Source organism: Macrosteles quadrilineatus, unplaced genomic scaffold, assembly GCF_028750875.1.
Source record: "Macrosteles quadrilineatus isolate MER2022 unplaced genomic scaffold, UCM_ALF_1.0 Scaffold_9__3_contigs__length_116548681, whole genome shotgun sequence".
NCBI lineage: Eukaryota > Metazoa > Arthropoda > Insecta > Hemiptera > Cicadellidae > Macrosteles > Macrosteles quadrilineatus.
Window position 1 is genome coordinate 82,255,680 of NW_026542602.1, and position 246,502 is coordinate 82,502,181.

The 246,502-nt window shown below is 34.3% G+C and overlaps 5 protein-coding genes across 6 annotated transcripts; 3 read left to right on the top strand and 2 right to left on the bottom strand.

Annotated features, from left to right (window-relative positions):
- Window positions 1–7,282: 7,282 nt before the first annotated feature.
- On the bottom strand, window positions 7,283–20,362 carry LOC129002426 (calcium-binding protein SP84-like). The gene is made up of 19 exons (XM_054430219.1): window positions 20,159–20,362; window positions 18,197–18,339; window positions 17,642–17,698; window positions 17,034–17,142; window positions 16,267–16,391; window positions 16,057–16,104; window positions 14,722–14,845; window positions 13,972–14,105; window positions 13,589–13,639; window positions 12,826–12,958; window positions 12,359–12,516; window positions 11,678–11,725; window positions 11,418–11,535; window positions 10,715–10,842; window positions 9,994–10,041; window positions 9,340–9,466; window positions 8,790–8,923; window positions 8,015–8,095; window positions 7,283–7,442 (listed from the first exon to the last, which is right to left on the bottom strand). Exons 1-19 carry the CDS (start codon window positions 20,347–20,349, stop codon window positions 7,354–7,356), a joined length of 2,046 nt encoding a protein of 681 aa, XP_054286194.1. The 5' UTR covers window positions 20,350–20,362; the 3' UTR covers window positions 7,283–7,353.
- Window positions 20,363–47,623: 27,261 nt separating this feature from the next.
- On the bottom strand, window positions 47,624–206,675 carry LOC129002066 (cAMP-dependent protein kinase type I regulatory subunit). Of its 2 annotated transcripts, none has more exons than XM_054429577.1 (8): window positions 206,263–206,675; window positions 69,543–69,698; window positions 66,767–66,967; window positions 64,222–64,441; window positions 63,054–63,257; window positions 60,400–60,487; window positions 58,258–58,353; window positions 47,624–47,955 (listed from the first exon to the last, which is right to left on the bottom strand). In XM_054429577.1, the coding sequence occupies exons 1-7, from the start codon at window positions 206,425–206,427 to the stop codon at window positions 58,269–58,271; spliced, it is 1,119 nt and encodes a 372-aa protein (XP_054285552.1). In that variant the 5' UTR covers window positions 206,428–206,675; the 3' UTR covers window positions 47,624–47,955; window positions 58,258–58,268. The 2 variants fall into 2 exon arrangements, with proteins under 2 accessions (XP_054285552.1, XP_054285553.1); XM_054429578.1 differs by lacking the exon at window positions 206,263–206,675 and adding an exon at window positions 188,882–189,016.
- LOC129003600 (uncharacterized) lies at window positions 47,936–55,473 on the top strand. The gene is made up of 5 exons (XM_054431897.1): window positions 47,936–48,152; window positions 49,414–49,557; window positions 51,769–52,316; window positions 52,952–53,122; window positions 53,589–55,473. Exons 1-5 carry the CDS (start codon window positions 47,936–47,938, stop codon window positions 55,404–55,406), a joined length of 2,898 nt encoding a protein of 965 aa, XP_054287872.1. The 3' UTR covers window positions 55,407–55,473.
- LOC129002067 (uncharacterized) lies at window positions 194,909–199,363 on the top strand. The gene is made up of 3 exons (XM_054429579.1): window positions 194,909–195,203; window positions 197,432–197,707; window positions 198,304–199,363. Exons 1-3 carry the CDS (start codon window positions 195,047–195,049, stop codon window positions 198,705–198,707), a joined length of 837 nt encoding a protein of 278 aa, XP_054285554.1. The 5' UTR covers window positions 194,909–195,046; the 3' UTR covers window positions 198,708–199,363.
- A 4,402-nt stretch (window positions 206,676–211,077) lies between the features above and the next one.
- Window positions 211,078–230,791, top strand: LOC129003182 (meiotic recombination protein DMC1/LIM15 homolog). The gene is made up of 7 exons (XM_054431454.1): window positions 211,078–211,351; window positions 214,050–214,279; window positions 215,554–215,718; window positions 216,859–217,024; window positions 219,660–219,842; window positions 220,861–220,970; window positions 230,696–230,791. The coding sequence occupies exons 1-7, from the start codon at window positions 211,250–211,252 to the stop codon at window positions 230,763–230,765; spliced, it is 1,026 nt and encodes a 341-aa protein (XP_054287429.1). The 5' UTR covers window positions 211,078–211,249; the 3' UTR covers window positions 230,766–230,791.
- Window positions 230,792–246,502: the final 15,711 nt, after the last annotated feature.

Here is a 246,502-nt window from a genome sequence, read left to right on the forward strand (position 1 = left end):
GGGTCTGTCTGTTGCTCAAAGCAAAAAAGGTTAAAATAATATAGCCTAGCATGTATGGTATATTATAGTAAAGGGAGCATCCACATATAGCAGTAAACCCTAGAGGTAGTTTCCGTTTCTTTACGTTTCTCAAACAAACCAAAAATATGCATGTCAATTCTGATGAAAAGTAATTTCGTGATTGGTTTCAATAACTGGGTAATGGAACCCTAACCAGTCGCAAAAGAGTTAGGAATCAGCCGATGATTAGGCCTATTTTGATAGGATATGTAAAGCCAATCGCACCTTTAGGAGAAATACCACCACGCAATCTTACAGTAGTTTTTTATGTTGATCAGAAACAAATCTAGGGCTAAGTTTGGTCAATGGAATGCCTTTACTTTACACTAATTTTGTTAAACCTTAACAAAAGGAGTTTAAACTTAGAAATAATAACTGGGATAATTTAGCTGTTTTGACCAAGAATTAAGCTTATCTCAAAACACCTAAATTTGCCTTTTTTATATTTATGCGACGAAGACAATTTCTAAAATTCCAATCAGGGAAGCTTTTATTTGTCCTCATTAACCACAAGACCAAAGCTACCTTATTAAACCAGTATTTATTCACAAACAATGATATGTTTGCTGCCTTTTCATGTTAAACCTCTGGAGCGATTCAAACCATGTTATTGAAAATAACATCAACAAATAAAGCAAACAGAGACGGACTACAAACTGTTTTTTTTTTTACACAAAAGATAGGGTGTACATAGGGATACATATCCTATCAAATAGAATACAGTTACTAACATAGCCCCTTACCTCTGTTTCAGTATACATACGCTGTTTTCGGTAAGTTTTGCAATGTTACCTTTTAAAAACAAGTTTTTTTAAGAGGTTGGTGGCCTCTTTTAACCTATCATTTGCCCGTCCACTTAAGACTACGGGTCTGTGGTGGAACGTATCCACTATGCAGCAAAGTAAGGTGTGAGCCGGTACAGTACAAAGGTGAACCGTACTGATAAAATGTTTGTGGCAGTGACCAGGATCCGAACGCACGAAATCACTGCCTTGGCCCGATGACCGTGACGCTACCAACTGAGTCACCGACTCACCAAATTTTGTATCGTGTGTACAACCTACTTCTTGTAATCTATGGTACAACTCATTGATGAACGGGAATTCTAATTCCATATAGGTTCTCTAAATAAATGAGTTTGAAGAAGGTGTGACACTATGGTATTGGTGTGACACTATGGTATTGGTGTGACACTATGGTATTGGTGTGACACTATGGTATTGGTGTGACACTATGGTATTGGTGTGACACTATGGTATTGGTGTGACACTATGGTATTGGTGTGACACTATGGTATTGGTGTGACACTATGGTATTCTTCTACGGTGTTGAGACTTCACACGTTCACTCACTTTATCCAGGATATTTTTTTTTAATTTTAGGAAATAATTTGTAATGATTTTAATAAAAGTATCAGGTTTTCTTGATTTGTTTCCGTCTTACCTCTCGGTTAGTCCGGATTTTGGTTGTATCAACTACTGTTTGTATTGTGTTACAATCTTGTAGCAGACTTAGAAATAATTACACGAATAATACAAATAATATCTTCTATTCGTGAACGTTATACCATTAGTCCAATGCTTACTTAGCACACCACTGATACTCAATGTTCCAGATAAAAGACTAAAATAAAATAAAAACACTATTAGTAACTTAGACACAATTTCATTAATCTTGAATTGATATCTATTTAAAGCTATTAAGACCACTCAGCAAGGCTACAAGAGAGTTAGCACAACTAGGCTCAAAAGTAGATCCTGTCTTCTTAAGCGAAGCGGCTTGACTTGCCAGGCATTGCACTGACAAGGAAACATCTGATGGAACTGATAAAATTATAATGTTCACTGTTCAAATCATCGAACCCAAATCTCATGCCATAATTATCAAAAGTTGAAATAATATTTCGACAATTCGAAATAGTACCGACGATTCTGTCCTAAATGACTATTTCTCTGCTATGGAAAGTAACATGGTAAATAAGGAAATTTTATTTTTAGGCCCATCTGCTACTTCTCTAATCAAATTTGGTTCCTCAGAGACAGTATTGGAGAGTCTTAAATTAACCTCCTACCACACATGTAAATATGTATTTCTATGCGTCAGTAATAGCACTGACTGTGAAAACGATGACTCTGGCTCCCATTGGAGCTTGTTATTCTTAGACAAGACTAATAGTAAGGCTTATCATCTTGACTCTTTGAGCCCAGTAAATAATTACCCAGCTCAAAATGTGGCCAATAATCTAGGTATTAACAAAACTAGTTTCATGGAAATGCCTAGTTTACAACACAAACATTCATTTGAATGCGGAATACATGTATTAGCAAATGCTAAATATGTAGCATATCACTACTGTGCAGGCACCGGATCGAGCATTCCCTTTGAAGATTGGTATGCAGGAACACCGGCTATCAAGAAAAACAGTGAATTAGTTTCCAATAAACAGCTTAAGACGGCACCTTGTATCAACGGTAAACAGACCACCTCTTCCAGTAAGAAAAGTGTAAATAATCAAAAGAAAGTCAGACAAGTCAAAGGAAAAAAGGCCTATAAGCTCACTAATTTGCCAATAACAACTAAAAATAGATTTGAAGTCCTAGATCAAATAACTCAAAAGGAGAACAGCAAAGAACCTTCAAACTTTACCAGCACATCCTCCATAGCCTACAAGAGCTTTACTAAGCCTCTAAGTAAGAACTCCCATGGAAACAGCTCAGTAAATGCTCCAAGAAAGCAGCCACTCAACAAACATAATATCATGATTGCAAGTGACAGTCATGGGAAAGATATAGCTTACTTCCTAGATCAAGCAAGTGGCAGCTGTTATAATATTACAAACCATTGCCAACCCGGTGCTCCATTAGAATTCATAACTAAACCTATCAGACAATCAGCAAAGGTAAAAGAATTAACGACCAATGACTTTGTTATCTTGATTGGAGGGACAAATAACATCACAAAGCAGTCTGCAGCAATTCCAACACAATTCTTGAAATTGTTGGAAGAGAAACTTAATGAAATACAAATGTCATTCAAACATACCAACCTCATCCTGTCTACACTGCCATACCGATACGATCTGAGTGCATCTAGCATAGAAAATCAATTAATCAAAGAGGCTAATTTTATTATCAGACAAATCACCTACAGCAATCAGTCACACATTAAACTTCTAGATCTTTGGACACTTGAAAGGCGTTACCATACAAGACATGGGTTACATTTAAACCGGAAAGGAAAAAAGGCCATCTCCAAGGTAGTAGTCAAAATTATCAGAAGCCACCATGGTGATTATGTGGAACCTACTCCTCTACAGTTGACTCCTACGTTGCAGCCAGGTAATACTCAAGTTAACATCTATCACACATTACCGATACCCACATCTTCAACACTGAGTGAAAACCAAACAGAGACCCCAAAGACCCAAGGAACAACTCAACCTCTCCAAGAGTTGAACATTCCTTCAACTTTATCAAGCCAAACGATGCTCTGTGACACCCCATATGAAATTGACTCTCCATCAGTAAATGACACTACACCCTTTTCAGGATTTAGCACCCCTAAAATAAGTAAAATAAATTCTTTGCAGAAAGTCATATCCCATCTCGAAAATAAAAATGAAAGCGAGATTAAAGTAGCAGAAGGATCAAACATGAATAATGGATCTTCAGGGACTATCAAATCCTGTAATAGTAGTTATGAGCCCTCTGAAAAATCTAGATATTTTTTACGGAAGAAGCCAGTAGCTCAAACAAAAAAGTAGCTAATAAATGCCTGAGTACATCAACATGTAGTGTTAACAACAGTTTTCTGACTCAGTGCAATAGTGGGTTGAACCCAGTTGAAGTAAATGTCCTCAAATTATTGTACATTAATCTTCAGGGACTGAGGGGCAAAGAAAATATATTGAGCTTTCAAGCCCAAGAGCACAAATATGATATATTATGTGTTAGTGAACATTGGCTACATGAAGAAGAGGTCAGATACTTACAAGTTGAAGGTTACACACCTCTATCAATGTACTGCCGTAAACATCATATACGAGGTGGTGTTGGAATATTAGTTTCAAACAACAGGAATATTATACACAAAGTACTGGATATAGACTGGCTGTGCACTGAAATTAGCTTTGAATGTTCTGCCGTCATGATAGAAACCCCTAAAATAATAGTTGTAAGCATCTACCATTCTCCAGCAGGTGATGAAAACTTGTTCTTAAAGGACTTAGAACTATTGCTAATCCATCTTAGTCGCTTCAAGACCAACATTGTTATTGGGGGTGATGTTAACTCCAAGTTTGATGTAACAAAAGACAAATCCACTGTGAAAAGGCTGTTAAATACTCTGAGACAGTTTAACTGTAAATTTCTCAACAATATGCCCACACGTTTAAATTCTTGTTTGGATAATATATTTACAAACATCCCAGAAGAACTTTGCAAGACTCAAGTTGTTCCCCTTGATATTGCTGACCACAGCGGGTTGGAGTCCATCATACAGCTTCAATCATTCTTCAACTGTGATCATCCTAAAAGCTTTATTTTCCGAAATCTGTCTCTACGATGTTTGGACAACTTCTTTGAACTTTTGTACAATATTGACTGGGTTAACCTGTTGTGTCAAAACAATTTATCTGCTGAAGACCGGTTCGACCTATTCTTTTCTAAAATAATTGGGATTTTTAATCAAGCTTGCCCACTTAAAACTTCCAAAAAAAAGAAGAAACCATCGAGCTCCACAAAAACCAAGGAATGGTATTCTCCAGAGTTAACTCGGTTGAAGGAGGAAGTCATGGCTTACCGTACAATTTACATGAACATTAAAACTCAAGCTTCTTTTGAGGCTTACAAACGCATTAGGAGCCAATACAAAATTCATGTAAATCAAGCTAAGCGGAACGCTAATGCTGCATATATTGAAAACTCAAGCAACAAATGCCAAGCCGCCTGGACATTAATTCGGAGGGTATCAGCCCAGAAGAAACCGGAGTGTGATGCTTCAATCACTGCCGAAGATTTCAACAACTTCTTCATTCAATCTGTCAAGGAGGCGAGGAACAACATACAGGCATCGCCTGTGGCACCAGCAGTTTTTCTTCAACATGCGAGAAGGCCCAGCTCCGACTTCAAGTGGGAAATGGTGACCAGTGAAAGTGTGCTCAGAGTTGTTTCGGAAATGAAAGTTTCGAAAAGTAAAGATGTGTACGGGCTTTCAACAAGTGTTATAAAGCATGTAATACAAGCAATCTTGACCCCACTTGCTATTTCCATCAATTGTTGTCTTGCTGAGGGTAGCTTTCCAAATTCCCAAAAAATTTCTAGAGTTGTCCCAATTTTCAAGAAAGGTGATAAGTCTCAAATGAAAAATTACCGCCCAATATCTTTAGTCCCTGTCATAGGAAAAATTATGGAGGCGGTAGTGAAAACTCAGATATGTAAATTTTTAGATATCCATAGTTTATTGTCTGATTCCCAATTTGGTTTCCGTAAAGGGTTGTCTACTACTGATGCCCTAGAAGAAATGATCTCAGAGATCCTTTTGGCTTTTGAAGGCGGAAGTCTTGCCCAGATCACTGCCTGTGATCTGAGCAAGGCTTTCGATTGTGTTGATCACCAAATTCTTTTAAATAAGCTTAATCACTATGGCATCGGTGGTGTTCAACTCAAGTTCTTTGAATCATATCTGAGTGGGAGAAGTCAATATGTTGATGCAGTTGGTAATGTGTCAAATTGTTCTGAAGTGAACACCGGAGTGCCACAGGGTTCAGTGATTGGACCACTACTTTTTATTCTGGTAATTAATGATATAGCTAGCAATATAACCAACTCATCAACTATTATATTTGCTGATGATACTAGTTTTTTAAGTGTCCATTCAGATTATGACCATCTCAAATCAACAATTGAACAAACTCTAGATAAAGCTAAGATGTGGTTCAGCTCAAATAACCTCCTTTTAAACCTAGAAAAAACTCAAAATCTTCTTTGTACTCTAAGGGCCAACAACCAGGATCAGAAAACAAATATTAAAATTCTAGGAGTTGTAATTGATAGTACTTTATCTTGGGAAAAACATGTTGAGTTAGTATGTTGTAAACTATCTAGAGTCACTTTCTTGCTCAAATCACTGATGGATATTGTACCTGAGTCATATGTTAGAACAGCTTATTTCGCATTTTTCCAGTCAGTCATAAATTATGGCCTAATTCTTTGGGGAAATAGTGCCCATATAGATCAAGTTTTGTTAATCCAAAAAAAAGCACTTCGTATTTTGAATAAGGTTTCTCTTGAAAAAAATGGAAAGCTTAGGCATAAACCTTTGTTTAAAAAATGTAAAATTCAAACTGTGATAAATTTGTATATATTTGTTTGCTTGGTGAAGGTGAAAAAAGATTTTAATTTAGGTTTATTAGTTTTAAGATCAGATATCCATAGCCATAATACAAGAAACCAATCTATGCTAGACCTGCCATATACTAGGTTAAGCAAATGTCAAGATAGTTTTAATATAGTTAGTTTGAAATTATTTAATAAGTTAAGTGATAGCTGTAAATTTCTGGAGCTTAAAGTGTTTAAAAAAAGGTTGTATGACTGGCTGATCCAAAATCCTTTTTACAGCCTAGAAGAATTTTATAAAGAGCATTCTGTTAATTTTTAAATCAGTATTATAGTTATAAGCCTATCTGTTACAAATTGTATGTTATGTATTTTTTATTTATTTTGCATGTAAAATGACACTGTCTATTGCATGTATGTAATGCTGAAAGACAATAAATGATGATTCTGATTCTGATTCTGATTCTGACAATGAGTCAGTTATGTTAGATTGTAGACATTTTCCCCCTAGGACGCTAAGCACGAGCCTGGGATTATTCTCACATTCCTTCAGACTAGATCTAGGGGTTGCGGCATTATCACTTAGATAAAATCCATTGGTTATTTGGTGGGATTGTACCCGGGACCACAGGGACCGATGTTCCACGCTTTAACCACTAGACCAGCTCGCTCCCCAGTTTGTAGACATTAGCAATGGCCACATTATATAGTAATAATGTGCAATTATGGTAGTTTCCTATAATGTGATAATAACAATAGTACATGTATAGGACTTAAGTGCACACCTTTGCTAACCATAACCACTCAAATTCTAAAATTGATTTTACTCAACCAAGCTTTTTTCTCAATTGTATTATGTTAACACGAGGCAAACAAATTAAAATCAATTTTTAAGTCAGAGTAGATTTTATTTTGACTCTACTTATGATACAATTGTAAGTCGCAGGGACGATGATTTTTACACGGTTAAGACACCCTTTGGGTTGGTGAATTTGTTTACGTAGCAATCGATCTCGGCCTTCTGTGACTTTTCCTTCTTGGTGCACTCTGCAAACAGAACAATATGTTAGTTTTAACCTGTACAGTGGAGCATAATACACCTCTGTTGAGAATAGCCTGATTCTGTTGGGATCGAGTAATAATGACAATACAAATTTTCAACAATTTTAAATTCCTTTTTGTTATTTATTTCCTTCCTAATTACGATAAAAAGAATATACAAAACTGTACAAATATTTTTTTATTGTGTTATTTCCTGACGCAATTTGAAATGGTAAGGACGAAATGGTTTTACATAAATGATTTCAGTTGTCTATTTACTTGACTTAGTGGTATTAATTAATTGATGGGCATACATATAGACCAAGAGTTAAAATATCACTCACGAATTGAAAATTGGGATTAAAGTTCATCCTAAATGCATTCAACACTATTGACAGTTTGTTTTCCTTTTGGTGATTTGCTGTGCTGTATTTCTTGTATACATAAACTGTTCAACATAAAAAAGTGTTTAGACGTACAATGCATCATCTGTCGTGTTATAATCTAATGCAATGTTTCATACAACTTTGCAGTCGACTATGGATATTGAGCGGTTGACTGGAGGGTAGGCTACTTACCATCCTCGAATACATCCTTGATATACCAGTTGGTTTGCGTGCTAGGTCCGAAGTTGCGGGAGTTGATGTACATCCAGAATTCTGAAAGAAATTTTAAGTTCATATATCAACTTATATTTTTAGCATTGACTATTCAGTATCCAATAGCAATGGTTTTAGGCTTCATATTATTAATCACTGAATTTAAAGAGTTTGCATTACAGTTATCTTTTATGGGAAATCAAGCTGTGGCCGCCACTGGACAGTCGACACTAAACGCGATGGCTCTGTAGCTCCAGTGTAGAGCTGTGTGTAGATTATGATTATAGAAGCTACAATCAGCTATAAAATACTATATACGTTACTTATATACGCGAGTGACCCTAATCGACCCGAACTAAAGTTTTACAACCGAGGCGACGCCAAAGTAGGGAAATGAGCGAGGGATGAAAATATACTTTTTTCCATGCGATGAACCATAGTTTTCGTCATATTGTAACATTATCTAAACAAACTAATACTTTTCAAACCCACCACCCTACACCACTCACAACCTGTATTAGCTGTTTTTTAACTGTAACTACAAATATAAAAACCGGACGAAAATAAAAAGTTTGCTCATAAACGTGCTTGTTTTAGATTATAGGATTTGACCATTTCGTCCAAAAGATTTTAGACACTAGGGCATTCTGTGACTGGCTCACACAACTACATTCTTTTTTAATAACAGCAATTGTGACAGCTGGTCCATATAGATGGGATGGGATGTTGAATTGGTTTATGTGCGGGTGCGTACCTCTAAAGTTGACATTATGGTCCTCGTCTCCGTGTACGTCAAGTCCGTCGATGTATTTCAACAAGGCAGCGACATCTGCGTTGTTATTGAAGTCAGCATCTGTCAGTTCCTGGTCATTGTTCTTGTCCAGTACACTGTACATTTAAAGGTATAAGAGTAATACATGGTAATACTTACATATTGATTGCACTAAAATATTCTGTAGGTCATCGGTTTTCGATGGTATGTTCTCTTGCACTCTGGGTTAATATGCACGGCACAATGTTGCAATATTCTGATCTAAATGAGCACTTATTATCATTTAGTACTCGAGAAGGGATTCCAGTGTTTTACTATGGTTTTAACTAGGATACAGTTTATTTTACAGTCTCGATCAACAATTTTAATTTAAATTGTAAGAGTGCTAGTCTACAGTCTAGCATTGTATTATAAGTTGCCTTAATATCGACCATCAACTATCAAGCCAGAAACAAGAACAAACTAGTTTTTTAAAACATGTACATGTCTATTTTGATAATTTGTCTATCTAGGATCAGAATGAAACACTTACTCAAACAACTCTTCTACGTCGTACTCAGTCATGTCGTTGTTGAGGTATTCAAACAAGATGTTGTCGTAGGCACCCTCTTGGATGGTGGTGAACTCCAAACCAGTGTGCAAGTTGACCAGAGATTGCTCTAATGAAATGATCAAAGCCATGTCAGACAAAGGAATAAATATCGTAGGTTTATATACTTATAAAGTATTTGCAAATCGACTTAACAATTGAAATAGTTTTATCTGGTTAGCGAATACAGGAAATGCACTTTTTTAATTACGGGGGTTTTCACGTAGGGGTATCATAATAATTTTCTCATTTTCCATATTGGCCATGGAATATCCAAATGTTTAAAACGGTGGTATTGTCCCAATACCATAGCTACTTTATATAGGCTTATACTTTATATAGGTATATATAGGCATATACTTAAATATAGGCATACGAGTTACAACTGTATTCTATTTTGCTTAGGAACAACCGAGATTTGAAACGACAGTGTGTGTCAAAAGTATCTTAGGCCACCACCATTCTGTACTGGACATGTGTTGGTAATCAGTTTATACAGTTTTAACAGTTTGTGCTAACTAGATTTTCGTTGCATTCATTATTTACCTAGGTACTACAGTGTTTATGTTTATTTTGTATAGTTATGCCAGAACTTACTCTCGTATCTGTCAGCGAGCTCTTGCTGCTTGGCGTACCATGTGAATTCTGGAAATAACAATGAATCAAAATGAATAATGAAAATTGAACATTACAGTCTAGTGTTTATAAAGTCAGTAACCTAACTTTATATTTATAATTTATGTGGGCTCGGATGTTACCAATGGGCTTTGCTTATTATTGTCTTGTTCATGAATTAAGCTTTATAAGTCCTTCATTTATTTAGTTTCCAAGCTTCAAAGGGGATTTGCATTAATTACAATGACAAATACTTGCTTATATATTCTGAACAGTATTTTTTTTTTTTTTTTTTTTTTTTTTTTTTTTTTTTTTTTACTCTACATGAAAGATTGCATACCCAAGTTTAAAAAAGAAGATAGCTTTACGTTTATGGGTAATGTTATTTTCTCTTAAATACAGTATTTCGGAAGGTTTTAAAATTAGCAGCCATACTTACATCACTGTAATATGGTTTAGAGTTCTACTTGGTGTATTATAGCAACTTACTGTATGGTTGTTTATTTGTTCTCCAAAGATCTACTCTCTCACCAACTCACACATTCTTCCATTCGACACTTTATAACAACTTAACAGAACTAATAGTAGATCTACTTATAACGCAGCGAAAATGCGAGATATGTACTCAATTATTGTAGTAACGTGGACAGTTGCTTATCTGATAAAGGCCTTGGCCATGCAGTGTAAAACATATGGTACTAACCGAAAAGAGAGATAATTTTTCCTCCTTGTCCAGCCTCATCCAGGAACATCTGTTCAGTTTCTTGGTCCTTAAGTTTCTCCTCGTTTTTGTCCTCCACAGTGATCTTGTCATCGTCTCCAGCGTAGTGCCTACACACAGTTTAGCGTGTCACGAATAACTACATAATAAAAGATCACTCGTTTCCATCAACAAAATTACAAGTTAAGTTGAAATTACGTGATTCGCCAAACATTATTAGCGTATATTAGCTTATCGAGGGTGGTTATGCCAAGTGCAACCGGGTACACGAATAAAAAACCTAAAGATTCCAACGTGTCTGGTTATTTTGCAGGTTGTCTTTAACTTTGATACATCTACATAGCGTAACCCGAGATATTTTCACGGCTGAAGTTAACAGTTGTCCAATATAAACGTCAGTGGGCTCCTCGTTCACAAAAGTTCACAATCAAGTCATATATAACAACATTTTTATATGATTAATGCCACAGAGTAATTGGCATGTGCTGTTTTGTAGCATTGGAAAATAAAATGAAATAAATAAACATGTCAAATAATGCTTGATTTGCTACCTACTCAATTTTTACAAAAGTATATTTTTGTCTTGTTTTAACCACGTAATGGGATTCAAACATTTCCCACGCCTACAGTTGATGGCATTGTTGTTGATTATTACCATGGTCGTGTAGGGCTACTTTATACTCACTTAAACAAATCTTTCCAGGCGTCGCAGTCCACGTACTTGAAGTTGTCAATTACGTCAGTAACCTCTGTTGGGTAGCACTGTCCACGTCCCTCGAGAGTCCGTTTTTCGAGAAGACAGTCTGCAATAAAATGGTTATCCAATATTAGATTCATAGATTTAGAAACATAGACGCCAAATCATTACAACCCTAACTAAAATTTGTGTGACATTCTAATACTACATTCCTTTAAAGAATTAATCATAATTAACTAAAGACTTACCAGATACTCCGTATACCATGTGAGGAAGGTCTACGTATTCATTGAATTCTGAAACAAGAAAAAAAGCTTAGTAGAATATTTGATTTGACTATAGCTAGAATGAATCAACGTAAATCAAGCGATTGTTTGCTATAGACATAGACAATTTAGTCTATGCTATAGATTTGTGACGATAGTTGAGAAGAAAGACGATAATGTTGTGAATAACACATTGTTTTTTTATATACTCGTATTATTCACGATTTACTTAGTCTTTTATTTACTATCTCAGGACTTTATGAGGTATTGAACTTTCATATACTGTAACACAAGTAAACTTTCCACAAAACATGAATGTAAAGTTAACTGTAAGATAGGACCATGATGTCCTAAATTATCAATAAGGAGTTGCATTTCATTTCATTAAATGTCAGAAGTAGAATATTTTTTTTGCCAAACTAACACGACACTTTTAATTTCCCCTGTTCCCATACTCAACAGTTTTTTCAGTGGTCGAAAAAGAAAATAGATAAGAATATTTACAAATCGATTCCTCAAAATATATCACAAGTGTTGGTTATGTAAGGAAAGCTTAATATTCTCCGCGATAAATACATGAAAATTCATAAATCGATTCAAGCATGGAATTCATTCATAAGTCTCACTCTTGTGTGATATTCAATGTAAAAGCACTGACTCTACCTTCCAAGTCAACGTCGACGTCATCGTCCTCAGAGTCCATCTCGTGGATAAACCTGACGATGGCAGCCTCATGCATCTCGGGTGCTCCAACTTGGTCAATGTCTTCCAAGTCTTTCTTTGAGATTACGCTGTCCTTGTCTTCATTTGACTCAATGGCCCTATAAAATTGCATCAAACATTCAACCATTTGTAAAATGAAGCTAGAGCTGAATATACCACCAGCACCGCTTGTCAAAATTCCGTAATTTTAATGTATTAAAGGTGGTTTAGTAGTTTCTGGGCTGCATATAATTTTAGTTACCAAAATAAATTCTTTCGAGTACAGGACTACAAATCTTTGAGTCTCCTCTTTTTTCGTAATTGCTTAGAACAGAGACAATATTTTTCCGACAAAACAATGAAACAACTAGTCCTACTCTGTCGAAAGGTATACAAAATGAGTTCATTATTTACAACCGATGACTTACTCGTAGGCGATTAGCATCTCTAGGTCATTCATGACCAGATCGATGGGGTCGTGTGTGTCGATGATCATTTCCTTGAGCAAGCCCAAGACACAGGATATCTCTTCCTTCTGGCTGGTCAATGGCTCAATACATTCTGAAACCAGACGAAACCAAATGAGTCGCAGAGGACTGAACGAGTTCCTGGTGTAACAGATTCAGACAATCGTTCGTTTATCCCGTGTTAATCGGTCTTCAAGTGTTGAAACTAACTCCATATTTTCCCAATCCCAACACTTTAGGTCTGTTGATTTACACGGGACAAAGACACAGTTGTTCGTCTTATAGCCTAGATTACAGTATTCTCGGATGTCGAATTAACTAGTTTTAAATATATTCCCTAAATTTCCATTTTATGTGGCGCATTCAGAAAGGCTTAGTTTGTCCACCCGGACATTGTAACCGGTCAGGTAACCTTCCTCAACTAAACCTGACACAGGTTATGGTCCAGTCCTTAATATATTGTAACGTGTATGGCATTTATACATTAATTAATAATGTAAGCTCAATGAGTATATTAAAATCTTGCATGTGTTTTGTGATGGTGTCAGTTTTCGTTAGTGTTTTAAAACAGGAAAAGATTTTCTTTTTGCTTGGTAAAAATTTATATTATTTGTTCAAATAAGATACCAAGCTTCAACAGGCCAATTAAAAAAAGATAATTGAACAATTAACAATCAAGTTTAAAAAAAAACCAATTTTAAAAGTGATAAAAGCGATTGCTTACCATTTTCAGCCTGGTATTGGACGGTGGGTGACCTCATGTAGGTGCGGAACTCTAAACGAAAAAATATATATCAGGACATGAAATATATACCAAATACCAACCAATACAAATTATATACCAATCAGGTTATTCTGTCAAAATATACTTTCAAATCTATTGTATTAAAATGCATAATTGTATTACATTAGATTAAAGTAATAGTATAATAAATACAAAAACCACGAGTGCTATAAATTACTTATGCATTTTTTCAGAACCATCTCAGTGTATTTAATAATTATTATTATAGAACGTATATGAAATACATCACCACAACTATGTTCAACTACCAATAGAACTGTCAGATAAAATAATGTTAGTTTTATTGTTTGTTAGGAGCGTACCTGAGTAATCAATATCTCCCTTGTCCTTAGGATTGGTGTCCAACATGTCCATCATTTTTTCGGTTACTTCTACGCCGATGAACTGTTTCAGCTCAGCATTATCAATTTTCTTGTTGCCGTTGACGTCAATACCACTGAAAGTAATAGGAATATTAAAGGAAAGTCTTTAAATCGTATTAAATTTAAGGCGTCATAATCTCAAAACGATAGAGTAGTATATTTAAAAATAAATGTTAAAAGTTCAGTACAGTACATCGTCGTCGTCAATGAACTTTACTTTCTTTTGCGGGATTATCGACATATGTGTTGGAATTTATCATTTAAATGAAAACTTTTTGGTTTTTGGAGAATTTTCCATATGGGAATAAGCATTGCCGTAGGTTTCATGGTAAGACTTATCTCCGGGCCGATTTGCTTTCTAGTTTTGATTTCCCCAGAGGCAAAAAATACCATAAGCTTAAATAAATAATAAGAAAATAATTGAAAATAAAAATAAGAATATATTTTATATAATATATTTTCTCTTATATAAAACTACAATGAACTATAATTAGGGAGTAAAATGTGAAAACCGCTTAAAAAATGATATTATAAATGTGTAGATTTCATACTACTGTATTTAAATGTTTCATCTAATGCACATGTACTTGTGGCAAAGTGGGATTATTTTCCACTGGCATTTGAGTGTGTAGTAATTTGTAAAAGTTTTATGGAACGAATGTAAGTTTAATCCGATTTATTTCATGTTACCTGAACACAACTGCGATGTCCAACTCAGTAAGGTCCATCTCGACGTACTCTTTTATTTCCTTGATGAGACATTTGATGTCAAAGTCAAGATCTCCAGTTGCCTTATTGATTGATGTTCTACAAACTGAACAAGCAATTCTTTGTGTCATATATAGTACCAAAACAACATAGACATAGTTTATTCATGAATACAAATACATTAAGTCTCATTCGTCATTGAATTATAAAAATAAATCCCCCCCTTACAGCTACATTCGCAGATAAAATACAGAACGTAGGCCTACGTCTGAAGCTTATTATTCACTTTTGTTTTAGTCGCTGCTGTTTATAAAACGCAACAACGAGAATCGTTAAAAAAGATAGATCTGAACGAATTCAAACAATAAAACAGTTTTCCATATGGAAACATTCTTTACGATATTTAGGTTTCAAAAATCTATATATTAATACGCAAGCAGTTGTCTTTTCACAGTCATAACTCGATAACTGCTTGGTGGATTTTAACGTTTGAGGTGTCAAATTAAAGGTAATTTCACGTAGATGTGCAAATATGTCTATATTAAGAAAGAGCAACACATAATTACAGTTAAGGGCTAAAGTTTCGAAACGGTGGCGCAATCTTTTGGCATTCAATCAAACTTAATACCCTTTGATTACAACTAACATATGGACGTAGATTGAAATAGTTCTTAAGGTTAGCCACAGACAGCAGGACTTATAGCTTCGAGAGCAAAGCCGGAATTTATATTCTGATTTTAACATCATTCTGTTAACTAAGTTTGGTTCATAAATAAAGATGAGTTTGCAACACTTACTTGACAAAAAATGTTTGTAATAAGGAGTTAGATGTACATCGTAATACGAGTACAATAAACTTAGCTTTGGTTTTAGTTCAGGGTGATGAAGTGAATGTTTAAAAGTGATTAGTCGCACTGCAGTTACCCGTCGTTACATTGCCATATAATTAATTTATAATTAGAATTGTTGATAATTTACAATGTGTATCATAATTTCTTTGTAGTGTTGTTTTATGTTGTTTGGTTAAAACTTTACAGAGAGTGGTTGACATGTACGTGCGCATAGAGTGCACCCGCCTACAGTACATAAGAAGTAACCAAAGCTGTATGAGAGCAGATCTATTAAACATTGTAGATTACTTAAAAAAAATGTACAGCATAATATTTTTCATGCTTGTATAATCAGCCTTTTACTTACTTTAGAGTGACTCTTTGATTGAGGTCTTGCTGTTTTTGTTATTTTTTCTTTTATTACAAGTTGCAGTTTCGCTCGAATTCGAGCAACGGGTTATCTAGTATAAATAAATGTATTACTTACTCCTGAAGTCGTCCTGAATGGTCTCTTGCGTGACGTACTCTGACAGCTCTGAAACATATGGATGATATTATGCAAAGAAAATGTACACATGACGTTGTTAACATTTCATTCAACATATTTGAAATTAAAGAGGTGTCAAACTAACTGTATTGTAATCAATCGACATAGTATCCGTCGTTTGATCAGAGAGGTAACGAAATTTATGCGTACCTTTCTCTGTGACCTCATCCTTTGGGTCGCCATGGTAAGCACCAAGCTCTTCAGCAGCCATCTCGGTGTCGATACTTTTAATCACCTCCTCTGCTGTCAGTTTCTTGTCATCCCCTGCAAGTGCACTGAAAGAATAGATAAGACGTTTTAGATCTAAAACAGGTTATGCATTGGGATATTGAAAACACGAATTTAACTCAATTATTTAAAACGTCAAATTAAAATGTGGTAACGAACTGTTCCATGAATGTTTCGTATTATCGTGAATATTTTTTATATTTAACACACTGACCAAACATTATAGCAAATCACTATACTATGAATCCACGTTAAAATGCTATGATGAAATTTTAAAAAAATCCAAAAATCCCCCCTCCTAAAAACTCAATATTAAAATGAAAAATACAATAAAACGGGTTCCTTGGATTTAAGCTAATAACGTTAAGCAACAATTGCTCGTTAACGAAATAGGCTTAACAATTCATAATGATATTCATTGGGCTCTAAAGGGATCTTACTTTTCAAACTTGTTGTCCCCTCAAATGTTTTACTCTCTCATCCTATACCGTAATATATGGAGTAAGTATTGTTTTGAATGCCTTGAGCTATGAAGAAAATTGATCATAAATATGACATTCATAAAATACACTTTATACATGTATATGTATAAGGTACGATTTTATTGAAATATATTAGCCAAAAAGTGAAAACTTCAGTTTTTTTTATGACAATGAGTATATTTCTTTTTGACCTTGTACTACACTTACTTGAAGAGTTTATCGACATCGTCTTTGTTCAAGACAAGAGCGATGTAGGTAGCTAGCTGATCTGCCAAACAGGATTGCTTGAGTCCAGCGGAAACGTAGAATGTGCACTCTAGAGAAAATAACAAGAACAACAGTTAAGAGACGCTAAAATCTCACTTGTAAGACAATCGTACGTTATCCTTGGCCATCGGCTATTTAGCGAAAAGCTTGAAGAGAATGGGAATTTTAGGAAATAGGAAGTTTGACGATAAATGATAGCATAAATAACTGTTTACTTGTTTTAAATTTTAAAAAATGAGATACGTAGCCAGAATGTTAAGTTACGAAAAAGATGCGTTAATATAGTGCATTTAGCTAACGACTATATAGCCAGTGATACACACAGTACAATTCTATTTAATTCTTAGAAAATAGCAGTCACAATTTGAATACCTGTTGACTGCACTCACTACTACTATTTTCATTTAAAATTTAACGTCTTGTACAACCAATCATACCATCTAGGTGGCGTCCCATATCAATTGGTAATAATAAATAAATAATAATAATCTTAGGCCACTACTCGAACCAAACCAAGTTTTCAGGATTATAATTAATGCTTTACTTACCAATGAGTGCAACCTTGATGGACTTTCCGTTCACTCCGGCAATGGCTGCCTTGAGTTCTGAAATTGTAATATTATTATTAATCACCTGTAACTAACTAGCTACACACAATCACATGTAGATAGGGTAGTGGCATTCTTGTTTCACATCTTAAATTTGAATTCTTGTTTTGTTTGGACCCAATAACAGAAACATTAGTCTCGAGTACCAGTACGTTGTCATGTCTTTCAAAATACAAAAATATCCATTTTGTATTTATTAAAACATTTTGTAGCTTGTTAATTTTTGCTTAGGGTAATACAATAATCTGAGTATTATTTAATACTAAATACTACTTCTTCGTATTTTTTTATTATAATTGTAACTCAGAATACCAATTGTATTTCGGTGTCATTTTCAATAACTTACGAAATAGTCAAATTTCGGAAGTATTAAAATGACAATAATTATAATAATTTGTTATTTCATTCTGTGAATGGTGTAGGAAATGCTTACTGACCAGAATGGACAAACTTTACTATTTCGTATATCTTAGAAACAAATAGAATTCTACTAACCTTCAGCGGTCAACTTTTTGTTTTGGTCTGCGTCCAGGTATGTAAAGGCCTTAGTAATGGCATAATCGACGTCATGATGCCAGTAGAGCAGCTCCAAATCTTCTTTGTTGACGTCTGGATTTTTCCTATCTAGGTTCAGGCCCCTAAAGGACAAACATTGTTTTAGCGAATTTCCCTATAGGGAAGTAGCTATTACCATAGGTCTCATGGTAAGACTTAGGCCCGGGACCGATTTACTTTTTTCATTTTCCCCAGAGGCCAAAAACACCATTCGTTCAAATTTTTATATATATATATATATATATATATATATATATAGGGTGAGGCAATGAGAACACCACAATTTGTTTTAGCTGTCACATGTTAATTGTTGCAACAACGAATGATCAGCTGTGCTTATAACATCGATTTAACTATGCCATTTTAGTAAATTTTATGCCTGAGGCTTTTAACACTGAGATTTTGACGTGGAACTATTTTAAAAATAGTGATTCTTGTGCAAAAAACAGAGATTGTTTGGGCCATATTCCATCCTTGGTCAACATGGCGCTGTTCCAGATTGGAAAACAATGGTGAATTGGGTAAAATGATTTAGGATAAACGCTTAAACCTTAAAAATAATCTGTGGGTGCCGCAAAACTCTTTGTACACCAGCAAATGTTGAAAGAGTGCGAGTCGCAGAAGCTCAAAGTCCAAAGGGATTTGCCAGGAAGCTTTTGTTGTTGAAAGCTTTACGTTGGCTCCTTCTTTGGGAGAGGGGGGGGGGGGGTTCTAATAAGCTACTTGAAGTTCGAGGTTTTTTAAAGTCACCCCACAGATTTGCTTGAACTGAAGCTAAGAATCGTCCAAAAACTAAAGTGAACCTGAAGAAATGCTGGAAGAGTTTTTGATCGAGTTTTCAAGTGCCTTAAAAGAAATGTCAAGTAGGACAAGGACGTCACTTGCAGAATTTTGTTCTCAATAAAAGGAAAAATGACTTTGTTAAGTTAAAATGGCAAAAGATAAGCTGTGTTTTGATGTGCTATTTATATCTATAGGGTGAATATTATTGAGTTTGTACAACTTATAAATTGGGGTGCTTTCATTGCCCCACCCTGTATGTGTCCATGAACACGATAACTTGAGTAATTTTTATCAGATTTTGATGAAATTTTGTTTGAAGGTGTAAGGCGGGATAAACTTGAATGAATTCGCGATCCAGCATGATCGGACCATGGGAACAGGGTTTAATGGGGGGTTTTATGGGGTAAAAATGGGTTATTCTCACTTTTGACCCTCAAAAAACAAAATTTCCCAATTTTTCTCTAAACCTTCTTAAAGAGCTTTAAAAAAACAAACAATTCAGTATATCACAGTGTTTTTGTACGGTTATTGGTTACGGAGAAAACTAAAAAAAATTTAAATTTAAAATTCCCTTGTTATTCTTATAGAGAATATTGTAAAATGTTGTAATTTGCTTGTTTATGGATATCTTTTGATCAAACTTGGCAAATATATTCATTTTATACTAAGCAATAATTATTTTACTTAAAACACACACTTTATTAGTTTCCTTGTAGCAGCAAACCTAGGTACTCGTTAAACCTAATGCTATTTAAATAGATCGATTGAAAATCAATTCAGCCAAATGGAAATTCGCTTAGACATCAGGTTTGCTGCGGTGGGGGTATTTTATTATTAATGTCCTTCTTGTGGTCTCGTATAACCAACACCGGGCGTTCTATTAGACTTGACTAACGGGCAGGGTTATCACATTCATATCATTACGATGAAGCAGCCGCTGTTGGCAAGTAGGCCACATTCCAGTCTTTGGGCAGTTGAAAATACAGATCTTTCTGTGCATTCAAAGTTAGGGAAATACACTACTAACTTTCTTGGATTGGCAAACTATGTTAAAGTAGGGTAATTAATTGATAAAACTACTTCATATGTTAATAGTTAAAGGAAATCCAGTTTACTTACTTGAAAATATCTCCTTCGATGTTTTCAGGCAGTGAGATTTCTTCAGTCTTTTCAAAATACAGTTTATACTGTTCCCCCTTTGAGTCTATGGCTTGCACCACTTTGGCGTCCAAGTTTACTGTTTTTTTGCCAGATGTAGGAAACGCAGAAGCGACGGCTACCAAGCACAAGACAGCTGTCACGGAAATCATCTTTGTCTGAAACTGTCACAATAAGATAATAATTGATTATGCAATTATTTTTCTCCCGCCATCTTGAATTGACCGGTAGAAACCAAACCAACGATATAAAGAACTTAGTTATTTACATCGTTAGTAGAAACCCGGTCAGTTCAAGATGGCGGCTAAACATACGAATAATGTTTAACACATTAAATACTATAAAACTAATTTGTTTCCAATGATTGAGTGCTTGTTGTGCTCTTAACATATCAGAGCGTGCAGTGGGTGGAGCAAAAATAATTTTTAACTATTATTTAGAAGTTAAAATTTCATGTGAAAAAGACCAATTTACGTATTTTAAAAATGTTTTTATATTCATCATCATGGTACAAAACCTTCAAGTTTTTTTCATTTAACGATTCCACATATGGATATGGACGTACATCAAAGTTTGGGGCATATCATGAATAATCCTTCTTTTTTTAATTTATTGCACACAATGGATAGTTTTCCCTATGGAATGCCAATGTTGCGTTCTTGCTCATTGCAGCTTATTGTAAATCACTCATCAAAATTAAACATGATGAAACTAAGAAATTTATCCAAATAGTTCGAGTATTATTTAGATGGTAATGATAAAAATAAGAATGAAGCTAAGGTACGTTAGTGAAGTGTATTATGCTAATTCTTAAAAACGGGTTGTTTTACTAATGAACATAAGAAATACTGTATTTATTTACAATGTATTGAAAGAGTCTACATATTTCTTGCAGAGAAGTTATTTTCGAATTGAAAAGTATGTTACAGAGTGTACATTGAAGTAAGTAAATAGGTCTAAAACTAATATCACAGAACTATTACAACTTAAGAAAATCAACAATTTAAGGTTTAGACTATTAGGATCAAAAATTTAAAATTTGGAGAAAAAATCTATTTCAAAGTTAAAAAAACTGCATAGTTAGAAACTTCGTACTGCAATGCATTAGGTGACATGTCAGTTTGACAATGAAAATCTAAGTGCATATCTTTAACGAAAATTCTTTCATTAAATTATTAGACATTCGTCTAATACGTCTTTGAGATAATAAAAAATATTAACATCCAGCCATTGGAACATTTTCTGTTTAAAAGCATTAAATGAAAGAGACAACATAGATGTAGGGATCTTATTAATTTCATTAAATTCATTAAATCTCGTTAAATTCGTGCCACGTACTAGTATTTTAGAACATTACTTGGATTTCTCCACTATAACACAGGGAAGGTGAATTTAATTTCAAACATGGGATTTAAATTCTTTAAAATAATTATCAATAAATTAAAGATATAAACACTTTGATAGTGAGTATTATAAAATCTATGAAAACGGTTTATGGTGTTCGAAACTTCAGTTTTGGCCTTTACTCCTCGTTGAGACGTATGAACGTGGTCTTTTAAATTTCTACCCAAAATTATTATTCTATTTACTATTTATGTTTTTGTAAATCAATATTTATAACTTAAAAAATGTAAGAGAAAAACATGTACTAACTCTTCTGTGGTGAGTAACTTACCTGTGAACGCTGCGATGATAGTGCAGGGCATGGGTTTCCAGCGGCTTATATACCATGGAAACACGTCACACCAACTGGCTAACAGCCGTCATTATGTCATTAATAACGAAAATGTCGACCTAGATAATAACCTACAGCAATTACCTACAGAAAATTATTTTACCCGTCGTAAAAAATAGTTTTACAAAATTGTCAAGTATAGAAAATATATTGCAATACAGTGTTAAGATTTACTAGAGGACCCCTTGCTGCTCCGCAGCGTTAAAATAAATATAATATCCAAGAAATAATAAAATTTATGATTTTTGATTGAGTATCTTGAGCCTAACTGATTCAAACGATCCATAGCTCAAATTAAAGCCTATAATTTACTGATTATTTTCAGTCTAAAACATATGAAAAAAACATGAACAATACTGGAGCTATTGATTTTTAATCATAGAAAAACCTTATGAAAAATAATTTTTATGTTGGTTGTTCACCTTGCGTTTGCTTAAAACTCGTACGATTTGAATAACTAATAGCTTAAATGAAAGCCGGTATTTCACTGAAGGTTCTTAGACCAAAATATATAAGATTATATAATTATAACTTGTGAAATACATCTTAAATTTAAGTAAGAATTCAAAAATGAATCAAATTATGTTTTTGGTCAAGTAATACAGTAGGTAAATATATGCAGATGATTGATGTGAAATATTTGCGTGCATGCGTTCAATTTGAGACCCCAATCATGAAAATCGGTCGTGTAGAAGAGGCAAACGAACTCGGAAAAGAAAAACCAAATTTAACTCCCATTAGAAATACATGGGGAGTAAATTTTGTTTACGTATAAGCCGAGTGGGATTATACAGTAGATACTGTAAATATATGCCGATGCTTAATGGAAAATGTGTGCGTGCATACCTTCAATTTGATGTTTGATAAAAATCAAAATAACTTGTTATAGAAAATCTGTAATACCCCTGAAAGGAAACTACTGAAATTCAATATAACATGTCTAAAGTATAGCATGCAAAATATTTCCTGTATTCTATATTTATGTGGCAGGAGACAGGTTTTTGTTCTCATACCTATAAAGCCCATACTGACTGACTCACTCATCCGTCACTAATTCTAGTTCTCCTACTTCCCATTTAACTAGGATACTGCAATTTGCAATTTAGGTACACTGATTCTTTAGGCAATAAATAGGAAAACTAAGTAGTTTTTTATTAAGATCTGACTTTCCGGCTCCGCCTTAGTGGCTCTGGAGTTTCCCATGTTAACCTTATATTTAAAAGGAATTAAATCCATAATGAATCCCAAAGTACCCATGGACTTTTGAGAAAACTACAAGTCACACCCCGATAAACCATAATACTTAAAATGTTTGTCATGACAAGGATCCTTACGCTAAACTACCCATTGTTTCATAAATTGGTTCTATGTTATTCTCATGATTACACTTTATATTATAATTGCCAAATTTATGAAAGCCACGTGTTTGAACATGATTTTTGGTGCCTTTTTTCGCTTTATCAACATTGTGGACATTTATTTATGAATTAATAACCTTCCATACAGATCCAAAGAAAATCATTATTCTCTTTGGTGTTGTCGCGAAGCACGGGTATAGTGGTTAGGAATAACCTTAAAATTTAGTGATTAGGGTGGGCATATAATTATTCTAAGTAAAATGAGATACAACGGGAATAGTATTTTAGTGAAAAACATTAAGTAGGTTGTTCCGGAGGGAGTAATTTGAAGGTCTTGGTAAAAGGACAGTTAGAAAGTGGATTAATGCAAAAGGCAATTTTAGCCTTTAGCAGGTTCATAATAGTAATAAAAGACAAAATTGTATCGTGCGATGCCGATGGGCAACAGATAGTTAGTATATAATTATTATTTTATGTTTGTAACATTTCTCAGTGATTTATTTTAGGTACGTTCTTGGAAGTTCGAGAGCTCAGATCGTCGTTGAAATATTCATCATCGTAAGCATGCTCCGTTTCACAAATTAACAATGATTTGAACTACGTACACGGACAAATTTTAGGTAAACGAATTATACTCAAACGTTACATGAAAAATGTTAAATTAATCGTACGGATTAATTTCAATTCAACAATCAACATCAATATATAAATCCCAAGGTACCCATGAACTTTTGAGAAAACTAAACATCACACCCCCATAAACCACATACTTAAATACTTAAAATGATCGTAAAGACGAGAAACCTTGCGCATCCATTATTTCATAAATAAAGCCCTTTAAGGTCGTAGTTCCTTTCTAAAGGAATAATGTTCTACACTGTACCTAAACCATAGAAACAAGCAAAGTTCTCATTGTGTACCACATATTTTTGTTGCTAGTTGGTTAAAATTTGCTGTTGTCATAAATGCAAAAAATAATAATGCTGCACCCTGTTGGTAAACCTTATAACTTTTTAATGTTATTTAACATCATAGAGCCATAGACAAAAAGAATTAATTGAACCCACTTGTACAGTTAAAATAGCTGACAAAATTCTTTAATTCCTTTTAAATATGAATACTCATTAGGTTAACATGGGAAATTCCAGAGCCACTGGGGCGGAGCCCGAAAGGATTTTTGATATAAGAATGTCTATATGTTAATCAGGAACGTGAGCTAACCAAATCATCTAACCAAATTTCAACGCTATCGGTTAAGTATTTTTCGCGTTTACTTGACACAAGCATCCATATATACATCTAAACTTTCACACTTATAATACTGTATTAGTAGGAAGTAGGATTAAAATCAGGTGTAATTATTTGTTTGTACTGTATTCTGTTTTGTTTATTTCAGATTAGCTTAAAACCAATCAATAGGCTTTGATGGAATGGATTAATTAAGAATGGATTAATACTTATGAAGTCAAACGGGGTGAAGCCCGTGGGTAACAGCTAGATAATATTGATTTTAAAAGATTGAGTTTAGACATCATATTTTGAAAATCAACTACACAAATTGGCACATCAAATATTACAAATTTATCAGTGAAAATGGCAGTCATCTTTTTATCAGTTTATGGCTATTTCGAGAGTATTATTATGTAACAGATTTTTAAACATAACATCAACAAACGAGATTTACCAAAAATAATTCAACTTGATACATAATTTAATCAATCTTGCTTTAATGTTAAACTGATTCAGACGATTCTAGGGTAAAGCTGTACGCATTTATTTCTAATTTTAAAAGGATTTTGAATATAATTGAACTCTAAGGAATGATAAAACCACATAAATTCACTTTCGTCAAATTCTTTTTATGATTTTTGGAAATTTTAACTCATTTAAAAGGGAATTATTATGATTTATTATTTTATACGTTGATTTCTCTTAAAAAAAAACCTAAGCCTCAAAGAGTTAAAAGTAAATGTTCTTTGAAATTTTGTTATGAGAACTTTCTAGTTAAATTGCGCAAAACTAGGTTTTAATATCACTACTTGTCAGTGAATGTGAGCCAATGTCGAACAGCTGCGGGTGTTTAAAAGTGACGTAGGACTAGTTACCTCGTGAATATGAGCTTACATATAAAAAAATACATTTCAAAACTTCTTAAAAACAATACATTTGTAAATAATTTTACAATTATTAGCCACATTTATTTTCAATAACAACCATCTTAATTATTTATTAGCCCATTTCTACAGATGGGTCGTATTAGGTTCATACTGATACATAATCAAGTAGGTTTACGTATCAAGTATTCTTTTAAAGAGTTGCTGACCAAAAAATACACATAACCTTTATAAAACAATACCCCTGCAGACAACCTACATGGTGAATTTCCATTTGCCTAATCAGATTTTCACTCAAATATTTGTATAAACATGACAAATGTATTCCCTATTCAAAAAATACTACGTTTAATGGATACTTAGTTTTGCTGCTATAAGGTTATAAAGTTTGTTTTAGAAAACAACAATGGCATAAGCAAACCTCACCTATATAACGAAGTACTATTTTACGTGCCTTGTCCCGTTTGACTTCATAAGTAGGCCTACTAATAAAACTATTGATTGGTTGTTAAGCTGAATTAAACAAAACAGAATACAGTAATACAAACAAATAATCACACCTGATTTTAATAAGGTAATAAATTGAAATAATAACAAACAAAAATGTACAGCTGAGTTATTAACATAAGGTATATGGGAAGTTCCCTTTCAAAGGAATTATGACCTTAAAGGGCAATTTGTGAAATAATGGATAGTTTTGCGCAAGGTTTTTCGTCATGACGAACATTAAGTACATAGTTTATGGGGGTGTGACTTTCAGTTTTCTTAAAAGTTTATGGGTACTTTAGGATATATGGATTTAGAGTAATAGCACCTTTTGCTTTCTTAAATTCCCCCATATAAACATGGCATGTTACCTTACATAATCACCCTTAAAACTCCTTGACTCAGGCCGATTTACTTTTTTTTTGGCTTAAGGGGACGAAACAGTATTCGTTCACATCTGTATTTACAGTGTGTTCACACATATTATGTGTGTGTCTGTGAACCCAAAAACTCGAGCAAATCGTGGTATGACAATGGCTTTGATGAAATCAGCATGAATGTGTAAGCCTGTTTTGATGTTCATGAGTTCGCCAACCGTTAAGATCGGTGCTAAATAATTTAGTGCCATTTTGATAGTGTTGAATAAAGTACATAGAATATAATTTTATCTATCCTTTCAGCCTCTGGATTGCTTATATAATCAAATAAATAGTAAATTCTTACCTTAGCAATCCTTATTATGGGAAGGATTGCTGATTATGCCATAATATAATGAGTGCCTTATTATGCCATAATAAGGATTGCTAAGGTAAGAATTTACTATTAATTTGATAATTTTATCCTTACGTTAAGTGGAATGATTTAATTGTTTTATTTTGTTAAGAAAAAACATTTTGGACAATAAATAGTTAATAACATTTCACTAAAACCTTATTTACTTCCCTGTTTCAGCAAACATAAGTACCTGTTAGACCTAATATTATTTATATAGGTAATAAATTGTAAATCATAAATATAAATTATTTCCGCTGCAGGTTTGTAGCGGAGTGGGTCATTTTATTATTTCAGAATTTCACCAAAATGTTTTTTTGGTTTTTAAAAGTTACATAACTTGAAATTCAGTAGGTAAAACCTTTATCGGCTGACGTCAGTGTCAACAGCTGTGCCGCACCTGTCTAAAAGCAAATAACAGGGCAGCCATGTTGTGGGCGTGGCTATAGAAGTGGTAGACCAATGAAAACTCACATTCAGTAGGAAAACAACACGTTTCATGAGAAACCAAACGAAGTGTGCTTTATAATAATGGTGATATTATTTGACAGATATAATTTTTGTAGGTACCCAGGACTGCGCCAAAGGGTCCAGGTAACCTACCAGAACTGCGCCACAAATTAAATCTAGGTCTACAATATGATGTATTATATCTCAAAATACATCTTGGCGTGCACCTCAGTCCATCTCTCTCCCCTGAATTGCATTGATGTCATTTGTAGGAGAGCTAGTAGCCTAGTAGGCTGCTTGGATTGTTATCGCGTGCAGCAAGAAGTGGATTATCTATTCGTTCAATAATAACTCTCTACAAAACACTTCTATACGCCTCATTCTTGAATATGCCTTCATCACATTGTCAGAATGGAGAGGATCCAGAGAAGATCTGTAAGACTTGTGGGCTCGATGATGCGTATGTCCTTTTCTGAAGTTCCAGTAGAAGACCTAATAAAAAATCTCAAACTCTGTCCCTTTAAGGTTCTTCGTGAGATCTCTGACCAGCCTTTCCTATACAAACTGATAAATGGAGCTCTCGTCTGTTCGGACTTACCATTAACCTCCTCCATTAACCTCAGAATCCCTAGGACTGCCAGGTCAACTGATCTCTAAGTCCATATGCACTATAGAACAGACTACCTGAAGTTTTGGACCTTTGGCATGTCTTTGTCGACTTGGCAACTCTCTTTCTGCTGATGTGGACCTATTCTACAGTAGCCTGAATCTCTTGAATGGACGGAACTGAAGTAGCAGCTACTGTTCCACATTCTAAATTAAATATTTCCTGTTGTTTGCTTCTTTGTTATTTAGTTTCTAGTTCCTTTACTGTCCAGTTCTCATCAAATATCACCATCTCTCTGTCATTCTTGTAAGATATATGTTTGTAGTTTAATATTGTACCACTTTCTATTCTCATATCTTCACAATCGTCTGTCACTACATTATTATTGTTTTTCTTCTTGTTAATTTATTATTAGTTAAATTATTGTTATATACCAAGTTTTTGTTAACTCTTGATATTTCTAGCCTTATCGTTTTTTATTGTTACCAATTGTTATAAGGTAAATATTATACTGTGTTCAACGTAATTGTAACATTGCATGTTACTTTTTGCAATCTCATGTGTGTATTGACAATTTGCAATTGGGAATAATAAAAAAAGGTACCCGAAAACTGACGATGAAATTGAAAAAGATTAATACCATGCAATTAAGCAGAATAATGTTATCCTATAATCTAAAACAAGTGCAAATTTCACCGAGCCAGTTTCAACCAGCTCGTACATCTCACCAAAAGTCTCAAAACCTCGGTCTAGTTGCGCATCGAAGAATAAAAGAAGAGAAATAATTTAAGATCTTATGGCCGTGCAAAATAATGAACACAGACCGATCATCTTGAGCAGGAGTGTCGGCGAATGAATTCATGCCACGTCAAACAGTTCCAATCCTGAATATCCAAAATCCTCTGTCATGACGACTTTGGAGCTTTGAGGAATTTCAGTGCGCTGACGTTCTTCCTAACGTCGAGCAGCATTCATTCGTCGACACTCCTGCTCAAGATGATCGGTCTGTTGTTCAGTATTTTGTACGGTCATAAGATCTTAAATTACTTCTCTCCTTTTATTCTTCGTTGAGTGTCTTGACCGAGGTTTTGAGACATTTGGCGAGATGTATGAGATGGTTGGAACTGACTCGGTTCTACATGAAGAGGTGAAATTTGTTTCCTGGATAGCAGCTTCGTGTCGTAACACTTCGGCCCAAGTAACACTTCGGCCCAGTAACATTTCGGCCCGAAACCCTCAGATGTGGCCTACGGTCCAACTCTCTACCTGCCCACTAGTAACACTTCGTCCCAACAAAATATTTGACAGGTTAGGTTAGGTTAGGTAAGATTCCACCGATTCTCCGTCATGTGAGGTCAGAGGATGCAAGGGGTGACGGTTGGACGACATTCCACCAGAGGGTGGTTGCAAAGTATACAGGTCATGTACCTCTTACTACCTGAACTGCGTTCCTCAACCCTTGTCAATTTTTCGTCGGGCCGAAATGTTACTCCATTAGCTTATTTAATCATCTGTAAAAGCGAGTGGGACGAAGTGATACTGTTTTTCTAAGAAATTTGAGTTTGGCCGAAATGTTACTGGGCCGAAGTGTTACTACATCAGCAGCTTCTCTCCCTTTCGGATTATGTATATTCGCTTCAGAGGTCTTCCGCGGTTTATTATTAATCTTGTAAATTAACCTTGAAAACATTTAACAGTAATATGTATGATAACCAAACTGAATATAACTGTTCTTTAAAACGTCCAAACTAACCAACACAGTTATTTTTGTTTACACGTAAATCTAAATAATGACGGTAAAAATAATCTGTATCAGCTGTTTTGTTAACTTCGGCTACAAAAAGGTATTGACGATAACATAGACCCTTTCAAGGGCTGTCCCACAGAACCTGGATTTTTCCCAGCCTTGTGACCAACTCCAATCGATTTCTCGTGGCCAAATATCGGTACCCATATTTAAAAAAATCAAAATCCTCGGACAGAAAAAAGGTTTGCCCGTTTTAGATTATAGGATTTTTTGGCTGTGCCAGTTACAATAGGTTTTAATGACTGAAGATGACAATATTGAAAACCTATCGGAAATATTGCACAAGTAGCATTATTTCTTGAGTATGTCCAAATGTTACCCTTTATTCAGTTTATTTTTTTATATTCTAGCCCACAATCATTAGTAGAATCCAAGAACATATCAATGTCGGTTTTGGTAAATTTTACATCTAGTTTCATTTTGAACTAGTTTAGTTTAATAAATCAGCTTGAAATAAGTTTACTATGCAAAATTATTTTTAAGTTAAAGCTGAAACCAAGGTTTTGTCCCTTGTATATTTTGATTTTACTCAGATTGGTAAGTGAAAATAACCTTTATGAATAGTTGAATCTGGCCATTCTCTAGGTGTGTTAAATATAGGTAATAAATTAAATTCATTACTCCATACTAACCATATCAACCTTTTGACGTAACATCTTTAAAAAGGACCTCTCAAACTTTACACCTACACTTAATTTTACATTGGTTTTATTGAAACTTTGAATACAATAACAGAAATATTATGTCATACTAAAATAATTAAAATGAACTAAAAATCAATAAAGAGTTTTCCGTTCAGTGTCAAACGTCTCTATTTTGAGATATTTCAATAAATTGTATTTAATTTAATTCACAAATAATAACAATATCCAAGTTACACCAGAAAAACCGCTGACTTTATAAATTTCCAATATTTTGTTTAAGCATTTTTAAAGTACTTTGAGTGTTGAATTTTGTTGTCATAGCTGCTACAGCTATGTTCTCACCTGATATAATTGATTATGTTTGTTAGTCATTATCGATGACTGATGAAGGTCACATGCTGTGGTAGTGACAATACGTTTCTCGCCCAATTTAATTACGATGGTGATACAGTACTGCTATCGAATAAAACATATCAATAACATTAAACATTAACATACATTGTATATAGTAGGATTGCTTTCATATCAGTGAAAGCCAGTCGAGCGAAGCGCATGTTTCATGGCTTAGCAGATGTACTTTTTTAAGACTTGCCTGCTTTGAGAGAAGTGCCCAAATAGTTTTCACCATCCATATATAAATCCCAAAGTACCTATGAACTTTTGAGAAAACTACAAGTCACACCTCCATAAACCATAATACATGTTCGTCATGACGAGAAACTTTGCCCAAAACTATCCATTATTTCATTAATTGCCCTTTAAGGTCGTGATTCTTTTCTAAAGGGAATTTTTCATATACCTAATGTTAAAAAACCCTCAGATGTACTTAATTGTAGGGTTTTCTTTCAAATTACAGTATCACCTTATTAAAATCAGTTGTGATTATTTGTTTGTATTACTGTATTCTGTTTTGTTTATGAATCCATAATGCCCAAAGTACCCATGAACTTTTGAGAAAACTACAAGTCACACCTCCGTAAACCATATACTTAAAATGTTCAATTTATTCATGTTGAAGCCTTCCGGAATTGGTAATCAATTATAACAGGTTACGTACCTTGACGTCCACAATTCCTTAGTCGGTATTCGTTGACTATAGTTTCGACTACTGCGTAGTCATTATCAAAACGGAACGTTAAAATATTACATTCGTTGAATGTCGTCAAATCTTAATACATCGAACACATAAAACAAACATAACACGAACACGGTAGACATTTAACATAATTGGCCGGCCGGCACACGTCACTGAACTGGACTGAGTCGTCGTCGACCAGTTCAGTGACGTGTGCCGGCCGGCCAATTATGTTAAATGTCTACCGTGTTCGTGTTATGTTTGTTTTATGTGTTCGATGTATTAAGATTTGACGACATTCAACGAATGTAATATTTTAACGTTCCGTTTTGATAATGACTACGCAGTAGTCGAAACTATAGTCAACGAATACCGACTAAGGAATTGTGGACGTCAAGGTACGTAACCTGTTATAATTAAAATGTTCATCATGACGAGAAACCTTGCTCTAAATTATCCATGATTTCATAAATTGCCCTTTAAGGTCGTAATTCCTTTCTAAAGGGAACTTTCCATATACCTAATGTTAAAAATACCTCAGCTGGACTTATTTGTATGTTATTTTATTATTAAGTTATTAAAATCAGACGTGATTATTTGTTCAATTACTGTATTCTGTTTTATTTATTTTAACCATGCTGCTCCGCAGCGCTAAAATAATATAATATCCGAGAAATAATCAAATTTATGATTTTTGATTGAGTAACAGTGTCGTAATCGCTTAAATAAAAGCTGACATTTCACTGAAAGTTCTTAGACCAAAATATATAGGATTATATCATTATAACTGGTGAAATACATCTTAAAGAGAAACCAATTTTAACTTCCATAAGAAATACATGGAGAGCGATTTCGTTTACGTATACGCAGAGTGGGATTATAGATACAAATATGCCGATGCTTGATGGCAAATCTGTGCGTGCATACCTTCAATTCGAGACCTCAATCATGAAAATCGGTCAGGTAGAAGAGCCAAACGATCTCGGCAAAGAAAAACCAAATTTAACTCCCATAAGAAATACATGGGGAGCAAATTTCGTTTACGCATATGTCGAGTGAGACTATAGATAATTATATGCCGATGCTTGATGGCAAATCTGTGCGTGCATACCTTCAATTCGAGACCTCAATCATGAAAATGGGTCGAGTAGAAGAGCCAAACGAACTCGGAAAAGAAAAACCAAATTGTTTTAATATATATGATTAACTTAACCAATCAATAGTTTTTTTTAATACTTATGAAGTCAAACGGGGCGAAGCCCGTGGGTAGCAGCTAGTATCTTATGAGGTCTGTTTTCTTAAATTTTGTATATTTGACATATGAAAGGCATCGTTTTCAAGCAAGTGTCCTAGTGTCTACATTTAATTATCTCAAAACAATGCCAGAAGTAGTTGTTTGTGCGTTTCGGGCATTTAATTTTTGTCTTCATTTTCTACAAATAGCCTACAAGGCAGTTCTTGAGAATACCCTATGAAATTGTCCTTAATATGACACTCATATGCGAATTAGATATTTTATTGTAAAATGAAAACTAAAGGAACTACTTTAGGCTTACTTACTTGGGAAATTATACTGTATACAGGGTGTTCAAAAAAGGTGGGGACATAATTGACGTAGTGGTTCCTTTGGTCAAAATAAAGACAAAATAAAGAATTACATTTTTTCCTAAATCTTACAACAAACATTTTTGTTAACCAGATATCCGCCAATTTGTATTTCTTACATAAACATTTTTACATTCGAATTTTTAGTCCAATCTTAATGAAATTTGTTATGTATGTTAAGGTAGAAGAGACCCATTTAAACAAATTATTTTGATTTAACTTAAAGTTTCAAAAGGGTGGTCATTTTAATTGTTTAAACTTAAATTACTAAAACAATGGCTGATTTTATGAAAAAAATTTCAAGAATACATATATTTAACATTTTTAATTCCCTATCAAACGATACCAAGTTTAAAGAGATCTAATAAGAAATAGCTGAAATATTATGATTTTTAGTTGTAAAATAGGGCAAATCTGACTAGCTTAGCCTTATTCTACCACGTCTACCTTCTACGTTCTATCAATTTCACCGCATTAATTGCTAAATAAACTAGGTGGCGTTCGCAGAGGCATCCACAAAATTGAGCGGAGTCATTAAGGGTTCATATTATATTGCTTTTGTTATACTGCAGTAGAAACAGTCGTTTTTAATGCATGCGTTGCGGGTATCTAAGTAGCATTTTTAATAATAAGGGAGTAAAATCGTTTTTAGCCTCTATTGAGTAAAAATCAGCTGTTGTCAACTCATTTGTAAATTTCGATTGTAAACGATTGCATGTATCGAAAATATGTATCGATTCGTGCTTCGTAATCATTTTAACATATAGTCTACAGTCTCTTCCTGTAGCATTTTAGCATTGCAGATACATTAATCCATTCCTACACTCAACACTGCTCACCTTTACTACTTCCTTCACCACCCCCTACGTCGTGGACCTATTTCCCTCTCTTCCCATGGAATTTTAGGATTGCAGATACTTTAATGTAATTGCCAAAGACAGTTCCCACACTCTGCACTGCTAGCCTTACTACTTCCTTCACCATTTCATACGTCATAGACCCGTTTCCTTCCTTTCTCATGGCATTTAAGTATTACAGATACATTTATCTAACTGCCTAAACGGTTCCCCACTCTGCACTGCCAGCCTTACTTCCTTCACCACTTCCTACGTCGTGGGACCTGTTTCCTTCCCTTCTCAAAGGATTTTAGGATTGAAGATACATTAATCTAACTGCCACAGACGGATCTCACAATATGCTCATACTTAAATACTTCCTAAGCCACTTCCTACGTCGTGGACCTGTATTCATCACATTCCATAGCATTTTAGTATTTTAGATACCTTAATCTAATTTCTACAAACATTCCCACACTCCGTACGGCTAGCCTTTACTAATTCTTTCACCATTTCCTATGTAGTGGGCATGCTTCCATCCCTTCTCATAGAATTTCAGCATTGCAGATACATTAAAACTGCTACAAACGGTTTCCAGTTCCTTAACTCCTCACTGCTCACCTTACTACTCCGTTCACCTCTTCCTACGTCGTGGACCTGTTTCCCTCTGTTCCCATGGCATTTTAAGACTGTATATACCTTAATCTAATCGTCATAAACAGTTCCCACACTCCAGACAGCTCGCCTTGACTACTCCTCCACCACTTCCTACATCGCAGACCTGTTTTCCTCCCTTCCCATAGCATTTTCGGATTATAGATATCTTAATCTAATCGTCATAAACAGTTTCCACATTCTGGACAGCTCGCCTTGACTACTTCCTTCACCACTTCCTACGTCGTGGACCTGTTTCCCTCCCTTCCCATTGCATTTTAAGATTGCAGAAACCTTAATCTAACAGTCATAAACAGATCCCACACTCCGAATAACTCGCCTTTACTACTTCCTTTACCACTTCCTACATCGCGGACCTGTTCCCCTCCCTTTCCATAGGATTTTAGGATTGCAGACACCTTAATCTAATCGCCATAAACAGTCCCCACACTCCAGACAGCTCGCCTTGACTACTTCCTTCACCACTTCCTACATCGCGGACCTGTTTTCCTCCTACGCCCTCAATTCCTCCATAGCATTTTAGGATTGTAGATACCTTAATCTAATCGTCATAAACAGTTTACACACTCCGGACAGCTCGCATTGACTACTTCCTTCGCCACTTCCTACGTCGTGGACCTGATTTCCTCCCTTCCCATTGCATTTTAAGATTGCAGAAACTTTAATCTAACAGTCATAAACAGATCCCACACTCCGAATAACTCGCCTTTACTACTTCCTTTACCACTTCCTACATCGCGGACCTGTTCCTCTCCCTTTCCATAGGATTTTAGGATTGCAGATACCTTAATCTAATCGCCATAAACAGTCCCCACACTCCAGACAGCTCGCCTTGACTACTTCCTCCACCACTTCCTACATCGCAGGCCTGTTTTCCTCCCTTCCCATAGCATTTTAGGATTGTAGACATTTTAATCTAATCGTCATAAACAGTTTCAACACTCCGGACAGCTCGCCTTGACTACTTCCTTCACCACTTCCAACGTCGCGGACCTGTTTTCGTCCCATAGCATTTTAGGATTACAGATACCTTAATCTAAACGTCACAAACAGTTTCCACACTCCGGACAGCTTGCCTTTACTACTTCCTTCACCACTTCCTACGTCGCGGAACTGTTTCCCTCCCTTCCCATAGCATCATAGGTTTGCAAATACCTTAATCTAATGGTCAAAAACAGACCCCACACCCCGAACAGCTCGCCTTTACTACTTCCTTCACCACTTCCTACGTCGCGGACCTGTTTCCTTCTCTTCCAATAGCATAATATGATTGCAGATACCTCAATCTAATCGTCATAAACAGTTCCCACACTCCGGACAGTTCGCCTTGACTACTTCCTTCACCACTTCCTACGTCGCGGACCTGTTTCCCTCCCTTCCCATAGCATTTCAGGATTGCAGATACCTTAATCTAATCGTCACAAACAGTTCCCACAGTCCGGACTGCTTGCCTTTACTACTTCCTTCGCCACTTCCTACGTCACGGACCTGTTTCCCTCCCTTTTCATAGCATCATAGGTTTGCAAATACCTTAATCTAATGGTCAAAAACAGATCCCACACCCCGAACAGCTCGCCTTTACTACTTTCTTCACCACTTCCTACGTCGCGGACCTGTTTCCTTCTCTTCCAATAGCATAATATGATTGCAGATACCTTAATCTAATCGTCATAAACAGTTCCCACACTCCGGACAGTTCACCTTGACTACTTCCTTCACCACTTCCTACGTCGCGGACCTGTTTTCCTCCCTTCCCATAGAAATTTAGGAATGCAAATACAGTACCCTAATCTAATCGTCATAAACAGTTTCCACACTCCAGACTGCTCACCTTTACTACTTCCTTCACCACTTGATTCGTCACGGATCACCTCGACCTGAAGCTAGTGTCATCATTTGATTATATTTATGATCCATACAGTTTCTGTTCTAAATCTGTGGAATTGTGCTATCAGCTATTTCTTTATCTACTGCATTCAAAAGTCAACAGCTGATCATATGTCTTTGTTTATGTGTCAAATACTGCTTCCATAAGGATTACATTGAAACTTTGAGACCCAGTGGGGCGGATTCCTGAGAGACTTTTTTAACGCCATATAGATGTTGGCACTCACCGATATGGTCTTTATCACCATGCAAAATTTGAAAACGATTGATTCAGCCGTCTAGGAGGAGTTTGCGTATTACGAAATGCATAAGAGTCGACGTATAAGAGCTTCGCTCGCTTCGCTCGCTCCACTCAATAACTGTAAACAAAGAAAAGTAAAAACAATAACAGTTTGTTTTGACACAGCTGTTTGGTTCAAATAACATTAATTTGAAAAAAAGAACTGGTCACATGTGGCAGGAATATAAAAAGTAAACACGCTAGTAAAGCTAATCACGTAATTGTCAATGTTTATTATCCATACGTTTGGTGGCGCTGATATAGGCACCACCAAACGTAACCACAACTGAACACGATTTCATAAAAGGATGGTTTGTCTAATTGCAGTATCCTAGGTCAATGTTGACGTTGTGTTCAATCTATGTCATCCATCTGTTTATCTTTGTATAAAACTCGGCTGAGGTTGTGGTGGTAATTTTTTTTTTTTGTTAACTTTATTTTATTTTACAATCTGTTCAGTACAACTGTGAACAATTAGTAAAAGGCATAATATAAGTAAATGACTTGACCAAGAATCTCCCCAGTGAAAGATCTTGGGAAAATAAATAGTCATATCATGTAACTAAAACTATGCAAATCGGTATGGGAGTTCAAGAACTTTCAAAATTTTTAGTCTGTTGGGAAATTCACTATTGTCCAGCAAGTTAACGGGTAAATTGTTCTGGTGGGTTTCGAGTTTTTCTTGATATTTTTTGCTAATTCTCGTTATTTCTTCAATCACTGTAGGTATTTTTAAATCTTCATGGATTGTTTGATTCGAGACAAACCACGGAGCATCAACTATTCTTCGCAGCGCCTTTGACTGAAATCTTTGAATAATTGCTAAGTTGGATTTGCTTGCCGTTCCCCAAAGCTGTATCCCGTACGTCCAAATAGGTTTGATCATAACTTTGTAAAGTGTGAGTGTATTGGTCAACGAAAGCTTTGATTTTTTGCCTAGAAGCCAGTTGAGTTTACGAACCTTCAAGTCCATTTGTTGTCTTCTTCTTTTTATGACATCAATATTTCCGGGCCTAATCCAAACAAAGTTAAAGCAGACAAACATGAATTGTAAACAAAAAGCTACCATGAAGAATTAAAACATGTAAACCTTGTTATTTTTATAATCTTTCCTTGAAAAGTGTAGCAGTAAAATAATTTGCATTTATCCTTTTTTATGAAGACTCGTGTACAGAGCCTCGATTTGTACTGTGGTTTAATTAATTTTGCTTAAAACTGTGGTTTAAACTGTGGTATAATTATCCCTACTAATCTTACTTATTTCCTATAATCAATGACAAAATAAGAGTAAATAAAATAACCTCATAGTTCCATAGTTTATATTTAACCAGCTGTTAGTTAAAACAAATTATATTGCTCCAAAACAAATCGAAGATTACAAAGATTGCTTTAAAAAATGATTTGAACATCCTAGTATTTTACTATGTATATTTAATTAATCTGTCATCCTCTTACAGAAGAAATGAACGTATCAATGATTAACATTATACATAGTATAAATAAGTCAACCCTAAGTGTGTCTTTACATTTTTATCCAAATACAGAATTTGTTACACAAAAGCTGAATGTTTACAGCTGTTATGTTTAACAAATTATTTTATGCCAAAAGCTAGTTTAGAATCTTAGCGTCGGCTGCTAGACTTTTTCAAAATTAAAACTTAATTTCTAAAAAACTGGGGCCCTAAACTAAAATTATGGCTTCGACATTCCCTAGTTCTCAAAATTATCTTTCTTTCAACACAAAAATCATGAAAATCCGTCGAGTGGTTGATTCAGAATAGTTAAATAAAAAAACACTGTTTCGTTTTAATATTATAGAATAGATAAAATAACAAAATAAAATGTGACTGAGTGTTTAGCCTAAAACAAATATCCCAGATTTGTGTAGAATGTCCTAGATTTTTATAATACCGGGTAAGCCTACCTGTTGCTCAAATTACTTAGTACTACGATCAGACGTGATTTCAAAATAACCAACATCAAAAACAATTTAGATTAATTTATCGTACATTTACATACGTTATTGGGCATTTTGAAAATTGAGAAACTATGCCTACTGTGTGTCGGAATTATTTATACTCTGTGAAAAATATCTTAAAACAATATTACAAGCATTTTATCATCTTTCAGGAGCTGATCTCGATTTTTCTACAACTCTGTACCCCTCAAAGACTTTACACGAGATTGCATTTATGTACAACTAGCAGAGCACCCGACCTTCGTACGGGGTTGGCATATAAGTATAAAATGCTTATTGCAGTTATACTCAAGCTTTGCGTTTGCAATGGAGGGAGGACACAGTTTGATAAAATTTGGTTCATAAATTTACGGTATGATATAGTACACATCTACCATTGCCATAATGTTCTACCATTGCACCTAAACAATAAAAAAAAATAAATTATCAAAAATTCGCACAATATCACAAATTATTCATTAAATTAAAAACTCAAACCTAACTGTAAACAATCCTACTTTGACAGTTGTCATTGTGTAACACAGCTTTTTGTTGCTGCTTCGTTCAAATTTGCCGTTGTCATATATGCACAAACAAAATAATAATAGTGCTGCACCCTGTTGGGAAACCTTATAACTTTTTAATTCTATTCTATATTATAGAACCAACTTGTAAAGTTAAAACAGCTGACTAAATTCTTTAATTCCCTTTAAATATGAATACTCATAAGGTTAACATGGGGAACTACAGACCCGCTGGGGCGGAGCCCGAAAGGATTTTTGAGATAAGAATATGCCTAAATGTTAATAGAGAATGTGAGCTATCATCATGCCAAATTTCAGCCCAATCCGTCCAGTAGTTTATGCGTGATTGGGCAACACACAAACATACACACAAACTCACAAACTTTCAGATTTATAATATTAGTAAGATGCAATTCCCTGTATTAAATGGACATCACCGTTTTGGTTAGATAAGAGTATTTCACCGATTCGTTGTTCAGTTGCGGGTTGATGTCATACACAACATCTGTGCATACTTTGTAGCAGAGCCAATCAAGTACCTTACTCTGAGATAAAAATTGTTGTTTATCCGAACATATATCCTACCTAAAAGACTCACCAATGTTCGAATCGTAGATCACTATATCAAATGCAGAATTATATGATTGTACATTTTTTTAGTGGTTTGATTTTTTTCTTTGTGCCTTGAGTGAAGTCTTAGCTTCAATAAAAGCTTGAAAGAAGTATGATGAAACAATTCTTCAGAGTTACTTTCCCAAAATGAGCGTACATTATAATTCCTGTAGTTGTTTCTGAATGCTTCAATCTTAAAATACTGTGCTCAATGCACTATTTATCATTGATTTTAATTTCATAAACTTTCATTTGTGTAAACAGATCAACCCTAATAACTCCGTGTTATATACTTAATTCAATAAGGTTTTTCCTTGTTAAAACCCTTTTCCATCCGACCTACCTAACAGATTTTTACGGTTGAGGTGTCATTTTAGAGCTTATGATCCTGTGCACCTGCGAATGGTAATTAAAAAGGTTATTTCTTTAGGCCTTCGCCCTCATCATGTTTGATTTATTTCTAGAGTCAATTTTCAGAGATATAGTTATGCTGAACATCTTTTTTTAAGACGGATTAAAAGTGAACTGTAATTTAGCAGCAGAGTTACAGCTGTTCTATGTTTAACCACAGTCAGATTGCAAACAAAAGAGTCTATAAAGAGTTTAAAGAGTGGTAAAGAGGACTACCAAGTCAAAACTTCACCTCTTAAATAAAGCAATTTTTCATTAAATTTTTTCATTTCATTTCAAAAGACTTAGCAGTTGATGAAAATTTACCTTAATAACTTTTTTGCCAAGTGTGACCTGATTGAGGTTATAGTGTAGATCTAAAATCAACAAATTTGTTGTAAATTAGTAGTTCTATTCACTTTATAACTTGTTCCAAACAAACATAATCTTGAGAAGGTAAATGGATGTTGCACTGGATTAATTTTGCCTTGGAAAAGTTGTCACTTTAGACAACCACCTCACTTGGAAACCTCATGTCCATAATCTGTCTAAAAAACTATCCAGAATTGTGTACCTAATAAGAAGGCTTAAGCAATCAGTAAGCTCTGATACACTGCTAGTTGTCTACTATGGACTCTTTCATGCTACAGTACTTTCAGCTATGGTATTCGACTGTGGGGACATTCATACCATGCAAAAAAGGTTTTCCGATGGCAAAAGAAGGCGGTAAGACTCCTTGACAACTTAAGAGATCGTCAATCATGTAAAACTAGTTTTCAGAAGTTAAAAATCTTAACCATGCCATCTGTATATATTTTAAACACCTAAGTATAGTCAAACAAAATATCAAATCTATTGCTCCTCAAAATGCTCATCATGATCACCTCACTAGATTTAGACATAACCTTGTTACTCCATATGTAAGGCTTGCAAAAACCCGGCATTGTCATGTTTACCATCAACTCGCTCTTTATAATAAACTCCCAATAGCTATTAGAAATTTGCCACTCAATAGATTTATGAAAACTGTAACTCTATTTCTAAAGGACCAATCCTACTACTCTGTTGCAGACTACATGGCCGATCGCCTCACATCATGTCCTGTTTATCTGATGTAAACATTTTATCTAAATCTTTGTCGCTGCTCTTATCTTGTTTTTAAGCTATGTGTCTCAACTCAATGTATTTTACCAAATAAAATTCTTGACTTGTCCTATTGCATTATCTATGTATTGCTTAAAGGAATAAATATATATTGTCTATTGAAACTGTTTTGGACTCTTAAACTGCACAATTCGCTCATGCCACCCCCCCCCCCCCCCCCGAATAAAATAAGGGTTTGCTTTGTAACATCCCCTTTTCACCCGTCCTACTTAACCGAATTTTACGATTGAGGTGTCATTATGGTACCTCGTGGTGTTACGACTGGTAACTAAAAAGGTCTGGGGTACTTATCAGTTTTACAAGACTGAAGACGGCCAAAAAGGTAGTAATCTATAAAATGCAAAGCCCTGACTGACTGACTGACTCAATCATCACTAATTCTCCTACTTCCCATTTACCTAGAAGACTGAAATTGTGTACACTGATTCTTTAGGCATTAAATTGGAAAACTTTGTAGATTTATTCTGATCTGACTTTTGGGCTCCAACCCATTGGCTTAATCTTAACAGCTGTTTCAATTAAACTATAGGTCGGCCGCTTAGAAAACGACCTCCTCCAGCATTGGTTTAGCATTAGCGCGCAGGTCGTTTTCTAAGCGGCCGAACTATAGTTGGTTCTATGATGTACAATAGCATTATAAAGTTACAAGTTTTACCAACAGGGTGCATCACTATTAATTTGTTGTTGGAATCTATCAAAGCCAAAAGTACCCATGAACTTTTGAGAAAACTACAAGTCACACGGATAAACCATATAGTTAAAATGTTTGTCATGACGAGAAACCTTGCGCAAAACTATCCATTATTTCATAAATTATGGCCCTTTAAGTTAACCTGAAATTAACAGAATACAGTAAAACAAAAAAATAATCACACCTGATTTTAATAAGGTAATAAATTGAAAGAATAACAAACAAATAAGTACAGATGAGGTATTTTTAACATTAGGTATATAGAAAGTTCCCTCTAGAAAGGAATTACGACCGTAATTCCTTTCTAGAGGAAACTTTCTATATACCTATTTTAAAAATACCTCATCTGTACTTATTTGTTTGTTATTCTTTCAATTTATTACCTTATTAAAATCAGGTGTGATTATTTGTTTGTTTTACTGTATTCTGTTAATCTAACAAAAAACCACTAAGTGGTAAAACTTTCCCCGCCAAGTCAGCAATCCAAAAAAGATAATAAATCATTACTTTTCCGCCAAGAAAAACAATGTAATGTATGTAAGTTTGGTAACTTGGTGGCAGACTTTTGATGGGTTTTTTCATTAAAGTTACGTTCGTGGATGATTTCACAAATCAACTTCTCTAATTAATTAGTCCAACTAAGTGTAATAATTTCGAGGTAATCAGTAAATATAAAACCATCACTATTATGATTTTATGAAATGCGGCACAAATAGAGTCAAATTTTGTAAAATAAGCTCTCACCTAGCAATGTACTAATGGGAGAGATACTTGCTCAATGAAACTAGTTTTATGGTATTTTTTTAAGTGATCGAGCAAAAGTCTGCCGCCAAGCTCCCAAACTTACATACATTACATTGTTTTTCTTGGCGGAAAAGTAATGATTTATTATCTTTTTTGGATTGCTGACTTGGCGGGGAAAGTGTTACCACTTAGTGGTTTTTTGTTAGATTTTATTTATTTTTGTAGAAAATTAACAATAAAAATCCTCTTTTCTCTGATATATAGACCACGGCACAACTACATCTCATTTAATTTCAATAATATTGTTTGTGTAGAACTAAATTCTAAATTTTTGGTCTTATCTGCTTTAAAGCGATTAAAAACTTGTTGACACACGTACCAAAATTACTATTTAACAAACCCCCTGGGCTTAAACTCAGTTTCAAATTCCATTAATGGTCATCTTGAACAACATAAAATGCGTTGGTGTTACATAAGTGTTCTGATAATTAAACCCATATATCTAAAGACTAGTGTAAATTGAGCCCTTAGAAGTAAAAATGTAATCAAACAGATTAGGTTTGTTAATAGCATAAGGCAAAACAAATATTGAAAAACTCATTTATCCTAAATTTACATATCACTTTTTAATTGCTTGTTTAACATATGTAGAGTGATTTTCCCGATTGTTTTTTTTTTTTAGTGTATCAAACATAAAACAAACCTTAGTACTAGTACTAAGTTTCAAGTTCCTAGGTTTCATATGTTTTGATAAGTAGTATTAAACTGTTAAAAATGACGAGCTGCTGTACCAGTGTACCATCTGTACACTGCATTTTTCAATGGAAAGTATCGGGGAATATCACTGCTCTAAGTAATTTTATATAGTAAGTAGCTCAAATCATTCGGTATACCTGAAAAAATACTTTATAAAAGTTTTAAAATAATTTTTCAGCTGTTCCTATGGATTTCTCTAACATTTAAATTAATTGAGATTTAATCGCAGCTGGTCCTTCTTTTGTTTTGATTTTAATCCCATGTTATTTAAATGGGCCAAAAGCGTACTTTGAAGGCTTGCCAAGGGTTTATGGGTCAACGCACCGACTTGAGACCCTCAAAAGGCACATCTACACGTTAAGGGCTTTCAAACAACATAAAAAACTTTAAAATTGAGCCAGTGGTTTGGGCTGTAGGTCCGTCAACATTCAAGGAGAAGGAGAACACGGAAAATTTGCGAATTTTCAAACTAGTTTTTCTTGGCTCAAACACAACCGTTTTTTAAATTCTTTTTTTTATTTTGTTGAGAATGAGTGCCCCTATCCAGTAGACGAATAACTATTTTAATAGCTTTTGTTTCTTCAGAGCTATAGACGAGTAAAAAAGCCACTTTGTCACGTCATGTATATATACACTGCAGCAGCTGTGTACCGCTGGGGGCTTGGCGGGGCGGAACGCTGCCGCGTTCCTTAATTTCAGGTTAACTTAACCAATCAATAGTTTTATTAATACATACTAGGTGAAACCCGTCAAAATCGACGGTTATTTTCAAGACTTACGTTAATTCATCTAACTTCGATAAATTGGGTGAAATATACATATTTTTAGCATTTAGCATTGTTTAAAGAGTAATAAGTGTTGAAACAATAATGATATTAACTGCGTTAGTTGCCAATTGATCATTCAATGATTAAAATATTTCCTATACTGTACGTCATTGGAGTTATTATTAGTATGTTATATGGTATCGGTATCACTTCCTTTGGAAGAACCTTTAAATAGTATTAAAATCGTATTGGAGGGTCTTTTGTAGTTAAACACTTCTGTGATTTCATCAGTGTAATATGATTTTATTTGAAAAGAAAATATTGACACATTCTAACTTCGAAGGGAGGTATATCCGTTACAGTGCAAGTTGGATTTTTCCTTCGTCACGTCGCGTCAGTTCATATCGTACTTCTGTGCCAATGAATGAACCCTCTAGCATAGTTTTGAGAAAGCTGGAATTCCTTGAATGGGGGGTGTCAGTTAGTTGTATCAGCCTTATCAATAACATAAAGTTGTCAATATAATCTCTCTACGGAATGTTAGGTGTAGTGGTAGTGGAATACTTGAAGTGAAGTTGGCTTTTATTCTTGAACTGTTAGGAGCCTCCTCGTTCATATGGACAATACAAACAAATAATTCAAATGACGTAGCAATGGGACATTTCCAAAAAGTAAAAAAAAACTGTAAACTGGCTGTTACCTATATATTGACGTTTACATATGTTAATCAACGTATCTAATAAAGGATTATGTGATCTAGTTTAAAAGGAATATGACCTTTCTGTCATGACAGTACCATATTTTACAGCCAAAATGTTGTGTTATTTTCAATAATGTTACCAACCTAGTGCGCCAAAGTCCGTAATATAGGCAGGTGCAAATAAATTGTCAAGATGGGTACCATTTTCGGCAAGGTTTCTAAGTTTGGATTTTATTAGACATGATAAGAGCAGATATGTCTACATAAATATTTTATATGTGGCTTAAATTATACAAAAATATAGCTACCATACCAAGGACCATTATATAGGACTATTCACATTTCGATACTGACTGTAGGCTTTGCCTCTTTGGCTTTAAAAGTTCTGAGGTGAACATTTTAAAAGTAAATATTGATTGGTCTCCATTGCTGTGATGAGAACACTAACAATGTTTGTTTACATTTGCTTTGACTGTATAATAGCGTCACAAGAATATATAATAAAACTAAATTATAAATGCTGTTAGAACTAAAACGCAACTGAACAGTATCTTAATTCGATCGGCAACTTAAAAAATCTTTCACAGTGTAGAGGGAGGTTGTTCTAAGAGTATGTGTTTGACCGCTCTCCCAAATTTGTCTTTGTCTTGCTCCACTTTCAGGGTTTCAGGCAACACATTGAAAAACCTGATACTATTATAAAATAGGTGTCTATCAAAGAAACTTGTCCTGTGCTTAGGTAGTTTAATATTGTGTTTTTGTCTGAGAGTGTACTGCATTGAAGGGAACTGTGGTTGATACAGATGATAATTTCTTTTTAAAAACGAAAGACAACTCAGTATGTATATGGATGGAAATGTGAGAATATTGTATTCTTTGAAGAGAGGCTTGCAAGAAGTACGACGGGATATTCTGAAGGCTGCTCTTAGGGCTTTTTTCTGAAGACGGAAGACAAACTTTGTTCGTACGCCCTCACAGCCCCAAACTGCAACCAAATACGACAATAATGGGTAAATCAGTCCATAATAGGCACTCAAGGTTAGGTACACGAGAATCGGTAAACTTCGAAAGACCTCTGATCACAAAAATTCCTGTGCTAATTCTTCTGGATATGAGCTCTATATGGTCATGAAAGTTGAGCTGTCTGTCTAAAACCAAACCAAGAAACTTAGCATTGCTGCAAGAAGAGATCTCTTCGTCACCTATCAAAACAATCAGTGGGACTTGCTTTTTTGAGCTGTTAATGTGGTATTGGAGCATTTTTGTTTTATTGCAGTTTAGAAGAAGTTTGTTGTTTTGGAACCATTGCAAAGATCTATTGGAACTCTCAAATGCTATTGTCTCTAGATGAGCCACGTCTTTAGCTGAGACACAAAGTGAGGTGTCGTCGGCATATAAACAAACATCTACATTTGAACTTGGATTATTTGATACAAAAGAAGGCAGGTCATTAATGAAGAGCAAAAACAATAACAGGCCTCTGTTCTAACAAAAGATGACCGACCGCACAGATAGCAAGGGACAGACTAGTTAGAGCCTTATTATGCGCGGCCACTCGAGTGGCGCGCGACCGCGACTGCCCAAGGGCCACTTTTAGCGGGCCATGTGTTATCATATGGAGCTTATTAAGCGACGCGACTGCTGTGCCGCGACTGTCCACTCCAGTCGCGCACCCTCGCTACTAGTCGCGAGACCACACGACTGTCGCGTCACCAGCGGGCCATGTTATCATATGCTGTTTATTACGCGCAGCCACAGCGGTCCCTACTCTCTGCCCTCGCCTTAGTCGTGATGTTTGTTTCAAAATTGTATTATATTAATTATATTATATCATCATTCATCTACTGTATTACTTGACCAAAAAAATAAATCAGATTTGTTTCAAATTCTTACTTTGATTAAAGCGGTATTTTGCCAGTTCTAATTACATTATCCTATATGTTTTGGTTTAAGAACCTTCAGTGAAATGCTAGCTTCAATTTTGAGCTATTCATTATTTAGATCGGTCGTACATGAAGCACGCTACTGAATTACGAATCAACAATAATAATAATTATTATTTTAACACTTATCTGCAATCAATGTTACGTAACTCCTTTTTTTAGTTATTCTACATGTATTGGTCTTAAAATAGGTCTACCCCCAAAAAAAGGCTTTCATTTGAGATGTTGACCATTTGAATCTGTTAAGTTCAAGATACTGTCTGTATTACTCAATTATTACCATTATTGTGAATACTATGTTGACCCGGGCAACGCCGAGTTTTGCTGCTAATATTGTATTAAAATTATGATTATATCAAATCAAAACCATTATAATATTTAATTTAAGGAAAGTGTCAGCCTCTTCTCAGCTAAAATAAAATTATTCATTTTCCTATGCAATACGGAAGTCACCTTATATTCTTCCTAAAAGGTTATAAAAAGAACGCCTCGTCTCCCGGAAACAAACAAAATACATATTGTCGTCCTTTCTGAGATCATCATATAAAACCTTAAAAATACCCCTTGAAGGTCTTACTTTTAGTAACGGATTGCCTCCCAACACTTTTGTTTCGTCTACGTTTACGATGCTTAAGTAAAAGTAAACTAAATAGTTCAGCTACTTTACTTATTCACCCTGAGAAATCTGAGCTACATGTCAGTTTTAGACATTTCTAACACTCTAGATTTTTTCCTCAAAAGATGTACAATTAGAGTAATGAACTTCTGAGTTAGTGTTTCAAAGTATAGCCTCGAAAAAACTATAAGTACTACAGGAAAACAAGAAGGCAGAAAATAAAAACTCATGGTTAATAAAATTTGATCCTTTTAATCTACAATTATTTATGTTTGTATGTAACACAATCAACACCTTTCTGTAAGTTCCACAGAAAAAAATAGAATCTACAAAACTTCAACAACATAAAACCAACATGTTTTCCAAATTACTGGGCAAGGTCATACAAAGGGATAATTTAGAATAATTGTACAAACAAAGGTGATTGTCGATAAAACAAATCCGTGACCCCGTACACAATAAATAAATAGCTAAAGTAGATGAGATAAATGAAACAAAGCACAAGTTGGCACAAGTGACCCCAGCTCTTGAAACAGATGGAGAGATGACGGAGACGTTCCAGGCCTGCCAACACAAAAAACATCAGTCAGAAACAATCAAACTACTAACTACAGCCTTAACAGAGATCTTGTCAATTAAGGTCGATTCACACATACATCAGTTCCGGCGCCTCACAGTCCAGTCAAGACACAGCAAAAAAATGATTTTTAATGGATTTTCTTTTGCCCCATCTACACTCATCCAGCGCAGTTCCCATGCAGGTCCGTCAGTCGCTCTGCCGCTGTCTGTCAGTCAATTTCAGATTTCCCACTGATATTTGGGATTGTTTCCTGAGGGTTGTGTGATGTGTTTGACATCCAAAAATTAGTGTTTTTGTTATTTAAATAATTGTGTTTATATTTTAAGTACTGTTTGTAACAATCATCAAGATGAAAGAAGAAGAATTTATACAATATAGTGTATTAATACAAAATTCTTGACTGTAACATCACTTTAAATAAAGTGACACTGAAACCAACTGATGGATAGTTGTCTGAGGAATTGCAGATGCAACTGTGACTGGACTGATGTATGAATCAACCTTTACAATGGTCTGTAGGGAGGGAAAAAGCTCTCAACAACCCTAAGAGTCAAACCACTAGACACTAGTAGTATTGGATTTATTTTTTGAGACGTACAAAATAACAAACAAAACTCTACTTTAATTGAAACAATCTAAACATGTTATTTTTCCTACAGTCACCCGACAATGTGGGCTTCCATGCAAGGATTATAGTACAGAAAGCCTTACACTTGAAAATAAGTTAACAATACTTAAAGATATTACGCCTACAATCAGCTGGTGCAGCGTTTCCCATTTCGTTCAATGTTTGGATTTAACCTAACCTGAAAATGTGTTGTACAGTGTTTAAAAGACTAATTATTTATTTGATTTATAGTAACTGTAGAAAAATTTAATGTGTAACACAAGTGCAAACTGCCTTTGCTACACTCCATAAACTTTCCACACTCGCCTACGGCTTGTGCGTAAACATTTCTCTCGTGTGCAGCAAAGTGCCCCTTTACCCACTAGTTACAAAAATGACAATTGAACTTTGCAAAAAACCCTTAAGGTGGTGCAATGATTTTTGGTCATGGTGGAATTTCAAACTTTTTAATAATGTAAGTTGTCAATATAAGGTTTAGAAGCAAACAAATATTTTTTTTGAAATTTTTTTATGGCTACTTTTTTGTTAACAGGTCTTTGAAATAGGCGATTTGGCACTCACTCTTTTGACTTTATCTCAAAAACGGTTTGAGTTAAGAATGTGAAATTTGGGGTATTAATCAATGATATTGTACTACAGGGTCTAAAAGTATTTATGTGTAAAAAAAATGAAAATCAATTTTACGTGCTGCTTTATTTGTAAAATAAAAAATATAAATTATTAGCTAATTGAAAAGAAAAATATTTTAGACCAGGAAGTTAAATCTAAGGAATGTATAGGAATTTAATTTATTTTTAAATATTAATATTTGTAGGCTGTAAAGTCAAAAGATATTTCCGCTGTAACGCCCGCACTGCTCAGCCTGCAACCCAGAGCGCTCCGTGCCCCCACCACTCCTCACTTTCTCCTCCGCTGATGACTCAGCCACGGCGCCGCACCGACCGCACGCTCTCGGCTCGTTGGCGTGTACATAGCATTTCGTGAGCAAAACGTTGAGTGTTCTTGGTGATGTGTTGAGAATTTATTCAAATGTAGTGACACAGGTTATTGTTTGAAATAGTGTAGTGTTGTGTGGTGATAATGTAGCGGTGCTTAGTAGTGCGCTTATGGTAAAGTATACTCAATTCCTCGTTTACTTGTCAGTATAGAGGCATTACGGATGTTTACCCAAATCATTTCCAGTATTTAAAGCAAATTTCCAATTAATTATTAATATTTCTTTTGGAAAACATGCCTATAGAAAATTTTACACAGATTAGCCTGCAGCACTTGGTGCGAACTACAGCATAAATTGTAATATTAATTAAACTAATGGCTGACAAATTGGATTATGGTTTATAATTCCTAAGCCCAGTGACGTACTCAGGAGGGGGATGAAGGAAATATATCCCCCCCCGAAATTTTGAAAAAGAAAAAATACAAATTATAGTTCAAGCCGAGTAGTTACTCCCGCCGTTTACCCGGGGTTTGGTACGCACGATTTAGTTATGCGGCCGTTTTTTATGACGTTTATCCGATATTCGGCCGTCATCGATCGATGGTACCGATAATGTGCAACTGATATTAAAACTCTTTAAGGTAAGATCAATAAACTCCTACTTTCAGAATATGTTAACATTTTGTCCCTATTTGAGTTATTTGGAATTTTTTAACTTAAAAGAAAAGTTATAAACATAATTTTAAAATGAGTTAGCTACATAAATGTAAGTTTAATTTGTTAATAAGTGATTAGAAATAGGCCTTATAATCCCTTATAATTCCTTTCTTTCTTTAAAAACCCGACTAAAAAAAGCTTAAACTTGTGAGTTTTTTTAAAACTCAACTCGACTCAACCTCAAAAATTACTAATCTAATTAAATTACTAATTAAAGATAAATATTACCCTCTACAATTGTTTAAATTAGCAATTTTTTATACAAAATGTACAAATTCCATACCCCCCAAACCCCCCCGGTCTATCCCATCCTTCAAAACTATATCCCCCCGAAATTAAATCCTGGGTACGCCACTGCCTAAGCCGTCAAATTTTTCACGGCTTAGGGAAATTCTGTACTGAAAAGTAAAAGTGGAATAGAGTATATTGTTGTGCAGTGACATAAAACAATACCTTTATAATTAATTGTTTAAAATTATTAATTAAATTTTAAAAATTGAGTGGGCTTATTTGTTTAATCCTTATAATTATAGAGAACTGATACCAGTTTCATTTAATAAAAATGCCTTACAAAGGAAGAATTTATCGAAAACGTGGCAAGCGTTCTAGATCTATGAAACTTTTCATAGCAAGACAAAGGGAAAAAACGTCAAATGCTCCTGATGAAACAAGTGAAGACATTTTTAATAGACTTCTAGAACAAACCAGGTAGGTCTGACAACTTCTGCTCTCATGCATTATAATATACTAGATAATTAACATAATTTTGACCATAGGTGTCATAACCAGTTATAAATTGTTGTTCAACATATTATAATGATAAAGAAGTACTTGTTTTCAATTGATCATTGCTGGATAACCTTTTTGCATTATGCCTATGAGCTCCAATTACTATATCCTATTTTCATAGATGGGATTTTACTACGTTTAGAACAGGATACTAAACATTTATTGTTCTTAAAGTTTATAAATTGTTTGCAAAAACGGCCAAGCTTATATGTAACGCACGATCGCTTTTCACACTTGGCCATTTTTGCAAACAATTTAGGATATATTATGCCACGATAATTAAAAATTATTAGCCGTGTGTGTTATAAGGAGGGCCGTGTGTGTTATAAATGTGCCGTAATATAATTACAGTTAAAAATTAAGTTATCTTGAATTTTAATTACATTTTAACATATGTAATTCCCGCAAAGTTTTGCGGGGGAACAGATAGTTTCACTGATTTTTTTCGCTTATTTTGGTGTTTATATATTTTTGTTGATAATATCACTGAATTATTTGTTTGTGACTTTACTCAAAACTACGGGTGGAAAAATATTTTGGGCTTATGGAAAACCCGTTTGATTTGGCCCTGCTTTAACATTTCTGTATAATAGCAATAACATCAAATATTTGGGTACAAACAAATTACTACAGAAAATATCTTCTTTTTTTTTAGGCATGAAACGCTTGCGGCTCAAGAAACAAATACACAAAGCTCAATGCTCAATGATTCAAATTCAATTTTAGAGCTTGCGGAACTTGAGACGAATGCAATCCCCAACCATAATCGTAGTTGTCTAAAAGTCAAAAATTCAGATCCGAATTCACCTTTCAAGCTCAATGATGATCTTCAGATGACAGTTGAAGACAGCGATGAAGATGAAATGGTCGTTGACGACCCAGATTATTTCCCCCCTCTAACAGTGGAGAGATCAGTCGACACGGAAAAGGTTTTATTAAAGGGAAGAAGAATTGTGGATATTGACCATTTTTCCTCACAAATGGAAATTATTGCATCCCATCCTAATAAATGCACTATGGGGAAATACAAATTAAAGAAAGAAATCTGTAATGGTCTGTACTCAACACTGGTGTACTACTGTGATAATTGCGAAAAAGAGTTTTCCGTAACAACTTCTCCAGCAAGTGATAAGGAAGACATAAACGATGCGTTGGCCTGGGCTGCAATGTCAGTTGGAATAGGATATTCTCAAGTTGAAGAACTCTTTAGTATCCTTGATTTAAAAATAATGGGACAACAAAAGTACCATAAACATGAACAAGCAGTTGGAAAAGTAAGTCTTTGTAAAATTAACACTTATCCTAAAGTTAATCCTACGGTTAATTAACTTGGTCCATTGTGTGGTTAAATTTCATGCAACTTTTTTATAACTTGGTTTGTTAAATTTCATACAAGATACGTATTTATATGAATGTGAAATGAATTGCCCTTTTACATTGTTTCAATTATCAACTTCAGACCACCCCGAACGTTTTTTGAAGTGAACTCCTCATTTTGACATGGTGTTCATTTCCGGCCGCCAAATTAAATCTGCCATATTGGAGAGAAATTTTTTTTTCAAATTTAAAGGTTGGGTTGTGACCCATTAGTTCAAACTACATGTTGAATCCTATTACGATCACGAAAACTGTTTTGAAAATCTCCTTCCAATCTCAAGTTATGGCTAAACGATAAATTATTTTTCACTGTCCCGAAAGCAGCCGTTTTGGTGATTTTTTCGGTGAAATTACCATTTTTATTTTAAATTTCAAAAAGGTGATATCTCAGAAACGATACAATATAATACAAAAACAATTGCGACGTTGACTTTAGCGTTGAAAAACAGTCTTAAATCAATCAAGTATATTCAAGTAGGCTACGCATAAGTATCTTTTATCGTTGGCTAATTCGTATTTTGTAATTTTTTAGGGGTGGGAAGATTGTTTATTACGAAAAATGCAAGAAAACGCAGAGGAAGAAAGGCGAATAGCTATCGAGAAAGGGAATTATCTGAACGGAATTCCCTTCATCACTGTGATTGGAGATGGAGGATGGGCCAAGAGATCTTATGGGCATGGGATGAATTCTCTAAGTGGAGTGGTAAGTACACTTTAATTGTTATGTTTATGTCGCACTTAAAGATTGCATATTTTTTGGGACAGATGGAGGGGTAAATTTCTAAATCCTACGCGCCAAGCACCGTGGTCTGACCGTGTACCTTGACTCCCCTGACTCCCGCCGACCATGCGGATCGATGGTATAAGGGTCGCCAAAAACGTATATCACAAAAAAGTGAAAAAATCTGTGGTTTTTCAATATTTGAGTTATTCTTAAACAGTACGATCAACTAAAATATGTATGAAAAATGACAAATATTGGGGTAATTTACAACACTGGTTTTAAAAAGATAACACGCTTTTTACAGTTCAAAATAAACATTCTCTTCAGCTGATTTTCAGCAGACAGTTTTTGAAGCTTACAATTTTCGCCGCCCGCCTTTTTATTTGGCCGCTACTCTAAGAAATTCAATACTAATGATTTAATAACTCATATAATTTTATTGCAGGGAGTGATTGTTGGCGCAGAAACTCAAAAACTGCTGTATCTGGGCGTCCGGAACAAATTTTGTTTTGCCTGCGCAAATCCCAATAAAAAGAAAGTGGATCATCTTTGCTTTAAAAACTATAACGGTCCTTCAACGGGGATGGAAACAAGTGTCATAGTAGAGGGGTTCAGAAGAAGCGAGGAAGACTATGGACTAATCTATCGTAACTATATTGGAGACGGTGATTCAAGTGTATTTGCCCGTATTCAGGAAGGGTGTTATTACGGCAGGTATGTGAAAAAAGTGGAATGCGCAAATCATGTTACTCGCGCACTCAACGACAACCTTCACAAATTGTCCGAAGACACTAAATATCCATTGGAAACTCGCAAGCTCATTAGTAAGCCAGCGCCAAATGAAAGTATATCAAGGCTTGAACGCATGGTAAAAGGTGTCCGTACAGCGATAAAGGAAGCTGGCGTGACAAAAAGTTCGGAAGCGGTAAAAAATTTGCGCCACGATTTGCACAACGCTCCAGATCACGTTTTCGGCAAACATGACAAATGCCGCTCATTTTGCACACGAAAAACAATTGGCGAGGAAAATGTACTGCCCCAGATGGATGTAGACTTTTTGTGCAAAATAAGAGCACTTATTGGAAACCTAGAAAGTAAATGTGACAGCCTGGTTTTTGACCAAACGACAAACGTCGCTGAAAGGTACATGGGCTGCGTGGCAAAGTTTACAGGTGGCAAAAGAATAAACTTTTCAACAGGTGGATCTTTTCGTCAACGATGTTTTGGCGCTGGTCTCGCCCACAGTGCAGGACCAAGCTGGCACTTGAGTCCCTGGAAAAAACTGAAAAACCGCAGTCCAGGGCAGGTATTTAGAAAAAAAATCCTCTCACGGGAAAAAAGAAAAATTAAAAGAAAAATTTTATTTTCAGGAAAGAAAAGTATGAAGAGAAAGAGGAATGGGAAAGACGGTTCCTACGACAAAGAATACGGCCCCCTAGCAGTAAAGGCAGATATAGAGGAGGTCGAAATGGTTGCCAAATCTAAAACATTTCTGCAAAACTTGAGAAATGATATTAAAAATGGAAATGAAGAATGGGAAAGGAAAACTGTTGGGCAACGTAACAATGAGTTATGGTTCGAAAAAAGAATGAACAGACTAACTGCTTCAAAGTTCGGATTTGTGATTAAACGCCTACCGCATACACCTTGCCATAATCTTGTAAAATCCATCCTCTACTCAAGATCATTAACCTCAGAGGCCATAACTTTCGGAAGAGATCACGAAGACATAGCTATCAAACTTTATGAAAACTCAACAAACAACAGCGTAGAGCCTTGTGGATTGTTTATCGACGTGTCCAATCCTTTTCTTGGCGCCAGTCCGGATGGAATAGTTGGTGAAGAAGGCATCGTTGAAGTGAAGTGCTTAGCTTCCGTAAAGGAAGAAACTTTGTCAGAAGCGGTAAAAGCTAAGAAAAACATGTGTCTAGAGTTGTCAAAAGAAGGGGAAATCAAACTAAAGAAGAATCACAATTACTTTTACCAGATTCAAGGCCAGCTCGCAATTACAAGCCGCAACTGGTGCGACTTTATTGTCTACACAAAAAAGGGGGAGATTTTTGTGGAACGAATACAAAAGGACACAACATTTTGGACCAAAAATATGTTGCCGAAGTTGACCAGATTTTACCAGGACTGTTTGCTCCCAGAAATTGTGGATAGCAGAATTGTTAGAGAAATGAAATGTAGAGATCCAGTTTACATCCTAGAAGCACAAAAAAAACTCAAAAATGCAAAACAAGAAAAAGCTAAAAAATCATAGTTTTTAAAATCCGTGCTATCTAATTCAAAATTGGCCCATAAAATGTTCTCAAATTATTAAGAAACACATCAATAAATGCTAACCAATAAATCTTTTAATTAACTCAATGATCAACATTAAAAACTTTCAAACTTAATTAAAGTCTTGTATTTTTTATTATAATTTTTTCTGGTAATTTTTTACAAAATTTCGCAAATTGGTCCATTTCCGCAAAGGTCGCCACTAATAAATCTTTTTATTAGCTTAGCTCAATGGAGGGTGATAATAATCTTCAGAGTTGAATAAACTCTCTTATTTATTTAGAAACATCATTGTATACAACTAAAACTAAGTCATAATGATCTATCTTCTTAATTCTGTAAGGGTTTCGCCTAACGTTCCTTCTGTAAACGCGCTTCAAAACTTTTCCAACTTATATTTTACTGTTTTTAATGTAATTTGTAATTCAACAGCTGATTACATTAACGAATTTTTAGGTCAGATTGTAAACAAATGTACACTTCGGGCACAAAATGTGAATAGTGAAAAATGTGAAGGTGGTTTTTAATGTAATGTAAATAATTTTTATATTTTTTGTAAGTAAATATTAAAGTGTACTGTTTGTGCACGTGCTCCATCGTAATATTGTAATTACATACACATGATCAAATGTCAATCATGCGATTGTAGGCATGCTTTAGAAAATATGTTTCAATCATAATTTGTAAATGTTGCGTGTAAATAAAATGTTACTTCCTGAAATCTTTCTTATTCCATTTTATTTATATTGACCTTACCTGTAAAGATTGCGTGCAATTATTTTTTTAAGCAGCGTTTACTCTACAAACCAGAAACAATACTTTGTCTGAATATTAATAATTAGAATCCAGATTCACATTTACAGTATCTGCGTTTTATGATAAAACGCAAAAGAATGAAGCTGCATTCCAGAAACTCACACAATTTTATCCTATTTTTATTTCAATATAAATTTGAATGTAATATCATATAATCAAATAAAGCATATTACTGGAATTTTAATTTGTTGAGTGAAATAATGCGATGTTTGACAAAAGCAAGATAAGTAGGTCAGTCCGGTAAATGACCATTGAACTATTATGGTTTGTTACAAATTTTTGGTCGTTGATAAAGTAGAGATTGCAACGAATGAATTATGTCTTAAAGCCATTTATATTACAATCACTCAGTTCTAAAATAGACCTCTTCCTTTGATTTCGATTAACCGTAGGATAGTTAACAATGTAACTTTACCAATGGTAAAAAAATATAGTTAATTATTATTAATATATGAAAAATCCAGTTGTTTCTTTACAAATTACGATCTTACTGTTCTGTACAAAGGTCACGATAAAGGTTATCTGGTAAGTGGACATGGCCAGACTCTACCGATGACCACAGCGCAGGTCAGGGGCCAGGACATTGGGATGTACGGCGAACCTAACAGCCACCAGCCGCCGAAACAGAGCAAGCTCGGAGGACAGTCGGGCAGTCGAGGGTTGGGGCGGTAAGGGGGAGGCAGAGAACCGGGGGAGGGGAAGCGGCCAAATGCGCCCCTCCACTTTGCTGTCGTACGCATCGCTCCGAACGCCGACGGTGCTGCTGCCTGGGCGGATTTTGTTTACTACAGAGCTCACTGCACCACCTTAAGAAGTTGGTTTCCTCCTCTAGTTACAAAAATGACAATTGAACTTTGCAAAAAACCCTTAAGAAGTTGGTTTCCTAAGTTATTTATACAGCTATCTTACAGCAGTTTATTTATTAACAATTCATGATATAAAGTGTTATACTCTGCATTATCTCAGTAATTGCACTTTATATTTTATAATCACCAAGTGTTGCCTAAACTAAGATAAATGGGCTAGGGTACCTAAATCAGATCTTTATGTGACAGAGGAAAAAATACTGTGGAATTTACAAGGAATCCAGGCGAGAAGGTACAATGCTGACAATTTCACATTTGTTATTATTATTACAATTTTGAGAGTGACAATATTTCAACCAAAGCAGATACCTTTTGAACACATTTTGAAGTTAGATCGTCAAAGTGTAAACCTTACAATTTAAAGAGTTTGTACATCAATGGGTGTAATATTAATGAAACATAGCGTAAGGCTAATTATCGATGTTCAATCAATCAATCAATCAAATCATTCTTTATTAAATAAAACACAGAGTAAATGTGTTGAATAGTGTCAAGCCAATAACATTAGAAAATATACATTTAGTCGCCAGGCTGACATAAAATAAAAACAATAATATGAAACACGGTGAAGATTTAAAATTTAAAAAAATAAATAAAAAGTTACCCTAGTTATGTTATGGAATTCAAGTGTGTTTGTTAGCAATCACGGAGTGACTGTGGTGAATGTAGGGGATATCTGCATTTCCTCTGTAAGATCCAGAGGTCTTGTATCGTATTAATGGAAAATTTTAAAACTTCAGTGCGTTACAAGATCTATTTATCTCGTTCATTTAATGTTTACTAGTTGTTTCATCAATAAAAATGCATTGTACAAGTTTTGTTTCTTAACGATAACTGTAAGCCAAAATATCAATGTCGTAACTTAAAGGGAAGAAGCCAAATTATGGGTCCCGCACTACGGGCTATGTACGATACGAGACCTCGAGATCTCGTAACGCACTGAACGTGTTAAACATACATTTCGTCCTAAAGATGTAACGGAGATACATTTACACATTAGTATTTATTTTTATAATAATGATTGGCATTTTGACTATGGTCTAAACTAGTATAGTGAACAAAAGAGTAAGAAAAGGGAAAAGAGTTTAGGTTAGGAATGTTTCAGTTAAAGAATAGCAGTTTGCTCTATATTAACACTAAGGTACACACCAGAGTATGGACTAGACCGAGAGAGATACAAAACTGTTGTATTGTGTGATGTTGCGTTTGAGAATGTCTGCGCACGGCCCCAACAGTCGTTCAAATCTGAACAAACAAACATTTAAATTAAAACAGAACAGTATCAAAACTTCAAATTAATAAACACTTAAACCATTCTAGATAAAGTAGTCTAGTCAGTAAATTATTGGTCAAATGTTTATTTTGATAAGGCAACAAGATTACAAATCTACCTCCATAACTTCTTCAATCATAACAAAACCTGGACATTTTCTAAAATTAGTGATGTGTTAAGTAAATTCTGGGAACAGTATCGGCAATCCTTGTTAAATGTACCAGTATCAAGAAAATGGTTTTACGCCAAGATAGGTTTGAAATTAAGTTTCCTTGTATGATTCCAGTACCATAATAATTCAAACACAGCCTGACACTCTGACGTTAAGACAATGCACTTTGCACCCTAGTGTGGTGACTTATCACAAGTGTGGTTACCATAAATCCATCCTTGGGTGTCAAATTCAAAACTCAAAAACATCAAAACATTGCAAAAGTGATAGTGGCAACATCCTTAGGCAACTGTTACAATTAAAGCCATTGTCAACAATATTTTACTTGACATGAAAAAAACAACTTATGGAATCACAGAAATGAACGGACGACCAATAAGCTATTGACTGTGAAGTGTGAATATTAAAAAAATTGTAAATTCCCAATCATATTTAGTATTTACGTACAACTCAAAGATTTTTCTTCAGTTATCAACATTTCTTGCACGATTCTCAATAAAAAAACCCTCAATAACAAGTCACTCTTGTTAACCAGTGTTATTTTCAAATACCCTTGATTTTCTATTATCACTAATCACTTATCATCGCAAACCTCTATGAGAAGTCTACCTTGATTTTGTTATCAAGTCTTATTTGATAATCCACATGAGAGAATTGCTATCAATCTAACAGTTTAAATGTTTATTTTATTTTTGTAGGTAATGAAGATGACCACTGAGACTGTAAGTTCTGGGTCTCACGATTGATATAGATTTATAATTTTATAAGCAAGTTAGATCGATTGTACAGAGAGCAGTTTATTTACAGAGAGTATTGAATAGATTTAGCTTAGACATATCTTGGCAATAGACTTCACAAATTACAAATTGTGGGGTCTACGGGAATGAATATCACAAATTGTGTTGTGAACCTTTCCATCGAAAATGTCACTTAGGCTGTGATTTGCTACACACGTAATAGATACACTCCATATGCGTATCCAAGCCGCAGAACACTTGTCTTACAAAGTTTCATTAATTCGGTTTCCTGGACTGCAAATCAAAGGCAAGGGTTAACTAATATGCACGTGTTAACTAATATGCACGGGGTATTTGCTGCGGCTTTGACAGTCTGCTCTCGGAGCAGTCAGTCTGAGCTGCGTAGCGACACAGACGCCTAACACATTGGAGCAAACATCCTCCTTCCTTCCTTCCTTAATGTAGTGACAAAAGTAAACTTTTCTTACAGTGATTTATGAAGACCTCATCAAAAAGGTGTTGGGATACAAAATTTCGTGGATATATAAATGTATATAATATTTTCCCCTAGTTAATCGGAATAATTCTTTAAACTTAACTACCTGTCTAGCTGATGCCTACAAACTAATAATTTATACACTCCCACACTTTCTCTTCTTTTGTAAAAATCTAAACACGGCTTACAAGTCTTCCGAGTTTGATTCCCCAAAATATCAAAAACATCATCATCTAAATCCTCATTCCTCATATGAGTATTCATCATATAAAGCAGCCCTTAAACAATCTCTTACATGAAATCATCTCTTTTTCACTACGTACAATACTAAAACATTGCGTATCTTACTTACGCACGTATCTTCTCTTCTTACACAGTTGAGGAAACCAATAAAATAAATTCTGCTGCGTTCCACCAACAACTGAATCGCAGCGCTTTTAAATGGCAGCGTAACTAAATCACAGCGTGTCTATTACGCGTCTAGCAAACCACAGCCTTAACTTAAAAATCAATGCTCTGAATTTTGTATAGAATTAAAGAAAATTTGACCATATCAAAATATGTTGTTAAAGCTAGATGCTGGATGGGTCAAGAGTTCTCCTAGTGTGCTTACCTCGCTCTGTCCAGCTTCACACATTTGAGTGGTCCCTTAGCCACCACAGTAGCAGCTCTAGGTCTGTCTAAGAGAAGGGCTATTTCACCTGAGGAAAAACAAACCGAGAGCTCACATTAGTTTTACGTTAATCTTTCACCAAATTTTCAAGTTTGACATTCTTTACGCTGGAAAAAAGTAGGCAAATGCAGAAGGGACAATACACACACCGACTATATTAAACTGTTGTATGTATAAGGTTTTATAGATAGTTACAACTACAATAATTACAAAAAAGGCAGTCAAAAACAAGCTAATGAAACATCAAAACATTTTTTGACAAACAGCTTCCGAACTGAAACAAAAACGCTCCCATTTTAAAGTGATTTAAGTATCCGGTACCAAAATTTTGGGTAAACCTAGCTCACGTCTTGAAGGATGGAAAAAGTTAATTCCACATAGCTCAAATTCTTTTGCAAAAAAATATGGAACTTTCTACTGCTTCAAGAGTTATTTTATAACTTACGGTACTTAAAATTTATGTATTATCAGAAAATCTATTTCAAAACAAGATCCTGGAAATTATTATTTTGTTGAAAAATGTATATTAGGACGTAGGTTGAACAAAAAGAGATGTGTACCTACTTTCAAAGTAATGACATTCAATTTTTCTGACCATTCTGAATATTAAGATCCTTTTTATAGCTAAAATAACATGGTTTTCACCTTTAGGGTCAAAATAATCACATTTTTGACAAACCAGTGGCTTGATATTTGACAAACCTGAGGCTGTGTTTCACACTCTAGTGGTTAATTAACCAGTCAATCTTTAACACCTCGTGTCAAAGAAAACGCTAATAGACCGTCACAAAATTATCACTAGATCACTAGTCTTTGTCCAAAGGATTTCACACAAAATAAATTCTAATGGGGTTAATAAACTTGCTAACTTAGATTTCTTATTAATATAAGAAAGAATAGATTTTAGGTTTGTGTTTTACAATATTTTTTACATTTTAAAACCACCATCTTTTTAAATATTGCTAGTAAATATTTGAACAATCAAATTACCTAACAGACTAATCTAATCACAAACAACGTGATTATAAAAATAGTTCTTTCAAACCATAAGAGAATAGAATAGTGAATTCTCGACATTTCAAGAACATTTTATCTGTGTACTACAATCTTGTCAAATTTAGTAACGTTAATTGAAACAATACAGAGAAACCTACAAGACAGTTTATAAAGTAGGTTGGATCTTTTATTTTGATAGTGTCAAAGGAAAATAAAGAAAAATGTTTCTTGAGCAGGCAGTTAAATTTTTATTCCTAGTTTTTGTTGGCACGGAAGACAAAACTAATCCACTTTGAAAGAGTTCCAAACCAGAAAATGAAACTCTGAGAGGATCAAAACAGTCTCTCAGTACAGCCACAGTGAAATACACTTGTCTCAATAGGGGTTCATGATAAGTTGTATCTTTGAACTAATAGATTTATTTCATCTGGAAAAATTCTGACAATCCAAAACCAAATAGGAGGGCTTTTAAGTACAGTAAAGCACAGGTTGGCCGATATAATGTGGACGATATCATTTTGATTTTAGATTACAAATTGTTTCGTCTAATCACTGGTTCCAAAATTTAAAGGCTATATTTGCTGAAAGAGTTCTACAACAATAGTTTTTTTAAACTTATTTCAATCTTATAAGCTTTTACTGTGGAATATTTTATGACTTATCAAGACGACTGAGGAGTTAAGCATGGTGGTTACAAAGTGTTTTTGTTTATGAACAAAAATGTTATAGGTTTAAAGTAAGTATTAACACGTTCGCGGCGGCATGGGAGCGATCGCTCCCATACGGAACCCTAATGCCATCCTGGTGGGTGCGATCGCTCCCAAGCTACAATGCAGTACGAAATGATTTATTTTTAAGCCAGGATTAGAGCTAGAAACTTGAAACCTCGCACAGCACTGCTCAATAGTATACTGTATTTTGTTGTGGTGTTGGTTGGTAGTAAATCTTCCCGTAAATCCCCGTCTGGCAATCTCAAAATTCTACTTTTGTCCCGTCTTTTCCCCTCCATTTGGCAATACAATTCCAATGGGACCGGCTACGTTACAAGCAGTGCTGCTATCTGTTGGTGTTTAGCGAACTACGTCGACTCTCGTTGTAAAGCAGGACATCCTCGCACGTTATTTGCTATTTGTCAGCCCGAAATTGGAAAGCCAATCACACGCGGCAATCGGGTTTGTTCGATGCTGAGGGCTGCGCCGGACCTGGGATACGCCCGCCATTTGACGTGCCGCCGCGAACGTGTTAATCTCAATCTCATTCATGTTTTCAATGTCAATGTCAGGTGTTTAATTTAGAGCTTTTGGTTTGAACTATTAAGTCTTTTAGGGTTAACTACTTCCAAAGTGAATGGTATTAGCCATGTTATTTATGTTATTATGCCGGGGTCATGAGGCATAGCATTCTTTCAGTTTCAGTTTTTATTGCATAGCAAACATTTTATTATTACCTGTATTTTTTACAACTCGACCATGCAAGTTAAAGTTTTGTATTTAGGTATGTTCCAAAATATTCCTTGTTTCAACTATCACTAAGTGCTTACAACTATTCTCAGCTCCAAACCAATATTCCGACAGACAATTGGCAAAACTTGTACCCACCAAAGTAGTCTGATTGCCCCAGTCGCCCCACCTCCGTGGGGTCTTCACCCTCCGCCCTCCGCTGAAGCACCAGGGCTGTTCCCTCTACAATGATGTAGAAGTCGTCCCCGGGCTCCCCTTGTCTCACTATCGTGTTTCCGTCTTCGTAAGCCACCATCTCTAGAGCATCTGCTACGGTCAGCCTCTCCCACTTGTCCAGTGATTCTGTACACAAACAAACCAACTGTGTTCAAATCAGTTTGACGGCAAAATGTTTTATTTGGAGCCCACAATTATTTTGTAACACTATTGCTGCTACGTTCTTTGTCATGTATTGCAAATTGCAATTACCTTACCTTACCCTCTGGCGCTCACGGTTAGCCTTGGCCTCCATCATAATTCTTCTCCAATTTTTTTGCTCTCTGTCTCCAATTCTCAATCCCCAAAATTCTCAAATCTCCTCCAACGTCTTATTCTTCTTGGACGACCTCTCTTTCTTGAGACGATCTAGTAATTTTAGAGGCATTCTTTTGTTCCCATTCTCACTACATGACCAAGCCATCTTAACCTCATTGATTTTATCACCCTCTAACTATATCCTCTCTATGGATTAGATAATCCAACTCCTATTTATTTCTTATTCTATTTCCCCTTCTTTTAGCTGACCAAAGATTCGTCTTAATATTCTTCTTTCGAACACTCTTAGGGCATTAGTATCAGAGCTAAGCAGTGTCCATATTTCAGCCGCATCGGTTACAAAAGGTCTAATTAAGGTTTTATACAAATTTATTTTGTTTGCTTAACAACCCCAACTGGGATTTTAGAAGTTTTTGATGAGCAAACTTCTCGCCCCGGGAAATTTGTAATTATATTAAAGGAAAGAATTCCACCAACCATCAGGGATGAATAATCTTTCCCGTTTAAATACCAAAACAACTATAGATAGTTGTATAATTTTATTTAACAGTCACTCCGCTCTATCTCATTTGTCTTAATTGTAGTAATCATTTACTACAGTGTTCTACATCATCTATTAAAAATTACTTTCAATTGGAACGGGTTCAATTCCCCACATATCCACAAAACATTTGGAGTTAGGACCGCTTTCCCAAAAATTGTTTGGAAGGTTGCCCAAGTAAAATGGACAGTAAACCAACTTATATTCTTGTCTAGAAATAACTGAACTCACCCAATATAGAGACCCTCGAGAGAAACTCTTCGTACATCTTGCGCTTGCGAATCGTCGAGCCCATGAGTATACGACGGTACGAGTCACGGTCAATACCCCACAGCTTCACGTCCGTCTTAGCCCGTACCGTGGCGGCGCGTGGCGTGCCGTAGATCAGCGCAAGCTCTCCAAAACTGCCTCCCTCACCTACCGTCGTCACCAGCTCTGAGTTGACGTACACCTGAAAAATTACATAATTGTTAAAACAGGTTATGTTCAGAGCAATGTGAAACATCTTCCATCTGGTAGCTCCTACTATTCTTTGGGAGTTGTTACAATTAAATATCTTCGTCTACAGCTATTGGTTAAAACAAAAGAATAATATCATGTTTTACATTTCTATCAGAACTGGATGTAGATTGTTACTTGAACCATATGCCATTTGTCATTGGGTTATCTTAATCTAACAAAGCTATCTAACAAAAGATCGATGTCAGATAATATCAAGACCAGGGTTTGGACCGTTCCATATCAAAACACAAAAAAGAATTAAATTAAATAAACAAAATATGATATTTTGTTCAGTATTTTAAGAAATAAACTTTATTTGAATTTTGACACATGACTCACAGTTTGGTGTTTCACCTAAGATTACAGTGATATGTTAAAAAGAAACTGCATTATTTTTTATCTAAAATATTATTCTTAGGTTATTTATTAAAGCCAATTAAATGGTAACTTTGTTTAATGCAAGTTCAATATTTAATTTAAAATTTTATGAATGAGGGTACAACCTCATTGAAAAATCATTTTGCAATATGAGAATATTTCTTGAACCATGCTGAAGCTCTTGATATTTTTTAATAATTCACAATGACAGTAACATTAAAAATCTGACGAAGTGAACAAATAGTAAAATTTGATAGAAATGGATGAGTAAAACTTGATCTGACAACTGCATTCACGCTTTTAGTCCATAACAAAACAAAACACAACCTGACTGAAAGACGATGCGACAATAAATATACAAATGGCAAAAGCATGGCGTCTCTTGTTGAAAAAAATACATCAGTTGCAAAAATTTACTTTATCAATCTGACAAGGTTTTGAACATTTTAGTCCTTGTTACCACTAATATCTGGCCAGGGCACTAACATCAACTTGTAACGACCCTTCAGAGAATCATCCCAATGGTACCACAAAAAACTGCTTTCAAATTGTATCATCTACATGAAAACTAAATCATAATTTTGGTACAAATCCCTGGTAACTAGATATGTTTGCAAACTACAAGTACGAGTAGGTAAAATTTAAATTTAAGTAAAATTTAAAGATATAAAACAAACTTTTCAACTGGAAATTAGCATATTTTAAGATAAACCACTCTCTTGTGATAAGCTACAGTTTATGTACTTACAGTTATATAATCTTAACACTTAAAAAGTTATTTTATATTGATTTTCCAAGCATATCAGTTTTTTTGATTGCTTTTGAGTCAGGTACAACATCATTCAGCTTTTCAAAAAAACATCTTGTTGAATCTCTTAAATTCACCATTTCACTATTGTAACTCAGCGATCAATGACATGACTGTATATCTTCCTGGTGCGCAACAAGGCTTACAGAATTATTGCTTGAGATTGGTAATGATTGAGACGCTTTATTCACACTGTTTTATATTAAATAAAAATATTAAAATTAAATTGTCAGAGTTTGATAAGTATTGCATTGTTAGCATTTTCAATTTTACACAATAGACTGCCACAATGTTTTTAAGATCTTTAGCTTTTGAGCTGCTCACACACATTACATCCCTCACGTTTTGCAGGCCCCATCATAAGAGTTCAGTATGTGACTGTGACAGGACTTTTGTTGTGATTGCCTGTCGTTCTTGGAACAATCTCCCTCTCACGATAAAATAACAATTTGAAAAAAAGATTACCGAATAAATCTGCGACAAAATTGTATAGACTTATTTTATGCTTTAAGGTACACGTTTATACAAAATTTGAAGTTTATATTTTGATTAAATCTCAATTATTAAATCTTAATTAATTATTAAATCTTAATTATTAAATCTTAAGTATTAAATCTTAAGGTGAAAAACTAGTCACCAGAGAACCACATTTATATCATGAAATGTGTTTGTCTCCACCTAAAGAATAATTTGGTATGAAATGATCTAGATAGTTCGGGACACCCTGTATACATCAATGGCTTCGACCAATAACCTCTTTCCATAGATATGCCTGATGGTTGTTTCTGCTTCATGACAGCACAGAAGACATTGGAATGTACTTGGAGCATATTGGACTTGTTAGGTCATCCTAAGAATGTTTTTGCACATGCATGATTGCTGATGAGCATGCGAGGCAATTTGCTTGTACTTTTTTTGTAATATGTGTTTACAGGTTAAGTGTAACAATGGGCTTTGTGGTGCAAACTATGTCTGTTCAAATAAAATATTGTCATTAGGCTAATACTATTTCTCTATACAACTTTAACTTATCTTGGTTAATTCCTACCATAAAATATAATTTACAAAAACACAAACATGGCCCCGTACCTCAACTTCTCCCTGGTCGATGACATAAAAGTTGTCCCCTTCGTCTCCCTGTTGTATGATGGTCTCTCCGGGCAGGAAGGTGACTGGAAACATAGCGTCGAAGATGTCCGATCTTTCATTCTCGTCCAAATGTGAAAACAGAACATTTTTGGCAATGGCTTTTGACAGTGCGGCCATCGTCTTGTAGTCTTTAGGTACAACCTGTAAAAATCACAAATATCAGTGTGGTTATCAGTGGTGGTCAAATATCATGTTATCCTTAACATTGGAGTGGGTGAATCTTGGTTTCAATTTACACAATTAAACACTAGTTAGATTAATGCATTCTCGAGGTTACCACCAAAGACACGAAGATTATACTCAGTGATAATCCTCCTTCTGCTTTCAATGACATGACATCATATAATCATATGCTAACAAAGGACCAACCTCCATCAGAAACTGGGGATTTGCCTTATCACTGAATAACCTATGACACACAAATCCCTCAATTTAAGTTTAGTTTATTACCTTAGTTTAGTTTAGAATCTTAAGAAGTCACCTTATTTGCTTATTAAGGTTTATACACTGCAGGGTGTTGCATCTGTAAAAATTATTTCAAGAATACCGTACAGGATTTTCATGTTAACCTTAGTATTTTAATATTTAGGCCTACTCAGCAAATACAAATAAAAATATGTCTTACTAAAATACTTTAAATTTTAGGTGTATTTTTACCATAATTCATTTTAGTTCAACAGAAAGTAGTATTTTTTTTAGTTAAAATGTGTGATCCATACTCAAATTTATTATAGGCTACTATATGAAAAATTTATTTAAATAAAATTAATTACATTTAAAAGGCATACCATGGAGATATTTAATTTTAAATTGCCAAGTATGTTTGTTTTGTCTTGTGAAAGTTAGGAACATAAATCAGATAAAGGTACAATAAAAATAATTTTCAGTTAGTAACAATTGGTAAGCTAACCAATCTATTCATCTAGTAGTTCAGGTTTGTATGTTACTCTAATGTTAAGATGTTCACCATTTTTAATATCTTTATACTTTTACAATTTCAACACTCAAAATCAAGCTAGTTTCTTATCCAGCATTTAAACGATTTTAAGATTTATTTCTACAGTACTTTGACCATTCAAAACATTGACACTTACAACGGGGTTCTTTATATAATTGGCAGTGGAGTCCTTTAGTAAGCCTAATTACACTATCCTAAAAACATTATCCAAACAAGACTAGGGAACCCCCTGGATAAAAAGTGGTGTTTTCATGTTAGCTGTACATAGATCACAAGTGTGTCTGTATTCCCTGTGCCCTGAAGGCTCTCATCTTTATTCAGCAGCCAAATACTAAAACAACCAAAACTTCTTTGATCTTATCCTTCAGCTGTCAAAGCGAATTCTATATTTCTTCGACTTCGTATCATAGGAAATAACTTCTACACTTATACGTTTGATTAGTTTATTTTTACTAACTCGATTTTAGAGCTAGTAGCTTATACATAAAAAAAAAACTTTAAAAGAACTTAAATTAAATTTATCAGAGAGGGAAATTTTCTATACAAGCAATTTTGAACATAATTTTTGTGAATTCGAGCATGATTTTTTGTCTTAGTGCATTTTTGTTTCCTCGGACATTAGCTAGGTCAAACTCCAGGATTTGTAGCTAGAATACCTACATTAAGTTCAACAATAGACTTTCACCAACGGAAGCGGATCTTTGATCGGAATGGTGACTTGAGCCATGCAGAAGCCCGAGAACGCACTATGGAAGAGTGGCGATATCGCTGGGAGGGTAATGAACGAGGAAGATGGACAGTGAGACTCATTGGGGATCTCCAAAGGTGGGTTGAGCGAGACCACGGAGATCTTCTATTTCACCCAACTGCTCACCAGGCACGGCTGTTTTGGGGCCTACCTTCACAAGATGAGGAAGTTAGAGAGCCCAGAATATCAGTACGGTGACTCCGACTACGATGATGTACAGCATACCTTTTTCCACTGCGTGGGGTGGGAAATGATCAGAAGGAACCTCAAAACAGTTGGTGGACCGGTTTCGCCGGACACACTTGTCCAACTGATGTTGTCCAGCCCTAATCGTGGAACGCTGTTTCTGCATTCCCCAGGGGAGTGCTAAAAGTGAAGAGAACCGAACAGCTGTGATGCACCAGTGCAGCTGAACCCGATGGATCATGTCCCACACACCAGGGTAAAAAACATCTTAATGATCCTGACTAGATCATTTCCCTATCGTAAAAAAAATATTTTCACCATTATTTACTTTTTTTGACAAAAACTAAAACTGCATTTCATAAAATCTGCAATCACAGTATTAATAGTACAGTAGAACCTTGATAAGAAGACTCTCATGTGGATCATTAAATAAGACTTGTTATCAAGGTTGACTCCTTATTGAGGTTTGCATAACATGTAATTAAGGGTAAAATAAATTAAAGGGGATATGAAAATGACACTTGTTTATCAAGAGTACCTTGTTATCGAGGGTCTTCTTATCGAGGTTCCACTAATTATCTCTAGCGTTCACTGAGCCATCTCGATCATCTCCGCGATCGTGACATCGTGATTATCTGCCGCAAGCGCGACATTACCCGTGTGGGTAATTTCTTGCGGTCAAAGTGATATGGCTATTATTATCACGACCGTGATTTTCTTACTGCAAGCGCTTACTTCCAAATAACAACTACTGGAACATTATATGATGTGTTATGTTTCTTCATATTCCTACGCTAAACTGCTTTGTTCTTCTGAGAGCTCACCTTTTTGACATAGCTGGTGGCGTCCTCCTCTGTGACGGGTTCAGCAGAGATGCCTCCGCGTCGCTGGACTGGTCTCTGTGCTGAGGAAGGTAGAGGACTGAGATCCTCCGTGTCCTCCGGTGACACAGCCGCCTGCCTTGCATCTGCCGCCTGCTCCTGCACACACCAAACAAACATAAGTAAGCCTAGGCTTCCATCCAGATGACATTAACAGAGAACACAGATATTTTAAATTTTCTTAGATGCACAAGTTAAAATTCAAATCCTTCTTGAACTAAATTGTCATACTGTACTATGAAATAAACATTAGTAGGTTGTAGAACAATCACATTAACTTTTGAACGATTTGAAAAAGAGAGAACACAATGTAGGTCAACCTCAAAAGTTTGAGCAACATGTCACAGTTAAATAACAGCTGAGCTGCAAGAGTGGGTAGAGACAGTATTGGGGGTCACCCTTCCCTCTAGTCTTTGACAAAGGGAGGTATTTCCACGAGGTATTTTAACTTCTCTTTTAAATAGTGAATCTTTTCTACCACACCACTAAAATCTATTGCCTATGAAAATCGAGTTATAAGTTCAAGTAAATATTCATCGATAAATTATTCACAGTTGCAATTCAATTCTAAGTTACTAAATTTTATAGTTTTTATCAGCTAAGCAATAACATCTAGCACAAATTTTGATAATATTTAATAAATATAATTCATATCAATGCAGATATTAAACGAATTTTGAGGATTTATATATATAGAAACATTATATATCATCACACATCCTAGTTTACTTGTAAAACAAAATGTAGGTAGTACAGGTAAATAAAAAAATTTTTACAAGATAGAAAAAACATTTGTTATCTGAACATTAGAGGAACACGTTATGAAGAACCAATTTTAGCATGGGCACAGTGTCAATTATAAAGTGCTGCCTTTTGTGTGAATAGATTAACTAACTCATGACAATTTAATGCCAGGAATATTGCGGCTCTGTTATAAACCATGTTTTATATGTCTAAGAAAATTAAATAGATACTCTAAATGCACTAAACTTAAAAAAATCATTTAAATTATTAATTTACCGCATATTATTATTAAAAGTGTACGCTAACCAACATAATTTTACCAATCTGGGGGGTAGTAAGATTTGTTCATAAAGAAAAATCGTGGATGTGTAAATATTTTCTATACTTAAAGAACCCCATTAATGTTATCTGTGACCTCGTCCCGTATTGAAGCACAGAGTATGTAAACTGGTATCCAAATATATCCCAAGCTGAATCTATAGCAAAACATACTACTGTATAATGTTAATTCCCTTTCAAGTAATAAAAATTCCATAACCAGTTACACAATTCATTATGTTGTTTCAGGAAATTAGAAGCAAAATGTCTTTGAAATAAAATTTTAACTTCATAAAATCATGACAACAGAGATGTAGATGTAAGCAAAAGCAGCACAGATGATGAAAGGTATTTCTTGATGTCAAGATAGTTCATCACAACCTTTGATGCGAATGCAGTTATTAACTCCTGATTCTACATTGCTGAACTTTTCTAATTTTAGGAAAGTCAATGTACTTGTCTGTAATATTTGACATATAACTAAGTTCAACTTGTTCTCATATGGTGGAATTCACACGTAATTTTCTTAATGAAAACCAAACTTCCAAAAATGTTTGATTAATATCTGTCGCTCTATTCGTCCCAGTTTTCAAAACTGTGATCCCATGCAGTTATAGGCTATATAATGACCTTATTTTCACCCACTGTATGCCTCGCCTCAGTTTCTTTAGCTTGTCTAAAAAATGTTAAACAAACTGGAGTGTGATGCACTTTTATTGTTAGTCTCTATAACGCATGTCACTGTGACCCCATGTGATATTTTTATTTATATAAGTTACTAGCTGTACCCACGGGGTTTTACTTCATAAGTGAGCTCGTTCGCATGGCTCAATCACGTCCTGGTTGAAGTTCGTTCGCTACGCTCACTCACCTTTTGGTTGCAAATTAGCTGTTGTCATAAATTAAAAAAAAATAATAGTGCTGCACCCTGCTGGTAATCCTTGTAACTGTAATGCTATTGCACATCATAGAACAGAACCAACTTGTTTAAGTGAAACAGCTGTTAAGATTCTTTAATTCAATTTAAATATGAGTACTCATAAGGTTAACATGGGAAACTCCAGAGCCACTGGGGCGGAGCCCGAGAGTCCGATCAGAATAAAAACAACTTAGTTTTCCTATTTAATGCCTAAAGAATCAGTGTACCAAATTTCAGCCTCCTAGGTAAATGGGAAGTGGGAGAATTAGTGATGAGTGAGTGAGTCTGTCAGTGAGGGCTTTGCCTTTTATATATTTTGCTACCAATAATTGTTTGTTATGTTATCAATAAAGAATTTTGTCTCTCTCTCTCAAGGTATAAGTCTTTAATATACAAGTGTCCAATAGATGGACAAACCATATTCTTCGACAATATATCGGTGGAATGTACATTGCCTTGATTATCAAGTATTCTACCTAATACTTGTAATAGAAATGCTTCTCTCCAGGCAATCCAAACATATTTTAAATTGAGGTTGGACTCAAGCATAATATATTGTCGGGGGAAGGGTTGGTAGTTGCTGAGGCAAGATATTCGGCTGATGAATTTAAATAGGCCTAGGATGACAATAAGCTGATCAGGAATCAACTTCTTAACAACTTACGTTACATTCACTAGAAAAAGATAGGTTGAAAACACTAAACATCGATTTACAGTATTTCATTCTTTAATTTTTAAATATTTACACAATTTTATTAAAAAAAATGATGTTTTAAAATCAAAATATATTTTTCTGAAGTTAAATCAGTATTTTAAATAATATTGATAATAAATAAATGTGTATTTTTTTTATTCAGGCCCTAAAATTTTAATAAATTATATCTACCATTATTGTAAGACTAATTAATACTGATTAACGATATTTATATACAGTAAAATATTTTGTTTCTGTAAATATTACTATATGGATTTCTTTAATGTATAAACAACCTACTGTACTACCATCATACACATTTCAGTGAACGAATCATTGAAGGAAGACACACATTTAACACAGAGTCAGTTATCCCTGTTTAAACATTGCCGTATAAGTTGTTTCATAAAGTTAAAAACCTATTATAGTCCAGGCGCTAAACGGGTTGAGTATGCACTGAAAGTCTGACAAAATTTGACTTTTGATTATTGTTGGGGACATCTAGCAGATGAAAAAAATCGATGATGTCGCATTTCTAGGGTGGTCACAACTCGGGGGGGAGGGGGGGAAGTTGCGCGGGTCATCGGTTTACGTTCCCGCGTCTAACTCACAAACGGTTAATGATAGAAAAGTGAATTAAGCGTCTATCTACGCCTAAATATATTGTCTTTTACAAAGGTTATTACAGCCTTTCTTCTATCTCTTATACTTTAGGCGCTAATCAACATTTATTGCAAAAAATAAAATTTAAAAATACTTAAAAATGAAATATCGGAAATATTACGCTTATTTAGGGCATGTTACAAACTATTTACGGTTAGAAAAACTAACAAGTAGTACAACAACACCAAGTTTAAAGAAATCCGTGCAAAAACAACAGAGCTACGTTGATTTCAGTAAGAATAAACGTGGAAAATTCGTAGTAGTACCGAGGCGCGCATGGACGGTACGTAGCCCACAGTCGATATAGGTTTGATGTTGTAAGTAACTATGGGAAAGCTGAATTTTTCTATGCTGTTAGACCATGTTGAGATGAGCATTTTCCCAAAAGTCCCCACTCCTACCCTTTTGTGCTTTCCTCTACCCCCCCCCCCTTTTAGATAAATTTACAGTCTCTTAGAAATTAAGCTATAACTTTAAAACGGGTAAGGATAATAACGCAATCTTTTATTAATCATTTTGCGTTACGATATTCTACAAAAAGTGTTTACCATGGTATCCTAAATATTCATTGTTATAAAATATCATAAACATAAAAAAATATTTTTTACGGATTAATTTATGAAACTTTTCTTTGTAGATTTTTTATACGAGGTCGCTCAACAAAATGTTTGATACAAAATTTGGGGTGCATAGTTTACATTTTAAAATGATACATAGTTATTAACAGTTTGTTTGCATATAGTAGTTATAGATAGTACAGTATATTGATTTTACAGGCCTCAGGCTTTTTTGTGCACCGCAACAATGAAAAAAATTACGTATATTATGGTTTTTGTATTTGAATTTGCCGCTTTATATAGATTATATTAACGTTATGTAGCTCATTCAGTACATATACAGACTGTAGTGGATACATATGAATGAATATCGTGCATTTGCTGCTGTACGCCAGAGCCTCATTTTATTATACAGGGTGTCTCACCTAAAGTGAACCAATAGATAACTTTTTTATTATGAGATATAGAGTTAACTTCTTATGGGACACTACCCTTTATTTTAAGATGTTTTTTTAGTGGTTTCGAATTTTAAAAATATGTTCGCCATTTTCCAATATGGCTGACAACTTTGTTAGTCCTATGGAATACCCTGTATTTTATGATTGTTTTAGAATGTAAACGCACAACTTTTAAACCTTTTTATTCTTGACATTTTTCTCTAAAGCTACTTGTTTAGGAGTTACATCGAAAAAGAAATGGTTTGTGAGTACATCCTGCATCCTCACAGCTCATAAACGTAAGTTTAAGAGCGGAAATACAAAGAATAAACAAGTTTTCAAATCGCATCTACATAAAAAAAAACCATAAAATAAATTGTTCCAATATCAAAGTAAGCTAGCATTTTTGAAAACGGTGGCCATTTTTAGAACAACAAAATCAGTATTTTTTAACGTATTTTATATATTTTTTTGAACGAGGACTTATATGTGACTTATTTATTTTTTGCACTTTCTCTCTCAACTTACTCGTTTATGAGCTACAGGATGCCGAATGTACACCACAAGCCTTTCTTTTAGATATAACACGCTGTAACTCCTAAATGGGGTAGGTTTAGAGAAAAAATGTCACGAATAAGAAAATAGCTTTTAAATTGTAAAAGAATACTAAAATACAGCGTATTCCATAAGAAATAACAAAGTTGTTGGCCATATTGGAAAATTGTGGATATATATTTTTTATTCGTAACCATCCCTAAAAACATTTTTTACAATTAAAAGGGGTCGTCTAATAAAAAGTTAACTCTATATGGAAAATAAAATTTGTGTATGTTCACTATGTAATCTCAACCGGGATGAAACGTGTACCCATTTATAGCAGAATCTCCAATTTAAAAAAAGATACGTCAATTTTGGTCTAACAAGTTATATTTAAATGAATATGATATTTTTTGAATTTTTAAATGACAAAGATTGGCGGGCACTTGGAAATTATCTTAAAGAGGCGTGGAGTAAAGGGTGGGAATTGATAATGGAGTATAATAATTAAATTTAAGAATTGAGATATCGATACAAAAATTGAAAAAATCTATGTAATTTAAAAAATTTATAAAATATTGTTTGTTAAGTATCTATCAAAGTAAATTATAAAAGAAACTAGTTTGTTTTATGAATTATTAACTGTTTGTAGGAAAAATTCAGATTCTCAGTAGGCTACATTTAAATTTTATTATTCATTCAATTGATTATTATTATCTGATCTTTATTAGTATGTAGTGCTATTCGTGTATGTTCTGTAGTGGAAATCAGTTTATTTTATGAATAATTGTATGTGATTCATGGTATTTTTTTAAACGGTTTTAAAATATTTTAAAATCAGTGTGTCTAACACAAAACAGACGGTCTTTGACCATTGTTCTTTGCATTTAAATAAAAAAACACTGTATTGATATTTTATTACAATGAACACATTTTCTTCTTCTTCATCATCTATCTTCTTCATCATTTATTCATCTAATAATTCTTTTTGTAGATTATCGTAACGCAAAATGATTAATAAAATATTGCATTATTATCCTTACCCGTTTTAAAGTTATAGCTTAATTGCTAAGAGGCTGTAAATTTATCTAATACCCCCGCCGCAGCAAACCTGCAGACTAAGCGAATTTCCATTTGACTGGTTGGATTTACACTGAAATGTCTACTTAAAAATATAACATTTATTCTTGATTTAAATAGAATTAGTTTAAAAAGTACTTAGGTTTGCTGCATCAGGGAGGGTAAAACTGTTTTTTTTTTTTTTTTTTGTAAAATGTGAATAGTTAGTAAGAAATAAAAACATTTTCCAAATTTGATCAAAATATGTTCACAAACAAGCAAACTACAACAGTTTACTTATTCTCCATAAGAATAACATGGGAATTTTAAATTTACAATTTTTTTGGAATTTCCGCCGTAACCATTAGGCGCATAATAACGCTTCAATATACTAAATTATTTGTTTTTTTAAGCTCTACAAAATGGTTTGGAAAGAAAATGCTCAATTTTATGTTTTTTTGGTCAAAAATGGGAAAACCTATTTTTACCCCATAAAACCCCCCGTAAACCCCCGTTCCCATGGTCCGATCATGCTGGATCGCGAACTCGTTCGAATAAACGTACGTTTACACGTTTGTACCAAATTTCAGAAAAATCGGATCATTTTTGCTCGAGTTATCGTGCTGACGGACACACACACATATATATATATATAAATATATAAATATATAAATATATATATATATATATATGAATTTGAACGGATGGTGTTTTTGGTCTCTAGGGACCTCAAAACGAAAAAAAAAATCGGTCCCGCGTCCAGGTCTTACTATGAGTACTACGGTAATAGCTTATTCCCTATATGGGAAATTCGCTAAAAAGGGGGGTTAGAGGAAAGCACAAGGGGGGAGGAGTGTCGACTTTCGGGAAAATGATAATCGCAACATAGTCTAACAGCATAGAAAAATTCAGCTTTCCCATAGTTACTTACAACATCAAACCTATATTGACTGTGGGCTACGTGTACCATCCATGCGCGCCTCGATACTACTACGAATTTTCCACGTTTACTTTTACTGAAATCAACGTAGCTCTGTTGTTTTTGCACGTATTTCTTTAAACTTGGTGTTGTTGTACTACTTGTTAGTTTTTCTAACCATAAATAGTTTGTAACATGCCCTAAACAAGCGCAATATTTCCGATATTTCATTTTTAAGTATTTTTAAATTTCATTTTTTGCAATAAATGTTGTTTAGCGCCAAAAGTATAAGAGATAGAAGAAAGGTTGTAATAACCTTTTTAAAAGAAAATATATTTAGGCGTAGATAGACGCTTAATTCACCTTTCTATCATTAACCGTTTGTGAGTTAGATGCGGGAACGTAAACCGATGACCCGCGCAACTTCCCCCCCTCCCCCCCGAGTTGTGACCACCCTAGAAATGCGACATCATCGATTTTTTTCATCTACTAGATGTCCCCAACAATAATCAAAAGTCAAATTTTGTCAGACTTTCAGTGCATACTCAACCCGTTTAGCGCCTGGACTATTAGGATAGGCTTCTAAACACAAATCATGAAATTTTCTAATAACATCTCGCCAATGCTGATATGCAGGATTCGAACCGAGATCTCGAAGATGGAAGACTTGCGCTCCAACCACTTGACTGGATCATCGTGTTTCGTGACACATGTAGTATTCTGTAAAATGTTTAACCACCGCACAACCCCATATAAGCAACAAGTCCGTCGAATTAAACTGTCCATGTATGGTAAAATGAAGGTACACCAAACAATAACAGGTTAACGAAGTGAGGCACCGACTGCGATGTCAAGGGTGTTATTGAATTAGTCATGTTGTGTGATTGAGTACACCCCTACGTGCTGGGATTCAAATCAAATAATTTAATACGAGAACAGAATGCAATGCATAGAGAAAATGTCAAGTAATATCACTGACTTTGGTATACTGAAGCACATATCCTATACTCTAATATGACCTATGTCTGTTTGTCTGTCTGTCAGTGTATCTCGGAATCCAGCGAAAGAATTTGAATAAATTTTGGAATAAGGACTTAACGTGATTGGTGACAGCTACTACCACAGCAAAATTTGTATTTCGCTACACAACTCATTTGATAATTAAAAAATTTCACATTGGCCATATGGGTTGCCAAGTAACTATTGTAGTAGAACAAAATATTAATTAAAAAGTAAACTAACTACTTGTGTCACTTTTGTTTATAACAAGACATCTACAGTATACTAGCAAATAAAAAAATACAGTACAATGGGAAAAACATCAGTTGTAACTATTTAGCAAAGATTGCACTGAAGACCACTCAATATTAGGGGGAAGTAGTTAGTCAAAACTTAATTCACAAAGTACTGAGGCATTCCAAGTAAACTAATTAAATCTGGGGTTTTAGGCATAAAACTTTTACCGTATGCTAAATCCCAATAAAAAATAGACAGCAATTTCTTTAGAAGTAGTAGCGAAAAGCGAAACATCGTCACAAGTCATTTGAAAACTAATTTGATTTTGTTTATATCATATTTTTTTTTATCTGCTGTCCTTGGTGAGTGTTAAAGTCGAAAAACGGGTTTCAATGACTAAGGGAGGGGGAAAATCTATGCAAGTAGGACATAAACTTAAGATCATAAAAGTGTGTCTTATTTTTGTTGAATTGCATACTTTTACATTACAGAGTTGTTATTATTTTGGCGATTAAATGACTAGGGTTTGTAATAAAAATGATATGGTAAATTATAAAATTTCGACCATATTATTAACGATATTATTTTAACAATTAAACCTATTAACCACAACCGAGCAAGGCTTGGTCCGCCAAAACTCTCATAACTCAGTAATGTTAGTAATGTTGGGAATAAGCCCGCAATATTAAAATATTCTATAACAATAACATAATTTCCAGCCAACTACATGCTACAAGTAATGCACCAAAGATAATATTTTGCCTTTTTCTAAACCACGTCATCTTCTTCCCCGCTACAATATCGTGATTACAGTACATAATGTAGTCCAAAGGCCATCCGTTTTCTGCTCGTTATAAAACTGAGCGCAATAAAACTTGTGCAATGGCAGTGGCACCGACGTGGTTGCAGCTGCATAGTTATTGGTAGTACCGAGTTGCATGTTTACGAGTGTTGAATGTACGACGTCTGCGGTTGAGTTATGTCCTCGTATAGAGTTACACGACTAACTACACACAGTGTTGCGAGAAACTAACTATGAATGAAGAGCTGAAGTGGCGTGTTGAAAATCTAACATTTCTCCTACATCCTAAATCAATGGAATAGTGGGGGAACAACTATTCCATCATACTGCCAAAAAGCTGTGACAACAGATCCAATCAGAAGTAGATATGCCAATGCCGTATTTGTAACCAGTGCTGGAGAACTGTTTCTTATAAACTAACTTTTCAATCACTAATTAAAATCAGCTAATTTAAAACTGAAACTATACCATGTCCCAAAACCCTTCATATGAAAACATAAATCCAAAGTTAAAATATAAGTTTAATACTTAAACTCTTTTAGGTAATACTTTATCTAGCTCGCTTTAAGCAAAACGTACTGGCTAAAACCTATATAAACTCGTAAAAATTGGATTTTCAAAAAGGCGGCTTGACTGATTTTGATTATAATTCTGATTCCTATAGCCTTTTTAACTCTTAACACAATGATACAACCCCCTTTGCTGTGACGATTACGGTTCAAAGGTTATTGCAACATTTGTGATTTTCTCCAAAAAAATATCTTAGTTACTACCACCGCTTACCCATGAAAAGAGTGATTGACAAGCTAATCGGAGAAGGTATGTTTAAAACTTCTGATACCACTAATTTTTGTTGTATTTATTTATACGATTTACTATTTTTTGTAAGATAAAAGTAATTTTTACTAAAAATTTCGGTAATGTTTACCACTCAATCTCCTCAGTAAATATTAGGCCTACTCTCCAGTTCAAATATGACTTTGACTTAATTCACTGTATAAAATGAAACTAGGTGTAGTAATCTGGAAAATAAGAGGAACGCGAATTGGACCTGTTGAGGGCGACAAATAAATAACACCGAGTTAATAAATAGTTCCTGGGAAGATATAAATGTTCTTTTAGTTAGATAATCAAGGAAAAAGGAGTGACTTTGACATAAGTGACTGCAATGAACAAAAATATACAAGGCAACTAGTTTAGTACATTACATATTACATTTCAAAAAATCTTCCACACTATTTTATGTCCAAATTTATCAACATCCACATTTATAAAACATCAAAATCATCTAATTTTAATTTTGACTTTATGATTACTTTCACAAAAAACTAAAAAATATTAAATGATTATTACGACATTAAAAATTTAAAAAAATCTAATTTAGTTTTCGATTGTCATTCTGTTTTTACCGCTTGTGTGCGTTTTCCTTTTAGCGAATTTCCCATATAGGGAATAAGCTATTACCGTAGTACTCATGGTAAGACCTGGACGCGGGACCGATTTTTTTTTTTTTTGAGGTCCCTAGAGGCCAAAAACAGAATCCGTTCAAATTCATATATATATATTGTTCTATTTCTAATACAAGAATATTAAACACACATCTATTTTCAACAAACTCTATTTCCAACTAACTCAATGTTTACCAAAACATGTGTACAAAAATCATCTGTCAACAAAAGATATTTAAACACAAATAAATCATATGACTAAAAGAACATACTTAATACAACATCCCGCCTCAAGATGTCTACATCTTCATGAAGCTCGGTACCGCCTCGGTATCTTGATGGACCTTCCGTAATGGGTAACTGTGCCAGCGTCTGGACGATCACGTGAGTTAGATGGACAATTAAGGACCGTAGATGAACAGTTTGAAAGAATGCAATCTTCTCCGTAGTATGGTGCAGGAACTAAGAACTTCTGGTTTCGTCGAATGGTTTTCTTGTCAATGTTCACAAGGTAGGAACGTGGTTCGTTCAATTTCCTGACTACTTTACCATGTCTACGTAGATCTGTGATCCATACCATGCTTCCCTCTTCTAATTCACTTAAACCCCTCGTTCCATGTCGTTTATCAAATTGCATCTTATACTTCGACTGGTACTTATTCTCCCTCTCAAAAAAGTCTTTATTTTCCACAGGATTTCCAACCAAAGTAGATGGAAGATTGTCTCTTTTTTTTCCTCCAAACATAAGTTCTGGAATCAATGGTTCACTGTGATTAGTTGAGTTCTGATTACACACTGGACACGATTTGCTTTTTCTTTCTATTTCTTGAGAAATTCCAGGCCACCGCATGGTTTCCAAAGCACGTTTCCTTGTTTTTGTGATTCCCAAGTGTCCACTGTGAAGCCTCTCGAGCATTTCCGCTCGTAGTTCCTGAGGTATTATCATCCGAGTTCCTCGAAGCAATAACCCATCAATACAACTTAACTCGTCTTTCACATTAAAGTATTCTCGAATCTCATTAGGTAAACTTGATTTTCCAGGCCATTCGTCTAAAATTTTTAGCTTGAGTTGTGCACATATTGGATCCATCATTTGTGAGTGAAGTACTTTTGTCACATTTTCGTCTGTAGTGTTTATTCTAATCATACTGATTTCATGGACGAAGACTTTCACTTCTTCTGTCAATTCGCCATCTTCATTAGCCGAAATAGGACATCTCGATAGCAGATCTGCTATGGCAAGGTCTTTTCTTGGGGTCCAGGTCATGCGATAATCGTAACTCATCATACGCATTCGGAATCGCTGTAGCCTCGGTGAGAGCTCGTCCAAATTTTGTCTGTTGAAAATTGAGACAAGCGGTTTGTGGTCGCTCTCAATTGTGTACATTTTACCCATCAGGAAACATTTTAAACGGTCACTTGCCCAAGTGCACGCAAGCGCTTCTCTCTCAATGTTACTGTAGTTTTCTTCAACAGGCATTAGAGTCCGAGATATATATGCCACAGGTTTCTTGTTTTCTCCTTCAACTTGTAGGAAAACAGCTCCAAGACCTTTTTTTGAAGCATCACAAGAGAGAATCGAGGGCTTTTCCGGATCGTAAACAGTTAAACATGGCTCTGATGATAAAATCTGTTTCACTGTGACAAAAGCTTTTTCCTGAGTTGGTCCCCAAAAGAAATCGTTTTTAGTCTTTAACAAGCTCGTAATTGGATCTAAAATCTCACTGCAGTTCGGAATAAATTTAGCCAGAAAAGTGATCATGCCCATGAATCTCTGGACTTCATTAGCATTACTTGGGGCTGGTAAGTCCACAACTGCTTGTACCTTGCTTGGATCAGGCATGATTCCTTCCTTAGACAGCACAAACCCCAAAAATGTCACGGTCTTCTTGCAGAACTCAGACTTCTGCTTATTCAAAGTGATTCCATTAGCTTGCACTCTCTCTAGAACAGCTCTAAGACACTCGTCGTGTTCCTCTTTCGTTCTTCCCCATATCAAACAGTCATCAATGTGCACTAAACAGTTCTTTGCCCCTTCTAAAGCTTTTGACATACGGCGCTGAAACTCTTCATGAGCAGATGTAATTCCAAAAGGTAACTTACAGAATTTATACCTCCCGAAAGGGGTGATAAATGTTGTGTAATCTTGAGACTCCTCTGCAAGGTTCAGTTGCCAGAAACCGGAATTCGCATCGATCTTGCTGAAGTACTTGGCTCCCGCGATCTCGGACAATGAAAGTTCAATCTTTGGAATAGGATAAAACCGACGTTTCACACTGTTGTTGAGTTTGGATAGGTCCACGCAGATCGTAACCCCACCTCTCTTTTTTGCGCAAACTACCATTGGTGCGCACCAATCAGTCGCGTGTTCAACTGGGACAATCACTCCTTTTTCAAGCATATTCTCTAACTGCTCTTTCACCTTGCTTTTTAAAGGTATTGGTACAACCCTGGGGGTAGATATAGCATAAGGAACTGCATTCTCCTTCATTTCTATCTTGTACTCTCCTTTCATATTTCCCAATCCTTGAAATAAATTAGGGTACTTAGTAACCCAGTCAATATCTGATGAATCTACAGAAAAGATCCTCTTCACCAGGTTCAGCTCTTCACAGGAACGTCTGCTAAGAAGTGGAACAGTGATCTCCTCAAAAATATACGCATGATCATAAACCGATACACCCTTATGTTCAAGCTTCAACCTTAAAGTTCCCAAAATATTGATTTTTTCTTTCTTCTTTGCACTGTACACAGGGGATTTGCACTTTCCTAGAGGCAGAGTCTTAATAAAATCACCAAGAACTCCTACTGGAATCATGGTTACATCAGCGGCTGTGTCAAGTTTAAATTTTATAAGCCCTAACACTTGGTTTCCACAGCTTGCTTTTACCTCCTGGGCCCAGGCTCTGTCATTGTTTTCTATATTCCCGATGAAAATCTCAGGAACCTGTAGATCTCCACATTCTGAAACTTGCTGTTCGATTTCTTTAACGACGTTTTTGTTTTTTCTCGTCCACTTTTCACGGTAGGGACAGCATCGAAAAAAATGTCCAATCTCGGAACATTTGTCACATTTGGCTTTCCTAGCAGGACATTCGGCCAGTGATCCGTGCCAATCATAACCACATTTCCTGCACTTCTTTGTATTTTCTGCATCCTCGATGTATTTCTGCCTACAAACTCCTTCTGTCCGATTCGGTTTACCGTTTTGAACTGACGTTTTATTTACCAAAAAAACATTAGTATTGGCAAGTTCACGTTTTTGGCGTTCTAGCTCCTCATGTTGGCGCAAGGTATTAATTGCTTTCTCCAGAGTCAATTGAGATTCCAGCTGGAGTCTATCACTGAGACCCTCATCTTGCATACCAATAATGAGGACGAGAAGCATCATCTCATCATTTAGTTCACCCCATGCACACGTTTTCGCAAGGCCATGCAAATCTGTTATAAATTTTTCAGACGGATCACTCCCTTGCTTGTGTCTCAAAAATTTTGATCCCTCATAAATTATATTCCGTCTTGGCACAAAGTATTCATCAAAGGCCCTAAGAGCCTCGTCATAAGTATTAGGTTTTGGTGAAAACGAATCGAAAATATCTTCACTTCTACTACCCATTACAAACAAAAGTACATCGATTTGCCGAGCGTCGGAAGTGCTATCTAGACCGCACCCCCGTCTGTACCTTTGAAAGCGATTCCTCCAGGAATGCCACTCATTCGGAGTAAAAGAGAACGTTTCTGGAGTTGGTAACGTGATATTGACCATCGGAGTAGGAGTATACATAACTGCATCATTTTCTCGGTTCGTATGTCCCAATGCAAAACCTCGAGACTCATCTTTAGTCTTTCTAGAGTCCCTTTCTGAAACGTAGTTGAGTTCACTTTGGGCGTCGTCCTCACCGTTATCCTCATACCTTTGCCTCCGAGTATTTCGTTTTTTTCTGCCCTTACTTGACATTATGCGTGGTTTTAGACTTCCAGTTCGATAAAAATCCACTAAGCTGCCACCATGTTCTATTTCTAATACAAGAATATTAAACACACATCTATTTTCAACAAACTCTATTTCCAACTAACTCAATGTTTACCAAAACATGTTTACAAAAATCATCTGTCAACAAAAGATATTTAAACACAAATAAATCATATGACTAAAAGAACATACTTAATACAACATATATATATATATATATATATATATATATATATATATATATATGTCCGTTAGCACGATAACTCGAGCAAAAATGATCCGATTTTGATAAAATTTGGTACAAACGTGTAAACCTACGTTTATTCGAACGAGTTCGCGATCCAGCATGATCGGACCATGGGAACGGGGGTTTATGGGGGGTTTTATGGGGTAAAAATAGGTTTTTCCCATTTTTGACCCAAAAAACATAAAATTTATCAATTTCTTTCCAAACCATTTTGTAGAGCTCAAAAAAACAAATAATTTAGTATATTGAAGCGTTATTATGCACCTAATGGTTACGGAGAAAATTCCAAAAAACTGTAAATTTAAAATTCCCATGTTATTCTTATGGAGAATAAGTAAACTGCTGTAGTTTGCTTGTTTATGAACATATTTTGATCAAATTTGGAAAATGTTTTTATTTCTTACTAACTATTAACATTTTACAAAAAAAAAACAAAAAACAGTTGTACCCTCCCTGATGCAGCAAACCTAAGTACTTGTTAAACTAATTCTTTTTAAATAGGAAATAAATGTTATATTTTTAAGTAGACATTTTAGTGTAAATCCAATCAGGCAAATGGAAATTCGCTTAGTCTGCAGGTTTGCTGCGGCGGGGGTATTTATCATTTGATGTTACATTAATGTCGTATGGCTTATTATAAACCAGAAGGACTAATATGTACCAAATATTTAACTTCCTTTTGCCTTTAAACTAAAAAAAAAAAAAACGCTCTGTGAGATTTCACTCAACAGTGCGAGTTAAAAAATCTAAAATAAAACAATACTTGTAATAATATATTATATAGCCTAATTAACATTTTCACGAGATGAGAGTGTTACAACTTTGCTGACAACATGTTTTGGTAAGGGCGTGACGTCATACAATAACCCCTCAACAAACCAACCTTTCCTCTTTACCACCATTACAAGAGTACAGAGTGAATACCGGGCTGCGTACACATGGGCATACAGCATTATGAATACATCTTATACCGTATTGTTTTGGTGCGAAGAAAACTACACGGTGAACACAGTGCTTATTGCCTAAAAGCTCTGACTACATCATCACCATTGCAAAGTTGACATTCTAATACCAAACTTAAGTTGTAACCAGTTAAGAGTTAGCGTAAAAAGTAGTTTGTTAACTAAGACCCCTGCTGAAAACTGCCACCAACTTCCCTATCATACCAATAAAAATGTAAAGTCGACTCCTACTGTTTTACTATGCAAACTGAAATACTGACATGTAATAGTATATTACGTTACTAGTCCTGAAAATAAGTGTTTACTGGACGAGTGTGGTCGTTCCCGTGCGAGACGAAGTCGAGTACGGGATTACCATACGAGTCCGGTACACACATTTTGGACGAGTGACGTACGATAGTTTACGCCATACTACTTAATCCGTACAAATCCTTAGATATTTCCACCAACTAAAGTACTAAAAATCACTAGTCATAACATCTAAGAGAGGTTATGTTTTTGTTTATAACCACTCATGCCCCGCAAATACAGTATAATCAGCTGATTGGTGTCCGGTAAAACTCATTGCAGAACAGTAGTACGCAATGAAACCCCATTTGAATAAGCTGGCGGCAAACAGCTGTTTTCTGGACTAAATACTTGCGTGGGAAGTTCGTCAAAATAATGTAGTGAGGCGTAAACAAATTATATGAAGCTTCACAGGTTAGTTTTGCGTTCATACTCCCACGTTAAACTCAACCTAAAAAAAAACGTTTTTCAGCATGTTAGAAAATGTAAAAGGTTACTCCCTAATAAAATCTATGTCAATGTAAAAAAGCCGCTGCAGCAAACCTGCAGACTAAGCAAAAATATTTACTTAATTTTTTGATTTATCTAATTCACAAAGTCGCTCAAATAAGCGTATATTTACTCGTTATTACCAAATTTAATCAAATCAGACGAGAATTACTCTTGCTATGTATATGTATATTACAATAAAATTATAAATATGTAAAATAAAATTTAGATGCACATTAAAAGTACAATAACCTATAGATAGACGGTGTATATATGGCGCATAAGTTACAAAAACCAAGTTAGTTGTTTGAAGTTACAAAAAGACGTCTGATGATGTTTGAAATTTTACGACGATAAAGCAATTCTGATTTTTATTTACCAAATTAAAATTTAAAATAAAACTAACAGACGTTTATAACACTCACAGATTCAACTTTTTCGCAGACCGCACGGTGATGTATACAAAGTGGATTTTACCATAGAAAGATTGTATGTGTATCTTGAAGGGAGGGAGTCAATGAAGCCCAGGTGGTTGGTGAAATAAAAGGTGGGTTGCATTCATCAAACTCATCCGTTAGCAAAAACTCGGGCTTTTATTTAGGAAAGTAGGTCAAGTTCGTTTTAGAGCGCACATACATTATATTCTAGTACCATGCTTTGAAATATAACCACTTTATTATTTATTGAGCAACAGGCAATTTAAAATAAATATTATCTTCAATGGGAATACTTAATCTTTCATGTTTTAAGTTGTAATTTTAGTAAACAGGAATGATTCGTAGGTTTTCTTAATCTATTGCAGTGGCGGAGTGCGAGCTGGTCTAGAGGTAGAGCGGGGCCTCTGACCCAGAGGTCCCGGATTTAAATCCGACAACCACCAATGGATTTTATACATGCGATAATGCTGTGACCCTCTAGCCTGAAGTAATGCGTAAACATTTCCGGGCTAGAACCTAGCGCCTTAGGACGTGAAGCTGGGGCATAACAAATCTATTGCAGTAGTGTACTGAAACGTTAAATTCAACTACAACGGCAGAAGCTAGAATACATAACAGTAGGTGTATGACTTTAACATGCCAAAAATGTAAACGGTTACTAATTCCAATATATGTAACTGTATAAAATATCACCATCTTCGGGTGGTTCTGTATGCAGATATTGTAAATGTTTAAGCTATGGGAAGTGGCAAACAATAAGAAGTCATGTGATTTCCTTTAAAGACCCCTTTCTCTTTGACCCTTCACAGATATTCTAATTCTTGATGTTAAGATCAAACGCTTGCATATGAGATTATAGATTGAACATACTCCTTTGTAGACATATCTTAATGGAAGAGATAAAGGCAATTTTATGACGTGGTCATGTGCATATAAATTGAGTTTGATACTAACCATATATTTCTTGTAGTTTAACTCAAATTATAATAAATATTATATTAAAATAAATATTACGACCACATCGTCTGAACTTCTGTAAATTACTTCTTGAACTTTACTGTTGTAACTGAAGATTACGATTAATATGAAAATAATATGTGATTATGAATATACTAATAATACAATATTACAATTAGGGAGAAACAATTAGAAGCGCATTCAAACTGCACCGGACTTAAAATACGTGTTTAGCAGGATTGAAGGAGGAATTGTATTCGAAATTTACTGGATGAGAGTATATTAGCAGCATCTAAACTAAACATGTTTGTAGACAATAAATTATTATTGTACTACTACTACAAGTATTTTATTTGGGGTGTAAAAAATTGTTTACTGTACTTCACAATAACTGATAGCACCATCTCAGAAAAGTCTGTTAATTAACATGCAATTCACCTAATGAGAAACGATTACCAGTATACACAATCTAGCTATATTAATAAACATCGGTACAATAGTGATCAATTAATGGTTCCTTCATTAACCCCCAATTTAATTCAGCAAATGTTGTAACCCGTTGAATATAAATCGAAGTTCCGAAAGTTAACGGTGGACCAGTGGACGAAAAACAATTGTAAATCAGCCAAAAGGACGTAGAAGCCAGATGTATGGCCTGAACACTAACAGGAGCTCTGAGGCTTTATCCTGGGGATTGTAGGATGTGTGGCAACTACTAATGAATGGTTGTAACATGTAGCTTGACGTGATTGTTGAAACCTACATATCAAAACTGGTCAGCCAATAACAATTTGTATCAGAATTGAAATAATATCTTCATTTTGTGCTAAATAAGAATTCTAACCGTGTAGATAGTGAAATATACGTCAACAAAATAATCATACCATTAGATTTGTCCGGATTTTTGTTTTACGCAAATTTTACTGATTCTACAGATAAAATTCATATGTAGCAAAAATGAGTAATACTTTATTTGGCAGTAATGTGGAATATATTTAACCTTGCACTAAAGTGCGAAAATTGCAGAAATGTAAATATTTACTTTAATCAATATGGAATTAAATGAGACAAGCTATGCTATTGTAAAAAGTAGGTGCGTCTGCGTTTTCCCCCAGCGTGGGAGGGCCAATAAAATGTAATTTTGCACACAATTGTACAGAAAAGTGTCTTGCATGTTGTCGTTTAGTATGGATACTATTATTAGGCTAATATCAATGCTAGGCCAGGTATACCAACAGCAACAGTACAAGCCTAGTTTAACAGGTGAATGTATGAGGATATGCTAACGATAATGAGAGAGCTTACATCCTCGGCCACACCCACACATTTGTCAGCCAGAGTAAAATAAGACCCGTTCCCTGAAGGCGAGCTACGGTAAAGGCAATTCTTTGTACGGAAAAGTATTGCTAAAATAAGTTAACCTGCTTCAATTGTGCTGATTGTTTCATACTTGGGCTTACTCGTTCTTCATAAGGAGTCAAACAGTGTATGCCTTATAATAAAATCGCTGACATAGTATCCTTGTTTAAAATAATATATGCCATCCCCATATAAAAACTCACACGAATGCAGCATGAGTGGATATTGATGGTGTATCATTTAGATCAGCTGTGTATTTAGGGAGAACTTATCGAAGACAGCTGGGTCCAGTTTCGAACAATTTTAGAGCTACTGACTTTTCTCAGGATCGAGCTAGTGACCGCCTGATTACAAGGCATTCTATGTTATTAAATTTTTTTTTTATATTTGTGTGCTCAAATCGACCACTATATTTTTATTTGTATAGGCATATTGGGTATCAATTTAAAGCTTGTCCTTTAGATGTGCCTTTTGCGGGTTTGGGTGATATCTCGTGACAGCCCTTCGTTTTACAAGCTTTTAAAATCTCAGTTTGTGCTGAATTCGGTTGTCAATCATCGGAACTGTTTCAAGTTTACATTTATTTAGATCAAAACAGATGGTCATAACATAATGTTTCAGTGAATTCAAGGAAAATATTTTAATGCTATTTGTATAAAATGTAAAGAAGAAAATGACTTAAGTTGGATTTAGTGTTGCACGCAATGAAAATAATAGGACACGCAATGCAAATAATAGTGATATGACGAGAAATAATCGTTTTCACCCTTATATATCAAATACAGGGTGATTTGTACTCAGTGTGACAAAAATTTTTTGGTGTAAGTACAAAGTAAATGAAGTGTGATGATGCATATCAAATGTTCCAAGTCTAAAAATTAGCTTCCCAAAAAATTATTTTATGTTTTTTCAAAAATAACCATGCTTTTAAACTTAATACAGCGATTTCTCAATTACCTGTATATGGAATTCAGTAGATAATGTCATTTTCGTGTTCTACATTAAATTTTGAACAAGAATAGAAAATTACAGAGGATCAGTTGTAAAAACTCCATTGTAAATAGATTCAAAGGTAAAAATTAAGATGTTTGATAAAAATTTTAAAAACAATGGTCTATTGCATTTTTCACACCCTGTATACAAGAAAGTGTCAGAATATGTTAAAAACTGCGCCATTTTATAAGCTTTCCAACCATATGCTACACTATTGAGGTTTAGATATTTTTTTGTTTGTTTTAGGGGTTTGAATACCAGAAAACAGGGATCTTTTTTACTGTTTTTACTGTTCAAGCTGAAACAAAAATACAACATTTGCTTAATACATGCTGACTTTCTATGTTTTAAATGTTAAAGACACCATGCTTTGTAGTCTTCAAACCACTAAAGCGTACATAAGCAGACATAAAGCTCAATGGTGTAGCATATGGTTGGAAAGCTTATAAAATGCCGCAGTTTTTAATATATTCCGACACTTTCCTGTATACAGGGTGTGAAAAATACAATAGACCACTGTTCTTTAAATTTTTATCAAACATCTTAATTTTTATCTTTGAATCTATTTACAATGAAGTTTTTACAACTGATCCTCTGTAATTTTCTATTATTCTTGTTCAAAATTTAATGTAGAACACGAAAATGACATTATCTACTAAATTCCATATACAGGTAATTGAGAAATCGCTGTATTAAGTTTAAAATCATGATTATTTTTGAAAAACATAAATAATTTTTTTGGAAGCTAATTTTTTGACTTGGAACATTTGAAATGCATCATCACACTTCATTTACTTTGTACTTACACCAAAAAATTGTTGTCACACTAAGTACAAATCACCCTGTATATCACGGATTTTGAAGTCGCGAAGTGACGCTGGCTGCTAGCTAGTTATAAAAAAACTCAAATACCCCGTTTGATGTTCACACATTATCCAATTTTATCAATAAACTTATATCGGAAAATGTAGTGTCTACAATGTCTTTAAACAGTGACATTCCGGAATAACTAACATATAAGGTAGTAATAACCTAACATACCACAATACCTACATGTAAGGTAGTATAAGGTAGTTGCCATGACACTCAGTTGACTTAAAAAAATATTTATATTTAATTCCTAGCTTTTGCTTGACAATTTTGTCCATTAGTATAATATTTCAGATTACCACAATCCAACAATTGATTTTATCATTTATTAAATGCTTTAAAACACCATTTAATTATTATTGCCTTTTAAGATAAACTAAAAGATATAGTGCGTCCTGCACAACAGAAATTTTGAGAAGGAAAAAAGTATATAGAGTCACACGTTTTGAAATGGAAACAAAATTCCATCCTTGGCAGAGAAACAATTTCGCTGTCATCGAGTCGATATTTCAAGGGTCAACACTTTTAACAAAAAACTGGTTCAATATTTTACAGTTGTTCATACAACACTTCATGGGAAAATATTAAAAACTTTATTACTTTATTGAGCAATTCGTAGTATCCTAATATTGATGTTTAAAAAAATTCCCAACAGATTTTTAATTCAATTGATTTTTAAAGGTAAAACATTAATCATATTCTTTGTTTGAAGTTCATTGTTGGTGATGGTGAGTTAATGTTGTTCAAAGGTTTATTGCGGACATTTTCCATCACGAAAGTAAAAAACAATACACAACGTTTCGGGATCTGGAATCTGATCCCGTCTTCAGGTGAAAAAACTTAACTAACACATTACAACTAACAATACACAAACGCCCAACCTAAGTTGGAATACACTACCGAGGGTAGTAGTCAAAAAATATGCACTGTATAGCAGTCAAGTCATGATACAACATGCAATTAATAACAAATCACAAAACACTATAATCTATAAAAGGTTTACGTACAAAAAACTCACACAATGGAACACTAACAACACCGTACGCTATGACTCCACCAATGAAACACATTGGTGGACACCAATGTGTTGTCGGGTAACACATTGGTTTCATTGGTGGAGTCATAGCGTACGGTGTGGTTAGTGTTCCATTGTGTGAGTTTTTTGTACGTAAACCTTTTATAGATTATAGTGTTTTGTGATTTGTTATTAATTGCATGTTGTATCATGACTTGACTGCTATACAGTGCATATTTTTTGACTACTACCCTCGGTAGTGTATTCCAACTTAGGTTGGGCGTTTGTGTATTGTTAGTTGTAATGTGTTAGTTAAGTTTTTTCACCTGAAGACGGGATCAGATTCCAGATCCCGAAACGTTGTGTATTGTTTTTTACTTTCGTGATGGAAAATGTCCGCAATAAACCTTTGAACAACATTAATCATATTATTTTAGTACTGAAAATAACGGTAAATAACACAGTTGAGTAAATTAGTTTTTTTACCAATAAAACACTTTGTTCACATTGAAAACTACAATCAAATTAATTATTACACCTATCGCTCGAAACTTTGCTATTTTATTTAAATGCACTACAATGCAAATTAACTTTAGGTCAACTGTGTAATATCATTTTTTTATACACATTCATACTACAGATTTTATTTTTCGTTTTTACCAGGCAAGGAAACCCTAAATCCCATCCTTGGGGTTATATTTAACTTTTAGTAAACGTGATCGGGGAACGTATTAAATTTTTTCTATTAGAAATTTCGGTAGATTTCATAAAAATACAATTTCAACATAAACACCATGAATCCAGTAAAATCGTTTTACAAACATTCGGTAAAAATATTCACATAATTGTGAACATGGAAATAAAACGTAAAAAAAACATATCTAACCTCTCAAAACTGTAACGTATTCCTTCAATAGATCTATGTTTAGTGCTATGAGTGTATCAATTGTATTAATTGGCGAGTATTAGAATATGGAAAGGTGGTGAAGGTGAAGTGAGATACGTCAGCAACTCAAGTGTCTCAGCTGCTTCAGCTGTAGTTCTGACGTCATTCTAGCTGTACTAACACCTCAACCACTGAGATTTGATATACCCAAATACTCGTAGAATGCTAGAGTATTGTTACAAAAGGTAGGATGGTTACTACACGGTTACCAAAGTGATACACATTTTAAAACCACGATAAACTATTAAATTTTAAATTAAATTGTGAATATTTTTTTACGCGTATTATGGTGTATGATTTTGTAATTGGCACATGAAAATGTAAAAGTTACGATGGAAAGAATTTATAAATCAATAAAATCGTTCAACAACAAATATGATGTACCTAAAACTAGAATTTTAGGCTTGTAAAGTAAAATTATTTGAAGTAGATACGTTACCTGGAAAACAGTGTAAAATATTTAAGGTCAACCTAGTCTATAGCTTGGAGATCCATACCTCACTTATACAAGCCTACTATTGGCATAAGACTACATGGTTTACCTATCTTACACATTATTATGAGGCGCACAAAATAAACCAATGTTATGACCGATTTAAGTATCTTATATTTTTTTAATACACAAACTCTCAATACAAACTCACTATTGTTAACTTTAGTCAGTTATCGCCAATTAGTCACATATGTAAAATTACGGCTAAATTCGTCAGACCACGACATAATTGATCTAGTGTAACTGACTTGGGCCATGCATGACGTCATTCAGACATTAGTCGCCTACCAGCTGGCGAGAATCAAGCTGGCGATTGGCTGGAAATGAACTTACAAGCACATTCGCTGTCCCAGGAAACACGACTATATCCAGACCTGATTGGTAATTCTAGTTCGAGTATCCTGTGATCAGGACTTTACTAGCTAGACTATTACTTACTATTACTTAAGGTGGACAAATGTCACATTGATTATAATACCCAGTTAAACGCCCGTTGAAACTTATTCCATATTGACAAACAGTTTGCTAAACCTTAAATGATTTGAATCATGGATTTAACACTACAGATCTCTTACAGATTTGTGAAAGACATTAACAGAACATCTTTAGTCGTGTCTGAATACAGTAGCGTTTGAGTGCTTCGGCTATTTAGCGTTATCTTGCATTATAAAAGCATACATATAAAATGTTTACTAAAAATAGAGAGAAATATACCAATTAATTAGTATCAAAATTGTCAGCGTATACGCACTTCATCAAACAAGATTTAGATTTTTCAATTGGATAAGTCTCTTTCCAGTATAAAAAATAAGTGGCACTATCGATCACCATGCAGAACTTGTTACTGCTTCGTTCAAAGAAAGTAACTGCATAAACTATTTGAAAATCGTAAAACGGGAGCACGAACCGATTCACCTAGCTTATGTTCAGAATATTGCACTATGTTTTATTAATTACAGATAGGTTACATAGTTTATAAGAGCAAATACAAATCTATACCATACAAATGTAAAATTGTATATTCATAACAAGAGTATAAAATGAGTCGTTACAAAATATATTTGAGAGTTTGAAGTGCGAGATTTATCGAACATTTTAAAATATGGTCGAGGATTTTATGTATAGACCCACTTTCACTCGTGTTTTGAACGATAGTTTTCACTGCACTTTAAACTGGCCGTTTTCTTAATTAAAACAGAGATTGAATATTTGTTTATTACAATAAGGAACATTACAAAACTCATGGAACTTTGGGTTAATCCTTTAATTTAAAGTTAAATTTACAATGATTTAAATTGAGGTTTAGTCGTTTCAAATTGAAACTGTTGATAAAACAATAACAAATCTTTGTTTGCTTAGGTCGGCAAAATCCAAAAAAGAAAGTAAACAATATATTTTTTAGTAAAGCCCTATTTAAACTACAATAATAATTAACCTGCAGTAAAACTATCGTAGTATTATCACGGTGTTTTCCACGGTGCCAAACAGTTTTAGGTTATAACATAGTCAAATAGAGTTAAATATATACCGACAGTTGTGCTGCGGTTAGCTTACATTCTGGCGTCCACCGCTAGGAGTACCGTGTATTTACGTAGCACGCTCCGTAACAACAGGCCGCTCGTAGCGGTGGACGCCAGGCTGTCGGTCTATATTGTAATTATTTTTGTTTATGGTAATACGCAAAATAATATAATTTTAAATAAACCTATAAATGACCACATTTTGAAACATGCCGCAGCACGGGAGCAAACGGCTTCGTTATGTACAGAGATACATCACAGATATGGAGTGGCACCAGAACTGGTCCTGACACTTCAAACGTTACATTAGACATGACATCTTGTCTGCAATCTCTACTGACAAGTCGACCGACCAAAGCATGGCCCAATCAGGTTATAACACTTTTAGACGATCAGCTAGTTCACCAGCAGGCCACTAAAGTATCTACAACACTTTTGGTTTTAAAAATAACAAATACAAAAAAAAATAGAAATTTTTAATAAAAATTTAATTAAATCAAAATAAAAACTATGTTCGTTTAGCGTAATATAACGCATTTAAGTAGAGTGTGCTAGCATTGACTATTAGATACAGAAGAAGACATCCCATCTATATGGATCAGCTGTCGCAAATTTTTTACTAAAAAAGAGTGTAGTTGTGTGAGCCAGTCACAGATTGCGCTAGTGTCTAAATTTCTATTTTGTACCTTACTTTTTGTTACTGACATAGTTGCTGGGTAACAACAGTTGCTATAGCTCATTATAAGTCATTCATTCCATCAGTTTGACTTGGTAAAAACCATCGTGTAATCGGCAGAAATCAGTAATTTAGATCAGCGCAATCTGTAGGTGGCTCGTATTATAATAGTCAAAGGTGCTATAGTGGAACAGTTTCCCTTACCATTGCATTTGAAGAATTAAAAAAAAAAACCTCGTATATACAAAAAACAAATATTATACACAATCTAGTTTCCCACTTTTATTCAAAATGGTATGAACCGCAGTTAAAGATCAGCTGTAAAATTAAATGTACTTGAATATTTGGATTTATAGGCTAGTCAAATTAAGGGCAAAAAGGGTTTAATATCAAACTAATTGTAAAAGAAACAAAGTAAGGTTTTTTAGATGCAGAATGGTGTCTTGAACAACATATCAAAAGTCTACCAAAATCCACGCGGGGGAAGGCCGCCATATTGGCTGCCATCTTGGCCCTATACACTGGGCCAGATGTACTTGATCATAGAGCTTTCATATTCAGCTTAACGCATGTAAAATTAATGTTAAAATGGCATTGGAGTCTAAAATTATAATGATAATGTTAATTATACATCAATGAAGGATTCAATAATAAACATCTTGAATATTCTTAAAGTATTTTGTTAATAAAATCGCAACGAACTGCAACTATACGTTAGAACGAAAGCGCCAAAGATCACGAAATTCAAAAACAGTCAGTAATTTTAAAATATAGTCAACTCGTCCTTTCTACTAACATTTCAGCTTTAACCATCCCAATGATACACTATAGTATGTTGTGTGGTTTAAACGGACAGCGAGTTCGCACGCGAATCTGCAATTCAAACTTTTAACACCAATTGGTTGTTACTTTCTTCTATTTATGTACCACGCTATTGATTGTTCTATTTATAGCATTTACCTATAATCATTAGCATAAGTAAAGTTAACTTTTAATAAAGGTCCGTGCGGGTATTCACATGTTCCTTCAAAATATAAAATATATACTTTTACATCACTTTCAACCGACAATCAAAAGTTGATTTGTTTCAAAATAATCACAATCGTTTCGTAAACATTTCATCAAAAGGTTTTCAAAATAGCTGTCTATAATTGTAATAATGTGGCCAAAAATACACTGATAACGTTGGTATGTTTGGTTACCATACCACTAATACTCGATCTTATGCCATCATTTCGAACGTTTATGACGTAGGTCGACTTAGCACAATAGTTTCATGTCGTATGAAAACACCTGACATCTCTGATTTGTTTTGTATGCTTTGATTTGTGTTATTATTTGCGTTGTGATTGTATTCCTTACACTTATATTTACCACAGATATCCATCCATATTACTGCACATTTTAGTTTAAAAATTAAGTATTAACTGCATCAATTTATGATAATGTGTTTTTCTTTTAAGAAATCTATAATTAGGCCTACTCTTACAATTTTCTATGGGAAGTTCCCGGTAAGCTTTGTATGTGCTATGATGTATTAATAAAGACTTATCCGCAGCGTCTTTTGATAATTTCTGTTAATTTGAAACGGTATAACCTCAACGTAAACTTATTTAATTCTCAAATGAGTTTTTATAAACAAAACGAAAATTTCTTACGCCAGTCACGCTATTCCCAAACTTCTTCCCAAATTCTTTCAACAGTAATTCTGATAAAACTTTTCGAAAAAAAAGTAAGAAGTATGGCCATAGCACGTATTAAATAGTGTCCATTCAATCACATTACTTGTATAAACCGTCTCTTTATAGATAATACGGTTAATGTAGCGCAAAACTGGAAACGGACAGCGCGCTAGGATAGTATCATGACGTCAACGCAAAACTAATAATAGGATAACCCTAAAGACTGCTTTTCATTGGCGGACGTTTCCTCCAAATGAAATTCCGACTCGGTCATGGTGGCATTTCAAACCTCCAACGCAACCGCTGATTCTTTACGATGGTTCAAGTAATGGACTGAGGTAAATAGATATCATCTTACAGAAATTAAACTTTTACTCAGTCAATTTACAAAGTTTGCCAAGTCGATGGCTAAATAGGCTGAACTTAGTTTTACTAGAGTAAATAAGGCATTCGCAGTACTTCTGTGGCACATTTCACATTTGGCAGATAGATATCTTTGATTAGAAAATACCCCCGCCGCAGCAAACCTGCAGACTAAGCGAATTTCCATTTGATTTACACTGAAATGTCTACTTAAAAATATAACATTTATTCCCGATTTAAATAGAATTAGTTTAACAAGTACTTAGGTTTGCTGCATCAGGGAGGTAAAACTGTTTTTTTTTTATGTTAATAGTTAGTAAGAAATAAAAACATTTTTCAAATTTGATCAAAATATGTTCATAAACAAGCAAACTACAACAGTTTACTTATTCTCCATAAGAATAACATGGGAATTTTAAATTTACAATTTTTTGGAATTTTCTTTGTAACCATTAGGCGCATAATAACGCTTCAATATACTAAATTATTTGTTTTTTTAAGCTCTACAAAATGGTTTGGAAAGAAATTGCTAAATTTTATGTTTTTTGGGTCAAAAATGCGAAAAACCCATTTTTACCCCATAAAAGCCCCCATAAACCCCCGTTCCCATGGTCCGATCATGCTGGATCGCGAACTCGTTCGAATAAACGTAGGTTTACACGTTTGTACCGAATTTCATCAAAATCGGATCATTTTTGCTCGAGTTATCGTGCTAACGGACACATATATATATATATATATATATGTATATATATATATATATATATATATATATATATAAATATATAAATATATAAATATATAAATATATAAATACTAGCTGACCCGGCGAACTTCGTATCGCCTAAGTTATAGGTTTCCCCTAAGACAGACCGATGGAAAGAAAGTACCGTTACGTTTAATTTTCAAGATGATCTCGTTCGCATCGCTCAATCACGTCCTGGTTGAAGTTCGTTCGCTACGCTCACTCACCTTTGGGTTGGAGCTCGTTCGCTACGCTCACTCACCTTTAGGTTGGAGCTCGTTCGCTACTTCGCATTGCTCAATCACATCCTGGTTGAAGTTCGTTCGCTACGCTCACTCACCTTTGGGTTGGAGCTCGTTCGCTACGCTCACTCACCTTTAGGTTGGAGCTCGTTCGCTGTGCTCACTTGCCTTCAGGTTAGCTCGTTCGCTACTTCGCATCGCTCAATCACGTCCTGGTTGAAGTTCGTTCGCTACGCTCACTCACCTTTGGGTTGGAGCTCGTTCGCTACGCTCACTCACCTTTAGGTTGGAGCTCGTTCGCTGCGCTCACTTGCCTTCAGGTTAGCTCGTTCGCTACGCTAACTCGCCTCCAGGTTGAAGATCGTTCGCTACGCTCACTCACCTTTTGGTTGCAAATTAGCTGTTGTCATAAATGTAAAAGAAATAATAGTGCTGCACCCTGTTGGTAATCCTTTCTATTGAACATCATAGAACAGAACCAACTTGTTTAATTGAAACAGCTGTTAAGATCCATTTCTCATAAGGTTAACACGGGAAACTCCAGAGCCACTGGGGCGGAGCCCTTTTAAGAATTTCGAAACGGGAAATAGTTTACGTCCGATTCGCATACCTACAGAATTTACACACCAAATTTCATAACGATCGGTGAAGTCGTTCCGGAGGAGTTTGCAGACAAACACTGTGACACGAGAATTTTATATATTAGAGATATAAATATATAAATATATATATATATATGAATTTGAACGGATGGTGTTTTTGGTCTCTAGGGACCTCGAAACGAAAAAAAAAATCGGTCCCGCGTCCAGGTCTTACCATGAGTACTACGGTAATAGCTTATTCCCTATATGGGAAATTCGCTAAAACTAGACTGAACTTCTTTGTTAAAGAACGATCCATAAAAATTATTATTTACAAACGATTTATAGGTATAATAAATGTCAATTGCTAATTTAGTACTGTACTGAAGATTTCTGATGCGAAAGATTTTTATTTAGAAAAAAATTGAAAAATCTTAGAATAAAATAAAAACTTTACCAAATTCATAAAGATACCGCAAAACAACTAGTTAACGAATAAAAAAGTGATTTCTTTGGCACGAACCTACTTCCAAACCCAAAGAGGATTGAACGAGTAGTTTTTATGAGTCCTACTTGATTTCAAAATTTGCATAGAATATTTTAACCATTTGAGGTTGAATTTTTCCCAATTTTTCAGCGAGGACGAGCAGTCGGGAAAATGGCATCCGGCGACCTGTACTCGCCATTCGACCGCAAACATACAACTTTTTTGATTTTAGATTTTTTTGTGAGTTTAGGTCGCCAATTTTGAGCAGTCGGGAAAATGGCAGGCGGCGAGCTATACTCACCATTCGACCTCAATAGAGGTTTTAATAGAGATATTATAATTTTGATAAAGGTGTTCTTTTATCGATGACATGTGCAACGTATTCAGGATATAAATACACAGTTTGCACAAAATAAAAAATGACCAAATATATGAATTTTGTGAAAATTATATGTTTTTTGAAAAATTGAGATAGTAATCAAGCAATGTATAATCTGTGGACTTAATTTATACAGTCTGGGCTCCATTCTCCATAATAGAGCTGTCAAATCAAGCTTAACTCCTCTTGCTGATCAGTGATCACGGCATCAACAATAACAAGCGACAATCTATGTAATAACAGACTAATAACGGCATTTGAAGAGTCGTTTTGTACAAAATAATACAAATATTTCAAAGTTTTCCTAGTTTCCCAATATTTTGCGGATTGTAGTTCGATGTGTCTGTATGTGAATTACATGAATTAAGTAATAGTCTGCGCAATATATTACTCTGGATCACCAAAAAGGATATTATTAAAGGTGTATAGTGTGGTATTATAAATATATATGTCGTGCTGGTATTGTACACCTAAACGTCCAATTAATACTTCGTAATTATACTCGAATTAAATAATCACGAGAGAAGAATAAATTATTAATTTGCCTTCTCCAACGATGAGATTCAAGTGTTTCAAGTTTATATTCGGAGTTTAGCTAAGGTGTGGAACAACATATTTAAATTAATTATAATTCATCTGTTCGCTACAACAAATAGCGTCAAGTTTAACTGTAAGAAGACTAGAGTTTGGAATACTTACTAAAATAAACGTAACGATTTTATTTCTATAGATTTTTAAATACGCCCAAAAGCGGCTACCACCAAATGCTGAAATGCAAAAGGTCAATTTTAGATACTGTAATAAGAAGACTAGTGTTTGGACCGTTCTCCTGGAAAATCTATGAAAAATATTACAGACGATGATAAAACAAATATATTTTTTATACTAGCAAAAGAAGCATTATTTTGTATATAACTTTCAAGTACATCAGTTCCAACAAGAAACGAAAACCTGGAGATGTATGCAAGCAATGCACGGGAACAGAACGAACGAATTATAGGCTAATATTGCCAATTTAAACAATCATAAGATTTTTCTGCATATTCCTGAGTAAATTGAAAATTTTGGTTTGTTTTAGGTATTTTTCATGCAGCGGCGGTATCCTTTTACTGTTATAAAGCTCTACAGCTCTGTAGATTGGCAGCAGCAAGTACAGATAGTTACCGGCGTCAACCACATGTACGATTGACCCAGCAGGCAGTCCTCTGGACCACTTCGTTACTGTGTTATCTAAACACCTGTCTGGTCAAATGTAGAATATCTTCCTCAAGCTGATGTCCTTACTAAAATAAAACTGTTCGTATTTCGTTATGTTATAAAAATACAAATTTAAACATAACCTGTAACCTGATAGTGCAAAATCTTAGCAGATATATTTTTTGCTGGTTTACAGATAACCTGCTGGTAATGTGGGTAGGATTCCGGTTTTATCCTAAAAATCTAAATTGTTCTATGGTTCTAAACTAAAAATAACTGTCATTAATTATTCATTAATTAATAATTATTTGCCGGATAATTAGGCTTGGCTAAGGAAACAGCTGGTATTATAACAACACTATAGGTATCTCACTCAATTCTACACTCATACTTGGATTAAATACTGTACCATCAAGTTGCGCCCCTTCTCAGTCAGTAGTGAAATAAAATAAGAGTGGTGAGATGGTGTGGTATTTAAATTATTAAGCATAGTTTTAATCCATGAACATTACGATCGATAAATAATCCATTAGCTTGTCAAAAACATTATAATGGGCAAGCTGAGGGAGTGACTATGCTATTTTATTAGGGGGAAATCACAAAAATTGCAAAGACTCAAGTAATTTTTAAAGATTTTGGGATCGCATTCTTTCGTTTAGGATTAAAAAGACCATAAAAGTAAATTTTAAACAAAATCGTTTGAGCCGTTTATGTAAAAATTCGTTTTTAATGGGGTTTTATGGGACAACCACCAATAAAAAAATTCAAAAATTGAAAAAGAAACGCATACAAAATACCATGGATTAGGACATACACACAAGCCACATCACTTCCTTAAGCACCTTTTGGACTCAGGAGTACCCGAAATGGATCATTCCACCTAAAAATATAACTCGATAATTTTGACTAAAACAATACATTGAATTGAAAAATATATTATTGTTCTTTTATATACAATACAATTCAATCTGTTTAGGTCGACCTTGGACGGTGACAAGACGACGATTTGGACGGTATCCTTACAAAAATTTGAACAGCATCAACTGTGTTAATGATTACAAAAAGCAAATTTGACGAAAAAGACGAAAACCCCCTATAAAACCATGATAGTTATTTCACACCCGTGAAATGTCGAAACTAATTTTTCTGAAAACAATATCTCGCTAGATACATCGCACAAAGAAAAAGTGCCCCGAGGCAACGAGAGGGCCACAATTAGAAAATGAACAAAAGAAACCAAGATAATTAAACCGGTCCTCGCAACCTCACGGTCGTGGAAACGTTGTGTCGCGGGTCTAATGAAATAACTCGGACTGCGCTTGTCCTCTTAAACTGTTCGTTATGAGAATAAAGAGAAGTGGAACAAAACAGGACCCCTGGGTGCAACCGACTACTACAATTAGTCAGACGAGTGTCAAACAAGCCTAGCTCATTACGTCTGCCATCCGCGGAAAGTTCGCCCTAAATTCTCTCTTGTTCTCTTTATTTGAAATCGTGAAACGAATGTCTACTCTTGTCATTCAAATGCAATTGCTATTGTGTCATTTTTCACGTACAAACGTTGAAAACTGTTTTAACAATATGTCCACGATGGAAAAAGTATGTTTCGAAAGAAATCTTTAAGTATACGCTGAAAATATGTTTGAAGCCTCATAAAATACTTCTGCTATTGTTTTAGTCTTGAATCCTTGTAGCATTCAGTATGTGTCAGAAGTACTTTGTATAGCATGTGTGAATTCTCTATTTTCTTCTTCTTCATGCATGTAACTGAAGTCTACTGTCCTCATTTACTTAATACATCACATGTATCAGGATATATTTTTTTAGAATATTTTTTTAGAATTGCTGACTCTTATGTAAGAAATAGTAGCCTAAGGGGTGGTTCATGTATATTAGTTGATAATAATTGTAAATACTTAACTCTACAGGAGTTTTCTTATTTAAATGAAGATTTTATTTTTGAATGTTCTGCTATCGAACTTGTAGATTTCAATTCAGTATTTTTTTCCATTTATACAGTGCCAAATTATAATTCAAGTAAATTGTTTTTGGACAAACTTGAAAAGCTACTTGTTAGTTTACAAAAAAAAGCCAAAAGGAAAAATGTTTTTATAACAGGGGATTTTAATATAAACATTTTAAAGGATGATGCAATCACAAGTAGGTTTAAGGAAATTGTTGAATGTAATGGTTTCTGTTTGCAGTTTAATGAGCCAACTAGAATAACTGCCAATTCATTTACTTGTATAGATAACATGATTACAAAAAAAATGTATAAAGTAGACCATAAACTGAATACTGATTTAGGTTTATCTGACCATAACGCCATATTCCTGAGCCTCCCTGGGCAATATAAGAATATTTTGACTACTGGTAATAATAATAATACAAGTTCCTATACCAAAAGAATAATTTCAAATAGAAAAATTGATGAATTTTGTACATATCTAAACCAAAATATTAATTTTACATTTGATCCAGTCCTGAACCCAAATGAAAACTTAAGCAACTTTTTAAGTGATTTTCTTTTGACTTTTAATTCTATATTTCCTCCAAAGTTTCTTAAAAATAATAGTAATAATTCTAAAACCAAGTCTTTCTCTGTAAACTGGATTACTCAAGGTATAAAAATTTCAAGTAAAACAAAACGACAATTGCACATGCAAGCCAAGCTCAGTAATGACCAACAGTTTATTACATATGTTAAGCATTATAAAAACATATTTAACAAAGTTGTAAAAAAAGCAAAATTACTAGCGAATAGCAATTTTATAAAAACATCAGAAAACAAAACTAAGGCAGCTTGGCAAATTGTAAATCAAGAGCTTGGCAATACAAACCAAAAACCAAAAGAAAGAATAGTTTTGAAAGATACAAATGGTTATGAGCTTGGTAATCCTGGAAGTATTGCTAAAGTTTTTAACAATTTTTTTTCGAATACAGTAAGTAACTTAAATGTTCAAAAGGCTACTGTCAATGGAGTCCATGCTTCAGTGAAACATATTTGTAATGATAATGGGATATCATTGTGCAGCCTCAGGCTAACTAATGTGGAGGAAATCAAAAAGATTGTTCTGTCACTAAAAAACAAATCATCCGTTGGCTGGGATGAGATCCCAATTAAATTGATAAAAGCCACTGTTAATATCATTGCTGAACCTTTATCTCAAATTATTAACCAGTGTTTAATACATGGAATTTTTCCGGATAAACTAAAACTTTCCCAAATCTCACCAATATTTAAAAAGGGCCTAAAATCGGATATTAACAATTACCGTCCAATTTCTGTATTGAGTAATTTTTCTAAAATATTTGAGAAGGTCATACATTTGAGATTGGTTAGTTATTTTGAAAGCAATCATCTATTTTATAACAAACAATTTGGATTCAGGAAAAATTTAAGCACAGGTTCTGCACTAACACAGTTTATAAATGAGGTTACCCAGGCTTTGGACGGGTCTCAGGCTACAGCTGGTGTTTTCTGTGACCTGTCCAAAGCTTTTGACTGTGTTGATCACTCAGTCCTTCAGCTCAAGCTGAGTGATTATGGTATTAGGGGAAGTTGTCACTCTCTATTGAGTTCTTACCTTTCTAATAGAAAACAAAGAACTGTAATAACACTGGATAAGATCAAGTACTATTCGCCATGGGAAAACCTATCGGCAGGTGTGCCCCAAGGTTCAATCTTAGGTCCTCTATTCTTTCTAATTTACATTAATGACCTCCCTAAAGCTATTGATCAGGAACTAATTCTTTTTGCAGATGATACAACAGCCTTGATAAAAAATAATAGTACTTCTGAAATGCTGTCTTCTCTTGAAAATGTGGTTCATGACATGGAAGGTTGGTTCTTGAACAATGGATTAAAACTTAATCTTGAAAAAACGCAAACAATAAAATTTTCTGTCAGAAACAATGGTAATAAAATTGAATCCCTTAAATTGGCAACGTCTCATAAATTTCTAGGTGTTTACATAGACGAATCACTTAAATGGGATGTACATCTGAATCAATTAAAAAGTAAACTTAGATCCATGTCAATTGTATTTCTGCACTTAAGGGACTGTGTTCCTAAAGAAACTCTGAAAATGGTTTATCATGCTTATGTAGAATCAGTATTGAGGTATGGTATAATCTTATGGGGTCAGGCTACCGGAGTCAAATCAATATTCAGGCTACAAAAACGCATTATCCGTATTATGACCAGCTCTCATCCACGTAGTTCATGCAAAAACCTTTTTCGAAATTTAAAAATCCACACCCTAACAGGACTGTACATCTTGGAATCACTAAACTACATTCATTCAGCTAAAAACGACCTCCCAGAATCAATTCAAATCAACCATAGATATAATACTCGAAATGAAAACATTTTTAGATTTCCAAGGCACCATTTGACCCTTTATGAAAAAAGTCCACTATATGCTGGGCTGAGGCTGTACAATGTGCTGCCTGCAAACTATAAATTGCTAAATGAAAATAATTTTAAAGATAAAATAGGTGAACTCTTAATTGACAGAGCCTTTTATTTAATTGCAGATTTTCACAATGCCCCTTTAGTTTAGAATAGTTTTATCATTCAGTTTTGTTAATTATATTATCATCTTGATTACTATTTTATTTTTTATATTCTGACAATTCGAACTCTGACAATGCACCTATTCTGTATGTAACACATGTAAAGAATGTTATGTGCAAATAAAATATGTCTATGTCTATGTCTATGTCTATAGTATAAATCACGTATACACGTAAATATGTGACTGTCATAATTAATCACGCCAGAAAATTCAGTTTTTCAAGTTTGTTTTGAATATGTCGCTATACTCAAGTTTTCAAATGCTAAAACGTGAAAATAAAGTGCTCCCCATATTTTGCTGGTCTGCACTATTGATTTAACTTAGTGTCCTTTTCTATTTATGTGCGTTAGTATGCACAGTAAAACTCTACAATTCATTGGCGGATCAAAGTCATATGGAAGTGAAAACCATACGTCTTAAAAGATGACCAGGACCCATGTTTAGCATGTATTAAGAATTAGTTTTTGTAACTAACGTCAAATAGAGCAGTTCACTCAATTTTTTTAAACTTTCGTAAATTTTAATTCATTCATAGTGTTGAAATGCTTGATTAGAATTGTTTTAAATCACATTTGAAGAACGCACGTGCTATTTACTTTCAACCCAATAAACAAGTGAAATGCCGCTATAGTATTGAAATTATATTACACTTGCACAAGATGTCTCGTAAATTAACGGAAATTAAATTGTCATCAGGGTAATTGAAGTTTTACAGTTTTATAATACATCTTAGCAGTCAATTATGCCATTTAATAGTAGTTAACCGTTTGGACAGCAACCTCAAATGTATTTTACTAGCCGATTGACTGCCTTCAGCAGCCTAAAAAATTTCAATTACAGTTGAAACAATACATTGGTCATTGATCGCAAACCCTTAATTCATATTTTGAATATGATCTCAAACGTTCTAGGAAATTCTAACAGACGTCTCATAACAGGCAAACGATTCAACGGACTGAAATATTTCTCCGTTTCCCCATGCACTTTCTTACACGAAGCCCATTAAGCCGAAGAATTCCACACTCTTTAATCAGCTGGGAACTTCCTCTGTTCGACGGTCGTAAATATTGAACCAAGACTCGAGAAGCCGCCGAGACGACCGACGCGACGCAGGCCTACGAGGCTGGAATAATACCGCTGTCTGGAGTATTGGACCAGTTTTTGCCACCATTTGTCGACCTCTGAAGCCATTTCTCATGGGTAAAAACGCATCTTCAAACATCGCATTGCTGTTTACTCGACACTCGGGACTTTGGTAAAAACTTCCGGAATCCGCAGCATGATTGTTAAACAACGTTAACCCCCCTGTGTAGTCAGAGGGTTCCAGGCGGAAGTGTTATCACTGACTGATAACAATCTGGGCAGATAGGTTGAAAACCCCATCGACATCATAAGGGGTACTACTACGATTATTGCAGCTTTTATTTGGCCCAAAATCAAAAGTGGAATGAACCTTCATAGGAGTCAGGAGTATTTGTTGGATTGAATTGTCTACATGGGGTAAGAGTAAGTTATTGTAATTGTTAAAAAATTAAATCAGGATTTCCTCACGGTCCATGAACATATGGCTGGGAGCTAGGATTTTAAAGTCAGTTTTTGCGGTCTAGTAGTAGATCCTATGGACCTATCTTATCTAAACTGCAATAGTTTAACGCATCCACGTAGGTGATGATACGCAATGGATTCAATAAACTGGGACACACATGGTTTACAAGTGAAATAAACAGATCATTTACATTTTCTCTAGTCGCTGGTTCAAACAGCTATAGATCAATCTTTGCGACAAAGTAGTTATGGGTTTGGTAACAAACAGCAAAGAGAAATAAAAGTTAGTAGCTTCAAGTGGCATTTTAAAACTTGAAGCTACAAACTTTGGGCTTCTAACAAAAGCAAAATCATGTTTAAAATGTGTACTAAAATGTTATTGTAGTAGTTGATACTGTACTGGTTTAATCTTCGTTAACGTCTTTCAATGGCAAGTAAGATTAATTCAAATAAAGTTAACTAGAAATTCTTTGGGTGATTTTGTGATTCGCTAATTAGTTGTAGTTCAGCAGAACATAATCCACCGTCGCATAAAGCCGAGACAGCGAGAACCTTGTGTTTTTTATATAAAGAAAATGGTCTGAAATATTAACATTAAAGATTTAACACAAACACCTTTTCACTTTCATTATTGCGCTTCCGTTGTTAGAATATTTTACGACAAATTCCCTTCATGTCTGCTAACTCAGGAATAAAAAATATATTTAATAAAATAAATATTTTGAGAAAATTAGTAAATTATACCAAGCTCTCAAGTCAAACTACTAGTTATAGAATGCTTGTTGAAATGTTTAAAAGTCTACGAAACTAATACGAAATGTTACAAGGGGAATAACATGTTAAGGGATTTTTTCTTTTTTCCTTATTGATTTCTACCGTAGTAACCACCCATCAACATAATCTAGATTAACAGTAAGTCATACAAAATAAAAGTCCACAAATTGTACTGGTCATGCAACATCTCAATCAAGGGGGTTTCCATTCAAACTATTCTAGGTTCCTTATTATTAGAAATGTTTGGCAACATAGCGTATACATTTTAAGCATTTACATAAACTAAACTTTAGCCTAATATAAGAAAAATTAAGTATTTAAATATTCACAACACAATACATTATTTGCTTTAGGTGCTAAAACTTATATTTTGTTTTAAATATAAGCTGTTTTAAAGTATTAGTGTAAGGGAATTTAATTTAAATGTACACTTTACAGAATGTAAAGTTTTAAATTTACTTTAGTAAACCATATAGGTGCAAAAGATAAAAATTAAAACTATTATGTGTATTTAGTTACATGATTATATGTGTATTTAGTTACATCATTTATCATCACGCACTTGGAAAGGATTATTGCTATCCTAAAACAGTTTGCAATCCGTTTAAAATCGACAAAACAGTAATTTATTTATGAATCCAAAATAAATTCATGTAAGAAAATTGTATAATTTGTAATGTGCTGAATTAAAGAATATATTTCCAATATTCTTCATGGTACTTTAAAAGAAAGACAATTCCTACCTGCATATGCTGAGACGTATTTTTTCTAAATTTATCTAAATATTATTATAAATATAACAAACTCCTTAAAAATAATTCGGTTAAACACGCATATATAATTCAAGATGCCACCTCCACCCTTTAAATCTGGTAGATAAATCTAATTAAGTATCTAACTACTGTACACTGTACTTACAAACGCAATGTCCAAGCATCACTCACCTAAAAACAAAGAATATATTATAAGCATACAACATTTACAAATAGTTACACACTTAACACAATAATAAAGCATCTTTTGGTGGATCAGTTTTAAGTTTCATAAGAGCAAAAGACTAATCAGTTCTTAAGTTTTCAATTAACACATACTGTAGCCTATAATGTATATATTTTTTATTTTGAACCATTAGATAACTAATATTTTGTAACTTAACATATATTCGAGCGATGCGTAAGCAAGTTCAAAAGGGTTTGAGAAAAATCCCAGATGATAATCGTGCTAACCTTGTTATGGGTTAGAATTAAGCTCGTTGAAAAATTTGTATAATGTACTAATCCATAGACAGGTCTTAGATAAGGTTATAGCTTATTTAAACGAAAACGCATACGATGGATGTAATTGTTCATTATTTCATGTGTTTAAATTGCCCAACACATATTAACATGCTCCACACAAATCACGAAGTAGTGTTGACGTCCAGTAACCAACTTTAACGCAAAATATCATAATTTTAATAAAATATTCATTGCTTAGTTAGAACAACAAGGCTTCCTGGTTGCACCCACCTTCCGCGACGAAGTCAGCACGTGTCTAGTTGTATTATAAAGTCGCCAGGTGTAAATAACACTGGCGGCGCTTCGTCGCGTCAGCAGCGGCTGAATGGTGTTTAAAGGGGTCAAGTCGGGGCTGGGCTGATAGCTGCTGAATAAACCATCCTCTGCAGCATCTCCTGCGAGACTCATCACCAGCGGCGACAACACAGTGTGCGTGAGTCGATATCTTTGTATCAGGGCGGTAGGATTGAGCAGATATGTAGATGTTCGCAGATTCTGTACAAGGCGGGTGAAATAGAATAGGAAATGAATAACTTATCGCTAATGGTATCAATAATGGATAAGGTACACATGACAAAAACACACGTTAGAATTATAAATACAGTGGTTTCAGGGTGGCAGAATCACGTAAATTTGTGGTTTTGATATCAAAATAGCATAGTAGTATAGAGTTTTAGAGGAATTTTCATCTAAAAGGCAATGCTCAAGGATTTTTGGTGACTGTCTAACAACCAAACAGATTCAATGCTTAATGGTGGGTTCAATTTTCGACATATCCACAGCATCGATCTCTAATACAACGTTGTATTATTTGAGATCGATGATGTACAGACGTTTTATGCGTCATGAATTCATTTCCCGACAGATAATGTGCGATTCCTTGATGGAAAATACCACTATCGTAGACACTTGCGTTAGAAGAAATCGCGGGCAATATGGCAACGCGGTGTCTTATGGTTGTTCTACCAGGGAAACGTAATTGCACAGAAATATGGCATACTATTCACAAATCATACACGTTTAATAAATCCGTACACTTCAAACGACGTGATATGAAACCAGGATACTAGAATCACCTATTAACAGGAAAGCAGTAGTTTTTATTAGGGGCTAAGTTTTGTCAGAATATTTTAGTGTTTATTTATTTATTTCCCACGGTTAAACCAATTTTACAAATTTGTGCACATCAAGATGGTAGCCTAACTAAATAGATTATTGACTTATACAAACAATTGATAATACAGATCATCATTAAACAGTTACACATAGGTTCATGGTTCAAGAGTAACAATTTACAATTCTAAAACGCAAAGCAATTATACCACCATGACAATATAATATTCAATGCAGTAGCAACAATATGGTGATACTAACCTATTTCAGTAGGGAGATCAATAAATGGAAAATGGACGTAGGACGTTGTTGTACTAAGTATAATGAAAAATTAATACTAACAAAGCTTATAACGATTCCTAGAAAAAAAAACTGTAAAGCCTAATGTATTATTTAGCATTTGTTAAATAATCTCTATTAGCACCTAACAAACAAATTCTGAACTGTGCTAAGTAGTTCTTAACGCAGTTATTCTATTTGGTGTGCTGTGAAAACCCTAAATTGAAGCTATTTTACATTGTTATCAAACAAACATTCTAGGTATTTCGATACATAAATAATCGACATATATAACATATTTTTATAACCATGTGAAATTGAGAATATAACTACAGCTACCACTTTCTTCAAAGTGCATCATTGTGTGGGCATTTGAGTTTGAAGAATTTTTGTGGAAATCTCCAACCCTGAATAGTAAAACAACTCTCTGAAATTTCGTTGTGTTACTTAAACCTCTAATCATGTCGAATCAGACTCGTGGAGATGATATGAAAACCCTATTTGTAACACCTGATGAAACGCCAAAGCATGTATCCACTCTGCGATAAGGGTTTGTTACAGCGATTGGGCGCGTTCAACGAGCCTAGGCACACTTGGGTGAGTTTTCTCAAGGTATCAATAGTCTTAAGATAACCCTACTCTAGCATGTAGTAAGACCGTGCAACAAAGCACAGAAATGTGGTTAAAATATATTTTAATCTTGTGTTTATAAAATAACTACAGGTTTCCATTATACACCGGTAGTTATACGCATGTTTCGTTAAGAATTACTTCAGACAACAGGAGGAACCAGAAGGTACCCTATTAATAACCCAAAAAGAAAATTGTCTGTCACAGAGAATAACAAAACTATTAGTTTTATAACGTGTGTACAAATATTCTGAATAGTTTGAAATAAAAAGAATCAAAATTAAAATAAGTATTTACTACTGTATGAGAATGGAATAATGACATTTTACAATTCTAATTCAAATAAATAGGATATCTTATTATTTATTGGACCTTTAGTTTATAAATCTCCATTATACGCGATCCAATTCTTTACAGTTTATAATACGACTCCATTCTTTTCTACGTAATCCCATGTTTAAACTATCTCCCTACTTATAAACTACGCGTGATCGCATTCAACTTTAATTCATTGTTATCAGGCAATAAAACATGTGCATTTGTGCACCAAGCCAATTTAAACAAATATGCTGAACTCACTTCAATGCGGCGAATGGAAACACTCACTGAGGATACTAACGACTCGATAGTGAATGGGTTCTATCAGACATATCACTTGTTAGCGACTTACAACCTACTGTAGGATAAGTGGCTCAGTATAAATGACTAGTGTAAAGTGCAAGCCTATTGGCAATTGCGATACACGTAAAGCCACTCACACTTAAGTGGAACTATTTGAATAACTTAACCAAGTTATACAAATCAAATGTTATAAACGAGTTTTGATCGATTACCAATATGGTAATTGTATATTAAATCTAAACTGATCTTGACGGTGATTATGACAAAATGCCCGTGTAGACAATGTGTTTTAGAATCCGGATCAATTGTCAGGTAGACAAGTGGGTATTGTATTCGCCTTTAAATCTAAAGGTTGCTGGTTTTATCGTAAGCAAAGCAGAATAGATTCAGTACCTAGATTCAATATGTATTTTTCATTGGGTTATCAATTAGATGGTATATTGCAAAAAGTCGATCTTAGATAGTAAGTAATAAGACTGTCATGGTTTCAAAGATACATTAGAAATTAGTGTAAAACTAATTGAGCTGAACAGTAAAACACAAAAAAGGTTCAAAACATTTTCCTACAGTATTCCGAAAAATAAAACTGCATGACGAGTGCATATTTGTAAAGAAATTTATGAGAATTAGTAGTCACTTTAAACAGGGGTACAATATATAAACAACGCTCTATAATAATTTTACAATTATATCCTGGTTTTGTACAAAACTAAATAGCGATTCAACCTGTTGTGCATTGAGCGTGTAATGCGCTCAACATCGACTCTAATAGCTTCATAAATAATAAATAGCGTCACTTAAAAGTGGAGTACTGTATAATAAATGGTTTGTTTTACATAAAAGCTGCAGTGAAGTAATTTTAATATTTGATTTAGAATGTACTTTATCTCAGCAAATTATAAACTTAAAGCAATCTTTAAACAGAACTTTGCTAGAGTAATTGATTGAACATATTCAGCTAGATTGGCTGAGATACGAATGTTGTTGAAGATGGTTTCTTAGACACTTAAGTTTCTTAATATCGCAAAGACTTACAACCTCATTTTAAATAAACTATATTAAAATTAAGTTGCACAAGTAGGTGAACACTTTTTCTGGAATCATTTTTACGTAATCACTGTAGTACTAAAGCACGATGTACAAGACTATTATATTGTTCTATTTTCGCAACCACTGCAGATCTCCAAGGGGTTGGGGCTGTTGGGCCTTTCACAGCAAGGGCTTATTAAACAACACTCGAGCACGTCCCCAGTCTGGTAACACTGACGTCAAGACAGGTGTAGAGAGAACTAAAACTATGTAAAAGGAGTACAATGTGGTACTAAAGTAATTTGTACACTTATTATTTGTCTTATGGTTTAGCCGAAGTCAATACTGAGGTATGTTTATACATCAGGTATTTGAAATCGTTGATGTGTTTTGACTGCTTATAAGTATTTTAACTATCTTTGGTAATTTTTACCATTGTTGATGCATTTGTGATATACTGCTCATTTATTGTAAAAAATTGTATTTTAATGTTTGCAATGCCTAGTTACGTTTTGGTTGTACTAAATTGGTAAAATTAAGTTCATTTTACTACGCAAGTCTTTTAGAGTGTGCTTTGGTGTTTTGCTATTCCATTACAAGCCGGGAGTTTGTCCATTGCAAGTTCTATTACAAGTGTGCATTACAAGTAGATTGCACCCGAAGACAGGCAATGGATAGCCTAAATTCATATTTCCTAATCCTAATCCTATTTTGGCTTATGCGACAGAAAATTGTATATTGTAGTTAATATGTTTAAAAATAAGTGATATATGAAAAATTATGATTAAAAAAACAAATTCAGTATAAAAGTATATTGGATGGAAATAAATGATAAATTGACTGTCGTAAGACTTTCCAAAAGGAACGATAATCTGTAAGGGAATGTTTTAAATTCATACTTATAGACAGTTAGATGTAAGTTCGTATATCTTGTATTACACGACACTGCAGTATAGAATCCGTCCCAAAATCTTGGCTCCAGGCTGGATACGATGCAAGCCAAGTAGGTCAGAGGAGAATTATTCAGAATTATGTACTGTATTCGGGCTGTTTGTACTAAAAACTTTTTTTGGCTAACCACTTTAATTAGGTTTTATCTTACCCGTTCTTAGATATCGGAGAACTAGAACTAATAAAGCTTTCGAGAACACGATGAAAAAATAAATCAGTAGAAGTATTTTTAGCAATCTAGACTCTTGGTAATTGTTAAGAGACGTTTAGTTTTTAGGGCAAGTAATATTTGAGTCACCCCTACTTCACTGGATATGGAGACTTATTTGTGATCAAACCATACTAATAGGTAAAAGTTTGGGTGAGTGTTTGTTTGAAGTTTAATGGCTGAAATTTGGCATGATAATAGCTCACATTCCTGTTTAACTTGTAGGCCTATTTTATCTCGAAAATCCTTTCGGGCTCCGCCCCAGTGGCTCTGTAATTTCCCATGTTATCCTTACACATATTTGAAAGGAATTAAAGAATTTTGTCAGCTTAATTCAATATCATTAAATTTTTAAAAGATTTAATGTTGTCAGATTCTTTTAGTATGAGATTAAACATGTTGGTTTGTGTTAAATGATTTACATTTAGTTTATAATTGTAATTTAATCGCTGTAGAATTTTGATCTTAACATGATTTTTCAAACTGACCGTGACGCAATATATGAAAGAATTCGTTAAGCAATTTATCCTATTCTTGTGGTCTTTGGCGAAGCAACTACGGATAATTATTTGCAAAACCATCAGAACGAAATACGTACACCTCAATAAAAATATAAAGTAAATACAAATTAGGAAACTTCTAAGCATCCAGTTGAGTCATCTGTTTTGATTTAGATTGTAATACTCTGTTTATTTCATATGCTGTACGATATTAGGTAATACCATCGCAGGCGAAACCGTGGGTACAAGATAGTAAAAAATTAAAACATATGGTTCCTTTATAATGTTGTGTGTTTCAAGTAATGCATTATTACGGACTCAATGCCTACTACGTTATCAAATATACATTCGATATATTTTATTGTTGTATACAATATAATATTATAATCTAACCTAAAATCTATTTAGTCTTTAAAATATTTTAACATTTATGGTAACTGGTAGACAAATTATGAATATTTTACATTGCTATTGTATGATATCGAATACACCGCTTAGTAGATATCCTACACCTTAGAAAACATAACTATTTTCCACAACCTCTACCACGAAAATGATGGTAGTTATGCCCTTCAAACAGTTATGGTTAGTGCAATCTAAGTATAGATAAGTACACTAGTGTAAAACGATTTGTGTACTGCATTTCTAAACACTGAAAAGATAAAAACATAGTTCATCAAGTAGGTAAAGTAGAAAACCTAACACTCCATTCTGAAAAGTAATAGGTACCTTTCATGCCGAAGTTCAGAGTCAATGGAACTCTCAAAATTGATACAAGCTAATAGGTATTCTCATGGAAATAAATGAAGACAAAGAGGAGACCCATTAGATTACAATTAGTGGAGGGGAGAGAAGTGCTGTAATGATGATGGAATATAATGGGTCCGGCTAAACATTACCTAGTGATACAACAGCGATCGCATTCAGTATACTGTGGGAATCCTTTGCTTTCAATTATAGCGAGTCTAAAAATATTCAGGGGAACATACGGTATAGTTGAAAGAGTTTATAGTTAATAAATAAAGTTTAATTAACACTAATGCCACAATATATCATAAGACAACAAATGCACCATTAGGCTTTGGTTTTACTTCCAGTTTAAGACTCTCAAAACACATAATAGTAATCATGTTGCAAAAGATTAACTTACACCTAGTTTCTAGGATGCGTTACGATTGCAAATCTACTAAGTGTAACTTGTTCACGACTAGTATTTTTTCGTAAAAAATCACTGTTCACGCTTGAATTTTAATAAATAGATTTCATGATTTGCAATTCGAAATAGATTAATTTAACTATATAAAAGGATGCACTTGTTAATCGTCAAAGAAAAGTAAATAACCAAAATATTCCATCCAACCGACCAAACTTCACTTTAATTTAATACCCCAGGACTTTGTAGTTAGGTGCAGTCTATACATCGTTTCGTGTCTTCCTTAAGTGCTTCAGACCACAAAAAATTGCATTCTGCCATCAGCCGGACAAAAGTCGATCAATATAAAAACTTAAGACACGAGAGATAAGAGAGGTAACGAATACAGGTAGGAAAATCAACAAACATGAATTTGGGTAAACTGCAATCTCAAACTTTTCACGGTCCCACAGTGTTTTTTCCAAGGAGAAGAGGTGTACGAGCAAAGTCAGATACGAGCCCAGATGTGACACATCCAGAGCAAGTTTCCTTATATACGGGTCTGGGTCACTTCCCTGTACAAACAAAGAACCTCTCTCCTACACTGACCGATGCTCCTTGTGTGCTCCTGAACAAGTCGGCGTTACAAGGAGGTTAACAAATATGTCACAATAAATCGTTTTAAAGTTTGAGGTTGTTTCTGTCAGTGTAGTTTCCTTATATACGGGTCTGGGTCACTTCCCTGTACAAACAAAGAACCTCTCTCCTACACTGACTGATGCTCCTTGTGTACTCCTGAACAAGTCGGCGTTACAAGGAGGTTAACAAATATGTCACAATAAATCGTTTTAAAGTTTGAGGTTGTTTCTGTCAGTGTAGTTTCCTTATATACGGGTCTGGGTCACTTCCCTGTACAAACAAAGAACCTCTCTCCTACACTGACCGATGCTCCTTGTGTGCTCCTGAACAAGTCGGCGTTACAAGGAGGTTAACAAATATGTCACAATAAATCGTTTTAAAGTTTGAGGTTGTTTCTGTCAGTGTAGTTTCCTTATATACGGGTCTGGGTCACTTCCCTGTACAAACAAAGAACCTCTCTCCTACACTGACTGATGCTCCTTGTGTACTCCTGAACAAGTCGGCGTTACAAGGAGGTTAACAAATATGTCACAATAAATCGTTTTAAAGTTTGAGGTTGTTTCTGTCAGTGTAGTTTCCTTATATACGGGTCTGGGTCACTTCCCTGCACAAACAAAGAACCTCTCTCCTACACTGACCGATGCTCCTTGTGTACTCCTGAACAAGTCGGCGTTACAAGGAGGTTAACAAATATGTCACAATAAATCGTTTTAAAGTTTGAGGTTGTTTCGTTCAGTGTATTTCAATATCTGATTGTTTCGGGAGAATGCAACTACTAAACTCGCCAAAATAAAATGTTATAGCCTACAAATGTAGCCTAAATCTTTAGCCTACTCTGAGTAATAAAGGCCTGTGTACGTGTGCTCCCGCTATCTCCGCGTTCCGCCACCTCCGAACCCAAATCTGTCCCGCCACCTCCGAATTATTGAGTGACCCTTATAATACCGTCACTGCCTGCGTTGGTAGCTGTCATTGCATCCACGGCTGCGAAGCCCCGTGGATGGAAGATTTAATGAAAATTTAACCCGTGGGTTAGGTTAGGTTAGGTTAGGTTAGGTTAGGTTTGGTTGGGTTGGGTTGGGTTAGGTTAGCTTAGGTTAGGTTAGGTTAGGACGGAAAGTCTTAACGCAGGTATTAACCGAGGATTATAGGGGTCACTCTGAAATTCGGAGGTGGCGGGACACGGAGGTGGTGGGACGCGGAGATAGCGGGAGGTAACCCCTGTGTATCCTTTTAAAATCATCTCTCGGTACTTAGGGGGGTCGAAATCTCGATGTGGAACCTTTTTTAGTAATGATTGGACTCCATAGCCGCAATAATATCTCACTTATTTCGTTGTAGTTGTGTTGTTATTTGTTCACATTACTATAAAATTATAATTTATTTTCTGCCACACCACTGTTCTAACTAAACCAAAGATAATGTCTGCATAATGGTACGGTTGAGTTTCGATTCTATAACCTATATGGGTTGTGTACATCCAGTACGGTATTCTTTTCAGTGTCCGATGCAAAACAACCAACATATAACACACTTATTGACTAATTAGTGTGACGTCAAACAAAGCATTACAAATTATTAAATCATTGTTACTATAATAGAAACAAACAAAGTATATAGCACGCGAGCCCGATGTCGACTTTAGCACTAAATATTGTATTTCGTAAACGTTCTTTTAATAGAAAAGTAATTAGTTTTACGCATTATAACTTAAACTGATTTGATTGATGAAAATTTAAAACATTTCTCACAAGTTTGTTTTCCTATTAGTCAGTGGATGGATAATTAAAGTCTAACCAAGACACCGGAAACCACTCAGGTTGGATTAAGCACTAACTGTTTTCAAACCACCTTTCAGCGCCGACGATGCCCAAGACGTTTCCTAATCAAGCTGGTAACAGAGTCAAATATTAGACGCTTCCTCTTCAATTTGGGTTAGCAGATTTCGTTTACAACAAATTACAAAATAGTACGCTGGAAATGATGATTACAGTAAAATAGTTAATCTTATACTAAACCCGTTGTAGAACCGTATACAGTGAGAATTGCAATAAATATAAAACTGAGTGGATATACATATCTCCGTTGGTTACTCCAACCATCATTTTATCCTTAGGTAATAATTTTTGTATATTTTTAAGTTAGTTATATTGACATGAGTTACTTTGTAAAACAGTTCTTGCACTGAAAGACGCTCGCAAATAAAGGCATTTTTATTTATTTATTTATTTATTTAGGCTCACAGTAATAGAACACCTTTGTATAAAATAATGGGAAATCACCATTATAAGAAATCACCTCTTAAATGTGTACCTAATGTGTGCATTGGGCATTGTATTTCAGTAATTTCAATCATCAATATTTCTTTTCCTAGGTAGTTTTCCAAATTGTACATTTTTACGTATTGTGGATAAAAAAATACTTGATAATTGATTACACATACAAACATAAACAATTTTTTTAAGTAGGTACTAGCAGCCTGCGTCACTTTGTGACTTCGAAATCTGTGATATATTTATATATATAAAATCCAATGTATGTTTGTTTGTATGTATCTATGTATGTATGTTTGTCCTTTATGGACTCCGAAACCGCTCGACAGATTGTAATGACACTTTGAGGCATTATTAAGCATTATTCAAGGATGGTTTGTGTGAAGTTTAGTGCAGATCCGTCAAAAGGGCTCCGCCCCAGTGGCTCAGGAGTTTCCCATGTTAACCTTATGAGTACTCATATTTAAATGGAATTAAAGAATCTTAACAGCTGGTTCAACTAAACAATTTGATTCTGTGATGTTCAATAGCATTAAAAAGGTAATAGGTTTACCAACAGGGTGCAGCACTCTATTTTTCTTAATTTATGACAACAGCTAATTTGCAACCAAAAGGTGAGTGAGCGTAGCGAACGAACTTCAACCTGGGTTAGCGTAGCGAACGAGCTAATCTGAAGGCAAGGGAGCGCAGCGAACGAGCTCCAATCTAAAGGTGAGTGAGCGTAGCGAACGAACTTTAACCAGGACGTGATTGAGCCATGCGAACGAGCTCATCTTGAAAATGAACGAGCATTGACATAAAACCACATTAGGACAGGACGACGTCTGTCGGGCCAGCTAGTAGTTTATAAGGATGAAAAAAAAAATTTGTCATCATATCCCTGTTATTTGCATTGCGTGCTCTTCGAGGTACAAATGCTAATGAAACATACTATGAAAACACAAAATCTCTTCTTTACATTTTAAACAAATAACATAACATATTACTTAATTCCCTAAAACATCAATAATCTATATATATAAAAGGCAAAGCCCTCACTGACTTACTCACTCACTCATCACTAATTCTCCCACTTCCCATTTACCTAGGAGGCTGAAATTCGGTACACCGATTCTTTGGGCATTAAATAGGAAAACTAAGTAGTTTTTATTTTGATTGGGCTTTCGGGCTCCGCCCCAGTGGCTCTGGAGTTTCCCATGTCAACCTTATGATTTTTCATATTTAAAAGGAAATAATGAATCTTAACAGCTGTTTCAAATAAACAAGTTGGTTCTGTTCTATTATGTTCAATAGCATTAAAGTTACAAGGATTGCCAACAGGGTGCAGCATTATTTTTTTTTTTTTATTTATGACAACAGCTAATTTGCAGCCAAAAGGTGAGTGAGCGTAGCAAACGAACTTCAACCTGGGGCCCATTTCATAATAAACTACAAGTTACAAGTTACAGCTTGTAACTTGTAATTTCCATTAGATTTGCATTGGGCGATCAGCTGATTTACTAATACTGTAATATTAGTTTGTACTTTATTATGAAATGGGTCCCTGGAGGCGAGTTAGCGTAGCGAACGAGCTAACCTGAAGGCAAGTGAGCGCAGCGAACGACCTCCAACCTAAAGGTGAGTGAGCGTAGCGAACGAACTTCAACCAGAACGTGATTGAGCCATGAGAACGAGCTCACTTATGAAGTTAAACGGGGCAAAGCCCGCGGGTACAGCTAGTGAATCAATAAATGAAAACACAGAATCCTAACACAACACAGTATCCAACGTAAGTCATTTTCTTTTTTACATTTTATACAAAATAACATTACAATATTTTTCTCGAATTCACTGAAACATCACTAACTACAGATAACCCCATTTTTGTATGGATGTAAACAATATTGGGTACTTTCCTGTTAAAGAGAACATTCATTATTATCGATGATTTTTTCGATATATCGATATTTTGTTTTCCTTTACGATACATTACAAATTGACAGCTCATCGTTAGGCTAAAATATAGTCTAGATATGAAACTGTTCTAAGCTAACCTAACATAACCAACCAAACTTGCTGTATCATTTAAAAATTCCGTTTGTAACAGAAAAGACAAGTGGAGAATTTTAAACGGAGTTTCTAATTTTACATCAAGTTTGGTTAGTTTTGTTAGGTTAGTTTAGAACAGTTTCATTTCAATATTTTGTTTATATATTGTTTGTTGATTCTAAACAATATTTATTTATTGTAGTTGTCAGCTGATATGTTTCAATTTGTTAACATCGATCGATCGAGAAAAAATAATCGATAATAATGAATGTTCCCTTTAACAGGAAAGTACCCAAAATGGTATTATGGCCATCTGTTTTTAAGTAAACAAAAGTAAACTTAAAACTAACAGTTCAGATGATTGACAATAGAATTCAGCACAGACTCTGAAATTTTAAAAGCCTGTAGAACGAAGGGCATTTAGAGATATCATTCACACCCGCAAAAGGCAGATCTAGAGAATAAGAGCTTTAAACTGATACCCAATATGCCTATAAAAATAAATATTTAGTGGTTCATTTGCTGCACACAAAAATTCATCAAACTCTTTTAATAATATAAATACAGTTATTCAATATGAATAACTTTCAAAACAGCTTCGTTGGTAATTACGTATTCCTGTTACTTTTGTACTGCGCTAGAATTTCTAGAGACTTTGAACCGCGTTCCAAGACACCTCTTTTTAAAGAAAATGTTTTAAATCTAGATATTATTTTTTTTTAAACCTCTGGTTTCTACATAACAATACTGCGTAACGGGTGTCCAATGTCTGAAACCATGTGATTGTTTTAAGTGATATTTTTATAGCTGTTAAATTAACTCCAATCAGACACATTTGACGACGAAGGCTGCTGACTGCAGTCCAATTAAACCCAATTACCGCCAAGTCGACAGCTCGTTACCCCAATGGCGAGGTAATTACGGGAATGGATTGTAGATTGCTAGTGTTAATCGACGCCACTTTAAAGTCGTGACTGTTGCAGACGTATTGCGATCATTTGCACTTTTGCCAACTAAATTCGTAACGAATCCAATTAAACGAAATCTAATAAAAGATGTTGCTATCAACATGTTTGAATTAATTTTTTCAAATAGAAACTTCGTTTGGAAGAATATTTTGTCTTGTTTAACCAAAACGTAGATAATTGTTTTATAAAATAATTTATCTTATACAAGGCTCAAGATCACAATACAAACATGAATTTAATTAAAATATTGGCAATAATGTTTTTAAATCCTTGCAAAACACTTCTCAGACATTTTTCAACTAACTCCCATAATCTGAAATTGTATATACTTCATTTCATATAATAGTCTATGGCTCAACCAACGTCGATGTAAATATATTTACAATATTTAGAAAATTTTTAAATTTTTAGTAAATATATTGTGTGATTTATTATTTTAATTTTAATTTATTGATAATTTTAAGCCTTTTTAAATAAGCACTAACCATGCGATATCAGTATAGTTTAACATTTTCAGGGGGTTTTCAAAATATTGGCAAATCAGTTTAAAGATATCCTTGTCAGAGATTGAGTGCAGTAAGCAGGATGTTCATAATTTGATTTCATCGTAGAATCCACCTTAACACGGTAAACTTGTAAACCATTTTACCATATATTAGTTTTTTAGTGAAATTGTAAAAACCTTAACACGATTATTGACACGTCACGCAGTAATTTTCAAATACGTTAAGTTTTAAGCAAATTTGAACACCACTTTGAAACACCAGGGTTATAAGAAAACCACTGAAAGGGCCTAAGTAACTTTCCAACCTTGGCCAAAAAAAAGCGACATTTTGACCGAAACTATATTTTTCTTGCTATATTATTTACTAGATTGTTAATTCACTATAAATACTATATTTTTCGACGTACTTCAACTATAATTATGCTAATTAATTAACACGATTATTAAAATCTTGTAGATTGTCAACTCCCAAAATAGTTATCATTAAGTAATTTTACCTCCAAGTATAACAACCTGTAAAACGCTATTCAAATGTATAGCGTATTACTAAGCCAACCTAATGATAAACTGAAATTACTGAAATAATTTAAATTTCAATAAGTCTGAATATCGGTAGTGGAGTAATTAGTAAAATAAACTGCGTAATACAATGAGAAACACAAGTAAATTTAAATAACGGTTAAAATTTCGTTATAATAAAAATTTGGCAGGCAATTCAAACACATATATACAGTAGACCCTAGAAGATGTAAAAATGTCGTCTAAAATAAATAAAATACAAAGAATTTAAACGATTTGTTTTCTTATTTGTGACTTTTCGATTCCCAAGTTCACGGAAATGCGCAACTTAGCCTGACGCCTTCAAAACAATCTAAATAGATGGTAAGACTGTCTACAAACTTCAATTAAAACTTTACCAAGGCTGAAATCCAATTAGGAAATAAATTACGGTTGGATAAACTCAATTTATAGCTCTTAAGGTGCATTGAGCTGGGTAATGATCATTAACATCACGAACAATTTACCAAGAAGTGTATACAATTTTTTTTCCACTATCGTAATTCATATGGTTGTCCTATTAAACTATTCTCAAGAAAGAGAGTTTAGAACGCGAAAAATAGTAGACAAAATTTTTTATATTTATTATTTAACCTATATTTAACCTAAATAAATCACCACTGTATAGTATATTAAGTATTTGATCAAGTCAGTTTGATTTCAATTAGATGCTCGAAATTTTAAACCAACAAAATAAATCATAAATGCCTCCTACTGAACTTTAAACAATAATGTTGGAAGCACAGTAAAACCTTGATAAGAAGACCCTTATGGGGATGATCAAATATGACTTGTTATCTAGGTTGACTCCTTATAGAGGTTTGCAATAACATGCGTTTAAGGGCTAAATAAAATCATGGGTATTTAAAATGACATTTTTTATCAAGGACCACTTGTTATTGAGGGTCTTCTTATCAAGGTTCCACTATAATGTTATATTCCTAAATGTTTTTTGTTTTTTTTTTCATTATGAAGAGTGGTTTATAGATTCTTTTTTATGATAATTATACGTGACAAATAATAAACTACTTCCGAGGAGTTCCGTTTGAATTAGATTTTAAATTAAATTAAATGTTTGAATTCAATAACGATTAAAAAAATAAATAGAAGGTGTATGTGTGAATAGGAAGAAGAGAATTATTTTGTAATAAAAGTTTATATTTACAATTAATTTGTGACGGTAAAAATTAACTTTTTATCGGTTTTTGCAACACAAGATGCTAATCAAGTTCCATATTTTGCTGGTAAACTTCAGTTGTTATAATGTTTAAGCCTCCGAATGACTTAAGGAGTTAAAGGTATAGATATAAACCACTATTATGTTTAATTTTTACGAACATCAACATCGTTTTTACATCTGCACGATTTGTTTTAATTATCACTTCGGAAAACACAAATTTCGTTCATAAGTGTTGTAGGCCTACTTTCAATGTCATAAGTAAAGTTTAAGCCACTAAACAGATAAATGCAAAATGTTTCTTCAACGACTTTATTTATTTAATTTAAAAATATCACTGTTTTATTCTACAGCAACCTTAATTTAGTGTTTTCGTTAGGCACAAACACAATAACCATGCAGAACGAGAGCGGGTAGTGAGGGTATTAAGGGGTGGGATGGGGTGGTGTTGGGGGAGAGGGAGGGGTAGAAACAAAACAAACGAAGTAAACAATAACAGTTCCTAGCGGCGTTTGTGTAAATGCGTTAACAGGTTAACAATAATAAAAATAGTCCCTATTGGGACCAAGATCAACTGTTAAATATCAATGTTATTTAAGTAAAAATAATATTTTTGTAATATAAATTAAATTACAGCAGTTTACAATTAGCATAAAGGTTATCTTTATTTTGTTATATTGATTTTTAGTATATGCTTACACACTTTTATAATGTTTAATAATACATAACACGAGTACTACGACACACTGTTTTTATTGACCAGCTTGTAATAAAGAATGTCTTTACTCTCACACTAATAGAAACACTCTAATATCATAGATACAGTAATATAATTACACTTCATTATACTACTTTCATCTATGCTGATATCTGAAGGTGAAAATCGTTACTTATAAACAGCCTGGTCAGAGAGAGAATGGATTTTGTATCGGAACTGTGAACTGTGAACACTGTGTGATTTATACTTGTTGACGCTTGCGGCTTTTCAACTGTCGGGCTTCTTGTATGGTATCACCATTGACTATGAAAATCACCCTCAGTTCGCCATTCATTGTTATACAGCGATTGTATATCAGACTCATACATCTAAACATGTTGAATCGCTAACAAATTCTGTAATGAGTGATAAACACAATTCGTAACAAGAGGATCGTAGTGTGTAAAAGTCGACAGTTTATGTTACAATACCTACTTAATGTAACAATACCTACTAAATCGTCCACAAATAAAGATCCGACAACTAAGAGTTGTTACGTGAAACAATATTGTATATTATTTCTATATTCACCGTTACCAAATACTGTAGGATTAGATTACAACTCAAGTTTGGAAAACAGCATTTCATGCAGGCAACCCTAACTTGCCCGTTTAAGATCAGTTGTGTCCCACAGTTAATTTATTTTACTTTTTATAAATCAACAGGAATAGTTTTACTGAAAAATGGGTTGATTGTAAGTTTTGCAGATTATAATCAGGATTTGAGCGTTGACTACATATAGCAATGATAGAGTTTAAAACGAGTGAGAAAACAATAAAAGCACATTTTCTGCGTAGCATTATAAAAAACAATAATATTTTTCAACAATAATAATAATATTTTACAATAAAGTATCATTCACACGACAATTGTGTTTCTAGAAAACAACATTATAGGCATGTATTTATTTTTTTTTAGAACAATGAGAAATTTTTATTAGTTTGTTAATAGACGAGGAAAAAACCTAGCAAATTGCGATTAAGTCTCCACATTGTTATTACATTAATTTATTTGTGATCAGAATGGTTCTATCTCAGAGCTCAGGGCTTGGATACATCCAAACAGTTGATATAATTCCCAACACCGAGATTTAATTTAACATTTAATTGAGATTATAAATCGGAATCTTCGAAGTTTAAACTCGATAACATGGGTCAAAACCTTTTATCAGTTAAATACTTTGCGTTGATCGGATTTGCCCAACCTTAGCCCGACATCAATCCGGTAAGTACTTTTATTTAATACAGTTCACTCGACACTTTTCAACACCAAGAGTATTTACCGCAAATAAAATCAAATTAAAACTTTAAAAAATGACGACAATTCATTGGAAATAAATTATTGCTTTAAGTGAAGATTAACAACTTAAAGGAATAATTATTAGGAGATTTTTTGCGCATGCGAGAATCTATAACAATAGTCAACGTAAAAATTGTTATTAAAAAACATTCAATTATACAGCCTAAATGATAAACCTATTATGACCAATTATCTTAGGTTAAGAAAGTCAAAACGTAAAAACCTACCTATTTGTGGGGACCCATAATATTATAGGGACAATTGCTTTTTGGTTAAAACATAATTACACTAAACTGTCTGTAGTATTTAATCTAAATTGAGGAATGTGTCGTAAATGTTTGTGAATGAATATAAACTAAAATATTTATTTTCAAAACAACCCCTACTACAAAATAATCCATCTAATTGTCCAATAGACTCATTTCGCGTTCACTCCCATTCATGTTGTTGTACGTTACAAAGCGGTAGCATTTTTACCCAGGAAAAAATTCAATTATTTAAAATAACTTGAAATTTCCGTCAGCCAACAATAGAAAGTTGAATTGTTTTAAACTCGTTTGAATGCAAATGACAAAAGCGAGACAAATAAACGATGGGTCATGCACGAGGCGACGTCCATTACCTGTTAGTTGCAGTGAGTTTGTTGCTGAACGTTGAACGTTGATCGTTGAACGCTGAACACTAGTGTAGTGTAGTTGACACAAAGAAGACTACTTCACATTTAACAAGATAAAATGAACACCCACTGTCTCATTTGTGGAAATGCCGAACACCTGCAGTGCGTAGTATGGACAACGCTGTATTTATTATGCAAAATTTCCTAGTGACATTTTAAAATACATTTTACATGAGCTCAACATTTTGCGACGAGTTGAAAGCTTGCATTTGACATTTCGTAATGTGATTAGAATTTGCTTTATTAAGGTAAAAAGATTTGCGACATTAATCTGATATAAAGTAACAATATGGGTCTCTTTTAAATTCCGGTAAATCTTACATAACTGTTAAATTGGTTAGTTCCGTGTAAAAAAACGAAACAATCAGGCTATCTCAACATCAGCTAAATTGCTAATAAAGGGTATTTAAAGTTTAGCTAGTTACATATGGTATATAGTAAACGATTACAAATAGCTAAAAACAAGCAAAAATGCGGTTATTATATTTCACTGAATTTATAGTGAAATTCACTCACCTAGCTGTAAAATAGATCGTTAACATTTTACAATGTATTTTTTTTTTTCATTTTTGGCCAGATAGGGCGAATAGATTTAACCTACTTGAAACATTATGCAAACTGGCGTATTTATTTAATGTTCTAGTAATTTAATTTGGATTTCGTATAGAAATGATAACGAAAGGATGAAAATACGGATACCATTAAAATGTTATTATTGTTTCGAGTCACTAAGCCACAACAACCTAACAAAAACAAAGGTAAACGCTTAATAATTTCGCCTATTTAAAATAGAACAACCTGATCAAAACAGGGAAAAAGATACCGTACGAAATGTGTGTATCCTTCAACGATATAAACAACTCAGTAGTTCTTTACATCGTTGGTATCCTTAAATAATCAATCGGAAGTCATTGCACTGTCTCATCTACAAGATTGTTTTCTAGATTGTCTGCAATTCGTGATGTCCAATGCACGGCACATCATTAGGTATTTATACCTAGAACTCTGCAAGCAGTAAATCTTGACGACTGTTTGTTCCTGATTTGACTAGCGCAACATCGATCTTTTCGTTTTCAATCCAATCCGACTAAGGGCCTCACAAAAGTTTTACGTTTTAACGATTCATTACTTACCAACCCTGTAGGAACATCAAAGCTTTTGTGAACCAAAATAACACTTACAAGCATATGTAGATTTCGTTTTGGATTTAGTCCCGACGCTCATCCAACAAAACTATACATTAACGATACTCATGTAATGAATTGTGGTAAATGAGCATCCAAGAAAGTTACACGCAGTTTGCAACAGAATGTACAGAGGGGAACACGGACGTTGAAACACAATTGTCACGAAATTTAGTTACCTGTGAGCTGGCAGCGGCCCAACTAGACCCTTTGACAAACACAACTCTGTACTCACATTGGTGACGTAAGTTGCATAACAAAGCAAAGATTCGTAATTTCACCGGTATGCTAAACAATTTAGAACAAAAGAATCGTAGTTTGCAGCGAGTGAAATATGCAAAAGTGAATGGTATGAGAGGTGTAATACCATACCATCTAACCACTGACATTGAAAATTGAGTGTAGACCTCTCAACATATTGTACAATATAAAGAAGCTTTAGATGAGCGTGTTATTGGTAACGTTTAGAAGGCATTACCATGAGACCTACGGTAATAGCTTATTCTACATATTCACTAAAACTGACATTTTAATTACATATTCATACAGACGTTTGGTAACCTAAAACTTTACAGTGCAGTCTGGAGTGGTGAACGAACTTTACCACTCAAACATCAAAACTGTATAGAGGTAATCAGTACAGTAAAACAAAATCAAGAAAGACAAACATATCATCAGTCATGTCGCAGTGAAAGCTATGCGAACGATTAATTTCGCTACTCATAAACATTCTGAAAGATTGGCGAGCGAGTAAGGAACAAAACCGGTCCGTACCTCCTTGAGGGCTTGCCAAAACCTCCTCACGCTGGCAATACCTATCAACGGGGCTTACAACCATTATATTTATCACTTGAACAGACAGTAACATTTTATTAGTACATATTATCATTAGGATTACATGGTTAATTAATGCATATTACGTAAAATGCTTTCCAACTACCGTGTTAACAGGCATAAAATCATGGTAAAAGTTGCATCTTATCTCCATGATAAAATCATTATTAACTGGGTTTTAAACTATTTAACCTACACATACATTACTGGTCTATGTGGCGATCAAAAGCCAGCTAGGTATTGTTCGGCTGACGTCCAACAAATAAGTGGTGAATGTAGTATAGGTTTGCTGCGGCGGAGGTATTAAATAAACGTATCACTCTGCCCATGTATTCTGGAAAGGTAGAACGTGTGCATTGTCAAACCGGAAGTTAGTGTTACGGGTGTGTCGGTGTGTTTAACACTGTTACCGAGGCAAGGTCACCGTCACCCATTAGATACAATAACACGCTGAAAATGTTGCTGTTTTCAACGCGCTACCTCTTCTACTTTAGGTTTTCATCTGTTCACGGCTTATAACTGTATCACCTAATGAGCTAAATATTGCGATTCAATGCAAATTATTATAACCAATCGCAAAAAATACTTGCACAATTATTATTATAATATGAAAAGTTTTCATTGATGCGTTGCTAGCCTAGTAGTGAGCGTATTGGGAATCGGATTGCAGGAGGACGGGTTCAATTACCAGCACTTCAAGCAAATTTTAGAGCGTTTTTTATTCTTACATACGAAATTCCTAGATCTGTTGTAGAATCCAAAACACTGCATAGCAACAAACACAAAACTACAATTAAATGCAATAACAACAGCGATTGATTAAATCCATCATCGTGCAAATTGAATAAAATCGGATAAAATTGCTGCACAGGAATGTATAAACGAATCGGAGATTCGAAGAGGTTAATAGTTTCTTAAGAATCGTTAAATGTAGAACTCAACTGTACATTGCACTTAAGGTTCTTGAAAGTCTCAATAAATTCACTCAGTCAATGACAATAGACACAATAATGAACTATTACTTTGCTCTATTATGCAACACATTTACAGCATTACATTAGTATTTGTTTTTAGAGATAAATATTGCATTTCTTTGCCGTTCTACATCGCGTGGTTAGCATTTTTTACGTGTTTCAAAGGGAAAGGTACTGGTTTTAATACTATCTTATGTAAAAGTAAGAAAATAGTATCGCCGGCTGAAAGCTAAATGGAAAATTTACGGCATTGGGTGGAGAACCAATCTTTCTCGGCATACAACCTGCAGTTTTTAAATTTGAAGGCAAAGCAAATAAATCTACAGAATCAAGACAGAGCTAAAACAATAGTGACCAAAATATTGATACTTAAGAAAAAATTAGCCATTGAAAAATGTAAAAATTTAACTATAATCTTAATCAATGATTTCATCTATATATTCTAAAAAGGTAGATGTGTAACTAGTAACTAACCACTCGGGTACACATGAACCGTAAAATTAACAACCATTATACTAATTTCTGCCACTTTACATTGTTCAAAATAGTATCTAAGAAATATTGTAAAATAATCGCATTCACAACAGTTTATAAGTAGAAAGTACCATCGCGTACCCGATGCAGGTATTATCAAAGTGCCGACCCAAGCATGTGTTTAACGTTAGTTGTTTCGCAAGCTCCAGAAATACTCTCCCAGCTAACTGAAAACACTGTGACACTGTCCAGCTCCCAACAAACTGCCACCTCATGTTTCATACATCTAAGTCACTTGTATCTACGTATTAACACAGGGAAGTAAGGTGGGATTACTTTCTTTTGCAAAACAGATTTCTATCTCCTCTAACATTCTTGTAGATGTGATGTTTTTCTAGAAACACCTTTATTTTTTACTGCTATCTTCATAGATGAATGTTGTTTAGGTAACTTCAAAATATAAATTTAAAATATAAGATGTCAGAGCTTCTTTCAACATTTTCTACCTTCATGTTGGTAAATATTGTATTAAAACATTACGTACACTAAGTAAACCATGTTACTCAGTTGAAGATGTAATTGAGTGGTCATTGTTGTAACGCTTAAAATGCTTTAACGATGAATCGTTTACATGTAATATCATGACGAAGCTCAGGGAAGAGGTTTAAAATCAATTTTCAATATTTTTAATATAAACATCTTGAAAAAAGTTAGTAGATTTAAATTTACTTAAAAAAGATTTTGTTGACTTTTATGAATAAAAGCTTCCATCATTATCTGTGTAGATTTTCAAACAATGTATATTCGTGCAATGTAAATAGGGCTTTGGCTGATTGAATTTCCAACAATCCATAAATCATAATGGGTTCGGTAAATCGTGGAAAAGTAGGTTGGGAAAACAAGCCGGGATGTTGTCGTTGTTGTTTATTGTCGTCTCATCACCTCCTTCATTGTTGTTACTGGAATCGGTTGAAAACACACCGGTTGTCACAACTGTTTATACGTTTCAGTCTATTTTAGTGAGTATCACTTTGCTGAATCGAATGTGTACACTTGGACTAAAAATAAAAGATAAGGAAAATTAAAAAATATAGCTCAAAGCTTTAATAACACCACACTAAGCATGACTGCGGTAAGGTGGAACTATTAGCCTACTGTATGTCGTACTAAATAATCCTCCAAGTTTGATCAAAACACTTGGACAAAAAACAACAATGATTAATTTCTCAGTTCCAAATCAGTTTATAAACTCAATGAGTTTACACTCGCGAAACAATTGATTAAAACACGTAGTTCTATTACATTAAACATTGAAAGTGATGAGCACATTACACTGATGTTTTTAAGTTAGAACAAATTCATCGAAATATTATAATGTTTTTTTATACAAAATCACATCAAATAACTTTGTAGTACCAATGAATACACAGGTTGTGTATTCATTGGTAGTACTAAACCAAAATTGAGTTGTTTACTATATTGAATTCATTCACCTACACAAAGTTATTCTAGGATACTTCTACAATGATATTAGGTGCCTAATGAGGATTTTTAATCAAAGTAGTAATGATATTTATGTTTACAATGTTATTGTCACATATATTTAGTAAATCATATACGACAATATCAGATTTAACGTTGTATATTGTTACTTTAATAAATGTTTTTGACACCAGAAACTTCGAATTAAGTACCCATCACATCATTTTTAATTAATAACAAAAATAACTTAATAAACTAGCCAATTCTTCTTTTCATTCGTCCAACGATCACGAATCATGTGAATAATAAGTTTTGTTGAAAAACCATCTCTATTATCTATCTATCCATTAAGACTTGTATTTATGGTTTCGTTAGACACCATCGTAAATAAAAAGATTTAGACAACGCTAACAGTGAACAGACGTGCCTCGAAAACAGAAGACAAACTACAAACAACCCGTAATTTCATCAGTAAAGAAAGGATGGAAGATAGATGTGTGACGGTCAGCGGTAAAAGGACATCACAAGACATATGGTTTACGATGGCCTTAGGTGAATACATCACACTTTATATTGTACTGTACGAGGGTGCGATTGGGCTTGCAGATAATCTTGTATTTATCTCCATTCAAGGAAGACTTTAGTAAATAAAATATTTTCACACACTTGATTAACGTGATTAAAAGGTATTTTTAGAATGTTAATGATATAGAAAAATATGTCTGCAACAAAAGTGTTATACGGAGGAAAGCTATGTAAAAATACATGTTTCCAACATCTAATGCCCGAACACCATGCAAAAAGGGGAGTAGTTAGTTAATAGAGAGTAGTTTTTTATAACTTTTTACACGATTAAAATACATTAATACATGTATAATCAACATCCAACATTAATTTATGTGTCAAAATACGTGCATGTAAGAGCCTCCAAGTTTGTTGAGTAAATATTCAACAAAGAACGTTATTCGGAAAAAGAACAAGGGATTTAAAACAGTTGAAGTCAGAAATTATAATTGACTAATCAAAAATTGTTGAAATTGTGTTTAATTGTTCTTTGATATTTCTTGGCGAGAGAGTCTTCTAACGGCCAATATAGGTTGCGGAAACGATATCTAAATTTCGTCCTCATGGATCACATAAACCAATTTGATCATACATCAAAGATAAAAACTAAAAGGATCATTTTGAACTTCATTTGTTAACTGTAATTTTTTTACTTTGGGTTGAAATACACCAAAAGCGACTTCGTCCTAAGTGATGATAAGGAAAAATAGTAAGCAATTTCCTTACTTATGAGGATAATATAGATTTTATAGACCATTGAACTTCAAATATGTTGTATCACAAAAAAGGTCTCGTCAGACAAACTAGCACACTCTTTTAATGTTCAATAATACGTATTTTTAAAATTGAGCGTATTGTAACAACCAACTCAACCAATGACAAAAAGCAATGTTGCTTGTTTTGATGAACAAAAACGTCATAGGTACCGATATTCGGACTAGGTAAAGAAATTAGTATTGATCAGCTTGTGGGCTTCACTCACCTTAATTTGTTAATCCAGGACTCGTCAAATGTAACACAACGAAGACACAAACACACATACACGCACATAAAAATCGTCCTTGGATTAATTTACTCCGACGTTTCGCGGGACCAAGATAACGTCCCGCTTCCTCAGGGAATTAAAACTTTGCGTACGCGAGAAAAACAAAGTTTTAATTCCCTGAGGAAGCGGGACGTTATCTTGGTCCCGCGAAACGTCGGAGTAAATTAATCCAAGGACGATTTTTATGTGCGTGTATGTGTGTTTGTGTCTTCGTTGTGTTACATTTGACGAGTCCTGGATTAACAAATTAAGGTGAGTGAAGCCCACATCCTGATCAATACAGTATAAAAACCTCGCCTAAAAAAACATGTCTTTCAAAAATAGAAAGAAATTAGTATGAAAACTTAACCGATGAATATTGCATAGTATTCGTTAAACGCCCGAACAATGTATACGGTGTGGAAAACTAGACTTTATGCAAATCAAATAACAACTAGCATTACTATTGAATGATTTCTCCAACCCTGCTTAAGCATTCATCGTTGCACTTTACCAATATGAAACAATGACATAATGACCACGGTGTAGCCCGGTATCAAGCACCTACGAAGGTCAAAGGTCGTAACCAAAGCTGTTTCATTAGGTACTATGATATGCACATTTCCTACTTTGCGTTCATATAATATTGAGAATAAATAAAATAGTTTTTTGCAAATACATTCATTTGGTTATTGAGACCATCCGCGTAGGAAGTATAAATGTCTTATTGGTTATTTATTTGCCAAATTACACCCGCAGAAAATTAGTAACGAGTGAATGCCTAAAACCCACACATAATGTTTGAATTCGTGTATTTTATTCATACAATATTTGTAAAGGTTAAATTTTACTTTGTTCGCTTTATTGGTAATTAGGTTTGATAGTAAATTTAGTTAATCATGCGCAAAATAACATGGTGGTTGCAAATATTTTTAAATGAAAATTACGTGGAGTAAGTATAAAATATATAGAATTCTCGCCTAGCATTGATACTAAACGAAAATAGCTTATTCCTTAACCAGAATGATTAATATAACTCAATAATTAAATTCAACTGGTATACGAGTATTATTAACATAATAGGACATGCAATGTTCCTTTGTCAATTTACTTTGTGCTTGTTTAATCATAATGAGTTATGTTGCATCAAACCAAATGAATTGAGTTTATTCTAATTATATATCCAATTAAAAACAGAGAAGTAAAATATATCTTTAATTCCCCAACTGGACTGCGTATAGGTTTCTGTAATGCCCCTTATCATTGGTTTAAACAGGTTGACACCAATTAATGATGAAACAGGTCAACATAATAAACGATGGATCTAATTTTAAGAGCAGCCTCTGTCAAAACTACAACTTGAATTTCACTATCACGTCACTAATCTTCTCAACTGATCCTTCAATATGATATGGATAATATTAAAGATACTTGGTGAGAAGCATTGTATACTATTTTCACTTAATGTGTGTTATAGTATATTACTATGTAATAATAAATATAGTCTACAAAACCCCATCGATGAAGTTAGCAATTGTACATTTTAACTTTTTTGTAAATTGTTAAGAGGTTGAACCTATGTTACAAGTTTATTCGTGTACATGCGTGTTCACATCGACAGGGTCGAAGGTGTCCAAATTCAGGATATAATTTTCAACTCGTCAACGACCAAACACGTTGTTGACCTGGAAGCATCAGCTGACAGATATTGATAACGTTCCTTTCTCGTCCGCTCCAGACCACTTCATCACATTCAAAATCATTCCTGTTCTATACAGCTTCCTGGCCACGCACACAAGGCTTCTACATTTTTCAACATGTTGGTCACAATTCTGCAATGGGGAGTTTAAAAAAAGCTAATCAAATAAACGCTTGATTTAATGAATGCAAAAACATAAGCTATACAAATTAGTTGAACATTTTTTAAATGTCTGGATATGAATGATAATTGTATTATTTTTATGGAAATAGTGTTAAGGCAACAGTTTTTATTAGAAGTTGAAAAGGAAAGCATCGGGATTAGGATCAACTTTGATAATATTCAAAGAGATAAATTAGAGTATTTTCGATTTACTTCGGAGTCACTGGATTGAACTAATACTGTTTTAGAACCGACACAATTAATTAAAGGATTCGAGTTATGTAATAATATAAAGTTGATCAAGCAGATTATAATGATAGGATGATTTTGCGATCATTTAAGAATAAAAAAAGTCTCCCTGGCAACTTCTTGTAAATTAACGATCAATAATTTTTTCCTACAGTCACCTAACAATGTACATGTTCTCTCACTGATTTGAGAAAGCAAAGTGGCCAATTCGCTCATCAGTGAGACAATGTTAACATTGTCTCACTCTAATTACTTTGTCTCACTCCAGATTTGCAACGTAAATGCACGAAATAGTGAGCGCGTAACATGCAGGCAACGTCGTATGCGCGCGAAGTACGTTAGCAGCACTGGCTGTAAATCAGCTGGTCAGCTGTTGTACTGTTGTATTTGTCACTTCACATTAAATGTTATATTAAAAGTTCACTTCTGTGTAAAAATAGGTTATGTTTCTTCACCAATTTGTTTGTTTTATGGTAACTGTAGGAAAAGTATAATGTGCAACTCGAGTTCAAAGTACAATTGCCTCACTCGAGAAACCATTCCTCACTCGCCTACGGCTCGTGAGTAAGGATTTCTCTCGAGTGAGTCAATTGCTCACTTTTCTCACTAGTTGCACAAATAACTATTATTTATCAGTTGTTTTACGAATAATTTAAACATATACAATTTAGATACAATATAATACAGTTTTGTAAAACATTTGATCTCGTGTTGGAATCGTTAGACAGTGTGGAAGGAGGGTCACTATGAACTCTCAAAACATTCAAGGCACTAAACATATTGAAATTTTTTTAACATGTGCAGGAATTACTACTCCGCATTCAATACTCAGTCAACACTCAGGAGTTTTCCTATTGCATGCGAAAGAGTCGTTTCCAAAGGGTAATATAATTTAGACACCTTCAGTCGTTCTCATAATTTACCAAACTTCACTTCACACAACCATTTGTTGTACATATCTCCTTGTATTAGGTGTGTCTTTAGATCCACACACCATAAAAAAATATTATGAAGATAGCCAATATGGTGTCTGTATGTAAAGTGTTTTATAATTTGAAAGCTTCGTATGACCTATATTTTGCTTCATCGTTCAAATTCCGAAAGTTTCAGATTTACAATTTCTCCTCACTTGTCTTTACCGCATTTCAGCCAGTACTTCATAAAGAGAATAGGCCCTAGTACAATACAGACTATAATCGTTACACTAGGGTTTGTTGAACAAGCATCCTCCACATCAGGTCGTTAATTATTTAATTGTTTAACTGATGTATAACTACGGTAGATATCATACCTATGTAAAATCTACGATAACTAACACTTGTTCAAATAAAATGGAATGTGCCACTCTAGGCGCGTGCTACAAAAAACAAGTAATATTCTCATTTAGCAATTAAAACGTTGATAATTGGTGTAACATAAACTATTGGATAATTTTTCAGTAAATTTTACTGTCAGTTCTGCTTAAAATTAAAATTATATTCATATGACATGAATCAGGTCGTTCGTTTGTGGCTGAATTCAAATAGATTCATAACTATCTAAAACTTCAAAATAAGAACGAAAAATCAACAATTCTCCATAGTTAACACTTTTATCTTCACTTAACTCCTTTATGAACTCAAATTATAAGAGGAAAAGAATAGTTAATTTTAAGGATTACAAACACTTGTTTAAGGTGTTAGGGATTCACATGAGAGTACTGGGAAGGACAGTTATCAACAACGCCTAGCTGATAGGTAGAGGTCAGGACGATCATTTATCTTGTGTCATGCTTCCACTGACCTTGATATGAAGTAGTGATTGATCATATGTAAACATAAAACAGACGAAAACATATTGGTTGCTTTTTAAGTTCAACCTACATAATAGTGCATTTTATGATAAATACCTAACCAAAATGACTCTTTTCAACACAACGCGTGTCTCTTCACTCTCAGATCCGTTGGTTAAACAAATTTTTATTAATATTGCGCCATTTTTAAGCTCATTAACTACAGTACAGAAACGTGTTGCATTGTTTACGTATATCATCATCCAAAATTGCTTCTACGGTACAAAATTGTCCTGTATCAATGAATGGGTATTTAAAGTAAAAAATACTTAACAATACGATGATTAACGGATAATATGTTTTAATTGGGACCAGTTTCTTCGTCAACTTCAGTTTACAAAGGACGAAAAGTACAGCTAACGTTGTCAACGCCTGGTGATATTTTCCTAGGGATGAAGGGAACTTAGTTCTATTACTTAGCCCCACAATGCACGTATTTAAAATATCAGGTTTTGCTGCATTATAGCGTGTTGTTTTTCCTCTAATCGTCAGTTAAATACCGGCAAAAAGTTCAACACAACAAATGTAAAACAAATTGTTGTACTTAATATGGAGTAAAATAATTTCACTCCTACTAACACAAAAATACTGTACTCCAAAAGAAAATTAAAATATCAAGCGAAAATTCAATTTTAAAGTGTAAACTTTTTAAACGCAATAAAATATTAGTCTTTTAAACTATTAATTCTTAAGCTAGCGAGGATTTTCAACTTTCCCGACTAATTCTATTGAAACAAATTCATCTCTGAAAGCACCTTATCTTATAAAATACTTCGTATAATTTTTGACTAGACTTATACATTTGCATTCATAAAAACGTCAACTTCCTCTTTCCATTAAAGTTGTTTACACAGAGACAAAAGCCGCGTCGGTAAAGTGAAACTCGGGAAAGCAATTCCATCACTTGCGCCATTTCCTATCTTGATATTGTTGAATGACTGGTATTGATGTTGATCACTCTTACCCAGGAAGTTGTTGAGGAATCTCAAGAATTCTTTTAGAATTTATTCAAACAAACTAAACATGTCGTTTTAAACTTTTAGAAGTTTAAATCGTAAGATACACAACAATTCGATGTTTTTTTTTGCTCATTAGGTTTTATTCAGCAAAAAATTGCAGAAATTTAATTTATAATTGCAATTTAGACTAGGAAATCAAAAACACGTTACTATTTACAAACGAAAAACAATACAGCATTTGAAAACGAACACTCCAAAATAATGGTTAAAAATGATAAAACAAAAGTAACAATATTTTTTTTGTAATTCATTCAAGGTGATGACATTGCAAGATGTCCATTTCAATTATCATCTGTGTGGAGCATTAGGATAGCATTTGTATTTTTTCATTTATATGGGGATACGAATCACGATCAAAGAGATCAAACGTGCAAACATTGAACAACCGGCGATTGGATTACTCCTGATTGGAGCTTTTTACAACTGAGACTAATGGACAAAGTGACAACGAGAAGTAGATATTATACCAATCTCTACAGTACATGCCGCTTTGTAAATTTAACCTCTCTTAGAAAATGTTACCTATATATTATAATGAAACGTAAAAAGCTCCCCTTCTAAAGATTTCTTCCAAAAAAGGGTAAAAAGAGGTTGGGCACATGATTCTCCAATGAAATTACTAGGGTAAAATACTAAAAGGGTAACTAAAATTAAACTCTCATAACTTCCAACTATGAGAGAGTAGAATCTAAAGTTCAATGGATTTTGTAACTGACTGTTCAAATAACTTGTTTTAAACGTGGAATATATTTTATATCAATTCAATTTTCAAAAAAAAGCAATTATTTCGTTATAGAAACTAGGCATATTTCTGATGCCATAACTTGTTATAGAATATAGCCGCCAAGGAAATGTTGCCGAAAACCTTCACTAATGATGTATTACAGGTCAGGTTAAACCACAAATAAAACACACACACCATTTAACCACGAGTCCATAATGAAGAAAAACAAACCGTTCAACAGGTACAAATGATGCAGGTGGGATGTTTCTCATATTAAACACAAGAAACACTAACAACTCTGTATTATAATCGCTAAAGTTAAGTTGAGAACCGAAAACAATATGTGTACATTACTACTCAATACAAACTAAATCTTATCGTTTCGTAAGTAAAAAATAATGATTCCTCTAATGTCTAAATATCAAAGAAAAAGCATCATTTACGAGTTAAAAATGTTACTGTTGAACTCGAATATGAGTAAGCAAGAATTTAACCAGTATTCATTAAATATACTTAGTAAATAGAATTCAAATGGGAAGTCCTATTTTTTGGTATATTTGTCGGACTTGAATCTATTTCCTTGATACTAATTTGATAGAATAATGTATGTATGCATAGATCTATCTCAATTTTAATTACTGTACTTACTTTTCTAGGATTTAAAAATCATAGGGGGATATTAGTTTTGAGTTAGTATTACAATCTAAGACTACAACAAACGCAATCAGTTAAAAATAACATGAGTCGCAAACAAATTATCTCAAATTTCCGAATTCAGTCAAATAAATCGTTCGTACAAAACAAAGTCTGTAATAGTAAAATACACATCTGCTCGAAACCCCACAACCCATACCCAACGAAATAAACATTTCATACAACGATTAAACCTCTGATAATCCCGCTTCACAAATCCGATTTCAAAACGCGAGTTTCTCGTCTTGGCAACGCTTTGCGAATCGCAAATTCCAATCCGCCAGAGAATAAATAAATGCCGTAAGCGGCTCGAATCCGCCAGATAAATAATATCTGGGAGAAATAAACATACAACGGCGTGCTCGAATGATGGGGGTACGGCGTTATAAATCCTCAACGCGCCGTGGCGGGTCGCCAGGAACTATGGAACGGACCAGTCCGATGGTCCACACGTTCCTACTACGGCGGGCGGCTGGGGCGGCTCCCCAGACCATCTCTGTTCCGAGGATCAAGTACCATTATTGTTTTGCCAAAAACTGGAGTTCATTTTATACTACGTTGACCACACTTTCGAAAAAAACATGTCTGGGTTTCGCCAAAACCTTGTCAAAAAAACAGCCTTCACTTTTCCTACATACATTGTTTGGATCAACATTTTCTTTAAGTTTTGGAACTATAGAATTACACTAAATGATATTCAAAATACAAAAGAACCATTTTATTTAATTCTTAAACACATCAATGTAAACAGAATATTTACTAACAAACTTAATAATAATAAATCAGCTGATGAATTAATCACTTAAAGATTTAACTATCTAACACTTTTCCCCTCCTTCTTTTTACGCAGATTCTACAGCTCCCATTCTTTGTCTCATCTGGTCGGCATGCTTTCTTTTTATAACACCTCCACAAAGTACATCATATGAATACAATCCATTTCTATTTTTCACCATTCCAGCTGACCAACCATTTCCATGTTCATTCTTGATCCACACATCTTCTCCTTCTTCAAAAGTTCGAACTTTCTTGTTGTCTCTCCCTTGTTCTTTCCAAAGCTTCATTTCCATCTTTTTCCTAAGATTAGGTTTCATATTGTCAAAAATTGTTGGTAGTCTACGACCGAGAAACAATTCTGCCGGAGCCCTACCGGTTGTTTTCTGAGGCGAGTTTCGGTAGCTAAAAAGAACATTTTGTAGAGCTAGCATTCCATCTCCGACCTCCTGCTTTGTTGTGTAGTACCGTCTTTTCAATGTACGAATTAGTCTTTCAACAAGTCCATTACTTTTAGGATGGTACGGAGTTGTTTTTATGTGGTTGATAGAATTTTTCTGGAAAAATGTTTCAATTTCCTTTGACACAAATTGAGGTCCGTTGTCTGTCACGATTTCACTTGGTAATCCATATCGACTAAACCAAGATCTTAATCGTTGAATGATTGTATAAGAGTTTGTTGTCTTAAGACAGTCCACTTCTGCCCACTTAGACAACGCATCAATACCTACCAACCACATAGATCCGTTGACTGGCCCTGCCAGATCAATGTGTACCCTTTCCCAAACTCTATCAGGTACATTCCATGGATATAATGGTACTTCTTCCACATTATCTCTATTCTCTTGACAAGATGTACACTTCTTGATATAAACTTCAATATCTTTATCCATGTTGGGCCACCACACATAGTGTCGCGCAACAGACCTCATTGATGCAATACCAGGATGTCCTGCATGCAATATCTTCAGAACATCAGTTCTCATGCATTCTGGAACTACGATTCTTCCAAACCACAATAATATATCATCTTCAACATTCAATTCATCTTTTCTCTGTTTGTACGACTTTAACATTTCAGGGACAACAGAGGGCCATGTATTCCTCAATGTAAAGTTTTTTGCCATTCTAATAGCTTTATCTGTCAATGAATTTTGTTTTAATAGGTCATAAGACATGATAGTGTTAACCTTATCAACATTCAAAAAACCAATGTGAGCCTCCTCAGGTTGATCTTCTTCAATCGGAAGTCTTGATAGAACGTCAGCACACACGTTATCTTCCCCTTTTCTGTACTCTATGTCATAGTTGTATTGATTCAACTGGAGAGCCCACCTCACTAAACGGCTATTTACTACTTTTGGGAGATCTCGCATTTAAACACATCAATGTAAACAGAATATTTACTAACAAACTTAATAATAATAAATCAGCTGATGAATTAATCACTTAAAGATTTAACTATCTAACAGGAACCATACTAAGATCTTTTCTAGTTAAATGAACATAATTTCATTATTTAAATCATCGTTTTATAAAAAAAATCCACTTTCGGCCCTAAATGAAATTCAAATAATAAAACTAATAATTACTATCAACACATAACCATGTTCAAAATAATTCAGCCACACATTCTGTAAGAGCCAAAGTTAAATACTGTATTGTTGTTGTTACTTAGCAACAAAATAACAAGAACTATCGATCTAGGTATTGTGTATTGGTTAACTAGCAGAGGGTTAAATTTACTGATTTTTACTTTCTCCCCTATACGTAGTAAGTGGAGAAAGTATTGTTTCCGTTAAAATTTCGAGTATAGGTTTTGAGTGGATGTATCCGTTTTGGGTCCCCCTGAACCAAAAAAAGTGGTTTTCGAAGTGACCCGCCGTCCACTGTCCGTGCGTGTGTGTCTGTATGTATGAATGTGTACAGAGTTACAGACCACACCTGTGGTCCGATTTTTATGAAGTTTGGAATTTAGGTACTGCATAACGTTTTTATAATTTTTTTAAATTTTAAATTTTTATAGTGATTATCCCACAAAATAACGGAGAAATCGTTCGAGAACGACCCGAACGATTTTGATACAAATTTAGTATGTTGTAGGCCGCTAAATTATGAACAAACTGGTAGAACTCCCATTCCTGTAAAAATTACGATTCAAAGGTTATTGCAACTTTTATTTTCCCATAAAACCCCCTATAAAATAAGAGAAAATCGGAGACTTGACTACCACACAAAACCTGAAATTTAACTGATGTATTTCTAAAAAGAAATCAAATACATGAGTGTAAAAAGGAAATTTGTTCTGTAGAACAATATTTTGACAAAAATCTACCTAATTATTAACGACAGTTCCATACAAATTGTAAGCATAATCTTTCAATGTCACCATCTCTGGCGAGTATGACACGCGTGTGGGAAGCGGCCACTCTGGATACTGGCCAAACTGAGTCACTGAGTCACTACGTCAGGATATCCAGAGAAGCTCCATATACTCTCCCACTCTCATCAGATTTCACGAGGAAGTCTTGATATCCACAAATGTCAACTAGTTACGGTAACACATATTTGATGGGCAACACATTATTGGTGAAATACAAGGTTACAGTACCTACAATTTTCTGACATGCGAATCTGATTTATGAGACATTATTACGAGTTTCACTGGCATTACGTCATCTTCAGTCAGAGATTCTAAGCATTTTTTAACATGTATCATAGCGCCACATTACACACACTATCAGTCGGGTGTACATAAAACCCCTACGACAAAATAATGTATTTCTACAACCAGAGAACAACGAGAGAAGCCTTTAGCAGATTCAAACTAGTTTTTTTCACACATCGCTTCATGTGTTTATTGAAATTATAGGTTTGTACTGAGTTCAAATTGAGATCTCGAGTCTTCGAGGTTCTTGTTCGACGAAGACTTTTAGAATTGAAGTATTTTTTAATGTTGGTTTAAATTAGAATTTTGGGCATGGGCCAAAACGGTATTTTATTGCGGTACTTTAGCACTTTAGTTACTTCTAAGCACGCTGCCAAGAATATGAGTAGAACGTGTTAAAACCTAAGAAGGGTGTCAGTTATATTTATACGCCGAACGTATTCAGTAATACATTACTTATCATCACTGTTTGTGTTTTAAATTTACAAAAATAAATAATAACTCATATTGTTGATTCACAAGACTTATCAAAGATTGTATGAATCGATCACCACTTACCAATCATTTAAATGTATTTACCGTCTTGTGAGCCAACAATATAATTTCTTGTGTTACTAGACGTATTTTTATTTACTTTCTGTAAATGTATTAACACGATTTCGATTAGGTACACGACGAATTCCTAGTGTAAATTATCATTTGTATTAACTAACAGTACTGTGGACTCGCATAACGCTAACCTAACATCGATACAATCTCGGCATTCTAGGTAACATGGATCAAGCATGTGATTTTTGTGCATCAAGTTACAACAAAAATACAACCGAAAGAGATTGCTACTATGATTATCCTATCCCCATCTTCAATTCAAACATTTTAAGAATATTTCAACTGCAAGAGCGAAGTAAATTAGTTTTAAATCCAGTTGGGAATAGTTCAAAAGTTTGTTTGGCATCAGCACTCTATCAAACTTTTCCTTGCACTGCGTTCTACTTCTTTTGATATAACTGGGCAAACAGATAAACTACTTTACAGTAGTGTAATAAGATGAGTATAAAATGTTCTTGGATAGTAACCGATGATACATATTAAGTTTATTTGGTTAGCAAAAATTGTATTTTTTTGCTTTCCTTAAGTGAGACATACCCAGATGTTTGTGTTTCGCCTCTAGTGAGTCGTGTTGTAGTGTTTAATGTGAGAAACACCACACCTATCTCCTGTCGGCTTGTTTCACTATATAATAGGCTACCCTTGGACGATCTTCAACCATTGTTTACACTTGCAGTTGTAATGTTTGTTTGTAAATCCTCCAGTCAGTGCCAATCATTGGACATAAGTTGTAAGTGCCAACATTGGACGACAAGTTTTGTATGTTTTTCAGTGACGTATGTACAAGTTTGAGTGCTGTCGTCACAAAGATTCTTAATTTCTCAAGATGATTATATATAGTACATACAAATGTAGCTATTACCGGACCCTATTAAGTAATGTGTACTGTTGAACTATATCTCGGCGAATTACTGCGCAGAAAACGCTGCATAACGTCCACTTGAATCTTAAGGCTAACTTTATACTTTATGGTCAAATTCACAAGAGTAAATGTAAATTTTAATTTAATCTGCCACCATGTACCGCAGCCTGTACACTCACGTTATGACTGGCCGTTATAGACGCGAGGTTGAAGAGTCTGCACACATCACGATTGTTGCCGCGATCCCTTTCAAGAGGCTCCTAGTGGCGATACAATCATGCGATCTACAATACATGCGTGAGTCAGCGGAATTTACAAGACTAACAGAGAGGTTGTGCTGGGCTATCTGCTCCCGACTATAACACATCCAGTAGCTGAAGAATAAGTTTCACACTCGCAGACTCTTAACTTCTTGCACCAACCACATGTTCATAAAGCGCACCTTTAATTACATGTTCAATTACATTATTTTAGACAATGATGCACGCTTTAGTACGTACGTTGAGCTAATTATGAATTCGGTGAATATGACTGGAAACGATAGGTGCAGAATGGGGTGAGACGATCTATGTAACATTGTTGCATTGCAACACCGAAAACCACTTGTCTCTTAGCGATTGCCACTCATTAAAAGCCCAAAAATGCTGCTAGGCTCTAAATAGTTTTAGATATATCGTTTGTTGTAAGCGTTGAACTCATTTCGTGAAACCTAATGTCAGAGGACTTACATTTCGGCAGGTATCTTTCAGCTAAGTCACCCTTGCAAAATTAAATGTACGATAAAATTTGTCTGGCCTTTACAAAATCTATTTTGGGCCCTTCGATTCTTCTGCTTCAACAAATTTGAGCACGGTAGACTGACAAGGCTATTCACGAGTAATGATGTCAAACGTGTTATTCGAAAAAAGAGCGATTTTTGAGAATCTATATTTACTAAAAACAAAAGACCATTCAAGTGTGATTGCATATCTTGTCAATTGATTTATGATTTAGTAATATAGTTAAATTGTAAAGCAATTAGCAAAAGGTAAAGCGTTAACAAAATAAGTTTAAACTCATTCCAAACACATACTCTATTACGTCTGCGTAATAATATAATATAAGAAATTAGTGTAGTAAACATGTTTAATACACCTTGATGAAATTGTTATTGAACGATCACAATAATGTTTGGGACGAGCTGCCTTCTCGTCATCATCTGCCCAAACATTGGCTTTATTGGCTCGGCTGACATGCCTATAGAACCTGCAGAATCTGGTTGAAATGGAACCAACAAAATATGGGTCAAATACTCTGCACTACACAGTAGTTCAATGTGACTTTTAAATTCCCATACTCTGGAAATTGTCTAATCTGTGTTATTTGAACACATTAATTCAAATCAAACAAAAAATAGTATTTTGGTCAATACTAAGCAGTTTATTAGGACAAATTAAATAAAGAAGTGGATAAACTAAGTAAAGCATGCGCCAAATTATCTAAAGCAGTGTTAAATTTAATGGTATAGGTGAGAAAATTCGGTATAACGGTAGGCTAACTATGTATTTAAGTGGCTAAGATAAGTATAGCAGTAGTCAGCTCATTGGGTAAACTAAGTACGGCAGTGGTCAAACTAAGTATAGCCAAACTAAGTTTGGCAAAAGTTTGGCTTTGTGAAATTTACAGCTTTGAGTCTACAAGTAACCAACAAATAAGTAAACGAAGTATTGATATAACCACTAAACGTGTTCAAAACAGCAGCTTTCGGACAAATCAGAAGGATTAACTCGATCCCTCTTCGTCATAAGTTTTTGTAATTAAAAAGTAAACAAACACAGCCAAAGTTGGTGCTTATCTCCTACTCACCCCTAAGCATAATCAAAGCGCGTTGAATACATAATCGTGTTTACAATTTAACAAACGAGTTTACTTGGACTTATTAGACATCAAGAAAAATTTATTGAGAAATGTTATCGTTCCTTGTCGGCGAACTAAATTGGTAACAAAAGCAAGTCAACTTAATGTTCAAACAAACAAATTAAATACACACACCTATTAAGTACAAAAGCTGAATAATCAAACAATTTTTTTAGCAATCAATTTTGAAATCTTTGCAATCATTGAATATGCAAATTAAGCGGGATTACATTTAGTTCTTTATTAAAAAATCCAAAGATAATGAATGCTCCAAGTGACACTAGATGTGGCAGTTACACACTCGTTATCACCATTTCATAGTGTTGCAAGCATTTCAACGAAGCACGACTGGTGTGGTATAGAGGTTAAAGTGAGGTTCTCCTGTCCGAAAGGTACGAGATCAAATCCTACCAATAACCGATGATTCCAGTTATCTTATAATGTATTGGTAATTTCGAGGTCTGGTGGTTTCAAAACCAGCCTTGATCTGGTTTATGCAGGTATCTAGAAATAAAAAAAAAACTCTCTCTACCAAAATCCAATTGGTTACACATTATAACCAAGTAAATACCACATTTACATATTTAAACCTGTATTTAGAGGGAATTTTTAAAAATTATTATAATACAAAAAAATACGTCAGCGTATTGTGTATTGTCTGAATAAGTAAATTTGCGAGGTTTTATTTCGGTAGTGAGCTCATTTGTAGAACGACATCACTGGGTAAAATTACGTATTTACTATATTATCCTACAATAATCTTGTTTTAGTGTATGAGGAACTACGAGTACAAACAAAACAGCCAAAGTTCGTCTCTCAAAGTGCCACGTGTATACCAAGGGTGGTGAATAAAACAAAATATTGGCAATTTCATCGAATTACTGCCTTGAATGAACAATGATCGAGAGCGCCGGTCGCGACGGGGCTATTTAGATTGAAATGAGATTGAAGTACAGTACACAGGAAAACATGGGCGGTCGATCAAATCTACATAAAGGTCAGTATTGAACGTCCAAAAATACAATAGTAATGATATTCCGCTAAATACATCGTATCGATGAATAAATAATGTTATAAGAGATAAAATGGTTAACCTAGCGTTAACCCTCATGGTTACACGTACACTCACATTACTATTAAATTTGTTTGGAAAGTTATAAAATGTAAGTATACTAGTATACAAGCCTTGTTTAAATGTACCTACATTTTATAAACATCAGTGAAACTCTAAAACTAATAGTTTACTCTTTCGAATAAACCAAAGGTTTTCTCGCTTGCCATTCCATAATCAAACGACTGTATAAAAAGTTTCATAATTGTGACTGTAATTTTTATGAATATTTAAAACTTGAGTAAGGGACACAAAAGGTTGATGATTCTTTATGAGTAAGAAAACTAAAAGTTCAGGTACACTTGAGTTTCCAACTCTCTTATACATAAAAATGTTTTTAAACATTGGATTTCAGAGCCAAAACTGAAATGAACAAATAGTTCAGAGTATGTAATGATCTAAGGTAAGGTATACAGTTTAACGCTTGGATTTCCCTGCGTTAAGTAAGGATGAAATACGGCATTTTATTCATGTATGCATGAACGCGCTTAGGATATTGTTTAACGTATGCATACATGCATGCCTCATTTCGTATACATAGAGTACGTTCTTATTTCTTATGTGCTTGCATTGTTAGAGTAAAAAGTTATCACTCGAAAGAAAACTATAACAAGAACTTATAAATTTCGAATTTATATTTTTTATTGTATTGGCTCATTGTTAAAGTACGAGTAAAACGATTTTAATTTTGATAAATGGTTAAGTGTACTAGTTTAAGGGTGAAATTGATAAACTTTTATCGTAGCTCATTTTTACTTAGTAACGAGCGTTTATACTTGAGGAAAACCTAAAACCAATATTTAAAAATGTCAAATAAAAAAAAAGTTCAATATGCCCTAAAATTGGGAGTTATCGGTTTTGATGCAACATTTTCAAAATTTAAATTTTACAAAAACTATAAACTTTACAAATATGGAAATGATATAGCTTTGTTCAGCATGAAATACACTGAAATGTAATGTATTTTTATTGTACTACAGAAACATTTGATATTTTTAAAAAGCATTCAATTTTAAGAATTGATTTGATTTGTTGTTTCTTTTTTTGTTAATTCCACGTTAAACTTGATTTTTTTTCTCCGTGAGATATGTATGATTACATCAAAATATAATGCGTTTTTCTTGTAGAGGAAGATCTAATAAAAATTAAGTAAAAAAAAAAACAAAATATCAGATTTTTGGCCATTTTCAGTAGAAAATCTCCTTAAACACTAAATAACTGAATTTTAGGTGTAACAAGTTCGTAACCACTCAAAAATTTACAACAAATTACCTCTCACAGAAGTTTATTTTTTTATAATGAAAACAGGAGGAACGTACAAATATAATGTGTAGGCCTACTATAACCGCATTACACCCATCTCGCAACATTACAGTCATCACAGAGAACAGATTAGAGAGTTTGTGCTCTCTTAACTAACCTTTGCTGACGTCATACAGGGTTTAAAGTGAATAACGCGGTTGATTGGCTATTGTACTGTTTGATGGGACAAAATGGGGAATAATCAATAAAAAAATCCAATTACAAGTAGTTAATCTACATTCAAATTCAATACAGTACGACAATTTGCTACTCAAAAATGTGTTGCAGTTGAACATCTATAAACAGTCAGCCCAAAGCATAATTTTCTGGTACATAATAACACAGTAGGTACTTTATTAATACAGTTCATAAACTAGTACTATTTTGAGCAATTTTCTTCGCCAGACTTTTAAAACGTCACATGCGAGTTTTAACAAACGTTTGCTGACGCCAGTGGGGTTACAGCGAATAGAGAGTTTGATTGACTATTATACTCGGCACTGGAAACACGAGTGTTATAAAATGTTTCCAAAAACAATTCAACAAATGTTTCACAAAAAACTCAATAGTTTAAAGATAAACAACGCCAAACAATCGACACAAAGAAAAATTTAGTACTACAAAAAATACGTCATAAATTAATCAAAAGATGAAACTATATTAAGCAAATTTCATCACCAGTTCATTGACCTGTCGCCCTATCTAACTAAACAACGCCCTGCGACTAAGTGATATTGAAAAGCAATTTTGCAATCCAAGAACAACTCGGCTAAGAGATCGGTTCTGTGCGATTGGGCGGCATCACGGACAATGATTGAAACATCAAGACGACTGACACATTGACACATGGATGACTTTGCTATCACTCGGATTATTTTATTGTTTTTACTGCAAATATGTTTGAGAGACAGAATAAAATGCGACTTAAGGTGAAACATGGTATGGAAAATTATTTGTTGTGCATACAAAAGTTACAATAATATAACTTTTTACGAGATTAAATCTTGTTCAATGGTACGTACCCTTAGACTAAATCTGGTCAGAATCCATTTTAGGAACATATTTGGCGCAGTATTTGTATATGTTTAAGGACTTACCAATGATAAGTTCTAGACTTCATGATAAATCACTCACCTGAAAACAACAAGTAATTAAGATCAGCATAAAACAATACAATACTTAAGCAAAGTAATTCGTTGAAATTCAACTAAAAACAATAGCATCGTTCGCGAAGTTTCCATTGGAGCTAAGGATTAAAAGTAAGCAGCTTAAGTGATTTTTTGTCTGACGTGTTCTTTGTTAAAACATTCAATTTAGTTAAAACCTAGTTTGATTTCCAAGCTATAATCTTAAGAGTCGATTTGTTGTGTTGTTTGTTCAACCACGGTCATCTGATAGGGTGTTATTTAAAGTTGATTAACCACTGAGATAAGTTAGTTGCTTTCGTACATTTGACCAAGGATCGACGAACATCCGTTATCGAGGTTTAACTAACAATTTGGTCATTCTAATGGTCGCTAAGTTTTCTTGGCTGCTGATTTCTGTCCTTCGGGATGAGATAATAAGAAGAGCATGCGTTATTGGATCCTACAAAATCACAGAAAACTTCTTTGTTGGAAAAGTATGGTTCAGCACGGTGCCACCGCACTAGGCTAGTGCCAAACATCTTTTTGCGACAACACTTTTCAGGGCGGGTCATCTCGTGAGGCGATCTACATTGGACGGTCCGCTGATTCAACCCTTTTGACAACTTTCTCGGTGTTATCTCAAGTCGGTCTACAACGATTGTGTAAGGATACCTAATGATTTGAATAACAACAATCATCGTTGCTAAGGCTGCGATTATACTAGGAGGCTGGCGTCCGGGATGCTGGCGTCCGAGGGGCTAGCATCCCAACCATAGATATGCTGCAGAGAGGTAACAACAACTTTAGAAATCAATTGAGTCAGTGCATTTAAAATGATGGACGCTATATGCCAGTGCATAATTTCCAAAACTGACTAATCATGAATTTCCAACATGTTGAAAAAAGGAAAAAAAATTTTGAAAATTTAGTTTTTTACTACCCGTTTTGTTTACAGAGGGCAGGCTTACAAGTAACAATGGGATTGCATCGCAGCTGGAAAAGCTTATTGTGCACATAAATACATACTGTAGTATAGAGTTTAACAACCTACTTTTTTTCTATGAACAATGGATTTGATATCTGAACCAAAAATTTTTCCGATTCACCAAACTAATAGTGTTTTTAAAACGTCTACATGGCAATATTATTTTTAAATGCCTCTTCTAAACATACTGTGAAGGAAACTTGAAAGGATTTCTTGAAAGCCAATTTTTGTGCAGTATCAGGCTCAACACACAATGTTTACTCAAGGACACTGATGTATCACCAGCGTGGCAAGATTTACAAGCAGGTATACCAATGTATGTCTACATATGATTACTTGTTACTTGAGGAATGCATTATAGCAGACATTTGCTATACAATTAGTAAATGATTGCCCATTTAATTACAGAACAAAATCAATTAAATCATGTACATTCTGCTTACACTTCGGTAAGGTGAACATAAGTTGTTTCTGATTGTGCATAAAGTGAAAGTAACTAAAATTATTAATGCAAAGCGTGTTAACGTGTTGAAGTTTTATTAATATTTTATTTGATATTTAAAAAAATATTTTTTATTTATTTTAATTAGAAGTCGAATTCGTGATTAATTCATTGCACTTAACGCTAACTTTGCCAGTTGGTACAAATGAGTTAGACAAATCGTAATACCGTGCCATACACTAATCTTTAGGAGAAAACGATAAAGAAACAGATTTTTTATACTGTTTTTTATGTTTTTCCTTCAATAATACGGGTGCTGACGAGTTTCAAATGATAGCTCCCGTAAAGTGAGGAAGCAAAGTTATAAGAAAACTTGTCAATTAGAACTTGTCAAAAGTTGGTGGAGAAACGTGTTAAATTGTGCCAAGACAAATTACCGTCTTGGAATATAAAGAGCCTCGAAAGACCCTGACATTTATTGTTTTTATACAGTATGATACTTGACATGCAAGAAAATTATATATGACATTTTCCTACGTAAATGTGAAGTAATAAAGGCATTCTTTCATACATTGAAAATGTCCTGACTTCTACATATTGCAGAAATTAGCGTTAAACTCATAAACTCTCTGTTAGTAGACTGTTAGCATGTAAGCTCAATTCATATGCAGTGCAATAGTTCATGCATTATGGATGCTAATTATAACAAAAAGTACGTCTGTATTGATTCATAGAGGGAAAATGCCTACAGGCTCGTCTATACTTACCTCTTTGTGAGTTTTTTAAAACATTCATATGTTCATGTAGCATACATGTTTCAATCATTGTTCACTTGCAAGGAGCATAAGAATTAAAATAATACAGTTGTAACATGGTTACATAACACAGATGTACTAAAATTTACGTATCAACCCACTTACTATTTAGTAAGCAAATGCGTTTTTAAAATCCATTTAAATATCTACAAAACCCATGGAATCACGCTTTAATTCATTTAAGTCCAAGTTTAACGGTGACAACAACAAATAGGCCTCCAAATTAAATAAACGAACATGTTTAGAAAACAGTGTTAGCTAACTACTAAAAATATATATCAGTACTAATACATGAGGCGCGAAATCACAATTCTGTATGCGAAAGCGTACATGGTCGTTGAGCAATCAACTCAAATTCAGCACAGGTTTTAAACAGCTCTACAACTGCCGAACATTTGCATGTAAATTGAATTATGCGACCAGATTCTGTCGATAGCATGAAGTGTAAATTTATGACGGACAAAAATAATGAGCTCAATTAGGTGTTGTGTCTAAATAGGTAAATTAGTAGGTAATTTTGAGCATAAGAAAAATATTGTATTAAAATATATACTCAACAACCTGATGATGCGAATTCTTGAAAATTTGGTTAATTGGATGGCTCAATTAATTGTATGATATTTTATCGATTCCTAAAGACTTTTAACTCTAAAGCGTACTGTAACAACAACATTCTTTCGTAACACTACGATAAAATTAACAGTTACCCCATTTCACAAATAAACCGTAATGAATAAACACTATATGAATATTTTAAAAAAGGGTTTCCTTCGTAATAAAAATATCGTTAAATAACCTCTAGTTTTTAAACTTTTTAACCCACCGAGGTAACCAACTTCAAAAGCGCCTCCAGCGGGGACCGGCAATACGCCCACACTGAAAACTTATAATTGAAACGATCGACTTGGAAACAAAAACATAGGTACTACTAATATTAGGTGCTTTTAATAATTTCTTAAGTATCGAAAAACACAATGACATTTCTGTTTTCTGTTCAACACTGTTTAAAGTATTATTTTTTTAAAGCTGGGCTCCGAAATTTTTTATAAGGTAGATTGAAACTTGTAGTAGACAACTTTAGCCCATCTTTTTTCTAGTGATTCACAATTTTTAAAACCACAATATCTTTCATAATTATGTACTCAAAATATAATAAAACTACATGGAAAAGTCATAAATGTGACGAAACATTCAGTATGTAAATAACTTAAAATATTTCGGGTGGCTAATCATAATAATCAAATAAGAAAACGCCTCAATAATTATTAACTGGACTGCAATGACCATTGACTATAAATCCTTAAGGATTTATAGTCAATGGCAATGACTAAAGCCGTAATTTAAAAAATACCGGCGGTTGTCGCTATTACATATTCAAGATTAACATATTGTATATTGACATATTGTAGATTGACATAAAGCAGATTGACATTATGTGCCTTGTTCATGCAAGAACCTACGTAATCAAGGTAATTAGGGTAATTGAAGACCAAGACAATTGGCATAATAAACTATGAACACGCAAACAATGTCGTAATGCCCTAATGGCATAGTAATTCATACAGTACAGGCAGTTATTGAAACTAATGTAGTTATTATAATAAAACATAGTTATAGTAATAATACATATAATAATTATAGAAATAGTTATAGTAATTATAGCACTTTAACCTTAGACGGTGACTGAGCTTGTTCTTTTAGGTGAAGGGTTAATAAGTGCCATAATAAATTAATAGTTCTCTTAATTAAAGTAACTTAAATAAATAAATTAATTAATTAATAGTAAACAAATTAATATAACTTATTATGTTCCTTGTTAACGAACATAATAAGGAGTTGTAAGTAAAAGAATCTTATATATTCAAAAAAATTAGTTTTTCTTTTCCAAATTCGTTAGACTTTTCTAAACGACCGATTTTCATGATTGAGGTCTCGAATTGAAGGTATGCACGTACAGATTTGCCATCAAGCATTGCCATATATTTATCAATAATCCCACTAGGCTTATCCGTCAAAAAATTTGCTCCCCATGTACTTCTTATGGGACTTAAATTTGGTTTCTCTTTGCCGAGTTCGTTTGGCTATTCTACCCGACCAATTTTCATGATTGAGGTCTCGAATTGAAGGTATGCACGTACTGATTTGCCATCAAGCGTCGGCATAAATGTATCTATAATCCCCTCGACATATACGTAAGCGAAATTTTCTCCCAATGTATTTCTTATGGAAGTTAAATTTGGTTTTTCTTTTCCGAGTTCGCTTGGCTCTTATACGCGACCGATTTTCATGATTGAGGTTACGAATTAAAGGTATGCACTTACAGATTTGCCATCAAGCATCGGCATAAATGTATCTATAATCCCACTCGGCATATGCGTAAACGATATTTGCCCCCCATGTATTGCATATGGGAGTAAAATTTGAGTTCTCTTTGCCGACTTCGTTTTGCTCTTCTACCCGACCGATTTTCATGATGGAGGTCTCAAATTGAAGCACGCCAAGTTTTCTCATAAAGCATCGGCAAATATTTACCTACTGTATTACTCGACCAAAACACATAATTTGATTTATTTTCTAATTCTTACTTCAATTTAAGTTGGGTCCTACAGACTCAAAATAACCAGTAAATTATAGGCTTAAATTTGAGCTATCGATCGTTTGTATCAGTAAAGCTCAAGATACTGCATTACTCAATCAAAAATCATAAATGTAATTATTTCTCGGATATTATATTTATTTTAAAGCTGCAGAGCAGCATAGCATGAGTCCTCTAGTAATATTTTAAATAATATTTGGAAGAATAATATTGTATTACTAGCTGTGTACCCGTTCTACGCACGGGGATCTTATAATATTCAGTTGAAACCTTCTTATATAACGAACAGCAGTTGGTTTGCATATTTTAAGATATGCTGGCCAAACTATTATACATAGCTTCATTTTATGTTGTTTTTTGTTGTTCCGGATCGGTATGACAATCAATAAAAGGTTAAATTACCTCTGTGTCTGCCGGTCGATCCTATAACGGTAGGCTTACTTTTATTTTTACTATCTGATCTCGTTTGCATGGCTCAATCACGTCCTGGTTGAAGTTCGTTCGCTACGCTCACTCACCTGTATGTTGGAGCTCGTTCGCTGCGCTCACTTTCCTTCAGGTTAGCTCGTTCGCTACGCTCACTTGCCTTCAGGTTAGCTCGTTCGCTACGCTCACTCGCCTCCAGGTTGCAAATTAGCTGTTGTCATAAATGTAAAAGAAATAATAGTGCTAGTGCTGCACCCTGTTGGTAATCCTTGTAACTTTAATGCTATTGAACATCACAGAACAGAACCAACTTGTTTAATTGAAACAGCTGTTAAGATTCAATAATTTCATTTCTCATAAGGTTAACATGGGCTTCCAGAAATTCCACGTCAAAAATCGACAAAAACTTGATTTTCAAGGGTTTACTGTTAAATATCTAACTGTCTCATATTCGATGAAATACGTCTAAAACCATCTCATATATGTATAGTATTTGGAAAATAAGTTTCAGGCGGGACAGTGCTATAGTTATTGAGGAGTAGTTGTAATAAAGTGCGTATTTTAGCGTTACCAAGAGAATGACAGATAGACAGACAGACAGACAGACAGACAGACAGACAGAAATTGAGATAAGGTTTGATTCGGTTTCTCTGACCTATGAAATGTAAAAATAACCAAAAAGTTCATTATTCTAAGCAATGTACAGACAAAACTCTAATTTTATTTATATAGATTATTTGTTATCATGTTGTTATTTTAACTATAAAATGAAGCAGCCAGCTAATTATATACAGAGTTCGTACAAAAAAGTATTTTTAAACACCCTACTTTAAGTTTGCAACATCAACTAATATTAACGCTGATTACGTAAGTAAAAGGTAACGGTGGTTTTAAAGAATAAAAATTAAGTTTCTTTACTTATAACTAACAAGTGAATACATTCATTTAAACCAAAAAAGATTAACCTGCAACTATTATTTGGGACTATACCACTCGAGTAATAAACCAAGTGATTTTTGTTTTATCTATGGATGTTATATTTAATTTTGTGACTCACTACAATGTCTACCAAAAACTTTTCTAAAATGTGTAATTTTTACTCTGATTTATATTTAGAAACCGACGTAATAACAATGTTTGACGCTCAAAAACTATAATTAAGGTTACATAGAGTATTTTCAAGTGTCTTACTAAGATTTTTTTCCATTTTTACTTTCCGCAAATAATATATCCATTTTGATTTAGCATTATTAACATTATCAATTGAGATGGGGACGCCATCTAGATGCGTTAGTTTATATGAAGATCAATGATAACAATTTAAACAATTTGGATTTTTTCACTTGGTCAAGTATTTGTATCCGTCTCAGAAAATCTGCCAAACGAATAAATTAAAGATGTGTAAACAGGGTAAGTGTAAAGTGGGGTGAGACCTCCGTAGCACTCTAACTATGATCATCGTATACCGTAACGTAATTTATAAAAATAAGGTTTACATTATAATATTGCCTCTAAAAGCCAAAGTAGTATCATAGTTAAATGTATAGTCAAACACATGGTAGAAGTATCTGTAAGATTGAACATGTTAGTTACGTAAGCTATAAACCGATAACCGACGCGTGATAGCTGTTTAATAACATAGTCACAAACTTATCAAAGACATTTTACATTAGCTAACTAAATAAAAAGTATTTTTCCGACAACGTTTTCACACTAAAGCTTATAACATAACAAGAACTATTTTAATTTTATTTTCAAAATGCATCAAGGGCTGGAGGGGACACTTTAAATTCTGTTTTGTAGTCATAGATACCAAAACCAGAATGATGGAACGTTATATATGCGCCCAATATTGAAATTTTGACTTGCAGAACAGAACGACGAGGGGTCGCGAGTTTCTGAGACATTTCCAGCGCCTCTTCGGTCTCTGGCCGCCGCCCAAATTCCATTTTACCTCCGCCCACTCTGTTAAACCTCGTACAGCCGCCCATTCACGAGCAATTCTGTTGGTCTTCCACATCCCAACACATTTAGAAGTGTTAAAGACGCACTAAGTGCATAAGAATACGTTTGAAGCGTGTTCTGGTAGTGAAAAAAACTACTGCGGGCCTCATAAACAATAAAGAGAGTCAAGTATTAAAAGGTTACCCCCTCGTAATAAAAAAACAAACAGATTTGGTGAAAATCTCATAATTGAATAACATTGCCCATAATGGGGCCTAATCCGAAAATTCCGTACGGCAACTTTACTTAAAGAACTTTTATAGCATATTGGTCAATAAAATTACGATATTTTGATAAACTAAAAATATTTGACATATAATAAGGTTAGTAATCCTGTCGTCAATCAGTCCTATATTGCTTGATTAACGACAGGTTAGTAACCTCATTTTATGTCAATAAATCAATCCTGGAAGCAAATTATGTATACAAATATTTACAAAAGATAAAGGCAACACTCAACACCCTAAGTGAATTCGACATCAAGCACATTTTATCTTTTAAAACAAATACAGAAATGGTTGCAAGAAGTTACTTTTCGTACGAACTGTCTAGAAGAGGGAACAACTTAATTTTATCTCGCAAGAGTGGCAGAACTGTGCAGCCCAACAAGTGATCAGCTGATCAAGTGAGAACATAAAACATTTCACACGTTCGCAGCCGCAACTCAACATTCTGTCAACACTGTTTTGTTTCCCAATGTGGCTTTCACGTTTTGTAGCTTGTTCAGTATGATTAAATACGAGTACATGTTGAATACTATATTATGTGGGTTTTTTATAAAAATATGTGTCGTGGTAGGAAGCAAACAAGTCATAATTCAACACAAATCAATTAATTAATGTGTTACTATTTTAAATCACTGAAACTGGATGATGGGACTAGACAGTTTTATTTAAGGACCTTTATTTAAGAACCATATTAGTTTTATGGTTGGTTAATTTTCAGACAAAGATGCATTTTCAATTATTTATTAAGTAATAGCAAAACAAATCTGTGTATGGGTATTCCTTTGTTGACCATACTCAATTTTTCTAATCATAAAAAAGAAAAGTGGGATTTGCAGTAACGTTTAAGTCTGCTATTTATTAAAATTTATCCTAAACATGATTTTAGATTTAACTTAACACAACTATCATATCAAATATCATAAATATTGTGTAAGACACTCAGCAGACGTTTGTGTTTGAACACAAGAATGATTCACATTTTTACCTTATTTCTAAAACTTGTTTCTTAAAACCTCGGTTTCTCTAATCACTAGTCCAACCACAGAATCTCGGTCTGCATGGATGCATAAACAACCCGTATTTGCTTTGTGATCTCGTGAAGATTCTGTAGCTACTTGTTATTCTGTTGTCTATGTAAAGGCAATCGGTCAATAATATGTATAACCTAATTTAAATTCGTATACATTGACATAAAAAGCAGCTGAAACCATTTCTTAATTGCATTTAACATGGCAATGTATTATATTTTAGATCAAATGATCACTTATTGATCACTGCTACAACACACATTCCTACAACGCGGGCGACCTGGAGCTGGAGTATGGAAATGAGGAGGCTCCCACGCGAACGTAAAGCTACAGCCCTGCCATTGTACTGGGAACATCGTAAACGACAACAAGATAAATCTTAAACGACAAGATAAATCGTTAACGACAGTGTTGCGGGCTCGAGCCGTGAATAGCTTCATCTGCATTGAAAAACACAAGCTTCTCAGGATCGTCTGGCCCGACACCGTCGTGGAGTCGGATACTACTGTGGGGTTCGTGTTTATTTCTAAGTAGTCAATAAAACAGTAAGCTTTGCGTTAAGCTTGGACAGACGTCTAGTGCAATGCCCGTATTCAGTATAGCCAAACGACTGCGAGGCTCGAGTTTATTTGGGTCTTGGGTGCAACCAATCCTACTGAGAGGCTGTTGTTTATTTGGGTGCAACCAATCCTACTGAGAGACTCTTGTTTATTTGAGTGTAACCAATCCTAATGAGAGACTCGAGTTTATTTGGGTGCAACCAATCCTACCGAGAGGCTCTTGTTTATTTGGGAGCAACCAATCTTACTGAGGCTCTTGTTTATTTGGGTGCAACCAATCCCACTGAGGCTCTTGTTTATTTGGGAGCAACCAATGCTACTGAGGCTCTTGTTTATTTGGGTGCAACCAATCCTACTGAGAGGCTCTCGTTTATTTTGGTACAACTATTCCTACTGAGAGGCTCTTTTTATTTGGGTGTAACCAATCCTACTGAGAGACTCTTGTTTATTTGAGTGCAACCAATCCTAATGAGAGGCTCGGGTTTATTTGGGTGCAACCAATCCTACCGAGAGGCTATTGTTTATTTTGGTGCAACCAATCCTACTGAGAGGCTCGAGTTTATTTGGGTGCAACCAATCCTACTGAGAGGCTCTTGTTTATTTGGGTGTAACCAATCCTACTGAGAGGCTCTTGTTTATTTGGGTGTAACCAATCCTACTGAGAGGCTCTTGTTTATTTGGGTGCAACCAATCCTACTGAGAGGCTCTTGTTTATTTGGGTGTAACCAATCCTACTGAGAGGCTCTTGTTTATTTGGGTGCAACCAATCCTACTGAGAGGCTCTTGTTTATTTGGGTGCAACCAATCCTACTGAGAGGCTCTTGTTTATTTTGGTGCAACCAATCCTACTGAGAGGCTCTTGTTTATTTGGGTGTAACCAATCCTACTGAGAGGCTCTTGTTTATTTGGGTGTTACCAACCCTACTGAGAGGCTCTTGTTTATTTTGGTGCAACCAATCCTACTGAGAGGCTCGAGTTTATTTGGGTGCAACCAATCCTACTGAGAGGCTCGAGTTTATTTGGGTGCAACCAATCCTACTGAGAGGCTCTTGTTTATTTTGGTGCAACCAATCCTACTGAGAGGCTCTTGTTTATTTGGGTGCAACCAATCCTACTGAGAGGCTCTTGTTTATTTTGGTGCAACCAATCCTACTGAGAGGCTCTTGTTTATTTGGGTGCAACCAATCCTACCGAGAGGCTATTGTTTATTTGGGTGTAACCAATCCTACTGAGAGGCTCTTGTTTATTTTGGTGCAACCAATCCTACTGAGAGGCTCGAGTTTATTTGGGTGCAACCAATCCTACCTTGAGATTGGTGTTTGGTTGGGAGAAAGTCAAATACTACTAGCTAATACACTCTTTGAGATTTGTGCTCGTTTAGAGGGACTAGACTAAAATGAGGTATGCGATTGGAGAGCAAATACCACTATGATGTTTCAGTTTGGAGATAGGCAATAAGCGAGATCCACGATTAAATAGAAATAGCCAACAACAACGTGTGGTTGGTGTGTGATTTGATTAATTAATAACCCAGTGATATTGTTGCAGCAGAGATAAAACCAAAGTAAACAGCGCACTCATCGGTGTTTCAGGCAATCTTCAGTATATTTGAATTGTAAATCACCTTTCTGAATTTTATAATATTCAAAATAAGCTTATCATCGATAAATCGTCATTTTTTGCCAAGTAATTTGAAATTTTAACGACTAATTGAGTTTTAAATTTTAAATTAACTTCCTGATAATTAGCTGAGTTGTTGATTAGAATAGAAACAAACCAACTTAGAGGTTTTTCTGACATTTCAATACACACACTAACTACAGATATAACACTTGTTTTGGTCCGTACTTGCACTAACTGAATAATGCCAGGAATAAACCCAAAGATATTTTAAGAAGGTCCCATCAATACATCAAATTAGTTTTAAATTAAATTCAAATAAAACCATTTTATACTCCTGACTATTGTCATATGAAAGGTACACTCACTCTTGTGTATATTTGACTCGATGTTTGGATACCATGCCAAAGGATATATGCACTATTATGACCCTATATGTTCTCTAAGCATTTATAATAATACGTCATACGTATAACCAGGTAAGGTTGATACAAAATAAACAAACCAAATAAACATAAAACAAACATTTAAAACCACATTACAACGATAGTCTGGTTAAGCGTTTAATCCATATCAGTGTGTGTGAACGGGTAGTAGTGTGTATTGACAGTTGTGACATTAATTTGACAATGTTTGCCTCACAAACTCAAGGGATGTGAGGCGTGTAGCAGAATCACTGCAGGGTTTAACATCTTTCAGCACAACAGGGTACGGTAGAACAATAAACGTGTACACATGGGTGTAGTGTTTCAGAAATATACCAATTTAAAAAATACTGATTACTTATTTTCTAATGCAATCTAAAAAAAATGTGTTGTTCATACGTTAAAAGTGTTTGAAAAATTACATATTATGTCTCTGCCTTTGAGTAGTAAATAAAAGAAAGAATTTAACAACAACGCTTAAAATATTGTTAGTTTATAAAGGGTGATTCACGTCAAGTGTCCACAATGTTCATCGGACAAGTTAAATACGTTTAACATAAATGTATATATTTCAAAGCTTTGTTTATATTGATCTCTTTTATAGCACGCTGCGCTGTTTGTTTAGTAATCTTATCTTACTAATATTATAAATCTGAAAGTTTGTGAGTTTGTGTGTATGTTTGTTGCTCATCACGCATAAACTACTGGACGGATTGGGCTGAAATTTGGCATGATGATAGCTCACATTCCCGATTAACATTAAAGCATATTCTTATCTCAAAAACCCTTTCGGGCTCCGCCCCAGTGGCTCTGTAGTTCCCCATGTTAATCTTATGATTTTTCATATTTAAAAGGAATTAATGAATCTTAACAGCTGTTTCAATTAAACAAGTTGGTTCTGTTCTATGATGTTCAATAGCATAAAAGTTACAAGGATTACCAACAGGGTGCAGCACTATTATTTTTTTTTTAATTTATGACAACAGCTAATTTCCAACCAAAAGGTGAGTGAGCGTAGCGAACGAACTTCAACCTGGAGGCGAGTAAGCGTAGCGAACGAGCTAACCTGAAGGCAAGTGAGCGTAGCGAACGAGCTCCAACCTATAGGTGAGTGAGCGTAGCGAACGAACTTCAACCAGGACGTGAATGAGCCATGCGAATACTTATGAAGTTAAACGGGGCGAAGCCCGCGGGTACAGCTAGTTTATAATAATGATAAACACGCTAAAATTCACATTTTTTTTAACTCATGAAATAGAGGATATGAATTGATATTATCATGTTTGTAACATTGTGCCCTTGACAAACTCTATACAAGATGAATAATTTTTTTATAGTCACTACTTTAGTTTTTATAAATGTTAACCTAACCATACGGCTGCAACGAACTGTAAAGCAGTAGTGGCCTTCCTTCTTGAAAATATACACACGTTAATTATCATGTTACTTTTTTGAATTTTAAAACTGTTCCATATTATGTATTTTTTTATTTTCTTTAATATCCAAACACCGACAAAAAGACATCTACCCTACCGTGAGTTGTGGGGTCACACACCAATGTTACAAGTTTTCCACAGTAGAAGTATACGACCTTTGTCACAACCACCCACGGCGGGTTTATGGGCAGTAAACATACGTTGTAACGATAGCGTACACAGTGTTGTTAGGTTGACAATGACTGTAGGATAACTAACCACACATACAAACCAGCCACTGAGCTTGTATGCACAACAATAACTACCGCGAATAGCCGTATCCTGCACTCAACACACAATTAATGTAATTGCACCATTTTTTTTTTTACATGAAATCTATTTTTGAGCAAAATCATCAATGCAGTTACATTTACAGGGTGTTTAATAGTCAGTGTCAAAGATGTTAGTGCATTATTACAAAAGCAAAATGAATTAGGTAGTTTGGATGGTTGGCTTGAATCTTCCGGAAACGGCAACTTTGATATCTGAATAGAATTTACAAGGTTTGTCGATTCATCCAACAGTAAAATATACTTTTCCATCGAATATTTTATGTAGATTCTTAAAAGGCCGTTGATAATACTGTATCATTAGGTTCGTTTTAAGTTTAAAGAAATTATACTTTAATAGGAAATGTCAATAAATTGTAATAAGTCTAAAAAAAGGACTGTTTCTGGAAGAAGTGAGATACAACCATCAGCATTTCGTATTTTTGTCGCAATTTGTCAACATAATAAATAATGCATTAAAATCTCTGAAACTGACAAGCAAACACCCTGAATAAAGTTTGCATTCTTAAAACAGCATGTTATACCACTTATGGTATAGTTACATCGGATCACATTTTTCTCAAACACGCCTTATTTTCCAATCAACGAAAACATATTTAGAACCTTAATATAAGAATAATTAAGAAATATAATATTCTTTGAAATTCCTATGACAATTTGCACTATTAAGATCTAAAAAATGTAATTTAAACTAGTACCGTACATACAAATTAATAAACTGATATTAAAAGTTTGTGGTAGAAAGAATATAACTATTACACTTCACTGTTCTAATAGGCCTACATTTTCATTGAAAAAGGAATTTAATTTTGAAGAATGTAACCGTTAACTGTCCCAAAATAAAATCTTAATGTGCAATATAGAAGGTGCATTTCATTACACACGAATAACGTGCTTGTTGAAGTCGGTGTTAAATTACGTTTCTAGATTCAAGTCTTCGCCAAGTTTTATACACGAGCGAATTCATTGTTGTGGCCTTATTACAATTTTAATTTTAACATTTTAATTGTTCTGGCAACATTTTCGCCTTGCATTTAACCACAGACAATACACCAAATGGTATATTCTCTGAGATATTACTTAAAGTTTTACTCAAAGTCCCTAAAATTGCATCCATACCTTCTTACATGTTCATATTTTTATTAAAATATGTACTAATATTTAAAGAGCCAAACTATACTTGACTTGAACACTATTCAGTATCCTTGAAAATCTACATTTTCAGACGAATTGTATTCATTCTTTAGATTTTTCAGAGAAATTATGATTAAATCAATCAAGTCTTATTTATTTATAGCTCAATTAATTATTATTAGCACAAGCTTAAATGTAACTACTAAACACAACAAATAAAAATGCGTGTTCATGCAGTTCATGCTGACCAATTTTCAGGAGCTTTGTTAATAATTGTTGGGCAGGCTTGAATAAAAATAAATATATTGGAACCCGTTACGATATGAACAACACTATACCAAATAATTAGTCATGTTTGGCATTTTTGTCACGTTTTCAAAGTCTACACCAATTATGGTGAATGGAATTTACCAAATAGGGTGAATGGTGAAAACATGTTTTCGAAAATGTAACATAATATTATCACATTTTACAGTACTATATGATTTGTAAAAGTTTTAACAAAACGGGCCTATTTATTCATATTACAAAGTGTGTCTAAGACGAGTAATCCCAGACAATACAGTTGGTAGAATAACATACAAGGCAATTTACTATGTCACCACCATAGAAATATTTTGATTTCAGTTCAGAGAGCATTAAATAGAGTACGTAACTATTTTATAAAACGAATGTCGCATAAAATAGCCATCATACTTAGTGAAAAATCTCATCAAGAGATATTAAACTTTCAAATAAGTAAGTAGACATCATTTTCATACTAAACTAAAAGATTTTTTTGTCATCAATTAACGTGATGTTAAAGCAACGTGTCAGTCTTTCACCAAGGTGAAGCAATATTGAACAAAAGAGCCAAGTCGCTTTGTTAGCTGTAAACTTTACAGTTTGGACTTTGTTGGTGAACGATATCTTCGGTTCCCCAGCGTCACCTGCTGCTAAAGTTGGTGCTGCCCAGCTACCTTTGACTAATATTCTATTTCACGATTATTTAACACATACCTACAGAGGATTCACCCTAATAAATGGATATACAAAGGTAATCACATATTCGAGTGAGTGTCAATTTTCTAAGCTAAACGAAATATACAAACTGTTGAGATTTATAAAATAATGTCGTTTAACATATATTTCACACTGTCATCAAAAATATTACCAGGAGTTGATCTCGTTGTTGATAATTAATTGCCAAAAACTAATAAAAATGTTATTCATGAAAACTGCAAACTGCATCAATGCGCCTAAAACTTGAATTTATGTCAGCTATGGAATGCAACCCTGAGCACTACACGCACAAATGCTTGGGTTAGGAAAAATAATCCTAACGAAATTTATACATTTTCTAGCTGAACGAGATTACGATTATTAGTTTTCCTTGGGATATATTGAAAATACAATAAAACGGAACACCATTACTTGTAAAACGAAGATTTTGAATAAACAAACCTACCAGCGTGCATGTATCACAATAAGATTACAAATACTTACAAAATTGTTGGGATAAATATTCTTAACAGATTCTTATCCACTATCCATACTGTTCAACATACCTGAAAATAAAATAAAAATATTATAAATATGTCTTTTCCTCACCTAACACATTGTATTTCAAATAGCATTGCAAATTTCATACAGGTTGTAGAATATTCAGGATCTAATCTCGTATTTAAATGTAACAGGTCTAGTAAGAGTCATTAATTGTATTTCCAAACGTGCTAAAATGTAGAATTTTAAAAGGGAAATAGTAGGCTAATCTAGGATTAGTCAAATCTAGAATCATTTTTATTGGGAAATAAATATAGAATACAACTTCGATCCAAATTATTATCTTATACAAAACCTAGTAATACCAGTTGTCTGAATGGTAATTTTTAAGTCGATAATAGTATTTCGAGCAATCGATGTTTTTGGTCTAAATGACACACAAGCAAAACTGAAAATATATTTTTAACGTCCAAACGTGGCTAAAGCCTCCCCCTGGGTTCATATATAGCGCAGAAACAATATACAATTCAAATATTTGCCCCGGAGACGATAAACTGCGCTCCCGAATCACCAAGGCTTGAGACACAAGATATAAGTTTTATCATGCTTCCAAATGTTGACGCTTGGGATCCCGAGCTCAAACCCGACCAAGGAAAGCTTCGCTTCCAACACACAGCACTAGGGTTAACATTTATTTTAGACAAGAAATTTCTAAAAAAGCTGAGGAATTGTAATAAATCTACAATCATTGAATATAGTGCACGTTAACACAATTGTGATTAATGTTCATGTTGTCACCTTTGTATCTCCTAAACAAAAAAAAAATCATTAAGTGACTAAATTTCGTTCATAATAACGTATCTAATAACGATACATAGTTAAACAGCGGGTAATTTTATCAACAGCTAATACATGTTGTGTGCGAATGATTTTAATGAAAAGTTCATATAGAGGCAGAAACATTACACTTGAAAGCCTCCTAATTACACTAAAATCTCATCACCCAGTGTAATCATACATTTTGCTTATGTGTTATTCTCTTATGAATTTGATCCAATATTACGGTTATATGATTGTATAATTTATCATAATGGGTTTGAGGTAGCGTGTGTTTATACGTCTAAAAATATTGCCTACGGTAAAACATTGAAATAGTAATCTTTCTTCGGTAAATTTAAATATTTGTTTTAACGAGCCATTTCGAATAATGAGAAGTGTTCCCTTCACCTAAATAGTGTAGCATTTTTCCCTCGTAGGTAAACTATAATTCAAAGTTAATATTACGAACTTATCATTGTGCGATTGGCGATTCGCGGTATTTGTACCCGGAGGCTTCACACAGCAACGCACAAACTACTAGAACATAACAAGCTGTGCCCTGAGCCTGTATCAAACACTAAACACCCACTCACCCAAGCTACAGAACATTATTGATGAATTGAGGTGTCCGGTGATATAAGATAGATGTTTGACGTGTGTAATGTTATTCAGAGATAACGGATCATCGAATCACCGTGAAACAAATGAACTCGTCCTAGGTTAGAAAAAATGAGTTCTATTATAGAAACTAGAGGCCATCTAGTGGTCGAAAACTACCAAAAATACCTAATGTACAGTACCGAGTTCTATATTTTCACCCCTATTTTGTGTTTATGTTTTGTTTTTATTTCGTCACCAGCATGGCAACCCATAAAGCCTATGTTAATTTATCTAAATTTTCGCTTCATTTTTTACTAGTGTACCTGTTGCTCGAATTCGAGCAATTGCGAAGCAACACAGGCGACTCAAAGATTATGGAAATACTCACGATCTACACAACAGTTGGATATAATCAAAATCTTTTTTAAATATCTTATCTTTTTTCAAAAAGCTGATCATGTTTTTTTAGTGTTTTTAGGGTAAAAAAAACATTATTTCTATTTCTTCTACTTGGTTGTGTTCTATGACTTTTTTCTATGTTTCCATTGTTTGCAAATCTGTTAAACTTATTTCAATGATTGTTTAAGAAATGTAGCACAGTGTTCAGTTCAGTTTTATTCAGTTTTATTTTTAGCCTATATCAAATTGTCCAGGATTTCTCGCTCTTTTCCATTGTAATAATTACCAACCCAAGTTTCGTCTACAGATGCAATATGGAAAAGAATATCACCTACGTACAATCTCCAAGAAGTGGTAAAAAAGGCAGAAACCAACCCAAACAATAGATATAAGTTAACTCCATAAAAAATAATTTTAAAAGTTACTATGCTGATATTAGGATTTTCCACTGATTTGGTAATAGAACATTATATTGCAAAACATGACACGATGCAGAAGAAAATCAATTTTAAAATCAGAAAAATCCATTGCAAATGCTGTAGCCTACTTCATTTTGACAAATTCAATAAATCACAATTTAAATATTAACAGCTGTTTCATTAAAAAGTAGTGTAGAATTATGCATATGGTCGTAATGTAAACAAATCTGAAGAGGCAACTTTAAAGGCTTCTGGGGCAGAGCCCCAAGGGAATTTACCTCGTTCCTATTTTGATGGCTTATCTATATACCAAGACCTTTCTTTAGAGACCCCTACCAAGTGTCTACGCCCAACCGTTCTGTCAAATTAGCTGTGACAAAAACCCCGTTTTCCTCCATAAGAATAACATGGGATGGGAATTTAAAGGCCACGGGGGCAGAGTCCCAAGGGAATTCACCATGTTTCTCTTTTGATGGCTCATCTACAGACCAAGACCTTTCTTTAGACACCTCTACCGAGTTTCTACGCCCAGCCGTTCTCTCGAAATAGCTGTGACAAAGAAAAACAGTTTCAAATTAATATATAGAAAGATGCTTATCTTTGAGCCTATTTTAATGTATAAAGGGATTCTGTACAGCTACAGGAAAATATCTATCTAACAATATGCGTAGATTTTCCCTACGATGAACACGAGTTGGGAAAAAAGGTATATAGATATCTCGCCAGTTTTTTCATAGCATTAAGAATTACAATTCGTCATTGTATTGGCATCAAAGAAGTCCAGTACGTACATTTTATTGGTTCTAAAAGAGGAAAGCTTATTAAGTAGAGTCAATGTGAATATCTAAAAGATTTTCATTTTTTAAAAGAACACTGTAGGCTACAACTGAAAACAATCATAGGTAGACTCACCAGGCATTGTGAGTCGACTTAATATTTCCATAAAGCTCATTTTGAGGGTTTAATATTATGGAGGAAACACTCTTTCAATATTACAGTATAACGCCAACACGTAAACTATAACTATTCTGATCTTTATAAAAACATTAAATTGGAAAGTCATGGGAAGTACAGGTATCGTGAAAAATATTTTTATTTTATGAGCTAAATTAGGGGACGGAAAAGTTCAAACCTGACTAAATTTAACTTCTCGGACTTCTCGGTAATCATTAGTGAATCATATCAAATAAATAGCCATTATTATTACAAAGGTAAAAGGTTAAAGAAAAATGTTTTATTTTAATTAAATGTGAGTACGTTTTTACCAAGTTTCTAAATCTAATTTTTAATGTCTATAATCCTCCCAAAGGCAAAGGTTACCTTATTAGTATGTAAAAGAAGAGATCGATTTCCTAGCACATACTTCACAATCGTTTTTTTATGAGAGAGATTTTATAATCTCATAATATAGTGTAATAATTCATGTTAAGTGACTTGTACTATTTTCTACACAGATCTAAAGCTTTGGGTGGACTCTTTACTAGCAGGGGAAATAAATAAAATCCATAAAAAAACCATTGATGATTGGCAAGATTCGAACCCAGGTCCCCAGTCCCGAAGTCCCACGCTCCAGCCACTGGATCAGCCTAACCTCTAAAGTTGATTGCCAAGCCTCTAGTAGGTTGTGTTTCGGTTCGAAACACTAAGTAGAGTGAGTGTATTTCTGAGTGAGGTTTACGTCAGTCGTATCACGAGATTAAATGTCCTCTTTTATGACACGTCATTACGTTTAGAAACAGATGGATGTAGTATTAAAATATCTTGTTTTCCGAGTGTCTTCCTTGGTTTCCATGTTTTTTTACCTTGAACAACATATAGAAAATATGCTTTATTGGGTGTTGTATCTTGAGTCTGGATTTATCCTCAACAAACTTTTGTCTATATTTTCTAAAAATTTACACAGTTGGACATTACTAGCTACTCTAGATATTATTTTAAGAATGCATTGCACGACGCCCAAGTGTCACAACGTCCAATGTTTTAAGTCAGTGTCACGACGTCCAAAAAATAATTATTGAGCTGTCTCACTACGTCCAAATCTCATCATGTCTAGAAGTACAGTAAATGTAATAAACATAGTCTTTCTACAAGTTCAGGACGTCATGAGATTGGTTGACAAAAACAGCGCACTTGACACTCTTTTAAAAAAAATTCAAATGCACCACGTCCAAAACCTCTGCCAGTTGCACGACGTCCAATCCCATGACGTCCAAACCTTGTATAAAGACTTATGTTTCTTGCAGTTACTGTACTTTTGAACATGATGAAATTTGGATGTCATGCAACGGTCGAATAATTTATATTGGATATCATGAGACAGCTCAATAATTATATTTTGGACGTCGTGACACTGACTTACATCGTTGGACGTCGTGGTATTTGGACGTTGTGCAACACTCCTTTATTTTTATGTTTTAAACTCGCGTTAAAATCTTTTGTCAGTAATCATAAAAATTGAAAACTATTACTTCACAACTATTACATTGACCTAAACGAGAAATCAAATTTAAGTCATGTCCTAGCTACGCTTTGACGCTAAAATTGGTCATCCATATTTGATAAACCAATTGCACTATAGCGTGAATTGACTCATTAAATCGGGTAGCGTTGGTAATTAAACTCAATTACTCAACGCAATTAGCGAGAAGTCCCCGGCTCTGTCAATTGATCGATTGGTGATCTACATATGCTTGTATTGGAGTAAAAGTTTTCTCTTAATCAATTCGAAATTTGCCAAACCATCCGACTGCTTAAGCTTCATTTTCTACACGAGACAATAATTTGTTTGTATGTATCCATTACTGACGGACAGTCATTTGTTGTTAGCCTAATTGAGAAATTATTGCGGGTACCGACCTTGAGAGTTTATTTCCACGAATTTCTATGAGTTTTAAATTATAAAATAGTGTTTTTTTGTTTTTTTTTCTGTGATTAGCCCAAAAAGTGTTATTTTTAATATCCTTGGTTTAACCGTATAAAAGATCATTTAGATTGAGATAGTTTTTCGTTTGCATTTCTTTTCTAACCCAATCTGATATCGGCCAAAATTAAGCTATTTTCTTTTCAAATTTCTCCGAGTATTTCTAGCCGATTAATAAATTAAATAGTACTGTAAAAATTACACTTAAAAAAAATTTGTGAATCCCATGCTTCACAACAGACTAGTAGGAACAGATATCGAAGCGCAACTAGAAGAGTGATTTTGTAAATACTCCGAGCAAAGAAAACATACTAAGTATGTTTTCTGTGCTCGGAGTGACAATTAAGACACGTGGTGTGTTTAATGAGGATCTGCAGTTAAATGATGCAAAGCTTAGCTTTACAAACCACCATCTAGAGGTTTTAAGTTAAAATTTAAACTGGTACTGAGGATTCGTGTAGCTTACTCCGTGAATAAAACACATTAATTTATAATTTATAAAGCTACGCGATACTTTTTAACCATATTTTTGCACAGAATTTGTAATACAAATTTAAATTAATACAGTACTCAATATCTTAGAGTGTATTTTTTCAGAAGTAAACTACATGTTGCTAATTATACGTTCGTAATAAGTTTTTACCAAAAATTCTACAATAAAATATCTTTCAGTAATAAGATTAAGCATATAGTTCAACAAAGATGGATGTTATAACTTAACCTTAACTTATAAAAATGACTTTTTTTTACTAAATAAAATCGTATTTATCAATGGAGACATGCAAAATTTTATCATTAATAAGAGACCTAAGAGTTGCAAACACGATTCAAAATCACCCATCAAGAAAATAAATTCACCTTAATAAAACAGAATGTTAAAACTCACTAAATTGATTACAGCACATGTTGGTAATTAACTCAGGATCAATTATAGAGAGGACGTAGTTTAATTACTATTGTAAACTGTAATTCAATGACTCGCTAGCAACACTGGTTATTGTAACGTAAATTTAACACTATCGCGGTAACATTTAATCAGAATGAAACGTCAGTACCTCAACACTATTCACTCATTTTCGAGAGCAACCCTACCAAAACCCGCCGTGAGCCCCGAGAGGCCCAAGTTACGGCAAAGTTTTAAGCCCATGTTTGGCTCCACTTTGCGAGTATTTGCTGACTTAAGCACATTCGACAGTCAAGTAAACTCAATCCACTCAACGTTAAATTCCATGTGAAAGCTATTATTCTATTCACTTCACGTTAAATTCTCTGACTATACTATTTAATTAGAAAAACGTTGTTAGTTTATTTACCTACTTTGGGAGTATTTGCTGACTTAAGCACACTCGACAAGTCAAGTAAACGCAATCCACTTAACGTTAAATTCTATGTGAAGCTATTATTCTATTCACTTCACGTTAAATTCTCTAAACATTGTTAGTTTATTTACCTACTTTAGGAGTATTTGCTGACTTAAGCACACTCGACAGTCAAGTAAACGCAATCCACTTAACGTTAAATTCTATAAGCTCTATTCACTTCACGTAAAAATTCTACGACTATTTAAATGAAACCAACAGTCTTAGTATAAACTTCACCCCTTTACCTAATTTGGGAGCATTGGCTGACTTTAAGCTCACTCAAAACACTAAAATCAAGTTAATGCAATTCACTTCGTTTTAAATTCTCTGTGAATGCTATTAGTACACTAATGTTAGGTTAAATGTAACTCGATTTGCTTGCTTGAGCACACTCGAAGATCAAGTAAATGCAATTGACTTCACATTGAATTCTCTGAAGCCATTGATGCACATTTACACAGTTAACTTACTTTGGAGTATTGGCAGACTTGAGCACACGTATTACGCAATCAAGTAAATGACAATTACTTCACATTTAATTCTCTGTGAATGCTCTTTGTACACCATTGTTAATTTAAACACTTTGCGAGTATTTTCTGACGTAGGCAAAATCAAGTAATACAATTAATTTTACTTTTAATTCCTTCTTAATGCTACTGTATCAGAAACACATTGTTAGTTTGAACTTTGCCTCTTTATACCCACTTTGCGAGAATTTACAGACTCGAGCAAACTCGACGACCAAGTAAATTCTATTCACTTCGCGGTAATTCTCTGTGAATGCTACGAGTATTGGTACTCTATTGTTAGTTACAACTTAACTCGATTTGCTGACTTAAGCACACTCGAAAGTTAAGTAAATGCAATTCTCTTCACAATGAGTTCTTGTTCAATGTTGTTATACAATTGTTAGTTTCAGTCTCTTAAGGCTTTGAGTCAAACAATACAATACTACAAAACAGTGTATTGATAATTTAACTAATGGTAAAATTGCAAACTTTTCCTTTTCGTGTTAAAATCAATTTTTCACTGCTATAAAATAATTTTCTATTCATAATAATAAAAAATAAACCCCAAAATAGCCATAAGAAGTTAAAACAATTATAATTAATTGTGACCTATTACTATTATTTAAATAACATGACAAGTTTTAAATATCCAACGGAGCGAATATTTACTACTTTAATCCTTATGGTTTGCTAAACAAATTTACTAGCACTTCATTCATGTAATTTTAAAATTTCTTCATATTCATTTTCATACAAATATGTATGCAGTTGTGTACACAAAAAATAAAAATAAAACAGTTCAAAATACTGACAGAACAAAATGAAGGGTTTTAAACAAGTATCGAAGGACCACTGGTTGCGTCTGGTGCGTTGTCTTCTTCTGTACAGTATTTTTTGTTATCACTAATAACCAAACGATAATTATTTAGGCCTGGTTAATTTGAAACACTGCAATTCTTACAAAAAAAATTCTAAACATTATATCGGCGTTAAAAACCATAGAAAACCTTAGAAAAACGTGCAAACAGTAAACGGTTGTACCGAATAGATCTACACGCCTTTAAAGAACCAGAAAGCTGCAGCGATCTCAAGTATTCCCTTCTCTGTGGCACCTTCTTATCCCCAGGATCCAATAAAAGTCCACAGCACAACGTAAGTGGTAAGTGTTAAGTTTAACTCTGACCACTTGTTGAACCAATGTCAGTGCTGCCACTCCCCCAACACTAAATTGTCGTGTTTATTCCCATGACAGGCATGCCAACCACTCTTTGCAGTCTATTACTCTGTTTACAACCTCTCGTCTCCGCGTCTCCAACTGATTATCATCTTTCCCGTTCCATTAAACCACCGTTATTCTAATTCAGATTCTTCTTTTATGGTTGTCTTACAAAAAAGGTACGAATAAAAATAAATTTACTAGTGCGAAATTTCCAGCTCCACAAAACACTATTATAGGTCTAACAGGTTGGTAAAAAGGGCATTTTACAATTATATTTAGGTTTGGTATAGGTCACATTGGCTCAATAAGTAAGCTTATCGTAACATTAAGGCACAAAAACCACAAAAATGTGTTGTTTTGACTAAATTTTAATGGAATACGATGCAATTTGTAAATTAGCTAATTATTTAGATAGTTTATTGTGAATAAGGATACTACAAGATAAAACGTACAGCGGTAAGCGCGTTAAATATCTCGGTAACTAATAGAATCATAGAAAGATTAAAATAAGTTTTATCTATGATAGAATTAACATTAATATTTAAAGTATTCCGTTTGGATTTTTTTGTCTACATCGAACCTTTTTTCCAAGTTCTGAAGGGTTTGCAAAATCATTGAAATATATGACTGATAATTCATGTAATTTAACCAAAATGTTATCGTCATCGGTGGAGCTAACTTTGTACAGTTGACTTTGATTCCGTATTTAAGAAAAGTGAGCGAATGGCTCAATGAAACTGTCCATGTAAAGAAACCTTGTGTGAGTGAAGTCTTGCTTGCACACTACTAACTTCAGATCGTGTCCCTTGACAGAAGAGTTTGCTTAGTATTTGTCAATCTAACTTTAAACGCCATTCATGAAAATCTATTACACAGATCGTGAGAGCTGAGCGAGTAGTTTGGCCAACAAATATGTTAATCATTTCTGCTTTTACACTCTATGTCTGAAAATGTTGTACAGTACATACTCGGGAATTAGAGGATACATTTCAGACTCTTCCTTAAAACTTAAAATGTTGACCAACTCATAAATAAAATTTCAGTGGAGGTAAAACCAGCAAGGCTGCTTTATTTCTTTGCAAATCTTCAGCCAAATTTGTATATTGGGTTGACGAATAAAATCTATTTATTTGTTACAACAAAACGAAACAATTTTATGATTTGGTCTTTGGCGGTAGGAAACGGCTAATACTAATAGTCAGCTCGAGCTAAATTCTTATGTACTTAGATTTAGCATCACTTTTTGTGAATTCAATAAAGGAAATTAATAACCAACTACAAACCATATCAATTTTAGGATCAATTTTAAACCCCACATTAAATTAATCCACTAGACTCACTAGAGCATTAACGGCAGAGTATTAACGGTAGTGCATTAACGATAGTGCATTAACGGTAGTGCATTAACGGTATCCTATACTTTGGGGTTTTTATGATATGAAATACTCCTTTGCTTCACCTTAAAGGTGAGTTTAATAGACAAACATTCTATTACAATTTTCTTAGTACATTAAAAACTGCAACTGAACCTTCTCAAAATAATACATCAAATGATGAAAATTATATTTAAGTAACTGGCATAATTAAAAAACGTACATTTCGAATCGGTTTTTTTGAGAAATGTGTTTAGATAATTGCGTTAAGTCAATTGTGATGTAACATAAAATGTTTCTCAGAAAAAGTGGTATTGTCATGAAAATGTGATTACCAAAATCAATAACAACTCTTAAGCCTAAGTTTAAATGGTTGTATTCCACGCTTAGATTCTAGTATGATACAATGTTGCAATACTTAAAAGAAAATCGCCAAATGCCTCAGGGAAAATTCAAAAAAACCAACACACGCTTTTAAAATCGGACCCTAATAGCATATATTGAAATTACAACGCGAGATTTGTGAGTGCCATTTTACATATGGAGTAAGCTCGTTCCCAGCAGCACTTCGTTTCACCACCCGCATAGTACGTAAGACACGGACACTGATATATTTATCACTTAACTCAATTAGTAACCTGCACACCATTGCTATCAACTGGAGTTAACGTCGATCTAAAATCATCAAAACATGTCCTAGTTTCCACAATACATACAAACGCAATATTCAAATGATGTAGTTGTAATCATCACTGATTACAGTATTAACAACGCCATTTCACAAGAAACCATTTACATTCTAAAGGTCAATTTATTGTTAATTTATTGCCATAAATATTGTAATCTGTGAAAGTGGGCAATAAATCACAACTCTGATACAAATGAATAAACACGACACTTACAAAAATGCAAAGGTCACGAGAGGTAATTAATAGCGAAAAAGTAATGATTTAACATTATTACTTAGTCGTTAAATTAGTGATTGAGATTTGTTATTATTAACTACTTTTGCCTTATATTAAATAAAATAATATTTCCTTAACTATTTTTCATATTATGTAACTGTTTAAAAAATTATTTAACTTCATCCATTACTACATTTCGCTATTCATTGCTTAAGTTATTAATTTCAAATAATTACCATACTTCAAACAAGTTAAATTCGATTCACCGAATCGCCCGTTAGTAAGACAAACTTTGATAAACTTTACAAGTAAATTAGTAGGGTAAATTAAGTGAAAAATGTATTGCGAGTTTCATTTGAGACCTTTTATTTGACATTTAGTTAAATGCCCCGACGCGACTCGCTATATTGGAAATCGTTAACCTTTTCGCTATTTAATGAAATCTAGCCTCGTTCATAAGAAAATATTACTCCAAAAAACCTTTACTATCTTTCAGCACTCCGAATTCTGAATATATTTTATTTAGGCAGAGTAAATTAATAAAATGACAATTTATCATCTATACTTATAAAAGGCAAAGCCCTCACTGACTCACTGACACACTCATCACTAATTCTCCCACTTCCCATTCACCTAGGAGGCTGAAATTTGGTACACCGATTCTTTAGGCATTAAATAGGAAAACTAAGTTGTTTTTATACTGATCTGACTCTCGGACTCCGCCCCAGTGGCTCTGGATTTTCCCATGTTAACCTTATGATTTTTCATATTTAAAAGGAATTAATGAATCTTATTAGCTGTTTCAATCAAACAAGATGGTTCTGTTCTATGATGTTTAATAGCATTAAAGTTACAAGGATTACCAACAGGGTGCAGCACTATTATTTTTTTTTAATTTATGACAACAGCTAATTTGCAACCAAAAGGTGAGTGAGCGTAGCGAACGAACTTCAACCTGAAGGCGAGTTAGCGTAGCGAACGAGCTTACCTGAAGGCAAGTGAGCGCAGCGAACGAGCTCCAACCTAAAGGTGAGTGAGCGTAGCGAACGAACTTCAACCAGGACGTGATTGAGCCATGCGAACGAGCTCATCTTGAAAATTAAGAAGTTAAACGGGGCAAGGCCCGCGGGTACAGCTAGTAATATAATAAAAATCAATTGAAAATTTAGTAGTATATAAAAATTGTAGCCAATTTAATAATGAGAGTCATTCTACCAAGAAGCCTGCAATAACATGTCGGTGCGCAAAGAAAAAAATAACATGTCATAAGTTATTTATTTTTGGTCAATAATATACATTTTTAATAAGCTTCATTTAATTTCACCATTTATTTTACTTTTTTGTTATGAGCCCCCCATACTAAGGAGTATGTTTTATCTATGATACTGACTACAAACTACCACAAAATAAGGATTAAGCATTTTAAAAAATTCAAAGATTAAATAAACAAACAATAAATCACACCTCCAGCTAAAAAAGCCAAACCATTTGTTCGCAGCTTTACAGAAACAATCACAATAAATCAACTTTCAAATCGCACTTCCTAAAAAACACCCGGAGCATCAACAGTGACACATTAACTTTCCCTCCAAAAATACACGTCGCGATATGGATACGTTTCGGCGGGAATTTGATCAACCGAATTAATCAAGTCAGTATGCTCCAATTAATAGCTGACTCGGACACGGGAGTCCGTGCGTTCGTGTCACCGATAGAGAAAATATTTAAGTCGAAAGTTTGGTAAAAGTTTCGTTAATCGTGTTACCTAGTACAAGGTTATGTTGTGAGTCGTGTGCTAGTGAGCATGCTAATGCCTCATCAATCTTGGTGGCGTGATTGCGTAATGTATAGTGGACACACGTAAATCCTGGCACTATAAAGTAAATTAATTGGTAGATTTGTAGGGCTATTAACTAATTTACTTGTAGGGGGGGACTTAGACGGGAAACAATTTGTAAGCCCGAAAGACAATTTTAATGTACTAGCGAGCCATCCATTAAATTATAGTTTAAGCGTATTTACCTCTTAAATTTAAAAGGCATTGTGAATAATTGTGAAGAGTAAGTCTTCTGTTAAGGTAAAAGATCCTCAAATGGTTGATTTCATACACAAAGACATTACACAGTACAGTATGACGAATCGTATAATTATATAAGACAATACTCGTTTTGTAAAATTTTATCGTATAAAAAAAAGAAAATTCCCAAAATTCACACTGATTAAAAAGGTTGAATTTGATTACAACCCATAGTCTATGCGTGATTCAGTAACAAAATAAGGTAATTATCTTAACATAATAATTTAAAAAGACATCATCAGACATTTGATGCCCTATAAAAAAACTTAAACCAAGCAAACGCCACTAGGATGGAAACAGATGAAACTCACCTCGCACAACACACAAGATAAAACCATAACTTCCAAAATCAAACAGAACATTCGCGAGCGAGCGGAGGATAAACGGAAACCAGATCAAATTACAAAAGAGGACGGATCCAAAAGAAATCCACTTGAATTAATTCCTCAGATCCCGGTATGATGGAAACTGAGCAGTTTAGCTCCCCCCCCCCACGTATCGACATCAGTACCCCCTACCATTCATGCTATAGAGGGGAGGTATCCTCACCTTCACCCTGAATACGTCAGAGCTACGATGTATGAATATTCATCGGAAACCTGTTCACCGTTTTATCGGAGAATGCGTATTTTCATGGAGCGAACAATACTTTTTATTCTCATAAAATTCTGATTTTGAAATACATTTTGGTTTTAGTAAGGTGGTAAATTTTAAAACTTTCGTGAATTGTCGCTACATTTTGTATTCGAGATTAGTGTAGTCATAGTAAGCATAATCATACATTTATTTCAGTATATTGACATCGTTGCATTAGAAAAATAAATGTAATAACAAGAAAAGGAAGAAAAGGCGTTAAATTTAACCCAATTCTCACAAAAAAAATGGAACTTTTTAAGATATTTAATGAGATATTCAATGGGGGGGGGGGGTTCACAAAATTATTATACAAAATTAAATCAAAGTTTACAAACAAATAAGTTTTCCCAGCGGCTCACCACGAGCTTGTCCCCTGAGTTCAGAAACAACAAAATCATATCGATGTGTTTAAGATTCTAAGTTTTCCTACCTGTTGCCAAATGAGTAAAATATCCGTGTTTAATGTAAATTGGACCTATCTAAATTAGCTAAATAATTAATAACTTCGTTCATCAATTCGCTTGGGACAGTGAATATATTAATATTGACACGGATTAAATCACTCTGGCACAATTATTGAGGAGGCTACACAGGACTTTTAGACGGGTTACAGCTAACAACCAACTAATGATGCTTCTTGTGGCTTCACAATTCACAACGTATTGTTTATCGAGTACCGCTTTATTTTTCCCAAGATCAGAATTTCAAAGGTTAAATGCGCAACAAAAGTATTATGTAGGTGGCACTTGAAGGTTTCTTCTCAAAAAGAATATTTTAGCACATTTTGCAATTGTTTGCACATAAAATTTGTATGTCTACAACCTTTCACTAGTTCTCTATCGTTACAGTTTTGCGAGTCGAATGCTACCTCCATTTATCAAAATCAGAAATATTTGTCATGATTCTGATGGTCCATAGCTTTTGTAAAGATCGTAATCTTTAGAACTTGAACTAACATATTTTACTTACATAAATCATCATTTTGTTTCACATAAAAAAATATATTCGACATACGACATATTTTTAGGTCTTAAATGTTGATAGGATTATTGCGTAATGACTTACCGATTAGTTTTACAGGGGAGTATAAAATAGTATATATTTATTAATGCAAGCCTTTTAACCAACGAATCGATTTGATGTTAGTGTATACTGTAGTAATAAAATATTGGCTAGGAGTCTTCCTTAACGATTTTGAGGTTGTACATTTTAATTATACCATACACCCCACTACCCCACTGATCTATATCAACAAACAAAATAAGTTCTATCATAATTAAAAACCAAATAGTTTAAGTTATGAAACTCCCCAAGGATATTGCATCTTAAAAACATGATCGAAGGCAGGTAAACCAAAGAGGAGCAAGGTACACACATTTACCTGGTAAACAAAGTTCGACATAGTAAACAAATCTTGTAATGTTTACTTCATTAATGTTAACAAGTTTGTGCTAAAATTAGATCGACCTGACGACCAAATTAGCCACACAAGGAAGGTATGGTGCTAGGATTCTTTGAAAATGGAATATATTATAATTCATAAGATAATTTCGTAACGTGTAGTAACATTCTGCGAGAAAAACGTCCCCAAACAATCCCAATCCTACTCTCATTCGAACTCCGAATCTCATCTGTACTTCTCACTTTTACACGGAAGTGTCTCCAACCGAAATTTAAATAGTTTTCTGTTTATTTAGTTAGCATACGGAAACAACAATAATTTCCCTAAATGCAGGGATTGCAAATGAAATCAATTAGGTTATCTCATATCTAATATACAATGCCAAGGTCAGCATTATCACTTATCAAGGTCATCAGTCAGCGATGCAGCCTAGCCTATAAGTCAAGGGGCAGGTGTATACTTGTAATTTAGACTACTGTATGCATGCCATACATACAGGCATGGAGGTTTATTACGTCTGATTTAATCTAAACCTTAATATCATTGGACAGCATAAACGTGGATTTATACATCACGACAGCTCGAGTTCCCTGAGAGAGTTTGTGACCACTTTTTTACCAAAATAGATAGATTTATTTTACTAATGTAAGCATTTGTTTGTTTTCAACTATTTTCGATTTTTCCATGTTCGTGTATTAACATCTCGTAAAGTTTTAATTTTTGTAACCTATTTGAAGACACATTATGAAAATTTCTTTAATTTTGTTTTACCGATTTACTTATTTGTTCATTAGTAATCAGTGGCAGAATTTGCCTCAAAGATTCTTTGCAGAAGCTAAACTTACAAAATTGCTGTATATATCGAGTAAAACTAACGAGCGACGAACACTGAAAGTAACTGCCATTATATATCAAGTATGTTATAGCCAATGTCACAGACATACAAGCTGCGACACTGGTATCTCTAGAGGTCTATGACGCCTGTGTTATCTGGTACATGGTAGTTATGAGACAACATTGACCACTTTTTAACGGTCAAAACGTCTTGTTTACAACACAACTACAGACGTCTGTCGTCGAGAACAACTTGCGGACAAGGCTGAGTTTGATATAAATAGATACAATTAACCTTTATCAATGTTTAGTACCTTTAATGGACTATTTAAGTTGTTGGTGCAACATTTTTATTGTACATTAATTATTGTACACTAAGTTACAGAAATTAGACACTGCTGGTAGTTATCATAGTTTTCACGGTTACAAAAAATAGTTGAATAGGCTATCTTAGTTGTTTTTGAAGCGAGTTGACAATTTTAGTATCGTCGTGTCAGTCAAAAAACTCCCTAGACGAAAATACATACTATACGTGTTTTCGTAAAACTACCATATTTACGACAACATTAAAGAAGTCAAGAAAAAATACAGATACCTAATTTTAACGACTACCATTTTAAATTGTTACAAATTGCAAATATAACACTGAAACTTTGTACAGATATTGGTCTTGATCGCCAACATTCATCTACCAAGTTAAAGTCAATATGTTAAGGGGTTCAACAATTATGGATACATTTGTTAAAAACACATGAAGACAGACAGACAGGGCTTTTAGCTCCATCTATGTAATGTTCTTTTTATTGTTTTGACCTAAGGACCGAAGACACTAAATTTGTATATCTATTTCTGATGTTATGACATCAGTTCAAAACTCATTCTTTACTAATGTTCACCTTAATCCGCACTCTGGGGGGTTCAATCAATACCAGGCTCGAAGAAATACTACATTATATTGTAAAAAGCCACTCCTGTCTAGCTGTTTGGTGTAAACTAGAAGCTACGATCTTTATAAAACGGCCGTTTCTACCCCACATTAAGCAACGACTGACACAAGACGCAAAACTGTACAAATATGATTCATAAGCGTCCCGCCGTCACATGTCGGACGTGTATCTCGTGGTGGGCAGAGAGGGCAATATGTAACTGTCACAGGAACACGAGATAGCGACAGACACAGGACCCGGTCTGGACCGTCCTGGCCATATCTGGCCATCGTGGCCAGCTGGGCACATACTGGCGTACATCGCTGCAGTGTCTACGGTGCGGGTATACAAAGGGAATTGTGAATCATAACGCGGAGTGCTTTAACTAAGTGATAATGTAAACATGGCAAGGATATTAAAACATTGTCATAACCACACGTCCAGATTCAATAACGGATCCAAAAATATCTCTAACAAAGACAGTACTGAGGTGTAGTTTTGTCGTTTTTCATACATCCAGTGGAAGAGAGATTCCACTGGATGTATGAAAAACGACAAAACTACACCTCTAACATGATGGATGTGATTATACGGACCTTTGTTAAACTGGATGATCGATCTTAAACTGATTTTTACACACATGTAGTGATCATAATGTACAGGGTGGGGCAGGGAAGTATCCCTAATTTTAAAGGTAAATTAAAAGACAACCAAAAATGTTAGAGTCAAACTTTTTATTGAGATTAAAAGGTTACATCTGGGAGTTCATTTTAATATAACTTTACCTGGTTTTAAACAGCATATCCTGCAAGTGGTGTCCCTAATCTTAAATGCATTACTGTATTCTTGTTCTGGAGTTTATAATAACTTTGTGAAGCATGTGTTGTGGAAAGAGGCAACATTCAAGGTGAATTGCATCCTTCAAGGCATCTAGGGTCTTCCCTTGAACTACCCTAGGCTTAGCATCACTCCAATAGAGCACATTCTGCTTATTTACCCGCTCCAGGAATATGGAAGTGTGCCTCGTCACTAAACAAAACCCGAGCAGCATGAGGTAGTCCCGCAATTAAGATTTCACATGCCTGCATTCGTTGTTGCCAGTCCCTTTGTGTGATTTTATGAGCAACTACCCTCCTGTATAGATGGAGGTGTAGGTCCTCATGGAGAATACGAGGCACAGTACGATTAGACAACGCCAGCGCGGATGCATGCTTACAAGGAGAACTTTGAGGAGACTGCAAAATCGATCTTCTGACAAGGTCCATGTTTTCAGGACTCCGGACCGTTCTTTGAACTCCAAATATCCTTCGCAATACACCACCACATACACGAAAGTAATTCACCCACACCAAATTGTAACAGCTTTGCGACAGGCCACCCGATAACCCGACAGCCAATGGTAGCTGCACAGCAACAATAGACAGATTTTTGAAAAAATACATCTCGAGTGCAAAAGCACATTGGTCACTCGAACAAGCCATATCTACTACTGATAGTGATATTTTTAGAAATTCCCAAAACAAAAGCTTCATTTGAGCCTAACCCCATTCCTCCAGCACACTCCCACTACTCACAGTACCATCTTAAAAGTAGGGATATTTCCCTGCCCCACCCTTTATGATTTACAATAGAAACGGTTACAATAAATTTTTGATAATGCAAGTGGTTACAACGGATGTATTATTTACACACAAATAGTTACAACGGATGTATTTATACACAAGTGATGGTTTCAACGGTCACATATTGGTACAAAGGCGTCGTTTAATTTAACCAAACGAAGCATTAAACCGAATGCAATTCTTCCGCTTCCATTAACGCCTGTTTACACAGTCCAGCCACTTAATGACCAATATCAAACATTAATGTGCAATTTAGCCGTAATGTTCGTGACGAATTAGCATTAGTGGGCATTAAAAATAAATGCTAATGAATAAAGTACTTTAAACAGTAACAATTTAATCTTAAAAACGTCACGTTTCTTGAATTATAGTCTGTGTGTTATAATTCGTAGTTTGCATAAAGGATTAATTCTCTGATGTCAAGCTACATTTTACAATAATTTAAAAAAGCTCAAATTATGAATATCGACGATGTTTTATTTAAATACAAATAAGCTCTCACATAAATTTAAATTTGTTCAATACTGATTCCGCACATCACTAGTTACGAACCAATTATTAAACATGCTTTGTTTAAAAAATCTGTAACTTGTATTATTATTATCATTGTTAAGAAAATGTTGTAGATCTGGTTGGGTTATATTGGGATGTGTTAGTAAATCTCTCTTGGATGGTCGGATCGTGTTAGGTGGTCTTAAGCACTTGGATCATGTTGGGATTTGATATGAAAGGAGTCTTGACTGCATATTATGTTAGCGGTTTGCGTGATATATTGCTTTTGACCGATTAGTAGGTAAACCCTGTGGATGCAATTTTTTAAAGTTTTGATGCAATTTTTTTTTATTGATTCAAAATGATGATTTATTAATTCATTGTGGGTTAATGGGCCAACATTGGACACAATTTCCCAAATCACGTGTTAGTATTGGCAGCTAAGAACGTCGTCATTATGCAGGGTTATGAGTATTACCTGAGTGATTTTCGTCCAATAACATTCCTAGCCAAGATTAGCCAGGTCGAGAGGTGTTTATTACCCCAGAGTCGTCATTACCCAGTTTATTGCCCTGTCCGTTACTTTACAACAGTTATTCTCAGTCTAACTACGACAATTCGCTTACAATAATTAGTGTTGCACTGGTCGTTCCTGTAAATTAAACTGAGCCAAATGAGGTGCGAATTATATGTTTGTAACCAATGTACTTTTTATAACAACTATGGTACCAGTTTATACACAGTCTCAATTTTCTTGGGTATCGGGATTTGAGCAATTATTGTGGGTTATCGAAATAATCACATCAAATAAAATATAACCTGGACACTATACAGGGTGTCCACAGAAATTTTGTTATCAATTTCCCTGACTTTCCATGACCATTAACCATTGATTTCCATGACTCACGAACTTAACTCAAAAATTATAATATATCATACACACACGAATAATACTGCCTAGACAAGTTATTTTACAGAAAATATTGAAATATGTATTAACAGATAACAATGGAGTACAATAGGTACAACAATGAATTAATACAAACTCAAAACCCATAAACTAAGACAACTGTATAAATTGAAATTGTTGTACATTTGTGAAAAATTCGAAAAAATGCTACAATAGTCGCGGTTACGGCCGACTAGAGCATTGAAAGGTCCCCTGAAATCCATCCATCATTGGGGATTTCCATGACTTTCCATGACTTTCAATGACCATAATTTTGTTTCTATGACTATCCCTGACTTTCCAGAATGTGGACACCCTGCTATGAAAATCTAAACCTATTTAACGTCCTTTTAGTTTTCCTCTTTTTTGTCTTGAATTCTTTTCACGGTTTAACTATATTACTTTCAAAAAAAGGCAAAACGTTTTGTAAGGTTGGTCCATAAAATTTCAGTCCTTAATTGGTTCCCCTATTAAGGGTTGACGTTGGAATCAATTGTTAATCGTATGGTAATACAGATTATCGTAGTGAATATTGATCTTTCAACGGAATGTCATGACTAATAAATTAATAGTTTTAGGATTGGCTGTAACCTGAGATGTACTGACAAACTTAAAATCTACAATTTGAAGCAGCAGGATAAATACTTTAGAATTACGCTATTTAGTGAACTGACAAATGTCTCACCAACGAGTTTTAAGCCACTGGTTGAGTTTGTGATAAACCAGACAGGGTGAACTCACAACATCCTATACTACAATTTGAAGCAACAAGTTGAATCGTTTAGGTTAATGAGACGGCGTGTTCTGACAATTTCCTGAATAACGGTTTCAAGCAACAGGTGGAATGAACAACGAGTTCACACAACAGGTGAAATAGTTAATATTTTGAGACGGATTTCGGAGGAATTTCCTGAACGATTTCAAACAGATGAATACGATTGGTATTATGAGACGGAGTGTTCTGACAATTTCCTGAACAACGATTTCAAACAACAGGTAGAATCGATTAGGATATGAGACGGAATGTTCTGACAGTTTCCTGAAACACCAATTTCAAACAGCAGGTGGAATCGATTAGGATTTGAGACGGATTGTACTGACCGATTCCTGAAGTACAATTTGACATAACTAACAGAGGCTTACTTGTATGATTATTAACTGTTAATATACGGTACGTTAGAAGATTTGGTGCATCTATTTTGTACTATCATCGTCAAATCTTCGTAATGCTTCACATGTAGATGGTGGAATATATTATTATCTCGTAACATAACGAAAATGACAAGGCTGTAACTAGTCACACTGTAATTCAAGAATACTTGTTACTGAACCAAGTGGGTATTGCCCGTTACACTTGGCCATATTAACGTTGTAATTATCCACTGTTTGTTGTTGACTAATCACTTGATGGATGAGTACCCAGCCCAACCATCTGTTGTTACTGACTCCTGTTCAAGACTAGCACGTGTATAAAACCACATGTAGATTCTTTTGGGGACGAATTGTGTACTTTTATTCAACTATCATGAAAAAGTTAAATTTTGCAGTAGGTTTCCATTTTGTAGCATGATTGCTTCGAGTTAAGAATTTTTGACGGCCTAGTGAATAAAATTTGATGATTTATACTATAGGTTAGACGAACTAAGCGGTTGTTAACCAGCAAATCAATAACGTGAGAAATGCGTTAAAAATTTGTAGATCCCATTTCTACATTAATTTATTTCACATATAATTTTAAACATGAAACCCATGGAGAAATAACGACGATATGACCAATGTTCAGATTAGCATGCAACTAAAATATCCATCACCACTAAGGATATGTATTGTCGTCTAAATCACCCCGTATCGCAACCAGATACATTAAAATCTGTGTCTATTTTCAATTAGTCAACTTAAGCAATGTCTCGCCGATAGTATAAATGCAAGTACAGTAGAACCTTGATAACAAGACTGTCATAGGGATTATAAAATAATACTTGTTATCAAGGTTGACTTCTTCTCGAGGTTTGCAATAAAATGTGATTAGGGGTAAGGGGATTTGAACATAACCCTTGTTATCAAGGGCACAGAAAACATACTAGGCCTATCTATTACCGTTTGTTTTCTGTGTCAAGGGTTACGTGTTATCGAGGGTCTTGCTATCGAGGTTCTACTGTACATCTTTTAGTTTATTGATATTCTTTGTGGAATGCAAAATCAAAGATAATGTGTTTTCCCCACTACGCTATTGACATTTAAATAAAAAAAACACCTTATTACCTTCCCTGTAGCAGCAAACCTAAGTAGACTAAGAAAACTTAATATTATTATAATAGGGGATAAATCTGAAAATTCTTTTGAAATTATTGTAATTTAATCTTTGTACAAAATTAAATTTTTCCCTAATCATTATGTTTTTTATTATTAGTTCATTTAGACATACTTTATCTACAAGTGGTAGGCTATGGTTAAAAACCCCTAGAATTTACAAAACTATTTTCTCTTAAAATTTCACAAAATAATACACGAAAGACTTTATTGACAACATTAATACTAAGTAGAAATATATATCACACTATTTTTATGTACTGCATTGGAAATGTATTACAAATACAACTGCTACTGTTGAGTAACAGTTTATATTTAACGTTACTTCCTAAAGAAGCGCCAGGTATTCAATGGTGAATGTGTAAGCTAATGAGGATTACGCAAGAATTAATAAGCCACAGCAAGCGAGAAACAGCTGTGTCGATCACAAACCGTATTTGCTTTGGAATAACTTAATCGAAGTAGCCTCTTGGAAAACTTCTTGGTCAATTTGTCTACCAAGATCAAAAAATATCGTTATTCGAAACGCAAATTAATCCCTTTACATTTTAATATTTATCTTTCTGCTTCTAATGTCTATCAAACCAAACATTACTCAATACCTTTGCTATTTATCACTATATTAATGGGAGTAAGCGAGTTTGTTGATGTGTACTTCAGTACAGTACACAATTCTGTATTTAATCGTTATTAATTACTGTAGATATTGGGCAATCAAACCAAATGTAAACTAAAAGCTTCTTAATTACGAACATTTCCAACCAATACCTAGAAGTAGTTTATTGTATATTTCAATGTTTACTACGGTACAAAAAACAATTACTAATCGTAATTAATTATTGTAACTCTCGGGCAACCAAACTGCATACAAGCAGGTAGTGCACTTAATTACCAGATTTAATTACCGTTTATTCCTTCCTTCACCGACGATCAACGTTAATTACGTCACAACGTATCCAAGCTTAACATTGTACATTGACTTGACACCAGCAACTACAGATTGTGTTCAATATAACCATACACAACCTACACATTCGTTCAGCACTAAACCACAGACTATAGCGTAAACGATTATGTATTGTTGGAAGTAGCATTTTTCAACAACGTATGAGCCGATGGTTTCATAAAATTCAATTATTTCATATTTCTGTCGTAATTATTTACGAACTAGAAAAGTTTTATAGTTTTGTGTTTAGTCGGTATATATAAATTTTATAATTTTTTATTAACTTAGGACAATGAATGACACGTTTTTAACATTGTGAAAGGAGTGAAAAGTCAGCTGTTTCAACTTTACAATCTGATTCGAGTGTCGATTCTTTACAATTTTGAGAAATTGTGTTAAAAATTGTGTTGTGTACAAACCTGTACATAATACAACAATATGTACCAACAAAGAAAACTATATTTGTAAAATATATTAAAATTAAACGAATTTATTATACATGTGTAGATGATTACGTTTAGAAAGTAGAGTTGTATTATCTATAGTATATTGACACACTAACTCATGCAATTACATTTAATTAGTAATTCTCAGATCCATCACTAATCAATGTGATAGTTTGGCCAAATACAGAAGAAATAAAAGAGTGGATAAATCTCAAAGTCTCAAAATATAGTCTTCGATATCTCAAAATGTTTAGTTTCAATTTTTGACCAGGTTTATTAGTGTTACTTTGAAAAATACTAAGATCTCAAAATAAACTTACTATATGTAAAAATTGCATTAACTTTTCCACGAACAACCATAAACGGAAATCAATTTAGCTATAGACACAAAACGTTTTGTCACAAATATTCCCTGTTCCATAAACCTTTCACAAATCCACAATAAACATTTTAAAACCGAACAACCCAAAACATGAAATCCTCCTACACAAACATAACCTCAATCAGTAAACAATCGGGCCGATCGGCAAACACCCCGAATAAACATAACCTCAAAGGTAAACAAATCGATCAGCTGATTGTGTGACGTGTTACCTCGGCGTTAGGCATATCCTAGGCGAGGAGGGCGTCAGTAGATGGCGACACAACACTACACAACACAACACAGACACGACGCTATGGTGGCGCGACGGACGCTACGACACGACTGGCTGTGGCTCTAGTGGCGCTACTACAATCGATATTTTCCTCCTCCAACCCCTCGCTCCTCACACTCTGTGCTTCCACACTTCCGGCCTCCAGGAGTTTACTGGAGATCGCGAGATGATACTGTCACAGAGGAACTCATACGCTTCAGACAATACGTCACCACTTGTAAATAATCGCTGTAACCAAGAATGGATATTTCAGATGGTTTTAAGATCTGACAGCAGTTCTAGAATGATACAATATCAGTGTCACTCTGGGATGCTCCTGAGATGTATTACACTTGAGCGTGGTGCTCGTTATAAACCCTCTTTATAAAGAGATGCTCGTTGCAAACCCTATATTCAAAGAGATGCTCGTTGCAAACCCTCTATTGGATGAGGTACTAGTTATAACTCCTCTATTCAATGAGATGCTAGTTGCAAACCCTCTATTATATGAGGTGCTAGTTAAAACCCCTCTATTCAATGAGATGCTATTTGCAAACCCTCTATTGGATGAGGTGCTAGTTAAAACCCCTCTATTCAATGAGATGCTAGTTGCAAACCCTCTATTGGATGAGGTGCTAGTTATAACCCCTCTATTCAATGAGATGCTAGTTGCAAACCCTCTATTGGATGAGGTACTAGTTATAAACCCTCTATTCAATGGGATGCTAGTTGCAAACCCTCTATAAGCTGAGGTGCTTGTTAAAACCCCTCTATTCAATTATACGCCCGTAGCAAACCATGAGGTGCTCGTTATAAACTCTATTTTAAATGTGATTCTCGTTGCAAACCACCAATTTGTTGAGGTTCTCAAGGCCCTAAATTGTATAATATACCGTACTCGTTGCAACCTTCCAATTCGATTATTTACTCGTTATAACCCCTCAACTCGTTCTTAATATGTTCCTTGTAAACTATCAATTCCGGACTTTCAGAACATTCATCATTCATGTTTGTTCTGAAAATCCTGAATTTGAAAAGGTGTTTGGTGCAAATCACTTAATTTACCATGAGCCTAGTTCAACACTTTAAGTTGGATAGGCGATGTAAAAAAATGCGGTACAAATCTTTCCATTAGATAAAATTCGATTTTCTGTGCAAAGTGTTCTATGTAATGAGTGATGAGGTGCTCCGTGTAAACTGTCAACGTTATGAGACTGGGGGTGTTCTTTTACGAGGCGATGTTTGCTATCAAACAAAATCTCAATTTCACGTCGTAGAAGCGCATGTCACTGTAGTTTGTATCTGATTAGATTTTGTTTACCCAATAAACAACGATCGTGAAACTTCGGGCGTGTTCGGCAACACTCGGAGTTCCACCCCTACGACTATCATTCTCAAACCCTCTCTCTGTTGTCATCCAAACTGCAAACAGCTGATCCATTGTACGTGAAATAGGTCAATGCACAACAATAGTGGATCGAACACTCGAGGAAATAACTTGTAGAATAGCGGATCAACCGAACCGCACCTACTACTTTGAAGTTTTAACCTCTAAACATGTTCTTTGCAGTTTTGTTATAATAATGTTAGAATAAAAACAAAATGATTTCAAAAACATAAATACATCATGCTTTATAAATTCCGTGATGACACTAGGTTAAAAACGGACCATAAGGTTGTTTTTTTATGTTTTTCATCAGAGTAAAACAAAACTGTTTTGATTTCAAAACATATCGTGTTTTACTTCGCAATCAATAGAGAGAAATACTTTGCGCCAAAATACGTTTTCACTGACACTTCATAATTGTAAAGGCAACAAGTTACTTTATTCTAAAACTATAAGCATTAATAATGTAATATGCAGCAAACTTACTAGGCGCAAAACGTCAGGGGCAGGCTACATACCTAAAACAAAATAAATACTGTATAAACAATTAATCATAATATTACTTAAACAGTATAATTACGGATAAAATAAAGGAATTCATTCTCTATTGTTGGTAGCTCATTGTATTGATTCCCTCTATCGAATAAAAGAACAATAAAAAACAGAACTTTAATATTAGTTCACATATGGCACGTAAAGGGAAATTGATATATAAATTGCACTTCATAACTTAGAGCAAAGCATTATGACTATTTTGAAATCAAAAATACTAATATTTAATTAAAGGTACGTAATTTAACTCTGCCAACAAGAAGAGCCTTCATTAACCACCTAGGCAATCCATGTACAGAGTATAGATTGCCTTCCGTCTCTGCACGGCGCTACATTGTAATATGGGCGCTACACATTTATTTTGGACTGGTTGATGAAACGCAACATTAACAGGCATACGCCTACACTGTTACTATAGAACAGATTAACCCAGCGGAGTTTTTGGTAAACGTATTACAAAATTAACCAACTAGTCTTTCTCTGCGGTTTTTACAATTAACTTGAACTTGTTAACTTGTTAATAAATTTAAAAAAACAGTTTGATGACATGTTATGTTAGTATGAATAAACTATGAGACTTATTAAGATAGAAAAGCTATATTTATCTAAAGCATTTTTTTTAAATAGAGAAATAAAACATCCAATATTTTAGAATCGTGCTAAAGTCATACAAGTTTCCGTTAAATAACTGCAATGAATAGGTTTTAAAATAGGGTTTAACGACATTTTCTATTTTTTTATGTCAGCTACCATACCCTACCGCAGCAAATATGCAGACCAATTAGATTTCCATTTGTCTGATTGGATTTTTTTTATTTTGACTAAAATATTTCCTTATATTTGTTGATTTGTTCCCTATTTAAATATAATTTGATTTAATAATTATCTACTCAGATTTGCTGCTATAAAGAAGGATTTTTTCGTAAAATATAATAGTAGGCCTATAAAATCAATTAATCTGCCGAATTTGATAAAAATACATTTAATTCGCAAAGTACAACAGTTTACTTTTTTCCATAATAACAACATTAGAAGTTTAAATGTGCAATGTTAAGGGGTTTTCTACATAACCTATCAATTCGCCAATAAATTATGAGCGTTTACTTATCGCATTTTACTGGAGGGGGAATAGCCCTATTGTAAATAATGTATACAGTATATACAAACTGGCGTTGAATCAGCTAAAACAATTCTTCATTCTTATTTCAAAATATTCAAACTACACCTAATTAAGTTTGCTTTGACATTTCTTTCACGCAAACTCGACACAATCATACTCATCAAACATCATACTTCAAAAAGTAGAAGTCTAAATTTAAGATTACAATAATAATAATTAGTGTAAATAACACTATAAACTTTATTACTTGAGTTATTTGTGTATGGTGCGGTGTGCCCGAAATACTTCACGCGTAGACATTGTTTAACGCCTGCATTAACTGTGATCCGCAGACCGCAATACAAGGCAGTGTTGCGGCAGGCGCTACCTACTTGTAGGCTTGCTGCATTATCAACGTTGTTTGTATCTCTTTGAAATACTACTGTAATTCCTAAAATATTGTTTATTTGATGTCCGTCAATTATTTTCATTCACGCTGTTCTTACTTGTGCAGCTTGAGTTTCTTTTTGTTAAATATATTTATTATCTGCTTTCACGACAATAATCTATTATAGAAATGCGGTGACTAAAAATCTGTGTTTTCATCACACGAAAAGAAAACTGGGCCAATCAGATGAAAGTATCATCTACATACAAAGGATTACTATTTAAAATAATGAAATTGAATATGTGGAAAACTATGTAGCTTTCATTCCACCCTCAATTATTCAAACTACGTTATTTCCATATTCAGATATATGATATTGAGGTTTCTTCAAGGGCTTTCATATTTAGGTTGGGCAAAAAGAATCAACTTTTTCTATCCTGCAAAAATTCGCTTTGGCAAAGCTGGTGTTTGTTTATAAACAACTATTTGTACTGTAATTTAAACAAAAATTATGATAATTGACAAGATTTTTCAAAGAAAGGTAATTCTTCCTAAAACATAGTCAATCTAGGGTGAAGTTGAAAAGATTTCTTAGATTCTCCGTGGCGTTTCGTATGTTGTTTGGGATGAGTTTGAAGGTCAAAATTATTAAGATATGCGACGAGTGACGGAGCAATTAGATTTAACGGCGGGCTGCGAGAACGCACGCAGAGATGCTCTATATTTGACACATTCTTGCTGCTATTTTCATCTGATCCCCACCCACATTGCCCCCAGACTGGCTTCATTCTTCGGACAAACCCCGTGTAAAAGAACCACCTATAACTTTCATTAATTTCATCTCTGAAAATGCCAATGACGCCTTCTTTAAACGCCAGACTTAAGATAACAAGAAATTGATGCAAAGTGCGAGTATCCTATTGTCAAATATGAGATCTATTTTAGTGTCTAATTCGTGTCCTCTAACGCTCTAGAATGATATCGACTAGATAAATGTTACCAATGATTAGTAAAATTTACGAATTCAATGAATGCGCTGTAATTTGCAGCACAAGCAACAATTTACAAATTAATCGTTCTGTATGGCAAGTTAATAAAAAAAACTCATTCCAAACATACCGTAGGAAACAAACACACCTTAAAATTTATCTTCATCTTATCAACCAGAACAAATCTGCACGGTAGTATATTTATTACATGGTTTCGACTATTTTAATTTTATCTCTTCACACTTAACGGAACTACACAAATTTATATTTACGAGAGACTAGAACAGTTTAAAAGTGAAGGGAGTTAGGTATTTGTTTTGTTTGTCTGAGAAGGCGACCATATACAGTAGCTCTATTCTATATGGCTCCATAGCATTGTCAGCAAAATATTTACAACTACCGACTTTCGATTCCAAAACTGAGTCAAGTAGAATCATTGACGTTTGGATTCTGCAGTAGACGTCCCATCAATATAGATCAGCTGTACTGATATAATGTGACAGATGCTATAACGTCTGATTCAGCTTGTTAAACAAGGCGTACTATTGAACAGAAATCATCAAGTTAATTGAAATCAGGTGCAGTAGTCGATGGCTAAATTCATAAAAGTTTATTTTCGTACAAAAACTATGAAAAACTGTAACATGGGAATTGGATGTATACTTCCATCAATAGACAAAGGTAGAAACCGAATCAACTAAAATAATACAGAAAGATGATCTAAATGGATTTGTCAATTATTTGTCTGATTGACAGGAGACCGATTGAGAATATGGAAATTAGAAATTTTGTGAATAAATATTTTAGTTAAGGATATCAATCTATGTTCAAAAATAGGGACCAATACAATAAATATTACAACTAGTGGTGCAGAATATATTTATTAAATATCAAATAAATATTAAATACTAACATATTAAATATTGATATTATTTATATTTAAAATTAAATATTAAGTATCAGAGTAGCGTTTTTAATTGCCATCCACGTAATGTATCGTATTTTTTTATTTAACTCAATTCTTACACAAACAGATCTGGCGGTTCAAGACATATCAGCTGATTTCATGGTTTATAAATTACGCTTGTCATATACGCTTGCTTGCTAACAGCCTCACATTTTAATGAAATGTAGTGTAGTGGCGCATCGGCGATTTCGCCTAACGTTTCTCAATCTAAAACCGCCGAATTTATTTTCACTATCAGCAAAAAGTTTTAAAAGTTACCGGTGTATTTCAATAAAACTTTATTAACCTATACTATAGATATACCAAGAACAAAACAACCTGCGCAGAAACGAAAAGATCACGTGGTTCGCGCAGCTAGGTGTGGCGTACCATTCAAACCTGCGCGGCTCGAAACGGCCCAGGGTTCTTTTGTTTCTGGTTTTACTATAACAACGCTTGTAGAGCAGCTGTTAATTCAATTGATTGAAACAGCTGGAGCTGAGTGGATTGGACAGTATCTCATGACAATGAAACGTCAGCTGGCCAACGAGCGCTCTGCCGGCGACGCAAAGAACCACAGTTCGTGTCAAGTTTATGGAATCATCGCCAGACTTCAGCACCTGGCAGTTTTTTATTGCTCTTCTCCTCAGTTCTGAGTTCACTCACTGAATCTTCAGTACATTTACCTCCCCCCACCACGTAGTTATTATCTTTTTGTTTTGTGGAGTACCAGTCAAAAGAACGGAAATGAAGTGTTTGTAAAATGGCGTCAGATTCTGATAGTTTAAGCCCGATTCCCGAAAACGGGAAAGCATTCGACTGGACAGATGAAGATAGGGAAGAGAACAAACGACTAAGGAATGCGGGATTGGAATACATTTCTCGAACGGGTAGAACGATAGCCGCTAAGAAACAAGCAGGTAATTTACTAATTTTAGGGAATTAGTTTATGATATCTAGACCAGGACTAGGTTCTTTGTCTTGACCAGAATGAATAAAATGACCGTCAATTCAGATCTCAGAGCTATTTCGGTGTAATAAACAATTTATTGAAAAGCAAAAGTCACAGACGGAGTTCCTTTAGTAGAAACATAACCTATAAATCGTTAATAAGGGTACGGAAAAAGGAATTATTAGGCCTAATAGTAAGATATGATTGGCATTGGAACATTAAACCCTTAAAATAACTGTACTACTATAGCAAATGAGGGCCATCAAACTTATAAAAAACCTGTACGATTTAAGTTAGATAACTTTACTTCTAACTTAAGATTGAGGTTAGTTTTCAGACAGTCATTAAGTTAATTTCTTCTGAAACATCTGATGAAAATAAGTACAATTTCATAATAAAAACTATTAAAGGTGCCGAATTTGGCGAAACACTACAGTAGCTAATCCAATCTTCTGTAAAAAGTTAACTTGGGTAATTTGATTTGATAGCCTACTTTGGTACTTTGGTGTGTTACAAATTTATGTTAGGAAAATAACTTATTAACTTACACCTAACTTAAGTAGAACCTAACAAAGTTACAAAGGGGCCTGCAATTTTTTTTCATGTTCAGTTTTGTAAAATGAAACTTCCGTTGCTATTTTGTACCATGATAGATCTAATAACTTACTGTCAGTGTTTGAAACAATACAGTATATAAGGTGTTCATCAGCTCGTTCAATGCAAACGTTAACTTTGAAATACTTAACTTACAGTATTGAAGGATTTTATTGTTATCTTTAAATATAGGCCTAATTTTATTCATCATTTTAAATGTAAAGTAGCCCATTTAAACATATTCATATTGGTAGAAAGGCAAAAACCTATAGCCTATAGACTAGGTAGTTAAAGCCTACAGTGTACTTTATTATTGTCTTTTGGCAACCTCAACCTCCCTCCTCCGCTAAACTTTAAGACTTGACCAATTCATTCTAAAATTTCAAATAATGGTTAGACAAAATTGAGTTTAAACTGGGAAAGCTAAATCCTTTACCTTCTCCCTCCTCATGTTCTCTCCACACAATTTACTATCACGGTGACCACTAAAACCAGCACAATACGGTAATAAAATGTTTTACATTTTGTAAGCACTTTACACAAATTATTTTTGTCAGTTATAAACATTTTTCCTTAATGTAGGCTAGCCTGAAATCTAAACAATCTTGAACTAAGTTAATTGTTTTGACGAACTTCCCACGCAAGTATTTAGTCCAGAAAACAGCTGTTTGCCGCCAGCTTATTCAAATGGGGTTTCATTGCGTAGTACTGTAGGCCTACTGTAATTTAGGTGGCAATGAGTGGTTATAAACAAAAAGACTAGTGATTTTTAATCCTTTAGTTGGTGATATAAGGATTTGTATAGATTTCATAGTATGGCGTAAACTATCGTACGTAACTGGTCCAAAATATGTGTACCGGACCCGTATGGTAATCCCGTACTCGACTACCACACTCGCCGGTAAACACTTATTTTCAGGACTAGTAACGTAATATACTATTACGATGTAGGCTACTTATGTGTCACCTATTTTTACTGGTCAGGTTAGGATTGTTAATTATAGTAATGCCGTACATCTGATAAAATAGGCTAAAATGATTTCATACTTAGTATAGTCAGTAGTCACTTAATTATTTTCCTTTTTCGCTGTTAAACCAAATAAGCCTTTGTAAAACTTGGACTAGATTGGATTTGTAAAATTACAAATGAGCTCACACAACAATTTTTTATTTCTAGTTTTGCTGGTTATTGTTATTTAATTTACAACTAAGTTTAATCCTCGTATTTTTTGTAATTTGCCTAAGACACCCTAGCAACTAACCTTACAATTGAAAGCAGTCAGGTTTACGTCCACTGACTCATTCTCTTATTCGGTTAACGCTGCACTCATTTAGAAAATATCGTAAAAACACAATTTTATATCTGTAAACATGCGACTATTACACTTCGTCATAAGAAGCAAGGAATCTACGTATATAAACAACATACCTCTTTTTAAGTAAAATTGTAGATTGGGACTGCAAAAACGAGAAACTGATTTGTTCCATTAATATATATTTATAACTGATTTTTAGAAAGCTTTTAAAGCTTAAAATGGCCCACTTAAAATGTATTAGTCATAGTTACCATGTTCATGACAGTAACAATTTTCTTTTCATCAGATCAATTATGCAACTGTCCACAAAAATGTGGAGAGAAGATTCCGCAAGAAGTGAGAGAGCGATTATTCATAGACTTCTACAAAATGGGAGATCATCTGAAGCAAAACTACTTTCTGCAGTCTTATATTGAGATGCGGTCGGTTCACAAACGACTATACCAAGAAGAGACAAGAGTTGGGGGTCGTCTACAGCGCAGGGTGTCTTGTAAATACAGAATACCCTTGGAATTACCAACGTCTTATCCATCAGAGAACCTATCTGTCACAGACTTAAAAAGTGAGTTGAGTTTTTGGATGGATAAAATAACAATTGCCTGACCTTTGACGGAAGCTATGTTAAATAATGTTGGGATATGTAAACTACTTTTACTTGCATGAATTTGACAAAAGATAGGACCCTACAAAACAGTTTTATGCCTATGGGTAACGCAATTCTGGCAATTATCTTCCATAACATATGTCTTCAATATAAAGGACCTACTTCCCAGCTAGGTTAATCTAGGCCTACGGTACTTGAATTTTCAATGGCAAAAACCCTGTTCTTATTCTTAAGACTAGACAAAATATCCAGCTTTTGTTGTACTGGAACTAGATGGAGGATATGTAAACAAAAAAGACCCAAGAGCCCTTAACGTTAAACATCTTGAGGTTTTAACAAAAAAACATCACACTTTCCAGCAACACCTTATCTTCCAACAAATTTTGAATTTTGATGATTTTCAGTAATAAATAATTGTTTGCTAATTGTAAAAAAATGTAGATAAACTTCATTATTGCATAGCAAAATGAATGTTAAGTTAAAGGTATTTTTGTTTATTTACCTGAATTTATATTGAGTGAATGTTATGTAATACAAATGTTTTGTTTTCCAAGGAAAGAGGCCCAAACTACCTGCGGGGAAAACAGTTGAGGTCTGTCAGAAGGCGTTTATGAATATGTACTCTATCACAGAAAAACGAATCCGACTCCAAAGGGAGAGACTGATAATCAAGTCACGATACGAGGCAGAAGAAAGGCGAATTGAAGCGGAAGAGATGAAAACATCAGTATCCGTTGCAAGAGATCTAGTTGCCGGTATCAAACCATTGCTTATGAGCCAAACGGAAAATGCGACAATCACATCACTGCCGTCCCAATTGCTCTCGTCCATCGACCACGACATCACAGTCGTCAACAACTTCTTTCGTAACCAGCTTTGGAAACCGGAGTACATTGGAAATGGCAAATCCCCACTTTTAAATCCGTCACAGCTAGGTTTAGAACTAGATTTAGAGTGAATGAAAAATTAAGAGCTTTAATACATATCAACTTTCAGGGTATAGTTAAAGGGTTTTTTGAAATATCTCGCCAGGCGAGAGTACATTTTTACAGCTGTATAGAGTTAAGAACATTGCCAAAGCATATATTTTCAGATACGATGATATTTAGAGATTATTACAATCACTTGAGATTATTATACAATATTATACTCATTTAACCAAAAATTAGTTTTGTCTACCACTCAACTTATTGCCTAACAGGGTATCTAGCACGTGTGCCTGAATATGTGTTACTAGCATTAGATATTTTATGTCATATATTAGGATTGTTAAACTTTTTGTTAGAAAAAGCTGTGTTATAGTGAAATGACAATTAGTTAGTATTACTGATAACTTAATACTTGAAGTAAACTGCACATGTGCTCTTATCTTTATGGTTTTGTAAATATTAGGTAGATTTTTCTCAATGACAATTATGAAGATCAAATAATATGGAAGTAATTTTAAGTATACAACATTTTAATACAAAACTAGCTTGTGATATTGAAAATCATCATGACATTAAACATGATCAAATATACGTATGCTTTAGTTTCCCGGTGATATATTTACTGAATGTATTGTTAAAACTGTTATATTTATAATGCCTTTGCGTCTTACAATAAACTTATTGTTATGCTAACATTTGTCATGTTTTTTGTATCCTCCACTTTTGATTTATTGCCACAATCAATTAAATTATTAAGGGGCTAAATTAATCTTTCGTGACCATGTACAAACATACCATATAACATTGTATAAAACGTAAGTAATATTTCTTTCTCTTAGATAAAATTAAGAATTGATTTAATACTTTTAAAAGCAGGCAGTGTTCTAGTGTTAAAAATATTTGCACCAGAGAAGTTACTGAATGAAAAGCTGTTCTTTCTGTATCATTTAGTCAGTATCATTTAGTTGGTAGAGCGTTTAGTTGGTAGGGGCATGTCAATTAATGCAACCAGTGAAATTTTCCTAACTAGAAGATGATGACCAAAGATAGGCTAAGTGTTATTATTTTAACAACCCAAGACAAACACAACCGTGTTGTAGCCAGGTTTGGATCGCCCTGGAGCAGAGATGGCCCAAGCCGCCCCCAGGACAGGAGGGTAACCCTCCAGGTATGCAGTCCAAGGGCCCTCCCCCGGAAAAATTTTTGAAAAATAATAACTGCAATCTAGACATAATAATTTTTAAAACATAAATTTGTATTTTCATTGGGTTTATTATATTTAAGTTAACCTATTTAATTGGGGTGTTCGAAAATAAAAAGATGATTTTAAATTAAGTTCATTGGACGGAACTTATCCTTACTTAGAAATCTCCTCAAAACAGGATAGCTTTACCAACACCAAGTGCTCGTAAACAGCGGAAACTGAGCAAAGGACGTGAACTTACAAATGGGGGGTAGATGTCAGTGATATTTAAGCACTTAGAAGATGATGCCCGTTTGGGCATTATCTTAGGCATAATTGAACAGTACAAACATAAATCCTCTCCTACTTTTACAGGATTTTTGACATTGTGTGATAACTAAATCAGGTTTTGGCGGGACTAGCTCAACTTTCAAGGGTTTTTTTTAACTCAACTCTCTATTCAAAACTTACCACCTAACCACCCACATACTTTGTAAAATTTTTTTAACCGAATTCATAGTTCATTATTAGCACTAAACAACACTTCTAAAGAAACAGTGGTATATTAATAAATTAACAAATCGAATACCGGCGTGCGTGGCACGAAAGCATAACCTCACGAATCACTACAATATTCATTTATTTGACCGATCACTGATCAGTGATCTCATAATAATTGTTTTTGACAGATCTCAGCGCTCGTTGTGGCAATACTTTAAAATACTGTTTGGACAGAGTCCCAAACACCCTATATCTAATCTGTTCCATTAGAGCCTGATGCACCGGCTGTGATTGGTCGAATATTTCCATGCAGTTTATATGGGAGTTTGGAATAATACCTACCCCCTCCTCTTCACCTTACTTCCGCCCCAACCACACTTGACAACATAGTAAACAAAAAAATCCTAGCTTGGCGTCGCCCTCGCCCCCTAGGGCTTACTTGCTCCTCTGTCGCTATGCCACTGTACACAACAATTTTCAAAAAAAGGGTGGAAATGCATGACAAGAGCTAATAAAACAATTCCTACTGATTCAAACTACCAATTTTTTGTTAACTTAGCACCACTCGACATCAGGTATTGAGTAATGGTACAGCTAATGAGATCTTCCTAGTAAATTGTACTAAATGTTCCCACCAAATTATAAATACGCCATCCACAGTTAAAATACCATGTTTCCTAGTTGATTTAGGAAAAACTTGTATGAAGTCTCTTAGAGGGAAATCCTGTATAGTTCCATATCCGTATTATATTACAAATGACACCAATGAAAGAGAAACTACTGTTTCAACACACCATCTAACACTTATACGGTGAGGTAAAACAATAATCATGTGTTTATTGCATACAGCATGAAGAGATCATAAGTATTATTTCTCAATTTTTTTAGTAAAATATTCAACAACAGGAGGTTTGTATTCTCCAATCATAGTGAATTTGTTGTAGGAATAGGACCTTGGGTCTCATAGTGAGACCAAGACCCAGCAAAGATTTTTCTTTTCTTTTTTATTTTGATGTCCCAGAAGCTAAATACACCATCCGTTCGAATTCATATGGGTATACCGGTATTTACATAAAATATGTGTCCGTTAACAGAATAACTAAAGAAAAAATTATCTGATTTCAATGATACTTGGTACCAACATGGTAACCTATGTTTACATTTAAACAACTTCGCGAACCAGCATGATCAGACTAGGAGAACAGGGTTTTATGGTGTAAAAATTGGTTTTTCTCATTTTTGATCCTCGAGACTTAGTATTTCCTAATTCCCCCCTAAAACAGTTTGTAGAGCTTGAACAAAATAGTTTTAGTATCTTAAAGTATTTTTGCACAGAAAGACCTAGAGCCAGGACCGATGTACTTTTCGGTAAGTCCCCAGAGGCCAAAAACACTATTAGGCCTAGTTCAAATTTTTATGAACATGACTTCAGTAAATATGGCCCAATTTTGATTTAATTTGCAATGAATATGTAGAGCTGGATAAACATGAATGAGTTTGTAAACGAGCAAGATACAGAGTGTAATAGGGATTTAAAGTTTTCTATCAAATTGTTTTTTTTATATTTATACTCTTGAAACATAGAAATGCTCAATTATCATCACAGCTATTGAATGTAGAGCTGAAAAAAGCAGATTACGTTCACAACGATCTGAGCGGCAGTGGTGGCTATGATACAAGCAGCACATTTGTAATGCTCATTGAATTTTCCCCGTTGTAGGTGATGTCACTTTAGTCGAAGATGGCAAACTGTTTAGACCCGCAGGATGTATTGCAACTAATGATCTGACAATTCTCTTTTAAAGAAAAAACTTAGCTCCCACTTAGTCCTATAGTTCTTCTGGTGACTGAAGTTTTTTAAAACCTCCGTGCTGGTCATTCCACAAACATTCCCTGGACTGCACATCTATTATCAACACACTTCTCTTATATACTGTACCTAATCTCTTATGAAGGATTTTGACTTGGATCCACGAGCGGCAGTTAGCGGTATCCCTTACCGCCTCTCGCCGCTCAGACTTATTGCGGCCACCCTCAACAAATTTACATGCAACTAAATTAGACCTGATGTCAGAGCGTGTATTGTACCCGGAGCCTAATAATAACATGAGAATTTTAAATTTAAAGTTTTTGAAATTTTCTCCACAACCATTGAAAGTACAACAATGCTTAAATAGTGTGTAGCCTACTAAGTTAATTGTTTTCTAAGCCCGACAAAACAGTTTTGATAGTAATTGCACTTTTGGGGGTAAAAACACATGCTAGTTCGCAAACTTGTTCAAATAAATACACAGGTTTGAAAACACATTTGTAGGCTAAAAATTTGATAAAAATCTGATATTTTTTACACAAGATTTAAATGTATGAATTTAAATGGTGTTTTGGCGTCTGGGGACATCTAAACGAAGATGTAAAGTGGGGTGCCAGCTTACCATGAACCCTACGGTAATACCTAGCTTATTCCCCATATGGGAAATGCACCAAAATACCTTTTAACTACGGTTTATCTGCAATTATTTTTAGTAAAAAGGGGCTAGTTGAAAATTAGACTAGCTCAAGTTCATAGTTGGCCTCTTTTAAATATGCTTTGTACCCCCAAAAAGTCTAGGTAGGCCTGCTGCTAAAATTGGATGGGCTGTCCAATCAAAGTTAGCCTAGTTTAATGTGAATTCTAAAAGGTTTAGGGTTTTTTCATTGCATATAACTATTACTATAATTTTTTAGTTAGCCTAGACATGTTTACGTATCTGTTGCAAAATCTTGGGTGGAATTTAAATTCTGGTTCTCCAAGCAAATGGTTGGCCTACTTTTATTACAAGCAGAGACACCAATCTCACAAATACAATGCAGCAGTTAGACTAGGCCAGGTACTGAAATGATGTTAGTCACTTAAACAAACTACAATGATAGTAAATTGAGAAAACTATAAAGTAGGACCAGATACTGCCGGGACAGTCCTGATTTTGGTTAATTCAGGGGGAAGAGGGACAATGTCCCGATTTTTCCCTAACTTAAGGTGGCCACCCTGCTATAAAGGGATATTTATGTAACTGGCCTATAAGTGCCTGGAATAATTTTTCCAGTCAGCTATCTGATCTTTATCCCTTTCCAAAAAATACTCTTAACTCTATTATAGAGACTTATTGAGCTGGGCTATATCTTTTATTAAAGACTACCTACAGCTAGTCATCTATCCTGTAGCTTCTTTAGTAGGTCTATCCAAAAAGAATGTGTCCATGTGAGTTGTGTCGTATTAAATTAGTTTAAGCTAAACTAATGTATCCATCCATTAATCCATGTACTTTTCTTTAATTTTATGAAGCAAGAGTCTTTAAAATTAACCTGTTGTTACAAAACTAGTCACCTGAGACTAAACACAGAAGTAAGATAATGAGGATACATACTTATGGGACAACCGTGTACTTTAGATCTGGTATGTTGGGGCAGAAATGTACTTGTATCAAGCAAGGAAGAGCCAGAACGGCGATGGCCACATAGCATGTATGTATAGCAGTTGTAGCGCACAGGACCTCGAATTTGAAGGAGGTATTATAAAAATTCAAGTGATAATGTAAACTCTTACCTTAGCAATCCTTTTTGTGGTTGTCCGATATTAATTTCGGACCCGTAAGTCCATCTTCAGTCGGGGGTTTAGGGAGACCAAATACTTATTATAAGATCCACCCGATGGGTTTTGTAGAAATGTTGACATTTAACACGATACACCTTACAGTTGACATAAATAATATACAGAGGTTAGGGATAAAAACCATGGTTTTATAAAAGTGGGATAACCTCACTTCAGTCAGGGAACACGTTGCTGGCAGAACTGTCATATTAGTCAGGATCCTGACTTGATTGATTGATTTGATTTGAATCCTGACTAATTTGACAGTTCTGCCGGCAACGTGTTCCCTGACTGAAGTGAGGTTATCCCACTTTTATAAAACCATGGTTTTTATCTCTAACCTCTGTATATTATTTATGTCAACTGTAATGTGTATCGTGTTAAATGTCAACATTTCTACAAAACCCATCGGGTGGATCTTATAATAAGTATTTGGTCTCCCTAAACCCCCGACTGAAGATGGACCTACGGGTCCGAAATTAATATCGGACAACCACAATAAGGATTGCTAAGGTAAGAGTTTACATTATCAATTGATTATATAAGCAATCCAGAGGCTAAAATGATTGATTGAAAAATTCAAGGTATCGAGTTTTTCGAGTAGGCCTAAGCGAGGTTTGAGTTGTGAAGGTACAAAATATTTGAGACACCGTCACATCCTTTATTTCTAGATTTTTACGTGCACAAGACCTTTATAAATTGAGCTCAAGATATATTTTAAACCTACTACCTACTAAAGGGTAACTGTGAGAGCAAAATAAAACAATTTATCAAGCATAATATGATTTGTATTTATATATTTTTAATAATTGACATTTTCTTGAAAAATCGGTCCTGATTAGGAATGTTTTTCTCGACACTGTTTTCATCTTGTTAAAACACATTCAATCCATGTCTTTAACTCACCGTTCTTACTTCTTTTCTGATTGATCAATCCATTTTTTACCTCACTTTTTCACGGTTTTTCAAAATCGTCAATATGTCGGGCCTACAGTGTTAGGCGGAATTACCGTGCAAATTCCCTAACAATATTACCTTTTTTATTTCACCCATCGTCAACTGCCTTAATTAGGCCTACTTATACACTTAATTGACGACATGTCTCCTGAGGTGCACAAAACCATCTCAATAACTGGTACTGTAGACTAACTAGACATAATAAATAAAGGAAGTTGGATTTTCATGTCTTGACAGGACTCAGAAAACAGCTGAATTGCATTGTACCGGTAGGTCCTCAATTTAATCCTATAGGTACCGTACTTAACCTAGAATGTTAAGTTATTGTTAGTTGTGGGCTATTTAATAGTAAAAACCAGTTAGGCCAAGTTATAGAGGACAAAACAGGGTATCCCATTAGAAATCTAACTTCTACTTTAACTGTAGGCTATTGATAAGAGAAACAAAGCTAAATAACTTAGGTACCCTACTTAGGTATAATGTATTCCAAACTAGAATAGCCTGATGGCTCAACCTCGCCTACCTACATTGTCAGGTACGGTAGTGGCACAGTCCGGGGGCATGCTGTAGAGAACCTTTTTTGACCCTTATTAATCAATCCTATATTTAGCAGAGGCATGAGTTAACCGTTGGCATTATTGACATTAATTTGTTTTTGGGCTGGCCCTCATATACCTGAGTAGCTCACTTGTACATTACGTTACAAGGAGGAGAAAGAGTCTGTCTAAAGTCATTGTACGTACGCAGTCTCACTAACTTAGATCTGGACTTAAATGACCTAACATACCCTAAACTTAGGTTACTTCCGGTCGTTGATCATTTAACTGCAAGACTGAAGAATAATTTCTCCCCAGCTTGTGGTATCCCCTAACCCCCCACAACTAAAAAAACCATAAGGCTATCATAGCAACCAATCCTCTTTAAGTTATGCTAATCCGTAAACCCGGCTCTGGATGAAAAGACATCAACATAGGCTAACTTAGATTAATTTTAACAATCCCGGTCACATTTTGGCATTTAACGGTTCTGAAATTTTTGTATTTTCACTAGGCAAGTGTAGCCTACCTTAAAATAAATTGTAAACTGGAGAACACTGCATGTATAGTCATTATTAATTTCCAACAAATGTTACCACCTAAGTATAAGAATGAGGCTAACAAGGAGCAGCTAGCAGCTAGCCAGTCATTCAAATTAGTTATGATTTTCCTTCAAGCCAGTTGATAGCAATAAATGTACGCAATATTTAAACATTTACTAGGCCTAGTAAACTTGGGTCTCACTAACTGGTGCTCTAAGTTACCTAAAATTTACTTACCCTTTCTAGCTTCTGGAAGTATTCCCTCAAAAATGAAATGGGATTCTCCGGACGACTAACACAAAGCTGGACGATGCAATCCTTCAGCACTTGTTGGATATTGTGCCTTTGAACATAGGCCTCACATTCGCGTAGACTCTGTTCTTCATCCAAATTCGCGGCCATCTTCTGAGATAACGAACTGCACAACTTATACGTTTCTGTTAAAGATTCAATGGCAAAGCCTTTGGGGATCTTTGTTTGGATTGATCGAGAAGCCTAATAACTTCTTGTTTCCAGTTAATAGACGAAAACTAGTTATTAAGCACGATAATAAGAAAACTTTGCGGGATTTCACCTCGCGCACGAGAACTAGGCTCTAGCTAAGAATCGAATCACCAGACACGAAATGAAAACATTTGACAGTTCTTCTGTCTTGCTCGCTCGCTGCTCCTGATAGCACGAAAGGCATTGGCACAGTCTCATGAATACCGAATCTCGTCACATGACCAAACTAACTAGTACTATATGCAAATAAACTACCTGTACTACATCACTCGTAATCGTGGATGTCATAATAAAGTAGTTCAATATTGACCACTTCTGTTTTCAGTCTTTATCAATTATATTAAAGACGACATTGATATTCCTTTCCTCCTTTTCGCTTACGACATCAAGTTGTTCAAGGAGGTGAAATCGCGTCGTGACTGTTGACTGCTACATGAAGGTAGCTTTAGAGAGTGTTCATAAAATGGTGCTCAACGAATGGGATGTACATCAATCAAGCTAAAACCAAAGTGATAACTTATAGCCGGATCAGCAACGTCATTGAATACGACTATGTCTTTTGGGAACCGGCTGGAGAGATGCAGTCGCATGAAGGATCTTGGGGTCACGATTGATTCCTACTTTGAGTTTGGACAGAACATTGGTGACATTATGTGCCAGGGCCTGTCTTACCCTTGGCCTGGTTATTCGGACGGTAAATCACGGGCTGGATTCCGTAGCAGCTACCATCTTATACAAGTCCCTTTTGTCCGTCAGCTACTTGAGTATGCTTCGGTTATATGGTCTCCATACCAACTCGGCCTTACAGACCAGCTAGAGTCACTCCAAAGACGATTCATCAGGTTCCTGGGACGTCGAGAGGGGTTCAACTACTTAGAAGTCCCCATTGATGTCGTCTCATGTATAACTGTAGAAGACCCGAGTAGCAGATGTGTCCTGCTTCCTCTACAAGCTCCTCAACAGCAAGCTAGTTTGCCCTTACCTCCTGGAGAAGATGAATTCCAGAGTGCCCACCATCAGGACTACGGAGCAGCGTTTATTTGAGCTGGAGCATGCAGGAAGAAGTTACCTCCAGAACAGCCCTATTCCAAGGCTCATGCGTTCCAGCAACTACGTTTCGGCTTCAGTGGACCTCTTTCATGACAGCCTAGCAGCCATCAGGCGTTCTGCGGCCGCATCCTGGTCCCCTGTCACCGAATAGACCATGAGCCACCAATATGAAACCCTCCCCCCCCCGTGGGAATTTATGACTTATACTTTTTTTTTGTTGCTATTACCTACCAGATTAAGAATTCAGTTGTTTTCCTCTTTTAAATTACAGCGTATTCCGGAAAATAAAGAAAAACTGTTAAATTTAAAAACTGTTTTATTTAAATTACATAAGGGTAGCCTGCGTTAATTACCGGTGAAATATTTTGTTATGGACTTCTTCAGTATTTATTCAAATTCTTCAAATGAAAATAAAAAAGTTAATAAAATACCCCCACTGCAGCAAACCTGCAGGCAATGCGGATTTCAAATTGGCCTGAATTGATTTTCAATTAAATATATTTAAATAACATTAGATTTAACGAGTACCTCTAGGAAAGAGATTTTAAGAGATTCTATTTAAATTAAATAAATTTTATTGAGAAATTTTTGACGTAAATTTTACTGGAATGTAAGGTTCCAGTAAAATTAACGTGTAAAACTTCGTTTTACTCGTATCAAAATCGGATTTGCGACAGTAATTTTCTTTTTAAATTTCTTTAAAATAATGTACTGATTGATGTGGGTTGCCTTTAAAAAAATTTAAGTTACTCTTAGCAACCCTGTTTGTAGGTGGGGGGTGAATTTCAAAATATCACCAAAAAGAACCTTACATTACCCTTGAAACGTGTATTGAAGCTTGTTTGAATTTATGCATATTTGTGCTGAGACCATTCATTATTTAGCAGGTTAACCCATTGTTCCTTATTTTTACCATTAGCTAGGATTTTTTCCAATCCCGTGGGATCTTGATTTTGGACCGCTCATTAAAAACGTGTCTCCAAATCCCCTTCTCCCTTTTAATGTTTTTAATAGATACATCTAAATAGGTATCCGTAATAAAGTATATCCTGCTGAATTTCGGAAAACGGCTGAAGGCAATCCGTGCTAGTTCACCAGAGGTTTCTGGAATATTAGTAAGAACCTAAAAGTAAGCCATACCGTCAATTACATACATACATTTTTCAATCTTGGAAGGTTTGTCTACTAGGCCTATATACCCTTGTTCTCCAAAGCATGGAGCAGTTTGGCCTTTTCTGTAGTGGCCATCCATCGGTAGTGGCTAATGCCCATGGTCCTGGATCTAATGGGTATGTCATCAGCTTCTCAAGGTTAATATCACGTTCCTGGGACAGCAGTAAAACTCCAGAAAAATATTTCTTTTAGCTCATATCTCAACTAATCTGTTTGCATGCAGCTTTCCCTAGATTATCTACATTGAGTAAATTGTCTTCCACCGATTCGGGTACAGGTCTTCCAGCTGATAAAACAGACCATCTAGGAATTCTGATCACGGTTTTCAACTTCAAGCAGAATAATGCATTGTTCAAAAGCATCAAGTACAGTACTTGCAAAATACTTTGCTCACTTCATTCATTTCATTTGCTTGTGTGTCACTGTGAGAACAATCTGATGACTTCACCATACTTGCATTTTCAAATTCTAACTAGCTGTGGACCCGTCCTACGCACAGGAATCAACTAATCAAATCAAATCAAACTAAAAATCTATACTAAAGGACCCATGCTGCACTGCAGCGTTAAAATAAATATCATATCCGAGAAATAATCAAATTTATGATTTTTGATTGTGTAATACAGTATATCTTAAACTTAACTGATTCAAACGATCAATACCTCTCAAAGCCTGTAGTTGACTGATTATTTTGAGTCTAAACATGTAAAAAACGTAAACAATACTGGAGCTATTGATATTCAATCATAGAAAAACCTTATAATTTTTTTTATGTTGGATGTTCACCTTGCGTTTGCTTGAAACCCGTCCGATTTGAATAACTAATATCTTAAATGCAAGCCGGCATTTCACTGAAGGTTCTTAGACCAAAATATATAGGGTTATATAATTACAAATGGTAAAATACTGTACAATTTAAATTGGAATACGAATTAAAAAATATATCAAACCTATATTTTTTGGTCGAGTAATAAAGTAGATAAATATACGATGATGCTTGATGTGAAATATATGTGTGCATACTACCAACTTAAGACCTCAATCATGAAGATCGGACGTGTAGAAGAGCCAAAGAAACTCGGAAAAGAAAAAAAAACAAATTTAACTCCCTTTAGAAATACATGGGGGGTAAATTTAATTTACGTATAAGCCGAGTGGGACTGTCGATAAATATATACTGATGCTTGATGTGAAATCTGTGCGTGCATACCTTCAATTTGAGACCTCAATAATGAAAATCGGGTGGGTAGAAGCGCCAAACGAACTCGGAAAAGAAAAACCAAATTTAACTCCCATAAGAAATACATGGGAAAAAAATATTGTTTACGTATAAGCCGAGTGGGACTGTAGGCAACTATATGCCGATGCTTGATGTGAAATCTGTGCGTTAATACCTTCAATTTGAGACCTCAATCATGAAAATCGGTCGGGTTGTAGAGCCAAACGAACTCGCTAAAGAAAAACCATTTTTTTAAATATATATATTCATGATATTTTCGTGTTTTCCAGAGCATGCTGTAATTCACAAGTGGCAAACACCTAAAACCTTAAAGTACATGTCAATACAAACCAAAAAATGTATATGTCGAAAATTCCCACCGGGGGGGGGGGGGGTAAACGCCAGCCTCCGCTCTAGAAACCTATTGTGTCCCATTGTTATTCGACATTTGCTATCTTTTTTGTTTTCTGTAAATTTTTTATTATGTTTGAGCTATGTTGATCGTTGGTTTAATACTGTTTTGTTGGATCACATATTTATTATTGTTATTGCTTTTTCATATCTATTTCGACTCCATTGTTATATTATAGCTTTCCTAGCCAAGATTTACCTTGCTTTTGCTGATCGATTGTTTATAACTGTATTGCCGGACCAAATTCATATCTTTGTTATTGCTTTTCATAATTTATTTTGTACTTCTTGTTAAATTGTTGCTATCCTAATCAAAATTACATTTCCTGTTACCGATGTTGCTCTGCATCCTGCCATAGATTTAAGTTAGTTAAGTTTCCTGTTAAAATTCATCTTGTTACCACTTAGGCTTCTTGAATCCACATTGTAAATTGGTGATCTTGCCGTTGAATTGAATAAATAAATAAATAAATATTAATAAAATGTTGAAGTGATGTCAAATTTAGGTATGAAAGACGCCAGAAAAATATTTAAATATCATCATACTTGTATTTTGAATGTAACACTTTATTTCTCTTTGTGTTCAATATTTAACTTCCTGTGATTGCAACCATCAGTTCCTCTTCCTGCTTCCGTTCGTTTTCACTGGACAGTGGACGCGTTCGTTTCGTTCAATTCAATTCCATTTTCGTTGATGTGGCTGTTCTGCGGTTTGCGGGTTTTGTTAGTGTTGTTTATAAATTATATACACGAATTAATTTCAACATATAAATATTTTGGTTCATATTTTTTCAGACATTGATGAGTTGTTTGTTGGGTTTAGTATTTTGAGTTTGATATTAACTTACAAGTTAGGGAAAGATAAAAATGGGGGACCAGGTTGTTGCATCAGAACCAGATATATCTGAATTGGAGGATGAAGAAGATAACTTTTTTCAAGATGTGGATACCTTACAAAATCATGGGATTGTAAGTAACTTACCAATAGCTTTGAACAAATACTAACTTAGGCTTAAACTTAGGCCTACTTTATTGGGTTGACTGAATGATGCTTGTAAATGTAGGCTAACTTAAGTGTTGAATGAAGCAACAAACAGAAAATAGCCTAACTTACATTAACTTAGGGCCTACGGCTACAATATAAATCTGAACTATAACTTAAGTTAAGTTAAACTTATATTTGGCCTTCAGTTCCCTTGCCTTAACCCATTGATTTATCATTTGGCTCAACAACCTTTTTGTATCTAGGCCTACCAATTTAAATGTAAGCTTAGTTTCTTCATAGTAAGTTATTGCCAAACGGCTCATTATAAAAAATAAACTATTCACACACTTTTAACAAAAAAAGTTCTATAATAAGTTCTATAATAGGCCTAGGCCTAGGCTATAAGCTAATGCTGAAATATAAATTGGAACTTTTTTTGTTTAAGTTTGTGAATAAGTTAAGTTAGTTTACTTATATTTTTTATAGTAATGTAAGCTTAGGTGGTAAGTTACTGTTAGGCCTAGACTTACACTTAACTTAGGCATGAGTTACTTTGTACTTTAGGCTTTGGGAAATAAGTTAGCTTAGGGGAAACAGATTTAACTAAAGCTATCCATGCACTCTATTATTTGTTGTGGAGGGTAGGCCTAGGTCATAAGATAAGTCATAAGTTCTTTAACTTATTCTAAAATTACATTTTAAGTTAGGCCTATTGGAAAAGTCAAGTAGCATAAGTTAACTTAGGTTATTTATAAGTTACTGAAGCTGGGACATTACCACATCTTGAGTTTATCTCAATAAATCCCGGAATCCCAGAAATACCCATGGGACTAGCTTAACATCGTCGTTAGACAAAGATGGTCATGAAATAACTTAGGCTAAGTTAGGAAGCATAGTTCCCCAAGGCTAAAAACACCATCCGTTAAAATATAGGCCGAGTCTAATCGGCTAAATTAAGTAAATAAGGAATAAAACAGTTTGTAACAGTATCCTTAAAGTTACGGTATTAACTTAGGCATGCTAACTTAAGTAAGATTTTACTAAAACCAACTTCAGGGCCGATTTATCGAATAGGCACGGTAGGCATGTGCCTAGGGCGCGAGGCAAAATTAGCTTTTTTGGAGGGCGTCAACAAATTGGAAAATAAAAAAATAAGTTAGTGGTTGAATTTGCATGCAATCGCGGTAAACTTCTGATGATCCCTTCTAGACATCGTAATCGTCTCCCGCTATTGCAGCAAAATTCTAACTATTTTCAGCGGTCGTGTAGACATGATTAAGTATCGTCTTCCATGATCGCGGCAATATATGAACATATTCCGTGGTCGTGAGGAAATTTTCACCGTCTACCGTGAATGAGGCAAAATACGTATATTTTCCCGTGGTCATGTGGACATTATCATCGCCTTGCGCCATCGCGGGCAAATTCTGATCAACACTTGTGGCCGTGAAGACATCTTTCTATCGTTCCCAGTGATCGTATGAACATAGTAATCGCCTCCCGCGATTGCGGCAAAAAGGCAATCATCTCCCGTGGCCATGTGGAGATCATCGTTTTCTGTGAATGGAAAAATTCTGGTTTTTCCCGCGGTCATGTGGACATTATCATCATCTTGCACCGTCGTGGCATAATTCTGATCATCCCTCTCGTATTATTATTGTATCTCCCGCAGTCCTGTAACCATCGTAATCGTCTTCTGCGGTCGTGAAAACATCTTCATCGCTTCCCGCGATTGAGGCAAAATGTTAATAATATCCCGCAGTTGTGTGGAGATCATCATAGTCTTCTGTGATCGTGGCCAAATTCTTGCTGTTTTCTGCGGTCGTATGGGCATTGTCATGGTTTTCCGTGATCGTGGCAATATTCTGATCATCCCTCGTGACTTTGTAGATTTCATCACCGTCTTCTGCGGTGGCGGATAATCCTGATCATCCTTTGCGGCCGTGTGTAGACATATTATCGTCTCCCACGGTCTGTTGTCATGCGCGATCATGGTAAAATGAAAATTCCAGGTAGAAATACAAATTTCATGCATAATTCCCGGTTAAAAAAAAACTCACTCATAATTCACAGATTTTCCAGTTTTCCCGGTTGGTGGACACCCTGTTATGTAGGTATATTGCAAAGGGGCGCTACTATTAGTTGTGCCTAGGGCACTGACAGGGTCAAAAACGGGCCTGACCAACTTTAAGCCTAACTTTGGTAATTCTTACCTTCTCAGTGCGCCCTCAGAAAATGAGTATGATACTCAGTAATGATAACTTACTTGAGCACTTTTCCGGATTAATATGCACATTATTACTGAAGAGAAGACCATTGACCGAGCTTCTATCCAGCGCTTCTTTGCCCTATGCAGAAATCTTCTGCTGAGGAAATCTCGGGAAAATTGTTAGTTCATTGGCAAATAGCTTACGAGTTTTTACAAATTTTCCGCTGTAATGTATTTATCATCTTGTAGGCTACCCAGCTAAGTAAGTACCTAGGCCTATATATTAAATAAATGTTATATATTTATAGACGTTTCTCATCTCACTAACAAACCTTCACCAATTTATTGGACAAAAAATACAGATTATGAAAATATTCTGTAGCCTAGGCTATTTAATTAATTTCAATAGATTACAGTCTTAAATTATTCTGTTTTAAGAAGCTATTTCAAAGTTTTATATTATGTGTTTGTAGAATGTGGCTGACATAAAAAAGTTGAAATCGTCAGGAATATGTACTATCAAAGGCATTCAGATGTGTACCCGAAAAAGGCTGTGTAACATCAAAGGATTTTCTGAGGCAAAAGTTGATAAAATAAAAGAGGCATGTGCCAAACTGGCATCTGACAGTTTCTTGACAGCTCTTCAATTTAGTGATAAGAGGAAAAATGTTTTCCGAGTTGCAACAGGAAGCGATGAACTTGAGTGAGTATAAGCTTAGATACGCTGTAATATATTTCATGCAATTTTGTTTCAATAAGTGAGACAATGTTACAATAAGCAATTTTTAAACTGAAGAATCTAGATGAAGTAAAATTGCTAAAAGTGATACTTTTTCAATGCACTGTACAAATTTCTTTATACAGTTTTTCTTCAATCTTTATTTAGGCTATCTGGTAAATATCCAGAAACAGTTTGTTTGTTGTAACCGTAATTTATCTTCGTCATGGTTATTACAGCTGTGGTAAGCTGTAAATATGTATTGGTTCTCTCTATCCTGGCTTTCTGCAATTCTGCGAGTTTCTTTCCCAAATTAAGCTTAAAATGTTCTTATGCTTATCATAAGAACATTTGTAATTAAAGATTATTTTATGGAACTAGACTTTTTATATTGACTTGGAGCTCTTAAGTGGTTATTTTACCCCTAATATTTGTCAGAATAAAGGAAAAGAAATCAACAGTCATTGAACACCAGTATGGGGCTGGATGTATCAATCATGTTCATAGCGATTTTGAAAGAAATGGAAAAGTATGGTTTTTTATTTAATTGAGTTTAATGATTTAATTTGTTAAATCATATTCATCTTCATGCCACAACTGTGAACCTATAGGCTATTTTTTTTTTTTTTTTTTTTTTTTTTCTAAGGACGCTAGGCACGAGCCTGGGATTGTTTTTCACATTACTTCAGGCTAGACCTAGGGGTTGCGGCATTATCACTTAGATAAAATCCATTGGTGACTTGGCGGGATCGAACCCAGGACCTCAGGGACTGAAGTCCCGCGCTCTAACCACTACGCCAGCTCGCTCCCCCTATAGGCTATTAGTGTGCGATCAAAACAAAACAAAAATTTTAGCCTACTCAGTAAAGCACAACATATGACGCATCTTGGTGATATCATTGACTATTGGATACAGAAGAAGACATCCAATCTATATGGATCAGCTGTTGGCAATTTTTTACTAAAAATGAATGTAGTTGTGTGAGCCAGTCACAGATTACTCTAGTGTCTAAAACTCTATTTTGTACCTTATTTTTTGCTACTGACATAGTTACTGACTGGGTCATAACAGTTGCTATAGTTCATAATAAGTCATTCCATCAGTTTTACTTGGTAAAAACCATTGTGTAATCGGTAGAAATCAGTAATTTATATCAGAGCAATCTGTAGGTGGCACACATCAACTAAGACAAATTTGATTGAAAACCTGGCGACAACTTTAACATGGAGATGGAATGTCTAGAGGTGATATGTTGCAGTAAGCTACTCGGAGGTGGAATTGAGTCTATGGCCATCACTGAAGCCTTTGGAGAGTTCCGTACAGGGAAGACCCAACTTTCCCACACACTCTGCGTTACTGCTCAGATACCCTCCACCAGCTACAGTGGCGGAAAAGTCATCTTCCTTGACACTGAAAACACATTGTATCCTTAAAGTTGCACCAAAGAAATTGTCATTTAGAGTAATAAAGTGTAGTAGTAGGTCTAGTAATATTTCTACATTTATATTTCAATTAAGTTTGATTCACAGTAATAATTTCTAAATTGTAAAACTTGTAAATAATAAATCTAAAACTCTTGTTTCAGTGGATTCATCATACTGAGATAGGCCTGAGTGTTTTATAGACGAATGCTTTTATAGACGAATGCTTTCCCATGCATTTTTGAAAATAGTTAAACCTCTTAGCATTATTACACCAAGACAATGAAAAAGTACTTCTTCATGAGTTTTTAGATTTATTATTTACAAGATTTATAAATTAGAAATCCTACTGTGATTCAAACCTAATGGAAATATTATCATGTTAAATGAGACGGTTGGTTAAACCAATGAATACGAACCCTTTTACCGCAATGCCTTTGTTAAAAAATCAGTCTGGGAATATTTGAATTTCGTATAACTCCCGCGGTGGTCGCTAGGTAGACTATCGCGAGCTTGCGCCCAAGACATGCTGACTGAATGAGAGAGAGTGAAACAAAGAATCTGCATAGAGAGAGAGAGAGATGAAGTAGCGCGGCCGCCGCGTGAAGCTCATTTCGGTGGCAAATTCCAGTCTGACTATTTTCCATAAGCATTTTGCTTCTTAAAGGGTTTGTATTCATTGGTTAAATATTCTTGACAATGCTTTGTTTAATTTTTGGTCATATAATATTTTTATGTTTGCAAACATTTTACATCAGGTTTAGAAGGCCTAATAAGTTTTCACAATAAGTATCAGGATCTGTAATCGTAATCTGGTCTTTACTTAAGATGGGAAATTACCTAAATAAAACATAACAAAAGGTTAGTACAGAAATCCAGCCAACCTGGAAAACCACTAAAGAGTAGTCCCTTCTTTCTCTTTGTTTCTACTAATTTTAAATTTCCACAATATTTATATTTGATAACAGAGTCAGTTACAAAATAATGGTACATGTATTATTATTTTATTTTTAAATAAATAAATATTGGTACTACTTTACAAGTGTATTTTCCACCACCTGTTTAGGGGTGTTTAACATGTAAAAATGTAGTTATTGCATAGATTTTTCACAGTAAGTATAATTTTCCAATACAGTCTATAGTCGGCCGGATCGTTTGCGTCCGATTGCTCAGCGGTTCAACCTAGACCAGGACGCTGTTTTGGATAACATTTTGTATGCTCGGGCTTATACCAGCGAGCATCAGTTTGAATATTTGGATTTTGTTGCTGCCAAATTTCATGAAGAGCCTGGTGTATTCAAACTTTTGGTAACTAAAACTAGTTGTTAATTCAAAGTTAGTTCCTATTATTTAAACTCAATGAGAAATGTGACGATGATAGTAGGGCTATAAAGAAGAGGTGTATCACACCACTTGGAGCAAGACCACAGTTGCCTTAGGCCGGGTCTACACTATCCGTTTCACCGCATCCGTCAAAAAGGGATGCGTTTTAACAGGAACACTGTTGCACGTCCACATCATCCTTCACCGTTACATGTTCTTAATTTTTACATATAATGAATTATACAGGGTGACCACAAAGCCTTGGCCTGATAAGAAAACTGCATAATATGAAAACGAGTATATAGTAGGACAACGATTTATTTAGACATAAAAGGAAACTTGTTAAGACTTATAACTATGTACAAACGTGACACAACTCTATGTGTGTGCCTCCAGTGGTCTGCAGATCTTCTTTACGTCTTTTCAGTTTGTCCCAGGTTTTAGTCAGCATATCCTGGGTTACGCATTCGCCACAGAATTTCTGATTCCCTCCGTCAGTTGACCGGGGAAGAATATACAGTGTCCTTGACAAATGCCCACAAAAAGAAATCCATGGAGGTTACATTGGGAGAATGAGGTGGCCATTTCGTCGGCCCATCACACCCGATCCAACGTTCGAGTGGTTCGAGAAAGTGAAGATTTAAAAAATTCCTCACACATTTAGCCCAATGCTGAGAAGGAGCACTGTCTTGCTGTAAAATTATCATAGGTTGCAGATCTTCTAATTGAGGGACTACATGAAATAAATGATTATGTATATATTAGCGAATTTCCCATATAGGGAATAAGCTATTACCGTAGGTCTCATGGTAAGACCTAGACCCGGGACCGATTTTCTTTTTCGTTTTGAGGTCCCCAGAGGCCAAAAACACCATCCGTTCAAATTCATATATATATATATATATATATATTTATATATGTGTCCGTTAGCGCGATAACTCGAGCAAAATTGATCCGATTTTAATGAAATTTGGTACAAACGTGTAAACCTACATTTATTCAAACGAGTTCGCGAACCAGCATAATCGGACCATGGGATCAGGGGTTTATGGGGGGTTTTATGGGGTAAAAATGGGTTTTTCTCATTTTTGACCCTAAAAACTTAAAATTTCTAAATTTCTCTCTAAACCAATTTGAAGAGCTTAAAAAAACAAATAATTTGGTATATTGAAGTGTTTTTGAATGTTCATTGACTACGGAGAAAATTTAAAATTCCCATGTTATTCTTATGGAGAATAAATAAACTGTTCTAGTTTGCTTGTTTATGGATATATTTTAATCAAATTTGGCAATTTGGTTTATTTCATACTAAGCTATCAATATTTCAATTGAAAAAAACACATCTCAACATCTTCCCTGTAGCAGCAAACCTAACTACTCACTAAAATTAATGTTATTTAAATAGGAAATAAATCTGAAAATTTATAGGGAATATTTTAGTAGAAACCAAGCCGGGTAAATGGAAATTCGCTTAGTATGCAGGTTTGCTGCGACGGGGGTATTTTTTTAATTTGTTTAAAAAAATGCTTAATTGCCTAGTTTTTGTTAAAGCCATTAATTTAAAGAAGCTCAAAAACCAATTGTTTATAAAATTATTTTTCCTACAGTTACCTAACAATGTACATGTTCTCTCACTGATTTGAGAAAGCAAAGTGGCCAATTCGCTCATCAGTGAGACAATGTTAACATTGTCTCACTCTAATTACTTTGTCTCACTCCAGATTTGCAACGTGAAGGCACGAAATAGTGAGCGCGTAACATGCAGGCAACGTCGTATGCGCGCGAAATACGTTGGCAGCACTGGCTGTAAATCAGCTGGTCAGCTGTTGTACTGTTGTATTTGTCACTTCACATTAAATGTTATATTAAAAGTTCACTTCTGTGTAAAAATAGGTTATGTTTCTTCACCAATTTATTTGTTTTATGGTAACTGTAGGAAAAGTATAATGTGCAACTCGAGTTCAAAGTACAATTGCCTCACTCGAGAAACCATTCCTCACTCGCCTACGGCTCGTGAGTAAGTATTTCTCTCGAGTGAGTCAATTGCTCACTTTTCTCACTAGTTGCACAAATAACTATTATTTTTAGAGGTAGGTTAAAAATGAATATACACATGAAAATTTTCAATAAACTCATCAACATCAAAAATTTCAATTTGGAGACTTTGAAACAACCGCACAACGCAAACAGGATAGTGTGTATGCACCCACTAGACTGAATGTGTTTTTTGTCTTTGTCTGGTTGTACCGCACATACCGCTGTCCCGCCACGCGATAGTGGATAGTGCGTTGTGTTTTCGCGTCGGTTTCGACCGGTCAATGTGTACGTGCCAATTCAATACAATGTGTTGGCGTCTTCCTTCAAAGACGCTCCCGTTCAACGGGACCATTGATAAACGGATAGTGTAGGCCCGGCCTAATAATCTTATTACTCTTTTACTTCTAATCACTGATGTTTCTCCCCATTTAAAACAAATAAATAGTTTAAATAAATATCATAGGAGTTTTTAAAAGTATATTTACATGTTGTAAAGTGTTTTTGGCTTCTAGGAACTTGTTTGAGAACCCAGCTCTCACCATGAAGATTATGATAAGCCTAAACAGATTAATTGGCTTTGTAGGTGGTGGACTCTATCATGGCGCTGTTCCGTGTAGACTTCAGTGGTCGAGGTGAGTTGGCAGACAGACAGCAGAAGCTGGCTCAGATGTTGTCTCGTCTGCAGAAGATATCGGAGGAGTACAACGTGGCAGTGTTCATCACCAATCAGATGACGGCAGACCCCGGCGCAACACTCTCCTTCCAGGTGACACACACACTCCTAGTCTACAAATATAGTAACGTCTCGGTTTATCACACCTAAATTGTCTGCATCAAGGTTGAATAGCAGGATAGGAAAATAATACGTACTCATTGTAAACATGTTGTAAAACCATTAAATGTACAACCTTTCTTTGCTGGCATATCTAGTGAACTAAAAATTTCATTCAAACAAAGTAATAGTCAGTTTTTAAATGAAAATGAACGTAGTATAAAAAAATATTTATAAAATAAAGCATATTTTAATGTTTTTTACTGCCTTACTTTTTACAGTCCTAGAGCCTCAGTTTCGGCTCCCTGGACTGAAATATCACAATAGCCTACTAACTAACACTACCTATCTGTGCACCCCTAGTGAACAGAATAGATTCCCGGTTTTAAAAAACTGGGACTTAGCATCTATATTAGAACAAAATCTTTCTAGCAGAGGTGATGGGACTGTATGCTTTCTGTTTCATGATCGGAGGTAGTGGGACAGCATCAATCCAGCATTAACAAACAATAAATACTTGCAGCTCTCTAGATGTCAAAAAATTTTGGGAATTTTAGAGTTCTGTGTAGGGAGGCATTAGCTCTTTCCCCATACCTCAAAAATACATCACTATGACCCTACCTTCAAAATATCTTTGTCACTCTTTCTACCAATATATACCCGATACACCTAAGTTAACAGGACTATTGGTGAGTGTAGTGCCTTTGTGTCAGAGTGTTAGTGTCTATACAATGTTTTAAAAGTCTTAGCTACCTTGGTAAAACACAAAGGTTTAACATATAGAATTAATAGTGTCGACTGGACAGGTCTCCATTGAGGAACAAGTTTCGAAGAATTTAGTAATACTTTATAAAAGTAGATCATGTGTGATCCCAGATTTTTGAGCACATAAAAACATATAGCAATTTTTTAACACAAGGTACTGTATGGTACGATTTGATACAATTTTGTAATAATCATTAACAAATGATTAAAGTAGAATAGAAAAAGTGATCTTATTTTATTTTTCCAGGCTGATCCCAAGAAACCAATTGGAGGCAACATTCTAGCCCATGCTTCTACCACCAGAATTTCATTGAGGAAAGGCCGTGGTGAAACTAGGATTGCTAAGATATATGACAGGTTAGACAGATATTTAACTGTGTTAGATAAAATGCCATATCTGTATGTCTTTGAGATTGTATTGTAAGAAGGGTTGAATCAGGGTCCTAGCACGTCAACCTAAGATTATTGTGTTGTGTATAGTCATTAAAAGCCTTATTATGCGCGGCCACTCGATTGGCTTGCGACAGCGACTGCTCAAAGGCCACTTTTAGCGGGCCATGTTATCTAATGTATAGAGCAATCGACACAACCACTGTGATGTGGCATGCAATAGTCGCCGCGACTGCCCACTCTAATCGTGCACCCTTGCTACTCGTGGCGAGTCCAAGCAACTGTTGCGCCACCAGCGGGATGCATTGCACAACGTCCAATGATATAAGTCAGTGTCACGACGTCCAATGATATAAGTCAGTGTCACGACGTCCAATGTAAAATATTTGACTGTTACACAAAGTCCAAATCTCACCTTGTCCAAAGTACAGTAACTGCAATATTTCTACAAGCTTTGGACGTCATGAGATTGGTCATCGTGAAACAGCGCACTTTACACCCTTAAAAAAGTAGCAGTTGCACCACGTCCTAATCCACTACCAGTTGGGCAGATCAGATGTGGAGAGAGGGAATGAGAACAAAGAAGAAGATGAATAGATGGGGTAAAGAGGTACGTTGAGTAAGGATTAGTGAAGTTAAGCAGTGGTGGAAGACGAACAGTTTAGGAAAAAAGAAGATGGAGAGGTCTAGTAAACACTTAGATCTAACAATGCCCAAAAACTAAAGAGAAAGTGCATTCATTCATATGTCCTTTAAATGAATGGAAATATGGAAAAGTGCATAGTCCATTAGGTGTACTACAAAGACATTACAATTTTATCCTTTAAACAATTTAGTGCAAATTTTTGATTGTTCATAAGTGAACAGTGATTTTGCTCTTTAGAGTGGATTTCAAACCAATCAAGTTTTAGTGGTCGCTAGAGCCAAAGTAAAAATATACATCTTAAAAAATATAATAAAATATTTTGAATGGATTGCTCACCTTTTCTGACAATGATGGCTGAAAACCAAGTAAACAACTCTGACTGCTTGTGTACACAACTACTTTGCATATATATATATATATATATATAAATAATTGAAAACATTATAAAAACATTAGTACCCTTTTTAAATTCATTTTTAATTAATAAACGACATGTTTCGACACTTAGGTCATAGTCATGTTTACATTTACAAATACAATAACAAAAATAATGAAAGGAATAAATAGTCATATGTTAAGTTAACTTAGAATTTAGAGGATCTTGATTTAATCTTTGTTTAATTTTGTGTATATTATATAATATTTCAGTTTTATAAATGTATTTGTAAATGTAAACATGACTATGACCTAAGTGTCGAAACATGTCGTTTATTAATTAAAAATGAATTTAAAAAGGGTACTAATGTTTTTATAATGTTTTCAATTATTTATAGTAGTAGCCCTAATCACAATCATCTATAATATTAAAACGAAACAGTGTTTTTTTTATTTCACGATTCTGAATCAACCACTTGACGGATTTTCATGATTTTTGTGTTGAAAGAAAGATAATTTTGAGAACTAGGCAATGTCGAAGCCATAATTTTAGTTTAGGGTCCCAGTTTTTTAGAAATTAAGTTTAAATTTTTAAAAAGTCTAGCAGCCGACGCTAGATTCTAAACTAGCTTTTGACATAAAATAATTTGCTTAACAAAACAGCTGTAAACATTCAGCTTTTGTGTCACAAATTTAGCATTTGGATAAAAATGTAAAGACATACTTAGGGTTGACTTATTTATACTATGTGTAATGCTAATCATTGATACGATCAATTCTTCTGTAAGAGGATGACAGATTAATTAAAAATACATAGTAAAGTACTAGGATGTTCAAATTATTTTTTAAAGCAATCTTTGTAATCTTCGATTTGTTTTGGAGCAATATAATTTGTTTTAAACAGCTGGTTAAATATAAACTATGGAACTATGAGGTTATTTTATTTACTCTTACTTTGTCATTGATTATATGAAATATGTAAGATTGGTAGAGATAATTATACCACAGTTTAAAATAGATTAGACCAAAATGAATTAAACCACAGCACAAATCGAGGCTCTATACACGAGTCTTAATAAAAAAAAGGATAAATGCAAATTATTTTACTGCTCCGCTTTTCAAGAAAAGGTTAGAAAAATAACAATGTTTACATTTTTTAATTTTTCATGGTAGCTTTTTGTTTACAATTAATGTTTGTCTGCTTTAACTTTGTTTGGATTAGGCCTGGAAATATTGATGTCATAAGAAGAAGATATCAGAAGAATAATCAGGAATCAAGATTTTAAATTACCACCACAACCTCAGCTGGGTTTTATACAAAGATAAACAGATGGATGACATAGGTTGAACACAACGTCAACATTGACTTAGAATACTGCAATTAGACAAACCATCCTTTTATGAAATTCAGTTGTGGTTACGTTTAGGGGTGCCTATATCAGCGCCCCCAAACGTGAAAATATCACTTTTATTTCAACATTGAATATATTGTAGTTTAAATTAACTGATATGGGAAATTACGATGTACATTTATTCAATGAGGGTGGGTAATTATCAAGGATAGAACTGAATGGTATGGATAATAAACATTGATAATTACGTCATTAGCTTTACTAGCGTGTTTACTTTTTATATACCTGCTACATGTAGCAGTATACATGTAGCAGTTATTTTTTTCAAATGAATGTTATTTGAACCAAACAGCTGTTATTGCTTTTACTTTTGTTTGTTTACACTTATTTATTTAGCAATTAATGCAGTGAAACTGATATAATTTTCTCATCGTAAAAATTGCAGAATTGCTGTTTTATTGTAAACTTATCGGATTTAAAATGCATATCGTATAGGCCTATGATGGAATAAAAACATATTTGGTCACACAACATTTGGTTACAAGATGATCTTTCACATTAAAACTGCAAGAAACTTTGTCTTTATATGTGTAAACTAGCTGATCTGAATTGTACACGGTTTTACCTGACTACTGAATTCCCGTACGTAGGACGGGCTAACACCTCGTACTTATTATATATATATATATATTAATAATTGGAAACATTATAACAACATTAAGTACCCTTTTAAATTCATTTTAATAAAGAAACGACATGTTTCGACACTTAGGTCATAGTCATGTTTTTTTACAAATACAATAACAGAATAATATATAATATACTCTATATAATACGTGAAGCCGTTTTTTTGTTAACGCAACTCCTCCCTTATTTGTGGACCAATTTCAACGTTTAAGGTGTCAAAAGATTCGTCTCAATATGTAGTTTTGTAATAAGGTTTTACAATTTTAAAATTCCTACTCTCAAGGGCGTGAGACCCTTTTAAAGGTCGGATTTTTGCCATAAGAAATACACAGAACAAATTTAAAAACAAAAGACAGCTGTTTATAAAAAGAAACTTATTAGCTTTTTGGGATTAAATATTATTGTTTGTAATATTCAGTAGGTTAAGACCAAGTTAAACAGTTAATCAGTTTTGTTGGAAAAACGGAAAATTCCTGAAGTTCAAAGAAGAAATATTGAAAACGGGAGACAATTAATAATAAGGTATCATATGCGTATAAGGAGAGTAGAGAAAGAGAGGCCTGGTCTAACAGATACACATACATATACACATTCACTTTGTGAGATGAATAATATTTACCAGTTCTACTTTGCAACTTACTTTGGAAGTGAAAAATATACGAAGCACATAGTGTTGTCACGATGGTAAAATAAACTTGCCTAATGTCAGATCAAATGAATGCACGCGAGATATGTTTACTTCTGACACTGACAGATTTCAAAAAGATTAGTACAAAGAATAATAATGCATCAAGTAGTAAGATTATACCAAATCTTGGCGGACCTTATGTTTTTATTGTAAACTTTTGTATTACTCGCTCTACTTTATTGAGGAAAAACACAAATGGATTGTTTACTTCTAGGTTATGTTGCCAGTTCCTCGGACTAACTAATACAAAGTTTTTTGACTGAATTTTAGTGGCAATATTAGACATAAGTGAAGGAATTAGTGTGTATTCAACGATCGAGTAGTTACAGTCAAGTTTATTTTTATGATTCAGGAGAGGCAAATAATATACGCTTTTCAAAAAGAGAAAATGAAAATTGCTATCCAAATTTTATAGCTACAAGAGTATCCAACCTATTTCGACAAATGAATCCATACTTTCAAAACTTTGGGACATGTAACCTATTAAGAGAAACCCCAATGAACAACGTGAGAACGTTCTGATGCAAATCATGTACCTACTGTGACTAACACACAACACGTTAAAATACGTTAACAAACTATCAATGGTGTTGCTGCTTTAGCCTATTCAAAGCAGATTATGGATTTCCAGTTGATAACCCAGAGTTTGTGGGTAAAAAATGGAGCACATTAAATGGTTGATATCTCTCCACTTTTCAGGATTCTCTACGGAGAAAATTCGATTGATTAGGGCAACAGTTTTCTTAAATTCTCAATGCTGGAAAAACTTTGTTGCAACATATTAGCTCGAATTGAAGTAGATCGTTTAGCATTCATTAGAAGTTATCAGTTAAAACTGAGAGCAGAAACAATGTAGGTGAACCTTGACGACACAAACAGAGATATTTAAAATAAGTTTCTAACAAGTGTTTAAATAACTCTAAGATGTAACTAGAATTACTCAAATTTAAGCATAACGTTTTCCTCGGCGTTATGTTTCAAACTATGCGGCTCATTGAGCCGCACGGGTTCTCTAGTACCTACAACTTGTGAACACTAACGACCAAGTTAGCACTACTTCCAAATGTTATTCTTGGTCTACACTTATGTTTAAAAATATTACTATACTCATTCTCAGTTTATTTGGTTATTTCAGGTATAAAAGGGTACTTAATGTTGTTATAATGTTTCCAATTATTAATATAATAGTAGCCCTAATCACAACCATAATTATTATATATATATTAGCGAATTTCCCTATAGGGAAGTATTAGCGAATTTCCCTATAGGGAAGTAGCTATTACCGTAGGTCTCATGGTGAGACCTAAGCCCGGGACCGATTTACTTTTTCATTTTGATGTCCCCAGAGGCCAAAAACACCATTCGTTCAAATTTTTATATATCTATATATAGATATACTAGCTGACCCGGCGAACTTCGTATCGCCTAAGTTATATGTTTCCCCTAAGACAGACCGATGGAAAGAAAGTACCGTTACGTTTAATTTTCAAGATGATCTTGTTCGCATCGCTCAATCACGTCCTGGTTGAAGTTCGTTCGCTACGCTCACTCACCTTTGGGTTGGAGCTCGTTCGCTACGCTCACTCACCTTTAGGTTGGAGCTCATTCGCTGCGCTCACTTGCCTTCAGGTTAGCTCGTTCGCTACGCTAACTCGCCTCCAGGTTGAAGTTCGTTCGCTACGCTCACTCACCTTTGGGTTGGAGCTCGTTCGCTATGCTAACTCGCCTCCAGGTTGAAGTTCATTCGCTACGCTCACTCACCTTTTGGTTGCAAATTAGCTGTTGTCATAAATGTAAAAGAAATAATAGTGCTGCACCCTGTTGGTAATCCTTGTAACTTTAATGCTATTGAACATCATAGAACAGAACCAACTTGTTTAATTGAAACAGCTGTTAAGATTCATTAATTCCATTTCTCATAAGGTTAACATGGGAAACTCCAGAGCCACTGGGGCGGAGCCCTTTTAAGAATTTCGAAACGGGAAATAGTTAACGTCCGATTCGCATACCTACAGAATTTACACACCAAATTTCATAACGATCGGTGAAGTCGTTCCGGAGGAGTTTGCAGACAAACACTGTGACACGAGAATTTTATATATTAGATATATATATGTCCATCCGCACGATAACTTGAGTAATTTTTGTCCGATTTTGATCAAATTTGGTTTGAAGGTGTAGGGCAGGATAAACTTGAATGAGTTCGCGAACCAGCATGATCGGACTATGGGAACGGGGGTTTATGGGGGGTTTTATGGGGTAAAAATAGGTTTTTCCCATTTTTGACCCTAAAAACACAAAATTTCACAATTTCTTTTCTAACCATTTTGTAGAGCTTAAAAAAACAAATAATTTAGTATATTGAAGCATTATTATGCGCCTAATTGTTACGGAGAAAATTCAAAAAAATTGTAATTTTAAAATTCCCATGTTATTCTTATGGAGAATAAATCAACTGTTGTAGTTTGCTTGTTTATGAACATATTTTGATAAAAGTTGGAAAATACATTAATTTCTTACTAAACCACAGTACCTTTTAATATTCTACATAAAAAAAACTTTCTTACCCTCCTTTTTGCAGCAAACCTAAGTATTCATTAAACTAATCTATATATTTAATACACAGTTGTAACACTGTTTTCTCAGTAATTAGGCTACTGGACCGATTTACAAGATTTATGTCTCAAATTAAAGGGGACAGTGTGTAGATTTACCGAACTTCCTTAGAATTTACGTTTTTTCTAAGGGCTACGACTTACAGCCCTTTAAAGGTCGAGTCAATACAATTCTTATTGAAGAATATAATACACAGTTTATAAATTATTCGTCAGCTGTTTAATGTTTGTCAGACATTTGTTATTATTTGTATAACCTCACTTTCAGTATGCAATTATTAAACTTGGAGTTTCTGTTTATAAACACACGATTTTGATCAAGGAAAGTGTATTTGTTAACTTATTTTTGAAATGTTTTAGTTTTCCTGCAAAGTGATCTGAAGGAAAGTGGTAATTGAGTTTAAGTTTGAGTATGGAATGTGAAATAATACCCATAGTAGGGAACAGAAACATATTGTTTTGATCAATATAATTTATTCTCTACGGCCACCAGAATAATCATGGGGAAATCCGCTTGCAAGTTGTAGCCTACATATAATTGCTAATGAGTGGGAAACATACAAACATTTTATCGTAAGTGATTAATCTTACTCAAGATCAGTGTTCGACGTCCAAACCTTCTCGAGACGGCGAGTACGCTGGGATATTTGGAACTACAATTTATCAGTGAACTATACCCTAACTATATTTTTTCGAGTAGGCTTACACAGGGAAGTTGCTTCAGAAACTGTGACTTACGATTTCGGTTCTGGCGAATAAGTATCTGACTTGATGTTTAATGGCAATGTTGACTCGGGTCATTATAGCGTTATAAAACTTTATCATTAACCCCAGGATGTGAAAAGTACAAAAAGAAAAAGAAAAGGTTATCATTAACCGGGCATAAAGAGACATACAGAACAAAAAAACATGTAGAGAACCATCGAACTAAAAAGGTAAAGAGAAGTGATGGTGTTAAATGTGCTCTGGAAGTCCCTTAAAAAAAATACCAATTTTTTTGAATTGGGGTCGTTAGATTGGATTTGTCAGTACTGCAAATCTATGAATTTTGAGTCAGAACAGACTAACTGGGACACAAGAGACAAAAAACTGTTTGAGTAAAATATAGGCTAATACAAATCTGCATTTGAAATGGCCAGTTCTAAGTCTCACTTGAATCAACATCTTTCTGGTAGTGGTAGTCTACATAGTTTTAAATCCACGACTCCTTTTCCATCAAATTGGACCGTACCCTTCTAATTGGAATACCCTCTAACATTGAACAAAGTATGCCCAACTTTATATATACGACGTAAACACAGCTTTTACTCACAGTATGGGTCAAAGATTCGTGAAATGCGACCAACTGCTGATGCGTGATTTACATGTAGGCTAAGTGACTATCTTTTTTCCATACAACAAATGTAATGAAAAAAAAAAAAACGACGAATATAGGAATATACTTGAGCAAATTATCTAAATAGCATAAATAGCTGCTTATTAGGTTATCAGCATTGCCCAGTTCGTATACTATTTATTTTTCAAATGAAACTCGAATTAATATAAAACATTCATTTGGTTAAAATAATATATCGGTTTGATTAACATAAAATAGTTTATACAAGCAAACTATCAGTTCTATTTCATGTAAAAAATTAAACAACCCCTAAATAAAATACAAAGATAAACAGTATTTGTTAGTTATTATTTCTTTTATTGCTGACAATATTCCCGTGGCGGAGCACGGGCGGTTAACTAGTTCTGTTTAAATAGGGAATAAATGTGATATTTTTAAGGAGACATTTTAGTTTAAATCCAATCAGGCAATGGAAATTCGCTAAGTCTGCAGGTTTGCTGCGGCGGGGGTATATATATATATATATAGTGGCCACAGTTGGAATCTTGAGTGCCTTGAAGGTGTTCCTGCAGCTTTATCTCCACTGAACATCTCCGAGAACTCTAATGGTTTTTTTTCTGCAAGGTGAGAACCCGACTCATATTCTCTTTAGATGAATTCGCCCATAGAACAATCCTATATCTTAAATGGGACTCAACCAAAGCGTGGTAGGTTGAACGAGTAGCTTCAGGTGTAGCGACATGTTTGATCCGCCTTAGAGCAAACAGGGAAGAACTGAGTTTGTGACAGAGGAAATCCACATGCATATCCCATCGCAAGTTGTCACGCCAAGGTATTTAGTGAACAGAGCTGTTTCAATTTCTGGAGAAGAATCTCCAAAGTTTCGGCAGATGAGTTGCTGGTTAACAGTACTGAGTCATTAGTAAACATGACAGTATGACTATGTGCCCCCATGGAGTTCGGAAGATCTGCAGAGAACAATGCAAAAATTATGGGACCCATTACTGAACCTTGAGGGACTCTTCTGGCAACATCAGCTCTGATCTGAAAGAGGCGGTTTTGCCGTTTTTTGTGGAACTGATTTCAATGACCTGTGTCGCCTTCCTTTCATAAAACCTCCTCAGGAATGCTGGTGAACATCCACACTACACACAAGAAATGCTGGAAACTACAACTTACTTGCACATGACACATCAAGATACTCCAGGAAGCCATCATACGCCGGGCTAAGCTATTAAATCTCCTTCCTTCAACCATTAAGAATGAAAACTCCCAAGTCCCCTAAGAAGAGGATGCTACACTGGATGCTTGAGAACCCTGTCCATACCATCGACGAGTTTATTGCACTCTGTGGAAGAGACTTTGACATTTGTCAAAAAAAGATTTTTGTTGTTAATTTTTTTAATTTTGACACCATTGCTGAGCTTAACGCTCATGTAATAAAGACTATCCCTCTCTCTCTCAGTGTTATAATTCAGATCCATCAAACCAAGTTCATCACATAACTTAATTTATTTATTCAGTGCGTCTGCGTGCAACCGCAGTGTATACACCTTTTTACTTTTAGTAACGTGAGGACTCCAGTACTTTTATTTTGCCTACGTTTACGACATTTAAGTAAAACTGAAGAAATAGTTCATGTTCTTCACTTGACGACTATATCTTTCACACTAAGAAACTAAGTCTGTATAGAATTCGGTCAGGCGGGCAACCTCGCCTCACCTTGTCAATACTCTATAGCAAAGTGGCTGTGCATAGTAAGGCTCTTAATTGGATAGCAATGCTTCAATCATATACTAAATTGGTTTACCTAGTTGTTTTTCTAAGCCCCGCAATTGCTGTAATGAAAATTGATCATTTCAATGTGTTGACAAACATCTGATCCACAAATTTTTTCAACAGTTTTTATTTTGTTTCAATTCTTAATACTGTAATAGTTTTGTTGAGGTTTCTCAGCTAATATTTCAAATCACTGGTATGTATTTATTTTCAGCCCTGATATGCCTGAGAATGAAGCTACATTTGCTATCACCAATGGAGGAATAGCTGATGCTAAAGATTAAGGATAAAAATGATTTTACTGTAGAAGCCTAGTGTTATCTATAGTTACGTTTTAGTATTGAAGTTTTTTTTTGATGTAGCAGTAATCAGTACAATAGAATATAATGACACTACTCAATGTATTGTGAATTAGTAAAAATAAGGTTTTATCAAAGTTTATTAATAATAAGTGAGAAATACCTGTAAGTATAAAATAAGTTTAAAATAATGTAATATTTTTTTTGTGTTTAATAATAATTATGTATCAGAAGTGTACAGTTAAAACCCTATTTTACTATGGTAGATTTTCAACATCAAGGTTATTCATCTGATTGCACTTATTGATACATTTTTAAATACATTTTAGGAGACACGTTTTAATTTTTGATACATAATACCTTTGCGTACAATGTTTTTCTTTTCATATTAATCAACTAGTAATGTATTTAAATAGCCTATTTAGTCAAGTTTAGCATAAACCTATTTAATAAATTAGTGGCTTAGGGTTATGAAACGTTGAACTTACCTGGTTAGGAATATTTAGTACATTAAAAAAAGATAAAAATGTGTAAAAATGGATAAAAATAAAATAAAAATGTTGTATTTTTACTGGGGTTGTATTTGACTTGTTCTACCCTTGAGATATACAGGTTGATACACGACTGAATGCAAAGTACTTTTGCAGGGTTACAGTACTTGGCAGCAAAGTGCTGTAAAATTAAGACACCCTTGCTTTAAAATGCTTTAATTAACATCATACAACATTACAAAAAACGCACAACAAATTTTATTGAACTATTATTCTCTCTGTTCTTTGCTCTCTAACATGCACACCAATATTTCTTTGCTTGAAATTACATCAAGTGAAAATTGTAATTATTATTTGCATCGGCAAAAACATCATGTCAGTGACAAATGATAATTGTGTGATTAAACATAGAATTTCATATTATGAACATAGGTGTTGGTAGGTAAAGTTACAGAAAAGTTGTGCCTTGTGGAAAGCTTGTGGTAAGGCAGATTGCAGTTCACTCTTTCACCAACAGATAGTGCTGCCTACAATTAAACAAGCTATATTCATGGTTATGCATTAGGTACAAAATTGCTAACAGTATGTTTTGTCATTATTCTTTCAGTAAAAATTAGTTTGACAATTAACACAGATTAGTTTCATTTACTAATTACCTCAGATATTGAGTGTGGATACACAAATTATGCACTGTCAAGCTCTTGTCCAGATAAAAAGCGATTCTCTTATAGCTTATTATTCTTATCATTTTCTCGAAAAAAGGTTTTAAGGTTGTTGTAACCAAAGATTGGAGACTCAATAATATCAGAGGAAAAACATACCTACTTCCAAGATCAGCAGAAGACAATGTTAAGGTATAAAATTATGTTTTGATGTTTATTTTTTTACTTTAACTAAAAAAATATGTGTAGAAGAGAAGTGTGCCTAATCTATACAGATATTGAGTGTGGATACACAAATTATGCACTGTCAAGCTCTTGTCCAGATAAAAAGCGATTCTCTTATAGCTTATTATTCTTATCATTTTCTCGAAAAAAGGTTTTAAGGTTGTTGTAACCAAAGATTGGAGACTCAATAATATCAGAGGAAAAACATACCTACTTCCAAGATCAGCAGAAGACAATGTTAAGGTATAAAATTATGTTTTGATGTTTATTTTTTTACTTTAACTAAAAAAATATGTGTAGAAGAGAAGTGTGCCTAATCTATATATTAATAGGCAAGCACGTTTCTTTAAAATATTTTTTCTCAGCTTGTGTGCATTGCAGGGAAAATCTACGCATACTGTTAGAAATGAGTTTTCTTGTATATGTGCAGAATCCAGAATCTATTTATAAATTAAAATCGGCTAAAACATAAGCACAAAACATGAATTTTAAATTTGTAAAAAACTGACATGGGCCTTAGGGGTTGCGATGCTGGTGACGAAATAACAACAAAATACCCCCGCCGCAGCAAACCTGCAGTCTTAGCGAATTTCCATTTGCCTGATTGGATTATACTAAAAAAATGTCTCCTTAAAAATATCACATTTATTCCCTATTTAAATAAAATTAGTTTAACAAGTACTTAGGTTTGCTGCAACAGGGAGGGTAAAAAAGTGTTTTTGTTGTAAAATTTTAATACTGTAGTTTTGTAAGAAATGAATGTATTTTCCAAATTTGATCAAAATATGTTCATAAACAAGCAAACTACAACAGTTGACTTATTCTCCATAAGAATAACATGGGAATTTTAAAATTACAATTTTTTTTTAATTTTCTCCGTAACAATAAGGCGCATAATAATGCTTCAATATACTAAATTATTTGTTTTTTTAAGCTCTACAAAATGGTTTAAAAAGAAATTGTGAAATTTTGTGTTTTTAGGGTCAAAAATGGGAAAAACCTATTTTTACCCAATAAAACCCCCCATAAACCCCCGTTCCCATAGTCCGATCATGCTGGTTCGCGAACTCATTCAAGTTTATCCCGCCTTACACCTTCAAACCAAATTTTATCAAAATCGGACAAAAATTACTCAAGTTATCGTGCGGATGGACACACATATATATATATATATATATATATATATATATATATATATATATATATATATATATATATAGATATATAAAAATTTGAACGAATGGTGTTTTTGGCCTCTGGGGACATCAAAATGAAAAAGTAAATCGGTCCCGGGCTTAGGTCTTACCATGAGACCTACGGTAATAGCTACTTCCCTATAGGGAAATTCGCTAAAAGAAACAGAAAATCAAAACAAATCAAAGAAATTCCAATCACATGTTTCATTTGCAGCGTGGGGTGAAGATAGAGACGTCTGTATATTACTTAATTTTTGGTAGAGTTTTTTTACCACTGGACAAACTCTAGTAGGCCTACTTTTAATTCCTTTAACTGAAAGTACGAAGGTAAGTATTTTAAGCCAAGTATGAGTGCTTGTGTCCTCCTCCGGTTTTATAACCAAATATTAAATTTAACATATTTACTATGAATAAGAAAATAGCCTATTCCACTCCTGCATACTTATGTAACTGGATGTGAAATATTCATCACATCAGGCTTATTTTACTAAACAATTAATTATAAGTCGACTAGAAGTATGATATAAAGTGAATGGTAAAGATTATTGTAGGATTTCCATATTTCTGTCTTAATAGAGTCAGCTGCTTCAGTTATAATTATTATTTTTACATTTGTTGTTATGATTTTTGTGTTAATTCTAATTGTGAATAAAATACAACTACATGAAAACTAAATTCTTTTATTTAACAGTGACACAACAGTGTTTTGGTGACGAGATTAAAAGTTATTGTATTTCAATTAGTTAGTTTCAAGTTTCAATCATTTACAATTTAAATTCAAATACTTACCATTCAAATACCCAAGATGAATCCTCAACAATTTGAAGACCTTATCAAAACCATAGTAGCAAGTACCTAATGAAAAAGTCCTAAATGCTGTTTTGAACCAAGAACGACAGGAACAAACCGGTAACATTATGATTGTACCTAGTTTTGAATCATACTACTCTAAAAAGGAAAACTTCAAACATTATTTGGAAAGATTCAAAAACTACAAACAAATAAAAGGAATCCAGACTGATGACCATATTGCAACTAAGCTTTTACTCAATAGCATTGGTGCTGAACTCTATGAATTACTATCAACTCTAATAGCACCTAAGACAGCAAGACTTACAGTTTGATGAACTCCGTGCAGCACTGATGACTCATTTAAGTCCGAAGAAAAACGTCATGGTGGAACGTCATACATGTCTTGGCTGTTTCCAAAAAGAAAACCAGAGCTTGTCAGAATACATTACTGAACTTTGAAAGGTTGAAATATCATGTGCATTTACATGTTCATGTAAAGAGTCTACAGAAGAAAGATGAAGTCAATTACATTTCCAAACGCAACAACAAACAAAATTACAGTGGTTCAAATTCAAATAGAAGATTTAACAAGCCTTCAAACACACGCAAAATAGACTTTAAAGATTTGGGAATAGAAGACTTGCTTCCGATGTGGCAGGAACAATCACATAATAGCTTCAACGTGTCGTACAATACAAATTATAATGACCTCAAATGTTTGTCCTGTAATCGTAAAGGTCATGTACAAAAGGTACCTATGCATAAATACTCTTCTTCAAAAGAAACCAAAAATTAAGTAGGCCTACATTGAAAACCAACCTAGTTCAATATATCTGTGTGACAAATCCAACCTTCTTGATGAATTTTAATTTTATCAATTAAATCAAGTCTGTTTTGTTGACATAAATATACCAGAAAGTCGTCAATCCCCTACTCAAAAATATTACATTAACATATTGTTAGAAGGGAAAAATCTAAGATTCGAAGTTGATTCTGGAGCTGGACTAACATTACTTCCTGTAAAAGATTTTCACGAACTTCATTTTGCAAGCCAAACTAAGACCAACATCCATTCGTTTCCGATCTACACGTCCGGAATATTTGAACCACTTGGTATAGCTGAAGTTGAAGTTACATGCAACAATCAAAAAAAAGAACTTTATGTAGTTCCTGATGGATTTTCACAAATCTTTCGTCACAAATGGATAAGAAAATTTGGCATAGAACTTAGCCAAAACGACCAGGAATTCAACCCTCAAGATACATTTTGCATTTTGTTTAAACAAAATTATTGCAATTCACAATATATTTCAAAATATTTATGAAAAGAAGTACCGGCACGCTGATATATTCAAGAAAGAAATAGTTTGCATTTATAGTATCACTTGTTTCCTAATATAAAGCCAAGAGAAAATTTCAAACCAATTTTTAAAAAAAGAACGTCCTGTTACATTTGCATTAGGTGATAAAGTTGAGAAAACATGACAAGAGAAAATACCAATACAAGCCCAAACGGAATCTCAAGAGGATACCAATTAAATATGAGAGTAAGAAGTGTACATGAAAACTATTCTTTTATTGAACACTGACACAACAATTATTATCACTGTATTTTAAGCAAAATAAATGCTGCAAAATGACTAATATTCGTTTCAAGCATTCTGTCATCAACGCCCCTGACGGTGACGTCATGAAGTAAGCCACGGCCGTTTGTATCTCCTTCTCCTCAAGTGACGTCACCGCTTCAGAAGGCGGTGACTTCATATGAACCGGTTCCGTACAACCGATCTCGAGGAATTTGAGATGCAGCACATCGTCATTCCCGTTTATACATCTGTGTCTAAACACCAGATAAATAACCAAAACAATTCAACATTCCAAGACGTACGAAGTATGCCTATTGGATTGACAGCGCAGAAATTACATGATACATTATAGGCCTACATGGTCCACCAAACAATACATTAGCTAACATATGATAAACACTGTTGCTTGACATAAGTTTGTTAGAAAAAAATTGATTTACTTAAACTGAGCAAAGAGTGTTGCTATAAACTACGTGACAAGTTTAAACAACAATCTTGTAACATTATAAGGTTCCTCATTTTTAAATCCAAATTTATAAAATGTACCGTTTTATGAGAAAGGAATCATTCGTGCTAAATATATTGCTATAAAACATTTGTGTAACAATTGTCAAGAGGTGATCTTCGTTGTTATACTTTGTTTCAGTAATATAAAACGTGTTGTGTTAACATTTAAAATATACGAATTTATTCTTTATGCTACTGTTTTGTAGCATTTCAAAATTATTGAATATGGTCTCAAATATTTTAAAACTAATTTAATATTGTTTATTCAAATATTTGACACTTTTTTTTACAAATTATGTTATTCTCCCATAAAAACCCCATAAAATAATGGAAAAATCGGATTTTCACAAAAATGGCCCGAACGATTTTGATAAAAATTTAGTATGTAGTCCTTTATAAATTCTGAACAAAATTGTACTAATCCCATTTCCGTATATTTACTCTCGTCGCTTACACATGATAAAGGTTGTTGACAAACTTATGGGAGAAAGTATGTGTCAGAATGCTGATACCGTTTATTTTACTAGCAGTGATTTCTATACACTGCGTGCGTGATGGTAAATAAATCATGGTGTTTTCGTCATAACTGTTTATTACAGAATATATTAATGAGTTCAATATCATGTAATTTATTAGTGGCTGCGACTTCTTTATTTGTATTAGAGAAAGAGATAATTTGTCAAACCAGTATGTCAGATGAGTAAGGGTGGATTTACTCTGTCATGATCTTGGAAGTGCAAAACGAACACTGTTTTGTAATTTTAAAATTTAACTAGCAGCCATAGCGTCACTTCCTGTCTTCAAAATCCGCGATATATTTTAATTAATTTACAATTGTCTATTGCTCTGACCTATGTTCAAAATTATCTATTTTTCCATGATAATCATTAACTTATCATTGACTTGTAATTTTTTTAAGTAAACCCTGAACCTAACTTTGTAATTGGTTTTTCCAATACAATATGAAACCATGTGAAACGAGCGTTGATAAAAAAAATCTTTAAAAAAGTATGTTTACAATATTTTACATGAGTTTACTAAAACATCACCAACTGTAACGATAACCCCATTTTTTCGTTTGGATGTAAACAAAATTGTATCCAATTTATAAGAGACAGTAAGTAGATGATTAAAAATGTTCACCCCTCCTTTATCAATGGACTGATTGTTTTACTACAATCATAGATAAAACATAATGTTTTATCTATGCTACAATGGCAATGAACACAATGCTACACAAATGCCGCTGGCGTTCGCTTGTGCAGCGAATCAATCATGGCAATGCTTTCTTGTGACGTCATAGAGGCTGTGACAAAGCGACGACGTAATCAAGGTGGCTGAGGCTGAAGGTGTTGCAGCGGGGAAAGTAAATGGTGAGAATGTCACAGCCATCGAAGTATGGTCACAGCCGCTATCTTAAGACAAATTTACTGTTAGTGACCGGGAGAAATAGTAATGAATTATCTTTACGTCTCTTACGAGGTTAACTTTAAACGTCACAATCAGAACGTGAAAAGTCTACAAATGTGTTGAATTATCTGCATAGTACTGCGATATACAGTTTCACTACACCATATGCTCTAATTAATTATCAACATTATCAAACTAAAAGAATAATTATGGTTTTGCATATTTTAAAACGTCTACTTAGTTTTTATGAAACCAATGGCAATTTGAGAGTTCTTAAAATTGATTTGTAATACGTTTTGTTGTGAAAAACTTTATTTACTTGGAACCCAACAGTCTTGGAATACTGTCTTGGAATCCAACAGACAGAAAATTAAACATTTACATTCCTTTACATTCCTTTAGATAATATGCAAATATTTACGATAATTTATTTCTATAAGAAATTTTCGTTTCATTTCCAATTATCGTTAGAAGAAAAACTGCGTTATACCTGCTACTGCCACAAAAATTAAATTAAGTTCACCGGTAGAATGTTTGTGTTGACATACAGTAGATCAAATGTCAGTCGATGTCCTGACCTTTCACTGACCTCTGGTAAACATGTCACAACTTGTGACCTCTATACGTCTGTTTGTACTCTGTTTCTCAACATGATTAGAATCTTATCTTAGCTATTTACCTTTGAAACGCTCTTCTATTAGGATACGTAAAATCCGAGTGTATGCCTACTGTAAATAATTGCAACTAAGATGGGATTGCTAATTTACTACCTAAATTGGGAATTTTTCAAATCTGTGACATAAAACTGCTAAAAAGTGCATGCGTTAAAAATTTAAATTGAAATAATGAAGAGATTTTACTATTTGTATTGCAGTTACTTTTTATGTAAAATGTCAATAAGTCGTATATCAGTTGAATAGTGTTGTGTATACGATACGATACCGGTATATAAAACAATATACAGCTTGTAAAAAAAGAAAAAAAATAGGTTTAGTCAAACTTCAAAGTAGATAAATATGTTTGTATTTTTAAGAAGGGGAATGTTGTATATTTTAATATTACTTTATTGGTTTGAAATGTGATAATTGTGATCAATTATCACATTTGTACTATCAAATATAAATGGACATTCAAGATGCGATGCGTTTTGTTAAGATTAATAAATTATGTGTTACCTAAACTTTTGTTTCATTGATAACAGACTGCAACAAACAGAATAGTTAACATCTTAATTGTTCTTCTAGAGAAACATTATTTTCGATGAATGATATATTTCAAGAACGTGTGATCTTAGCTACCTCTTTACTAGATAGCTGTGAATATGTGTTATTTGCCACCAGTGTCTTCTGCCACCACTCTAGGATTTGTGTCATTTGCCACCACTTTATACCTGGCTGGGTGAGTCATCGATTACGTGCTCGTACAGCGCGTGCTCGTACAGCGCACCAAAAAATGGCGGAATATCGTGCTCGTACAGCGCAGTCTACTTGGAACGCCCGTCTGTCTATCTGTCTGTCTACCTGCTCTGTATTTCAATGAACTAGTGGTGCGAGCTTTGGGATTTGTCTAATTTTTGAATGGCCGTATAAGTCCTGATTAAAACAACCGCCACCAAAATCGTAGTTTGAGGATCCAGATTTGCACTTTATGTGAGAGTCAATAAATTTAAGCTATGTCTTTAATACTTTTTAAAATATTTAACTGGCCCAAGACTTTTTTCCACCCTGTATATACAGTACATGTATGTATATAATATAGAGTGAGAGAGAGAAAGAGTGACCGGATATAACATGTCATATTAACTCCCGTGATCGTTGTAACTTAATTGTATTATTGGTCATTATTATCCAATACTTATTCTTTTGTTTTGGGTTAAGATTGTATTCCCATGTTCGGTTATTACATGATATTCTTCAACCAAGCCCATACAAAAAAGATCAAATTGTCACTATTATAAAAAAAAACAGCATTTGCACTAAAACCGTTTACAACAACAAATCGAACGATTAGTGTTTTGACAGGAGACATATAGTTATAATCAATTATATTAAGAAATAGTTTATATTTTGGGTTAAATTTTTTTTAAAGTTTTTAAACAATAACATTTCTATGCGCCCTGAAAAACAAGCAAATAATATTCTGCGAAATTATTTTTAAGCACATCTAAAGAGATGAGTGGTATATTATACATTTCGTACTGGCATTTGATTTGTCTCTTTCATATTTTTCACTCATATTTAACTTATACCTTATTGTAACTAATGGAAGGTTAAGAAAACTCAACCCCTGAATAATAAGAATTGAACTTGATTGAAATCAAAGAAGTACCTACTAGAGAAGTTCTTCACAATCAATAAAGGTCAAAATACTATAGCCTAAAACTAAATGTATACTGTAATAACATAAGCCCTCAGAAAAGTGTGGTCTTTAGTCATTATCAAATTGTGATTAAAACTAGACAAATTATACATAGCAGTATACGGAAATATGTAGTTAGATTGTATAACATTTTCAGAATATTTAACGTATTTACTGTTTGGTATTCAATTAATGAAAATTATTACATCTGAATAACGTATTTTTTTAATGTAATGTACGTGCTTAAGATTTAAAAGAAAATCTATATCTATACTTATTTAATACGCAAGCAGGTTTTTGTGACAATTACTCCTCCGAAACTACTGAACCGATTGACATGTTTTTGGTGTCATTGTAAAGAGCGTAACGTGAAGTTGTGCAGAAAACTTTCTTTTTAGGGAAATAATTAGAGAGTCAGGCCCTGAGGCCCTTCAAAGTTTTGTATTTCCCCATAAGGATAACATGGGAGATAATTTTTATTTACAGAAACATATGTTTGTTAGGCTAATTGAAATTTGCAGATTTAATGTATTTTTGTTATTTTTTACTTTTTCTCCACAAATATTTAATAAAATCTCAATTGTATAATTATTTGCAAATCTACATGAGTTAGGCTTTCAAATGACCCATTAACTAACAAAATCGGTCCAGTAGAAGTCTAGATTTAGTTGTACAAAGTTTAACAAAAATATTTCAAACTCAATATTTTCTCATTACTATAAATTCGGATGTTGCTTAGCTTTTGTGCAAATAACTTTTAAATGGTGAGGAAATCGACCAAAGTGGAAGGTGATATTCTGAAAGAGAATAAAATGTCCTACAATTTGATACCATGCACTTCTTGTAAATATTAAAAAATGGCAGCTGAAAGTCGCACCCAAATAAAAAGTGTGAAAACGCCGTTTTCAATGTATTTCTTATGGAAAACATGTTTTTTTTATTTTTCCCCATAAATCATAACAAAAACAAACTTTTATAATTATTTGCAAATTTACACGACCTAAGCTTTCCAACGACCCATTAATTAATCAAATCGGTCCAGTAGAACTCTAGATTTAGTTGTACAAAGATTTTTTAAACTGAATTATATATAGAATAGATTATTATTTATTATAAATCTATTTTAATGATTATGAAACAGATTTTTCCCGTTGCGAAGCAAAAATTAAAGTGAGAAGAAGAACATGTTAATTGTAAACAGTCAATGTGTAAATTATCTATGTTGTATTAAAAATGTGTATAGTTTTGGATGTTGGTTTGCGTTTAATGATATAAGTTATTAATTATTGAATTTAATAAAAATCCTAGATCCTAAATCCTCAATCCTAAATCCTATGATAAATAACATCATTTCAGAGTTCTGCGAGTTTTTGCCTAACTCTGTTCTGTAACGTTTAAAGTAGCCTACACCTTGTTGTCTACAAATTGGCTAAATAACAAGTACGGTACATTATAAAAGCTGACAGCCTTTTTACGTTGACTTAAATCGTATTAAGCTTACCTTTGCCCGTCCATGGGCAATTTGATAGTTATAAAAAAATAAATAAATAAAAATTAAAATTAAAAATTAACTGGAATAGGACTGTTATGTAAATTGTGAGTATTTCCATTAGTTAATAATCTTTTAGTCGACTCTTTCAAAATCATCGGAAATTATGACTGTTACTAGTTTTGAAACAAGCCATTTGTTTATACTGTAAATAACTCCTGCGGCCCTGTTTCATAAAAATACTAGTCTAGTAATTACTAGTCTAGTAAATACTAGTCCCGTATTTACCTGTCCTACTAATTTGTGTTTCATAAACGTTTTTATACCGCTAGTAAATACTAGTGTATTTTACTAGTCACGTGACCAACTTTACAAGGTAAATTCTCAAAACAAATGTCTAACCTCAATCACGGGTTTTCAAACCATTCATAAAGGGGTTTAATTTTGTTTTCATTTGATACAAAAAGTAAATAGTTGTAGAAACGCAGTGTTTTCTTTAAATTAATAACTATATAGACACATAAGTAAAACAATCACATATTATTTATCCAAACGCTATTATTTATATGTTCATCAATGAGCCTGCCGACGGCGCGGCGCGGCGTCGCGTCGCTGCAATCAACACGGTGATTGTAGTAGCCGGTTGTAGGCCTAGTTGCGGCGCTCAACAGAGTTGGGTAAAAAAGTTGATGTGTTGCTGCCGCATTCACACAATTTGTATGGTTTTTGTTTTATTCTGACATATAAAATTTAGCTTGCTATGATTAAAGAAAAGAAGGCTCAAATATTGAATGTAATTAAATCGTCTAAGGACATTTTGTTTGGAACGTTTTCAAGTACCCTTACCTATGTTTTCAATTATTCGAATGCATAAGAATATTTAGGTTAAAAACCATTTGGTGATATTCTAATTGTGAGTCTACAAACCATGAATAATAAGCCTTAACGTTTATTGATGTAACAAATAATTGTAACGCCGTTACAAGCAATAGAGAAGTAGGTTTTCAAGTATAGTAAAACATGGCATAGGCGCTACGGCCGGGCTTAGCTCAGAGGCAGAGTTCTCGCTTGTCATGTGGTCGGTCCCTGGTCCAAATCTGCACCACTCTACTTTTTATTGCATTAATTAAACTTTTACATGTTTTTACATTAAAATAACAGCTCTAATCAACATCTATTTTTTTATTACTTTGAATAACAAATGCAGAATACCAAAATGGATTGAAAGTAATGTTTTTATCATAAGCAGTTGAGTTCAACGCCCAAAAATCAAATATAGGTCTACAAAATTGTTAGTACATCACAGGGTTTTAGCTATTTATGGAAGCAAATAATAAGCACCTCAAAAAATACAATGCAACTCCTTTTTAAAATTGCCTTACTATTATTTCCTATTAAAATGTCTTTAAATAAAACCGAGAGCCTTAATTGGGTGTAAAATAATCTGATTAATACATTTTTGTACATCTTTGTATTCAAAACGGTATGCGGTTTTAATTTGGTTCCTATCAAAGCTTAAAAAATTTTTCTCTGTGATAGCTAAATAGTTGATATAACCATAAAATTTAACCCAAGTAAAATTAGACTAAAAATTCACAGAAATTGATAACTTAATCATAATTATTCTAATAGGGCGATTGTACATACATTATAAAATTGAATTTCACTCATTTTGTACCACGCCACATTTATTGATTGTAATTTATATATAATAATTATCATTTTAGCACTAACAGATCTATTCGTGAGCCAATTCGCACTTGCAAAAAGACTTAATAATTCATTTTTTTAATGATGTGAGTAATGAAATAGCTCTCTTTCCAAAAATACTAGTCTACTTCAAATAATACGGGTGAAGAGAGGTTGGTAGAAAATAGCAAGTATTTACTAGTGTAATTTACAAGAGTAAAACTTTATGAAACACATTGCTGTCTACACTAGTAAAAATCACTAGTAATACTAGTCCCTACACTAGTAACTAGTATTTTACACTAGTAGGTTTTTGAAACGTAGACTTGTAAAATACACTAGTATTACTAGTCCATGGACTAGTAAATACTAGACTAGTATTTTTATGAAACAGGGCCTACTTCTTTGCAATTTCTCGATTTAGAGCAACATGTACACTAGTGTTTTGTTCAAATAACGTTAGAATTCTAAGTAATCTCTTTGAATTTGGCTCTTCTATCCGACCGATTCTCATGATTGAGTTCTCAAATTGAAGTTGTGCACTCTCAGACATCACATCAAGCATCGGCATATATGCGATTTACTGTATTACTCGATCAAAACACATACATTTGATTTATTTTCGAATTCTTACTTCAATTTAAGGTGCATTTCACCAGTTATAATTATAAAATCCTATATATTATGGTCTAAGAACCTCCAGTGAAATACCGGCTATCATTTGAGCTATTAGTTATTCAAATCGGACGAGTTTCAAGCAAACGCAAAGTAAACAATTAACATAACTTTTTATAAGGTATTTCTATGATTGAAAATCAATACCTTCAGTATTGTTTAGGTATTTTTATATATTATCGACTCAAAATAATCAGTAAATTATAGGCAATAATTTAAGCCATTGATCATTTGAATCCGTTAATTTCAAGATACTGTATTATTCAATCAAAATCATAGATTTGAATATTTCTCGGATATTACATTACATTTATTTTAACGCTGCGGTGTAGCATGGGTAATCTAGTTTAGTTTTTATTTTAATCAGTAGAATAATAAGTACTGTACAACTGCTACCTTAACGGCTAATGGGGTTCTATTTGGTATCAACCATACAAAATCAACACACAATATTCATCCAGTAACTGGTGACACTGGGAAGGTGCATCGACCGCTTTGCTACCCTCCTGCAGGTAATCGGGGTTGAGATATTCGGACTTCAAAATATTAACTGTAAGACATGATCTAGGGGTTGCATTGGGACGGGTCAGTGTTAGGTCTTTCGTGGAAATTAGACGGGTGAATGATTAGTCCTTCCTGGAATTAGGGACACCAAGATAACTGCGCCGTACGAGCACTGCGCTGTACGAGCACGCGCTGAAACAGCACGACACCGAGTCATCAGCCCCAACCCTAGTCCGAGGGTCATCACCCCTCTAGACACCAGCCGATTGGACCAAGGAATACCTATAATTCACACTATCACCCTCTCTTGCAACATTTTTATGGTAACAATTCCAACACTCTCTAGGAGTAGAGAAATACATGATGAAATACAATTCCTATCTGTGGTTTTGTAGTGTGTTACGACATAGTTAGTGCTGTTCTCACCAAGTTTTACAAAGTGTTAGTCTAATTTATTTATTTATTAATTCGCTTAAAACGTTCATAATTATTTGCAAATCTACATGAATTAAGCTTTCCAATGACCAACTAATTAATAAATCGGTCCAGTAGAACTCTAGATTTAGTTGTACAAAGATTTTCAAAGTTTAATTATATATAAGTAGATGCATATTGCACAAGAATTCCATCACAGTTAAATGAATCTTTAATACAAACTATATCTAAAGCGGCTAAATATAAATTTAAACTAATAACGTACCTACTAAATAAAACCACATTCAATCAACAAATCAATTTAGACGATAGACGGACTTTGTTAACATAAATGTTTTTAGTTGCTTAGTTTTAAGAAGTTATCAGGCAGAATTTTACACAAAATAATACCGACATATGAAGGATTCTTTTCAAAGAACTTCAAGATAACTTATGATAACAAAACACAGTTTTTAGGTCTGTTGTTTATCCCATAACTGTTACATGAACCTAACTTCTCAAAGGAATAATTTCAATATATTTTATGATCTTTTTAGAATGTAGATGTAATTTTAAAACATTTATAATTTATTCACTTTTTCTCCAAACTTACTCGTTTAGGAGCTATATCATGCTAAATGTAACCAAAACCTACTTTAATCTAAATTGTACACGCTGTAACTCCTTTACGTAGCTTTATAGAAAGAATTAAACTGAAAACATTTTTAAAATTACAGTCTAAAATCGTCATAAAATACAAGGTGTCCGATAAGAAATTTTAAGTTAAATTTTGAAAATATCAGACTTTAAATGAAGAGAATTCATATTTTTGAATGTCATAAGATAGTAGTTGAAATTCCCCATATAATGTTTTCTCTAAATCGAATAGTTTCTGAGATTGCAAAGGAGGTACATTTCAGTTCTTCACCCTGCATATTCGCAGAATACTAAACACTGAAACTGCTTCTTTTCAAGTATTTTAATGGGATTTAATCTCATTGATGCGTTGTAAACTGTGCCAAATGTTATTTATGTATTATTTATCTAATCTTAGGTCATGTAAGGAATATTCAAATAGCTTAAAATACCTTAACATAGATATGCCTATACTTTTTAACTTGCGATTACGTGATTTTGGACACAAAATGTGCGTTTTCTTATGCCGTAAAAGATGGTAAAATTAATTTTCACAATTCACGGTTGTAACTGGAGTTGGAGTTATAAACATTTATTTAATATCCAAAAAAATTATAAGTACATCTTCATGGTTATGACTCATAGGAACGGCCACGGCGGGAATTCCAGGAACTGACCCTACTGGTGGCAAATGACACTGGTGGCAAACGACACTGGTGGCAAATAGTAGGACACCGATAGCTGTTATCCTAGCATCTCAGTTTCCCCACCCGCAAACTGATGAGAACCTTTTCTGCGAAAGAGTGAGGGAGAGCCTCCCACGTCGATTTAAGAAAATCTTTAAATTTTTTTATATTTTAGATAGAAAATTAACTTTTTTACTATAAAATTAATTTTAAAATATTTAACTATAAAATTAAACTGTCATAACCTAACCTAACCAACCAAACTTGCTGATAATATAAAAAAGATATAAAATCAAAATCGAATGAAGGTTTACTTATAATTAATTTTTAATTATAAAATTAATTTTAAAATATTTAATCATAGAATCAAACTGTCATGCACTTATCTTTTGGTTTGTGCTC

Bases quoted from the DNA above. Each gene is read 5' to 3' on its own strand.
- LOC129002426 (XM_054430219.1), bottom strand. From the start codon at position 20,349: ATGATTTCCGTGACAGCTGTCTTGTGCTTGGTAGCCGTCGCTTCTGCG. The intron at 14,846-16,056 runs GTAAGTAATACA...TTGCTTGTTCAG, and splicing joins CATTCAGGACGACTTCAGGA to TTTGTAGAACATCAATCAAT. The intron at 14,106-14,721 runs GTAACATGAAAT...TATTACTTTCAG, and splicing joins GACATCGCAGTTGTGTTCAG to TGGTATTGACGTCAACGGCA.
- LOC129003600 (XM_054431897.1), top strand. From the start codon at position 47,936: ATGACGGAGACGTTCCAGGCCTGCCAACACAAAAAACATCAGTCAGAA. The intron at 48,153-49,413 runs GTCCGTCAGTCG...TAATATTTGTAG, and splicing joins CCAGCGCAGTTCCCATGCAG to GCTGTAAAGTCAAAAGATAT. The intron at 49,558-51,768 runs GTTGGCGTGTAC...ATTCAATTTTAG, and splicing joins CGACCGCACGCTCTCGGCTC to AGCTTGCGGAACTTGAGACG.
- LOC129002067 (XM_054429579.1), top strand. From the start codon at position 195,047: ATGGCGTCAGATTCTGATAGTTTAAGCCCGATTCCCGAAAACGGGAAA. The intron at 195,204-197,431 runs GTAATTTACTAA...TCTTTTCATCAG, and splicing joins AGCCGCTAAGAAACAAGCAG to ATCAATTATGCAACTGTCCA. The intron at 197,708-198,303 runs GTGAGTTGAGTT...TTGTTTTCCAAG, and splicing joins ATCTGTCACAGACTTAAAAA to GAAAGAGGCCCAAACTACCT.
- LOC129002066 (XM_054429577.1), bottom strand. From the start codon at position 206,427: ATGGCCGCGAATTTGGATGAAGAACAGAGTCTACGCGAATGTGAGGCC. The intron at 60,488-63,053 runs GTGGGTACAAGT...GTTTTTCCTCAG, and splicing joins GGGGCAATCAGACTACTTTG to GTGAAATAGCCCTTCTCTTA. The intron at 58,354-60,399 runs GTAAGCACACTA...TTGTTTGTTCAG, and splicing joins GTGAAGCTGGACAGAGCGAG to ATTTGAACGACTGTTGGGGC.
- LOC129003182 (XM_054431454.1), top strand. From the start codon at position 211,250: ATGGGGGACCAGGTTGTTGCATCAGAACCAGATATATCTGAATTGGAG. The intron at 211,352-214,049 runs GTAAGTAACTTA...ATGTGTTTGTAG, and splicing joins CCTTACAAAATCATGGGATT to AATGTGGCTGACATAAAAAA. The intron at 214,280-215,553 runs GTGAGTATAAGC...GATATGTTGCAG, and splicing joins ACAGGAAGCGATGAACTTGA to TAAGCTACTCGGAGGTGGAA.